Below are 288,358 nucleotides of genomic sequence, written 5' to 3'. Positions count from 1 at the left end.
TAGAGCACGAGACTCTTAATCTCGGGGTCGTGTGTTCGAGCCCCACGTTGGGCGGACTTTTCTTTACTTTTTTTTTTGTAGTAATTGTTACGGGAGTCAACTTTATTTATCAGAAGAACGGTTAACCAACAGCAAGCTGATTAACATACGTGATTGTAACCGGAGGCGACGGTCGATAGAGGGTACAAGGAACAAGCACACACACCTCAAGCGCAGCTGAATATATTTTATTCACACATTGTCTTTTATAGACGGTTTCGCCGAGGTCCGTGCCGCCAGGGCGCGCTAGAGTATGCCAACCGGATGTGCTCCCAAGAAACTTCCGGTTTCTTCAGTTTCGTGCGCGTATTCGGAGTGAGGACGATGTTTTCGGAGTGTAAGTCATCTCCCTTGAACCGTGCACGACGTGGGCCTTGCTGCGTTGTACCAGGGTGCAGTCTGAGATCTGGAACGAACCTTCTTTCGCAAGTGCGAACATTTAGGTTCCCCACAGAAACCGAGAGAAGGAAAGCCTGGGTCACAGCGGTACGACGGGACAATTGGCTGCCTACTAAGAGCTCACAGATTTGTTCTGCCCACTTCGTTCAAGGCAAGTATTTAATTTAGATTTTATCATCCCCTGCCACGGGTTCGGTGTCTTGAACGTTAGCGTTGCGAAACATTTCGCACGCAAACAAGCGTCCCGTAACATCGCCCGAGATGCTCGGGAGTGCAATCCTGAGTCAGCCGGCTTAGCCGCGTTTAATGGACCCTGACTAATTTCGAAGGCTAAGACTGCTGCTTGATGGCTCAAGAAGTTACTATCGCGGACTATGCCAGATTATGGGGACGTATTCGTTGTCTTTAGATGGTCGAGGCCGCGTGAGGAGCCATCGGGCACTTATGGTGCGCTGAAAAATCATCCGTTCGTGTATCCGACTCCGTTTCCAGGTGGTTTTCGACAGTAGCTAAAGCTAGGAACGAGTGCATCTCGGATTTCGCCTGTGCGTTCGCTAGAGGATAAGCGCTTAGACCGAAAGCGCTGACAAGCTGGGCGACGCACTTCCCCCTGATGCAGCTGCTGTCCAAAAGAACCTCGATCGGAGCCTAGTTTCAGGTTGTGTTATGTGGCTTCGTGTGCAACATTGCACTGCTCCTGTTTGGGAAAACTAAAGCATACGTAGGAAAGCAGCTAGGCCACCACATTTTAAATTACACACGTAAAAATTTCCTCACGTGCGTGTGTCCGTGACACAAAAAACAGTAAAAAAAAATGGCATAAAACGCAAGGGTGTGTCACTTTCTACCGTAACTTTTTTTTTTAAGGAACATGAATTTGTGTCATAAATTACTCCTTTGCCCTTGTTCAATGAAGGAAATTCTATCAACATGTTCTCAGCGGTTTCCCCTCCCCACAATTTGTTTACTGTACAACTCGTCTGCAGAGTTAATATACAACTATTACTGTTTCCACTGCACGCTTGCGTGTATTTTGTAATGTCTGTACATTTATGTCTTTCAGGCAGGCCATCTTCTGATGCAAGTCATCCTGACTATGTCCCTACACTGTTTCCTTATTGTGTTCGAGGGAACCTCGAGCAGAAGATCGCACGGTACCAGCGTGCTAAGAACAAGCATGCGCCAAGTGGCCCCCCTGCAGTGGACCTTGGCCCTCCTACAGTCACCATTGAGAGTGTTGGCCACGAGGACAATGTTGAAAAGGCCTGTGACGCAATGACAGAAACAACACTTACTCTACAGGACATCTCAAACCAGATTTTGGAGAACAAATCATTAAAAGAGCGCATCATTTGTATGGAACAGGACTTGGCAGTCGCTAAAATGAAGATTGCTGAGCTTGAGGAGGAAAAGAAGCCACCCAACCTTCCGGAAGTTACCAAAAGCACAGTCATGCAGTCTGACAAGACTGTGAAATTTTACACGGGGCTAGTGTCTACAGCCATGTTTAATGCCTTGCTGCAGTTTGTGCTGTCCATCTGGAATCCACCACACAGGACATGCCTAGATCCAGAGCAGCAACTGATCCTAGTGCTCATGCGACTGCGACTAGGTCTTCTAACACAAGACCTGGCATGTCGATTTGGCATCTCAGCATGCACTGTAAGTGTAATTTTCCACTCGTGGCTCGACGTTTTGGCAGAGAATCTCAAGAAGTTCATCATCTGGCCATCTCGACGGTCGATTCAAACCCATCGTCCTCGAGCATTTCGAGACCCATTATTTGACCATGTCAGGGGAATAATTGACTGCACGGAAGTATTTATCCAGAGACCAACTGTAATGAAGGCCAGAAGCCAAACTTTTTCCAGCTACAAACACCACAATACCATCAGGCTGCTTGTTGTGGTATCCCCGTCAGGAGCAATCACGTTTGTTTCGAAAGCCTGGGGGGGCAGGGTTTCCGACAAGGAGCTAACCTTACACAGTGGGCTACTTGACATGGTTGAAGAGGGAGATGTCTATCTTGTTGACAGAGGGTTCCGCTGTGAAGACATGTTTGCAGCTCGAGGCGCAACCCTTTTGATGCCCTCACTAACAAAGAAGCGCACCCAACTACCTGGAGCTGAAGTCACTGCGTCAAGGAAACTCTCCAGCGTCCGCATCCATGTTGAGAGAGCAATACGAAAGCTGAAAGTTTTTAGATTATTCCAGACTGAGCTGCCGGTAAGTTTCGTGAAAAGAGCCGGCGATGAGGGCTACGTGACCATTGACAAGATAGCAGCGGTGTGCGGCGGGCTTGTCAACCTGCAAACTCCTCTCATCAACAGCCGCTAGGAAAGCTCGTGAGAACAGCTGGCAATGAAGGCTATGCAACCATGGACAAGTCAGCAGTTGTGTGTGGTGAACTTGTCAACCTGCAAACTCCTATCATCAACAGCCGCCAGGAAAGCTTGTGAGAACAGCCAGCGTTGAAGGCTATGCAGCCATGGACAAATTAGCGGCTGCGTGTGCTGGGCATGTCAACCTGCCAACTCCTATCAACAGTCACAAGGGCTTGGCTGTGCATCACTAAATGTTTTCATTGCAAAGGAAGCAACACATGGTGAAGTGTGAAGTCAGTGTGCCTTATAATAATTTCTTGAGTGCTAGACTGCATTGATCGGTAAATACAAGCATTTTTATTATGCTTACTTTTGGTTGCTGGGTGCATAATTTTCTTGACTACTAATTACATGTGACAAATGAAAGTGCAAAGTGAAACACAGACGAGATAAGACACACGTACGACAAGGGCAGGCCTGCGCCTGTCCATGTCGTACGTGTGTCTTATTTTGTACATGCTTTAGTTTGCACTTTAACCTTTTAAATTACATAAACTAGACCAAAGTTTTTTTGCGACAGATAAAACCTGAACTCAAGCTGCCACCTTGACAGGTTTTGGCTTTTTTTATAATTTAAGTCCCTTATGATCATAATAGTATAAAATATTCACTGGTATGTACTGTACATGCTTGTTCGACGAATTGTTCAGAACTTTTTGTATGTGTATAGTACATTTGGGGCACTTTTGAGCTGTAAAAATAACTTATAAACATACTTGACTAGTAACATCAAAGCCAGACAGCAAAAAGATATTCTTACAATTTTTAATTGCATACAGCACAAAAAAGAAAAAAGTCCGAACAAGTTGTGTTGACATTTAGTTGTCGCTGCAGTATGGCCGACAGTTTGGCATGCAGTGCACACCCATGATCTTGGTGTGCGTTTAAGGTTTACACACTTCAGATGGAAATTGTCACAACAAAGTTAACATTCAAGGCTATGCAGCCTAATTACATGCAGCAACACCAAGAAAGAAAAAAAAGTCCGAACAAGCTGTGCTGACATTCAGTTGTCGCCAGTACGGCTGACAGTTTGGCATGCAGTGCACACCCATGATCTTGGTGTGCGTTTAAGGTTTACACACTTCAGATAGAAAATGTCGCAACAAAGTGAACATTCAACAACACGGCCCGACCTAGCGCCATGACAATGGCATGTTGTCCTCGCACATTCCATTTGCTTGAAGATTCGCATGGACTGCAGTTCTGGAAAGATGTGGTTAATAAAAAAGCACTCTGCTTTAAGTTTTGCAGCTGCCCAGAAATTCTCATCAAAGGTTATAACCTCAATATTTATGGGAGGTCCCGTAAAAACAGCAAAGTATGCTCGACGGAGCTTCGTGGCCGCCATTTGTGCTTGTACTTGGGCATAGTAACCATGATCGTGCCTCAGCTGCAGGTTCTCATCGAGATAAGGTAAACGCTTAGACGTTTTAGTGAGGGAAGCACCTTTCATTGATGCAGCACACTTGACCTCCAGGACTGCCTTCTCGCAGCATGCGCAAGAGACAATGGCATCGGGAAATGCAGCTAGAAAGGGCAGGCTTCCTACAACAAACAAACCACACTCATTTAGTTGCAGGTCTTTATGTTTCAGGGACTCCTTTGCAATAAATGCTCGTTTAGCTTCTGGTTCCTTTTCAGAGCCCCAACGGAGGTTTGAAACACGAGGTGCCTCTATATACCCCATAACCTCCGCAACAAGGCCATCGGCACCGCTCTGGCATGTAGCCACACGACCCAAGACAGACGCTGTTATTCTGCCCTTCCGTTCTTGCTTCCATCTGAGGGATCTTGATTGCCCGCGAGTGGCTTTCTCAATCTCAGAACAATGTGCAGCTGTTAGCCGAACTTCCTGGGCTGCTTTTAGGTCCATGTTTTGGTAAATACCACCAAGCGGCAACTGTGAGGGCGTCTCCTTGCGCTTGGCCGGTCTCTCTGGTTCTTGGTCAGCTGCTTCAGGAGCGGAGTCAGTTTCCTCGCTGTCCGTGATCGAGCACAGCAGAAGCGTTTTTGGGGCTAATGCCTATAAGAACAAAAACCGGATTAAAGTGTACATTGGTTGGTGACAATGTGTAATGCAAACATCACTCACCAACCCTCGACCTGGGAGTTGAACCCGGATTTTTAGTGTAGTCATGCACAGTTACCCAGTCAGGATATTTCGGATGGCTAGGCACAAGACACTGGACTTATGAACGGAAAATAATTTATTTCGATTTTCTCACTTTTATTCGGTGCATGAAGCCGCGAACTTGTTCGTCTGTCCATGTCGGTACAGGTCCCCGTGGTCTCGGAGCAACTTGAATCACAGCCTGTCCTACCTTAGGCTTGAAGAATATGATGTCGCTAAGTGGTGCTGCCTGCATGCAATTTTGCAGTTAGTTCTTGCAGTTCTGAAAAAAGACTGATGTGACAGAGCAAAAGTGAAGACTTGAAATCATGAAAGGCTTACTACACTTTTTCTTGACACCTCAATCCACCTGCATGCCACATCAGTCGGTGATGGGTTGTTTAGCCCATACTTCACAGTTGCTTCAACGCTGAAGAGTAGAGCAGCAACGTGAGTACAGCATTCCCCCAGGCTGAAATCCACAACAGCATAAATATGATGTATTAAGTACCCAGAAAATGCAAGGAAAGCATGAAGCTCCATGTGTTGACGAATGTGACAAGCATAACACCATAAAAGCACCCATTAGATTAAAGAAAATTTCGCGCAACTTCAAAGAACTGCACAGCATCAAGTTTCATGACATGGCGGCAATTTGTAACTACATGCACTTATACTTTGATTATGCATAGCGACTCAAAACGATTACCACTATGTAGATACGTGCAGCCTGTTCGCGAATGATACATCAAAATAGAATACGTTAGTCAACAGTGTTTTTGTGGGTAAACAGTGCCCTCGTCTTTCTTTTTTTTTTTCACGCAATTCTAAAGGGAAATCGGAAACCCAGACTCTTGTAGATATCTTAAGAGTCACGTGAGATCGAACAATGGAGTAGGAAATCGTGAGTTTTAGTAGATCGTGTCTACAGGGAACGATATTGCTAGCGGGAGATAGCGCTCCCACTTCGAATCACGTTTGAAGCGCACGCCCGGAGCGGTGGCGGGCCTCCGAAAACGATCTGCCAAAACTTCCAATCACTCAAATAGACTCTTGTGAATGAAGTACTCACCCGGCCATGCACGTGCAATGGGCACTAGTAACAGTTCCATCGTCCTGAACAACGCACCACGGTTGGTATGCTTTCGTTAGCGTTTGACTGGCCTCGACAGTTGCCGCAATGACGACGATGCCTTCCCCACGCTTGCCTGCCTTGAACGACACAAGCCGTTTCACTTTTCCACTCACAAAGGCGTTGTATGCTTCGCCCATCTTGTGGCTTTTGAACTGTTCCTTGGTATAAAAGCACACTCCTTCCACGAGATACATGAAGATATCTGCTGCCGCGACTGGGGGGAAGTTCCTGGAGTCCGAAGAAAAGCTAAACCGTACCAGATCACCGTCCAGCGGGTCGGGCAGCTCTTGGCCCCTGAACGACAACTTCTCTCGATACCGATTCTGTGCCTCGATGTCGAGCCCTTTAAAATAGTCACTTGACATTTCCGTAGGCGAAAGGGTAAACACTCTGCACACTAAAATTATCACGCCGGTCGAAACATCAGCAACCCAGCTCGTACGCACCATTGGGAAACCACGCAGGAAAAAACCGGAAATTCTTCGACCGGAAGTCGCGGGGGGGTATCCAATCAGCGTCAAGCGCCGCTTGTTTGCAAACACCAAAAGCGTCTATACGTCATCCCCCACACGACCTCCACCGAGTTGGCACGCGTTCATACGGCCAGCGCTACTCCTCCATAACACAGCCAATGATACCCCCCCATATACCTCACCCACTAAAGGCGTCGACAAGCTTTTATTTCTTTTTATTTAATTTTGTAAGGAAAAAAACATTGTATAAAATCGGTTGTTTCATATGTCAGCAAACGCCTCATAATAGGAGCAAAGATAACTTTTACCACATCAGGTCATTAACGCTATGCTCGGTTTCAACGTAATTTAGCGAACGGCAAAAGCCGAGCCAAACAGATCTGCATAGCGAAACACCTGACTGCACACCCCGACGATACAATGACACCTGCTTAGCCCCGACGCCCTCACTTGCACGCTGGGGCTGTGGCTGTCGCCGTTTAACACCCCGCCATGTAACCAAGGATAGAAGGAAGAAACGTCGCCAATGAGCACATTCTCAAGTGACCACAGTCACCACCAGCAACAGTCGTCGCCCGGCTAGCTCAGTCGGTAGAGCACGAGACTCTTAATCTCGGGGTCGTGGGTTCGAGCCCCACGTTGGGCGCATTTTTTTTTTTTTTTTTTTTGGTCATGGGATTTTTGGTTACGGTAGCCAACTTTATTTCTCGATAGGCGATGTTAATAAACAGCTAACTGATAAACGTTACCCATGATTCCAACCGGAGGCGAAGGACGACGCACAAAGGGACAATGAACACACACACGCGCTCGAAGGTAGGTGAATATATTTCATTCACACATCGTGTTTGAGACGCTGTTTTTGTCCGCTTTCCGTTTTTCCTTGACTCATAGTGTTTTTTCTTGTTTTTTTTAAGGACAATATGTCTCATACGGGAAAAGGCGGAGTCGGCGTTGTGCCCGAAAGATGGCCGTGAAAATACGTCATCAAACACGCGCCGCTCAATGTCAAAGCGGCCGAGCCTCAAAAATAAAACACAAAGAAGAGCACAGCAACGCAGATGCTTCGTCATGGAAGCTGTGAAGCCGGCGTGGGCGCCACGCCTGGGCATTGGGGGAGCGAGATATCATCACCGGAGCGCCGTGTGCCCAACGAAGACGTGGCGCTCTGCCTCCAGCGCGTCGGTCGCGCTTCGGAGCTTAATTATCTGTACTCCGTAGCGTGCTTTCTGCAATGAACCGTCAACTTCGTCGTTGTGCAGCATGAGGGCCCGAAGAAAGTTTGGGGACTGGTGGCTAACGAATACGCAAACACACACACACACACACATCGAATACAATAACGGTTAGAAACAACTTTAATACGTGTAGAAATTTTACTCGAAAACATTTCACTTGCGGGACTATAATGCTTTCGCATTCCTACACGCAAGCAATCTTAAGTATCTTCGCCGTGTTCTTGTCTCGCTATGATCGTTCACCAGCTCACCTGCTCAGTAACTAGTATTTGAGTGTTTTATATGTCATCCCTCAAACGACATCCACCGAGTTTTCACACGTGCATGCGGCCGGCATCACACCTCCACAACACAGCCAATGATATACCCCCTCTCACAACGTCGAGAAAGTTTTTTTTTGGTAAGGGGTAGGATAGGGGAAAGTAAAACATTGTAAAATGTAGTTTTTTTTAAATATATATATATATATATATATATATATATATATATATATATATATATATACGTTGTGTGGGAACGTGGGCCAACAGGATATGTGAATAAATCCAATTCAGCTGCCTTCGAGACGTGTGAGTTTGCCCTTTGTACCCATTGTAGTCCGTCCTCTCCGGTTAAAATCATATGTTTATTTCTCACATTGGAATGACCTTACCTCTATCAACAGTATAACAAAAAATAAAACCTGATTTAATCCCCAGCGTTTCGTGTTTTCAGATGTATCCCATAAAATCTTAAGAGCACTTGCCGGCACAATTCACGTCACTACATATTAAGGCAGAAAACTCTAAATTTACATGTTACGGTGGCAAAAACCAAACAAACAACAAAAAAACATGGTATTTTACAAATAGGTTTGGATGAGTGTCCCCGATGAAAAGTTTATTTCCAGTTTCCTTTCCAATTTCAGACTATTGACGAAAGGGGGTTCACCATATATCTCGTCAAGTTCTGTTCAGGACAACGGGATATTGCAATTTCGGGACATTAGAGAAAGCACTGTTCTAGTTTTTAGTTTCGACTTCTTAGGGGAAAGTGGGGTTGTGTTTTTATAACAGTGAAAACTAATCATAAGAGTACGTGGGTCAGCTAAACGTTATAGCTCACCACTTCACCCTGCGCACCAGCAAGTTGGAGCGGCGGAATGGAATTAGAAGAAAACGTTAAATACCAGAAAGTAATAAATCATGAGGGAAGGACACAACAGCCCATCTTTCGACGTGTTGTTTCGTTGAGCCTTGGAAAAACGAGTTTTCCCCAGACTACGTCAAGGATTTCAGATATGTTAATTTTTCGGCGTTTATTAAAGCAACACTTGTTTGCAAGTTTTGTTGTGGGACAGTTAGCATTACGAACATAATCCATGGAGAAGGGAAACAAAGGACAAACACAAATCTCCAAACACAGCTAGGTGTTTGTCCTTCGTCCGTCTTGTTCCCCTTGTCCAGGAATTATTTTCGTCATTCTTGTCCAGCTCGCTTGCACCTTCGCATTTAATTACATTATAAACATAAGTTAGTACTACCAATGGCAAGGGTGCGTGCGAATGTCCAATTCAGGTGAAAAACTGTCACACGATACGGGTGAGTTCTTATGAAGTTAGGGCAGGTTTGTACTTGAATAATATTTGTTTTCGTTCTTTTTTTTTAAATTGAATTGTGAAAAAAGAAATTTCACAGCCGAAATAAACTCCGAATTTCAGAGAAGCGAAAATCCATCATAAATAAACATCAACAAATTTCAAATTTTTTGGCAAAAAAAAAATATTAATAAATTTCTAAATACACTTTCCGATTTTCAGGATAAATAGACTCCGAAAACAGGGAACCGTAGACATCCCCCAGCTTACTTCCATTACCAACCTCCTTTTCTAAGACAGCAGACTATGACCTGCTGCTTAGAGAAGGAGGTTCGCAAGTGAGTACCTTGTCTAGTGATTACTGTAGTGGAGCAAAACCTATCGATAGCACTACCAATACTATCTAGAGTGGAATCCAAGTCTAACTATCAATAGTGAAAAAACTATCGATAGTACTATCCATAGTCGGCTATCTAAAACTATAAATAGCAGCGCTGCGAGTCTGTGTCCTACTTGTGTGCATGTGAGAGTGACTGTTCATCCGCGCTGTTCTATCCAAGCATGAATTACCAACTTGCCCAAGCATCCACATTATAAATATACTATCCATTGCCGACTACCGTCGCCAATGGATAGCAAGGGACTTCCGGATAACTATTGAGGAACGACCTAAAGCCTATTGAAAAGCTATCTGAAAACGGTATAAATTTTTTCTAGAAACTATTTCCACGTTTTCCGACCTATTTTGACTGGTGCCAATAGAAATTTCTGTCCTCTGGATGATCGTCGCGGACACCATGGAAGGTGTGGGGTCTGCGACGTGTAAGTAATTCTAGTTATGTGAACTCCGAGCGATATTAGGATCTCACTTTGTACTCCACTGTCAAAAAGCTGTAACCGTGCATTTACCTTGCGAAGCTTATCATCCAGAAACTTAAGCTAGGGAGCGCGATTCTCACACCACGGTGCCACCGCCGCTAAAAGTTGCGAATTGACAATCAACAATCGATAAACTATACGCTGTATACTATCGAAAAACTGTGAATAAAATATGTCAATAGTGAAGCATTTGCTGTTTTTTTTTTCTTTTATATGGGTTGTCATAGTTTGCTTTGTTTTTTTGCCTTTTTTTAAATTGCTTTTCGGGAGTTGGCGCTTTGTTTTTTATGGGCAGAAATCAATCAGAAATATGAAAATACCTTTGTCTCACGTCATAAGTACACTACGCATCCCATCACATGAGATCACGAGTCATGATTACCCATATGAAAAAATAAGTGTGGTGTTTCTCTGGATCAAATAGGTTCCCAGAAAGAAAGAAAACAATATTGCCTTCCAAAGTTACAGGTCTTTTTTTTCCACTGAATTAACGCTTTATTACCAAAAATATCAATATGTGGATCACAGCAAAATTTTGTTTTTCTTTTTTTCTTTTTGATGCAGTTAACGTTTATGTTCCCAAATTTATATGTGATTGAAGAATTAAAAACAAAAGCATCCGTAACAATTATGTTGGCCTCGACTAAGGTTTTTATCTGGTAATGCTCAATTTGAGGTATCAACAACCAAATTTCTGTTAAATCTACTGACTAAACAATATTTTTTTAAATACATTACGTGACGAGTCCTGTACTTTAAAGTTGTATTTTGTACCAGATGGCAAACCATTTACCTGGCACCGTTATCAAAATATACCAAAATAGGTCCGAACAAAAAGGGATAACATCAAGGAGAGCATGAGCAGAGGAAACAATTATATATGATCCCCACCAGAGTGCCCCATTTTACCTGACAATATTCAAGAAAAGTAAGGTGTGCAGTTTGAAGAATAAAAATCTTCAAAGCTTGAAGCAGTTAACATGTGAAGACACCTGATGCCAAATATTTTCAACAAATGTTTCCCCTAGCTAAACAAAAATAGAATGTATATGTATAATGCAACTTGATGTTACTTTCTTTATTATTCCATGTTTTATCCAGAGCACCGGCTTGTCCGCCCGCAGATATCCGTCGCCATCTTCTTTATGGACTGCGCTCTCATTTTCGTAAACACTACATACTTGAAAAAACAGTTAGAGCGCAGGCGAGCTGGTGTAAGTTTACCATTTTTTAGGCCACCTGAGACTGAAAGTCTCAAAGAAAGTTGAGACGTCGTCGTGTTCCTTCCACCCAGTCTCAGGTGGTCTAAAAATGGTAACTACATACTTCTCCGAAAGTTGACTTTCGAAAGTATCGATAGTTGACCCAGAGCCAGCATCTACAGTGCCTATCTATAGTTCTGGACAATAACCTATTTTGCTGAGAATGTATAAAACCCTAAAAAGAATGTTCCCTACACAATGAAACAAAAACGCCCAACGTGGGGCTCGAACCCACGACCCCGAGATTAAGAGTCTCGTGCTCTACCGACTGAGCTAGCCGGGCGACGTGTGCGAGAGATGGCAGCGACCTGGTAATGCAAAACTATCGAAGAATACACTGTCCATGAGATCGGTAGTTTTTCCAAGCTATCGATTCTAGCGATAGTCAATTTTTCGCTAGTTTCGCATTACCAAACTGTCGTCCCATGGATAGTGAGTTTTTCTATAGCTTTGCATTAGCAGACCGCTGCCACCTCTGGCAGACCTCGCCCGGCTAGCTCAGTCGGTAGAGCACGAGACTCTTAATCTCGGGGTCGTGGGTTCGAGCCCCACGTTGGGCGTTTTTATTTCATTTTGTAGGGACATTCTTTTTCGAATTTGCTACACTCTCGAAAAAAAAAAAAAAAAGGTATATTCCTACACCGACTGGGTACTGCTTATTAAAATAGGTAATCTACCGGTTACTAACTAAATTAAGATAATCGGGGTTTCGTTGTCTCTACTGCGAAGCCTGTTTTTTTTTTTTTTTTTTTTTTGTAGGCTTTGATACGTATTTTAGCTGTTTAATAGGTTATTCGCACCATTCTCAAGCCCCTCGTCAAAGTTGGCGCTGTCTGCTCGACGTGATTGCTCTGTAGGTCGAATCAAAATTTTAAGGTGAATTATATCATGTGGGGACAAACGGTTGTAAGGCCAGACCTTTTTTTTTTTTTTTTTTTTTTAAAGTATGGTCTATTTTTACCATCGATCTTCTTTGCCAGATGTGCGGATGTGTGTCGATCATCAAACCGCTGTGCCTTTGTTCAATGGCTGAAAATTATCCGGCCTGTTTTCAATACAGATAAAGAGCTAAAAGAGTCATGACGAAGACAACCCGAATTCCTAATTATAACTTAGCAATGGGGACTATAATCGGCTGTAAATGTGAATCAACATCTTTATGAAATAATTATTGAATGAGATGCACTCGCGAGTGCAAGCACACAAACGAGAATAAGTACCACGGCCGGGAGATGGCGATCCGATGGGCAGTAATGACAACAAGAAGCTTGCATATTATACGAGTTGATTCACTTCCCTAAGACGCTATTTAAGCTTGCCAATTTTAATATGACAAAAAGTTGGCAAAACAATAAAGAAAGAAGAGAAAAAGAAAACACTACGCACGTTTCTGTCAAACGAAGAGCGTTTGCGTGCAAGTTGCATTATCCGCAGTAACGAAAAAAGAACTAAAAATAAATATAGAAGAGAAACACTTACCACGTGGGTTTATGACAAACAAAAATTACCTGAATGCTTCTGACTGAGTGAGTAACAGAACTTAAATGGCCTCCGCCCGGTCTGGGGAACGCACAACTCGTATCGAATCTTGCGCCTTATTCCGAACTCATCAGTGAGTCCAATGACCAGAAGGCCATCATGACAGCCTGGTGATAGCGGCCCGCGAAAGAATGAGCGTAAGGATTCATGGAGAATGTCAGGATCTTACGTCATTCCGCAGACAAGAAAAAAAAAACAAAAAAAAAAACAGCAATAACAATATCAGTTTCGTTTGTAATAGAACTAAAACATTCTTGTAAAAAAAAAAAAAATTAAACGAGATATTTCAGTCCTGGAACTATATGTAAAAAATAAACTTAAATCCTCGAAGTTTGAATTAGATTTACAGTATATATGCTCTCTGGGGAACCGTATCAACTGACGCAGCTGGAAAATGAAACATTTCGTTGTGGAGTCTGCATTTATTTTATTTTTTTCGCGAACCAATACAATGTGTTTATGCGTATTAATACGCAAAATAAGCAAAAAAAACTTGAACAGCAAGTTAGGAAAACAAACTGCCCTCAAATCGCGGCTCAATTTTTTTTTTTATGACAAATACCAGTCCCGCAAGTAACGCACCTTCGTATAACAGCAGCACAGAAATAATCACCGCTGCCTCCTTTTTTTTTTTTTTTTTTTCATGAAGCTGCTTTTCAAGATTGTCGGGCCCAGAGGTTATAATTTTGAACCATTAATTAGTAACGTCGTAAAAGAGAGCGTAAGGGAAAATGATTAAATATACTTTTGTTGCGCGCTTTAGCGATAAAGTTAAATACTAAAAAAAATAAAACATACAACATAAAACGTGTGAAAAAACAGTAAGGGCGCAGGCGAGCTGGTGTGGGTTTACCATTTTGTTAGACCACCTGAGAGTGGGTGGAAGAAACACAACGGACTTCTTCCACCCAGTCTCAGGTGGTTTAACACCCAGTCTCAGTTTCTTCCACCCAGTCTCAGGTGGTCTAACAAAATGATAAAACCTGTGTTGTTTTGTCCGTCCCTCGTGTTTTATTCTTTCCAGTATTTAACTGATGAGATACTGGAATGTTTTCCATTCCTTGCTCAAACGGTCAAGTTGGAAGTAAAATATTCGACGAATTGGATTAACGGCGACCTTTATCTTCAACAATATACTGCACGGAATACAGTACTTAAGGAGCGATCGTTTATATCCGTTTTTAAGGCGTTAAACGTTACGCGACGTCATGGCGTCAAGTACCGGTGTCACGTGACCTGGGGTATGCACGCACGCGCGGGTGGACAAACCTCTCCAAGTAGGAGCTACCGCTGTAAAGCATGCCGTGCTTTAAAAGTTTAAACGTCACGGTTGGCGTAGCAAGAAACGTATTCGCGTAGTCGGAACAGAACAAGCCTGAAAACCGGCGAACCATCGCGTTGGCAGCTCAAACCGTACGCGGCTCGAGAGAGAGAGAGAGAGAGCAAGAAAACGCAGGTTACAAGCCAAAAGGCGCGACCCCAGGAAGTGGTTAAGCGATGCTAATGACACCCGGCGCCCGTACAGGTGTTGGCGTGGGACCCGAACGGGAGGGCAGTGCGCGCTCTTGCACCACAGGAAACGACGCCAGACGTCTTCAAGCGTGACTGGGAAGTTTTGCAGCCAAGGGCGTGACCTTGGAGCCGCGCCTCGTCGTGCTGTGCCATCATCATCATAAAAAAAGGGCAAAAAGAAAGTTCACGAACAGTCATCTTCGCTTACAGTCAATACGGTCGTAAGTTATAATCAACATCTGCTTCCAGCTAAACTTCATTTGAATTATCTTCGCTCTTAAGGCATGGAAGAAACAGTATAAACATGTATGGCAGCCAAGTCTTCTTTTCTTTTGTATTATATATACATATAGTACGAAGCAACAGCTGAGTCAGATCCTTAATAGAGCTTTTTAGTGTATCGTTTCGATAAATCTGATAACGATGTCCGATAACGATACGATGCATGTACAAAGGAGTCGGCGGAGTATCGCGTGTCGTTATCGGAGTCATTTGAGCGCTTTCAGGTATCGTTACTGGAGCGCAAAAACGGTTCGCTAGAATTCTATAATAATGCTTTGACGGTTGTATGCAGTAAAGGCCTTCAACCTCTCGTAATAACGGGAGGCTATAATATCATTGTATTAAATCGACGAACCTTCAACCCTTCATATTGTTGGAAGACTGTCAATAGGGAAATTTATTAGATCGTTCCGATAACTACGATTACGATACCCGAAAGCTCGCCGACCGACTTTGCGCGTACTTCAACGCTTACAACAACACGTGCATCGTATCGGAGGTATTGAATCGGTATACTAAAACTCCCAATTGCATCACAGCCTCAATGGAATACAAAACACAAATGGGATACATTGTAACCGTCTGGTTAAAATTTTTAGTAAATGACAGTTTGGAAGGAGGTTTTTAATAACTGTACGTTTAAACTGTACATTACAATCGAACCCCACTTTACTTTATGTGCTGCCTATGGGTGCCCAACTGGAAATTTCGTCAACCGACGCATCTCCTAAAGTCAATTAAATAGTAAAGCAAGAGTGTTCCTTTAAAACAACATGGACAGCCTCAAGGAAGACATTATGTATACTCTCCTTTATTGACAGCAATGCTTTATCCCAGCGATGAAATGTGCCGATGAAACCTAATTAAATTAGTAACTCGTTTCAGAACCCTTTCATTTTCATGAATCATGCACTCTAGATAATATAGAATTTAGCAAACAACTACCGTGTTTTGCGTATCGCCCTAATCGAAGCTTTGAAGCATGATTTCAAGCGCGCGCCCCACGGTCCCGGTAGTGCTCCAGTAGTGCGGGACGCGGAACACGGGAATGGTTTGCTAAAAGTCCCTATTTATGCACTCTTAGAAATTCATTTGAACTATAAAACATCCTCCACACTTATCTAAGCAGTATATTGTATCCCAACATTCACATGCTTTTTTTTTTTTTTGTTTTTAGTACAAACCTTTGATAGATCGTGTGATTTTGGGATGATTTCGCAAAAATTATGTCAAGGTCACCCTTTGGGCACAAAGAAAAAATATCTTAGCCGTGGGAGAAACATTTAGAGTAATAATGGCGCGAATACGTTTTGCTGTACAAAGCTATGACATTAAACGAATTTTACATTACACGGATACCTACCGTGTGCCCTCCCTAAACGCGGCGATGGAGGAATGTACGGGCCAGCTGCTTTGCATAACTCAGAGCCGGTGACGGAGGGACCAACGGCGGAGTGCAGCGGCATTAAACGGTACTTCCTCACACGTGACCTCCAAGTGTCGCGCCTCGTGTAGGAAGGAAGTGTGCTCAGAGTGCGAGACGGCAGGAATGTTCCTAGTTTGCGTAAACGTTACACGAAACCGTTTGAGTGTGTTTTCTCGTGTTACTTCGATACAATTATGTTTACTCACACTTCGAGCCATGCTTAAGAAAAAAAATAGTTCGGTTCATTTCAGCCTTGCTTTAGTGAAGCGTCCATGTGGTACTTTCGTTTTATAATAAACACTATGATAAAATATTGTCGGGTGCCTTGACAGTTGTGATATCCAGGTGGCCTGCTACGCTTAATTAAAAAAAAATCTTATTACTGCCACAAAACGAGGGAAAACTGATAAAGAAAAGGACCGCAATTAACACGTAAGTTTGTAATTACTTGAAATAAATAAAACTTGTTTTTATTATCAAAAACAAAAACTATAATTTTTTAAGTTTAACCTATAATCTGCTAGAACGGTTGCCCGTAAAATGCTTTCTTCATTACAAGAAGAAGGAAAAAAATGACACCATTGCTTTGTGATGGCATTGAAAGATAAAATACGTTGGCACGTCTAGAGACCCAACGGTAAAATCATCGCTTCTGCAGCGGTGTCCTTCTTGCAATCAATAACACAACCTTACAAACCCCTCCGGAAAATCTCACAAGGCCTCATGGTCAATCGCAGATCGCACCGCGCTCCGCCGGGAATTGTGGTGCAATAGAACTTTGGTTGGGGCTAGTTGGTTCATATCGATTAAAAGGCCAAAAGGCGCGAAAAACAGGACGAAACAAGACACACGTACGACACGGACAGTCGCGCTCTGAAATCGCAAAATATAAACAAACATGAACCGCTTCTTTTATTTATGGGCACCCCTTCACGCTCCGTACATTAGTAGAATTTCCGTAGTACGTTAAAGGGACGATGGGAGGCGCTGCGTATTTTTGGAGTAGTCCATCACAAATAAAGTAGCATTATATACAGCTAAATAAACTTGTCAAGTGTTAGGTGCGACAAATAAAACGGCGAATAAGAAAATATTTCTGCGCCAAGCTTCTCGACCAAGCATCACTGCGAAAAGCGAGTAGTTATTAATATTTTATTTATTTCAAAATACTATCAGTCCCTCATAGGAATATGAGAGGAGAAAGCATTTTCTGGAAATACCCATTTGCGCCATCAAGTACTACCCTACCCGTTTATGCAGCGGCAATACTTGATGGCGCATCTTAAAATTTATATATATAAAAAAAACTTTTTTTTGTAGCACAGATAGCAAAATGCATTAATATTTTAACACTTTATTGGTCGCAACCCGCTGACACTTTTAACAGAAAAAAGAAGAAATAGGAATGTGTTTGATTGCCTCAGACGCTACTTTTGTCCAATCACATATTTGAGAAACATCAAAATTTTCACCATTGTTTCAAGGCAGCAGTCAGAGTGCATGCAAAGATGTCAGAAGTCACCACCTACATTCTTGAAGTTCACAGCTCCCATAAGTCCCGGAATAAATCTGCATCTAATAAAATAATTCGTTTTACTATTATCAAGTCAGTTCACTCATCTTCGAGATAACATCTCCGTCTCGAAAATCGTTCCGAGCAACAGAAACCCCCCAAAAAAACTCAGAACCCGATGTTTGCGGAAACAGGTCGCACACAGATGCCAAGTGCGGCAAAGAAGCACGGCGCGACGTATTTCCATCTATTTCTCTTGCTCAGCCCAAAACATCGGCACAATGCTTCGCCGTTCCGCCGAGAACCGTTAGGTCGGTGAGGCGATGCACCCCGAGAAAAACGTTCCTCCCGAAGCGCCGCCATGGCCAACGGACCATTGTCCGTCACCGTGCGACAGAAGCATGCCAGTAGGAGCACTGGGGCCCACCCACCCCCCGAGGGGGGGGAGGGAGGGGGGGTCTGTGTTTAGTCTCGGCTCGGGACGACCCTCAAAAGGACGTCTGCTTTTCTTATTGTCGCCCTCCCTCCCTGACACCTCCTCTCCACACCGCCATTTTTCTTCTTCTGCGCAGCTTTTCGGAAGTTTGATGGAGGACCTGTCTTTGCCAAGAGCGGCCCAGAAGCAAGATGCAGACGCTGCAAAAGCAAAGACCGCCAAAAAGTCCCCCCCCCCCCCCCCCCCCCCGAAGTGGGGGAGGACCCTTGGGGGCTTCCTCCTCCTCACGACCCAGAGGACGTCCTTCCCTTCCCTCAAAATGGGCGAGGATGAAGGCAGGGCTCCACAAGCTACCTGTTACCCCCCGGAAGGTCAATGGCCCTTTGACGTAACAGCCGGAGGAGAGGAGGGGGGCCATCTTCCGTCCAGGACGTGAATCTGACCCCCAAGACGTTATGTAAGTGGAGAGGAGGAAAGCTCCCCCATCATCCGCCATTGGAAGCAGACTTGTCTTCCGGGTTTGTGGCCGGGCCCGTCTGGCGTTGAAGCTTGCATTTCGGGACGCTTGACTTTTTTAAGCCCTGCCGTCACCAACAGGGCCAGTCTGTGATTGCCCAGGAGTGTGGCAGTCCCACCGCCCCAGCTCGTGCCGTTGCTACGGTACCTTTGCTCCGCGGGCATCCCGGCAGCCCGCTGCCGCAGGTCTTCAGCTGCAAGGTGCGTACACCGGACCGTTAGGTCTCTTGCTCTCAAGGCGCGCACGGCGCGCCGTGTGTATGTGCGGATGGCGAGGGACCATGCCTGCTTTTCGGAGCGTAATGAACTTGACACTGAGCGCGCGTGACCCACATCCTAAGTCCGGTTTCGGCGCGAGGCAGGGGAAGTTTGACCGAGGGCAAGGCAGCTTCGGTAACAGGTACGGGCTGGCAGACAACGCATCTTGAGGTCCAGTTCTTCTCGCCCTCCCTCGGTCGCTGTGAGGGTTCGCGGGATTCGACCTTGAGCGAGACAGTCGCCGCATCGCGCCGAAAGCTACCGGTAGGTTTCATCCGCGTGCTTAGCGTATACCGTTGCGTGGCAACTTTTTGTTTGACCCCCGGTTGCGACACCCTGTGGTCAACTAGGGACGTCGAGACGTGACGCCGAGGGATTATGTTTTAGTAGTTGGTGGTTATCGTGGTACAATTAGCTTTCAGCTCACGATTTTAAAAGTATTTTAATGCAGAATAGTCCATCTCAGCAATTGTCTCTCGTTGTATTTCTTGGAACAGATCATTTTCATCTAAAAACTAGAGTTTGGTTCTCGTTGGAGTATTCATACGTCCCCACTGCAACATGAGAGCAGATCCAGAGACCAAAGGTTGGTTCAGCCAGTACCGTTTTCTTACGTTACGTATCAGTCAGCGAAACATTCGTGTCCCGGTCACTTTTGACATAGCAGACGTAAGCTTTGTAAGGTAACGGAAGAAATAAGGCTGTGTGAACCATCCTTAAGCCTTCTGATCTTCTGCGTCTTAAATTTTTCATCAGAGTTTATTTCCGCCTTTTGACTCCAGTGCAATTGCCGAGAAGCCCGTCACATGCCTGAGTTTGACTCATAGGCTCCCAAACACGATACATCTGTATACGATAGTGTTGGGAAATACGAAGGACGTCTTCATTACCAAGGGAGGTACCAAACTCGTCACTCATGAATTTCAGAAAACAAAGCATGCAGCCTCGTCATGGCATGATTCTGTTCGCCATACTGGCCGCGCTGCTTGGAGCAGCGTACGGCCAGGGAATCTTCGGTGGCCAGTTGCCTCCAAGCCGACCTGGAAGACCGCAGAGCATCAGTAAGGAACCTTTGCGGGGCACTTTTGAACATCTCACGTACGGGTCACTAACGCTGATCTCGTTGTGTTTTGCGAACCAGCGGGGATCATCAACCTCCTGCGTTACCAGAACCAGCCATGCGAAGGCAGAAACAACCAGAATGGAACCTGCGTCAGTGAACAGGATTGCATCGACAGAAAAGGAACGGAAGTTAACCGGTGTGCCAACGGCTTCGGCGTCTGCTGCTATGGTAAGCCAAATATTACTGCACGGTCGCTTATTTTTACGCTAACAACGGGCTTAGTGGGGTCTCGGAGGGATGCTTTTATTAGAACTATCCTATTCTGAAACGGTCGATGTTAATCAATAAACCAATAAAGCTCGTCGTGGACATCGCTGTTTGCATCGTCATATCGGTATTATATTTGCAGTATTTACGTTATCACCTCATCTTTTCCTGTGACAGATAGCCGCTTCATTATCCGCAATAACCACAAAAAAGTTCCTGCTGAAGTAAGCTGTCTTTTGCAATGCGTGAAATCAGGGACCATTTTCAAGTAGACTTAGAAACTGCATTCACTGTATACGTTGATCCGCTCCGCCAGATGACTGTTCACATGTTGCTCCCACGACGTGTGCCACCGGGAACCACATACCATTTCGTGGTACACATCCTCATTGCAATGTTCATATCAGAAAGCTTTTCATAACTCCCAGAAGCCAAATTTAATACGAACACACCCGATTACCTCTATGAATCGTTTTGCGATTGTCTTGGTGCCTGGTTTACTCTTCGTTTATTATTCCCGTGTATTCTGATGTTATTTGTTCTTAACAGCAAACGTGTAGTCCTTATCGTCGCATGACTGTGTATATGTATATATATTCTCCAAAGTCGCGAGTTTATTCGAAACGCTTCGCAGTGAGCTTCACGTGCGGCAAGTCGACGAGCGACAACGAGACGGAGTTCGTGAACCCCAACTACCCGAACGGCGAGAACGGGACGGACACGTGCCAAGTGACCATCGAGAAGCAGAACAACGTGTGCCAGCTGCGCCTCGACTTCCTCGAGTTCAGTCTGGCCCAGCCCGATGAGAACGGACAGTGCATCACCGACTCGTTCATGGTGCGGACGACCGTCGGGGAGCGCCTGCCCATTCTTTGCGGAGAGAACGCGGGACTGCACTGTGAGCACCCTGCGATACGCCTATACTCTTCGCTTAGCCGCTGCCTGACGTCGGATGGATTACGCGAGGCAGGCTGAATGTGGAACGACGCGCGAGATCTTTCCTTAATGTCCAAATGATGATGGACGCGCTTCGCGGACTTTGCTCTTCCCGGATTTCCGTTCACAAGCTCAATAGACCGGTCTTACTGAGCGTTCAACCTAAGCGTGACGTCGCCGTAACTGCAGTCCACAGGAGGCAGGCGCCAGCACACGATACAGCTCGTAGCGTCTCGTGCTCCGCTCTAGTAGACCTTCAGCTCAGCTGTTGCATGTGCAGAAAGGTATACGGTTCCAAATATGCATGCCCTCAGAGGCGATGTAATGAAACTGGCTGGCGAGATTGGTTTATCTGAAAGAGGTCTCAAATAAAATATCATCCGCCATTTCTTCGTGCCACACAGCTGGTCATCAAGTGACAGAAAACTCAATTGTGGTAATAAGCTTAGGTGCGTTTGCTAACCAAAGATCGCAGGAAAACCGCATAGCTCTTTCAACAGCGTAAATTTAGCCGGAGCTAGACACATTTGTAAGGGTCTAATATACCGCAAAGCATTCTTACCGACCTTACGATGGTCAAGAAGGATTATGAAATATCTCAAATGTCTAAACCAGAAATGTGTCACTTGTGTTTACAGTGTACGTGGACATGGGACGAAGTTCTGGGAATCCTGTGGTGCTAAGTGTGGTCAGCAACGGGGACAAGATGACACGGAGATGGCGAATAAAGATCAGCATGGTCCAGTGCAATAGTCTCGATATAGGTCAGTCCAAGCGGAAAAAAAGTTTCTTCCACAGTATTTTTGTATGGTAGAGTGTCTTCAGTAGTAGTGCCTTCTACAGCAGCACAACAGTGTTCTTTAGCACTCCGATGGATAAACTGCTTAGTACACTGAGTAATGCTTTAAGTAAGCCTTGAAAGGTTTGCGTTTTATAGTACCGTCTCCTGTTCTTATTATCAAATCCGGATAACAGTCAACAATGAAATGGCCATGGACTCCGCATACAGGCTCTGAAGATTACAAAATGATGACGCTATTTTAAGAGTAATTCTCATACACAGGGTACCCAGCAACGCTCTCGTTAATCAGTCCCCCAAAAAGTAGGATATGCTCCAGAGACACCGGTGCGTTGCTCTGAAAATAGACAACTACGAAAAATAACGCTTCCTGGTTCCGATATAGGAAATCATGTCAAGGAATACCTTATGGTGCTTAGTGGTTTTCTATCTTCTGCGTGTTATTCGGCTCCACCGAGTGGCTATTGAAAAGAAACTAACTATATATAATTTCTCTCAGAAACATATCAGAACAAAATAAGGTGTATAAGTTTATACGTAATATGACGTGCTCTCACATTTGTGTTTGACAAATTCATAGGTTATTGTTTCGTTTCACAAAGAGCCTCAAAGTTCTTCGAGTGATGACTGCTTTTGACAAGTTTGCAATGCCGTTAGTACCTCGTGGAATTACCTATTGTCACATATTTTTATTGAGTCGTTCAAAACGTCATTTATACGTATTGATGAATAGGTAAAGCTACGCATATCGCCAGAAAGCTTTGCTTTTAGTTAACAACCCAAATGAGCTAAGTTCTGTAATATACAACATCGCCCCTGATTCTCACGCGCTTTGCAGCGCCTGCCGGCTGTCTACTGTACTACCGAAGCCCCAGCGCCATCGTGCGGAGCTTCAACTACGGCCCGATGGTGGATCACCGGGTGCGCTACCTGAGCAATCTGCGCTACTCCATCTGCATCCGGATGGAGGAGAACTTCTGCTCCATCAAGTGGGAGACGGAGTCCAATTCGTCCTTCTCGTGGGGCAAGCCGATCGACCGCGGCGCCAACGGCACCACCTGCAACATGGACGACTTTGTTGGTATTGATCAAGGCTCGATGCTTGGACTCGGTCACGGACAGGATCGGTTCTGCGGGACCAGCCTTGGCGACGAGAACGTCATCATCTGTAAGCACCCCGAGGCCCCAAAAGTGCCGCTGCACGCCGTGTCAACGGCCCTTTCTGATGCACAAAACTGACCAACTTGCTAGCTCCGCATATACCACCAGTGTTGTATGCACTCTATTATGAGCTAGCTACTACAAGTTAAAATATTATGGGCTAGCTACTACAGGTCAACATCATTCTTTTTTCATTCTTGGTTCGAATCTTTCTTAATGTTGCAATCCACATCCTGACAAAAAAATGAAGCATTATGCTCTGCATCTGCGTACCCTATCAGAACGTCACTATCTGTTATCTACTTCCATGCGTAAGTTTTCGTGAAAAACAGTATTCTGATGTGCTTTGCATACACTATACATTTGTGAGATGAGGTATGACGCTCACCTTAGCCTTATAATCGCATAATACGAGTTAGTGAAAAAAGAAATTGTGCAATATATACTACCTATTTAGATCGCCCAATAGCCAGGTCGTCGTTATTTACGAAACATCTGTCTTTATGCTTAATCCAGTCACGTTTTCATAGTAATTGAATGGTTCCTTTACCTGCACTAAATATGTACTTAAAGAATAACACACCTAAAAAAAACGCATTAAGCAGTCATTTTATTTTTCAGTGATGTGATAGTGAGGTCACTCGTATCGGATTAAAACAACAAAAAGACATAAGCTCTTGTATAATATACCACGCCGCTCTATTAACGACAGTGGTCATATATTTCCTCACAGGCAGAGGAGTATCATCTGATGATAGAGTGCCAATCTAGGAAGAGCACTACAAAAGTAATTTTAACGGAAACATCCTTTCTGTATCTATGCCTTTGTTGGACTTAAGAACAACTACTCCCGGTCCTTCATGTCGTAAAAAAGGAAGAAAATCATTCGAATTGCCTTTGCCAAGTGAAAGATGTAAAATCAATTTTGAGAGCATGTCTCTACAACATGCCGAGTACGTTTTGAGTACGCTCACATCCGTTAAGTCGGCCCTTTTCAACACATCATCAAGCAACATTGGCAGTCATCCTGCTCATATTTTAGACCACCTGGTTATAGTTACGAAATTTCAGAGGTTTGGCAAATTCACTAAGGAAAGAAATAATACTTTTGGTTCTTAACTTCTAGGCTAGCTGGCGCAAGCTACCGCCCGTTATAAAGGGTACAATCATAAGCATCCATTCATGGGCACGAAGCGTGTGATTAGATACGAGCTGAACCGAGTTCACGTCGAACGTTGACGCAACCCCCGTGTATACGTGCCCAAACAATGGCGAACTCGGATGATTGGCGCAGCAGCTACTAGAGGACGCGCACTTTTGAAACGGGTGTATTGCAGCAGCAGCCATCAACATCGAGTGAAGAACACGCGTTCTTTCTTCCTCGCAGCCAACAGCAAGCCATTCACGTTGAAGGTCAAGAGCAACCATGCCTCGAGCGACAACGCCATGAACGGCCAGTACGGCTTCTCGCTGCGGTACACCCAACTACCGTGTGTCGTCTAGCACGGAGCACGCGCACAAACCCCTCGAGTCATCTATCTTCCTTGCCACGGAGACAGGTCAGTCACCAGGTGCGCCACGTGTGCCGAGGGCGCGCCTCTTTTCCTGGTAAAGTGTCACTCCGTTCACTGCCCGCGGGCCAAAACTCATGAACGGAGTCTACCGAAACGCATTCCTTGGCATCGGTGTCTGGCATTCGCTTCTGCAATGGCGTCGATGCTTCGTTTTAATGCGGTCCGCCCTAGACCCTACAGGCAGTCCTGGCCACTCCGGTGCTCGAAGCGTACCACGTGACCTTGCTTGTCGCGCATCGCAACGTGAAGTCCCCAGGGTCGCGTGACAGAATAACCGCACTTTATTGGCTTATATGACTCGTAGCATCCACTGCGGTCCATTCTGATGTAGTTGGCACGGGAGGGTTCTGCAGCTATAAATACGACGGCGTCGAGGGTGCGAAAGTACATCGTTGACTGAGCGTCGGGGCGTCTCCCCGGGACAATTTGAAGACGTTACAAACCTCCACCCTTCCTGTCTTACTCTCTTCGTCATCATTGCTTAAGTTGAAGGACGACAGAGACGCGTTTTATTACGTGATACTTTGGCCGGCGTCTAGAAATATTTTGCAACGGTCGAGCGACGTCTTCCAGGACCATTGATATGTGGCTGGGTACTGGCCGATTCCGCGAAACGGCGCAGTGATGGCTCAAGCGATTGCAGCGCTTGAAGATCTCGGTGGAAGAAATTATGACATTGGTCATCCAGCCTCGTTTTCGTGTGAAGATGCTTTTGCTTTGCCACTTGTTTGTACTGAAGACGAATCAGGTCTATTTTAGGGCAAATTGTGAAGGACAGGAAAGATACAGGCCTCAACGCGTTCTTTTTCTCCACTTCGTTGTGGCCAGGACTGACGTGGAGAGGAGAGTCGGCAATGAAAGCACCAGTCATAGCTCACGGAAATGCGTAATAGAGCAGCTTTATCCAGGTCTATGTGGTTAAGAGCAGCGCCTAGTAACCTTCACTAGATTGAATGTTAGTCTGGGACGTAATGTCAAATTCTTACGCGGCTGTACCGACGCGCTGCCATGCATATCTAGGAATTACCTGTTTCAACTGCACGAAACTATCTTCTTATCGAACATGTTTAAAGTGTAACATGTAACTGTATAACACATCGCAAGTGTGTATACCTGCAGCTCAATCTAATCCTGAGGACAATGCAATTCAGGGTACGAATAGCAAGAGGGCCCTTGTTTACAATAGTTTGTTTAACTGATTTTCTGGAAAGTGCACCGCAAGAAGCTATTTTCTTAGACGCTAAGGGTAAGGGTAAAAAGTGCGGACGTTGGTATTCTCTAGATCCAATTAACACTGATTCGAAATCTTTGATTGATGAATGTAGTGCCGTTAATTGCATTCTTCATACGTCACGGGTATCTATAGTTGGTGATGGCTTAAGAAACGCAGGAAGGAGCTTATGCGGAACGCAAGTTCGTCTGCTTCTTTTGCAGGGGTTGCGGTGACGTCAGAATGACGCCGAGCTGTGATTGGCTCTGATTGGAGGATAGTGGGTAACCTCGAGGCAGCTAGCATTGAGGTCCACCCACTATCCTTCCCTCAGAGCCAATCAGAGCTCAGTGTTCTGACGTCACTGCAGCCACCGCGCTCGAAGCAGACTAACTTACGCTGCGCATTATGTTAAAACTCCTTGCTTTATGATGTGCGTTTCGACGTTCTTATCGGCCAATGATGCAGTACCATAAGATATGGAGCGATTATAAGACACGCCCTGTGTTTTTTTAAGTAGTCACGGACTACAAATGAATTCATGTTGCACTCACGCAAGTCCATTTGGCGCGTACGCAACGCAGTGCCAGAACTCAAATTCACCGGTCACCGCATACTGTTCTCTCTCTCATTACAGAACCTACTGCTACATTTTTTTTTATCCTACGCGAACACCCAACGGAATGGATGAATTGGCCCGGTGATCGGAGGATTCACGAGAAGCCGGCTGATCGCACCTCATGAATGCCAACGTCATCTTGTATACCACTATAGGTAGTTTTTTAATCTTATTTATTATATCACTCATACCTCTCACCTTCGCAGAGTGTGTACAACCTGTAAACTCTGCAAAACGTAATCCTCCAAAGCGATGCACTCTGTCCTCTTCTTTAATGAATTCTGTTTTTGTTTGTTTGTTTTTGTACGAAGATGTGGCCATTGTTTGTGCAGTGCCCACATCTTCGTGGCAACACTCTTTCTTCCCACCAAATGAGCACCATAGCACATACCTATGTCTTCTTTCCTCCTGTATTTCAGCCATTCATCGTCACTCGACCTATTTAATTGCCCCCGCTATTTAAAAGGCCAGTTCATCGCCTCGCGTACCAAATGTATAACTGTAGCTTAATCTTGAGTTAAACATGCCATAAGTCTTTGACGTCGTGTTTGCGCGTGATTGTATACTCTGGCTTACCTTGTACTAGTAATTTATTTTTTAAATAATTTATTTTTTAAATTTTTGTTGTGCATGCGCTTTCTTTTTAGTGAGTGACTATTACTACTAAAGTCCGGCATTGCGCCAAATACGCGAGCACTTGTCCATCGACAGACAATTTGAGTGACGTGCGACCCGACGTCAAAAAACGCACCGTAACACCCAGCTGCCTTGTGCGATGAACAATCGTTGGCCCCATGTGGACCTTGTTAACCACTTGTACTACTCAATAATGTAAAACGCCACTTCTTTTTTTTTTTTTTTTTAGTATGGAGAAGATGCTAACGTGTAGGCGTTGCTCCGAGCGAAATATAGTGTCTCGTGTGCTTGCTCTCATTATTATTGCCTTCTGCATGCTTTCTGTTGCGGCGTGAATAAACTGAGCGTTTTGTTGTTGTTTTCCTTTTGATTTTTTTTCTTCTGAAGAGTGTATAATTAATGCTTTAATAAACATCTTGTTCCGTGAATGTCAACTGTCTTTGTTATTTTATTTTTTTTTTTATCAAAGGGTGCGTCGAGAAAATAATTAATGTTGAAGAGTTTGAAGTATGATTCTACAGTTAACTATAGCTCTCTTTTTGATCACAGCATGCCCCGGCTTTGAGAAGCAAAATTGAAGCTAATGAGCGTGTATTTATCGATTTATTTAACCCAGTATAACCCAATTAAACCGAGTTTTTTCTTCCCACATGAATAAACTACGCATCGCCGAAAGCTGAATCTCAGTGAGAATCTTTCCACCTGACTTTACTTCACTCAAACAATACAAAAATATAACAAAAATTCTCAATGAGTCGATGTCCGCCTAAGCCTAATATTCAAGAATTTGAAATTATGGGCGCGTTTATCAATTGTATAAGTTAGAAAAAAAAGCTTTTCAACAAGAAAGAAAACAACGTTGTATTTCTAACTGACAAGTTTTTTTTTTCCTTCGCCTAATTAAATGCTGCATGCGCCCAGAATCTCAAATACCGGTATGATGCAAATTAGGCTTAGGTGGACGTCAGCTTGTAGAGATGTTTTAGTTTTTATTTTGTATCTTTTGATCCAGCTAACGTCTTGTGCTCAAATTTCTTTCGAATTTTATCACCACCGCTAGCCTGACTCTCTCAGAGAGTTTCAGTATTCTGCGTTGCGTGGTTTATTTATTCCATGCCGCAATTCATCAGGTTTCATTTCGTATAGTTTGAGTTAGGGCAAAGCACGTAGGTTAGGCATCTATGTCAGTGAAACAGGTATTAAATGCAACAAACAAAAAAATGGCCGGGCGTGCCTTTTTTTTTTTTTTCTTTCCATTCTAGCTTTTTACTGAGGAGCTGTTAAAGTAGGGGCCCTGCATATTTAAGCGTCTACGTTTTTTGCGGTTTGCACGTCTCTTGGGGTTCGGGCAAGCAAGCGGGCACGGAGAGATTAACTAAATATCAGTGAGTCATATTTTAGCGGGACGACGCGGAAACCTCTTCCACCTAAGAGGGCGACCCGCGTTGCCGAAAGCGCGCAATATGTGACGTCTTTGGTCCTGGGCTTACTACTGGTCAAAGCCGCTAAAAGCTTTTTTGTTAGTCGAGATACAAAATATACGTGTCGCGAATTGTTTCAATTATGTATACACCAACTCATGTTTAGAAACAAACCAGAGCGCCCCTAGCGGACGCCACCGGCGCCGCGCATGCGCGATGGGGGTGTGGGCAAAAAGCTCGCCGTCGCCCAAAAACAAACCATTGGAATGCGATGTTGTCGGCGTCGGTGTGAGTCCCCCTGCTCTTTTTCCCGTTCGAATCGTTGATTTTACGTCTTTCTGGCGATGTCTAACTACTTGAGCGGCGTCAGCGAAATTACCGAGGCTCGCTACACCGCGAAACTTACCGTGCATAAAGTGACATGCGGCGATTCATTCCGGGTGGACGCCGTAGTATGTACGCTAAAACCTGATTCGCATGATGAGATTTCGCTCACAATTTTCAGTCGCCACGCCGCTCGGGCCGCAAAAGCGTGAACCGTAGCTGAGATGATCGACGTCGATACTGAAAATCGCAAGCAGAATCGGACCAAGCCAATTAGGCATAGCAAGTCAGTGATGGTCACTGGAAACGATGATCAACATCTCCTTGTATTTACTGTTTACATCGAGCCTGCTTACCAACCTTCAAACTTAAGTCTTTTGAGGCCTGCACTTACTTCTTATAGCAAGTACCGGGCCAACATCTGGTCTACGGGCCGGCGTCGTCTAAAAGAGCAGACGACAAGCAGAAACGTTTGAAAGAGCAGACGACTGTTCGAACGATCGGGTGGCCGTTTGAACTTGAAGACGCACTGAACGTAGTCCGCGGGTGGTCCGTGCAACTTGATGGTTTTCTGGCGTTCATGTTGGAACAAAACAAATAAATCTGATGACCACAAGTATCCGTGAATTCAACCCAAAGTGCTTCCCGCCCAAGCAATCGTTGTCCGACGGCGTCTGCTTTTCCCATTTCACAGCACATACCCAGATTCTCGGACGAACCGAGAACGTGAAAACTGACCTTCAAACCTTTCTCGACTGTTCTGGTACGACCCCAGTCCCGGCGTTTTGACGAGAAGGCAGGTTTTAGTCTGGTTCCTTTCAAAACAACGCAGGAATACACGTCTGGCATGGGGACTTCTGCCCACAGCCCCAGACCGGAAGTGCGACCGACGCGCCACCACCGCGCCGTGACGTCACAGAGATGAGTTGGTGTATGAAAGTAGTTTTTGTTCAGTATTTTAGATCAGAAAAGAAACAAATGCAGTTTCTTAAGTACAGAAACAAGAAAAGACGCGTCGACAAACCCGCCACCAAGCGGCGGAAAAACGGCGCATACTAGAAAGGGCTAGTGGGATGAGGCTCTGACGAACGGCGAGCGTATTAAGGTCCCGGATGTACGCGGCGGCGCTGCGGTCGTGTACCGGCTCGAGGATCCGACCGGTTCCGAGCGTTCCGAAGGCTTTCGGCGCGGGCTTGGCTGGCGATTTGGCCATTTGGCGGTATGGCAGCGCGAAGTCGCTCCCGTTCTGAACTGATCTTTACCCCGTGTTTGCTGTCGTTTGTGGCTAATGAAGTGTTATGCCGAATTAAATTTTAATCGCGCAGCAAATGCAATGCGAGCCGCCCTGGCCGCCCACTTTATACAGCCTATCCAACATGTGCTTTAGTGGCGCCCTCTCGAGCCGTCGACACGGAGTTCTGCAGCCGTGAGCGCTCGATGAGCTCACTACTCCTCCTCTATACTTCGTTTCAGCTTCGGTCCGAGCGCGGCCTATGTTACGAGCCGAAGGGCCAATCAAACAGTGCAAAAAGCGCAGTGTCATGGCGTGGTCTCTGCGCTTGATAAGACTAACCAGCGGAGGAGCACGCACAGAGAGACGGCGAATACCGGCTGGTCCTATCAACTGCAGAAAGCACGCAATGACGCTGTGCCTCTCGCTGTTTGATTGGCCCTTCGGCTCATAATATCGGCCGCGCTCGGACCGAAGCTGAAACGAAGTATAGTTGACGGCCACTCAAGCCAGGACCTACGACGTCATGAAGGAGGTTATTTTTTGCTTGTTTTTGTAATTCTAATTTGCCTATAACTTTTGAAATAAAGCGAAATTTGAGAAAAGAACAGTTTCTTTAAGTTACCACGTTCAGTGCGCTCAGGTTCGGTGCAACTTAAAAAACAGTCAATATGTCGTTCCAGGGCCCATTTAAGGGCTAGTTTCCCCAGAATCACGTCCCCCGCAAAGAAATGAAGACACCGAGCTCTGGACACCTACCGCCATCTATGAGCGACGGCGGCAAGCCACGTATCTGGTTGCCGCCGTCGCTCATAGATGGCGCCAGCCTTTCCACTCTGGCTTGCCGAGTTGCGGCCGGCCATTACTTTCCATTGTACAGCTCCGCTGGTCTTCCTTCCTCACCGGAGTGGAAGGGCTGAAAGTTTTTTTTAGTACCATCCTGAGTATCCTCACGTCTAGTCAATTAATGGGGGAGGGGTTGTTAAGATAAAGAGTACCTTTAAGTTGTCAACAAACTCAAAATACACGGTCACTATAATTACACAACGGATTCCTACAATTATACCTGCACATTACAATCCGCGCCAGTCGGTCAATCGGTCCGATAGCCCTATTTGCATCATTTGAATGAAGACTGACGTAACATTTCAAGATTAATGTCATAGCTATAAATCTAAGTTAATTCTTCCTTGCCCCGAAATTAATTAAATAAACAATGGCCGATCGCATCAGTGGCACCACCTCCGAAAGCGGAGGAGGAGGAGGGCACAGCGGACATGACGTGTTCTGGCGATATCCCACACTGCCTGGGGATAGTTACAATAATGGGAAGTACAAGCAAATAGGTGACCGGCGTTTGGCAGCAGCCGCAAAGCACCATGGGTATTCTCACTTCCGGTTCGTAGCTTGCAGCCGACGTAGTACCATGCATAGCTAAGGAAAGGTGTGCGGGTGTTCAAACCCGATCAAGTCGAGCCAGCTCCCGTTGCTGCTGGGTGAGTTAGGAATTTCTGAGCGCCTGAAGTTACTTCTACGGATATGTTAAGTAGAAATCGGTACGCGGAAGCATCGAGAACGGCCACGAAATTGCGGAGCGACTGCGGCCGGCCTCAAGCTCCACTCGCGCCACGCTTTCCTTATCGTCGCGTGAAAACTCAAGCTAGGTTAGATATTTTGTTTTTCTTTTAAGTCAGCGTTCTTCATTGGGTTTTGTTTATTTCTTATGGTTACGTTAGATCGCACCACCGACTTAAATAGGTGGGAACGTACGCCGTTTGACGCGGCCAGCTGAAATGCCGGATCGAAGCTTTGGCATACATTTCTCGCGCGATCGAAACGCTACTTCCGTTTAAAAATTCGTTTCGACGACATCGAATTACGCGAGAATCCTTGCTCTTAAACACTCCCGTGTTTTTTCATGCTTCAACTAAGTTGTCTCCCGCGTAACATAGCCCTACCCCACACGTTTCTTTAATGATGTCGATTTAGAAAACATACATAAACGCGCACCGATGTGACATGGGCTACGCAACGTGCAGCGTATGTATATTAAATACTTTTGCACATAGAGGCGCCTCTACTTAGATCCGTATCGTTTCATCGGCACAGGTTTCGTCGACACCGACGTTTCATGGACACTCGTTACGGAAACCGCACGCTGTTGCGGCGTTTCGTCGCGTGTGTATCACAGGACGCGAGCGCACCCGGCCCACCCGTTCATGCCGCTGCGCGGCAACAGTCTGCAGCGGCTCATTTCAGAAAAAGCTAATCTGAGCTGTTGATGTAATGAACTGTCGGTTATACGGTCTGTCGATGAGTTGACGACATGTCGTGCGATATGCTGATTGCCTGCGAGATCGCAGCCAGTCTGACATCTGCGCGATCTCATCCCGTATTCTCGCGGATGCCTTTCATCCCTTCGTGGTTTAATCGAGACATTTTTCCGGGTGTCAAGGGGACTATGTTAAAAATCGCTGCTTCCTTTCTTCCTTTCACGGGAACCGGAACATCTTATGCCCGTTATGGCTTGCATTAGAAAAACGTACTGCGGAACAGTGAACACTTTTCACCGCGAATATACAGCACGGCTACCACGCCTAGAAGGACTCTCGGCACAACTGAACGAACCGCGATCGGCACTGGACGAACCGGAAGCGTAAAGCCACGTGAAGCTTCACTCCGAATGACGAAACTTCCGGCTCAAACGCCAGTAACCTATTGGCTTAGAAGGGCGAGGGGATGAATACTGCTTTTGGTTTCTAGGCTAGGTGGCGCAAGCTACCGCCTGTTATAAAGGGTACATCCATTAGCATCCTTCCACACCTCTTCCGTAGGCTGTGACGTCAGATAGCGTGTTTCCCTTTGGAACCCTCAGTGCTCTCAGCAGTAAGGCGTTCCGGCTTATTGTCAGATCAGGGGGAGGGACAGAAAACAAGAGAACACTACAATGGTCGTTTAACCGTCCTTTTGCGTCTCACACCCTCACCAGCGTTATGTCTAAGCCCTTTTTCGTGGCAGACCTTGGCCCCCGCCCTTGCCTTCTTGATCTTAGCTTCGACGGTGTTTGTGCCCCGTAATTCAGAGTACGTAGAGCGAAAGCTCGAGCTGTAAAATTCAAGGAATTCTTTTGCCGCTGCCTTTCAGAAGCAGTATTTAGGATGAACATGATCCTGAGACTGGGGTAGGGAAAACGGAAAACCTGGAGGAAAACAGCAACGGAACAGGCAGCGCCTCAAACTCCGCTACAAAGTTTATTTTGTACACGACTTATATACCACGTAGTGACGGCGTTGGAGAAGGCGTGTGTAAAATAAACTTTGTAGCTGAGTTTGAGACGTTGCTTGTTCTTCCTCTGCCTTCCTTCGCGTTTTTAATTTGTATACCCCAGTCTCAGATTTATCATCATGTTCAACTTACACCAGCTCGCCCGCACTCAATTTTTTAGAGCGCAGCTCTTAGGGGCCCGTTCCCGGCGCCGTCGCCGTCGGCGTCGCCGTCGGCGTAACCAAGGTCATCTCAAGGTCACGTGACCCCCAAGGTCACGTGACCCCTCCAGGTCACGTGACCCCTCCCAAGGTCATCTCAAGGTCACGTGACCCCCAAGGTCACGTGACCCCTCGAGGTCACGTGACCCCTCCCAAGGTCATCTCAAGGTCACGTGACCCCAAGACCCCACGTGACCCTTTGAAGGTCACGTGACCCCCAAGTCACGTGACCCCCGAGGTCACGTGGTCTCCTCCCCAAGGTCACGTGACCCCTCCCAAGGTCATCTCAAGGTCACGTGACCCCAAGGTGACCCCCACGTGACCCCCAGGTCACGTGACCCCTCTGAGGTCACGTGACCCCCCGAGGTCACGTGACCCCCCGAGGTCACGTGACCCCCCTCCCCGAAGTCACGTGACCCCCCCCCCCCCGAGGTCACGTGACCGCCCCCCGGAGCATATTAAAGAATGAGGGGAGGAGGAGGGGTCTACCCTCCCCTCAGTACCCTTCACTCCTCCTCCTCAAGAGCTGCGCTCCAATTCGGCGTTACAGGGATTTGTAAACGGCTTTCACTTTTTTTTACGGTGATATATTTGTTATTTAGATTCGCTAAAAAGATTGTAACAAATTATGTGCTTAAAAAAAAAGACTTTTTAATTTAAAGGCACGTCGCCTGTGAATCCCCTCTCGTTTTAGGACAAACCTAAAGTCGAACGGAATAATAATAAAAAAACAATTCCTATTGTACCACAGTCAAGGCAACGCCAGGTGTGCAGCTCTGGCCTCCCCCGTGGTAGGGCGAAAACTAGCGACATGAGGCGCGTTGCGACAGAAAGGCGAACCGAAGTATGGCACCAGACGACGGCCGATCAAGAACACCTCATCTGGCAAAGCTCCTGTGGTCACGTACGCACGCACCGACCCAGCGGCTCCCGAGAGAACTTTTCTCCACTCGATCGAGCGGCCCCGGAGAGCGTCAGGTTACCTTACCCGGCTCAAGTGCTGCGTCGTCGACGAATGTTGCCGCACGCTTACATAAGTCCGCGCAACATCCTTTGCACCACATTAGACAACATCTTGGCAATCACACCATAGCACTGCCAATACTGCTGTCTCATCTGGCTGACGTATTGCCTCGCGATTGCACCAGTTCACGACCATCGCGAGGTAACCCTCAGCACGAGGGTTTAAAAAGAAGTCGGACAGAGGAATAAAAGGGAGACGATACGGAGTGAGCAGCGAGACGACATGGGACCAGCGGCCTGATCAGACGCCGACAACGCTCTTTCATCATTATTATAAATTTGGCCAAGTAATAATCAGTTAACAAAATAAAATGTTAGTGTTCTCACCAACCGTTCCAGACCAAGTCTAGAACAACCCGAGATACTACACTCCCAAATATAAGATATCCGCAGGCGGTGTGTCCCACCAGACATCTCTACATAAGCAGGCTGGAGCCACCCGCCTGAGCCCCCCGACCACCAACTGAAAATCTACGAGTGTCATAGACTTTGTTTATGAGGCTTTTTTCCTTTTTTCCTTCTTTTTCTTCTTTTTTTCTCCTTGTTTTTCGTGATTGACTTTTTTTTTTTTTTTTTTTAGATTGTGTTGTTTGTTATTATTTTGAATTGGTTTGTTGTTGAGCACCGAACAAAAGCATGTATATTCTGTGCCGAACAGCTATTTTCGAATAACGCGCAACCCAGTGTACGAGTACGATGGAATGTTGAATTGAGAGGAAACAAACAAGGTTCATGCCTACTTGTAGCAAATATGCAGTTTTATTTGTAGCCTCAAGAAAGGTATAGACATGTGGGATCTGCCAAATACCTAGATTTCTTTTTTTTAATACTCCTCCTAAGCATTTGTAGGAAGTTGATTCTTCAGACCTTCATAGAGATAAGAACCATATACTTACTTGCAAATGCCTTCACGGTGCACTTTGACGTCCGATGACAAATAAGCCATCTAGAAAGACAAGCACGCATTCATTTTAACGTTGACGCCTGGCTCCTCAATGCATTTTAGTTTTAATAGATCGTTCAATGACTTCGATAACAATACCCGATACACCGCCGACACCTTTGCGCATTCATCGTATCGTCATTGGGCACCTGACGTATCAGAAGGATCTCTAAAACTCTTCGAAGTCCGGATCGCAACAAACCCGTAATTAATCCACTTTTATTATTTATATTTTTTTACAAGAATTTGCAGGTTGAGTTAGAATTATGTGTTAGGGAATTCGGAGTAAACCTTCAAAATATAAAGAGAATCACCTCTTGTGAACAAGAAATGAGCCTTCTGTGGTTCTGGGTTTGTCAGGTTACGATGAAGATTGCAGATTGCAATGGAGAACTCGTTGTCACGCTAAAACAAAGATTGCCAAAGTTGCCAGGTTACAATGGAGAACTCGCGATTCTTGCAAATACAAACTTTCGATTGGCTCGATAAACGCGAGAACGAGGCCAAGACTATTCCGAGCTTCGGTTCGCGCTTCCCTAACCTAGTCGGCGAGCCGCAACAACGGGGAGCTGTTTGTGTATGGAAGTGTGAAGAAAAGGGATCGAGACGAGCGAAACGGCTAGCAGTTCAAAGTTCAAACCCTCGCGCCACTGTTACGCAATCCAGACGGAAACCAGTCTTCGTGGTTGGCTCGCACCAACGTTGCTCGCACGCAAGAGAAACTATGTTAAGGCCCGTTCACACTCTTGCGACCGAGTACGACTGAGAGAGGCGAGATCTCTTACAACTTCTTAAAGGGACCATGAAATGACCTTTTTACTTTTTCCAGATAACTTTTACATTAAACCGTCAATGTTCACTGAATGCCGAACAGGCATCCGTTTTCGTCTCGGTTTATTAACTTTTACACAAAAAATTATTGAAATATCGACTTTTCCATTCTCTCCAACTGACCGCAAAAGAAGCCGTGACGTAGACCGTTTCCGGAACCGGAAGTTCTCTCGGCAGTAGGAGAATGGGAGTGTTAGCGGCAACGAGTTGGGGTGCGCCGGTAGGTTTTACTGCGCTGATGTCACCGACGTATTTCCTGAATCGGCGCCTCTCATCGCCGCATCGCAGCTGAGCGAAATTCAATGAGATATGTTGCGCTACAGCGACAGCATGGGACTAGTCCCATACGCCGGTATGCCTGTTGGGAAGTGCAGCGAGTCTTGTCACCACCCCGTCATTGTTGGCAGAAGGGCCGGCCCGTGTCAGTCGTTTGCAAAACGACGTAGATGGCGTTTTTCGCGGCCTCGGAGATGCAGGAGCGAGCCGACGTTAAAAAAAGATACGTTTGAACTACGAGTGTCAGCAAGAGCCACGTAAATACCTGCTTACACTCGGAGCGGACGCGCGCGCTTGATGGAAGTCTTGTATTCGCGCTGTTGGTAAGCGCTTCGGGACCGTTCTTTTACGATTGCAACTCGATACTGACGCGACACTCGGCAAAGAAAGGTTGGACCGGGGTCGACAGTGACGTGCAGTCTGTCAGAATAAAAATGGCATACCAATAACAAAGTGTACATACCGTGTTACGAAGGCAATCCATACGGCGTTTATTTCAGCTCTATATCACACAAAACAAGAAGATAGAATCGACGAGAGTCCCTTTTCGACGAGTGTTCGTCAACACTGCCTCGGAAAACAAGGGGAAGAGATTGACCTCCTCACCTCTTAATCTAGAATTGAGGTCGGTGATCAAACTATAATACGGGAAGGGTCCACAAGGGTCGCGCGGGCATATTCCATTTAGCACGCCAGCCGGTCGTAGGCAGACGGTCTTGCGACGAAGCAACGCAGCGCCGAGTCGGAATGCCTGCTAGGCCTATACGCTTCGTCGGAGTCGGTGAATCCAGCGTTCTTGTTCGTCGTGGTCTGTTTTAAGTACTGTTTTTTTGCTGCTTGAAGTCGGCACGCGCGGGAAGAACACGTAGAAAAATAAACGTTCAGTCAGTCAGAGTTTTGAGAGGAAGGAAAACAAAGAAAATAAATGTTCGTCGGTCGCCGTCACCCAAGTAACTGGCGGCCCTGCCCTACAGCGCACGCGCAGTAGTTGCTTCGTTTACCACACGATAGATGGCGCTTGGCTCTCAGCATTATCAAATTTGGCAATTTTCGCCACACATCTCTAATTATGCTACAAAATGTGAATCTGAATATTATTTAACAAAACTTTTAGGAAACATTCGCCGGCTATTTATTGTTTACGATCGCGGTGCTGGTGAGGTAGGCTCTTACCCAATAGGCGATGTGGATTCGGCTGACGTGCACCGATTCTGCGTATGCATCGTAGTGAACAGGCGAAGGAAGGAAGGCGCAAAAGAGTCCAGTTTTCTTTTAAAAGTTCTATAGCAAATAATTTTTTTGGGCTCCCTATTTTTGTGTTTTTGTGTTTCTTTTCACACCTTTTACGACGTGCGGTGGATGAAACTCGATTTTAAAATCATTTCATGGTCCCTTTAAATGTTTCTAGCACTGATCTCTATGTCTATTTGCTGGATCGCGTTTGACCAGCTCCTCCTATGGACCGGAATGCGGCCACTGGCGGCCATCTTTAGGTAGAGTTATATCATCTCTAGCCATCATAGTAATATGGCGGACAGCGCAATGGCGGCAGGCTGCCACAAAATAGCCGTAGATCTAGTACACTGTACCGTGGGTGACATTTCGTGCTTGATTGAAGTTGTTCGACGAAGCAGATTCTTGAAACCCGGCGTGAACAGTAGCCTCATCTTTGAGGACCCGGAAAAAGTTCTACGAAATCGCAGCACCGGCGGAAAGCAGCGCAGCTCGCATCAAAAGCAGACTCCATACCGTCGTCTGCTTTCGATGCTTCTTTCGATGCGACTTTCGATACGTGCTGTGCTGCTTTTCTCCCGGTGCTGCGATTTCGTGAAACTTTTACCAGGTCCTCAAAAACCGGACTACTGTTCACGCCGGGTTTCAAAAACATGTTTCGTCAAATAATTTTAATCAAGCACGCAATATCACCCACGCTATTTTGACCGCAGCCTGCCAACCCACCTGCCAAAACGCTATCTGCCATGGATGGATGATAGCGGCTGCAGCAGCTTACATTGGCTAGAGGTGATATAACTCTACCTAAAGATGGCCGCCAGTGACCGCATTCGCGGAGCGGGCAAACGCGATCCAGCAATTGTCATAGAGATCAGTGGTTTCTAGAATGAGGGAACACACTGACATTGTGGCGCCATCTATGCGGTGACCCTAGAACTGCATTTCACAAAAGCGAAGGTTTTGCGGGATTTCCGAGGTCAAATGTGCGTAATACCCATAGAAAGGCTCGTTTATAACATTGACAAAAGTTTTGCGAGCCAAAAAAGAAAGGATATTGCGCGAGAAATAAAAAAAAATATGCCAGACCGCCGAGTTTACACTGCTTCCCAATAGATGGCGCCAGTGTGTTCTCTGGTTTAAGAAGTTTTAAGGAACCCAGGTTTAAGAGGTCGCAAGCAGTCGCAAGAGTGTGAACGGGCCTTTATGGTGACTGAAGATCGTTTCGATATCAGCGCACAGGAATGCTGCGGCGAATACGTGCACAGCGGTCTAGCTTCTGGTGATGGCGAATAGAGAAACGATTCCACTCCTGCTGTTTAGATGGACGTACAAAAGAGAAGTCAGTTAGCAAGCGCCATGCTTTGGCCATCCCGGGAACTTCAGTAGATGCTTTGGGTGCGCTCCCCACCAACGTTGTTCCCCACAATCACGGGCCACACCCCGTTACTATAGCCACCGTAGCCCCGTTATTTGCCAAAATTCATCTGACGCCACCTAAAGCATTCAGGTTCTCTACCGCCATTGTCAGAAGATGCATCTGTTGCGACATCTGCTGAATGCATATTCCAAATATCTCAAAGACGCTTACCTTTCGCTTGCCCCGCTTGCCGGACCGGAAGCGCCACCTATACTGCTCAAGGTTAAGCAAAAGTATTTTACTTATTCTATAACTCCCGAGGTGGCGGCACCTACCTGGCAACCATTTTGAATGCCTCAAGTATCCGGCGCAAAACATTTTATTAGTTGATTACTGTTACTTCGGCCTAATGGCCCTATCTTATCGGTAGTCGCTCATGCCACAGTCCGCTCGTACTTCGGGGAAAGCCTCTTAGCTTGCCTCCCCACGCTCCAAGCTTCTCGTGCGGCTGAAAAATGGACAGCTACAGCAATGCCGGTCGGAAGCACGGTACGCTTTCACGATTTATGACAAATGCCTCCGTAAACGCAACAAATCTGAGCTGGAACGCAGTTCTTCGAGACTGTCCCCGTGTTTTAAATGTTTCGACTTGGATTGCTCTCTTTCCAGACCCCGACATGTACCTCAGAGTTGAGGTGAACCTCCCGGCCGTCCGACAGAGAGCGTCTGTGTTGACAACGCGGAGGGCGGTCAAGAAAGACTACCAGGTGGATTCCTATCAAACGGATCCTTTGCCATTCTAGCCACTAAAAACTGGAAACTGCATTCTGTATTCGCACATTAGATCGGCGTCCTGATGTGCGGTGCTGTGTACCGGATACCTGTCACTGCCAGTGACATGATGTTCATTGGCATCGATGCCCATTGGCTAGGCCCCTTTTCATACTTTGCGGGTAACCAATATTGGGGTAATACACGTTTGACTGACTGATTGATTAGCTAGGCCAGATGGCTGATTTCTCACTTATAACTGCTACACCATGTAGAAAAAAAAAAAAAATGTCGCTTATAACTTTGGCCGGTTAATCTCACGTGCCATTTTTTTTATTTATTACTTTAGGGGTATGGAAGGTCAGTCGTTCGGACACATCCGTCTGTATGGGCCCCAACCTTTCGCGAAACTCGCCGTCCTCCGTGCTTTTTTTTTTTTTTTTTTCCTATTAAGTTTTATAATGTATGAAGTAATTTACCACAAAAATAAAACAAAGCTGGAATTTCATAATTTTTTGGCTCACCAGGTTTCCTTTCAGATGTAATCGGTTAATTTTCATAATTAGAAATGTTGTACGCTCGTCTCTGGAAGGGTAGAGCATTGAACGAGAGAAGTTAGTTTTGTTCATTTCACTTCCTTGTCGTCGCACGACAGCGTGTAGTACATGTGACACGGCCATTGACAAAACCGAGTAGGGTATGCAACTAGTTGCACTTGGCTTTGCATTCTTGGGTGCGAATATGTGACCTATGATACTCTGCCGCTGACCAGTGAGAAAAATTGCCTATATGCCAATTTGCACCGACCAAATGTTGGACATAATGAGCGCTTGTCTGTCGTACCTATTTTCTTACTCTGTCCTCGTCTTTTGTGCATTTTTAAGATCAGTATAATGCTGTTCCTTTGAGAGAAAAGTTTGCTAGTCACATTTTCTGGTAAAGAAAAAATCGATACATTTTCAGAAAAGTTGAAGGCTGCATTTGATTAAACTCTCAGGGAGTGTGTCGTGACCATTGTTTTTTTTACCCGTACACCAACTGCACTGCTTGGACTGGTTACAGGCAGCATGGCTTCTGCGAGCGGTCACTTGTATCGACTTGACAACATTGTCGGGTGACGACACCTTCAGTAATGTTCATCGCCTCTGCTCAAAAGCAGCCAACCCAATTCGTGCGGACATTCTTGACGGCCTTGGGATCGAGAAAGGAGGCAAGTGTGCTGAAACCGATCTTCGATTCTCCTCGGTTAATTTTCTGGAAAACTTTTTATCGCGAGAGCTGGTTCACTGATCTCTTCACTCCTACAGCAGGAATGCTGTGTTAATACAGCTTATGATTGCAAAGCTTAAGTTTGTGACGCCTTCTTGATGTGAAAGAAAGTTTTGCAGCTGTCCCTTTAGCTCGAGCTCTTTAGATTGGAAGATAGAATTCACAAAGCTTTCTGGTTTCTTTCATAGAGTTCAATTCTGGGAGCCAGTTAAAAACAGCTTTTCCCCTTCAATCCTTAGAATGAAGCATATTAGGAGGCAGCTTATCATCTTTATTACACTGTGTGCAACGCGTATAGTCGAATGCACCATAGCTCACTTTTCCTGCTTTTGTCCCATGACAGAGCCCGTTGTTAAAACCAGCAATGTGGCGGAATGCCACAATCATGGCACTAGCTTATATAGTAAAGTTTACTGTGCTACGCCAACTGGTTAGAATAAACTGCATCAAAGTGGCCATCTTGTGTTTCTGTTAAATGGGTAGCAGTGAGGGTTCCAATCAACAAATATAGATGTAACGGCACATTTCTTATATTTTCTGGGGAATTAGGAAATGCAATTATTGCGGTTGCTTCTATACTGGATTGGCGCTGCGTTTGGCTTTGGTTTGCATGAAACCTTCAACTGACAAAGTAATCCTCTGTTACAGTCGTAACGACCGGAGCGGTGTGCGTTTACCCTGCCAGGGTCGCTGACTGCGTCAAAGCATTCGGCACGCTGGACCTCGAAAAGCCAATTCCGATTGCCGCCGTAGCGACTGGATTTCCGACGGGACAATATGGGCTGTCGTCGAGGCTAGACGAGATAAAGTACGCCGTTGAAAATGGAGCCAGCGAGATCGACATCGTCATCAATCGTGCTGCCGCTCTCACCGGCGACTGGGAAAGTGAGTTTCTACCTTCGGTGCCCCGTTTTGCCTTACGTTGGACAGCAGCGGGTGCCGTGAGCCATTTTTAAGCCAGTTCAGTGCAGTGCAAGTGTCACATGATCTTCTACGGGGCGCAGCGACGCCCAGGGTGCATAGTCATACGACGCTTTCATAGCATTGTACCGGCTGGGATGCCCCGTGGGGACTGCCGTGACCCTTTGTAAGGTGAAATGGAGCATAGCCTTTTTGCGTGTGCTGAAGTATCTTCGGCATTCGGACGAAGACTTTTTCATTTCAAAGTTGGTGGACAGGACTGCGGTGTAGCTTGTAATGTTTTCATGTCGCTTGCACTGGAAGCCTTAGGATCACAGTATCAAGCATCTTCCTCGATTGCTTCAGTTTGGACAGGATCCATATTGGTGAGGTGGTGTGCCGATAGCTACTGAATGCTACTGAAGCACCGCATTTCATGGCGTCCGCGTGGCCAGAAGTGTAGACGTCGTCTGTCATTCTCTATGGCAGATGTGGCAGAATTCAGCCATATTGATGCCTGTAGAAAAAGAAATGAAAAGTGTATGTTAGGCGTACATGCACGGGACGGGAGCCCTAAACAGCGAATGAATTACGACGCTCGAGTGTGGCGACGAAACGCGGTCCTGAGAAAAAGGTTGGGAGTGTCGATAGTCAGGCACAATTAAATGGCTCTAGCTGGTATGTCACGCTAAAGCCATTGACAGTTTAACAAAAAGGGAGCGCGCCGGTTGTTGCTTTGTGATTCGCTCTTCTGCCTTCCCCTCGGCTAATGCCGCAGTCTCGTTGGGGCGATAATAAGATCCTCGGTGGTCGCCACGACCTGCATTTATTCGGCTGTCTGCGACTGTAGTCTAATGCAGAGCGCAAGTTCGTCTGCTTCTTTTGTAGGGGTTGGGGTGATGTCAGACGGCCTAGCTCGGATTGGCTCTAATTGAAGGATAGTGTGTAGACCTCAAAGCAAGCTGCCTTGAGGTCTACCCACTATCCTTCAGTCGAAGCCAATCAGAGCTCGATGTTCTGATGTCACCACAACCCCTACAAAAAAAGCAGTCGAGTTTGCGCTTCGCATCGTCTCTTTACTGCAGTGAGCAAAGTGCTCGTATTTCTGCACCCTGTGTTTCCTAAAGTGGTTCTAAGCGAGTTGAGTCTTCCTGGGGGTCTGAGCGTCGTGCCGACTGTGACGGCGTTTCAGTGGCACGTATGGCACGGTGCTATCCTTCCTAGAACCTACACCTGTAAACAACTGTATTCTGTCTAATCAAATCATAAGTGAAATATTTTTGCCACTCTTCACCCTTGAGTTCCTCGTCCAAGTTCTTTTTTATCTGTCGTAAAAGGCAGGCAAAGATCTGGATTTCTTCGTAGGAACACGATTTAGTCTGGTCTTGATGATACTCCCTAATTTTAGAAATGAGATTGTTTTTTGACATCTTTGGTACACGTTGAGAACCTCCTCTTGTGAGAACGATCGTATCACAACCGTCGGTGATTCGCAGAACCCATTCTTGTGCAGCTGTCTACTCCGAGGTGTGTGATATGAAGAAGGCATGTGGGAAAGCCCACCTCAAAACCATCCTTGCCACCGGAGAACTGGGGACTCTGCAGAATGTCTACAGGGCGAGCATGGTCTGCATGATGGCCGGTACGTCGTACAATGTTTACTTGGTGTGCTGACCACACCTCAGAGAGTTGGTCCCCAGAAAATGTGAGAATGTCAGCTGACATTCTGACATCTTTGGTTGTGAGATCTATTGTTTTAAGTTTTATTTTGTGTATTTATTTATTTCAATACCCTCGGTGCCCACAGGCATTACAGAGGGAAGGGGCTAAAACAAAACAAACAATATACAGGATAGAAATAATACTGTCGCAAATATGCAGTGAAAATGTGAGCGCTCAAGGTTTGCATTATCAAAAGTGGTTAGTTTTTGCAATTCTAAATGACTCAACTGATTATATTGACAGTAAGGATGCAAGAAGGTGGGTGATTCTGTCCAGGTGACATTTTGGGAATGAAAGTGTGAATGCAACGGTGGTGAATTCCAACTTTTAATTAATGGGCAATGGGCAATGCAATGGGCAAATACACCGAAGAGAAGGAAGATGATGATCTTTTAGCCCAGGATTAGCTTAATATATTCTATTTAATTTTAATAAGAAATAAATATGTACGGAAAAGCCATCGACAAGATATTTTGCGACGCAAGGAGTGACGGGGAAGATATATGTTAGCTTTCGTGGAGGAGACATTCGCTGTATGATGATGAATTGAGTGTATCTTTTGCTGGACAAATGTTATAAAAGAAACTTGCTTGCATACGGCGGCTTGTGAGGAAAATCTAGACCCAGAGAGTGGTCCCCCAACTCAGAATGTAATGACCACCCTGCACTGGTCTATTGCACCCCGTAGTAACCTATAAAAGAACTTGTTGGTGGGCTAGTTGGTGTTGACTGTATTGAATCATGGTTAAAAGCGCCAAAAAAAGATGTACACAAGATAGAAGACAAACACGGGCGCTACTCCCAACTGTATTGGGAAAGGAAGATGGAAATACATATATATATATATATATATATATATATATATATATATATATATATCTGATACACTTATCGTCACCCAGGCTACTCATGCGCAAGATACAAGAGCATATGCAAGAGCATAATAAACGGGAAGATGCACGATTGACGGTTTAAGAGAGCACGCGCAAAATTTAAAGACAAATGACGGGGCACAGTTGCTTGCGCACTGTAGGGCCTGCAAATGCGAGCCACGCTTCGGCGATACCAAGATTCTCGGTAGAAGCAGAATTCAAAGGGCACACAAACTGCAAGAGGCATATTTTATCAAGAAGAGGAGACCACAATGACACGTCAATAGCATTGTATAATGCTGAGATTCGTTGTTTCGATAAATATATGTAAACGGTTTATGCTCTTGTATCTCGCGCATGAGTAGCCTGGGTGACGATAAGTGTATCATATATATATATATGTATTTCCATCTTCCTTTCCCAATACAGTTGTGAGTAGCGTATCTTCCATCTCGTGTACGTCTTTTTTTAGTGCTTTTAACCATGGTTCAATACCGTAGTAACCTGTTTGTACAATTATGGTTCAAAGGCACAGCTCTCCCATGCTACAAATATTTGGCATTGTAACATGTGCTACCTCTTTGAAGTTACAGTGGCTATTGTTGTGTGCAAGTATTGTATGTTTCATTCATAAAATTTGTTTCGCATTCCTTTCTATTTGAAATATATCCGTCGTGTTCAAAAATAGGTGGAATATGATCCACAATATCCGTAAGTGACAATCGCACGTTTGTATTTTGAGCCTGGTGGCTGTATTTTTTGTTATAAACGGTCCATTCTAGCAAGCGCTCGGACAAGGCCCAGCTTAGAGCACGTGACATCCGACGCAATCGTGACGTACGTCGTCTCGGAACGAGCAAAGCTACGGCGAGGCTGACGTCGAGGGGAGGGCCTAGTCGTTCCAGCCACCGAAGCGGCTGCTTTTGTGCGAATTTTGAGCGACGTGTTTATCTTTTATAATCTTGTAGGGGGACAACAGCTACTTCTGGAACACACAGAAGGGATTCTCGGGAAGACGGGAGTTCCTCCTTCCCCTCTTCTCTCATCGTGGCCGGAGGCGAGACACTCACCGTCACTAGCTGTCAAGGTTCCTAGACGCGCATTACAAACGAGGCGTTAGCGACATTCACACGTGCTCTTTGCTAGTCGTTTAATTTGTTTTAAAATTATTTTTCGAGACTTTGTTAACAAGATATTGGTGTGTTCGATGTGATACTGCTCCTTTGAACACATATAGACCATAAAATAAGCGCCGAAATTTCATTGCAGTATCCCTTTAATCTAGCTTTGACAAAATCCGTTTAAAACCTCCAAGTGAAGTCGATTGGAAGCACGTTTTATTAGCAGCGCTAGTTGTCCCTTTGCATTGTGCATAAAACATTGCTTTTTTGTGGAGAACAGAGAGAGCTATTTTACTTTTTTGAATCGGAGGAAAGCAAGTACCGCAACACCGACCCCTGACTACTATTAATTTCGGTGTACATGCTTAGGGAGAAACATCTTGTGAAGGAAATACAGATTGTCTAACCTGTACATTGATTCTAGTTGGCTGACCTAGGCCAGGGGCAGCAGAGTGATCCACAGACACGAAACCAAACTACTTTAGCGGTGCTAAAAGTGGGCAGATTAGGTCTATGGTTCAACAGTCACTATTTCACATCTGAACCACTGAAGCCTAATATGAGCCTTTGCCCACATAGCACATTCGTAGTTAAAGTAACATTCTCCTAGTTTTTCGTTATAGCAACACATTGCTAGTGAGGCTTGGTCATGGGGAAAGAATGAGCAAGAACAGACATCTAGATCTGATTTCTGCGACAGAATTGCTTTGGGCCCTTTCAACCTGGCTCATACTGAGACATCGCATGTTCATATTTTGTTGCCGTTTTCTGAACATGGGCAGTGCTGTAGTAAAAGTTTGGGAGTTCTAAGTTGTTTCATTCACACTCAGGAGCGGACTTCATCAAGACTTCAACTGGCAAGGAGGGTGTTAATGCGATTTTGCCCGTGGGTATCGTGATGGCTCGAGCGATCTGGGACTATTACCTGGACACAGGCATCAAGGTAAGCACAATATGCTAAGGGATCACATTGCATTGATGGACGACTTGGCTCTTAGGGATAGGGGCACTCGGTGCCGAGTGTACAGCCAGTTTCGCAACAACATACTTTAAAAATACCGAGTAAGTGTCCACCCAAAATTTTGAAATAACCCAGAAAGTCTGGGGGATGTGTGCTTGTTAGGTTCGAGAGCAAAAATGCAAAGGGGGCAGATAATGGGGTGGGTTTCATTGCTTTGCACTGGTGTGCTCGGAGAAGCGGCTGACGAGGGGGAGCATTTCGATTGGCTATGTGGTCTCAAAAGTCTGGGGTGGGCGCTTGATTTGAGCTTTGCTTAGTACTCAAACATTTTAAAAGTAGCGGGTGGGCACCAGGGCTCGGCAGAATCACTATGCCAATGTATTGCAACTGTATCGCAGAGATACTTTCGAGCATTCGTATATCTCTATTGAGATATGCTTCAGAAATATATTTGCATGTCGGTAGTGAAATACTTTTCTTATGTATTGATTGTATTCTGATACTTTGCCAGGTTTAGGTATTGCTATACATTTGTTGTGAAAAATCAACTTGTGCGAGGGGTACAGAATTTATAATATGAAACCGCCACATAACAAAGCACTTAAATGGTGTCAGAAGACTACCCAATCAATATTTTGCTGCAGAGTCACATATATTTTTACTATATTAATAAGCTTAACTGTTCGAAACTGAAACACGAGTACGGAAACTCGTGACAGGATGTCACGTGGCTGCACCAGACCACTTTTTTTTTTTTCCTCCACTCCTCCAGCTTTTGAAGCAGCAGACGACGACGTCCAGCTTGCGTGAACCGTTTTTCGTGCAATTGTTCCGCACTTCAATCGCTTCCGCTCGATGTTCTGCCCTTGAAGGTCAATTGGCTAATACCACGAACAACAGTTTCAAAGTAGCACCCCCAGCCTGTCGCAACGTTGGTTTATTTTGCATCGCCGTCGCGTCGTTCAGACCGCAATACGTCACCATATTGAGTATGATGTAGTACATATATACTTCCTGTGACCAGTGCTATATTTTACTTTTATTTTCAATCAACGTATTTGCAGTTCTTTGGAGGTCACAAAAGATGGGGATTATAATTTTTTCCGTTCTTATTATTGAATGTGTGCCTTAGATAACCCAGGACTTTGACTATATTCGGTACACATAGTTGGAATGCCACGTGACCATGGAAACAAGAGTGAGTGTGACTGAAACCGGTCAGTTCTCGACCGACTGTTTTGGGCGGAAAAGAAAATGAATTTCAAGTCGCAAACTCTGTTTTGGGTAGTTGGGCTCTTAGAGGTCATGTTAAAATAAAGACCTCAGCGAGCATGAACACGTTTTCAGTGTCTTTTTAGGACAACAGTTTGCGACGCACCCTCGCATATCAAGTTACCGGCAAACAATAAAAATCGGAATACTCCAAACAGGAAATGAGGCAAAACAGGCCTGATTTCGGGCAGAGCACGTCCACGTCTTGTATGACTTCCAAGACAGTCAGAAGATCAGGACAGATATGTGAAGACGGAAATCTTTCGCTGCCTTTAGGACTCTCAGGAGAGACGTCTTAATGTTCCAGGACTTCCCTTCCATCAAGGCGGTATTTATTCGTTTTGGCGGCGGTAGATGAGCTTTTTACTTTCTGTATACTCTGTTTCACCTTATGTTGTACCGCAGTGAAGGCTAGAAGTGCGAGCTCATAGCGTTGGCAGCTGCCCTTAATGTATGAGAGCTTGTGCTTCGGAGATCTGCCCTAGAGCAAGGAGCTCGCGCTAGTAGCCTTTCCTGCGGTACATCATAAGATAAAAATAGAGTATAGTATTGTAGTATGACCAAATTGTCAGTGCCTCGATGATAAGCTCTTTGAAAAGCTACTGATGCTCTGATGCTGAAGTTTAATTAGAAGCTTGCAAATTTGTTTTCTGATTAAATACATATACCGTAGAATACCGTGCATCCGCCCATTCCCCACGAAGCGCCCTCCCCCAAAATGTGAAACTTCTGAAAAAAAATTGATGTGTTCAGATATGTCCATTCCCCATTTTTCGTGATTCTCTTCAAATTTTGAGTAGGCGCTTGCTCGGCATTTTACAGTATGTGTTGGTCGAGAATTTGAATGTTTATATTTCATTTTATATTTGATACTTGCGATACATGTGACCTTGTTTGAAATGCACTGCATCATCATATGCACTGTGTCTTCATGTGCAGTAAAAAGGGGATTTCAGTATATATCTGTATCTGCATTCCGGGACACTTCTTTTGCCATTTTTGCAAAAGTATCTTCGGGGTATCCCATTACTTTAAACACAAATGTAGTGCCTCAGTATATGTATTTTGGCCTAAAAATACATGTATCTCAGTATTTGTATTCTGGGACGCTTTTTAGGGTGTCTCTGCGCAGCCCTGGTGGGCACGTATTGTGACGGAGGCACATGATCGGTTTTTTACGGTCGGTTGAATTGATTTGGTGGATGCTGCTTTTTCGGGCTTGTCGCATAAAATTCCTCAGCGTGTAAATTTTTTAGTCTGATATCAGGTACTAGCCAGCAAAGTCACTAAGGCCTTATGGCTCACACTTGGCCTTGCATTTTTTTGGCTTATTTTTGCTTAAAGTCTGTGACGGGTTAAAGGGGTACTCCTCCGATTTTTTGAGCTACCTCAACTAATTATATTTTCTGACTCCCCGGCCTTTAGCCTTTCCAGTATGCTATTTAGCATCGCGAAATTCATCATAGGTATTGTGAAATCGGCAAATGAAAATGGTGCAAAAACTAATATTCAAATATTCGCGCACTTTTCAGTGCCGTGACGTCAGTGGCAGGCAGGCTTGCCAGTCGAGCAAGTAGTCTAGAAATAGAATATGCCAATCATTTGTTCCGTGCTGGAGCGCGGATACGGGAGCGAGCTTCCAAAGCAGTCATTTGACACCAAGAAACTGCTTCAAATCCGTTGGGAACAACTTTTGTAGTCCAAAAAGTTAACCCCTGCCTTCCACTGACGTCACTTTGTTGTTGTTGCCAGTAGAGACTTTCAGTTTGAAAAACATGGTGAAGACCAAAACTGTAAATTCAATAACTTCGCGAAAAAACAATATTTTGACCTAATATTTGGGATACTATTTTAGCAATGTTTGTTGGTTAGTTTAGCGAAATTTCAAGCAAATCGGAGACAATAAAAAAAAAACGGTGGAGTACCCCTTTAAGGGGGAACACTGGTCTTGGAGCTCTTTTTCTTAATTTATGACCAAACTCAATGAAACTGCACAAGCTTATTCATCTTTTTATGTTGATTTCAAATATCTGGTCATCTTCTCAGTCATTAGAATTGTCCTCAAGATAAATAGAACTCGCCTGCTTTTGTTTGGTGGAACAATAGAGAAAACTCTACTCAAAAAAATATCCTCTTTAGCATATGACTAGATACTACGAAGTGTAGAGAATACAATGTTGGGAGCACTTTTAAGATTAACCCATTATTAGTGATTTTATCACACATTGAAGTTCAGTGCTCAATATGTGGTTAACTGCATACATTGGCATTCATTGCACAGCAGACATTTTAATTCTCCCTCACGCAATTCTGCAATAAGTATGGTTTTTAAATAGAAATATAGCTATATTTGTAAAAGTAATTTCCTAACTTCTCTTCAACCATTGCCTAAGCTTACTTACTTGTAATCATATTATTTATCTATTTTGCCTTTAAACGATCAAGCCTTTTATAGAGGTGGCAATTATACAAGGGGTGTGAGCTAAACTATGCCTACTGTAGTGCAGAGCACCTAGACCATGGTGGTGGGATGCAGAGATCCCTCACCATACCCAAATACCATTTCTTAAATTCTCAGTTTGAAATGCACAAATATGACCACTGACGCACGCAGCTTGTCACAACATCGCAGTCTAACGTATATTCTCGGATAATAGCTGCCATTCTACTTTGAAACTTTAGTGCAACGTGGGTTGTCACATCAGCATTCGCCAAATTCCACTTTTTTTTTTACTACACGATTTGCTTGTTTTCCATCTTGCTCTGAAGGAGCATTTGGCCACTAAACATGTGTCTGTGCTGTGACAAAACGAGGTATGCAAGGTAGCTATGTTCACTCCGTGGATGTCGCTTCTCCACAGTGCAGCTGTGCTCGGGGAGAAGCCAACTTCCCTTTTTGGGCTTGCGCAGCTTTGATTGGCTCCCAAAAGTGTGCAAGTTCACGGAGGCCCTTAGCTTTAACTTCACTGCTACTTACAGTTTTCAGATAGTATTAATTCAAAGTATTTTTTGATTACACCTTTGAATCATGCACGGCCCACACTTATCTAAATTGGCAATTGGAATTCAAAAAAAAAGTTTACAATATGTACTGCATCAACTCGGTAGTAGCGAGAATTGCGTGATTAGAGAGTTTTAAGGAGCCATTGTTGCACATTTGATATGGTACAATGGGCCCTCGGGTAAGAACTGCACATGTGGCACCGCAGAAGACTCGCTCGCACATGCGCAGTTTGTACCGGAGGGCCCACTGTACCATATCGGATGTGCAAAACAAGTTCCCTAGAACGCTCTCTTAGTCTTGGCATTGAGAACGATAAAAGCCTTTGGCGCAGTGATGACGGGAATTCTTTATTTTGCTGGAATGTTGCAGAAGGGGACAGGTTGATCACCTTGGCCGAAATAGCACAACAAGCACAATACTGATATTGCTCTTTTGTGTTGGTCTGTTTGAAATATCCACACTCTCTGGCTACTGAAGGCTCGTAAAATACATCCCTGCACCCTTGACATTACTTTACTGCCTCCCCGATATGGCAGAACACGGCTGCAAGCCAGATTACTTCTTTGATGTTTCGACTTATTTGTCCATGTCTCATATGCTCTCTTCAAAAAGTGTCATGGGTGAAAGGATGGATACATGCATACGACTAAACTGGGCGTTGACTTACGCAACCTGGACAGTGGTTTCAATGTGATGGCATTTGGGGCCACCAAACCGTGAGATAGTGTGCACCTGTCCGTCATGGCTCGATAGCTAAATTTAGCGGCAGAATCTGAACCGGCGTAAAAGTGACGCAGTGTCATGTCATCGGACGGAGTGTCGGGTCACACTGTGTCACAGTCATGTGGTGTCATATGCATCATGTCGGAATGTAACGTGAAGTGACTGACCCTACAACGTCGTACTGTGACGTCGTGTGATGCTTTTTGGTGCGACGTCGCTTGCGCCACAACATTACGAAGCGTTACAGCAGACGGAAAAACTGTTGTCCTCTAAGGAAGACGATGCCATCTAGTGGAAAAGATGCGGGGGATCAGGGAGGGAAGTGGTGACCTTGTGCCACACCACCTTAAATAAGCCTAGGAACTGCTTCCTCTACCTCTGTGGAACATCATCACACTTGGATGGCGGCAACTCGGCAACAGGGCCTGTAGGGCCTGAGTTCGACGCTGAGCGTCCTTTGACTCTTTGATTGGAGACGAGTCCAAGCCGAACGTCCACACAACACTCGCATCCAATCGGTGCCTGCAGTCGGCCTCACTATGAGGACGTCAAAACGCTAGTGCACGGGCTTTGATTTCTCCAGGTGGTGTCGTCTCGCGCACGTTCGCCGCAGAACCGTTTATACTGAGAGAGTTTGGCCTTTTTAAGGAGATTCTCACAGCCTGGCAACCACAGCAGCATAGTCTGACAACCGGGCGATGTCTACTTCCGTCCTCCATTTCGTGGCCTTGACTCATAGGAACTCTATGCTATTTCACAGACAAAGAAGTAACGCCATTTTGTGTTACCGCAAAATCTGCTGGTTCTGGCAGGCAACAAGCTCTGCCCATTGGCCAAACTCTCTCACTATAAACGGCTTTGGCTCGCCATGATGAGAATCGCCCCACATCCTTTGCCTCCAGGTCGGGTTCAAGCCTGCCGGTGGAATTCGAACTGCCAAGGACGCGCTTTCCTGGCAGTTCCTGATGAAGGAAGAGCTCGGCGACGAATGGCTCCAGCCAGATCTGTTCCGCATCGGCGCCAGTGGTCTGCTAGGGGACATCGAGCGGCAGCTTTTTCACCACGTGACTGGTCGCTACGCGGCACTCAGCGACATGCCTCCCTGCTGAAGTGGCATGAACGCCAGGAATCGGGTGGAGTGGGAGGCATACCGGTTTTCACCAATAAATGCCTTGTACAGCCTTGACCGTGTCTGAGGAGGAACCTCGTGTCTTTATTTCTCATATTTGCCGCCAGCGTTTCCCTTAGAGCCTTCTGTTCTACGGCTTTTATGCTCATTTTCACCTCAAAGGTGCACTACAGTGGTTTCGGAGGTCGTTCATTTATGGTTAAGTAAATCTACGGTCTCTATGTAAAAAACAACAACAACCTATGATTAGATTGAAAGCGTTCGATTTCCCTATTAAATTAGATAACTAACAATGATCGCGACACGCCCGCTTTTCCGCAGTTAAGAGCAGAATCGAGAGGTCGCCGTCGGACGTGCGACAGCCAATCGCGAGTGATCGCTTCCCGCACGGCGAGGGGAGCCAACCAACGGCGGACCGACTTTCGAATGTGTGCGATTCGCGCGGGGTGCTATCACTCGCGACTGGTTGTTGCACGTCCGATGGCACACTCTGATTTCTGCGCCGAATCGCAGAAAAACGGGCCTGTAGCGATCTTTGATGAGTTCGACGCGTGTCAATCTAACCCTAGGTTTTAGGATGCTTAGAGCTCGTAGATTGAGTTATGATCATAAATAGGCGATTTCGAAAACTACTACGCTACGCGCCGTCAAAGCCTAATGGTGCGTATACGCTCGCGAGATTCGCTCGTCGCTGGCGGAAGATCTGGATCAGCCCGGTCGACCCATATCCAGATGTTCTGCCCAGGGCCGTAACCAGGGGGGGGGGGGGGGGGGGGGTTAGTGGATTCTGACCCCCCCCCCCCCCCCCCCCCCCCGAAATTGTTTTATGGGTACGGCCCTGGTCGGTGCACTTGCAGCCAGCCGATTTTAATCTCCACCTCTGCGCACGCGCAGTGGCGCCGGTCGGCTACCAGGTACCAAACCGGGACCGGTTCTGCGCGTTCACGGATCCGCGTTCGCGAAGCGGATCCGCGCGTTCTCAACCGCAAAGCGGCTAGGATCGAGCGGTTGGAGCGCGTTTTTGCCAACCGCTTCGGGACCGATTTCTCCCAACCGCTTTCACGAACCGCAAAGCGGCAACCAATCACAACGCGACGCTGACGTGACGTCAGTGACTTTCGAAACAAGATGGCACCTGTCGCTGGTGAGGCGTCCAAGGCGCTGTAGTCCTAGCGCTGCTTTCGACAAAACAACGGAGAAACGTCATATTCACGTCCGTCACTTGAATCCGCCGCGAAAAGAATTGACTCGTAATTTTATCGGGCTTCGCACCGGTGATTTGGTTCGGGTAAGAGTTTGTTTATTATTCCGGTTGCCACAGCCCAGGCTCGCTGCCTTGTTAATCTCTGCCTGTAGAACATCAGAACCCGCCCCTGATCGACCGAAATGTCAGCCTTTCTACCCACTAAGATAGTCGCGTGAACTATTGTAAGCTTTCGACACCGTGCATGACCACCACGAAGGCCGATAGAGACGTCGTGAGCTTGATTGCGTAGCCAACGCACTACCGCGGAGGGGGCAGGGTACCTGCGCTAGCTCGAGCTGTAACGTTTACTACGAATAAAATAAATAAAGGGAACCTACTCAAGGAATAAAGTGTACGTACCAGACAATGCAGAGGTAATCCATACGGCGTTTATTTGAGCTTAATGTCAAACAAACAGTAGACTCGATCGACGAGCGAGTGACATGAGGAGAGTCCGCCACCAACGAAGCCACGACCGACTAGCACCGAACACATTCCCCCGCACCACGGTCCACCCCACCGCTCACAACTTTGAAAATGATAAGAGTGAACAACAACGAGGGGGAAAAACTGGCCCTCTCCAGGGGCTCCGGAAGCGGGGGGGGGCAGGGTGGGCTTGAGCCCCTCCTGTCCCCAGAACCGAGCTGCCGAGCCCCCCCTCCCCCTCCCTCTTTTTCTTTTTTTTTTTTAGTTTGTGTGTTTGCAGGCTATCTGGTATGGGCCTTCGGCCTATCTGCTGTACCTCCGTCTCTCCTGAGCCGAAATAAATGACCCTTTATGCACGCTGACCTACCGCCCTCCTCACCTCCGCCAAGCACAAAAAGCACCGGGGCGACGGAGAGGCTTGCTTGAAAAGTCAAAGCCAGAAGAAAATGACAGGCAGGACTCATCAGCCTGATTGACAACCGGTTTAGAGCGAACTAAGAGGGGACAGCGAAATGAATGGATTCCGACAAGACGACGTCCGCGAGCGTTTGTCTGCTTTTCCCGTGCGGAAGGAAGAAGCCCAGAAGGTGCATGGTGCTTCTCTGGCCCGCGGACAAAACAGGCAGGCGGTACTACCGCGGCGCTTAAAGGCCATCATTAGGAGGGGGAGGGGGGGCTGGTGAGCTTGAGTGGGGATTCGGGAGTGCTTAGAAAAGGCAAGTCTACGAGCTCCCAAATTTGACAAGGCGCCTTCGATGGCGAAAGCTTTGCGCGCATGCGGCGTCGTGCCCGCAGGGTGGTGAGGTATTAGGCGACACATGTTTACAAACTCAGGACAACACAACACGAAGTCTCAAACAGCTCTTATCATTCAGCACCTTCCTTTTGTGATGCCCCCCAACTTGCATTGACGCCAGGAGTCCGAAGCGATCACGGTCGATGTACTTGACCCTGATGTACATAACGATGCATGCAATCTCTGCATCCAGTTGAGACATCTGATGGCGCAACATTGCTGTGTATGAGACTTTGTGTTGTGTTGTCCTTTTTTTCCCCCCGAGTCTCGGGGTTTTGTCGAAAACTTTTCACACTTGTATGTCTACGTCTGCGTTAATACATCATGCTTTCCCGAGAATCCCTAAATGAAGGAACGTTTTCATTTTTAGACATAGCCAATTTGGCATAGGCAGAGCTGCAGTTGATATGTAAAAGTTGATACAGGAAAGAAAAATTAAAGAACACATGGTGCGGCTGATATCAGTGGTTGTCCAGTCATTGTATGAGTTGTCAGTGCAAGCTTCTTACTGTTATTTTACTGAACCATCGTTTTACTTTTCCATGGATATGTGCGTGAATATGCGAACACGCTGCATTAATATGTTTTCATTCCAATATGGCAATTAAGGTCAACCTGAAACCGACCTAACCTTAAAGGGACCATGAAATGACTTTTTTACTTTTTCCAGATAACTTTTACATTAAACCGTCAATGTTCACTGAATGCCGAACAGGCATCCGTTTTCGTCTCGGTTTATTAACTTCCACACAAAAAATTAATGAAATATCGACTTTTTCTTGACCGCAAAACAAGCCGTGACGTACGCTATTTCCGGAACCGGAACTTCTCTCGGCAGTAGGAGATGGGAGCATTAGCGGCGACGAGTTGGGGTGCGCCGGTAGGTTTTACTGCGCCGATGTCACCGATGTATTTTCTGAATCGGCGCCTCTCATCGCCGCATCGCAGCTGAGCGAAATTCAACGAGATATGTTGCGCTACAGCGACAGCATGGGACTAGTCCCATACACTGGCATGCCTGTTGGGAAGTGCAGCGAGTCTTCCGGTGAAGACTCCAGAAGTCAACCCAACTACCATTGTTGGCAAAAGGCGGCCAGTGTCAGTCGTTTGCAAAGCGACGTAGATGGAAACAAATTGCCGCGGCGTTTTTCGCGGTCTCGGAGATGCAGGAGCGAGCCGACGTTAAAAAAGATACGTTTGAACTACGAGTGTCAGCAAGAGCCACGTAAATACCTGTTAACACTCGGAGCGGACGCGCGCGTTTGATGGAAGTGCTGTATTCGCGCTGTTGGTAAGCGCTTCGGGACCGATCTTTTACGATTGCAACTCGATACTGACGCGACACTCGGCAAAGAAAGGTTGGACCGGTATTGCACGTATACCTCTCACGAAGTGTTACAGCTCGACAGTGACGTGCAGTCTGTCAGGATAAAAATGGCATACCAATAACAAAGTGTACATACCGTGTTACGAAGGTAATCCATACAGCGTTTATTTCAGCTCTATATCACACAAAACAAGAAGAGAGAATCGACGAGGGTCCCTTTTCGACGAGTGTTCGTCAACACTGCCTCGGAAAACAAGGGGAAGAGATTGACCTCACCTCTTAACGTAAAATTGAGGTCAGCGATCAAACTATTATACGGGAAGGGTCCACAAGGGTACCCCACAAGGGTAGCGCGGGCATATTCCATTCAGCACGCCAGCCGGTCGCAGGCAGACAGACGGTCTTGCGACGAAGCAACGCTGCGCCGAGTCGGAGTGCCTGCTAGGCCTATATTCTGAGAGCTTCGTCGGAGCGCGATTCGCGGCTGTTGTCGCTCTTCTCGGGTGTTTGTGGATCCAGCGTTCTTGTTCGTCGTGGTCTGTTTTAAGTACATTTTTTTCTTGCTGCTTGAAGTCGGCACGCGCGAGATGAACACGTAGAAAAATAAACGTTCAGTCAGTCAGAGTTTTGAGAGGAAGGAAACCAAAGGAAACAACCGTTCTCAAGTCGGCCCTGCCAGCCCTGCCCTACTGCGCACGCGCAGTAGTTGCTTCGTTTACCACACGATAGATGGCGCTTGGCTCTCAGCATTATCAAATTTGGCAATTTTCGCCACACATCTCTCATTATGCTACAAAATGTGGGTCTGAATATTATTTAACAAAACTTTTAGGAAACATTCGCCGGCTATTTATTGTTTACGATCGCGGTGCTGGTGAGGTAGGCTCTTACCCAATAGGCGACGTGGATTCGGCTGACGTGCTCCATTTCTGCGGATGCATCGTAGTGAAAAGGCAGAGCTTTCGAAGGAAAGAAGTCGCAAAAGAGTCCAGTTTTCTTTTAAAAGTTCTATAGCAAATAATTTTTTTTGGCTCCCTAGTTTTGTGTTTTTGTGTTTCTTTTCACACCTTTTACGACGTGCGGTGGATGAAATTAGATTTTAAAATCATTTCATGGTCCCTTTAAGGATTTCGGAGATGTCGAGCCCCCCCTCCAAAGAAAGACTTCCGGAGCCTCTGCCTCTATCCCGAAAACAAGGTCAGCTATTCATGCGAGAAGGGTCCACTTCGAAGAAAAGGTCGGGGGCATCCTGTTCTGAGTCAGCAAGGCGCGCCTAGCTGGGCTTTGCTCGTGGGCGAAGTCGTGGGAATCACAGGCGAGTTTGGCGGGCCCATGCTTCTTTTTTCGCTCCTTGAACTCGTGATGCGGGCGAACATCCCGAAGAAAAATATTCCGAGTGCCAAAATAGCAAAACTTTGGCTTTGGATCTTAAATTATGGTGGCCACCCTACTTGAATTAAAGTGGATTTTGGATTGTAAAACAGGGTTGCCAAACGCAAGTCTCAAAAGATCATGCGTGATCGCCGAGAAACCGCCAACCGCTCTCGGTGTGTGTGAACGGGGTCGCTCGCGAACCGCATCCGCAACCGCTTCGCGAACGCGGATCCGCTTCCAGTGTGAATGCGCCATTACTCTCCATTATATGCCACCGATCCACATGATTTTTAGGCGAAAATAAGACAATAGACATATTCAAAATGGCCGCCGTTGTCCCCGAAACCCCCCGCCCCGAAATTTTTTTCTGGGTACGGCCCTGGTTCTGCCAGCGACGAGTCCATTTCGTCGCCCGGCTCCAAAAAACCGCACGCCGCTGGCGCGGCTTCGCCCGCGAATTCGCAAGTGTAAACGGACCATAAAGCCCGTGATAAGATTGAAGCTTCGCGCTTCTTACAAGTTCTGACAACCATTGTGTGGACGTGCAAGACGCGTGCCGCGAGCGGCTTCTACGCCGCCATTCAAGCACGGCGCACACGGAGGGTGGTAGGAGGAACGTCACGTGCACAAATCGAGTCCTTCGAGGTTTCCGGTGCGCAAGGGTCACCAGAAATTTCAGAGGTAATGTTTTCCCCCTCCATCCTGCAAAGAACGACGACAATCGCGATCGTGTTGTGGTGACAGAGTAGCAAAGGAACAGACGCCCTTCGGATGCGGAAGCGCGGGGCTGAAATGCGACAAGACCGCGTGACGGATAAAAAAAAAAATCTAGGCCGGAGCTTCGTCGTGTCAGGTTCCTTTCTTTGCGTCGCCACCACACTGGTAACCCGTGAACTATGACCACCAACACGCAAGAAAAAGATCGTACGGGTGAGCCTCCCCATACCATCAACCACTACGCCGTACGCCTCCGGGCCACAGCACCCGGAAATCACATCACAACCGAGACCGTTGCATCAGCTTTATCAAAACCTGGATCGCGCGCTTCGGAACAGTTATCGAAGTCGTCACAGACAGGGGACGACAGTTTGAATCGACCCTTTTCAGATGCCTCTCTAAGCTACTAGGAACCACACACATACATACAACTGCCTATCATCCGCAAGCAAATGGACTTGTTCAGAGAATTCGCCGTCAACTGAAAGCTTCTATTGTAACTCACCAAGATCCAACTCGTTGATTAGAACTCCTTGCTATAACCATCCTTCTTAGTCTTCGCGCGGCTGTCAAAGAAGACAGCTTAATTTGCCCAGCTCAACCCGTCTGTGGCACTTCATTTCGTTTTCCTGCCGAGTTGGCAACCCCCTTGTGCCCTACACTAGCACCTCCTACGATCGGCACATACGTCGAGAGACTACGCAATATCTTCAGAGAGATCAGGCCAATACCCAACCGGGCAAAAGCAACAACCAAACCGTTCATCAACAAAGACCTTCGTGAAACAACACATGTTTTTCTCAGGACAGATGCGGAACAACGCTCTCTTCAGCCACCCTACACCGGGGTCCGGGCCACATCTTGTCCTTGCGAGAAATGAGAAAAATTTCACCATCAAGATTAACGCAGGAGAGAAGTGGTTGCCACGGACCGCCTCAAATTAGCCTACCTCGAGTCAATCCCAACATTGTTTTTAGACGAGGAGACACACAGTGCTAGCTTCCGGCTGCCCATCGACTTATCCTCCACGACTTCAACAGAAAACTGTTTGTTGGAGCGACTCCGTCTCTGGGGAGGGGAGTCATATGGTGACATAGCAGCAAAGAAAAAGACGTCCATCGGATGCGGGAGCACAAAGCTAAAATGCGACAGAAAAAAAAAAAAAAAGAAACTATAGTTTTGGCCCGAGCTTCGCCGTGTCAGGTTCCTTTCCTTGCTTCGCCAGTGTCATATGCATGTTTTTGGCAAGGCTGTGTGTGGAAGCATGTTTTCAGCACCTACTCGGGGGCACCGGCCGAATCAGTAGCAGCCAGCAAATAATGGAAGCGAGCAACTGGAATGTGAGGATTTTCTTTTCACATGATTACAATTGACGAAAAATGAGACAACTAACAAATCGATCCACTAACATTCTTTCCCCTTTCTTTTAAATGTCAATTTCTGAGTGTTCCACTCGATAGGAGGAAGTCAACATGCTCATGTTATTTTTGCTGTTCCTTCCCGTCACCATATCTACGTACGCCACTATCACAAATCGCTGGCTATTATCTCCAAACAACAACTATGAAACATGAGTTTTATATTGTTACTCGCGTTTCGGTTCACGGTGGACGTACTCCAGCACAAGCTCATCAAGGTCAAGCTCGAATTCGGGGTTTATCGGTTTTCCCCAGTTTTGATAAAACCGACTGGGGAGTTAATTTTCGGGGTTAATCGGTATTTACTGAAAACACGGAACCCTAATCATAATCTCCAACAGTAACTTGTTTGGCTATGTTTTTTGCAGTCATGCCCATGCTGGCCTTCCGTCTTATCGTCACCGGATTGTCCGTGTTTCTTGTCACCGCTGTTCTCTTCTGCGTTGTACTCGTGCAGATGACCCGTGACTATTGGGAGGTAAGCCGATCAGACACACCGTACGTTTATATGCGCCAACACACTAACAAATAAGCCAGCGTTTCCCAAACCGGAGGTGGGCAGTGGGCTTGCGCAGAAACCAGATTTGTGTAAGGCGAAGCTCCTGCGCATGCGCAGTACGGACAGCAGCGCCACCGCAGTGCCCCCTTATCCAAGGAATTTTTTTGTCCGTCCGCCCGTCCGTGCACTTTCCCGCCAAATTTAGCAAGGAAAATAACGTTACTTGACCTTGTGGTATCACCTGGCACAGCACCTCCTAGACAGCTTTAAAGCCTGCGCGTTGCGTCACATGACGTCACGTCCGGGAGGCTGGCATGGGCGCTGATTGGATGCGAGTGCCGGCCTCCCGTACGTGACGTCATGTGACGTAATGCGCAGGCTTTGCTGTCTAGGAGGTGCTGCCTGGCAGCACAATCTGTGACGTCAGGTCATGTGACATCAGTTTCCTGCTAAATTTAGCTGGAAACATGATGTCACGTAGTCTGACGAGAGCATACGCGATTACGATGAACTCCGCTTAGAACTCGAAGCCGGGTTCTGCTTCAATTCTTAATAACGTAAAATAATACAAAAAAAATCAACTTTTGTTTTTGTTTATCTTCTTTCTTTGCTTGCTTTGCTTGCGCCTAAGATCCTAAACACCCGTTCGGCGGACGACTAGTTTTACTGTGTCGTTCATTTATGGCGATGCAGAAAGGACAGTTACTTTACAATTATAGTTTTTTTCACAGATATGTGCAGCTTGATTATTGAAGGATGTTTCCACTCTTTCATTCATCGCGTTCTCGAGAAAAGCAGTGCCAGCGCTGCCCTGTGACGTCAGCATTGGCATTAAATGGTTCCTTTTAACGCCACCAGGTGATCACAATCAAGCACAATGGACTCAACGAACGCTTCGGGGTGTTTGTATCATTTCTGCACGATTGAAGAGAAAGCGAGAATATGTGTAGGAGAACCATCTTGTATACATGAAAACTGCCAACTTTTGTTCAGCATGCACGTCATTATGAGGCCAGTATTCTGCAGCAGAGTACACAAAAGGTGGTGACACCGAATGCAAAGTCAGACTTACCTTTCTGTGTGGCGCAAATAAAAGATATAAAAGTAAAAAAAGGCAATACCAAGCTTTTTTAATTTTATTTAACACGTTATAATGCGAGGCGCAGGTTTGTGAACTCATTGCGCTCCTCGTGAGTTTATTTACCTGCCAATCGCGCCCATGTGCTTTCGTTTGCTCCAATCTCAACCAATGGCGGCGGTTCCTCGACATCGCGCATTTCCTGCTCGTTCTCTATGTTCACTCTTTGACTGGCGTGCCTCTCCTCGTGTTCCGGTGCGTTATATAGAGACGCATTTTGGAACACCTGCTTGCCGCATAGGTTCTTCCTTGTATCGGTTATGAATTCTCATACCTCTTCCCCGAATGCTGCCAATCCGTCTCTTGCTGCTCCAAACAACAACAAAAAAAAAAAAAAAAAAAAAAAAAAAAAAAGGGGGGGGGGGGAAGGGGGGGGGGGGGAGCTGCACAAGATTTATAGTAGTAGTGTACCGCTCCCCACCTTCTGGATAGGAGCTTTCGCCGACTGGGAAATCGTATGCACCGAGGGATCGAACAGTTGCCCGGAGAAAGCTAGTCACTGCGGTGGCCACGTCCTATACGCCGTTCACGTACAAGCTGACAGTGCAATGGTAGCTACGTTCGCGCCGGACCCATCAAACACACGCCTTTTTCATCAGCTGACCTCTCTCTCTCTGCGCGGTGGTATGGGCGGGAGCGTGATCACGTGGTTTAAGATCGGCGTTTGACTGGTCCAATAAGAACGTAGCTTCTACCACTCTGTCAGCTTGCGGGTGAACGGAGCACAGATACCTCCCTGCCTGGGAGAGACCCCTTGGCCAGCACAATACCCATCACGTCTTCGCCGATGCATCCCGAAGCGGATATTGCGAGCGACCGTGCTTGTTGTTTTCTGACGGTTTGTTGGACTTTATGTGCGAGCGAAGCCGAAGCTAGGAGTACGAGCACGTTGCCGCGAATGATGCACGAGCGCGCCTGCGTGGCAGGGACGCTGAAAGCTTGCTGTTGTAGCTTCTGCTACGTTCGTACTTAAAAGTGAAACGTAGTGCAGGGTCTTTTCCTTATTCTTTTTTTTTTTTTTTCTCTCTGTAGCCGATTTGAATAAAGTTGATTCTCTCTCTCTCTCTGTAAAATGTATTGCGCTGAAATCAAATCACGTTGCTCTTCTGGGTTTTGTTGACATGCAGGATCTCTCGAGGCAAGGATTTAGTGAAAATCGAAAAATAATTTCATGGTCATCTTAAAGCCTCAATATTCTAGCAAAACTGGACTGGACGTCTCTTTTTTTTTTTTCTTTCTTGTTTTGCTTGCGTGTGCAGATTTTTGCCAGCTTGAATCAAATTGTCAGAGCAGAGCGCTCTCTGATCTATCAAAGCTAAACTTAATCTACGCATATCTCGTTAAAGGACATCTCAACAAGAAGTGTGTGAACGGGTAGTGTAAAAGCGTAAAAAAGAGCTCTAAAAAAGTTTATATATATATTGTCACGAATGAAGGTGACGAAAAGCCGAACAGTGAACTGAAAATAAAGATTTAATGGGCTAACTTGTGCCAACCAAAAATAAATAACGAAAGAGCGTCGAGGTAGCAGAAAAGCGGGCGGCGGTTCGGCGGCACTACAGAGCGCTAGCGAAACTGGGACTGACACGACAAAATCGCGGGCAGCTGCTTATCTACCGTGCGTCACTATCTCGACAGTTCGGCAAAGAAGGTTCGAGCGTCGCGCGCTCGGGGCGAGGATGAACTGGCACTTTCGAGAATAACAAAGCAGAGGGAAAGTTACGTCTGCTGCGAGGATGACCGGGAATCTTCTAGAAGACCGTGACCAAGCGTTGCCTTCTCGGCTCTGCGGGCGGCAATATATATATTTTTTTTTTATTGATGGGTGAAAAGTTGTTTTTGGTTCCCTGTCCTTGTGTGCTAGTTTTCTTTTGCTCCAGCAAGCGACATACACTTAATTAAACTCGGAAATAAATATTGGTTCATGGCTCCTTTAAATATTGAGCAGTGAAAAGAAGCCACAGCGATCGAAATTGCGAAATTCACACACCGGCAGACATATACACGGTACCCGAAAAAGTAACCAAATACTGTAACTCGTATAAAAACATATTAGAACCGTATAAGAAACTTGTGGCAAGTTTATTATAAGTTTCTTATATGGTTCTTATATGTTTTTATATAGTTATTATATAGTTATAGAGTTATCATATAGTTCTTATACTCGCAGGATTCATATGTGTTTATTGGACACAAGAAATTTCTCATACAAATGGATTTTTCACGAGGGACGGGCCTTGTGTTGGGTAAACACCGAGAGGTGGGGACAACAAACGGGTCATAGCGCCCCCTATAGTTTCTCGCCAATAGCTGGGCAGCGATCATGTTAGTATTAAGATCACCCCTCTAGCCAGCGCACGTGTCACGCACAAAACTTGCAATGTGACAAACTGGGATGATTACCGGATGTTCTTTGAGCAAATAATATCCCTCGGCACTGTCGATCCCATGACATTTATTTCTCAAGCGCTGTCCAAAGCGACCCGAACTCTGACGATAAAAATATATCGACCAAATCCATACTTAAAATACCTCAAGCTCCATGCTTCGCGCCCAAGGACAGAGTGACTTACCCTGAAAACATCTAGACAAGAGGAGATTCAACGTTACCGGGAGGTTGACGCCGCACTCCGTAAGCACACCAACCGCTTGCCACGGAAACAATGGCAACAACGGTGTGAGCCGCTTCACTCTCTTGGTGGAGGACGACAAGCGTAGCACATGGCTCCTGTTCTCGTTGGGCATGCTGTGCCCCGGTCACCTGTTCTCGGCTTCATCATCGCAAAGAGTTTTACCGTGGCTCAAGCAGTAGAACTGCATGCGGATGAATCTACCTCTGGCCCTGCATCGCCCACTGGGGTTACTGCGACTAGCACAAGCCGCACTTCACCACCAGCTCAGCCCATCCGCAACACTGACTGATTTCACGATGCGGGAGCTACGGAAAGCTCTTCGGTGCTCAGCCCGCAAACGGAGCGCTCCAGGCCCCGAGGGAGTAACTTTTCAAGCCCTACGCAACCTTGGTGTTACGGCCCTTCCTGGACTCCTCGATTATTTAAACACCATCTGGCGCTGGTCTGTACTCCCTCCCGCCTGGCTCACGTCTGAGGTTGTCCCTACACAGGACTGGGAAACCGACAGGTGAGACGAGCTTTTGTCAATCTCTATTACCATAGCTGTCTTAGAAAAATTCTCGAACGAATGGTCTTGAGGCACCTCGATTGCCAAGTCGATGCGTCTGGTGTCCTGCCCGATAAACTTTGCGGTTTCCGCCGACGGCGATGCACAACAGAGGCAATTAATGAACTGATGTCATGGTGTAAGATAATCCTGATGTCAAAAATGGAGCAAGCTAAGGCGACACGCCAGGCCACCTGAGCCATTTTTCTTGACACCGAGAAAGTGCTTCACGCAGTTCCCTTATGCAACGATCCTTGCTCAGCTTATCAAGATTGAAAGAACAGGCCGGGCTCTTACATTTGTACGCACTTTCCTAACAGGTCGCACAATGCATGTTCACCTAGACGAAACGCGTTGTTCACATACGCAAAGTGACCCAAGGTGATCCCCAGGGCAGCGTCATGAGCCTGGCCTGTCTAATGTTGCGATGGAAGCTCTGCCAGAGGCCTTACGGAGCATGGACACGCACTCGTCGATCATCAACATAGCTATTTACGCTGATGATGTCACCCTCTGGGCTACTGCTCCAACCAACGCATTCAGCAGCATGCAGCGAACACTCCAGCAATGCTTAACAGTAGTAGCAGACGAGGTATCCAGACGTGGTCTCGCGCTTTCCACCTCCAAAACTGCTGTCCTTCGATACCACCCGACAGCCAGGTCGTCTATTAACAGAGTCTATACCAGGGGTGGCCAAGCTGCGGCTCTTGAGCCGCATGTGGCTCTTCGTGTGCTAAAGTACGGCTCCCTCCTTTAGCCCCCCCCCCCCCCCCCTCCCCCCGCAACCCTGCCGGCCACACGTGCACTTCCCCAAAAAGAGAAATGGAACGCGTTTTGCATTGAAAGACAGGTTGCGGTTTGGTAGCCTTGGGCTAGTGCTCCCTTACGTACAGATGAACTGCAAAGTAGTTTGAGTTTCGTTTATTGTTCTATACAAAATTTTGCGCTCCCCCCCCCCCCCCCCTCGGCTCTTGGAAGTTTTGTGGTTTTTGTTTGCGGCTCTTAGGCCGGGTCAGCCTGGCCGCCCCTGGTCTATACCAACGGCGGGGTAGATGTGATACGAGTCTGGACATACACCTACCTAGGATTCCTGTTAGATAATCGTGTACTTTGGCGCCCTGCGGTCAGTGCAACTATCAGCAGTTGTCATCGGCTCTTTAACACCATCAGAGTGATAATGGGCAGCAGGGGGGAACACCCTAGACCATGATGATGCAGCTCTATAGAAGCCTCATCCTCTCACGAGTCACGACTATTATACGCCTTACCGTTGGCTCGCATTAGCAGCACCCGACCCTTGGCTATTGAGAACCTTCAGAGTCCCTGTTCGCTTAGGCTAAGGCATGCCTAGATACACCTTAAATATCCCCAACGCGAGTAGAAGCAAGGGTCAACCTTGTCCAAAATCACGACAGGAAGCTCGCACTTTGCAACATTGCGAGGCAGTCCACATGCCAATCAACAGGCCCACTCCTAGGGCGTTTTCATCATCGCCCACTTTCTCACCTTGGCTCATCGTCAAAAGAGTTCAAGGGGCTCGTTGGTGATCCTGACATTAGCTGCTTGCGACTAGCACCATACGTCCCGCCGCTAAACAACAATATGTCGGTTCCAGCGCACACATGTAAACTGGACACAGCACAATCTGTGGTCTGGAATCTCTTTTAAGACCACGTAGAAACCGTCCTTTGTGTGCTGGCTGCGAGTTTACACCGACGACTTTGTGATTCACAGCCGGAAGTTCTCTACAACAGCCATGTGTATCCCCGAACTCAATATGGCCCAGTCCCGGAAGCTTAGCTTTTACACCACGTCGAGAACCGCCGAACTTACGGCGCTTTGGCTCGGCCTTGACGCTTTAAATAGCATCCCTCGCTGTTTCAAAGGGTTACTCCTTACAGAGTCTAGGACGGCGCTGCAGCAGCTCGATAACCTTGAGGACGCACCACAATACACCAGATATGCCGCAAGAAGCCCACAAACAAAAGGCTGTCAACTAACCTTTCAGTGGTTTCCTTTGCATATTGGCATCTCGGGCAACAAGGCTGCCGACCGTCTTGCTGCCGCGGCTCACCACCTAGACGTCCCAATCATCATGGTTTTAAAGAATCATGAAGCCAAACTACTTATACACCTAGAGATATAAGCCGTCAAAATCCGGACCCTAGGGTTTCTGAGGGAAGGCGTCTAGCACGTGTCTCACCGAAGCTGCCACGATCTAGAGCGTCTCTGCTGCACAGGCCTCGAACAGGTAGCGCCTTCATTGCATCAGCACTCCGTCGTTCAGACTCAGACATAAACATCAACTGCCCCCATCTGCAGCTTTCCTGAGGACCTCGATCACCTCCTCTGGGACTGCCCGACGCTAGCGGATCAAAGAAAATCTATTTTCAATGGTATGCTGCACACCGGCGCCGCACGTACCACTACGCAAGACATCCTTTTTCCTCCGGGTTTGGCCGGGGCCACATCTAAGACCTAGATCTCTTCTCACATCCCTTGAAGACACCGGATTATTTGACCGATTATATGATGCAACTAGGCAGGGTGTGAGCAGTGAAAACAAGTGACATCCACTCACTCCCCTTCCCCTTTCCCTCTCTTTTTTTATCTAATCGTTTGTCATACCTCATAACCACTTTCCCAACCCTGAACGGACCCGCCTCCATTTACAGGAGTGCTTGAGTTTTTCCTATTAAACATCGCTAACAACAACAACCACAACCAAAAGCCGCTCGAGACACTTGCCTCGCGCACTGGAGCATTTGACGCTACTTACAAGACAAACCCAAACACATCGAGGGGCTTTAGGTACTCCTACTCCTCGCTAAGTCTAGGCAGTTCCTTACGGCCGCTGGAGGTCCGTATTTCAACGGGGGGCTCCCGCGAAGATGAATGGGCGCTATACAAGCTAGCGCTGACTTTATTTTTATGCTGGGCTGAGGTTAACTAGTTCGTCAACAGGGCACCCGAAACCGGAACCATGCCATTACTCTTCATGGCAAAAAGGTCATACAGCGCAACGCGCGCAGTATTGCGTGTAAGGATTTTTGGTCGTAGTCCATTAAGTCTTGCTTCTTTGATTTCTATCATCATCAGAGCACGCGCGTTCACACCACGAGCACTGGCAGGAGCCTCTCGCTCGAAAGCCGCCGATGGAATTTCGTGAAGCTATGAAAAGTAGACAGGTATTTTCGTAGCAGAAACTCTGAAACCGTGATTGATAACAAGGTGCATTGCTTTAATTAGAACATTCCCGGCCAATTCATGATGTATTTACTTTTGTACCAGTAAGGAAGGGAAGCTTACTCTTCTATGAGCCCCTTTGATAATGATAATAATAATAATTATCACTATTATTATTATCATTATACGATCAATGACGACGAAGTCGCCGAGATCACCCGTTCTTTCGATGGCTCTCAAGATTTTCGGTAAAATTTTCAGTTACTAAGCTTCTCCAACGCCAGCAAGCAACCCAGCAATTTGAAGCCCTGGCGACATCGCGGGACCGATCCTTGATCCACACCGAGTTACCGCTGCCTTTATTGCCCTCGGTGACACCACCCTACCTGGTTTTGCATCACCCGTTCACTATCATGGCTTCCCTGGCACAACGGTCAGGACGGTGAGCTGAACGTCTCACTTAGTGGCCCTGCTTTTCCCCTGTTGCCTCTTTCCTCTCGTTGCCATCTATGGGCTAACTTCCTGCTGCCTCATCATGTCCCCACCCCTTACCTGCGGTGTGTGTTGTGCGAGTGTGTCGGCAGATGGTAGGTTTATGACATGTGCGGATTGCCACAGCGCCTTACATTTGGGGCAATGCGCCGGCATCGCAGAGGCTACCTTCACGACGATGGGAGCGTCGAAGCGTGAGAAATGGCGCTGCAAGACTTGCTGTAGCAAAGACAGCCGTGCTGGCTCAGGAAGTGGGGATGTCACCTTCCAAGAGGACCCCAACAGTTTCTCGGCACAACTGGCTTCTGTCAATGAAAAGCTAGACAGGTTGCTGTGCTTAAAAGAAAGCGTAGACACGCTTTTAACACTTCCTGAAAAAGTCGACGCGCTGTTGGCTCTGAAACCTACGGTAGATTGGCTCCGGACTACCGTCCAAGACGTTGAAGATTCCGTTAAATTCCTCAGTGCGCAATATGACTCCGTAATAGCTGAAGCCAACCCTTACAAAAAACGGGTCTCAACATTATTTTTAATTTTTTTAGACTTCTTATTGATTTTCCGCGATCCTACTGAATTCCTTTATAAACGCACTTTGTTTTGACTATTGTAAAAAAACTTTCAAAAGAAAAAATATTGAATTTTTTTTGTAGACTTATTTATAAAAAAATTAAAAAGAACTTGTAAAGACGTTTTTCTATAGGATATTTTCTAAAAAAATTCAAAAGGAAAAACAATAGATTTTGTTTTGTAGACTTATTTATAAAAAAAATTAAAAAGAACTTGTAAAGACGTTTTTCTGTAGATTATTTTCTAAAAAAATTCAAAGGAAAAACAATAGATTTTGTTTTGTAGACTTATTTATAAAAAAATAAAAAGAAGTTGTAACAACGTTTTTTGTAGGTTATTTTCTAAAAAATAAAAATAAAACCTATTGACATTATTTCTTTATAATATTTTATAAAAAGATACATTTTTTTATTATTTTATTTGGTCTGCGGTCGTGCGGGGTCCGATATGACGGATGTTTTTTTTTTTTTTACTTTTTATTGAAAATGTGTTGACTTCATGTTCACTTTGATTACTTTATTTCGACTGACTTCCTGTTGACATGGTCAACAAAAAGTTTGTTGATTTTGTGTTGAAACTTTTTTTTATGATTTTCTATTGACTTTCTATTAACTCTACGTTGGATCTTTTTTCTGTTGACTTCCTGTTGAAAGTGTTATCAGAAATACTGCAGACGTTCTATTTACGTCGTGTTTAAATTATTCAGTTGACTTTCTGTAGCCAGTGTCAAAAGAAAAGCTACAGACTTTCTGTTGACTTTTTATTGAAAATAATACATCTTGACTAAATGTCAAAAGTCACTAAGTTTCTCAATAGTCTCTGACAAGTTGAGAACCACAGGTAGGAGCTTCCGTTCTCCTGCCTCCAGCGCGAGCCTTCTATCCTTGACAACTCTTGCCCCTCGAGCTCGACTGCGCAGTCAAAGCACGACGGAAGGCATGGGGCGCGTGCTGGAGGGCAGGCGTTCGAAAAACACGCCCTGCCGTTCTTACTTTGTAAATGACAATCGTTGCATTATTGACCCTATTCAACTAGTAAAGAAGAGCAAAATAACTATTTTAAAGTGGAGCAACCGCCTTGACTGGCTTCGTCCCGAGTGGTGCTATGCAGAGAAGCAATAAACATTTGTTCTATGAGCCGTTTTTGTGGATGTTGTTTTAGCGACTACACGAAATTATTATTAGTTGTACCAATGCTTTTTAGTAAGAGATAGTGTCCACGAACTTCGAAACACTGTCTTTCCTTTGACAGAGTTTCGAGAAGGAGACCGGAGACTTGGAAACTTAGTAAGTGCTGAGGTGGTCACCGGCCAAATGATTACTTTCAATATGTAGGCTATATAAGGCTCTGGTGCTGTCAACAGGACTGTGTTTCTGGTGTTGAGTGCTTGATGGTGTTTGTGTTTGTTTGCATTGCTTATTTGTGGGATGTGTATGTATCACAAAGGCACTATTTCCTAACGAAATTAAGAAATATATTAAAAAATTTAGTGTTTTTTTTAAACGTTGATCTGCCGTTTTGTCAAAAGGAATTCAACATAATTGATGTAAGAAGGAATTCAAAAGAATGTATGTAAGAAGGAATTCTAAAAAATTTACGTGGCCAATTTTAACTAGGAGTTAAATAAGTTGTCAAAACAAAGTCTAAAAAACATCAAAAAAGTTTAAAAAGAAATTCAATAGGACTCCAGAAAATTTTCAACAAAAATTCAAAAGAATTTAATTACAGATTTTCGTAAGGGAAGGCTCAAAAAGAAGCGTCAGAGGGAATGAGTGGCGAAATCGGAGCGCTACAGGCTACCATTAGAGAGCAGGTCAACACCATCCTCCAGCTTAAAGCTGAGCTAAATGATCGTGACCAATAGGACCGGTTACCGAATATGGAGATCCAGGGAATACCATTCACTCCAAACGAAAACCTGGGCAAGGGTCTTTGTGACCTAGCCTCCAAGATCGGCCTCCCTCAGTTTCGAACATCCGACGTCCTTTCCATCCGGCGTCTGCCCAACAAGAAGGACAGGCCTGATGGTGTCCCTCCGCTCCTGGTAAGCTTTGCTTCGGTCGATCTAAAGGAGCAGTGGATAGGTTGTCGTGGACGACTGAGAGACCACAACCGTGACGGCGCTCTTCCCAAGCTGTTTTTCAACGATAACCTCACCCGTGCTAACCGTGAGCTGTTCTGGATTGCAAGAAGCAGGGGAAAGGAGATGCACTACAGGTACATGTGGACAAAAAATGCACAAATCTACGCAAGGAAAGCTGAAGGATCGCCTCTGTTACGGATTAATTCCGTGGCGGACATTGAAAAGATCGTTTAGACCATGAACGCTAACTTTTCAACTGTTAATAACTTAACGGCATTTCATACATAATTAGTAAAACCGAAGGGAGCAACTTTTGTCTGTTTGCATGTTAACATTCGGAGCCTCCGCAAACACTGGGATTATTTCCTATTAATTGCTCGGGATTTGATGTCTTACGTCGATGCTTTTATTTTCACTGAAACTAATATTCCTGAATCTATGCTTAGCCAATACACCATCAAAAATTACAATACTTTTTTTTCTCTAAGACCAACCCGCAGTGGAGGTGGCATTGTAGCTTATGTGCACCAAAGATGGCAAGTCTCTACCCTAGATTTAGTATTTTCTCACGCGAATCCTTGGCCCTCAAACTAGATTATTCCACTCTTTCACTCTCTCTATTGTGTTTCTATAGGCCTCCTTCAGAAAGCGCTAGGTTATTTCTGAGTGAGCTAGAACTGACTCTCTCAACCTTATCGTGTATTCCTCACCTTTGTTTAGTGGGTGATTTCAATATAGATGCACTAAACGCAAGTAATACCATCGTATGTGACTACTTAAACATTTTGTCCACCTCTGGTTTAGAATGTGTAATTACTGCCCCAACGAGAGAAGAACTCTTAGGCACTAAACTAGTCTCTTCCTGTATCGACCATATATGTATACGAGCGCCAAGCTCCCGGGTGGATAGCGCTGTGATTCATTCCAAACTTGCAGATCACTACTTTGTTGGTTGTCGAGTAATACACAACTCAGTGTCAGCTCCTGAACCTAAAATTTCTAAACAGGTCAAAATCATTGATATTGTATCGCTTGACAAATCAATTGCCTCATATGACTGGGATGGCTTCCTGGGCTCTGTCAACAACGATAATATTTATCCACGGTTTGTGCAGGTCTTTAACTCTTTAACTGAAGCTGCTAAACGTACTGTTATTTTGAAAAAAGCGCAGACTACAACACAAATGGCTCAACTTTAGTATCCTGGAAAAAATTAAAGAAAAGGATATCTTGTGGAGTCGGTGTCGAAAATCTCCAAATAACCTAAACCTGAGGAATGAATTTAGGCAAGCTAGAAACAAAGTGAACGCGATTATTCGCTGCGCAAAAAGACAGTATTTCAAATCAAAATTTGAAGAGGCCAAGCGTAGCTCCTTTAAAACATCGTCATTAATTAATCAATTCCGATGCACTGGTACTACACAATCTATTGACCAAACTATCGAAAAAAAATTCGGTGCACTGTCATCATCCTTAGCTGAAGCGTTCAACAACTTCTTTGCTACGTACTCTGGTGTGAGCCGAAACAATCATGACCACTCTTGCACTTTGCATAACACATCATTAACATCAGCGTTTCTTCCCACAATAGAGGACACAGATCTTTATTCTCCACTGTTCGGTTTCAAAACTACCAAGTCACCCGGCGTTGATGGTATATATTCGCACTTATGACCTCCAAAGAAACTTCACGAAGATTAAGAATGTTCTTTTAGTTATGCTAAATGGCTTCATCATATGTGGTACCATACCCACTGGCCTCAAAGTGGCCATGGTAAGACCTCTTTTCAAAGGAGGAATACGATCTAAAGTTGAAAACTATCGCCCTATATCTATATTGCCAATTATAGGACAATTACTTGAAAAACACATATTTCAGTCGATGAGCAGTTTTATTAATAAGCATGATATCTTTACGTCAACTCAGTACGGCTTTATCGCTGGACGAGGAACCCAACTAGCTCTGGATGACTTCTCTGATTATTTGCACTCAACATTTGAAAAAAATATGTTCGCTTGTGCTCTATTTCTTGATGTATCTAAAGCCTTTGATACTGTTAGCCATCAATTGCTTCTAACAAAATTGCAGAATTTAGGGTTTTGCGGTCCGTTTTTTTCGTTACTAGAAAGCTTCCTATCTGATCGTGCTCAACGTGTAGTAATCGGAGACTTTAAAAGCTCCCTTATTTCTTTAAAGGCGGGAGTCCCCCAGGGTTCTATTCTTTCACCGTTGCTCTTTAATATTTTTGTGAACGATATGGCCCGTGTTATAAATGGATGCAAAATTTATCAATATGCCGACGATACCCTCCTTGTCGCCCGTCATAATAATTTCTCTGATTCGCTCAAAATACTCCAGGCCAACTCCACGCATTTAATGGATTGGTTTACGAACAGCCTTCCAGATATTAACAGTTCTAAAACAAAACTTGTCTGTTTCCACAACCCCCTAAAGAAACATCAGGGTAATATGCAGTTCTTTCTCCATGCATCAAGCTGTAATCCCTGTAATTGTGTATCCATCGAATCAATTGACCATGTAAAATACCTTGGCGTATATTTTGATTATGATATGTCATGGAATTCACACATGTCCTACCTTTGTGGTAAACTGCGATCTATTGCCTGTATGCTTTTTAACAGTCGAGTTTTTCTGCCTGTCGGTATTCGATTTCTTATTGTACACGCACTTGCTTACAGTTTACTCCGTTATGGTGTAACGGTGTTCGGTAACTGTTCAGGACGGTGGCAAGGGAAAATTAATATTTTACTTAAAGGTATATTAACAAGCGTTGCATATAATACGGATCTGTCTAACAGCGCTGACATCTTTAAAAGCCTTAAACTCCCTAATTTTCGTTCTCTGTTTATTCAGACTGTTGTGCGTCGGTACTTTTGGAATAGCGATTTCAAAAGACCAGTTATTCCATCCCGCACATTGCGTCGCACCTCTCGTTTCGAAGTGAAGCTCTGTTCCACTCGATATGGCAAATGTATGCGGGAGTACTATGTCCCGTTTCTGTTCAACGCCCTCCCGGACTCTGTTTACCAAGTGACATCACTGAAGACGCTGAAACGAGAACTCAAGTGCTTAAACTTGGACACTAGTTAACTGACTTTTCAGGATGTGTGTATAGACTGTTTGTGAGATGCTAGTTGTGTGCTAGTTTAAAAAAAACTTTTGTGTGTGAATTTTACTTTATTTTGTACCTAGGCAGACACATATGTCCTTTTTTTTAGGGTGTCATCACACAAGCCTTTATTGGCTTTGATGTACCCGTATTCACATCCTGCTTCTCTCGTCTGAATGGGTCAATAAATGTATTATTATTATTATTATTATTATTATTAATTCAGCTGTGTGGTTCTAGTTGAATTGAGACACTCACGTTTCGATTTTCTGAAGAGGTTGCTTTATTTATGAAATATTGCATCTGAATAACAGTGATCTAACTGTACAGTAGCTTCGCCTATAGCAACAAGTACGTCGGTAGGGAAAGAGGCGTTACTACGGAGTCACTTTTCACGTGTGCCAATCCAAATTAAATGACAGATCGAGGTTTTCGTTGCAGTTCTAGCTGCGAAACGGGCGCGTCTTGAAAACACGCACGTGTCATTGATCACATCACGCCGTCGAACTCCGAAGCTTCTAAAAGAACCCAAGACACCATTAAAAAAAAGTTCATCAAGCAACACAGGTTACCACCGTATATTTGGGCATCGTTTGCTGCACGAAGCGTGTGTGTGGGTCCGATTTCTCGCCGTACGCTGATAAAACACTGGTGTTGAATGCGTGCTCAAAGTGAATGCCCAAAGTATAGTGGCCTTGGTGGCTTCGGATAATCAACGCGGCTTTTGGAAGTGGTTCACTAATTGGGAGTAGAATCGCAAGTCTAAATCCGTACCAGAGGCGTTCTAGCTTTACTGATCCAGGTCAGATTAACTTTTTGCTCTGGAAATAAATTGACCAGTCATTTAATCTATCGTGAACGATGGCGCCGCGCGCGACTGCGGCAAGAAAAAAAAATATTTTTTTGACGTGACGTAATTTTGTTTATTAGTCGCCCGCGCAGAGGACATCTATGACGTCACACAAATGTTCGTAGACGTTTCGGTTTCGGCGGGTAGTGCTGTTCTTTTTTGTTGTTGTTTGTTTCTTTGTTTTGTGTTGATTTTGATGAAGAAGAAACTTTGGCCACCATATTGGATCTTACTGAAAACGATACAGTTCCCATATGCAAATGTAATTATGATGGCGCTAGGTGTGAAAAATGTTGCCTTTTTAACTTTTGTGTACGTGATGCACGCCTTGAAGCCAAATCCAGATTCTTATAATTTCTGTTTTCGCCTTTATACAAAGGCTAGGGTACCTCAATGTCCTTCTGTTTAGGGTGATGACATCCTTTGTAGTACCAGATGCCGGCAGCACGCGCTCAGGAAAAAAAAGAGATCCCCCCATACAAAATATCCCTGTAGCACATTCAAGGCCAAGAGGGCGTGCAAGGAGACTCTTTTTCACGCGCTTCAGAACAAGGAAGATAAGCGTTCGGAACAAAATTGTTAGGTGTCATCAACCTAAGCAAAGCGCACATGAAGGCAGCCCAGAAAAGACGCGATCAACGATTCATTAAAATTCTTTACTAGAGAGAATACATTCCACTCCATTCATTTGTATTAGATAGCGCACTGCGTGAGTGACTCGCGTCCAAGAGAACGCGTGCTCATTGCGCTGTGGCGCAGGTCCGCGGAGCCGGCGGAGAGGGCGACCGCCGGCGCACCGAGACACCGGGATCGCCAAGACAGACAGGACGGCTGCCTCGACTGGCGCTTAAGATGACCCCGACGATAGATGGCGGTAGCCACCCCTCCCAATTGAGAGCAACAACCCCGAGACTGCGGCGCATCCAGCCGTTCGAACTACGCAAAGCCTGCCCGCGCCAAGGCCTTTGAATTTCCGGGAAGTAAAATGTATTCTCCTAGTAATTTTTTTTTACGCATTGCTAAAAGTGGTTAAGAGGATGAATCAAACGAGACTGAGAACATGGGCAAATATTCTTTTCGCGTGGGGGACCAGGCGGCAATGGCGAATTAGAACTCTGAAGGCAGTAACGGAAGAGCGAGGTTGGTCTAAACCGCGCTTACGATTGGCCGAAGCCTGGTCGGGCGTCGAACAATCAATTGCCTTGCTCCATTGCTTTTCTGACTCCGCGCCTGAGCTCGCCTCAGAGCAGAAGAGAGAAAGTATGCTTTAAAGCCTAGATAGAGTATATGAGACAACAGGAGGCAAATACTAATAATTTCTGAATTTTTTTTTTCATCCTTGGAGCTCGTGATCGGAGTAACGCCCTAAAAGGGTTTAATTTTGCACAGGAAGTGTACGGTCAAAAGCATTGTTTAGTGAACGTTCAGAGTCCATGGGACAGATTCTTGGTCTGGGTTCGGGTGTGGGTCTGGGTTACATTTTGAAACAACTTTTAAGTGTCTCTAAATCTTGCTTCCCCCCCCCCCCCCCCCCCCCCCCCCCGTCACGTTGACGTCTTACAATTTGGAGAATGGTTCCTCCCTAACCCAGAACAAAATCACTCGATCGGATCGCAACTGTGACCTTGTAGTTCCCACTGGTTGTGGTATGAGATGGCACACTCAGTGAGCCACGTAGCAAACTTCATTTCTCAAACGTATAACGCAAGTTTCAAGACACTCGAAAACAAATAACACATGCACGCACACGCAACATACGTACTGAAAAGACAACGCTTGCGTGCTACACGCACGATTCCACTAACGTTACAACGATGCACAATAAACAAGGTTCTAACTATGCTCCCGTGTCGCGTGTTACGCACACCAGTGTTAAATCAAGGACCCCCTCGACGCTGCGTCCGAGGGCACTATAGCTAAGGTGTAAAGAGGTTTTAAAAATAACTGAATGGTTATTTTAGAGGCACAAAATAAACTACGCTTCAAAGTACGATACTTAAGAGGTCAGCCCTCTCGCGGCATGAAATCATTGTTGTCAGGTGTTTAAAGCTCTTTGTAAAATCACAGGAAACGCCTTTCCGTCCTACAGAAATGTTAAGAGAGTCCGCGACAGAGCAACGATATCGCCCGACTTTTCTCACGCCGTAACCATGGCTCAGGAGGCCGCATTTTCGAATTGTAACGGTCGTCAGTATTGCTCGCAAAGCCAACAAATCCAATCCAAATCCAATCCAGTTTGCACTACTCACCAAAATGGCGGCGCCCACAAGAAAATCAAGGAATGAGGTGCCGTTACTCTAAACCTACTAATTCAGAGGCTCTACTCACACATTGTGTACGGCGCTATCAAACGCACACTCGCGAGAATGTGGGTCTTTAATATGTTTCTGCGTGCTAAATATTTGGGCGATAGAAAAACTCGCCCAAGGCGCCCGCTCGCTCACCATACCCTTTATAACGCTGTACTTGAGTCTTGAGAAGAAGCAGATGATAACCGTCAAGATTCTTAGCCGAGTCAATATCTTGTGAAGCCCCTCAATTTCTCTAACTTGCGACCAATCTGAGAAGTCAGAATCTTAGTTACTGTGATTTACTCGTGAATTTCTATACGTCACCAGTTAACAAGAAACGTACGCGTACATTAGCGCTTTTTTCTTTTTACACCAGCAGTTTCAAACTCACGTCTGGGGAGTCTCTTAACAGTGAAATTAGGAAGCCTGTTTGTCGCTTCTCGTTATTGATGCATAAAGGATGGACTCAATGGAGCAACTACGCGGGGAAACCGACTATCTTCGCACGTTGAGGGCAACTGTGTTTCTCAGTGTACCTTTGCATTTTTTTTTCCTGGCTGGTCAGTATGCCTTAGCCCGTGATGTCTCGACAAGAGAACTCTGTGCCGTCGTTGCAAAGACAGATCTGGAGCTCCGCTCTCTTCGCTGGTGCAGGCAACACATGATGGAGAGTATAGATACATGCTGTGGAAGGAAGCACTTGTCATCTATTCTAAAAACGACGATGTTTTAGCAAGGGATCGGCAAGGAGTTAGTTTCGCAACCTAGTCTGACTGTGACAAGTTTGAGGGTGGATGGCGAACTTTGAACAGTAAATTCGCATTGTTTAGATGCCTGTAACAAAACCAAAAAAATCAAATGATAATTTAAATGTTTATTTGCAAATGATAGCCATGGCACCACACCGGTGACATATTGGCTTCCCTCGTACTTGCAACTAGTCAATCGAATACTCTAGATCTGGATTGTTAAAGTGCTACTAACGAATAGAAAAACTAAGAAGAATGACTAATAATAAGTTTACAGTTCCCACAACAGAACGGGAAATCAAACTTCTTCACATGTTAACGTTCGCCAACCACTAGATGTCAGCACGGTACGCAGACGATTACCAAAATGTTTGCTGCGAAATACCATCCCCTGGTGTCGGTCTGAGATGAGGGTTATGGGAGGATTTAGCCGCTCTAAAGTCTTTCGGGGGTCAGCCATCGTAGCCACAGCGTCGCCGGTGGTGAATAAAATAAGAGAGCGACTGTAGATTGTGAAAGGCACCGCCTCGTTAATATCTCGATTACACAAGAACACACACAGGAACATACAAAAACGAGAGCACATAGTACAGACCTCAGATTTTGTGCAGATCTGCAGCTCACCGATAACATGCACACCGTTGAAAGCAACGGAGGCACAAAGACGCGCTTCGGAAGACATGTGTACACCTGGTTGAGGGCTTTTGCTTGCGTTGTCGGCTTGAGTGTGTTTCCTACACATTTCCAACGGACACAACTCCAAGCTAGCAGTACGTGATAACGCTGGGATTTCGGCAAGACAACTGAACAGTCTGCTAAAATGCCTTCATTCGAGAACTAGGCGGTAAGGATTTCAACTAAGAAAGGCTGCTTTCACTAGCTATTATACCTTTGGTCAATTACGTTTCTTTCTGTTGGTGTGCGTAGATTGAATTATAAAATAAATTCGCTTGGTAAAAACAGAATGTACAAAATGGGAGCCCAGGGTTACTTTGACGTTTGAAGTTGCTTGCTGGACAAAAAAAAAAAAAAAAAATACAACCTCAATATTACATTGTAATAAAGGTTTCACCGGGCTTTTGCCAAGCCGAATACGCTCAACACTTGAACTGGGTCTGCTTAAAAGAAGAAAGCGTGGGTTTGTGTTTACCAATACACCAGCATCGGCAATCTAGATCACTAAGTGTAGGCGTTCAGAGTGCGAGGCTATGCGGAGGGCGCCATCGAGGCGTAGCAGACGATTCAGTTCCTCGCAACGGGGATTAGCAACTATAAGCAGTTTTCATTCTACGGAACCACGTCGTCTTGTACGTCTTGCTATGCCAGGAAGCAGGAGAGCGTCTCTTTTTGTTGCTTGTACTAGCAAGAAAGAATGATACCAATAACGGTAATCAGCACCGTCACGTGATATTCTTTGTCCGCTAACCAGCGTTAAGAGATGCATCTTCAAGGGGCGACTGAATCTGAGAGAAGCTTGGTAGCAGCAGTGATACAGGCAGCAGCAGCGGCACTAGTAGTAAGTAGCAGCAGTAGCTTGTTGCAGGGTCTGAAGCAGAGAAGGTCTTGGCGATATGTGGGTGTCGTGTTTGCCGTGTTGTCATTGGTCGATGTAGCGGTAACGTCCTCAGGTACCCTTCCCGTTTGGACTCGTGTGGCCCTGTATCGAAAACAACAAACAAACAAACACAGTCAGTCATTTCTTGGCGTTTCCATCATAGCTTACGTGCAACCTCAGTGTGAGACTTCCGGAATCATGAGAGTGCAGTACTAAAGGACACCGCAAATATCCGAGTACAGCTCGAAAACAGCACAGTAATGATTGTTTGCGAAATCTTAACAGAAATCTTCAAGAACAGCTCAAGAGGCAACACAATTCGCTTTGCAGAGTCCTCACCAACCTTATACGGAACACACAAACTAGGCTCTTCCCAATGGAAGCGCTATCCTGTCAGTAGCTGACAGCAATTTTGCTATGTAGCGTTCAACAAGCCATCTCAAAGTGCTGCGCCAAGGAGCCGTTGTTGAGCTTCCCCCAGAATAGTACTGCCATGAGAAAACACACAGTTCCGGTTTTCTGAATACGTTTGGTGAACACTATACTTCATATGCTCACTCTCCAGGGCAGAAATATTTATATTATACGAAATGTCGTCCACAACTCCGCTGATGACCTAAGGACGGGCCACCAGCAGTAAAGGTACATGATACAAGCTACTCCGCATTGCGGCAATTTAGCAACAGCCCTAGCTGGCATGCAAGGCACGCCGGTGCGGCCTGATGCGCTCATGATCCTCGCAGAATCGTGGGCTGGTGGGTTTGGTGTAGCCCCGAAAATCCCCCCCCCCCCCAAAAAAAAAAAAAAAAAAGTGCAAGCCGTTTACAACTTTCTGTAACGCCGAATTAGAGCGCAGCTCTTGAGGAGGAGGAGGGAAGGGTACTGAGGGTCATGTGTTCTTGGGGGGGGGGGGTCACGTGACCTGGGGAGGAGTCGCGTGACCTTGGTGGGGTCACGTTACCTCGGGGGGGGGGGGGGGGAGGGGGGGGGGTCAGGTGAGAAATTTTGCTGCTAGATTTAGGGGGGAAATTTTTCGGTTAAATTGAGCGGGGAAAGTTTTCCGCTAGATTTAGTGGAGAAATTTATCCATAATGCACCGCGCGGTTACGCCGACGGCGACGGCAACGCCGCTCAAGCCGGAAACGGGCGCCTAAAAGCTGAACTCTATGGAACGAATCATGTGACGAATAACTAGCGAATGACGCCCGACGGCACGCTCGCTTTGTGCGCGACGTAGCAGCCACTGTGTTCATTCCACGCAGAGCAAAAACCGCCGGGCAAAATTCGTCGGTTATTCGCAGCATATTCGTCCCATGCAGTTCAGCCTTAAGAGCTGCGCTCTAAGACATGACGGGAGACGGTGTGCACAGAGTGGTTACACTGTCTGATTAACACATGACCTTGCAAAGGACAGTTTGATTTCGTGCTAGAAACAAGCATGAGATGTTAGCTGCAGCTAGAGTTATACCTTTCATTACAAAGTAGGTTTTCCCTCCGATGATTTTCCGTGCACTTTATTCTACTAAGTAGACTGAGCCGTCGTGCCCAGGGGCTCGGTTGAGAACTAAACCCATGGGGACAACGGCAGCATGAAATATGTGTTCGCGTCTCTGACGCAGCGCTCAGCTGGTGTAGCCGAAAGCTGCGTCATCGTTCGGCTGACGCTCGTCTTTCATCAGTGGAACACCGAGAAAATATAAGAAGAGTCTTAGGCGAAGGCTGACGCCGCACTCGTGACAGACGTTTGCCCCGGGCTCGGTGGAGTTAGGTGACGTAAATAATCCGATCCACGGGCCTTGTTTTGAGTAAACACCGAGCTTTGTAGGAATAGACAAAGTGCCCCTTATAGTTCGATCTCCTCGTCAATATGTACTCTCACCCCTTTCCACACCATACGACTACAATTCAGAGCATGAACCGATAGTTACCGAGGCTACCGCGATGACGTGCGGATGAGCGCCACCTAGCGATGGTAATCGCAGGGCGGGAGGGTGCAGTAGCGTCGCTCGAAGGTGGCGTCGCACGTGGAGCCGCCGTTCTTGGGGTGCCGCTTGATGGTCCGGTGCCGCTCTTGAACGGCGCCCACCCCGCAGGTCTTCGAGCAGGGCCGCCACTCACTCCACGGGGTCAACATGCAGTCCACCGCTGGAACGGGGTGCAGCGTTAAAAGAATATATCTGTGCCTCACATGGCTTAAACACACACACACACACGCGCACACACACACACACACACACACACACACACACACACACACACAAAACTCAATTTGACACGTCCTCATCTTTATAGGCGATACAACGAGGCTGCCAAGATTTTGTATTTACTAGCTGTTCTTGGTCTCGTGTTAAATCATAGCGCAGCCGACGCGACGTGCCGAGCGGCCAATCCAGCAGGAAAGCGCAACGTCCCGGCTTTCGCCGCCTTTAGGCACTTGCTTAATTCAGTTTTATTGGTAGCTTATGGCTAGACGGTAGAGTCCGCTTTTCTGTTCGTGCTCGTCCATTTGACTGCAGAGATTGAGCAGTGTCTCCGTGCTTTTAGTTTGTGCGTATGCATTTGCGTATCTTCCTCTGACAGCGCTTCGAGGTAAGGCAAAACGAAGTATTGTAAGCGATGACATTGTGCCGAATAACTGAAAATGATTTCTTACGTTTTAAACGAATTCGAATTGTAATTACCAGCGATACATCTGAGAGGGAAAAGGCGTACAGAAGCATCAGTATACTATTTATGATTTCTGCATTGCATTTTGTAGTAGATCTCCTTCAAGGAGTTTTGAAGTTGTAGTGACGCCCTACAAGGTTGTAGTGGTTTACTACGACTTTGTTGTTATAGCAGAACCGAAGGTAAGAAATATATGATTTTTTAAGGCTCTCGTATTAGTATTGTTTGCACTTACGTTTGTTTCGGTCCTTTCTTCCTGATAGCATGTCAGATAAAGGCGCGTGCGTCAATAGCAATGAAATATGAGTTACAAGGTTGTTGCCGGACTGTACCTTTCCTGGAGTCTTTTGTTTCCACTGAGCAGCGTGTAAACAAGGATAATGACCAGGTTAGCTGATTGATTACATCACTCCTTGGAAAAAAATCTGATGGTAACCAATCAACAAGCGCCGGAAATCTTGAAATTTAGTCGATTGTTGAGTTAAAACAAGGCAGAAAGGTTCTTCGTGTGATACAGGCACGCAGCCATGGGGCCTGGCACCCCCCCCCCCCCCCCCCCCCCCCCCCGAAACAAAATCGTGGCTACGTGCCTGGTGTGATATGTTTATTATTCTATCGGTTAATGTCTTATTTTGTTCGTTCTTTTACGTGCGATAATTTAGGTAAAATGGTCTAAGTTTTTCTTACAAGTGATAATTTTTGGTGCCGTTGCCTAATTATATTTTTCAACCCCTCCTGTAATGGCCTTCGTGCGAAAACCCACATGCTGATGAATCAAGACTTACCAGCGATATTTATCTTCAAAGTCGTCCTATATTGCATGGATGGCAGTATTCAAGGGGCGATATTTTTAATAGAATCAGACGACATTAAACAGTCGTTTGGAAAGTGAAGACAATAGTTTCTTCTTTAATTTCCCCGCTAAATTTAGCTGGTAAATCGACGTCCCGTTACCTGACGCCACGAGAGGTCATGGCACCACGTGATACCATGACCGAAACCCTGACGCCACGGTGTCGAATGACCTGACGTCATATATGACAACCCATCGGTGAAGTCAGTTTCCCACGTTAAATTTTGGGGGCTAAATCGGTGTCATGGTGTCAAGTCACGGTATAACATGATGCCATGAGGTCACGTGACGTCGATAGGGAGTTTTCGCAGACCGCGTTTCCACCTCCGCTACGCCCTCCGCAACGAAGAAGCCGCGCTACTGCGCCTGCGCGCTGATGACCTTAACGGTAGAGTTCCGGGTATCGAAGTAGGTTGCCGAGAGCGTCGCAGGACGGCGAAAACGATCTGCGTAAACTCCCTAATATCTACGTTAAATTTAGCGGGAGAAATTGACGTCACGTGGTTTCTTGACGTGAGACCTCGGCATCTAGTCGTGGGGGTCACGTGATCTCTTACAGCACGTGACGTCTATTTCCCCGCTAATGTTAGCGGGCAAATGCAAACACAAACGGAACGACGAATAATTTACGAAAACAAGCGGGTTTCGTAAAAACACTGTTGCTTTATCCAAAAAACAAATTAAGCGATTAGCTTTCTTAGGATTTTCAGGCACTTTGAAGTATTTTTTGGGAGTTTACTTTCCTCGCAAAATTTAGCGGAGAAAATGACGTCACATGCCTTGATGTCACGTGACCTTTACAAAAATCCAGTTTCCTCGCTAGATTTGGCGGAAAAATCGACGTCCCGTGACCTCAACACCAATCCAGTTTGCCCGCTAGATTTAGTGGAGAAAACGACCTCACATGACTCCGTCACGTCATTTATACACAAATTCAGTTTCTCCGCGAAATTTAGCGGGGAAAGTGTCGTCACACGACGTCACGTGACCTATACGGAGAGCAAGTCGTCTGCTTCTTGCGCAGGAGTTGCGTTGACGTCAAAACGCCGATCTCTGATTGGCTGTGATCGAAAGGATAGTGGGTAGGCCTCAAAGCAAGCTGCCTTGAGGTCTACCCACTATTCTTTTTAATCAGCCAATAAGAGCTCGTCGTTCTGACGTCAGCACAACCCCTGCAAAAAAAAGCAGACCAACTTGCGCTCCGCATAGACAAATTGAGTTTCCCCGCTAGATTTGGCGGGAAAATTGATGTCTCATGATTTGGACACCGATCTTTCGCGGACCGCGCGTCAACCGCAAAGGCGTCCGCGATTTGCCGCGTATACTCACGGCAGGGCGGGTTCTCCTTGCACCTCCGCCGCTGGACCAGTTTTTTGGGACAGGGCTTTCCTCCGTTCTGCGGGTTGAGCTTGATCATGCGTCGGCGTTCCCTGCGCCCGTTGCCGCACGTCTTGGAGCACGGCCCCCACTGGGACCAGGGCGTGAGCACGCAGTCGATGACGGGGGACGTGGGCTCGTCGCTGGTGGTCGGCAGCCCGTTGTGTGGAGGCAGGCTCGTCAGCGTGCTCAGGGGCGCTGGCGGAACCGTCCACACACCAACGTCCCGGTTAGCCAACGGACTCGGCCGGTTGGCCCGATACTAATAGCATATCTAATCATGTTCTTGAGGACGCAGAGCTGAGGTGTACGAACGCGACTCAAAACTTCTGCCCCCCACTATCCCTTCGTTCCCTCTCCTTCAACAATCTAGAGTGATCGTGTTCTGCGTACTATGAGGGGGGGGGGGGGGGGGGGGGGGATTAAACGGTGGTAAGTTAGTTAGCCGAGAAACTTGACCAGCGCAGTATACCACCACCAGCCTGGGGTCTTTAATGTGCGTCAGACGGTGTTAATATACGACCGCAAGCCGGTACGATAGTCGTCCAGAATTGAAACGGGCAAGGGTGGAGATTTGACCCAGGACCCCTGGGTTCAATTATAATTAGGTACAGGAATTTATTCAACTATAATTACAATTATAATTAGGTACAGGAACACATGAGCAGCTCAAATACACCACCATGCACATAGGTCGAGGCGCTTCAGTCTGCATGCGTGCAGGCATGTGTATGCGTGCGTGCGTGTGTGTTTGTGTGTGTGCGTGTGCGTGCGCGTGTGTGCATACTTCGATCAGCTACAGCATGCATTACATTTGACTTTATCAAACTTTAAAGAGCGGCTTCATTTTTTTTATTTAGAAGCTGACAACTCATATGTTGCAGGAAAGTAAACAGATCTCCAAGTAACGAGCCTTTTAAGAAAACTAGTCTCTGCGCTTGCTTTTGCCGAAAGGGTCGGTTTTAGATTATTTAGACTACTAAAATGATTATGTTTGGGTTCCCGATCGCCCTACGATATTGTGCGAAGTTATTTCGGATAATTCACAATGAATTAAACATGAACGCACGACGAAGTTCCAACAACTATAGACTTCAGAAAGCGATAAAGTGTGCCTCCCATGTTTAGTGACAATGATAATCAAGATGTAATCACGAGTTAAAGTGACCGCGCATCAAAAATTCTCTAGGGTTTTAGTTGAAAACATGGGAGCTATTTCACGAAGTGTTTCAGACAACACTAGAATATATTTACACAATGTTTTTCCTTTAAGCGTCGCAGCGTGTTTCAAAATTCGATTAATCAAACATGGACAGAGGCACATTTAAAAACAAAAATACGCAAGTTCTTTTTTTTTTTTTTTTTCGCAGCACGCGGGGACAGCCAATTATGGCAAAGAACAAGACAAGCACAGTATGTGTCATAGGCCTTCTAGGTAAAAAGAGAAGGTCGTCTGAACGGCACCTCCTATCGAAGATTCGCTCTCATTTCTGACACACGCCGTGAGATGGCGCAGCATGACAGGAAATGCCGCCAAGCTCGCGACCGCACGTACGCGAGTTGCGCGAGTGAGCCCCCTCGCTTTGGCGTGCTCTGACCACCACTTACAAGCAGTATCTGACAGTTAGTCGGAGGGCGCAGTGCGCGAGGAAGACCCCTTTTTATTTCTGAACGCGGTGCACATGGTGCCGTTTGGGTAAAGCCTCCTCTATACCTACAAAGCTTGGCATTTCGACGACGAAGCCATAGACTGCCCTGTCGCAGATTTAGAGCTCGAGGATCTGGTAGCACAGAGCACTTCTCGGGGAACCTGGACGTCAGCGCGCAGCTTTTGCAGCGGCGAGAACCCGAAACGTGGTCTTCAAACCCGACGAGAAAAGAAGCGGTAGCGCGAAGAACGTGAGCAGCCCGAGCGGACATTCCATCGCTCGGGAGAAGTGTGTTTTGGCGTCTCGCCACAGCGGGGCGCCCGTCACGTGGCTCTCCTCTCATCCGTTGTCTGCCGCTCTACCTTTTCGATTTCGCCGGCCGCTTCTCGTGGCGATCTGCCAGACTTCGTCAGTGTAGAAGAGGCTATGGTGTGGGAGTACGTAGGCGTGCGGCGCTAAGGGCGTCGCGAGCAGCCTGCCTTGTTGTGAAGAACTCCGCTGGCACCAGAACATTTACCACGTCTTTCCATATATATGTATCGCCTGAACAAGTGTTCAAACAGGTGTAACATTCGAGTTACCTCCTTAGACATTTTAAGGATTGTGTAAAAAGGCCTGCGCGTGTAATCGCTTTGTAAATATATTGCAAACAAACACTGTTCTTGTTACCGAAAAAACAAACAAAAAAACTGGATAGATTAGTTGAGAAAGCATTTGGGTCTCAATCTCGAGATAGGAAATTCAAATTTTGCCTGGTACTTTTTCTCTTTTTATGGTTTCCTATCGACGTAACGCTTTTCGGTGTCGGTTTTTGGTTACAGCCGGCTGTTACAGTCAAACGTTAGAAAACTTCGTGAAACTCGGCTGATAAAACAGATTACGTGTTAAAACATCATGCTTGTTGTTCCTGAGCACATCGCACTTTTTTGTTTGGTCTAACCGTACTCCAAGCTTCGTCATTCGCCGGGATACTTCTATCGTTCACCGTGATTGGCTGTCTCCGTGTTTAGCGGGAAAATGAAAGCGCAGACGTTTTAGAGAGTGTGGTTTATATAAGACACGAAGGCCGGTATAGCACTTGCGGGCGCAAAAAACGTAATGGGAGAGGTGAAAGGCATAAAAAGCGACAGCTCGGCGACAGACCACAGACAAGGCCCTTTTCGACGTGCAGGGTGGTGTCTTTCATGGCGTAGCTTTGTCCCAGTGCCGAAGGCGACAGGATTCCTTGAGCTAAGTCTGCGACAAAGCGTGGCGTGGCAGAAGCAAATAAGCGAGTGAGCGGCACGCAAGCCACGCTGAAGCACTGAGCAATTGAGCAATTTCCTAAAAGCAAGCGTTACAACTTTAACAGTGAGCCGGCAAGAAAGCGTAGCATATAAAACGGAGTAAGCGTGAAGAATCGTATTTCAATTGTTTGGTGACTGTCACGGAACATCGAGCACAGCAGCAGAGAGATAGCATGCCAAAGTTCACTGACAGCTTTGTCGAAGATCTTGACGTCAGAAGACCAACTGACAGAATATTATCGAAATTAAGTGAAACTATAAAGTTTCCCCGAGAAATGCATGAAAAAGCGCTGTTCACAGTGGTTGCTGGAGTACTGCCGAGAAGGAACCACTTGTACTCTGTTTGCGCATAACTTGACATATTCGGCAAGAGCTACGGCACCGGCGAGCTAATTACAGCGTCAGAAGGAGACACGTGACGGTGGACCCTTGAGTGCACTTTTCTCTATAGAGATGTCACGCGCTTCGTTTTGTTGCTCTGATTGGCGTACGGGAGCCGTAACTTTCACACTTTGTCAAGTTATGCTGGAACGCACGTTTTGTTAAAAGGCTGGGATATGATTTTCTAGCAAAGATTAATAAAACGTTGACGGTTCTTTTTCAAGTTTATTCAAGGGACCCCGACGACTTTCGTGATTTGTTAAATTGTAATGTGCATATTTGACTGAGTGTTTTCCGTTAAAGTACGGTTAACTTTTAATTCATTTTTTGTGCGAAAAAAGTGTGCTACAACTTTCGAATCCAAAATACTTGAAAAAGGTGCTGTACGCGCGGGTCTAGGAGAGTCATACAAGGTTCAAAAGTTAAGCCACGAACCAGCAACGCAACAAGCTAAGCAACATTCCGTGGCTCCGACGCTGCTGCGCTAATAACCCCCAAGCTACCTAAGCAACGAACCCGACAAAGGACTGATGGGAGGGTGCTCTCACGTGATATTGTGACTTCGCACATCTTGTTGCATTCCGAATATCTCTCGAATCGGTTCCTGTTGCCGCGGCAACCGCCGTAGACGAACTGCAGGCACATGCGCTTGGTGGAGTCGTAGTACCAGCGAGGGAAGTAACCGCGACACGGGCCGATGTCCTTGGGCAGCAAGCAGATCTCTGGAAACGCAGACGGGAGTGAACGTCAAAGGTCACGTGACACATGTATAACGCGACATTCTTTATTGGGACGTGCTCTCCGAGTCTGTACTCGTATTATATCATTGGAAATATACTATTTACTCCGTCTTACAAGAGGAAAGTGAAATGTACAAGCGCGAACATATTGACTTCAACCATGTTTGCAGTACATGAAAGCGCCCACTTTGTAGGCACGTTGACAGGACCAAAACTACAAACTTGCATTTGCAGCTTGGACATCACTCGGAAGCAACTAGGGGTTTAGTCAACACTGACCGTGGTAAACTCCTAGCTTGACTCAGACTCCTCGCATGCCTTTCCAGTACTCGAGTAAGTTGTGCCCAGTTACTGGGCTGCGGTTGTACGTGCGAGTTATTATGCACGTTTGGAGCGTGAAAGTGAAAGTATGCAGGAGGAAATTGTTGGAATGGTTAGTCACTTTTAAGACGAAGGTTTATTACCAGCCCCAGACATTTTCTTTTATCGTTGGATTACATAGTCATAAAGAGATTGACAACTTTCTGACTACCGTAGCTCACGCATACGTTTAAATATATATACATATATTAATTTTTTCTTTCATGGTAACTAGTCATTTTCGGGAACGGTTTCTAATTTCCAATTGGGGAACAGACTTATGACCATTGTTCTCAGGGCCAATTCTAAGGCAATTTCTTTCGACGACTCGCATCACTGCAACCAACAACACGTGTAAAGTCTGCTCTGGAAGTCATGTCTTGTTCGAACTCAACTCTAGAGCACAAAGGTCGGAACTCTGTTGTACCAGACAGCTCTCGCAGTGCACCACTTACCGGCGTGGCCGAGGCACCGATCCAGGTATGTTGGTTTAAATATAGCCGGTGCTCTAGGAACGAATACCGAGTCCAATCTGCTCACCGTGGGCTTCCTGGCTGTCGACCTTGCAGTCGGCGTTCTCTGCCATGCAGGGTGCCTTCTGAATTTGCTCGACGTTGCACATTGCCATGGCAGCCGTCATAGCGTTGAGGTAGGCCCGCGTGCGGACCTTGATGCCCTTGCCGCATGTCGCCGTGCACGGGGACCACTCGGCCCACTGGGTCACCGCGCAGTTCGGATCGATCTGTTGGGAAGAAAGCACAGTAGTTAGTTAGATCGATACCACCTGCTAATTAAGATTGATGCTTTAGCTAGTTGCTGGAGCATGCTTTCAAATGGTGCAAACATCGCCCATGAAAGACTACCACGAAAGAAAGGAGCAGACACACAGCGCTGACTAAGTAAGTAATCGGTACATATACCATCAAACAAGATGAATTGACAAAACTATTCATAAGAGTTTGTTTATTCTGGTTATAAACAGGAAATAGCTGGTTTAAAAAGGGAGGACAGACATCTACCATAAAGGACCTTATGATATATCTAGGTTGGTTTTTGAGTAGAGTTTGTTCACTTGTCTAGAGAGTTAGAAACGTTAATTAAATGCCTTCTGCATCAAAGCAACCTGCATCTACAGCTTTCAAAGATTCCAAGAATAGAGCTTAGATTGCTTGAATTTGACCTCAATTTCTAATGCCTGGCGTGCATGCCCACATTCTGTTTCAGCTGATTTGAAGGATAAACAATCGACATGAGGAATAGCCACTGAGGACACGTTGGGCAGCTATTTCTGGTTGACGTTTTGGTGCATTTCAGCTACAAAGAACTTTCGTGGCTGCTTTGTTTGCGTTGTTCGCCCTTTCGTCAATAGGAAGAGTTTGGTCAGGGAACTCTGAATCCTTTAACATGAATCCGGTCAGGCTTATCTATGCGGAGCGTAAGTTCGTCTGCTTCTTGAACATCGGGTTTCAAGGATATCAGTACGCCAAAGTCTTATTGGCTGATTGAAGGAAAAAAACAACAGTGGGTAGACCTCAAGGCATCTAACCTTGAGGTCTACCCACAATTCTTTCAATCAAAACCAATCGGAGCTTGGTGTCGTTTCGATGCCACCGCGACCCCTGCACAAAAGCAGACGACTTGCTCTACGGATAGGTTCACTTAAACGCGCTAACGGCATTTTGTGAAGCCGCAACCGGTGCGCGCAAACATTCTTTGTTCCCTCCCTGGAGTGACGTCCTCCTTACCACTTCGGGCGCGTCCTTGCAGGTCATTACGGGCGCGACGCACATCTCCTTCTCCATGAGCTCGAGCGTGCAGCGCTTCCTCGCCATATGCTGCTTGTACTTGCGCTGTCGGATGCGCACGCCCTTGCCGCAGGTGACGCTGCAATCGCCCCACTCACTCCACGGCGTAGTCTCGCAGCTCACTCCACTGCGGCAGCGACAGGCGTACGTTGAAATGCCGCGTCGATTGGAACGGTGTGTGTAAGTGGCCCCGAGTCACTGACACTGACAAGCTAAGAAACGCAGGCGACTTCCGAGCATCTTATTACTGCTCTGCAGTCAGTGAGGAGGCGGCATTATCCTGCAGGGACGCCCAAGAACGAATCACAAGCAAGAAGCGTGTACATAATACGTCACGCTCTGCATTTCTCGGGTTCACCCTAATATACCGTGACGCGCCCGGAACAGAGATTGTAGGTAACACGACCAATGAGAAGCGCGACCATTATCACACGCTCCTGTGCCAATGAGGTCTCGTGGCTAGAAGGGCTGATGCCCCTTTACCACTATTCGCGACTCCAGCAAAAGGGACGGCACGTGGTGAAAAAACAGTGGACTGAACGGAACAGGTTCTTTCGCAACTGCTGCTCGTCCCTTTTGGCTTCCATGGTTACATGGTGTCGGCGGTTGGCGCAATGAAACGGTTGTCTCCGTGACTTTGTCGTTACTGTCCTATCAGTGTGTTTCCCAGGTCGCTCTGAACGCAATGTACGCTACCGCGTGAACCAGGTTCATCGGCACCGCAGTCCTTCCATCGCTTTCCCGAAGAAGGTCACACCTGTGGAAGCTCGGCTACCCCAACACATCGCCGCCGGTTTGAAACGCTGCGAGTAAAAATCGGGGCAAACCATTTTGGGGCAATATGCTTGCCTGTAGAAAGCCGAGCGTTGTGCGTTGAGCTGACACATGGCACGGCACGACCTGTCTAAGACCGCCATATTTGCCCGATGGTGGCGACTCCTACAGGTCGCTGGAGTCGCGAATATCCGTTCACGCCCTAACATGACAGTGCGCTGGGAGTCATGTGCTCGCCGGACCAGTCAACCGCCTATTTTTCACCAACTGATCCCGCGCACGGCACATGGGTATTCCTGAGAGTGAGGTCATGAGGTGAAAGAGCAACGAGCACGTAACTTCCGCCGCTCTGTCAGCTTAGGGGTGAACAGAGCACAGACCCTTCCAAAAATTGCCTTCTGCGTACTGCCACCTCAGAGAGCAGGACTGTGAAACGGGTTCCGCGCATGTCCAGGAGCTCGCTTCTGCGGAAAATCAGAGCCTGCACATACGTTCACAACCCGATGACTAAGCATTTTCGGCCCGCGAATGACGAGCGTGGGAAAGGTGTACAGCCAGCCGGCCACGGCCCGTGAAAGCGCACTCCGGCGATACATGATCGCGTGCCTCACTACGTTGTTCGGATTGGCCTGCAGGGCGCCGTAGCTTCCTCCGTACTGTCATGTTACATACGCCCACGGCGTCCTGGCCTACCCAGCATTTCTTGCTTCAGTCAATAAATGGCGCCACTAACCCAACCAGCATTGCAAGGTTGCCCATAAGACTCAATGTTTACCGTGGCCCGGCACCGCTCGCTCCTCTCATTGGTCGAACCGTTTTTGCAGGATGACGCGGAGTATTCGGGCTGACGGCTGCGCCCCGAAGCTCTAAATCGTCACCGACAACTCCAGAAACGCCGGGCGTGACGTAACTGCGTTCACGCTTCTTGGTCGAAATTGGTCCTTGAACGTCCGTACCGACTGACGCCCACAACCTGATATTGGCTTCGGATCGGATCATAAGATGTCTCGGCCCTCGCCACGCTCTGCGTGTCTTAAGCTGTCAGTGACTTAGTTGCCGAGAGGTTAATAAACTCGGGGCTTAATGTGTTCACGCGTTGCTACACGATTCGCTATTTGGCACTTTAATCGGCGAATACCGCTATCTCATTGGCTGAGGAGTGAGAATGAGATGCTTTGCCACACCCTGCGTTTCTTAGGCCTTCAGTAACTATGCGGAAGGCAAGTCGTCTGCTTCCTGCGCAGGAGTTGCGGTGACGTCAGAACGACGCCGAGCTCTGATTGGCTTCCATTGGAAGGATAGACATCCATACTAGACACCTTGACGTCTACCCACGATTTGTTTTCAATGAGCCAACAATAGTTCGGTGTTCTGACATCAACGCAACCCCTATGCAAGAAACAGACCAACTGGCACGCCGTACACTTCGTTTCATTCCGACATGCGGGGAAGGGGGGGCTTCAGCGCTATATTTTGAAAATGATGTTATGCCTACTTGACGGATCAGATTAAAATAGAAATTTGATATGCGTGATCCTGGAGGCCAAATGGAGGCTATCTAAGTGTGTTCTCCTTTTCCTCTCTCAAATACGAAACCGCTTTAGTTTCACTTAAGTTCAAACTTTGCCATGTCGACGAAACAGAGACAATGCGGAGAGCCCTTTGGTCAAACTTGATAAAGTCGTCGTACCTATAGACTCAGGATACGTATCATTGTCACGTGGTTTGGGCCACTGTTGGTCACGTGGTCGGTGAAACTGTGAGTCACGTGGTCAAATGGTTAGTGCCAGTATCGGCCATGTGATCACGCTGCTGGCACTCCTATGGGTTACGTGATCGCGTGGTTGCTGCGATTATCAAATCAAGCAGCGCCTACAGTGCATCGCCACGTACGGCGTTCACCCCTTCCTTCGTGCGCTCGATATCACTGACTAGACCAATCACGCGCAGTAAATGCGCCGCGATCCTGCGCTTTTTTTTTTCTCTTCGTGATTATTTTAGCCGGTGATAGCAAACCCGCAAGGATGGATGGATGGATGTTAATGGCTATACCCTTTGTAACGGGCGGTAGCTTGCGCCACCTAGCCTAAGTCTAAAAAGGACGACGAGCGCCGTTACAATACACGTTCGGCAGTGACATCAAAACTCCGAGCTCTGATTGGCTAGGATAGCGGGTAGATATCGATTCAAGACGCCGCTCGCCACTCTCCTTCCAAGCGGAGGCAATCAGACCTCGGCGTTCCGAAGTCACCGCAATCCCCTGCGCAAGAAGCACACGATCTTGCGCTCCGCGTAGCGCACGGGCTGCGGTCAAACTCGTACAAAATGTGCATAGCATGAGAAGCTTCCGGCGCACGAGCTGGCGATATTATACACACCCCGAGCAGTCAATCTCACAGACGTCCCTGTCGACGAGCTGAGTCTTGCAGTTGAACATGAACGCCTTGTCCCGCATCAGGAAGCTTCGGGTGCGAGTCCGGACGCCTTGGCCGCACGTCACGCTGCACGAGCCGAACTTGGACCACTCCGTCACAGCGCACTCGGCTGCGGGTTGACAGAGAACGCGAACGGGTTTAGGATAGTAGCGATTCCGGAAGGCCATTCATGCTCCAAGTCACGTGCAGCCCAAGAAACGTGTACGGAAGTGCGGCAGGCGTATACGGCAGCGCATTACAGCTGTAACGAAAGTGTAACATGCGTAACGGAAGTGTAACGGGTGAAAAAAACAATTTTCCCCGCTAAATTTGGCGTGTAAATTTCGTTTCGTTTGCTGAGCGTCCGTAAGACCTGCTGCACTCGTTGTACGCCTTTTATATGAATGACAGGCTGAGAAAAAGTACGCTAACTCCGCTCGCAGCTTCAAACAGGCCACGCATTCTGGGCTCCCGGAGTCCAAAGTTAACTCCCCAAATATTTTAAGATCCACATTTTTTCTTCTTCTGCAGGGTGCATTTTACGACGGCGGTTCTTTTGCTGTCGTCTAATCGCGACGGAATCCACTTAGCACTCCTCAAGAACTCGGATTAAAAAATATTACATTTTTGCTGAGCGTTCCGGTATTTTGGACAGATAGAACTGTTCATACCAACAAACTCCACTTGCTTTAAAAAAAAAAAGATAGGATAGAAATTTTTATGGCCTCGTAGTAGTGATTGAATACTTTTTTTTATATTTTAGAAGCCTATCTAAATACCCCAAACAGCACTCTCAGAATTTAAGGTTTCAGCACGGACGCGTCTCAGGCGACTTTTAGTGGATTTAGAAGTTGCTTACCCGATATGTTTTCCGTGGTTGCTAAGGAGAAAATAGAACAAAATTGTGCGTGGCAGAACAGTGTTGGTCATTCAACCAGTTACAAAGTTGACAACAGCATACGGACCAGAAATGTCGAATGCTATGCCTTGCCATACGTAAACTGTCGACTAAATATGATTTACGCCATACACATTTTTCTAACGTTAGTACTTCTAAAGGTATCTGACGTGATCGTAGAATTGACTGAAATCGCCTTCAACAGTCTTAAATATGGGAAGGTAAAGAAAAATGAGCGGAGTTTAGGTTAATGAAAACTTCACCTTATGATATTTGTAAGCATTCACAAAATACTGCAACGCAGTCGATTCAACATCACCTAGATTAATCAATGCCAATGTACGTATAGAAGTTTGACGTTAAACACAGGGGTCTCCTGCCCCCCCCCCCTGTGTTTCACGAGGGGGGATACCATGTGCAAGTGTCCCCCCCTCTAAAGACTGTACCGGCGCCCCCCCCCCCCCCCCCCTTTTCAGTATCGAAGGGTCGGAGAAGCACAACAAAGACGCGGTAAAAGCATGGAGGGACTAGAGCCTATCCCCATCGTCAAAGAATGGCTCATCACATTGAGTTGTCCACAGAACTTTCTCATAACAAGAATTACAGAGAAGATAAAGGCACGTTAGGGAACTTTCAGTATTTTAAAATCAGGAAAAAGAAAAGGAACGACACTAGTGTAATGTCCAAAAATAAGCTCTGCATTTATACGTCCATGTTTAACAGTCACGCATTCTAACACAAGATCACCAGCATCATTTTTACAACCTATTTATGGTTCTTTTTTTAAACAAAAGTTTACTTGCAGTTCTAGTCGCCTGTGTAAAAATTCCGCTGTTAAAGAATAGGACGGCTCTCGATTCCAGTAACAAAATGCGCGGATACAAAACTCTTACAAATCGTGACCCAGGTACAGACGTTGCGGAACCAGCGGCTTGCCGCACACAAAGGAACCACTATTCTTTTTTTTTTTTTTTTTTACTTTTCACATTTCGCGATAGGGATATTCACTAACAAACAAGAACTGCAAAAAATACTATAGAATTTCAATGAAAATGTCTTAAAAACACAAGGAGTCAGGCTTTGCCCAACTCACTAAAGCCAAAGTGTGTCTCGAGACTTTGAATAAAATAAGGTGCAGTTCAATGACCGATCGACCTACTTTTCGCGCACTCCCAGTTATATTTTAGTTTTGCAGTCTATCTTTTCGCAATTCAGAAAATATAAAAAGTGAGAAGGGCAGACAGCTCCAAAATGAGTGTACGAACGTGGAAACCCCAGCTTGAAAAAGCTAAGGAATTCACTCTCAGTAACTTAAAAGTCCTAAACCTAAAAATACAGCTTAGCTCTCGATATGCGCGTGGTGTGTTTCCTCTATTCCAGAGTTCAACAAAAAGCAATCTGTCAGGGACTTGCATTCTCCTGATTGAATTTAGTTGTACCAGGAAACATCCGTCGTTATTTAAAATCGGCATATATGTAAGATATCAGTTGAGGGCGGATTCTTTGACAAGCTGCATTTTTAAAGCGGGAGGTTGCTCATGAGGACTGGGACAAGAGTTGCCCGAATAATCACAGACGTCAGTGGTTACTATTTTCCTCTTCCCACTAGATGGACGGCCGTGATCAATATCCTGTATGCAAGAAATTTCCTAATATTCTTTGTCATTTTCTTGACAAATATCAGCCAGCTATGACATAATGAAAGGGGGTGTAGGTGGCGAGCTCCCAATCATGTGCACGGAATGTTACGTGTGAAGGAAAAGCCGAGGCTGGCAGTGACTGGGCGGTCTCCGACGCCCCCCTTCATGTGTGAGACTGTGTTATAGTCGGTTCTCTTGACGACCTGGTGTGAATTTGGTTAAGCAGAACTGCACTGTCCAGAAACGAACTCCCGACTCTCCTCTCCCCACCCAGCCCCCTCAACCTCTTCAGAAGGTGATCACCACCACACAAAGCCGTTTTTTTTTCTTTTCTTGTGAATCGTCCGTACAAATGGTTAATCACCGCGTTATTGTCCGTACAAATAAATGGTTAATAACCCGTTCCCAAGCCCGACTAGAAAAGACAGGCGCGCTCTTTTACGGCCCTCAAGTGAGGGGTTGTTTATGCATTCCACCGCAGCTCGATGTGGTGGCTGAGACCCTACCCTTCCTTTAGCGATTTGATTCCTTCTGAAGAGGTACCCCAGGCTCCTCTATTTTGGCCGCTTCGCTCCGGCCTACTTACAGGAAGAAGCGTGGTTCGTTCCCGTCTTCCCAAAAAGCGATTTTTTTCTTACTTTTTTTTTTGTGAACAAGGGTTTATTTTTTATTAAAGGACAACCAAACTTAACTTGCGCAGTGCGGTTCTTCTAGATGATTATTGTCGACGAGCGCGACCGAAAGCGTCGCTGTGGTCGGCCTTCCACGATTGGCCGAACGCTGACTTATGACGTCGGAAAGGGTATATCATCGACGGAAGTAAGAGGAATGAAAGAACTTTAATTTTGACGGTGTTGGAAGTGTTCCTTTGAGAGCGCAATGATTTCAAGCTTCCACCATGCTATTTACAAACACCATCGAACTTGTTGTGTGCAAGGTAATGACGTCACAAGGGGGAACCGTAGGAGGGCGCCACCATAAATTCTCGCCGCTAATAGTGCAGCGCGTGTGGCCGAGTGGTTACCGCGCTCGGCTGTCGCGAGGACGTACCAGGTTTGATTCCAGGGAGCGCAATGCTCTTTTATTTATCCTGTCAACTTGGCGTTCTTGTAAGTTCGAGAACGTTACCGTCTGATCGCGTTTCGAATGTTCTACATGCCGAAAGTTCTACACCCAAAATTCCAGAAACTCACGGGGCTAGAAAAGGTGCTCCACGTGGCGAACCGGAGTCAGTCTCGCCCCGTGCGTTTACACTAACTCCCTGTAATACCGAATTCGAGCGCAGCTCTTAAGGAGGTTGAGGGGAGTGTACGGGGGAAACGCCCGGGTCACGAGTGAGACCCACGCGTTGCATGATGGGACGTTTCCCATATTCCCACGCGCGGGACCCTCGTGACGTCGCTCGTGACGTCACGTGTGACGTCATTATGGGAAACGTCCCATAATGCAACGCGCGGGTCTCACTTATGAACCGCGCGTTGCATTATGGGGCGTTTCAGCGTAACCGCGCGGTGCATTATGGGACGTACATTTCGGCGTAACCGCGGGTTGCATTATGGGACGTTTCCCATAATGCACCGCGCGGGCGACGCTGACGCCGCTCAAGCTGGAAACGGGCGCCTAAGAGCTGCGCTCTAAAAGAAAGAAGTGGAGTGGTTGTGTGCCCCTATTCTGCTGGGGCAACAGTTGCGGCTTGAATCTGCAGTGCCCTGGCTACCAGCCGCTTCTGCGTGCTGGCCGCCTCGCACCTTAGTCCCGCTTCCCACTCCTGGACTCTGGGCTATATAAATATGAGAAATATGCCGTAAGTTGAGGGATGAAATGCGCACCGGAAAAATCTGAAATCTTAATTAGAAATCCCTACGAGAAGCTGGAGGATCACATTGAAATTGCGATCGCCGGGATGCGGGTCTCCATCGGAACCAGTCCTGGCACCTCTTTTCACAGCCAAGCCATGCAGTAAATGTCCGCCCGGTGCGTACCACAGAAAGGGCAGTCCGCCGTAGTGTAGCTCTCCGGGTACCACAGGTGAAGTTTGACTGGCGTCACGAACGTGTCTGTTTGAAGTCTTCGCCACACCCATTCTTCCTCCTTCATCAGTCTATTGACCGGGCCAGGAAATTCTATCCTGCCTAATCTTCTTGCCTCAAAAGCTTCGTCGTATGAGACTTCGGGATTGGGTCTACCTGGGGCCGGGTCGAGTCCCGCTAATGCGCGCCTTGGACCGTGGCCATTTGCCGCTTCTTTCCCTACCTACTCCATCCCTATTGAAAATCGCTCTGATGGGACTTCAGGATTTTTTTAAAGGGTTTGAAGGGACTTCAAGAATTTCTGAGATGTTTGACGGGGGCACCGATATTTCCTGGTGGGTTCACTGGCCCCGTCAGAGGCTCTCCTGAAATGTCTAAAGTGCCCTTTACAATGCCTTGAAGTGTCTAAAAGCCTGTCAAGAACTTTTCTAATGGGGTCGGGAAAACCTTCAGGCCTCTTGATATGTCTGTGGGCAACGGCCCAGGTGGAAAAAACACATTTCGCAGAATTAACGAACATAGCTGCTTATTGTACGCTACGGGGGAAAAAATAAGTATTTGGAGAATTCCGATCGTGTGTGTGTACGGTCAGATTTTTATTACTGCTCTTCTATCAAATACGAGTGGGCTCCTGGACCCGTCTGTCACTGCCCGGGTGTTCGGTCGCGAAAGAGGCCACTGAGGGCGACCGCCCCATGTGGAGAATTGACGAGCCGCGGGCCGAGTGGTGTTAGCCGAGCGGCGTTTTGAGGCGAACGCAATCCTGTCCGTTCGAAGCGAAATCCGTGCAACCATGTATATAAAAAAAAAAAAAAAAAAAAAAACAAGCCGAGAGCAGTGCGCGCTTTCCAGGAACAGGGACGCACGCGGGAGCGACTCGTTCCGGGAACCGGTCCCCCCACGGGGGACTGTCCCCAAAAAGCAATCGCCTCTCTCCGCCCGGCGATGGGGAGACGGTGCAGGGCTGCCAGGCCAGCGGTCGGGGGGAGGAGGGTGGTGTGTGCAAGCGGGGGAGGCCATAGCCATGTTCTCTCTGCTCGTGTGCGGTGCCGGTTATCCCACGAGCCGGGATGTTTGGAGCGGACAAATTTCCTCCAGGAAGCATGCATGGTTTTGATGGCTCGCCCCTTGGTCTGTTTTGATCCCTGCAGTTTCTTTCTTGGCACCGCAGGTGAACCATAGTTCGGCGCAGGTCGCCTTCAGCACCGCTCGAGCGCCATTGTGTTCAGCGCATTCAAGGAGATGGTGGCCGGTGTCGGCTTACTCGCTGCAAAGCCTGGCAGTCGGGGTTAGCGTCCCACCGCATGTTGTGCCTGCGCACCGGGATTGTGGCACTGTGGGTGTTCAGACGGTGGATGACGGCCGCTGTCCGGACTTGTTCCTTGCGCCTCTTCGTCCGTCCGACTTCAGACCAGCGAGCGAAAAATACGCCGAAGACGCCGGCGCGATGTCATCATGGACGAACCGTGACTGTGCTTGGGATTTCTCAGCGGCGGCGGGTGCTGCTTACGAGTTCGTGGTTTTCGCTAAGCGTGCTTACTGAGACTGTGTATGTGTCCGTGAGGTGCACCTGCTCGGTTTTATTAGCTGAACTACAGTACATCAGGAATATACCCAGCGGCATTGTGAGTACTTTGAAAGGTATTTTCTTTGTGATAAGGATGTCAGTTGTCCCTGTTTGATGTGATTCCTTTCGTCTACAGCTCCTTGCCCCGGGTTTGAACAAGCGTTGCTTTTTGAGTTATAATATGCATGTAAAACTAAAATGTCGGCAATAAATTTTCAATGTTTTGACCTGCATTTTTGTCTATGGTTCACAGTCATTTGGGCGCCTAAAGGGATGATGGGCTAAAACGTCTGACGGGTTGAAGGGCTGTGGGGCTAAAGGGTTTTTCTATGGGGTATCCTTGAAGGGTTTTTGTGTAGGGTATTTTTGAAGGGTTTTGAAGGCCTGTGAGGTCCCATAATCCTTCAAGGCTGACGGGCCCTTCAGAAATATTTTCAATAGGGATGTGTCCGGGTGCCCAAATTAAGTGCCCTCCCTCTACCTTGTTCAGGCTGCTTCGTATCACCAAGCTAATCGCCCCACGCTCAAAGTTTCTGCAAACCTTTTACGAGTTCGAAGTTACCGTTGCACGAAGATCGCATGTTACCGCCAACGCGACTGCTGCTTCCTCGACCTGCCCTGCTGTCTCCGCCCTTATCGACGCAATTCTTAAGATCTGTCCCTGCGCGTTGGCCACCGCACTCTTAGAAAAAAGGGTCAGTATAGTCCTCCCTAAAGGGAGGAACGCTCTTGACACATATGTTCCTTCAGAAAGGGAGAAACTTTCGTCCCTTAAGCAGGGGAGGAAAAGTTCCTCCGTCGACTGCATCTCATTATGGCGGCCACGAATCGAGCAAATCGAGCTCGGTAAGGCTTAACGAGAACACTAAGTCTATTGCACGAAGCGAGAGGAGCAGGAAATAAAAAAGTAACACGAGCTTTCCGCGAACTGTATTTATTTCCGAAGTTTCTTTACCCCTGCAGGTAAAGAAACTTACGTTTCGAAAGCATGCAGTCACTCAGTCTTCTCATCGTCAGCACTGCGATGTTCAACGGAGACAACCGGCACTCAGTTCGCGCACTTTATGTCCTACCTTTGCTATTCCTCGAGCCACAATTCCTTCGTCAACCGTAGCGTCAACCGCACATCACGGAGGAGTGAAAATCATTCGCCCGCAAAACCAAAAGCCGCTCTCAAAAAAAAGCAAATCCGAAGCAACCTTGGCAACCTCTTGGCTTATCTCAGCACGGTAACACGAAATTATGGCGTAGCCGCGTAGCGTAAAAGGATGTTAAATCGTTTGCCACCAGATGGCAGGGTCAAGCAGAGTAATCGCACGTAGCTAGGCTAGGTGGCGCTAGGTACCGCCCAATTCATGTTTTACAAAAAAAATATTTTTATTTTCTTACGCCACAATTGCGTTTCCTTTTCTTCGGAATCTCTAACACATGTAGGCACGTTGCGCACACTACAAACATCAGGTCAACATATATTGAACGCATACACAGGCATCGCACATACAAACATCAATACAACAGCACACTACCCCGATCACTACTAGCGAGCCCTGCGTTTCCGTCTTTTATAGTGGTCGTTTTGAACGTGCGGAATTTTTCGGTGACTCCCTAAGCAAAAAAAAATATTCCGAACATGTTCATTTTTTTTCCAGCAATGTCATACATCTGAGGCTATTCTTAATGGCTCAGGGGATGAATCTCTTATTAAAAAGAAGACGCTCAATCATGCCATAATTATTTGAAAGCCAATAAATCGAGCCGCTCCAATGTGGTTCCAAGCCATGAGTTTGTTTTCCCACATGGCCCTTCGTAGCCAGTATTTATATTGTAGTGTTCGTTTTTCTATTTGTGCTGTTCGCGCAAAGCTGCAATTGCCGTCTTGAATTAATCTCTGTAGAGCGGATATCCACTCAGCTGGAAGTGATGCTTCACGGGCACAGAAATCGCTTTTCGATCAACTTGAATGCAGTCAAAGCCGCGACTTCCGACAACTGTTAAGTGTACGGAGCTGCGCCGTTGCGAGCTCGAAAACTTCTAGCGCTCATCCCAGCGCGCCACTTAGAGGGCAGTTTCTACAGGAACCGTAATATATTTAAACAGTAAAATAAAGGATAGCGTTTTTTTTTTTTCGATTTTGCCTGTCTTTTTTTTTTATGCTAAACTTCCATTATAAATATACGTACTTTCCGTCATACTTTCGTAGTGTTGTCTTTTCCCCAGAGCGCAATCGCTCTCGGGGACCGACAGTCACATTGGCCACTGTACGATAGGAGCTTACCGTTCAGACCAGCGTTCCAACATGACTATCCACACGTCCATCGACTGCACCTAATCCCTCAAGTGGTTTTAAACGTTTTAAACTCTTTAATGTAAGAGTAAAGCTATACGCACTCCGGAGTGCGCTTTGCGCGGAAATGGCTATACGCACTCCTCCGAGAGATCATGCCGCTCGGGCCACCCTTTTCGAACGGCGCGTGAATCACTGGGGCGCTCGTTAACACAGCCCCCCGCCTGCGTTCACGCCGCTTCGCGGCGACAGTATCGGCTGCTAATTACAAAGCGTAACCAGTACACGCCGCTTCGCGGCGTCCAGCCGGCAATCCAAGCCCCGCTGTCCCCGATCGCACCTCCGGAAAGGGAGTCCGATACCATTTAGTTCTGCGAAGTTTCTCGACAACATTCGATTTTTTTTTTTTTATTATTTTATTGTTCATCGCAAAAAAGGAAATGTCGTAAATATCGCCAAATGTCTCGACAAAACAAAATGTTCGAGGAAAAAAAAAAAAAAAAGTAGGCCCACCGCGGATCGAACCCGCGTCTACGTGCGTATGAGGCGGACACCCTAACCCCTATGCCATGGCACCGCTTAGGAAACTCGTTGTGTCCACTCTTTTTATACGAGAAAAGCGGAGTGCGTATAGCCATTTCCGTCCGAAGCGCACTCCGGAGTGCGTATAGCTTTACTCTTAATGTAAAGCGGAATGTCATCCTGCGACACCCCGGCCCCTCCGATAACGGCCCGACCAGCGGCATCAATGCCCGACAGTTTACGTCATCTCATCTTGTTGTTACACCACTGATACGCGAACACACGGTCACATCGGCGATAATTCCAGTCTTCTGTTCACAACCCACAACACTGCCATCACGATGTCGCTGACACGAAGAAATACAGAACCACGTTGACGATGTTGCTGACACGCAGAAGAATCACGTTGAACGCCGGTTGGCACTCGGCACGGAAGGCACCCAGGCAGCCGGCAGGAAAACCTGCCTTCCTTGGACGCAGTTCCCGCGATTTCCATAACGTCGAAAACGTCGACACAGTTCCTCGTGGTTTCGCTGCTGTAGTTCCGCGTGTGTCCCGCAAATTGGAGACGGCCGTCTTACCCAGTGTATGTAGCACTGCTGGCACTGCTCCGGAACTTCGCTGTTTCTAGCGGCTTCGTTAGCTCATTTGATAAAATTAGTGCTAAAATCGTCAATGCAACCGAAATGTTCTGCACGTTTGGACTAGAAGACGGAATTACAGGCGGCCTTCGCTGCCGCTGAAGCTCAATCAACTCAACATTAATTTATTAAACAACGTGCGCGATGTGCTCGAAAAACGAAACCGAAAGAAGATGGGTCGGGAGGGCGAAAGCTTTCTCCGGTCTGCCTGGAGGAGGAAAACGTCTCGGAGAATAATAAGGACTTTAATTTTCCTTTCATCGGTCTGGGTTTGTTTATGTGTGTTTTGGTAAACAAAAATAAAAAAAAAAAACTTTACAAAAAAAAAAAAAAAAAAAAAAAACTTTGCTGGGGATCGAACCGTTGACCACTTGGTCAGTAGCGCGATGTTCTACCCCTGCGCCAACTGAACAAGGAGCAACTCGCCCTCCTCCTTTCATCTGAACTGCCGTTCCTCCCTTCTCTGGGCAACTTGTCCGCAACAAGGAGGAACAGTCGCTTTTGCTACCTTTCTCCTCCCTTTTTTCTTAGAGTGCGCTACTGCAGCCACCCCCTACGCCGAACCGGCCCCCTTCGCGTGAAACGTTCCTTTCCTGCTGTCCCATGTCTTGGTTAGTGCAGCTTCTCTGGCTTTCCTTGTACCCGCGTTCCTTTCATGCTGCATAGCGCGTGGGATTTTACTAACTACTATCTTTTGTCTGACTTCCAGCGGCAGATCCTGCTTTAAGTCCTCGATCCCGTGGAACCCGCCTGGTACCGCCATTCCGAGCTTCTCCATAAACCATGACCTGTTGGCCGTGGTCTTTAATTTTTTCAACTGAGATGCAATGGTGGATCTCGTGAGTTTCGTCGATCGTGTTGTGAACTCCGGGTTTATAAAGGAGCAGTTTGGTTGCTGTCCTCTCCGGAAGCCCAGCGCATTTGTATATGCCCTTCCGATCATCACATCAAGTTTCTGCCTCTCCGCCTCACTCAGGACGAGGTGGGGAGTCCCGCAGGAGATTCTAGAGATTATAAACGTCTGGACAAGCAGGATTGCCTCCTTCTCCTTTATGCCTTCCCTACGGTTCCTGATCCTTCTAAGTATCCCACACACTTACGTAGTCATAGTTTACAACTTATTGATCGTCGATTTGTTCCCTCTTCCTTGACCAATGAGCTCGCCCAGTATGCAAATCTCCCTTGGCTTGGGCACCCGCATCGCGCCGATCGCAATTTCAATGCGATCCTCCAGCTTCTCGTAGGGATTTCTAAGAGTTAAGAGTTCAGATTTTTTCGAAACTTTCGGCATATTTCTCAACTATTCGAGCTGCTTCTTGTATCCTTTCTTCAATCTCCACGTCACTGCCCGTCCTGCACCACAGGGTAACATCATCCGCGTAGATGGCGTGTTCCACTCCGCAAACCGCTCTCAGTGTTTCAGGTAGACCCCGCAGTGCCAGGTTAAATAGCAGCGGAGAGAGATCCGGTGCTTGCGGCGTCCCTTTCGATCTTAGTTTGTAGACCTTGGACGTCATGCTACTCAGCGTTAACGTAGCCGTTTGGTTCGTTCGGGAACTACGTATATACTCGAAGGTCCTCCGGCCACAGTTAATGTCGCTGAGTCCTTGACGCACGCTTTCGTGTAAGACATTATCAAATGCGCCTTTCAAATCAAGAGCCAGGATGCACTTAGTCTGACACTTCTTCGGGCTCCCTAATAGGTCCTTATAGATCCAAAGGAGAACATTCTGAGTCGACGTATTGGTCGGAACCCAAAGTGCGTGTTCGGCATTAAACTCTCCCAATCGAGATACTTCATTACCCTAGAATTTATCGCCCGCTGAAATGCCTTGATCATGTTAGCGCGATTGGTATAAGGTTTTCCATTCCCAGTTCTTTTTTGGGCTTCTGTAGCTCACGGGGCTCGCAGAGTTACAGAGAATATAAATGGAAGGACCCTATAAAGATCTTAAGTGAAGTTACGCTGCGGACGTTTCGTGCGCCAGGATCGTTACTGGGGAGTCCTCACGGCCCGGACAGACGCCGGCAACAAAAGGGTAGAGAACCAAACGAAGGATGGAAAACCAAACGAACACACGTAAGCAAAACACCGCGGAAACATCTCGACGGAGAGGCGGATACACGAGGACACCAACAAAAGAGGTTGGTATGGCGACTTCGTCGAAAGGAAACGGTATCAAGTGGCACTTGAAGCCGACCTGCGGGGGAAACGAAGTTGTTTTTCGGTCAGTTTCACCAACTTCTTACTCAAGCTGGAATCTGGAATTCATCACTTGTCTGGTCGAAGAAGCAAATGGCTTTTTGAATGTTTTGTGGATACAGGGAAGGACATCTTGATTTTTTAAAATTTTTTCCTCATTTATTTCCGCATGCACAAAGGCTGCGCTTTTTTTTTTTTTTTTTCATAACATTTTGAAAGGAAGTGCGTCGATTTTGTTTTATTTCTTTCGGTTGTTTCTCCATTTGTTTTTGTCTGACAGGGGAGGGAGGAGGGGAGTCTTGCTTGGAGAAGTGCCTTTTTTGCATCTCCTGCCGACGTCCATGCGAGTCTGGAGTTCTGTCGTGCGCCTGGTTCGAATCGTCCCTCTACCAGATAACCGCTCGGTCCTATCAGCACCCGGTTTTGGCGAGCCTGTTTACTCCTGGTCAGTGTTTTTCGCAGTCTTTTATACCTACTTCAAATATTTCATACCCCTTCCTTTCGTTGGTTCTTCCATGGTCTGTTGTAGCATGAGGCAAGAGTGGCTACATCTAGCTGGGAATGGATTTAAGGCCATCCGAAAGCGTTGCGCATACACGAACACAAAACAAACGTAATAGCGTTAAAAGAAACGTTATTACCATTTGTCAGTCTCAGTGTCTTCCTTTACATGCGACCTCCCATAACCACTGGTATCTTTGAAAAAACCAAACTTAGACAAGGCAAAAAAAAAAAAAAAAAAAAAAAAATTCGTTGTTGGCCCGAGAAGTACATTTGATCAATTTCTTGCAGCTGCTGCCTGTAGCGTATGCTCGGTTCACTGTTAACTTGACAATTCGGTAGAAGCTACTTGCTCGTTGGACCAGTCGTATGTTTTTTTTTTACTTTGTCACGTGATCACGCACCCGCCCATACCTTCGCACAGAGAAAATATTTGGTCAGGGGATGAAAGGGAGGTGGTTGATTGGTGGGATGGCCGCGTAACGGCGTTGCACTGCACTGTCAACTCAGGGGTAAAAGGAATATGTAGCTCATGATAAAATAGAAAGCGCACCAAAAACAAGGACGAAAAAGAGAGGACACGTACGACAGACAAGCGCTTACTCGCAACTGAAGTTTTATTCAAACTTGCTCCGGTTTTTAAAAACACCAATATTTTAGGACGATTTAAGGAGCAGAGAGCGAGGGAGGTTATACACTCCGTGCGGGAACTATAGGGGGCGCTTTGAAAAACGCGCGCAGCGCCGCTAGCGGAGGAGCTGGCGTTCGACCGTGAGGCGCGTTCAGCAGCCTGCGGCGCCTTTTCGCATGCCAAGCTGTGGCGGCGGAAGCGCGCACGGTCGGAACTTTTGCTTTTTGAGCCGATACGTTGAGGGTGACGTTGCATGAATGCTGGGGCAGACCTAAGAAGGGCATTTAGCTGTTCTCCTCTTCTTATATATTGAGTTTTAGTCGTTATTCGGGGGAATTTCTCTAGTTGCGGACAAAAAAGTAGTTGGAGCAATTTTCCGAAAAGCAAGACGGCCGCCACCATAATTGCTTTGAGTGGGAAATTTATTTCGCTCGTCGCTGTAAACGCAGGGCTGCTGGAACGATGATATTGGAGGCGAGTGAGATGTTCACTAAGTTTCTGCACGAAGTGTGCCAAGTTTCATTAAGACAGCAGGTGTGAAAGTTGTTTCTAACGAATAAAGAAATAAAGCTGTACGGTATATCCAATATTGTACCCAAAATGTTGCTGTGCAAAGTACAGATTTGGGAACACAGGTGCTTGGACTTGACAGTAACATGACACAGCACTTATTATACAAAAAAAAAAGGTGGCATAGGGAAACCAGGTGAAAATTTGGTTTGGGCGGCGTAACTCAATGGGAACCGGTTTTGATCATGAAAAGGCTGTCAAGAGAATACCACTGGTCGGAGGAGGTGGAGACTTTAGAGATAGGAAGGGACTAGTGGACTGTACTTCCAATTGAAACAACTTTACGAAAGGTAGTTCCAAAGCCGAGAAGACGAAGTTGTCGGTCAACACAAGGTTTGGCCGCCAAGGGCTTTTGCGGTCAGCTGTTGTGTAATAACCTGTTGTGCGAGGTGCTGATTTTCGGCCCACAGGTACTTTGACATGACCGTCACTTGGCACAACACTTATTATAACAAAAAATAGTTGGCATAGTGAAACCAGGTGGAAATTTAGTTTTGGGCGGCATAACTAAATGGGAACTGGCTTTGACCGTCAAAGGCTGTCAGAAAATACCACTCCTCGCGGGAGGTGCACACTTTACAGGTAGGAAGGGACCAGTGGACGGTACTTCCAGTTCGAACCACTTGCGATAGGTGGCTCTAAAGCCGAGAAAAAAAAATGTTGTCTACAGAACTCGGGGTGTCAGCTTTTCCACATCCAAAATTAGGCTGATCAAGAAAGAAAGCACACCACATAAACTTCCATACTCAAACGCCGATTCTCCAGTGATTCCGAGTTTCATGGTTGTTTTCTTTAGATTTATATTTGTCACTTTTTTTACCGTTCGAATCTTTCTTCATGAAGTACAGATTGCGTGCCATATTTGTCCGGAAATATCAACGACACGTACGATGGGGACGAAACTTCTTTGGAGGGCATTCCTCCAACGGAATTGGCACTGCATACCCGCGAGTGTGGGATGGTATTTCAGTTCGTCCTATCGGCGCTGACACATGTAGGCGTTACTGCTACGAAAACAAACGCAGAGCGCAAAGCGGCAGTGTAGAATATGTCAGCCGTGCCGACACAGTGGCAGACATGATCGGGACACCAAATTTCTCGCGTCGTACGGCACGGCTCCATCGTTGTCGCTGCCCCACAAAACATCGGCGAGGTGAAAAACTGTGAAATTTTGTCTCCACGAGATACGACGCATCACTATTGAAGCACTTAATGACGCAGCACAGGCAGCACTTCATGCTGTGAACCCAGCGCAAAAGCACCACTCCGACTTCAACGCGTACCAACGTACGCGGCGTGGTTTCGGTTTCGTTTTCTCTGGGGTGCTCACTGCCTACCTTCGGTACCGGCCGCGCGGCGGCGCGCCAGTCGCGTCGCACGGAGTGTATAGGGGCTTTCCTTATCAAAACTTTTGGTGATGGCTTTGTAAGTCACCCGTTACTTGCTTTGACAGATGCTGAGGAAGCATTCTTATCCGCGAGTAAGCGCTTGTGGGGATAATTGAATGGCGCATGTGCAGCCGGTGCAGGGAACTATCTTCCTGTTTTCACAAGTTTGAATAAAACTTCAGTTGCGAGTAAGCGCGTGTCTGTCGCACGTGTCCTCTCTTTTTCGTCCTTGTTTTTTGCGCGCTTTTTATTTCATCATGAACTGCTGCCAACTGGCCCACCTTTCAACCCTAGTGGGATATGTAGGATGTAGTCGGCGACAGGCAGGTTAAGAATCATGTAGACGTCCCACCACGAGCGCCAGCGTTCTGCCTTTCATAACACTTCGGCGCACACTCAGCCGAAATTCGAAATTCGGCAGCCTCAATGTTTCTAGGGCCTTACAGCCCTGGCTAAATTTCTCGACTACCGAGGACACCATAAGACACCCTGTTCTTCAAACACTACATTGTTCGCATGCGCGCGTTGTATTTGGTCTACAGGTAACTTACCATCAACGGTTATTTTAAGTATGCTCACTGATGAACTGGTATTGCCATTTTTAAAGCCCTTACTCGTAAAATGAAAATAAACTCTCAAAATCACATTTTTCTGATAAGTAGATCACCGACTGTGACATGCGAAACCATGAAGTTCATGGCTGCTATATAAACAACTAAGTCAGTTGTTTTTTTCGTTACGTTTTTTATGTAGTATTTCTCTCCGGGCGGCAATGTTTTTTTTTGTTTTTTTTTTTTTCTCAAATAAAAGGCTGTTTTTAAAATGGCTACCACTACAAACTGCATGTCCCTCCTCGGAATTCCAGTGGATTTACGCCCATGACCGATTGTAATGAGGTTTTATCCAGGAAGAGGAGGATGTTCTCAGGCCTCGATCATTCGCGGTGGTGTCGGTCGGTCACACTAAAGCGCAAATGCGTGTACAGTGTTACGAAGCCTCAGTACTCACGCCTCTGGTCCACGGGCACGGGCGTCTCGAGCGGGGGCGGAGTGTTGGGCTCGACCTCCTCGTCGCACGACTTCTCGTAGATGCGCTGCCGCGTGACCGTCAGCCTCGCCACGGGCTTCATGGGGGCTCCGGTCGGGTCATAGAACGGAGAGTCCGTGTGGTGCGGGTTGCTGGACGTGATCTTCTGGATCCGCTGCTGTGGGGACGTGGCCTCGCGCTGACCCTAGGGGCACAAGGGAGTGTGGGACGTGTCCCGTTGGCAACATTGAAGGGCGCTGGGTGTTGGAGGTTTTATCAACTCGGAATATGTTATAACCCTGGGTTTCATGAGAGAGGTGATATGCCTTTTTACAGAGGAGCTGTTAAAGGCTAGTTTCCCCAAGATCGTGTCCGTCAGCAAACAAATGATGACACAAAACTCTGGACAGCTACCGCCATCTATGAGCGACGGCGGCAACCTTTCGAGCCTTTCCACTCTGGCTTGCCGACTTGCGGCCGGCCATTGCTTCATCACCACCATAGTACAGCTTCGCTAGTCTTCTTTCTTCACCAGAGTGGAAAGGCTGAAAGGTTTTATAGAGAGCTTTAATAGAGCGCTCCGATTACTCCGATAAAGATACCGGGTACTCCGGCGCTGCATTTGCGCATGTATCGCATGTTATCACGTATCGTTATCGGGGGTATCAGAAGTGAAGGCTTCTTGCTTCATGATTCGTTCTTCGACGTTCTTATCGGCTAACGCCGCATTCTCGTAGACCGCTGAGTGATAGGATAGGCTGTGCGTGACTATAGCAGACAACAAAGTTCGTTCGTCTGCCAACTGAGCCCATTTGGAGATGGCGCTACTAGTTACGACCATACCTAATTCCGTCGTTTGCAAACACGTGCGCCGGTGACCCCGGCACGTGTGTAGGCCTCATTTGTTATAGAAAGGAAACTACCCCTCGAAATTCCTTGAGATAAAATCCGCTACCTAAATGAACATCTGGTGAAAGTTTCAGCTTTATATGTTCAGGTTGCCGATTTGCCCGGCTGGTTTTACAGCGGTACGATTTGTTGTGCTCCCTCTTCAACTATGTATAGTCATGACGGCGGCGAAGGCTGATCCTCATTCGGACAGCGTACGGCTGCGGCGTGCACTCACGATGACGTAGGTGACGCCCTCGCTGGTGCCAGCGTCCCACGGGTACAAGTTCATGGTCTTCTCGGTGATCCAAGAGCAGTTCTTGAGGCACAGCTCGAGCGAGCTCACGCCGACAATCCAGTCCGGACTGGGGCCCAGCATGGAGAGCACCGACATCACGTGGTGCTTCTTGTCCAACCGGAACACGGCGAACGTCTTGCCGTTCACGTTTGGGTACCACAGGCCACGGGCCTTGATGATGGTCCGGATCTTACCAGACTGGCGGAAAATATAAGAAATTTTGTAAAAATAAACATTATTTGAAGAAAAAAAAAGTCCGTACACATTGAGGTTATTGATAGCTTAAGAAACGCGGGGTTTTGCCTATTCTTTCACACTCCTCGTTTTGTGACTTGTTCTCTGGCGACTTTTATCAGCTAATGTCGCAATCCCATTAGAACACACTCGCCCCGCCCCGCGTTTTTTGAATTGTCTGTGAGTGTAGGCTACCCGAGTTTCCTAAACAACTTATTTCGACTGCGTTTACTATCAATGAAGAGATAACTTATAAGAATCACGATTTCTTCGCGAAACTTATGTGAATCTTTTTTTTCTCATCGCATGCACACTATTGACACACATTATTGACACTATGTTTGTAAACACAGTCGTTAAAACTATTTTTTTTAGTAAATTATTGATATAACGCGAATGAGTGTTCATCACGATGCATCGAGTGTTGGTATAGCTGCCGTCTCTAGCTCTTTAATATAATTAAGGGGATTTTCGTAGCGTGCCACTCCTACTGTATTCCTTTAAAGGATATATACCGTATTTACTCGATTAACAGCTGCACTGTTTATGAAGAAAACCTGAGGGTTCGCTTTTCCGCGGAGCACGCGGACTGCTAATTACCGCTATCGACAGCATGATTCAAGGTGTTTACAGGACAGAGATAACGTCTTCGTGCAAACCATCTGTGAAGATTGCATTTGTATGGAGAATCGTGTTCTTGATCTAGTTATTTGCTATGTTATTTATGTGCAACGTGATGATTGGCTGTATATGTGCTCTGCGGGAAAGTAGACACAAGGGCCTTGTTCATAAATAGTGCGGCTATTACTCGAGTAAATACAGTAATGTCTGTAGGTCAATCATTCTACAGAAATGTCTCGGACTCTAATTTCGTTCTGCAAGTGCATTTGTTTTTGCGTTGTGTTTTCTAAGCTACTTTTTGTATGTTGACGTTTTGTATTTGAATGCTTTATCACCCTGCTGTGACTCCCGAGATGCAATCAGCAGTTTCTTCAAATAAAATAAACGAAGGAAAGACATGGTTTAGAAACTCAAAAGCGTAGCACTCATACCCTATAAACACTTTTAGAGCGCAGCCCTTAGGCGCCCATTCCCCGCTTGAGCGGCGTCGCCGTCGCCGTCGGCGTATCCGCGAGTAACCCTCGTAACCCTCGTGAGGGTTACGAGGGTTACCCTCACGAGGGTTACCCTCACGAGGGTTACCCTCACGAGGGTTGGTTACCCTCAAAAGGGTTACCTTCACGAGGGTCACGAGAGTTATGAGAGTTACCCTCACGAGGGTTATGAGAGTAACCCTCACGAGGGTCACGAGAGTTACCCTCACGAGGGTCACGAGAGTTACCCTCACGAGGGTCACGAGAGTTGCCCTCACAAGGGTTACTAGGGTTACCCTCACGATGGTCACGTGACCCCCCCGGGGTCACGTGACCTGGGAATACCTCCCGAGGTCACGTGACCTACCCGCTGACGTCATTGTCGCTGATGACGTCATCAGTGACGTCACTAATGACGTCACCGGCATCCGCATTGTCATCGTCAGCATTACTGATGACATCATGAGTGACGTCACTGATGATGTCACCGGCATCCGCATCGTCATCGTCATCATCACTGATGACGCCATCAGTGACGTCACTGATGACGTCACCGGCATCCGCATCGTCATCATCACTGATGACGTCATCAGTGACGTCACTGATGACGTCATCAGTGACGTCACTGATGACGTCATCGGTATCCACACCAGATCGTCACTGATGACGTCATCGGCATCGTCACATGACCCCCCCCCCGGTCACGTACCCCCCGACGTCACGCGACGCCCCAAGGTCACGTGACTCCCACAAGGTCACTTGACCCCCCAAAATCACGTGACCCCCCCCCCGGCCACCCGAGGTCACTTGACCCACCCCCCTAATACCCTTCCCTCCTCCTCCCCAAGAGCTGCGCTCTAATTCGGCGTTACAGGGAGTTGTAAACGGCTTTCATTGTGTTATCGGGTTTTGAAAACACACGTGAGTTTATAAGTATCATAAAATAAATCAAGATAAGTTTTTTGTTATTCGCTCACTCTAGAGGTTTCTCTCGTCTTCAAATCACTGTTTTCACTCAAGTACACACTACCTAGACATTTTGCGACATGGATACAACCCTATGAGTTTTAACGTGATGCAAAAAAAGCGAGCAGGGAAATTTCTAGCCACGGCCATTGGTAAGAAGACAAATGAATTAATTACTTTTAAAACTCGCAATTTCTGCTTTTACCTAAATGCAACAGGTAGCTCGAAAAAAAGAAAGAAAGATAGAAGAACATTTTAAAGGATTGCAAAGTGCAGAAACAAGTCACTTCAAGTGGCTTTGCATGCATGGGTCTATACAAAAATGTTTTTCAAATGAAGTGCGCGCAGGTTTGTTTATTGTATACTGTTATCCCAATAAAAAGACAGAGCATTATTCTGTGTCACTATCATCGCACATGCCTCCGCATAATGCAACAATTTATGGAATGTTATAACGCGCCAAAAAGCCACTAAACAAGCAACGCTTAAAACATCCGCACGATATTTCCCGATTATTATGTGATTTTTTTTTATTCCGCCATTCTGGCGCGTTTAGTGTAGAGCGGAAGCAATTCGTGATAATTACGATAAAAGTGGGACCCTTTAAGCTTTAAATGCGGTTTCTGTCGCAGATGTTTTAAACATTTCTTTAGTACAAAAAAAGAAAAAAAAAACAACGTTTCCAGAGATTGCAAATGAAGCTTCAGATAACTGAATATCATGATTTCAAGCACTAAAACGGCTCAATTGTTGTTACTACTGTGACGGATAGCCCATACGGTGGTCTCTACCGTGTCTTATGTAAACTTGGGAAGTTTCGATGGCCGTCTCACCTCTGCCTTGAGTTCGGACTCGAGTTTCTTGGTGGCACCATGTTCGGCGACACTTTTGACGCCCTCGGAGGCGAACCCCTCGTACTCCCACATCTTGAAGTCGGCCGCGTGGGACGCGCCGATTATGTCCGAGAAGTGGGTCAACCACTCGTCTGGAAAATGAGAAACACGAAATACCGCATTTAAAAATCAAACATTCTCGGCAAATGCAATGAAGGCGCAATAGCCTGTGTTTTGTTTTTTACAGCGGAGCTGTTAAAGGCTTGTTTCCCCAGGATCGCGTCCGCCAGCAAATAAACGTCGACACAAAACTCCGGACAGCTACCGCCATCTATGAGTGACGGCGGCAACCAACCCGACAACCCGGTAAGTCGGTCGTCTCGTAGATGGCGGAAACCTTTCGAGCATTTCCACTATGGCTTGCCGACTTGCGGCCGGCCATTACTTCATTCCCACCTTAGTACAGCTTCGCTGGTCTTCCTCCTTCACCAAAGTAAAAAAACAAAGTTTTTTTTTTTGTTTTTTTTTTTTAGCGAGCGTCATTTTTTGCTCGTGTGATATGCGATGTGACACGTGGTGAAGGTGAATGGACAAGCATTCGAATGTTACGAAATGCAAATCTTAGTCGCTGGTAAAATAAATCTCGATGTCTAGCAGATAAATAAATGGATTTTTTACGAGTAACGTTCAACAAATATACATGCGCGTCTCTATTCCCGCGAAGCACTCGTCGAGCCAATGGCAACATATGCAAGGAGCTCGGCGGATGAATAGGCCGACAAACCGTTTCAACGAAAAATGCAGTCTGCTCTCAGACATTCAAACATGACGTGAGCAGATGCGAAATGTCAAGCCCAGGCTCTCAAACGTAGATTGAAATTTTTGTTTTCCTATAAAATGCTTTTTTCCGACTTTGTCATTCGCTGACTTTCTTTGGGTAGATTGCAGTGATTCGCTCAGTTCGCAGACTTTCTTTGGCGGATTGCTCTGATTCGCTCAGTAAGTGTTCTTGCTAAAAGATGCCACCGTCCGCGTTTTCTTTTTATCTTTTTTTCTGAAAAAAAAAAGGGGGGGGGGGGTTGGGTGGGAGAAGGGTCTGGTTTGGAAAACTGGTACCCAAGGTGAACTCGATCAACCCCTCTTTGATAACGGAGCCTTGAATGCTGCATTTTCTACGCGTCCTAAAGAAGGCCAACGCGTGGCAGAGACGCGCTCGTGCTTCCACTGATTGATCCAACACCACCTAGAAGACAAAAGCTTGCGCACTGTTTAGTCGACGCCGAAAGTTCAACACTACGGCTTTTGGTTATCTAAAGCGCACTGGGTATACATTCGTTTGCAAAGACGAACGCGGCGTATGAGGTGCCACGGAGGATACTCACTGTCGGGAAATCCCTTGGGATGCGTGTATCTGGACCATAGTCCCTCGAAGGTCATCTCGTACTTGGCCTCGTCGCAGGCGCAACACTCGTCAAGTACTTCTGGTTGCTCGTCGTCGTTCTCCTGCTCTGCGAACACGGTCCACACCGTTCGGCAAGGAGGCTCTTTTCAACACCTTCTACAGAAACTAAGGCATGCGATCGCTTCGTTTTGTTACGTCGTCAACGTCCCTTCTGTAATTCGCCTCAGCTCAAGTCTAGAAGCAGCCGACGCTACGATGTCATGGGAACCGATCAAAAACAGCTTCAAAAACGCGAGTCGCTGGGACGTTTTCTGTTTATGGTTGATTGGTTCAGCGATGATACAACACGTACAAAAATACGACGAACACCATGACGGTGCAATTTCTTTAGTCTGTCTGACCGGTCCCATTAGCTCGTATACACCGTTGGCTGCGTCTCGACTTTAAGTGAAACGCAGTGCAGGCCAAGCGAGGAGAGCCAGCAGAGGATTTTCGCCGCCGAGCGTCTGCGAAGATGCATGTTGACGGAGCACTCGCGATAGCCCGCACGGCAAACCCAATAAAATATATATATATATTTTTTTTTTATTTTGTGCGCCGTTATCCCCGATGCGTTTGGTCTGAGCGTCAAAGATGGAAGTAAAAGTGTGTTATAGCCTTTTACCGACTGAATAAAAAGATACTCAACGGGACGGCGGGATTGTATCAAATTGCAGAGGTTTCACCAGCAAGGCAAAGTCAAACTTTAGCTGCGCAATCTTGCATGGGCATCGTAGAAAGCGTTGGAAATGCGGAGACAAGATCCCTGCGTATTCATTGGGTCCTTCGGCAGCCATAACCTCTAATATTTTGGTGTGTGCAGATGGGACGATCAATGCCTTATAAGTGTCATGTGCCTTGGTGTCCGGGAAATTATGCTGCAGAACAGAAAGTCCACTCACAAGTTACGAGCTCTTCGAAGGTATATGGGTTTGGTAGCTTTTTGTTTGTTCCTTGTTATGTTGCACTTCCGAATTGCCATTTTGTCCGGTAGAATGATAGTATAATAAACAACTCCGCTTTTTTCTGTAGTCTCGAGGAGGCATAGAGGCATTTTTAGAATGAGTTATTACATCCAAAGTGTTCTTAAATATATGCTACTTTTAGCGTGCCAGTCTCAGTATTTTGTTTTATGCTATTGCTTTTTGCATTTGACATCACCGACTGTGCGTTAGCGGCTCTTTCGTATAAGACCCATATTTTGACGTACGTAGGGTGATACTTCTCGTCTGTGGCTGTGAAGACACTCAAGTGTGAATACTGCAGATAATATTTAGTTTTGGAGACGACATTTCCTAACGATGGAGTGAGTGATTCATCATCTGACAGATGTTTTAAATCGAAGAGAACTTCTCCCTTTAACACTACTGGTCGTCTGCGTGGTGACGCCCGCTGAAGTTGTTGTGAAAAAGCTTATGTCGCTTCAGCACATCGCTGAGTGTTTGTGGTTACGTGGTCAAAGAATTGCCAGGGACTTGGTACAAACTACGCTGCCGGAGTTAGAAAAGTTGGACACTTGCGCAAGCGACCACACACCTCATGCGGCGCTTCATCTATTCGTCTTCTCGTCAACTAACTTTCTTGTCAAAAATACTTGTAAGGGGAGAAATGCTGCCTTACGCAGGTTGGAAGGTTTGCTCCAGCCAGAAAGCGACTGTCTGTGTTAACAAAACGTTAGCATTGTTGTAAAAACTGTGAAGGAACCACGAGATCTCTAGACCGACATACTAAATCCCAAGACGGATTAAAAAAAAGTTGTCTAATGAGACGAGCTATACATTTTGTTAAGTTCAATTATTAGATGATAACTTCCTGGCACGTAGTCGATCAGTCACCTTTCGTATCGCATTTGCTTGTTTCACTCTTTTAAAGCTACTTCCTTTCTAAATAAAACAAGTTATATCTTGAATAGCGGGCCGTCACTTAATTTCTTGCAAATTCTTAAATTTAAAAAAAGTGCCCGTTGAACTTGTGGTGGGAGGTTGAGAGCGTGCTGTTAGTTTTATTTTACCTTTCAGGGAAACCACCTGCAAGGCGCTAGGCAAAAAATACTATTTCCCATATTTTCTAGTTGTGTGGCAAGCTTGGACGTCAAAAATATGCGTTTAAATTAAAATATATGTGATTGCAGAGCATGCGGTGGTTTTGGTTTATAAAGGTTATCAAGATAAATGGTCGTGGAAAGAATGTAGTCGCTATTATTCACCATAAGTATTTTCAGTCGTCGTAACTTAATAGTAAAGCCTAAAAGTCCGAATATTTTTATGGACTTCTGATGATAATAGCTGTAGCTCGATTAATTACGTCGTCGTCACGCACGTTTGAGACACATTCGTACAGTATTTCCAATCGAAGCTACAGGCGGCCTCCCGCCAGCGCGTCGGCACAACAAGGCCCAGCGCTCAGTCAACCGTCGGTTTTCCGCTCGCTGGCCTAGCTACAGTGACGTCACGGAGCGGGCGCGCAGGCCTCTAGAAGGTGTTAGCTGATTGCTAGGCTGCGTGCACATAGCCTTCCGAGAGTGTGTGCTGCACCACGATACGCTTAGATAGCCAATGAGCTGTCTTTTTTTGATCGTTTGGCACCAATAAGAAGGGCAGTTGATGTCATGGGGATGACCTGATTAAAGGAAGACCTATGATTTGTGCTCTTAGTGCATCGTGGGACAGTAAGTCATAAAAGTTTCGGAAAGCTTATACAGCTACCAAGAGCTTAATAGTGAGGAGTTTAAAGAGGAGTTTCATACAACTGGGTGTCCTACAAAGCAGTGTTCTTACACAATCATTAAAAAAAAAAAGATCGTATGCTTTAGACATTTGGTCAAAGGTAAGTAATAAGCTGCACCATCAGTTGATTGGGTTTTTGACGAACAGAATTTTCTATAGGAACGACATGCAATCTCACACGTAAAAACCGTATCTTCTTTATCCACGATCCTTAACTTCGGCTTCATTGATTAATTTTCTCTGAAAGGTCGCCGCGCATACAATGAGACCTCGAAATGCCTCCGCGCCAACCAGCTTACTCTACTAATACGCGGTTCCAACCCCACAACGCAGTCCTCGTTCCTACGCAGCGGAAAAAGGGGAGAGGGGGGCATGCAAGCGCACCGCTTAGTCCCGCGTGAAGATAGGCTCCACGCGGCGCTACGCTATTGGTTGCGCGAGCTATGACGTAAGACTAACCTCCGCACTCCGCTGCTGACTCTCTGCCTTATGGCCTTGCTACAGTGCGACCAACACCATCGTAAACAAGACTATGACGTCGTGCCGCTCTGGTGGAGCTACCAATGCGCAGACGCTTCACCTCACACGATGTCTGGTTTCTGCAAAAACGGACTTGTTTGTAGACGGCGCGCTTGTCTATAAAGCTGTCACCGTAACGGCGGCTGGCATAAAGACGTGGGTCCCTTTGCAATCAGCGAGTCAGCTCGTGCTCTTGGATACCGAGCACGTGACACGCGCGGAGAATCGCGAACTGATTCACCGCTGACCAGGTCTCTTAGCTATACTTTGTCTCACGTTAGTATGGACTATTGGAGAGTTTTAGTAGATCGTTTCCATGACTCCGATAACGATATCCCGATACTCCGCCACCGCCTCCCTTGCGCATGCATAGTATCGTTATCGGGGCTATCGGAGGTATCGGAACGATCTACTAAAACTCTCTATTGTTAGCCGCGCGTTCTAAAAGCGAGAGATAGTTGCTTTGAATGGGGGGAAGCCTCCGCGGCCGCACGAGCGCTCGTGCAGCGAGTGCTCCAGTCAAGGCAGGCAAGGCTAGCCGCTCGCGCTAGCTCAGCATTCGCGGTTAGTCCATGCTAAGGTGAGACGAAGTATAAAGGGAACCTTTCTGCTCGTTTGAATGAGGTATAAGCCCCAAGTGTACAGAGGCCAATGCAGTAGTAACTGTGAGAGTTTGTTCTTTGTCCTAATCGCACCTTGTCGAAACGGGCGTCGGAGGAAAGGAACAGGCGTCCAACTTTACCTTACCTTCCTGGCACAGCTCCTTCGTTAACTCTCCTTCGTCCATATACCAGGAGTCGCGGTTTTCAACTACAGTGGCTCTGTAAAAAAAAAAAAGAATACACAGAGAATGTTCAACTTTTCGCACTCATCGAAAGCTAGGCCAGTAAAGTACGCTAGCCAATGATGAATAGTTCTTAATTCGATATGACTTCAAGAAATATTTGAGGTGTCAAATCAAATTAGCTTATTTACACCCTGCAGCAGAAAGGACTGCCTATTTATACATATTTGACTTTTTGCAATTTGATTTTCGTTAATTCCAAGAGATTGTATTTGTAGTTTAATTAGTACACATATCTGTGTTATGCATCTAAAACGTCGCACGATAGCTGCCTTTCAAACATGTCTGGTCCAATAGGATATGTTATCAGTCGTTGACACTATCATTGAAACCGTCTGACTGGTGCACACGGCCATTTTAATAAAAACAATTGTTTGTTATGCGTTAAGTTATGCGGATCATTTACACTATAAAACATTCTTCTTTCGTTCAAAATATATAGGGCGTGACCTAAAGGGTACCGAGTTGATAGCACACGACTACATGACTCTGAATGCAGTACATTGAGTCGATATAAATTTGACTACATTTACTTATTTATTGTTTCCTAAAGGTATTCAATATTATAGAGTGGAACAGCTTAACAAAAGCAGACATGTATGATCGAACATAATTACATAATAATCAATATATAGGTAGGTTTAGGTGCGACAGCATCTGGCATAGGGTTCGATGCACATTTTACGTTGATTTTGAAGTGCTCCGCTAACATTCCGGAAGTGACATACTTGAAAACGACACATCCGGACCCGGCAGGTGGCGCCACCCATAGCACGCTGACTTCGGCCTTGTGCACGAGCGACGTTTGCACCACCGCGTGCGGACAGTCTTCTGAAAATTTAGACAAGGCATCCCCGAATAACTAGAAGAAACAGCGAGAAAAAGAAGGAAAAAACAGGTGTCAGTCCCACCGCGTCCGTCACTCCCTCGAGGTTCACAAACTATACGGAACGCAAGTTCGTCTGCTTTTTGTGCAGGGGCTGTGGTGACGCCAAAAGGCCGAGCTCTGATTGGCTGTGATTGAAGGATAGTAGGTAGACCTCAATGCTAGTTGCCTTGAGGTCTATCCACTATTCTTTAGGTCAGAACCAATCAGAGCTCGGCGTTCTGACGTCACCACGACCCCTGCAAAAAAAGCAGACGAACTTGCGCTCCGGATACACTCAAAACGTTTGTGAGTTCGCTTCCCTGCCGAAGACGGAGGCAGTCAATCACGGTGAAGTGGATGGATTCCAGTGAACGACAAAAATCAAAATATGGCCATACAAGAAAAAATCGCCGGACCTTTACACTTTGTTGAATGCAATGAACTTGCAATAGCACATGATGGAGTTTCTGACGAGGGCTGCACTTTTTATCCGCGTCTAGTGAATATCCCTCCATGCTGATTTTAGCGGGGCACTAGTGACGTCACGTCACGTGACGCATGGTGTCACGAGATACTGACGTCGCATAACACCGTGATGTCAGGTTACCCTAAACCCACGATGATTTCTCCGGTAAATATTTGCGGGAAATCGATGTCACGTGACCCGATGTCATGTGAGGGCAGGTCACGTTGAGTGACCTCAGATCACGCGACATCAGTTTTTTCTGCTAAATCTAACCGGTAGAACGACATCACGTGATATCACGGTGTCGTGTGACGCCACGACTTGAAACTGTGACGTTGATTTCCCGCTAAATTTAGCGGGAGAATCGACATCAGATGGCACCATGTATAGTAACGTACAACGCGACGTCGTGCGGCCGGACCACCAAAATCAGGAAAGGCCCGTGGAGGTCTTTTAAAGCTTTAAACATGCGATGTGACAATAGGGACACTGAACACTTCCACTTGCTGAATCTCCCAGCGCTCATTGCGCGTTTCAGATCTAATCGTATTCTAAGCTTCGTCATTGGCTGGAATCCTTCTGTTGTTCGCCGTGATTAGATATCTCCGTGCTCTGCGGGAAAGTGAACTCACGAACTCTTTTTACGGTGTACTTTTTTTTGTTTGTTTCATTTTAAGTTTGAGCGCAACCGACGCCGCGAGCTGATGGGGTAATCAAGCTGTGACAAAAGGAAAGTCAAGGAACCCGTCATCATTGTGTGCGTGTGTTACGTTTCGTTAAGCCAATCAAATGCAATGAATGCCGCATGATCTTGCACTTTTAGTATGTGCCTCTGTGTTTCTATGGTTATAGTTTATTACTATGCTCTGACACAAGGTAAAACGATGTAAAGCGAAACTACTCCTGGCAGGACACTACACTGCACACGTTGCAGAAGCCACGCCATAGATGGTGATCGCTTCGCGCTGGTGTAATCCTTCGAATTAAACATTGTACTCGCTCACTTGCTTTCAAATTTCACTTAGAATCGACAAATCACACATAATGCCGGACAAGCTACTTGCCCAATTGAGCCGGCGTAAAAACTAGACACCTTAGAAAAACAAAGAAAAATAAACTACCATGTTCTTCCAGTATAAATCAAGTACCCAATTTTACCATTATTTCTAGTTACATTGATTCAGCCTGAACATTTTAGTTAGAATTTATGCTGCTACTAATGATCGGAATTGTTACAAAGCCAACTGCTACCATGATGTAAAAAGCATACCATGTGTTTCAGTGAAGAAAGAGTAGTGTTTTTCGACCCGCGTAAATAAACTCCGCATCACAAAGTTTGAGGTACCTCAAACTTAGTGAGAATGTGACACTAACAGTTTGGACAAAATGCGAAAGTTTAAGGACATGAATGAAAAGAGAAAAGCGAAAGTCAGAGTGTATCTATGACCCGACGTCCACCTAAGCCCAATATCGTCAAAACAGGAACTGATGTTGTGGACGCCTGTGACAATTAGAAGTAAAAAAACACTTGAAAACAAGTAAGATTATATTGTTCTCTTTATTGCTGGCAAGGTTTTTTTCTTCTTTTTTTAAAATTATTTTTCAATTTTCCCACAATGTATTTTGTTTATATACATTCAATGTTGTGACATTCAATGAGTTTCTTCATACCTGGTTAGACTGTCGAGACCGGTTATAACGAAATCGATGGGAATCGGAAGTCACTTCGCTATATCCGCTATTTCGTTATACCCGACTTCGATTATAACAAAGTGCAAAAAGGGAATGGGAAATCGTGATCGCTTCGCTGTAGTCGCTATTTCATTATAACCGAATTCGTTATAATAGGTCTCAACAGTAGTGCAAATTGCACGGGAAAATATACTCCTCTTCAAATTCTACTTATAGAATAAGTTCAGTGCTAATATCTATACATAAAAAATACATTTAACCGTGCTTTAAAAAATATCCAGAGCTCGACTTTCTCCCAAAGCATACGGGACAGCCAATTGCTGTTTTTTACTGAGGGAGCTCGACACATGACATGGAGGTAGGAAGCTTCTGGAGGTGACATCAGGCCACCAGAAGTAAAACCGGGGGAAACTTCCGGTTTAGAGGCACACGCCCCCAACGATTGCCAAAAACAAACAAAACCAAAGGACACCATTGGAGGGACTTGGGCGCCCTTGGACGCTATGCGGAGCGCATGTTCGTCTGCTTCTTGCCGGAGCGCAAGTTCGTCTGCTCCTTGCACAGGGGTTCCGACGATGTCAGAATGCCAAGCTCTGATTGGCTGATTGAAAAAAAAATAGTGGGTAGACCTTAAGGCATCTAGCCTTGAGGTCTAGCCACCATCCTCTCAATAAAAGTCAAATAGAGCTCGGCGTTCTGACGTCATCTTAACTCCTCCGCATGAAGCAGACGACTTGTTCACCGAATAGGGCGAGCTTGGGCACCCTTGGGGGCATTCCCACTGACCGCGACGTCTACTTTCCTCTTGGGATTTTATCGTTTGGCTGTCTTGAGTTGGTACGTCGCCCCCTCTTATTTCCATCTTTATGACACATGAGAAGGGTAGAAATATGCTTATGCTTAAGAAGAAAAACTTTCAGCCTTTCCACTCTGGTGATGAAAGAAGAGCGGCGGAGCTGTACTATGCGCCGCCATCTATGAGCGACAGCGACATCCAGACAACCGGCAAGCCGGTTGTCTGGTCGCCGCCGTCGCTTATAGATGGCGGTAACTGTCCAGAGGGTTTTGTCGAGATTTATTTGTCCACGGACACGAAACTGGGGAAACTAGCCCTTAACAGCTCCGCTGTAAAAAGCACAATTCGGGCAGAACCAACTATGTTCTTGTCTAATTAAGCGAACAGCTGCAGAAATAATCCGAAAGAGCCGCGACAGATCACGTGCCAATTTTATTGCTAAATTTAACGGAAAACTATATTTCTGTGTAGGTTACGTGACATAGAGCCATGTGACGTCATTTTTCCCGCGAAATTTAGCGGGGAAACTGAATTCGTCTATAGGTCACGTGACATGGTCATGTGACGTCTTCCCCGCTAAATGTAGCGGGGAAACTGGATTGGTGTTCAGGCCACGTGACGTCAAATTTACGATAAATTTAGCGGGGAAACTGAATTTGAGTATCCGTCATATGACACGAAGTCGTGACATTATTTTTACCACTAAATAAGGAAAGTGAATTTACGTTGAGGCCATGCTACGTGTAGGAATGCGAAAGCATTTTTACACGCAGCACATTCCTACAGCCAGCACGCGACGTTTTCTTTTTTCACACGGCACGCCGGCGGTGACATCACGCTGCCCCACTGCGCATGCGCGGCGCACCCGCCGGCTCCACGGCTTCCATGACGATGCACCTGCGTTCCTCTGCTTTTCTTTGTGTTTTATTGCTGAGACGCGTCCGCTTTGACCTTGAGCGCCGGGCCGGCTCCCGTGACGAAACATCCGATATGACGCGTCGCAGCCAATGGGAACTTCGCTTGTATGTGCCGTTTTTCTGATACAGACGGTTACAGACGACGCCGGCTATGCTCCATGGGACCAGTTACTGCTTTCGCATTAAAACATACATACGCAATACATAATTCATACAAGTTCTGATACATTCATTGAACAAAACACATTTTTTTTTTTTTAAATATACTTTCAATACGAAATTTGTGTCCAATGCATTACAAATAGAGCCTCGAGCAGAACGCGTTCCTGCGGTCGGCGTACTTACCTGAAAGTTTCCGACGTCTTGCGTAATCCTATTCTGGTCTTGAGATTCTACGACCAACATAAAACCTATAAACTTTTGAGACGTGGCTCCACCGAGTGCCTCTTTCCGTCCTTGTATGGACACTGAAAAAGAGCAAGAAATAAAATTAATTTAATGTCGTCAGCTTTTGTCATTAGGGTCGACTGGTAAGTGGGCTGCCATTTTTCTTGCGAACACACACACACACACACACACACACATACCTAGTCAAGTGGGCACAGTATTTATGAATCAACACTGCGTTAACTTTTAAGAATGAACAGGGGAAGTGCATAAGACTCAACACAGGTAGAATGTACTGGACTTTCTTCTGAAGTTTATTTGAGAGGTGAGCATCCTGACTTCACCTGTAACATTTCATCCACCCCCCCCCCCCCTTAAACCCCACATTCATACATGCACACATACAAACAGTAATCACCTGAGGTCAAAGTAGTGAGAATATGTCTTCAAATTTCAAACATAAATCAGCAAATATTTCGTGTTAAAAAAAAAACTTACAATTACTATCTAGTGGACATCGCTATTATATTGGAGTAAATAACTTAGGCAATGTACGCATCTCTCAAACGATTTCCATATTCTCAGTTTGGTAGCGTAGCTATACTTATATTTTTTTTCTTGCGATTTTCTAACTCAGTGGTTTTCAAATGGGGTTCCGCGAAGGCATTCTAGGGGCCCGCAAAGCCCCGCCTCTTCAGTCTAACCCGGCAATAAAAGCTGTATAATTTTTTTTTTTTCAGATTGAAAAGTTACGTTTTAGTCTTAGGACGAGTTTTCCCGTGTTTGTCAATGAGCAAAGTCTACTTTGCACTAGCCCTTAGTTATAGTCATTTATTATAAAATTAGTTAGTTATAGCCATTTATTATCATAATTAACCTATATATTTTCCTTCCCTTCACCACAAACGGGTTCCTGCATCATTTCCGCCGATCCACAAGGGGTCCGCGAAACATCGAGAATTGAGAAACACTATTCTAACTTAACGTTTTGGGCTGAAGTATAAATATAATTTGGGGATAACCTGTAAAAAAAAAAAATCAATTTTAGCAATGGCCATGTTCGCTCAAAACGCTAGAAAGACAAAAAAAAAAACTGTTTTTTTTTGGTGGAATAAAATTTTGTTTTCTCGAAATCTAGCATTTTGTCACAAACTAAAGTTGAAAAACACACTGAAAAAAAAAAACAAATCTCAGTGTGGGTTTTTATTTAGCTTTATACTTTTAACTGGCCTTCCCAATATTTAGGCGTTCTTGCTTATTTTCTCAAAGACCGTGCAATTGCTTGTTGCTGCCAAGTTTGATGGATTGCTTGAAACATTGAAGGCCTCCGCACACTATCTGCGGGTTCTGCTTTTTGAGGAAAGTTCTCTAACGATAAAAACAAAATACAGTTATTGCGTGTCTATGAGGTCTGCTGTACCAAACACAGCAAATTTTCACCAAGAAGAAAAAGGAAGATAAATTTAAAGCGGTGAAGGTATGCAGGGCAAGCTGGTTAGAAAACATCATTTATAATAAAATTTACTTCCAATTTTTCCTTGTTATTCTTTATCATTTTTGAACTCATTTCTCTAACTTTTTTTTTCAACAGAAGTGAACATGGTGAGTAAGAAGTTACTTATTGAACCCTTTATTGAAGTCGGAACTTGTTTATGTTTGGCGTTGTTTCTATTGCGTAAATGGGGTACGTTACACCACATCGAATAAAAGGATATGCTTTCAGTTTACAAACTCGTCTAGGTGCATTTTCTTTTTTTTTTCTAATCGAGTTCCTGCCATCTCACTCTTTTACCAGAAGATTGAAAAATGAACTCAGTTGCAAGACGAAAACTTGAATAAAGTTTATGCTTCCACTGCTTTTATTGCTGTCCTTGTTAATACCACTCTTGGGAAAACGAAAAAAACTACTCTCCCTTTATTATGCACACGCAATTTTTTGTAGTAACAAACAGTTTTATAGCCCATACTTCTGAAGAAACAGGCTCCTTTAATCGGAGATACGTTTAGTTTGAAAACTACTACCACAAAAGAAAAAAAGACAACAAATTGGTTGATTAATGAAACTATGTTTGCGTCCATTATACATAAGTTGAAGAGTTTAATAGCTATAGCAGCACGTAAAAGCTTCAGGAGGTTCAATGAACTTTATTATATTGACAAACATACGAGACGGATATAAAATAAAGCGGGTTATTCTTCAAATAACGTTTCCAGGAATTAAGCATTAAAGGGGTAGGGAAACGAAATTTCAGCGCTCATTTTCTAGCTTGAATGCGTTGCATGTTGCACCCTAAGCTCAAAAACACCAGTCTTCCGTTGGAAGGCACAAAAAAACTAATTTTAAAGCTAAATAAACGATCTTTCAATGTGCACCTGGTGGATGCATGCGGAGCCTATTTGGGAGGTAGTTTTGGAATCTGCTACGTAGTCGTGACGTAGCAGATTCCTTCGGAGCAGCGCCGCTCTTTGGCACTTCAACATTTTCCCTCTTAGCTTTCCTCCCCAACTCACAAGTCGCGCATTGTACAAAACGGTCCAAGAAGACGGAAAGGATGGACTCCGCTGTTTCTCGGACCCTCGTTCGTGCAACCGGACACAGTCATTCTCCCCCTAGAATATTAGCCCGTCGCTCAAAACTCGAACAAAAGTTGCTTTCCCCATCCCGTTCAGCCCTAAGCTGACAGTGCTGTGGAAGCTGCGTGCTCCTCGGGCCAGCCACCCGCTCGTCACCCCACGGGTACTTCGAACGGCTCGGTTGTAACGCGCTGACGCTATTGACACCACCACAACGCTGCCAGCGCCACCAAGGGCAAAGCTCATAACCGCGCCAGCCTTTCTACGTCACGAATGCGGGGAGTCTTTTCCTACTGTTTTTGTTTGCGCCGGATATCCCATGACGCATCGCGCTCTCCGTTCGCTTCTCTTCGAGCGCTTGCTCGAGTGCGCTATTTGGAAGGAAAAATATAGCCAGTTGTTCAAAATACAAACGCGCGATTATCATTTACGGCTATTATCCGTCATGCTTGACTCATTTACGAACGAAATCTGAATATTTCAATTTTTGTTTCCGTACCCCTTTAAAGCCCAATGTTGCTAGGTGTGTAGTATTCTGCTAAGCCCTCCGCAAGCGACTTCGTCGTTGCGGAGGGCTTAGCAGAGGAAGAAACGCGGTCTACGAAAACTCCCTATTGGGGAGCTTTGGAATAGCGTACGCAATGGCTTTGAGTATGCAAAGAATGGCGTCGTCACCGCTTCGCATACGACGAACGTTAACCGAGTTTTGCGCTTTGCGCGCGCTATTCTAGCATATACGTTATTTCACGGAAATTCCGTACGTACGCAAAAAGTCTTTTCGCTCCTCCAAGAAGGATTCGTAATGCGAGATAAGTTGGCTAAAGTCAAGACAAGCACAGTAAGAGAATGGCGGCTCCCAAGGACGGCAACGACCGCCGACGACTTGCTGCTTGGGACGCGCGAACATTTGTCGGCGAAAGGTTTGCGGTATGCGAAAGGTCAGTATATTCGGAATCTTTCTTGCCGGTGCAACGCAAGCGGACGCAACCGATCGACCGCTCCCGTCGCATTCTCACATTTCAACAAAATCTAAAACGTTAATCTGGACCAAAAAGTGCGTTTCTTTTTCTTTTCTTCAAAATATATCACTTCGTGCGTGAAATAATAATAAAAAAATGTTGATGTAACTTGGTGGCACTGCAAGCGGGAGACGCTTGGGTTTTTGCGTCGCGGCGGAGAAACGCTGTTCTAGAACTCTCTTGCGTAGCGCGTGCTAACGCAATCGCTAAACTTAGTGCTAGCATACGCTTAAATTGCGTGCGTTATTCTTAAACTCCCTAATTAAGCCGCTCCAAAAGTGCATAGTCACGGCGCTCACTGCCTTTGTACGTTTTCTTTTTTTTTTACTACGGTTGATCAAACGCCATATCATCAAAACACGTTTTAGAGAACGGACTCGTTTTATCGAAGATCGGTTTTGAGAGAGGGGGGCCTCAATTTCGAGGAATCCCGATTATCGAAAAGGAACGCTGTTTAAAAAAAAGGCTACCCTACCTCGCGCGTGTATCACTGGGGCGCCTTTTAACCCCCCCCCCCCCCCCCCCTTTTTTTTTTTTTTTTCTCGCGGCGACAGTCTGCGGCGGCTGAAGGCAAAAATGTTAACCCACCTGACCCATCCGTACACACCGCTTCGTGGAGGCGGAATTCGCTAAAAGGAGGCTCATCGCCACTTTTCTCCGAAACTGGGTTTCTCCATGCGCTCTTTCTCGTGTGAGTTGAAACGTGGTTCCACCAGTGTGCAAATAGCCCCCGACCACTTCCCCTTCTGAACTGGACTACAAGGTTTTGCAGTATTTGCCAAGTCAAATATACACGCTACCTTCTGGAAATGGCCTCGTATAGCCCTGTCAGACTTAATTAACTGGTACTATAAAAGAATGATGAGTCAAAATGACGAAATATACGTGAGCGGAAGGTGTGCCGGGGCTACCCAATAGATGGCGCCACTGAGTTTCTTGCCACACACAAAAAAAAAGTGGCAAATAAATAAATTTGATATACTGGGGTCGGTTAAACGACATTCGCTGAAACCAACTTGTCTAAATCGCGTGCCTCCGCTTCGTACGTACACTATCACCGACTGGACCAACCACGCACAGTGAATTCAACGCGATACTGCACTTTTTTTATTTTTTAGTGTGTAATTGGTTGAGAGGTTGATTGGCTCCATCAGTTTGTTGCGTCCGTTGCGTTCGGATGGAGAGTGAAACGGAATATAGGAATGCGTATAGGAAATCGCGCAAACACCGGCAAACCGTGACCCGTGATCCGTCCTGCTAGGCCGATGATTTCCAGCTCGTGATTTAATACTTTTCAAACTCCCGAAAAAAGCCAAAATAAAAAAAAATAAAAAAAAATAATGATACTAAAAAGGAAACGCGTATGTATGCAAATAAGCCCTGGGTGCTGCATCACAATGGCCCTCCCAGGCGCTACGATGCGTCGTGCTTGAATCGATACAGACCGCGTTTTTGAACGTCCGACTAACGCATTTTATAATTGTATTTGCTCAGTTAGCTGCTCCTCTGGCTTTTACAGTTCGCGCGTAAATATTCCCGGCCAGTATTTTCATATTTTGGTTCCTCTGGTGCGATTGTTCGGGCCGACCTTTTGGCGGCAAGAAAGTTTTATTGGCCGCCATCGTCCTCTTCAATGGGCGTCCTGACGTCACGGCGCGAACAGATGCGCGATTAAAGACCATATTTCTTTTCGTATATATACGATAAATAATTAAAATCGATAGAGATATGTTTTACTCCCCAATGTAACCGGCTACTCCATTATCATTTAAGGTAACTTTTTTTCGGAGTTAATTGAAAAGCCGAAAAAAAAGGGCTCGTATAAAACTTTTAACATTCCCTAGAAACGCGGAAAACAGCAGACGAAACAAGGACCCCTCTTCTACACGTCCATGCATGCAGATACACGCTCATTTATAAACAAAACAAAATAAAACCTAATCAACGCCGCTGATTACCTTCCAGATGGAGAAGTGTATCTTTTTGCAAACTTTCTTTTCATTATGTCCATTGGCGTTTAGGTCCACTCTCCACGTCGCTGATCGCTCCGCGGACATCGTGTTTCCGTCGTTAACCGATACGAATACCGAAGCACAAATCACAAAGCAAGAAGCGTGAAAACATAACCCCGCATCTGGTGAACAGTCAGTGGCGATGCGGGCAGACACTGATGAAGAGGAGGAGATTTGAAGGCGCAAGGACATCAGAACGCCGATCTCTGGTCCGAATGATTAGCAGGTATATACACGCAAAAATATATAATAGCTGCCTTTGTGTCCACTGCACTGGTCGAACGCGTTCGAACGCAAAAGCCGAACGCCGGATCGCTGGCGTTTCGTATTTTAGCGCGTTCGAGGAATGCAGTGGTGACAAAGGCAGTTATCGTTATGCCTACCCACTATTCATAACAACTCGGCGTTCTGGCGTTCCCGCACGCTCTCGTTTGCTCCTCCCCCTCAATTTCTCCGCACACAGACACAGTCTTAGCAGTGCAGCAAACGAGATGCCCACGATAGAACTATAGATAGCGTAACCGTGAAAGCATACAAGCAAAACGCGATGAGATTACGTAAAGTAGAACGGCAGCGTTCTTCGTACCACCCGAGTAAATGCAGTAATTAACACTTGCGGTAATTTGTTCCGGGAAATTCTTCTACGACGCGGAACGCCGCACGCACCGGCGGAACGTTCCTTGCGAAGCAGCAAGACTGTTGCCGCGAAGGCTTGAAAATCTTTTTATATATATATATATATATATATATATATATATATATATATATATATATATATATATATATATATATATATATATATATATATAATTTCCGTTTCTAAAAATATTATTTATGTTCCACGTCTGAAGTTAACGGACCGGAATCAGTGCAACGAGATAGTAAAAATCACTGGAGCCGTTTTGAAACATCGCTTGCCACTATAGTCTATAGGGTCGTGTGCTTTTTAAACGTCGTTTTTTCTTCGGGGCACCGCGTAGTAACATGCACCCAAGCAGTGAAAGGGTCTGCCGTCATACCCAAGGGAAAGGCTGAGAGACGGCCGAAGTTTAAATGCACGATGCTTTTACCTTTCGTGCTTTTAGCGTAAGAGAGAACGCAGAGATTGGCCATCCACGCGTACACCGTCCCCGGGAGTATGCGCTGGCTGCAGCATTAGGGCAGAGGCCGGTGAGGCATTAAGTGCATTACTCCTCGTTTTTATTTATTTTTCCTAAAGTATAAAATATAAAGCGAGGTTTGTCCGTCAGACCTCTTTGACTGAATGACTTGCAGAAATGGGGAAGGACTCTTGCTGGTCTCCAAGGACCTTAGGAATGGATGGCCATCGGCGCATTTTACTCGTGCCGACAGAAAGTCACGTGGTCCTTCGGGGACGCCACAAAAAGATTGAAGGAATATCGTGGGGACAGCAGGAAAATACGAGGAATGTCGTAGGATTTTAAGAAAGGTTGGAGGAACGTTGCCGAAATGGAATAAGTTCTACAGAAACGTGGGAACTGTTTCTCCTTGAAACGGAGGAAAGAAGAAATTAATACTGCAAAGAAGCGAGGATGATGCAAAAAGACGCAGGGAAATCGAGGTGGGTGTTCGGAGAACAGAGAAGAAGGACGAAACAAAAGACGTTAGACATTATGCTGTTGCATGGCGTATCCCACGGCTCAATCAGTCATATTCAGAACTGTTGCATGGAGGTACCTATGGACGTTCGCAAGAACGGCCATTGGGTGCCGCCATCTTGCTAGCTGGGGAGGGGGGGGGGGTAAATCGTCTTTCAGTCAAACATTGCTGAGGCCGTGGGTGGTACGCTTCAGCAATGCTTGATTATCAGACAATGTAACCACACTAGTAGCAAGGTGGCGGCGCTCGGAGGCCGTACTTGCAAACGTCTATTGTCACCGACGGCATGAAAAACCGGAGGGCGCAGTGAGTCCTTTACATCTCATTATTGCTCCGACAAGATAGTGGCATTCGCCGTTAAGAACCGCGAAGACCAAATCGCGAAGAGGGAAGCCTAAACATAACAAAGCTGTACCCTGCGTTTGTTAAGCTGTCCTTGACCAATGGTAGCACGTTTGGATGTGACCTCTTCGGCGACGCAGTCCCTCGAATAAACTATGCCATCAGTATCGGGTGAGGGTGTGGACAATTATCTTCTGAGAGTGTCCACTAGGTCTTGACGGTGATTAGTGTATCTGCCAACTCGTACGGTTGATGATCTCCGAAGCTCAAATGTCACATCGATTGCATCTGAGGCTGCCTGGAGGCTAGCAGCCGTACCGCACTGACGAAATTTCTCTTCTGCTCCGGCGAAGAGGTGCCGCGATTTCTCAGGGCTAGATCAATCTCTCACTGTCTAAACTTTCGAATCTTCGTTTTCTTTTTTCGCTTCACTTGAGCGTTTTATGGTGTAAACGAGAAAGATCGCGTAAATGTTACTTCCTGTGCGTAGACACACAAGCGGAGTAATCGTGGACGCGCACAAGGCCGCACAAAAGACATATTGGGTGACCGTCTGGGGCTGTAGGGCACTGGTCATCAAAATAACGCGCGAGGAGACATCGATTATTTTTTTTTTTTCAATGTAGAAATTTTTGGCATTAAGACTTGAGGCGGCCTGGTGCGCCGCTGAAGGGATCTAGATCTCAGTCAAGGGGGGGGGGGGGGGGGGGGCACAGGAATCTTACTGGAAAACATTAACATTGTCTACTTAATACTATTTGCTCAGTGCATCGACTTGACATTACAAGCCAGCGTGGCGCTGTGCGGGAGTTAGTAAAATGTGGTGATTTGTGTCTGCCTCGGGGACAGTTTGAGTACGATGCAGCTGGCTTTATAAGGTCGACATGCAGAGGAATCGAACCTAATACCGTCCCTTTTAGTAGATAGTGCCAAGGTCGAAGAAGAGACATCGGGCGGTAGGCAAATTAAGAAACCGACTTGCAAACCGGGTTCAAAATGTGTCTGGTCCGAGTGGCGGGGAGTGGTGCCTCGTTTCATTCAATTCCGGCTGTACATCAAAGTCTGTTGTGCACCAAATAAAAGATTTTTTTTTGGCAAAAGATTTTTTTTTTTTTGGTGGACATGTGATGTTAAAATGACATCACAAAATGGTGCCCACTTGTTGGCTTTGACAGATTCATAAAATTAACATAGAAGCGTCACTTTTTTATTGTCATTTAATTCCCAAATCTATCGTCGCTGACAGATATGAACGTGTCTTCTCTGACGTTAACGATTCTTATTTTTCGATTCATTTTTTTGGCGTTCTTCTCGACTGTTGCCGCAACATCATTGACTTGATAGGGATAATAATATGCCTGAGACTCACCACGCATTGCTATTCTCTAGTTCTCAGTGACCACGGACCTAGCGAATGAAATCGAACGTACGTTACACTCCAATCCTCTAACGCGCCTATGTATCGCGCAGCATCAGCGTAACAGCGGGTAAGGTCATGCCCTCGCCGAAGTATACGTAAGGGACTGTTTGCATACAGGTCCCTTAAAAACGTAACGAGATTCAATCGCGTTTACCCTTTTGTCAGCGCGACCTCCCCATGGGGAAGCCGCGCTCCTTTTAACTCGGAAACGCAGTCGTTATCTTTCGCCCGTCTCATCTTATTTAATCCTAAGCTCAAGTCTCCTCATCAAAGGGCCCTGGGGCCCGCGGCTCCGCCTATGGCACCGCTTCCCCGCTCAGCAACGATTGCTGCACGCGTGATTGAATTTAGTGTTCCCCCTTTCCTTCTCTTCATCCATGTTTCGAACGTCCCCAAAAAACTGCATGAACACGATTCCCATTTCCAATTCCATTCAGGCATATATTAGATTATTACGTTTCCGAACTCCTTGCCCCCGCAGAGAAAAAAAAAAAACCATGCGCGCGCGCGCACCCACATACGCACACACACACACACAGACATACACACACACATACACAAAATACGGGAATAGTGTTATCGCTAGTCCCCATGGCAACCGTCCTGAAGCATTTCGTCTTGAACCGGGTGAGGGGGGTTTGGTTCTAGTGTCAGGTTCGAGTCTCAAAAGACGTGCGACAGCAAGTGGCAGCCAGTCCCTCGGAGAAGAAACGAGCAGAGCTTTCGCTCTTACATACCTCGTTTCACCTTACGATGAACCGCAGCGAAGGCTATGCGCGTCGTCGGAGCCAATTAAATTGCCGCGTGTGTCACGTGGAGGAAGGCGCGCGTAGTCAAGTCATCCGTAAGCAGCGCTGCATTGGCTGGGCTAGCGCGTAGCCTTCGATGTGGTTCATCGTATGAGGCGAAACGGAATATAGGCCCGGAGTATTTACATATGGTAAGCAGAAGCTGCATTATGCGATTAGGCATTTGAAATAACGCGAGGAAGGAAGAAGATGGAGAGAGGGTTGCCTGCGACGTTCACTTCCCTGAAGTGACTGGTTTCGTTTTTCTGTTATATAGGTCGTTAAAGTCACTTTATTATTAACCCTTTTTTCTTTTTCGCTGTTCTTTATTTTAAGGTTTGCCACATGTTCCCCGCCGTGGTCTTGGGACCAGACAGAAGGTTGAAAGAGTTGAAATGCGAAAGGAGAATTTTTCTTTCTGCTTTTGCAAACACAGAGTACATCATCAATTTTCGGGGATTCATGATGCGATACAGTTAGTATTAGTTTTTGTCTACGCCTCATACTGGCTTTGAAAAAAAAAAGATTAGTGATGCGACCTGATATCAAACTTCGTTTGATCTAGTTAAATATGGTAATTAGCAAAAGACAAATGTAACGTATATGTAACGATACGTTCTATTTTTTTAATTGTAACGGGAACGAGTTCCTTTCTCGCAGATGGAACTTGTAACGGGAACGCGTTCCAAAAATCAATAGGAACGAGGAACGAGCTTCCGTTCCTCTTTTTGAGGAACGTGTACAATACTGCTTATCATCTACTTCTTTTAAAAAAAAAAAAATCATCGCCTCTGTGTATGGGCACGGGCAGCACACAGTATTGGGTCAATATTGGAGAAACGAGGGGTACATCTTACAATGATTATCCAGGTTCCCTAGTATCTATCCCGTATTGATAGATATTGGGGACAGCTAGGTTGGTCTGGTCGTTACTGCCTGTAGTATTCCATTTTTTTGCCCAGCGTCAGCTCGTTGTTTGTTTGTTTGGGTTAAATTGGGCCAGTATTGCCAATTCCCTTTCGACATTCCAAAAACCTTTCCTACAGGTTTTCGAAACGGGGCACTCTCACCAATTATCCTCCAATATAAGTTGGCACTTGTCCGATGTTGGTAAAATTGAACCATATTTTTGCTAACATGCTCCCGTTATGTCACATACCTCGGTTCACTCCCTGCCTGATGATGCTTTTATAATCCACATACCCTGCCCGATGATGCTTGATGATTTGTGTCACCGTGTGATTTGAGCACATTATAATAAAAAAAAGAGAAACACGCTTACATGTGATATGATATTCTTCGTCCTGGGTATTGAGTTTGGCCCAATAATAATTTCCTCGAGAAGTGGTAATGTTTTTTTTCTACACACTCGACTAATAATAGAGCAAGAAATCGATGAATAAACACAGCAAGTGTCTTATGCAACCTGTTGGTTTTGTGTCTACGTATATTTGTAAGGGACAGTTTTGTGCGCCTTGCTTTGCTTCACTTCATAAATCAAGCAGCGTGGGTCGCGTTCAGTTTCTTGTTTCTTCTTGTCTTTCTCTCCTTAGATTGGCCAACATGAAATACGGGGTCCTCTTTTTTCCCATGTCGGATTATTTTAGGAACGTGACGGGCACTTCATTCATCTTGGAGCTTCCATTTGTCAAAACCGAGGACGGACCTTTTCAGGAAGCCGACAATCCGTGCAATCTTTCTACGTCCATAGCGGCGCGAACTGCGGATTGTTTGCCACGATTATATGCCGGTAAATGTTATAGAAGATATGCTTTCTTCATTGTTATTTTTGCTCTGGTTTTTGTTGGGCGTCTTTTCTATAAAAGAGTGAAGGCTTACACGTCTTTAGCTTTTTTTGATAGACTAAAAAATAATATGGATGGGATAGGAAAGCGAATGCATGTACGCTTCATCACAACAAAGAGATCTCATTTCAAAATGTTCGTAAAACGGAATAAACTAGAACAAACCTGTCTGCCGTCATTTAACACGACTTAAAATATGATGAATAACAAAACATATTATATTTTTTCGTGAATTAGGTTTTTGAAACAGGGTGGTTATAATATATAGATTGGAAAAAAAAAAGGAAAGCGGTCCTCATTGTTAAAAACGTAGTCGAATTTTGGCAAGTTCAGTCGGATCAACAACATGCTGCTATCTCGGCGCTTTTCCTTCAATTAACAGGCGTTAAAAATGCATTGTGTAACTGATATGTAATTTTTCTGATTTCACCTCAGGTATTGTCGATTAAATGAGGTGCACCCGTGAGCGATAAGAAGGTGAACAGCCCTCTTGTTTTTGACGCTCCTGCAAGTTTTGGAACAAGCTCTGTTCCAGAAGAGGGCTAGAAAGCAAAGTTTAGACCCCAAGCCACGTACCCTTTGAGACTTTGAGAGTTAATATAGCTTTAGCGAGCCGTAAAACAGACAAGAAACCAGGTAAGGTGTTCACCTTCATATTTCCGGCGGGTGTACTTTGAAAACTCTCCTTGGTTTGTCATCAATATTCTAATTTTTTTTCTTTTCCAAGCTGGAAACTTAGCAAAATCCTCGAGCAGTTTATGTATAAATCTTCTTGGACAAGTAATGGCCACACGCTTATACGAGGCGAGTTTACTGATGGAATGGAGACGGGTTCGATCGTAGAGATAAAAAAAATCACTCTTAAGCCATTGCGTGTTCTAATTGTTTTCCAAGACACTCAGCTAAGTGCTAAACGTCCCTGTTGAAAGCTGGAACGCGCACGCTTGCTTCGATATAAAGTTTTAAAATAAATCTGAGTTTCAACATGATAAAACCAGAACGCGGAGGAAGAGAAAGGACAAGCAGAGCAGAAGAGAGTCGACTCCCAACTGACTTCTTAAGAAAGTGCGCTGTTGAAGTACCAAACTTATTAAGAAAGTGCGCAGTATCATCATTTGAAGTACCAACTAGCTTAAATTACTACTTCACTACAATTAGAGTTTACTTAAATTGTGATCTCCAATAGATCGAATTTATCGCCAAAATAAAGCAAATGTGCCGTGGTTTCTTTCTACTTGAGTCGATTTCCTCTCCTTCTTCGTCATCTCCTGCCTCTCCTACGCGTTCGGGAAGGAAAAGTTCAACCTCCCCCCCTTTTTTTTTGTTCCTTTTGATTTTCGGGGCACTTGTACCCTATAAAACCACGATCTGCTGTCCAATAAATTTCAGCTGTGTTTGAGATTTCGTTGTTTTGTTGTTCTTCTTTCCCCCCAGTCTCGGGGTTTTGTTTTAAATGCTAAACCTTCACCAGCTTGTTTGTGCCCTGACCTTTTGTTCGTAGAAGATGATCATTTTTGTGGCAAAGCTCTTGCTCGGCGTCCTAACAATATACAAGCTGTTTTTCTTTTTCTTTTTTTTTCAGGTTACCGAACATGTTTTGCAAATTCCAAGTTTACTTTTGTATAGACTTCTCGCTCAAAGCAACGCAAACTTATCTGCTTCTCTGAGTGCATAATCTAAGTTGGATGGAATACTATAGATTACAGAAATATTGTGTCGCGGTCAAGGTGGAGTACGTGAAGTTAAATTTTTAAGGCTGCAGTCGGATGACAACACATACTATGAACGTGCCTGTCCTTACGCCTTTCTTTTTTTTTTTTTATGTGGTATTTTCTTGCGACTTCGGCGGAATGTAATTTTGGTATATTTCACGTTCCTAAACTTTTCCGATTGTGAGTGGCATGCTTTGCATTTGTTACCATAGGGTAGCATACTATTTGTGTGAACAGTTTTTTTTTTTTGCAGTGTGTTTAAAGTCCCGTAGTTCGCGAATATGAAGACACTGTGAACATTAAATTCTTTAAATGGTATAAATGGCCTTTCAGATTCTATAGAGGCCGTCGTTCATGAGTCACGTAATCGACCCCGTAAGCAACCAAATCTTTCTACGCAGTACTCATTGTAAAGGTGAACGAACAGTCCACACAACACCCTTGATGCGTTAACTGGAAATGGAGGCCCGCACTTTAAACAACTTCGCCATATTTTGCGGAAGGCTGTTAAGCGAGCGTCGTGCACGTTTAAACATGCGATATCTCCCAACCCTAGCGTGGCGCGAATTTCCAAAGTGTCTCGAAACACGCAACTGAGCAGAGCGCTCTGGAGCGTGAACTACGAGGACACTGCGGCGCACTCGCTTGGAGTCGCAGCGACCAACTTTTCGGGGGAAAAAACCATCTTTCGTCGCGTCGCGTCCAGCGCCTGGCGTACTCCCATTGTTTGTCTCATCGGGAGCGCGAGGAATCCTTAACTGCCCGGCTTCTCCCAGGCCGCCATCCCGCTGTGGTGTCAACTCCCACGCGAGTTTTTATGCGGAGAAGCGCTGCCGAGAGTACCGCCTGTCCCCGTCTGATAAGAGTCTGGCCAACCGTCTGAAAAGCGACGCCTCGTTCTGATTGGCTGAGCAGGCCGCTCTCCGCTCTACTGCGCATAGGCTGACACCCTGGCGCTGGCAGACCGGCAGCAGTGCCCGCACAGGGAATTTCAAAAGTATCAGTCGTGCGTGCGAGGCCGAAGTGACGTTCGGCGTGGTTGGGGGTGGTATAATAATTAACCGCTGACGGAAGGGTCATTAATGAACTATAGTAGGGCAGTATAGCTTCATAATAGTGTTAGGGGGGGGGGGGGGGAGGGGCTGTGTCAAGATTTTTGTGTTTACCAGGACACAGATGAAGCAGTATATAGATCCAGGATATGTATGGCAGTGACAACAGAATTGTCCCCAAGACATTTATGTGGAAAATATAACACATTGGTTTCGGCATTGTTTCCTTTAGTAAATTATAAAAGAAAGTGAGAGAAAGAAGGCATCTGGCGGCAGGAGACGGTGAGACTGATAGAGGCTTTAATTAAGCTATAGACAGTGACTGGTTATGTGTTCGGGGGCAGCTTGTCCCACTTCTTTCCACTTTAAGAGATATAACGTTAGAACGAAGCCGAACTCTTCTACAGCCTTCGGTGTGTTCAAGTAAAAAAAAAATAATAGAAGGTGGGTGGAGCTGCCCCTGAACTTTTAACCTTGGCACACATTGAATTGTTGGTGAACTTACGGAAACAAACGAAGAAAGGTCGGGTAAGGACAACATAGCTGTTTTCTCCTGTTTCATCCTTTGTTCGTTTGTTTCTGAAACTACAAGCTGACCCTGCTCCAAGACGGTGACAAGCTCGCGCGTCTTTTTTGACGCGTTAAAAGTGCTTAAATTATTATTTATAAATATCTAATTTTCCAGGTGATATGTTGCATATATTTTCACAGTAGTTAGGAAAATGATTTTGCCATATTTCTGGATAAAGATGTTGTCAATAAGGCATTGGTGTGGCATATAAGTCACCCTTACAACCATGTTGCGAGGTAGGATGAACTTGTAACAAAAATATAGGTACGAAAATCTCAAATATATATACAGCAAAGCATTTAATGCATGTGGTTCACGTATAAGAGAATGAATTTAGAAACGTCATAGTTGACCATATCAGGCAAACTGCTAGATGCCATAATGCAATTTTTAATAACTTTTATTACCGCGCAATTAAATTAACCAAATAATTATCTTTCTACCCAAAATTTTGTACCTGTGAGCCATTCTTTCGGTTTAATAACAAATATACACAACTGGCTACTTTAACTAATATGCTCCTTTGTATACATCAGCAAACAGTGAAAATAATCCCCCAAATGATTATTATTCAGTTGTTGCGTAATAAAACTAATAAAAATATGAAACGTCTGTCCACTCTGAGTCAACGGCCGAAACGCCAAGAAATAAGGCGTATATATACATATATATATATATATATATATATATATATATATATATATATATATATATATATATATATATATATATATATATAATCACGGGACGCTCCAGTTGTGAATAGCCTCGACGAGCAAAGCGCCATCGATTTCCTTGGAGATCTTTTTCTGCTGTAGCATCCATGACCGTTTTATTTATTTATTTATTTGCCCACTCGAAGGAAATCTGAGAAGGAAAAATTTTCCTTGCCGTCTTTTCGCAGGATTTTGGATGATTGGGAAGTGTGCTGCATATGTATATGCGAGGGGGAAAAGAGGACCCAGGGTAGGGGGTTCAAGTTACAGCACCGTCATGTTTGAATCTGATTTGCATGCCTTTGCTGCATGAGACCCGCGTGTGGAGGTGTGGACCATGGCACGCTGAGCAGGCATTCGCAATGGCGTGCCCTGGTCCGCATTTCCAGAGGGCTACGAATGTCGTTATGGGAAAGCAGTGAGTGCAGTGCGACATATCTATTTTTTTTTGTGCTTTGTAACAAGCAGAGATGCCGAGGCTAAAGCAATCAGGGATGACGTTGGAGACGAAGGCTGGAGAAATCTTAAATTAGTAGTTTTTTCCTTCTTTTTTTTTTTTCAGTGCTTTAGATTTATTGCGAAGATGACCAAATATTCTTTCCGCCAATTCGTGCCGACCTTTAGGTCTATCTTGTTATTCCCCTATTCTACCAGTATTGGTGTCCATTTTTCCCCTTTGACACTTAAGGTTCAAAAGCCCGTGACGGCTGGTTATGTTGGGCGGCGTGTGCCACATGAGTTTTACACCTTTAAAGATTTAACATTTGCAGCGTGTATTGGTGCAAATAGGGCGTGCACTTGGCCTAGTTGGTAATTAATTGTAGAGGATAAAAGCGCTGACAGTGACGGACAAACAGAAGAGAGTCGTACACCAGAGGGCGCGACTTTCAACGGAAGTTTACTAATTAAACCAAAAATAAAGTATATGTAATTATCGCCATTCTTCTGCTCTGTGGAGTTTTGCCACCTTTTAGTACGAATTGTTCATTCCCCTTGCTTTTATTCTTTACAAAGTAAAGGCGCAAGTAATTCGGACGAGCCTTTTGCAATTGGTGCGTCGCCAAAATTCCCACTGAGACAGTTAACGTGAGAGAGCACAATATTACAGTTTGCAGAGACATAAAGATAACTCCTTTCGTCGCATGAAACTGATAGCGTACCGCACCAAGCGCATCGTCGGAACACAAAGCATAATTAATATATTGTTTGAAACGCATAGGCTCCATTGACTTGGTTGCTTAGCAGGCTAACATTGAGAAAAAGGAATTCCTCGAGCATGTTTGACACGTCTTACAAAATTTGAAATGTTATGCGACGCGGAAAGCAGGCACCAACAATCAATCGGAACGTTATCACGGCAAAGTCTCCTCCGTCAAGGCGAATCCTCGATATCACGGGTGTGCTTCCGAAAAAATGTTCACACTCCGGGCGCATGTACACTACAATTGAAGGAATCTGGCTGTGCTTTATTCTTGCCGCCCTTTGCCTTCTCACTGCACGCAGTCAACGAGGTACACCCGAGGTAAAATGCCGGTTACCTGGACTCAACTTTCTCCCGGTTACAAGCGGCTTTGTCGGAACCTTTGCTTCTAAAACAAAAAGGCCGAATAAAAAAAGAAAAAAAAAAGGCCGTGTGCTTCGCCGGTCCTTGTTTTCTTATATTTTATAGAGAATAGAGGTTTAGAACATCGGAACACACTAGCTTGCGTCCTAGAGGGAAATACGTCTCCCCTCTTCCTCAAGCAGTGCTGTATCCGTTACAGAAAATAAGTAACCAAATAGCGTTACCCGTTGGATAGCCAACAATTAACGCGCTGCTAAGAAATGTTACCGCCATGCAAATGCTACCGAAGTACCCCTTACCTTTACTTCCCAAACTTAAGAAACCTTACTTTTGGGCTACTTTGGTTCTAGTATTTGGCTTCAATAAGCCGCCGTTACGAAGCGATTTCATAATATTTTCATTCTTTGTGTATCGAATTTGTAGGGCACAGCTGGGTCCCGAACTCCCAATGGCGCCTTATTCTTTCGAAGGGGCCAAGAAGGTGACTAGTCTTAATTAACAAGTAACGAGTAACATAACTTGACAGACAATGCCTCGAAAAGGAATAAAATTTCTTAGTAGTCGGTGTAGTAATGCATCAATACAAAGTTGCAAGTGAGTTGGACAAGATTGACAATAAAAATCCGTAGAGAAGTGGAACAATGCTCCAGCTCCCCTACACCTTTGCATTCACGCATTATATTCATAGCTTAAGATGCAGGCCATTCATCCTTGTTGGTGTTATATTGGTGGCAGCTGATAAAACCGTTTTTCTCTACTGACGTCTAACTCCTTGTGCGCTCAGTTGGTAGAGCGCTCCACTGAAACTGGAGAGGTCCAGGTTCGATACCAGGACCAGGTGGATTTTTCCGGTCGCGCACAATTGCCAATGCTATACGTTCACGCGCACTCTGAATATATTTGCGCGCATGGGGCATCAGTGAGGCGCCGTGCTTGCTATTGCCTATAGGGGTATGCGCAGGACGCCATATTTGAGGGCGATGCTTTAGAGCGCAAGCTCAGAACGAGCTTACATTACTAGCCCGCAAAGACCGGCAATCTTGAGTGCGGAACGCAAGTTGCAAAAGAACTGCGGAAGCTCGCCGTCACCACAAACATGCTCAGCAGTCGCACACATAGCTGTGGCCACTAGTGAACACCTTCTATAGGAGAAGTTGATTAGGTATTTAGATCATGTGACGTCAATTTCTCCGCTAAATTTAAGGCGGCTGCAGATCGGCAAATAATTCGTTATTTTCTTTGCGATTACGCAGCGGAATAGCAATTTTCGGGGCAAGGTGACGCCTTTATGGTCACTTGTGCTTAGATAAACAGTATAAAAAAATACGAACTGCCAATTCTTTGAACATTAAAATCGTTCCACTACCCCTTTAAGAATAATTTCATGACTTAATTATTCAATATATACCGACTTTTCGGCCAAACATTTGAGAGTAGGATGAAATGTCGCATATTGGAGCTGATGTCTTTGTTTCGTTATAAACACACACAAGACAAACCATGAAAACAAACCTTACGTAAAGATAAAGCTAAAGAAAAATTCCAACATACTTTGAGACGTGTGCGCGGATAAGTTTGTCATCATGTCGGCGGCGAGCACCGGACGGATGGATGGACGGATAGATGTTAATGGCTATACCGTTTGTCACGGGCGGTAGCTTGCGCCACCTAGCCAAAGTCTAAAAAGACAAACATTTGTGCCATTTGCATGATGTACGAACGACGTGCGTGCCATTTCTATGATGTATACGAGCGCTCTGTACGATTTCGGGATATGTCTGCAGGAAGAAGTTTAGAAAAGGGGGCGTTGTTTGGCTCTATCTCTATCCAGTAAGCGCAACAAGCTAACAGAACAAAGCTTCCCGTCGTCGGCCTGGTGGGACGCGATTACGAAGTGGGCTTACATACTTTTTTTTAATATTTGTTTCTTCTTCAACAGGGTTTCTGGCGAGCGTCGGCGGGATATCCACCCGCGGCCAGTGTTGGCGTGCTGTACTTCCCGCACGCCCGCATTGTGGAGTGCCGCGGCGGCGCGTCTGTTATCGGACGCCCGCGCTGACCAGTCGCCGGCCATTGAAAAGAGGGAACGCCGTGGCGTCGCTGCACAGGCTTATCGTCGTCCGCGGAGTTGCCCACATGAAAGAACGTAAACTTTCCCATCCCTTTTTTGCACGGCGTTTTTATACATATATATATATAGATATATAGATATATTTTTTTTTTTTTTTTTTTTGGGGGGGGGGGGGGGGGGGGGGGGGGCGTGGGCGTGGTTTTAATAGCGCCAGATGTCACTCTGGTTACACACAATTACAAAAGACAGTCTGGACTGCAGAGATGGCAAAATTACTTTTAAAAAGTAACTAAATTACATTCGTAATTACTTTTCTAAAGCTGCCAAAATTGTAACTAAATTACATTACAAATTACCGCAGACTAAAAACAGTGACATTACATTAGAATTACTTTACAAAAGTAATGAAATTATTTTGACAATGCTTTTGAATACTTTGAGGCAGTAATTCGTGCTCGTGTTAATTTTACTTTGCCTATATGTACCAAAACTCGGACCCTCGTGTTTACACCGTAACATCCTTAGGCGCCTCAAAGTGAACCATAGTGAACAGTCGTTTTGCTGGCGCACACGACAAAAAAGTTAAATATGAGGAATAGCTTTTTTAGATGCGACTCAAAGGCAGTCGATTCACCGCTTTCGCTGTTCATTCAACGGTGAAGGTCCTTACTAAAAGGCGATATGTTTTCTTCTTGATGTAGACCAAGTTATAGCCCGTGTCAGTCTGTTGAGTCCATAGAGTTATTATAATGTACGCTAGAGGTTCAAGTGGCGCTAGTGTGCTGACGCAAATTGAAGCAGACAGCAACCAGTCGAAAATTGACTTCCGGTAATGCATTTCTATGGGAAAAAGTAAGTGCATTTTCTCCCTGCGCTCGATCATAAGAGCAAATATCCCAAATAATTCGTATGTACTAGGTAGTTTGGAACAATTCTCAGTCAGGCCGACGGAAGAATTGGTCAGTTACGGCGTTTTTCTGTCGAATTCATCGCACTAAAAACGGTGCTAAAACGGCTTCGTACGTGTATTTATGTGCACTGTCGGACACTGTTAGCGCGAACGCGGCGTCGGCGATTTCCAGCTTTCCAGATTTCCAGCGATTACATGCCAAACGAACGAAGGACATCTGGAAAATCAAGACCGGCGGCAAGAACTACGCAGCAAAACCGGATCAGTAACTTGCAGTGCATGTATACGATCAAAATAAATTGAAGGCCACGTAATCTATTCCGATTTTAAATAAGTGAGTACCGCTTTATTCTTTCTGTCCTGAGCGAAGCTGCGTGTTCTACGTTCAAAATATCACCCCCGCGCTAGACATCTTTGAGAACAAGTGCGCGATAAAAGCTGCCCGGCAGAGAAAACATTACGAAGAGACACCTTTCATATCCCACGGACTTTATTATCTACGTTGAAGGTTTTTATCCGCCCATGCACGACGGGATCATTTTCATATGGTAACAGGACTGGCATATTATCAATATACAAGCGTCACCGGAATGCTGGCGAGCCTTGAACACACTCTATATTCGTTTCGATCGTAATTTTGCTTTGAATCGTCGCTTGTTTTTACACTCCTGCTGCGGAACACACGTTTGGGACTGAAATGCAGCGAAGTTAAACATCGCTCACTGATGAAGAAAAATGCGCAAACTAAAGCAATTACACTTTTACAATGTTAATTAGGACACATACTATTCGGTACGACCGAAATAACCAAAGTGTTCCATGCTATTTTCCGGCGAAGAGACAAAATGCACGCGCGTTTTCCCATAGGAATGCACAGGAGCACCGCAAATGTAGACTGGTTACTGTCTGCTTCAATTTGCGTCACGGAAGTCGCATAGACACTAGCGCCAGTTGAACCTCTAGCGTACATTATAATAACTCTATGGTTGAGTCGGGCCATGGGAGCTCGTTCTCAAAAAGAGTCGTCACGAGAAACGTTCCCTTCCACTTCGGACGCAGTATAATCCTATCGTTTCAAGCGCACTAGTTGACGTATTCCCGGCCATTCCTCTCAAAAACTATTGTTCCCAAACCCCCGAAGAGCCCAAGTTTTTGCGCGTTGTCACACAAAGGGGCTGGATAATACGCCTCGCAAGTGGGCTCATTTTCGTCTTCTGCGCATGAGAAAGGAAGTAGCGGTGACGTCAGAACGCCGAGCCCTGTTTGGCTGATCGCGACCCCTATCTCAGCGTCGTCTGCTCCTTTGCAACGTCGTCTGCCCGCAACATCGTCTGCGTTTGTCTCACCTTTCCTGCGACTTTCAGAAGTGCAGGAGAAGTGCTCGACTTCGCCTTTCACAGAGGGCAGACAAAATAACTCGAGCGGTACGTTGTTTTTGTCTAACAACTAGCAGACGCGCATCAAGGAGGGAATTCAGAGGACTCACTGGCGAGGTGTCCCGAGGCGCCGAGGTTTGTTTACTAAGAACCGGGAGGTGAGCGTGCAAGTTCCCTCCCAAATACTTTGTCCCTCCTTTCGTGTGCGGCGAGACCCCCCATTCTTTAACAGCGTCGGCGGGTTGGCGCAGTTGACGTCGTCTGCTCTACGTCTGTTAGTCAAAGCGATGGCTGCTTTACCTTTCCTGCGTCTGTCGGAGGTTCACCGCTTTTTCACCGGCGAGAGTCACCGTTGCCTCGGGAAACCAGGAGATAACAAGAGGAAGAAATTGACCTCTTAATCCAAAAGTGAGGTCAGCAATCAAAGTATAATACGGGAAGGGTTCACAAGGGTCGCGCGGGCATATTCCATTCAGCACGCCAGCCGGTCGTGGGCAGACGGTCACCCAGTCCGGGAGTGCCTGCTAAGCCTAACTGCTGTGCTCGCTTGGTCGCGTTCGGTGGAATCATGCCCGTTGGAGCTTTTCCCGGATGTTTGTGGATCCAGCGTTCTTGTTCGTCGTGGTCTGTTTCAAATACTTTTTACTTTTTTCTTGCTGCTTGAAGTCGGGACGCGTGAGAAGCGCACATAGAAAAATAAACGTCCGTGGGTCGTCGCGACCGCGACGCTGTCGGCCATGCTGATTTGATCGTAAGTGCGTACGACAGCTTCAAAGCTGTCATAGAATTTCGTCGTAACCTGCGCAAAACTTGCGAAAATTTCGTTTCGTGAATACAAATTTGTTCTTAAGTTATGGCTTACGCATATTTTTGGCGCAAGATCGTTTCCTGCGACTTACGAAAGTCGCAGGAAAGGTAAGACGGACGCAGACGACGTTGCGAGCAGACGACGTTGCAAAGGAGCAGACGACGCTCAGATAGGGGGGCGCGATCAGCCAATCAGGGCTCGGCGTTCTGACGTCACCGGTACCCCCTGCGCAAGAAGCAGACGAACTTGCCCTCCGCATTGCTAAGCAGAAGCGTCGCCAGTTGAGGAAAGGAATAAAGGCCTGTTCACACATGCAGCGGAGCGCTTCAAGCATAGCGCTAGCCTCGCGCTAAGCGCGTGCTGACGGGAGCGTTCACCAGCTTTGTATCGCACCGTCAAAACTGTTGCTCATGGCAGACGATAAGTAGCTGACGGCACGTGAGGAGCGCTACATCAGCGCTTCGCTGCATGTGAGAACCGGCCTTAACACGAGCTTCCTAAATTGTGTACTTCTCAACAAACTAGTGGCGATATTAGATTGTAGGCTTATTCCAGAATAAATATCCCAAGGGAAGGCAGCGAGGCATACCGCGAGCGGCACCTACTTTGCTCGAGGACACACGAAACGTTCTGGGGTGTTGACAAGGCATGCTGAATTAACTATTTATTCCGGTCGGTTGTTGTTCACAATGGTCGAAGCTTACGGTTTGACCTTGCTTGATGAAAGAACAAGAAGGCTGGGGATCTGCTGGTCCTGTCCCCTCAGGGTTTAAAACGTGTTGACGTCACTATTTACGAGCCCTTCGCCTTGTAGCCTAAAAGCCGTTCATACCTAAGCCGACAGTGCGGTGGAAGCTACATGCTCGTTGGAACAGTCACACGTCTATCTTTTGCAAGTTAACCACGTTCTCGTTCATACTCACGCGCAGAGAAATTGATGGGTCAGGTGATTAAAGGGAGGTGTTTGATTGGTTCTGGTTAGCTCGGAGCTCCCACCGCACTGTCCGCTTAGGTATGAACCAAGTGCAGTATCGTCGTCCCTGGAGTTCGCAAACCGTTGCCTTCCAGCGATGTCTACACGTAAGCTTTTCTCCTTCGCCTTTCCAGCCCGCATTTGGCCGTCTGTTCAGTTTTTCATACGAGGCTTTGCACTTAGGTAGCCGTCTTTTATTTTCTTTGATGTCTCTTTCACAACATTTCATCATGGAAATTATTTTGTTTCCTTTTTTTAAAGCACGCAAACTGACTTTCTAACTTAGTACAAAAGTAATTTCAAAAGTAATGAGTATCTTCGTCGAAATTACTGCCTGAAAGTAATTCATTACATTACTAAATTACCAGCCTAAAGAAGTAATTCATTACATTACTCATTACCACAAAAAGTAATTTAATTACTGTAATTTTATTACAGTAACTTCATTACTGCCATCTCTATACTGGTCTATACTCCGTTCTGCGTAAGTCCGACTGCAGCGAATGCTATACGGTCCGATGCAGACCATCAAGCCGCGCCAAAAGTGTATATCCTCATGTCGGTCGTCGTCTTTTCGCGCATTTTCGCTGTCGCCGGTTTATTTGGTCGGGCACGCTGGATCCGCTGCATGGCAATGAGTTCAAGGAGGAAAAGTGGCAGGCGGGATTCAAACCAAGGAAATATTGGGGTGACTTGTGTTTGCTGACCGCCTTTTGTATGATCCGTGTGCAGTCTGACGCCGGCTTTACGCTTTGCATCGATGAAATACACGTCGTGCGTCAAGCCCATCTTAACCACGCGGTTCACGAAAAGTATTCGAGGAACTCCGTGGATAGTGTCAAGTCTCCTCTCCAGTATTATTACTTTTTCTCTGGCTCAAGTAGTTGAAGCGGTAAACCTACCTATATAGCCCAACTATTTCGGTACTAGTTCCGCGTCTATTACTGCCAGTAACGTTTACTGATGCCGCCATAACTCGTCTGAAACTGCCGAGGAGCAGAACCCTTTATGTCTGGATATAAAACCAACCCTTGGAAACACATTCTTGAAGAAAGCACATTCTAAGTGCTCACCATGGACGGGCTCAGCAAGTCACAGGGACAGCTGACCTCGTTGAAGAGAATCGCCGCGTTCCGATTTCGCCGTACCACGCGGACGGTTCAATCCGAAACTTCTATTTTTTTTTTCTTCGCGCCTTTCGAGGGATTTTATTGGATTAATTTGGTCCGAGGAAAGAAAGACCGTCCCGGTGGCCCACTCCGACCCACCCCGACGGCAACTCCCGACGGAACATCGACGCCGCGTTTCTTCGGCCCCACGGACTCTTGGCGCCACCAATCTCAAATACCTTGCGTTCCCGACGCGCGCGTTTTATCTCGGCGAAAGACGAGACGCCAAAATAGCTTTCCGTCCAGGGTGTCCCACGAGTCTTCCCGAAGCAGCATCAATTTCAGCCAAAAGCTCGACCACTGCCAGAAAAAGGAACCATGTTTCACCTCGCGCTGGACCGTAGGGGACGCTACAAACCGCCCCAGCCAATCCGGCACTGTGAACACGTCACGTGACCACGCTTCCTGCGCTTATCTGGACACTTCCAGGTGGTCACCTAACGCTTACACGGCATCACAATAGCTACAATGCTTTGTAGCCCCTGCGGCGATCTTTCGTAAGACGAAGGATTGCTACACTTCGCTTCGAGATAGAACAAGCACGTACTCACTATACCGCTCGACGAAACCAGCGTCCGCGCTTCGTTTCCGACACCTCGTTGGCTTACTCGACCGACGATCGAAAGTCACCAGACGTGGTTCACGACAGCTGATTGGTCCGTTTGGCCGACTTACCCGGTGACGTGGCGCGGTCGTGATCCCTGATTGGCTGGACGGGCTGGCAGCCCTTGGGTTCGGTCCAGCTTCAGGCGGAAAGCAAGTGTGGAAATCGGAGAGCTAGATGTGCACATAGCCGCCGCCTTGGCTTCTTGTTATTATTTTTTTGTTTATTGCCCCGGCCGCTACGGTTATGCGGCTTCGTTTTATATAAGCTGCGTGACAATGCCGAAGCATTCCGAGCGCGACTTTGTCGACGGAGCAATTTCATCCGACGCGTGTGCCACCACTATACTTGATAGACGCACCGAAACGACCCGCATTACGTTTTTTTTTTTTTTCTTCACCCTTGTCTGCTTTCTTTCGGGGCGTCGCAGCTCTTGGGTAACTGTATAGATGTACATACAGGCAGTCAGCTACCGCCATAACCGTATATAGCCATCTGCTGACTAAAAACAAAACCATAAAAAACGAGAAAAAAATACGAACGAAAAACTAAGAACAGGGCTACGCCGGCCCGTCAACGGAACTATTTTCACCAGATAAAACTATAGTCGTTCGAAAGGTACGAAAGAAGAAGGTTGTGGCATTCGGCGTCGGTACGTCCGCTAACGCCAATTTGCAAGGATATAAAAGCGAATAACGAAGCACCGACATTCCTTCTGCCTCAACACCATGAACTCGCTATACGAGTGGAAAGTCGGTTGCGAACAGTTCATCGGCTTTGGCATTCTATACATACTTCGTTTCGCATCAAGTCCAGACGCACCGTCGTGGTATCCGTCGTGCTCAAGTACATGTTCTATCGTCGCTGAACCAACCAATCATAAACGGAAAAGGCCTAGTGACTCGCACCTTTGAAGTTGTTTGATTGGTTCCATTACTTCTATATCTGTAAATCATCTGTATCGATCAACACACTGTTTAAAAAAACATGCCCGCGTTCGCCCACACGGGGCGTGGGCAGTGCGCGCGCCCAGAAACCAGATTCGCCGGGGACGATGCACCTGCGCATGCGCGGTGCCGACAGCAGCGCCACCTCAGTGGCGTGACGTCAGAGTTGAGTTCGTCCATAGAGGGCCTATAGGATCTAAGGACGGGAGCAACCCAAACCATGGAAAGCATTTGCAATATAATGTCGAACGCCTTTTGCGCTGATTGGGTGCTCGTGCGCATGCGCTGAGCGAAGCTTGGAGGCGCTTTCAGACGATCGACGGATTCGTCTGCTCCGTCATACCTTCCATTGCAAGTAGGTCCTCGTTACCGAAAGAAAGTAACTAGGTAAAGGTAACTTGTTACTAGGAACGCGTTACGTGCGTATCTGCTCTATAGCCCTGGCACTCACGGTCGCACGCTCTCGCCCGTTTAGTAGAAGTAAAAGGTGGCGCTGCGCTCGAATTACGCGTGACACTCAGCTTTGTAGGCTGAATCGCTAAACGCCGTTGTGAATTAACAGACTTGCCAACGAGTGTCAAATATCTGCGGGTAACCGCTTGAAAGTTCCAAAAGTCAGCGCTTGATTTTTTTTATTTTTTTTCAAAGTGATCATTTTTTAAATAGTTCCATTCGAAATGCATGTTCACTTTTTGTATGTTCCTTTAAAGTCGGAAAAATTTATTGCCGCATGACTTTCCCATTTTGTTTTCTTCCGTGTTTTCTCTTCGAATACAGCGTCCTGTTCGCAATGCGTGTTCGGTAGTTTAGCGCAGGAAATTGTCTTACTTGCTCCGCTCTTTGTTAAGGCACCCTGGAATAATGTAAAAAAAAAAGAAAGAAAAGAAAAATCAACGTTCGTTCAGCTTTTTTTTTTTTTTCGACTATAATTCTTATAACAATTGCCCCTCTTTTTTCTCTCTCTCTGTCTCTCTCTCTCTCTCTTCTTTTTCTGCGTTTCAGAGCTGATAAGCTTTGAAACGCACGAACTGCTACCTGCAAATTACAGCAACAACTTCAAATACAAAAATAACAAAAAAGATAAAAAAAATTCAAGAAACTGTTTCCGCATGACGGTGTCTGGAGTTCCACTGTGTTGAGTCCGCAGGATGCGGTACGGGACTTGGAAAAGAGTGTGACGACACGTGTAGGGGTATACATAAACATACAAAAAAAAAAAAAAAAAAAAACAGAAAAAAAAATTTTGGACACAATAACACCCTGCGTTTTTCTTATCGGTGAAACTCGTTGTTTCAGGAACGGGCCGTGCTCATAGTGAATGGTGAGGTCGCGATAAGGACGTACTTTTCTCATTCTGTTCCAAAGAGTTTTCGGTACAAAAGGTGATAAACTTCCTCCGCCATTGTACTTTTTTTTTTTCTGCACTCTGGATAGAGGAACAGAACATAAAGTACATTTATAAACATTCTGCCCTTGAGTTTATTATTTTTTTTTTTTTAGGAATGCGGACTTTTGTTTATTTCGGCTTTACTCGAGTGGGTTTGTGGCAGGTTTTGTTGGGATTTGGCGGTTGGAAATAGTAGTGTATGCAGTCTGGCGAGCTGATCAGCTTTCAACATTGCGAAAACCCAAAATCTGTGTCTTTTGTACATTTGTTTCCTGTCCCCGCGGTCTTGGCGAACACATAGATGACATGCCCAAACATATGTGCAAACCACAAGTAGGTTTGCGTGGGTTTGAGTGTGTGTGTTTTACACACACAGTTCCTGTTGCATGCACTTTTTACACACACACACACATATATATGTTTATGTGCCAACCAAAAGTAGGTCTGCGTGCGTGTGCGTGTGTACGTGTGTGTGTGCGTGTGTTACACATCGGTCGGTTTTCATTTCATACGGCGAGCAAGTGTCCTAAAAGGCGTTGTTGGCACATCGAAGCGCAAAGAGAGGCACGCCAATCAAAGTGCAACTGGAGAACGCGTCGAGAACTCGCAATGACGAGGCAGTCAACCTCGTTGGACGAGACAGTGTCACGTCCGCCATAAAGGACACGGAACAATAGACTACTTCAAAATATCCCTGCATGCAACACAGCGGGCGTTGCATTATGGGACTTTTTTGGCCATGGAAAAAAGTGGGTTGGTTTCGATTTCGAATGCCCCATTGACAAAGTACCGCATCTTAGCACTGCATGAAAATCAGCACTCGCTTGTATTGCAGCCATTCATCCGTGAGAACACCCGTTAAAACACGGACCATACAGCAGCCTTATGGAGCTGCCTAGACTTAGCAACGAGGAGGAGTTATGGCGCGTCCCATACTTTTTCTTTTATCAGCCTGGCTGCAACAACAGAGTGCATGCGGCAGGACCCTCCCTCTCTGTGTCATGGATCACTTAAGAAGCCTGAGACGTTGAGACTACAAGACAGGCTGATCGGCCTAGCATACTTCATCCTTTGTTTTCCTGCACACAAAGAAAAAAGTGTTTCAGCATTTGATTTGGATTGGTAGGCAACACCTAAAGTATTATAAATTTAAGGCAAGCCACATATTCTAAAATTCATGCGCTGTATACGGTCATGACGGGATGTCGTGAATTGAGGTTGGCGAATCGAAACCGAAACCCTGACCATTGGGTTCCCAAAATGCTTTGTGACAGTGGGTAGACAATGGGTAGACCTTAAGGCATCCAGTATTGAGGTCTGCCCACTACTATTCATTTTTCGCTCAGACAATAAGAGATCGGCGTTCCGACATCAGCGCAACCCCTGTGCTAGTAGCAGACGAACTTGCTCTCCGCGTATTCGCGACTCCAGCAAAACGGACGCCGCCAAGCGGGAAAACCGGGAACCAGCCGGTCCAGGTCGCTCCGCGCCCCTCCGCGTCTCTGGTGGCTTTCGCGGAGACGTGTTGTCGGCGCGGTGGCGAACAATGTAATATGACGAAGGTCCGAATATTTCTTAAGTTTTCCTGAGTGATCATTAGTGTGGTGAAGCCTCAGTAGATTGTTTTCTTCTATTACGTGTTTGAAAGCCCGTTTACTCCACAGCACACGGTCGCGTGCTTTCGATTTCTTGGATGGGGAGGAATCACGGAAAAACTTTTTGATTTCTTGTTTGTCTCGAATCACATTCAAAGTGACGACTGCTTGGTAACTTATACTGGAGGGAACATCAATGTTGCAGTCAAGTGAATGGGAAGGTTCGATAGCTGCTTTTCTTGAGTTTGGTTGTGTTCGGTTAGTTTCAAGTTTGAGCCACCCACGCCGGTCGGTGCGTTGGCTCTTCATCTTGGCTGCTTTTCGCCGAAAAAGCCTCTGGACCACACTGAAGGAGTTGGGCTGATTTCGCAATTACTTGATTCAAGAAAACTTGCTGCAAATGATGAATGAGGGAAATTATCTGTTTTGAAAAGGTGAGAGACAAGTCTCCCAACGTTAGATGCTGTCACGGCATTTTGACATATCGCGCCTCCAATATTTATATTACGAGGACGTCGAAGCCAGCAGCAATATACGTCTACATTGGTCAGGTTGACCGGCCACAAAAAATATACAAAATTTCTCCGTTCAGGATTCGAAGCAAAGTTCAATGCAGAGAGGTTCTGCGTGGATCTTCAATGAAGACTCTCTTCAGTTTGTCTCCGTGCTGCCGACTATAGAACCATTTGGCTAAGTTTAAGTAGTATGTCTCCGTCTGTCAAATATACTTTTATTCAGCAGCTCGCCTAATAGCTAGTCAACTAGACTCACATTTCAACCCGAAGGATATACTAATATCGCTTTAGTGGGACATAGTACGTAATATAATACATAACCCGCTCGTCAAAATGACTTCTCGATTGCTACAAAAACCTGAATTGAAATACGAGTATCAGCTGCTTAGTGGGGTGCCGGCGGGTTAACATGGTCCTTGGCTCAAGAAGCGGTTGCTTACTTTTCGTAATGTTCCTGCAGCCTGTGTTGTTGGCCGAGCAGACGACTGGAGCTGTTTCGTAAACGCGGATACGCACAAAAGCTTGATTTCGCGGACAGATAAGTCGCACGGTCGAGGCATGCGAGTTAGCTGAAAAGTTACTCTCTGTGGAACAATTCTATAGTCATCGCCGCTTTCCTTAGATGATCAAAACTGATTAGTATATTACCGTCTCTCCGGAGCCCATAGTTTCGGTTTTGAACGAAATCTCCGAAACGAAAGTTTGACACGAAAAGAACAAAAAAAAAAACACCGGCAAAACAAAACTATGCTTTGCAAGTTTATCTGCACCGGCTACACTTAACCGTCTCAGTTCAAATACCTATAAAATTGGGCATTAAACAAAAGAAAATCTGTTAAATTGAACGCGCCACCTGTTCAGGCGGCCCGGCCGAGCCGCCACGACCTGGACTCAGCCGCCATGTTTGTTTGGTGGTGGCGCCCCCTATAGGTCGCTGGAGTCGCGAATAGACCTATTCTGTGTACTCTCGTCTCCAGCCACCTAATAGGCGTATCTGGTATGGGCGACGAAAAAATAATCCAACGTTTCAACCTGCAAATAGTAAAACAATAAAGGGGAGTCAAAATGATAAAGTGTGGCGGTTACGCTTATATCCTAAATGCCTTCTATTGGCGTGGCAAAGGCAAAACAATGTTTTCGCCCAAACGGGAAGTGACGTCAATTCAAGATGGCGGCGCACTTGCAGAAAAGGTCTATACGACGCCCGGCGTTTCTTGACAGGCGGATCGATTCGTCCATGCTTTGTTTGTGTACTGAATGAACATTTTTTTCCAGGAGGCTTCTGCGCGTGCGAACACCCCCTTCCCTGGCCTCGCCATTTTCGGCGGGCAAAGTTACCGGTCGACCAACGTGTTCAGCAACTATCTCTGCGCGTATTTCGTCTGTTTTGGCCATTCTTGTTTGAGTACGGGCTAGTATATGGGGTATAAAAAGGCAACGAAGATTAATACAACGGCAGGACGTCAGTGCATTCTGGCGGGCGGAGGCAAGTTAAGCTGTCTTTCATTTTTGGTTCGAAGACAACTCCGCAGACGCGCTCATCAGTGGAAAAGAACGGATCGTTGGTTTTTCTTATTGGTATACCTCCGCGCCTTCGGCAGAGTTACTGGTTATCGAACGTGTTTGCAATTGATTCTCGAAAGAAGTATTCTTGCTGGTATTTCGAAACCGTGACACTGCTTAGGAAAATAAGATCAGTCTGTCGTACTTCATTGCGTTAAATTAAAACAAAAATCCATTAATTTCGATAAACAGAGATAAAAAGATAGAAGGAGGAAGCAACAGAGCTAAGTTCGTGCATTAGACACAGGGGTAACTCAAGTGGATTTTGAGATCATCTATTTATGGTGATAAGTCAGTCTACAGGCTCTAAGCAACCTAAAAAAAAAAAAAAAAAACACGAAATTCTACTCATGGGCGGCCGATTTTTAAATTAAAAATCTCATGAAAGATTGTGACACGCCCCTTTTTCTGTGCCTTCAAACAATAATTGGTGTATTACGTTTCCTACAACAAAATATTGGACATACTTGTTAATATATAATGCAAAACGTGCCTAAAAAGAGCAGTAATAGTAATTAACGTTCGGAATCGTCATGCAATTAGCTATTTTAATTGGTCAAATTTTATGTAGGTAAAGCGTACTCTAAGTTTGTCTCCCCCCCCCCCCCCCCCCCGCCCCCCTCCCCCTCTTTTCCAAAAGTAAATGATGTCCGTGTATTTCAATTCCTGTGACTTTATTATTGCGCCTTGCCTTCTAGAGCTGGTCATTTTTATTGACTAAAGCCCAACAAACCATTTGCCATCGAAAACAAACTTTTACGAAAAGCACTTGAGTCGCCCTTTAAACTAAACCTCTTTTCCCCTTGGCTATTCTGTATTGGGTTAAGTGATAGAGATCGAGTGCAAAATATGAATGGGGATGAGTATGGTAATTGAGGACGCCAAACGTCGCAATAGCATTGATTTAAAAATTATAGATATCACGCCAGACGCGTACTCTTTAAGCAGATTTCCAAGGCCTTACTTACCTCCTAAGATTGGTCAGTTGTGTACCCAAGCACCAATCACTACCAATCACTTTAAATAATCTACGCGAGCAAGAGTCCGTTCTCCATAATAACTGCCGCAATGCTTTTATTTTTCTTCTGCTCTTGTGCTTAATATATTCTCAGATCTGTACTATCGTCCCTTAAACTTCACAACTGTCACAATCCGCTCAACGGAAGCGGGAAGATAACCATGCCCTGCGTTTGTTAAGTTGTCGCCGGCTATACACATTTCTGGCGCTCGTCGTCGAAGCTAAAGATGCAGACTCACTTGACTGTGGACTCGGCATTAGCCGAGCGAAAGATGCCGAGTCACGTGACATGTGGACACGGCATCATCCAAGCAAAAGATGCCGAGTCACGTTGATGTGGACTCTGCACACGAGGCGTCGGATTTTCCGCGGAAGAGAGCACCTGCACGTGCTCACAACGCGTTCCACAACCCAGTAAACGAAACGGCAGTGAGCAGACAGTTGTTAATGTACCTCGTTTAAACACGAGTTGCAGACACAGCCGACGCTACGAGGTGATGGACCAATCAGACGACGTCAAAAGCGCACCAATTCCTGGTGTCCGCCATGTTTCTGTGCATGTTCAATCATCGCTGAACCAATCAGAGAGAGAAAGAAAAGGCCTAGTGACTTGCGCTTTACGCTGCTTGATTGGTCTCATTACCTCGTAGCGTCAGCTTCGTCTGGGAATGGTCTATAGAGCGCGTCACCGACTCGACCACCTGTCCCTTCAAATCCGTTGGACCGAGCATGTCTCGGTCGTTGCGGCCTCGGTCCCAACGAACCCCACGCCTTTCTAATCTGGGGGATTAATCTGCGAAACCCACGACCTGTCGGTCGCGTCTCCGGCGTTTTAATGCGTGCACGGGCGAAGAAACGGGTGTGGCGCCTTATTGGCTGCGCGAACGGAAAGGCCGCCGCCGGGAGTGTCAAGTGATGAACGGCCGTCGAAACGACGACTTGTCTTAAAGGGCCGAGGCGCGCCGCCTCTAAAAGCGTGTTTACAGCGACTCGAAACGCTCACAAATTTATCGCGGACGACTTAACGACGTGTCGCTTTAGAGGAGCGTCCCTGCTCCTGCTAATGATGTTGGAATTTGTTCGCGGGTTTTGCGGCAGCGGTCGATTGGGTAACCCGCTGGACGCCGCTCGCACCGCGCGCCTTCTTCGGGAACTATGCTTTCTCTGACACTTTACGATGGACCGTAGCCGAAGCTACGATCCATCTCAGCCAATCCAGCTCTATGGACGCGTCACGTGACGAGGTGCGCGCATTCTTGTGTGCCCCTTTGGAATAGCACGTGATATACTTTCGTGGTATTTTATAGGCACCGATCGCTCGCGACGTGTGGTGCTGTCCAACGCGAGATAAAACAAAGCGTCACAATTAAAAAAATTTGCGGAATTTTTTTTTTTGCGCTTGCAGATGTGGAACGTGCGATCGAATCGAAATGTTTGAGAAACGGCGCTAACATGTTTTGCGAAAGGTCCGGTCCGTCCAGATATATCTCTAAGTGTTGTGAGGTTTCCTGTCGGTGCTTTCGCAATGAAAGAAAAATATTAAAAGGTTCGCGGAACTGCTTCACCACGTCGTTTGAGGAGTTCTTAAAACGATTTATGACTCGGAACTTCACTTTTTTATGAAGTTTTGTTATTCATTTGAATAAGCCTAAAAGTGCAAAAAGACAGTTGAAAAAATAGCAACGCTTTATTGACTTTTTAACGTACAAGCATGATGTTGTTTTATGATGTTCTCGTCATCGCAGCCTGGATGCTACAGCGAAATGATCGGAATGAATATTAATTGAAGTCGCTCTCTATTGATTAATTTGTTTATTTAAAACGGCACTCTAAACGAAAAGTGTTTTGACAGGCGCGCATTTATTAGATGCGCGGCAACCAAAAAGATAAAGTACGACAACGTAAAAAAAAAAAAAAAAAAAAAGCAGCAGAGAAAGACGAGACGCTGTTGACTGCCATCCAAGTCCAAGGTCCATTCCGGCTCCGACCAAGTTGACTCTGGGCCAACATTTTGCTTGCGTATAGTTATTTGCAACGCGCAACGTTTGACTTCTTTAAACAACGTCTTCAGTTTCATAGAAAACATTTAAAAAAAGCCTTCCTAATCTTTATCAACGCTTGCCAACATTAAAATGGCGACGCTCTCAGTGTTGTCAGACCACAAAGCAATTTCGCATAAGTTCTATTGAGGCTGTCAGTGTCTTTTTGCATCATATATAGTTATATACACACTTTTGCTTTCTTTATATATGCGTTATGTTTAGGCCTAGAAACGCAGTCTGCGCACTGACGATGCGCGTGGAGTAAGCACGGTAAACTTCATGAACAGTGCCACCGCGCAAACTGTAGTTTTTAGGTGTAACCATATTTCATCATCATCATCATCATTTCGTCGAACTCGTTCCCTAGATTACAGCGATTGGCTCTTTTAGGTGCTCTGAGGGAAAGTAGACGCACCGGAATTCCCTAGAGTGGCAGAGCTAAGCCCCCTCAAAAACACAGTGCGAGTAGAGGGTCGCCTTCCCAATACATAGGTCACAATAGCAGATGGGATTACAATTTTGGGTATTTCGAACGCGGCGCCTAAAGTATAGACCTTCTAACGTATCGCGACCGTTGCACTTTATTCGAATAGCAGGGCAGAATGTGCTTTGGGCTGGGTGTGCTTATAGTACGTTACCGTTTCTTGCTAACGCGTGAACCATTCACGGCTGCCTTTATCGGCAAATGCCGGAATATTATTGGCGGCGGACCGATAATCAGATTCTGAGGGCTCGCCACGCCTTACGTTTCTTAAAAGGACACTGACAGGGTATGTATGCTCGCCAGCTTTTTTTATTTGTACAGGACATATGAGTGCCCGACTATCCGGAACAGAATTTGTGGCTCGAAATTCGGTTTCTTTCCGCCCGAAAACCGCGGATGGAGAACTAGCTGGATTGAGTCACGCTTACTCTCTTCTCCGTAGTCAGGAGCTACTTTCTATGGTTTAGACACAACCACCAAATGTAATAAAAGTTGTTGGTCATCGAAGGCACTCACACAATATTAAGAATAGAAAAGAAATATGGCATCAATTTTTTTTTTGTTGCGTTTAAAAAGCTGCAAATACGTTGATTGGAGAGAAAAAAGCTGCACAGCCACGTGACTTCGGCCAACCCTCTCCTCCTCTATATTTCTTCTTCCTCCCTAGTCTGGTTTTGGTTTCGGTTTCGAGCAGTGGCATTTCTTGACTGTATTAAAAATATATGTAACTCTGTAGCAAAGTATTGGCTGGGTAGTCCTCTGATTCCATTAAAAATCGCCTGGCAAAAAAATTAAAAAAAAATTGGGGGGATGTCAGTGTCTCTAAGTTATCAGTGACCATAAATAATGTCGAGTCTTAATGTCGCAATGGATACGAAAAAAAAAAAAAGAAACGAAGACCTGCAAGTTAGTCATTTGTTTTGACGAAGCAATCACTCCAGGAACATCAGGAGAACACCCTGATTGGCTGTTTACTCTAGGCTATAGGTGGCGCAAGCTACCTCCCATTATAAAGGGCACAGCCGTTAGCATGCCATCCATCTATCCTCACGGGTCCAGGGAAGTAATTAAAGTTTATTCGCCACACATAGCCCATATATGGTGCAAATGTTAGCAAACGGAGCCGGCCAGCGTGGGGTACCAACAATAATTCGTTTTTGCGAGGTGACATTACGGTTTCATGTATTGCGTAGAAACTAGGGTCAGTATGTAATCATCACCGTCACATGGTAATATAGTTATGATCAAGGGCTTATCAAACCAGGCTAACAGATGGTGACAAAAGCTGGCGAGAAATTTTCCTGCAGCCGCTTCACATCTGCAGTCACCCTAGAGCAGATTAATACACCGATAGACGCTGCTGCGGTGTCTATCGGTGTCTATCGCACATCCACGAAGGAAAGAATATTAACTTTCTTAAAGCAGCCCTACTTTTTCTTTTCTTTTTGCTAACCATTCACGAGAGGCTGTGTTTGCCTTGTGTTATTTTATAACCCTACCTTTAATCACAGTTTGACTCGAGTCGCATTAGGCCCGTAATAAAAGCACACACACACACACACAAAAAAACATCACCGGTGACAGTAACTGAAGTTAGCCGCACCGCGTGTAGTCATTTCCACCTACAGAGACATATCGTAATTACGTACCGGTTCATTTACATTTCTTTTTCTTTCTCTATTGTCCTGGGAAGCTGCTGCGATGGAAGCTGGCTTATGAATCTGCCAGACCTCTATCTTAGTCCTTGCGACTTTTGCTATTAACCACGAAAAAAAAAAAAAAAAAAGACATTTCCATATTAAATTTGTATGTGCATGCCTCCGTTCCCTCTTTCCCCTTGTTCGATGTGTTCGCAACTTTCTTATTCTCCCGCTCATATTAGATTTGGAACCAAAAAGTTGGGAAAGCCGGTGCTCGCTCGTTATTGTGGGGGTAACCGGAAGTTTGGGCTGCGCGCGGCCGGAAGTATGAAGCGTAGAGCCCACCTCCTCCCCCTCCTCTCTCTTCGCACTCGTTCAGTGCGAAGAAATAAGACAAACTAAAAAGGGAAATAATAATAAAAAAAAAGACACAGCATCGCGCCACGAACTAACTAATTGAATTCGGACCGCCATACATAGCACGTCGTAACACTCGTGTAAGAAGCGGGCGCGCGCGCTGTTTTATTGGAACGCCGCCTAGCGGTTGTTCGCGCAAACCCCGAACAAGCAAGAGACTCGTTACCGAAATCAGTTTTGCATGTTTAGCGGTGTCTGTACGCGAGCGCCGCTTATGTGAAATCCGTGCCACCGCTGCTTGCACAGCCCGTCGCTTTCGTTTGGCCGCTAGGCGGCGGTACGAGCACTGCAGTAACGACGGCCTGCACGCTGTCTTCGAGAGTGCGTGTGTATGTGTGGAGGGGTCTGAAAGAAATATGGCGGCCTAGCCCATTGTGCGCGGGAAATCGACTGTAATTATTTATCGGTCCCACGGATCCGCGTTCGGCCCTGATAGATTATGGAGATTGGGATGAAAATTTCGGGAGCTTCGGTCGGGCGTCGGTTTAGGTGTGAGTTGGATTAATACGGCTTTTTGCGGGGGCTATGGTAAACACTCAATTATTGAGCGGGCCAGGACCGTATTCCTGCGATTAATTCTTTTTATGATACGAGCTAATTAAATCTAGATTGGAATCGGTAAAACGCGTAATGTTTTAGGTGCGCTCGCCAAAAATGGACGGCGGTTTCAAAAGTTACGTGTTTTTGTTTTCGTTTTGCACGGGTTTTGATGCGTGTAATACGAAATATTATGGGGAAAACTTACATCGTCGTCGAAATATTTTGGATTTTAATCGGCTAGCGCTGGTCGTAAAACGTTGATGGGTTACTTTATTGTTTGTCAACGAAATACTGTACTACGTGGCTATTATATTATGCGGACCAGCTAGTCAAACATTGCAACCTAAAGTAGAAAAATAGAACCTCTGCAATATGGGTGAACTATGTATAAAAGAGCTCACATTTGAGCACATAGGCTTAGATAAGCTTTAACTTGCCTGCTTCTTAGGCACGTGAGGCAATAATCTTAATTATTTATCGTTCTTTCTTTTTAAAATAAACCTTTCTACTAAATGAACTAGCAGCCAACAATACTTGCGTAGCACGACGAAAACAAAGCTCAGGCAGCCCGCAATCCTCAATGCTACTTAGTACTTTATCGCAACTGTTGTATTATTCTAAACGCCGATCGCGGGTACTACATCGTAAATAAGGCTTTGTATGCAACTTTCCCGCGCTTATGATCCAGAGGAAAAACCCCGAGCCAATGTCAATGACAATGACATCATCCCCCCGACCAAGCCAATGTCAATGACATCATGCAACCTCCTTGTCCACCACGATTTTTTCTTCATGCCTTATTTTACCTTTAACACCTGATGTGTATTTTATGTACTTTGTTACGACTGTTTTATTATGCTGACTGTTCTAATATGACTATTGTGGTTTCCATATGTTTGCATGTTTCATAGGAATCTGACTTCTGTGCACCAATGTCGAAACCATTATGGTATTTTTGGGCACGCAATAAATAAATATCAAATATCAAAATGTGGCCCCGTCTTGTACATGTTGCTTGGAAAAAAAGTAACGGTTGCAATTACAACTACTCTTAGTGGAAATGTATTCAAATAAAACGTTTGATTACTCGATAAAAAAAAATGTAATTGGCCGTTACTTGAGAAAGTAACCGTTGCTTTTCCGATTACTTCAAGTTTTCAATATATGTTCTGGCGATTTGAAAACCGGTGCTTCGTAGTGACCTTATTGGATTAGAATTACGGAACTATAAACCTATTTATCTGCTTAGTTCACCTATTTTGGTGAACCTTCTTGTCGGAGGTTTAGCTGGAGGATTCTTTTGTAGGAAGCTTGTGCAACCAAAGGGCGCCATTCGGAAGGGAAGGGAAACATAGTAAGGGTTACAAGTTATTTTAGTACTTCCAAAAGAGATCAGATCACTTTTGTGATTACTCCCTATTCAATGTATCAGAATGATCACAATTACTTAAACAAGTAATCGATTACAAGTAATTAAAGTACTCGTAATGAGTAACTTGTAAACAACAATAAAAAAAAAAACTCAAGGATTCTCAATTTCTTTATTCCGATTGCATATCAACGGAATACTGCCAGCTCCTCCCCCCCCCCCCCCCCTTTTTTTTTTTTCTTCTTTCCTTTTCAAATATCCGGCGATGCTAAAAAAGAAAACAGAAAAAAAAAAGCTATGCTAAAAGCCGCGGACACGCTTTTGCAAGCAAGCGCTGTAGGAAGTTTACATAATGTAAACCGAAATGGTCTCGGAAAGCAGGCGCGTGATCTCGCATCACTCCTGTCGGACTCGTGTCGGTACGGACTTTACCCCTTTCCTTTAAATTTAGAAGCGGGATCGAGCCCTCGAGCCCAAACAGTCGTCCCGCGGCGCAGCGCCGTTTTTGGTCTGGCTTGCCAGAGAAAACAGAACCATCCCCGCGAACAAACATTCTCAATTTCGTTTGTTGATCTTGCACACGCCGCGTCTTGCAGAAGCTTCTCTCTCTCTCTCTCTCTCTCTGTTGAGAATACGCGAAAACGATTCTTAAAACAATAGGGCGCGATGAGAACCACTTGTTTTTGAGTCTTCTTTCAAGTCGTTGATGTTGCTGTCGATTGGAAAAGGTGTGGGACGATCTCGCTGCTTCTTGGAGACTCTGTTCCTCGTAGTACTCCGAGAATGGTTGTATATATTTATTTATACTTTTCACTCAGAAAGCAAACTAAAAAGAAAAAACAAAAAACGAGAGGTTTATGTTGGAGTTGGAACCGATTCAAGGGCGCACACCGCGGCGGGAACTCCCGGCTAAGCTTCGGCTCGGCAAACTAAACGTACGACGAAGCGTTTCATGGAACAGGCGCGTATACAAGCGGCCGAAGCGTTCTGAAAAGAAAACCTAGCGGAGAAAATGAGAAAAAGAAAAGAAAAGAGCAATAAACGTTTTTAACTGATACAAAAGACAGCTTACAGACACTAGAGAGTTTTAGAAAACCGTTTTTGCACATGCGGTACTTTAGACGATGGGCCGTCCGATATACGAACTGCGCATGTGCGAGTGTTCTTCGGCAGCGCATGCGCAGTTAGTTCGTACCGGGGGGCCTATTGTACCTTATCGTATGTGCAAAAACGGTTCCCTAAACCTCCCTACCGTGTGAGACGTGTTCTAAGCATATATATATAGGGGAGGCGTGTACGCATATACATTCTCTCATTGCATGCCTGCATCGAACGCCGTGTATTTTGCTATGACGTATACAATGCAGTGTCGATGCGGCCTTTTTGCGGCATTTAAAACTCCAGTTTTTCCGGGGCCGGAGTTATGTGAACCTCCTTCCTTTCGTTTCGTTTGCTCCATTTGGAAGCGCAGCTCGTGCAAGAAAGACTCAGTTTCTTTTCGAGTTCTTCCGATATGGTCAGGTAGACCTTAAGAAAAGCAGGGCATGTCTCGTTATCTTGCCGTTTCTTGACGGCTGATTCCATCCTGGGCGTCCTTAAGTAATCGTTTCATAATGGCATCATCTCTTGGGCTTTGAAGCGATAATGAGAAATTTTAGAGACCCGCCACATCCTGCCTTTCTAAAGCTGTTATTGTCTCTAATACCTCGGACGAACTTCGTGATATGCCAAAACTTCGTTTGCTTTGTGAAGAAAAAATAATTAAATAAAGCAATACTCCAACACGACAGACGGAAAGAGCGATAAAAAATTCATTGTAATTTGTTTTTCCAAATAGATTGCGATTATATTTTTTTTTTGTGACCGTTTGGAACTTGGGGCCATCCAATAAAACAAGCAATGCGCTTGAAATAACACATGAACTGGAAAAAAAAGAAAAAGAAAAAAGCTCCAACCATAGGAGGCAAAGCAGACGTTCGCGACCATTAGCTTTTTGTAGCTGTTCGGCAAATAGTGGACATCGCCGAAGAAAGACCGTTAAAGATGTATCGCCCGCTATTCGTCTCGGCCGGCTTCAGAAAAAAATAAAAATATATTTAAAAGGGCACGCCTCTTCCTCTATAACTTACAAATGCATTTCGCGAACCTCTAAAACACTGCAATGCTCATAGATTTTTTTCTTCTTTATTTTTCACTGACTGCCGCCTTCGGTTTTCTGCCTCGGAGTCACGTACTTGTTCCAAGAGCACGGTCGTGTACCTATGTGACCAACGGCCGCTTGTTCCACGGAAGGCAGAGTTATTTTTGGCTGGAACAAAAGGGCCTAGAATTGTTTACGAGACGATAACTTCTCAATGATGACGGTTGGTCTCACTGATATCCCCCAGGGTGCTGGATGGCGCCTTCAGCAAACAGGTGTGGAGCCACCGGAAGTAAGCAGCTTGTCCCTGAGGTTAGCACTTGAGAGGCTTTTCAACTCTTCCGAGTGCAGGTTTGAACAGCAGCCAGCCACGGCGCCGGATTCTTTCTTGTCATCTCACGAGAGCCTGCTTGTTGCGCAGTAACAGCGCTTGAAGACCCGAGAAGTTTCCAGGGAAGCCATTGAATATGAACATTTTTAGATTCTAGTTGATCAAGTTTGCATATGTCCCACGTTCAAATGCCTTATTCCCAAAATTTATTTGAAAAAAGGATTATTAAAATTTACTCAAAGAAACAAGAAAGGATGAACGAAAGCATCGACTGAATACGCTAGGAAGCCCAGCGGGCGCCCGACTCTGGGAAAATCATCGAACTTCCGGTGGCTTCACTTGCGCTAGGCTCGAACAGCAGTTATGCGCCATCCAGCCCCGTGTACACCAACTCAACTCTGTTACATCACGCCGCGGTGGTGGCGCGTTGGTCGCACTTCCGGTCTGGGGTTGTGGGCGGAAGTCGCCATGCGAGATGGGCATTCCTGTGTTGTTTTGGGAGAAACAAGACAAAAACCTGCCTTCTCGTTGAAATGCCGCGACTGAGGCTGTGTTAAAAAAAGCCGGGAAAGGCTTGAAGATCAGTTTTCATGTTTTTTCTGCCTGCTCGGTTCGCCCAAGATCATGAATAGGTGCCGTGAAAAGGGAAACCTGACACCGTCGGACAACGATTGCTCCTGCGGGAAGCACTTTAGGTTGAATTCACGGGTATTTGTGGTCGCCAGATTTATTTTTGTCCCAATATGGACGCGAGAAAACCGTCAAGTTGTCCGGAGTACCCGCGGACCACGTTCAGTGCGCGTTCACGTTCAAGCGGACGTCTGATCCTTCAAACCTGTCGTCTGCTCTTTTAAACTCTCTCAAACTATCGTCTGCTCATTCAAACGACAGCGGCCAGTGGACCAAACGCAGCGATAAGAGCTAAGACTTTTAGGTTCGAAGGTTGTTTGGGTAAGGTAGCCGGGTATAAAAGTAGGTTCAAGGAGGTGTTGATCGTTGTTACGAGTGGCCATCACCGACTTGTTGTGCCTGATTCACTTGGTCCGATTCTGCTAGCGATTTTCGGTATCGACGTGAACGATAGCAGCTATATATATATATATATATATTTATATATAAACTCGCGGTCAGGTTTCTGTGGCAATCCGAATAGAGGAGGAAAGCGCGTGTATAGCGGTTGGTGCCCCTCTCCCCTAGCATTGACTGTATTGCCACAGAAAGCTGACCGCGAGTATACCGTCTACGCTTTTGCAGCCCAAGTGACGTCGTCGCGACTGAAAATAGCGAGCAGAATCTCATCATGGGAATCTGGCTTTAGCGTTCATTCTGCGACGTCCGCGCGGAATGAATCGCCGCAAGCCACATTATTTACACAAGATTTTGGGGCGTACTGAGCCTCGTCAATTTTGCTCGGGACATTCAAGTACCTAGTCGGACATTGCTACGAAGACGCAGAATCAAGAGTTCCAACGGGAAAAAGGAACACGGTGACTTACACCGACACCGTCAATATCACAATATTCCAGTGATTTGTTGATGCGGGAAGCTGCGCTTCTTGCCCCCACCCCATCGCGCATGCGCGGCGCCGGTGGCGTGCCGCTAGAGGGCGCTCCGGTTTGTTGGAAATCCGAAGTGCATGCGAGACTATACTTCGTTTCACCTTATGTGCGAGCGAAGGCAAAGCTGGAAGCGCGAGCACGAAACCTCCGTGCCTTCAGGCTTTGCTCGAGCGCGCGAGCTGGGCAGAAACACAAAAAGCGCTGGTCTCGCGCTTCTAGCTTTGGCTTCGCTCGCAGATAGAATGAAACGAAGTATAGAAATAAAACAGCGCGGAGTAGGTAGACTGGCTTTGGGGGCACATTGCAAAACGCCAAACCAGGGAGTACAAGGAGACATGCGATGGGCGTCATTTGAGAGCAGGGAAGCGGTGAGCAAGATAGAATTTGAGGATAGCTTGAGGCAAATGGATGGGGAGCAATGGGCACGAAAGGTTTTCAGCTATTTATACATGAGGAGTGTAGACACAAAGTGGAGACAGCGCACTAGGAAATTAAGATGAAAGTTTTTGGGCTATAGCGAAGATACGGAAGAGCAAGTCTCAGTTAAGAAGAAAGTTAAGGCCACAGAAAGAGATCGGTGGCTAGAGGGAATGCAGACAAAGACGGCTCTGGAAAGCTATAGATTAAACAAAACAGTTATTGCCAAAGAAAGCATTTATGACAATTCTAGGGGAAGCTCATTGCTGTTTGAGGCGAGGACGGGTGTCCTGCGAACCAGAACATACAGAGTAAAGTACCAGGAAATGGATACAGTGTGCACTGCTTGTGGAGAGGAGGACCAGACAGCTGAGCACTTGATACTCTACTGTAAAGGGCTTCACCCTATGCGTACCGAAGACAACATAGATTTAATAAAGCCATTGTGTTTTAGAGACAGCGAAGGGAGAGTGGATTTCAAGACTGTAGAGATTACCAAGCAAAGATTTAGTGAATGGTGGCAGAAATCGAGAGAAAACTAGGCATTTTCTTATTCACTGATGGCAAGGGGGTTTCATAGCCTCAATTTCTTTCCACTGCGAAGGGAATATAGATTTCACATTTAAATATTTTAAGTTTAAATGGTAAAACAAAATGGCTAGGTGGCGTAACCCGATCCAAAGGGCTCAGCCGTATTCATCCATCCATCCATCCAAGCATGAGTTGGCGTATAGTAGAGATCAGTGATTTGTTCTACTGGTACAGGAGACTGAGGTTGTCCTTGCTATCAACGCAGTCACTGAGAACTTAACGAACACGGGACATGGCTCACTCACAGCTTGTGGGGTAATGATATGCTCAGGATGCGCCGCGCCTTGCATTTCTTAATTTGTCTGCGATTAGAGAACAGCACTTTACCTCGGGGTTAGAGTTGGAAGAGTCTTTACCTTTGCAAAATCAGACCGTTGGCAGAGCGGAACGGAACCATAAATACTAACAGTACCGCGTCCTTCGTGATCACAATTTAGGGCCATACTGGCGTTTGTTTGAACCGAATGTAGCTGTATAAAATGTACCTTCAGTGGTTGGATGTGTCTGGGGTTTTGAAATATTCATGTTTTTTTCCCGAACTTGAGTATTTTTTTATCTTTCCAATCTGCACATTTATATGTATCTCCCAGTGTGAACTGGAATATGGAAGGAACGCAGTTTGGACATCGAAAACCAGACCCGAAACACCCAATAGCCTGCCCCTTTCTACCGACCGTTTGGCGCAATGCCCAGCCCAAGCTGACCCGAACGAACATGACTTGACATCACCAGACCCGACCAAGAACGGTTCAGCGCTAACCCTATTTTGATCACAACTGTGTGCCGGGGCTTGATCCCAAATAGTATTATAACGTGTGGTTTTAAGCATATTAGTTCACACAACCTTTGTCAACCCTTTTGACAGACAAATGTCACACATTTCGGAGAAAAATTTCCTTGAAGTGCACAACTTGGTAAAATTAGAGCAAAGGCCAGAGAGAAAGAACGTTTATACATACACGATAGAGCGCGACTTACAACTGGCATTTCTTACTAAGTGAGAGACAGACAGAGTAGAAGTATATGGCAGTTAAACGAGGAAGACACGCACATAAAAAGACATGGAAAATTGTCAGTAAATGAAGGGCCAGGAGAGAGGGAGAGAGAAATAAAGATAGAAAAGAGTACAAAAAAAGAAAAAAACAATCTCAACTTTTCTAAGCTGGTGAAGAAGGAAGACCAACGCGGCTGTGCTATGGTGGGAATGAAGTAATGCCCGGCCGAAAGTCGGCAAGCCATAGTGGAAAGGCTGGAGAGGTTGCCGCCATTTATGAGCGCCAGCGACAACCAGACAATCGACAAGCCGGTTGTCTGGTTGTCGCCGTCGTTACTAAATGGTGATAGCTGTCTAGAGTCTTGTGTCGAGATTTGTTTGCCCGCGGACACGATACTGGGGAAACTAGCCCTTAACAGCTCCGCTCTAAAAATGGGTAAGGTCCAAGCTTGATGATTGGTTTACACGTCTGCGTCGACCAAACCCACACTGTCGAAAACGAGAGCGACCTCCAAGCCACCGGAAAAACCGTGGTTCATGTTCTGAATTTCGAACGCTTTTTCCGGTGACCATGTCACAGTTCCTCATATTCTGTCACCAAGGGTCGCACGCAACACACCACCAAACTCACTTGGTACAAAAAAAAAAAAAAAAAGCCAGTTGTAAATAGTGCTCTATCCCTGTCTCTACGTTCTTCCTCCCTTGTCTTTGAACTAATTTTACCAAGGTACAAAACAGCCAACTGGTCCACCAGATGATTTTAATGTAGTGCACAACCCCCCAGTTCTGCGAAATTGTCATTGACCACTCTCAAACAGTGCCCATACGCAAAATAAAAGAAAAAAGCAGTTTCTCTTTGTGCGCCGCATACCACAACAAGTGTTCTGAGAAAATACCGAGGCTCGTAAAATCGACTTCTCCGAGAGGCCGACCCTAATAAAATTTGCTAACCTAAATCGTGCCCGGCTGTACTAACCAATAAGGAGTGTATATCTTTGCTCAAGGGCTACAAAAATTTATAGCTCTCTCGCGCGTAAGAACTGGCTGGCTCTCTCTGGCGGTCGAGAGAAGCCAAACTATTCCAACATCGACTTAATGGCGTCCCCAATGCCACCTCCTTAATCGAATTATCGCCGGGAAAAAAAACCACTGCCGACTTTTACGACTTGGAGCGTCTTCCTGCCTTTATTCTGCCCATATACTCCGCATTGTCAGGGCGTCTCTGCGCTGGCAACACTGCGCCTCCCAGACAGATAATTATCGTATTTCCTCACGGTGAACGTCCGGCGCCATCTTGGAGCAAACTGTTGGTCCGTCTATCGGCATGGTGTGCTTGCCTCACCGGCTGCGGAGTCTGAACACGACCTGGGAGCTTTCCCATGTAATTTGCGCGCAGCTCTTTCTTGAGAGCTTCGGGAATGTGTAAGGGAAAGAGTCACCGTGTTTCTTTAAGCATTTAAAGATAGTTTTTTTTGTTGTTGTTTTTCTGCCTCCGTCTAGCGGCGACTTACAGAGTAAATTGCGAAATGATTACCCGGGCAACACTTTCCCTTAGCTTTGTAACTTCGTGATGTGGCTTGTTTACATATGTGTGGAGTATAGTGTCTCTGTCGGTTGAGTTGTTTTTTTTTTTTTCCTTTTTTTTTGCGTTTTACCAGAATCATTTATGCGTGGCGCCGTTACGGGCTAATTAATGGTGGAAGACGGACGACTATTGCGTTTTAGCGTATTGTAGCACAGCCTGCGGTTGCGGGCAAAGTTTTCCCCCTTTGTGGTAGGTTCTTAATCACGCCCGCTGTTAACGATGTACCTCACCTTTCCCAGCAAAGCTCGCAGACTTTTTCGAAAGTAAAAGTTTCGTCTGCCATAGTCGCTGACAGCCAGTGTTGAACACGTTCTTCCAAAACGCACATGAAAGCTCGTTTCTCTTTCCTTCTCAACACTGGAAGGAGTTCCAAATACAAGTTCGAGCGGTTCGAAAGGAACGCGTTCCCGTTAAAGCCCCTTTATACGGAAAATTAGCAACATCCTTCGAAGAATGACGTCTGCTATCTCGGGCCGATTCAGGCGTCGCTACCGTCGACGCGCGGGTGTAAAAAAGCAAAACATAAAGAAAAAGGTGTGCGCGTCAAAGGAGGAGGGAGAAGATGTCGCTACTTTTTTTTTTATTCAGGTGCATTAGTTCCCGTTACGTATCTAGGGTTGAAACGGGTTGTTACACTAGCTATGGTGATTACGTAGAACGCGTCTCCGACGGGTACGCTTACCACGTTTGAAAAAAGGGTGTCTCGATTTCCGCCTTGTGACGTCATAAAAGTGGCGTGGTGTCACCGGTCGCGATGCTGGCGGTGTGACAGCAGCGGTGGTAGATGTGACAGACGCCTGTTCTGCTGCGGGTCGCTCTCTAGTGTGACAGGCCACGGAATCTTGGGCAGCAAGAAGTTAGGACGCCGTGATGACAGCGACACCCCTGATTGGCAGGATCTTGCCTCGTCGTGGACCAGCGATTAGGCAGTCATGATCAGTATAGAGGGAGCTATGGTTTGGTCAATCGGGAAGGACGAATACAGCAACGCTTCTGGTCGCGCTCGTCGCTAATAGTACGTAGTACAATACGTTCTGTCACATTTATGTTCTAAGTAATCTTAGTTTCGAAATTGCCTCCAAATGCGTTTAAAACTTCGGAAACTGTCGTATTTCTTTATTTTATTAAAAACTTCCGGCGCTCCCAGAGAGAAAATTGAAGGGGTGTAGGACCTTGATTACATCTTTATAGTGAACCTCCAAGAGAATGATTAGCCTGCTCTCACGCACTCCTGAATTCAGGTTTGTGTAGCGAAATCTGCTAATTAAGTGACAAGCGAGAAAAAAAAATCATAAAAGAAGAAATGGTTTATTATTATTATTATTTTTATTGATGTGAAATTTCGCCACATTTAAAAAACCAGCTCCGTTTCTGCATTTATAACACAACTACAATAATGGCTAAAGCCTATCTTCGTTATATATTCGTAAAATGCATTTGATGATGCTCATTCCGTTACATATTGCCTAATTTTATGTGAAGTAGTTAATTGGTACATACTTGGAAATGCGTCTATAAAACGTGTTTCCTGGACGTGTTTACTAGCTTTTTTTTTTGCATAGAAATTTTTTATTTTTATTTTTTAAATTTTTTATACGTGCTGTAAACTTTTCGTAAAATAAGTAGGAAAATTGTTTTCACAACGTGCATTCTTTGGTGTGGAGTGGAAGGCTGTGCAAAGTACCACAGGGAAATTTTGGCAATCTCCATTCCTCGAGCTTCGAAATTTGATATCTCCGCAAGAAAGTTAGATACAGCCTTCACAGTATATATCTTTTAACACATATTTTAACATAAATATAAAAAAAATAATTATATATCCGGAATCATCACGGTGTGATATGACATGGTAATTAACATCCTGCACGTATTTTTCCAAATAAATGCGGTTTACGTTTGCTCCTGCCCACGTAAAGTGCAGTAAATGAATTCACAGGACACCGGGCTATTCGGAGCGCAAGTTCGTCTGTTTCTTGCAGTAACGTCAGAACGCAGAACTCTTATTGGCTGACTGAAAAAACAAAACAAAAAACCTTGTGGGTGAACCTCAAGGCACCTAGCATTGAGGTCTACCCACTATACTTTCAATCGAAGCCAATCAAAACTCGTCGTCGTTCTGACATCATCGCAACCCCCGCACAAGTCGTCTGAAATAAAAAAAAATAAAAGAAATAAAACCTGGGTATGTTGGCGTACTTCGTTTCACTTTGAAGTGAAGCTGAAGACTTGTTGAAGAAATATCTGAGTTATATATATAACTCAGATATTTCTTCAACAAGTCTTCAGCTTCACTTCAAAGTGAAACGAAGTACGCCAACATACCCAGGTTTTATTTCTCATCTGAGATAGACATTCCCGACATTCTGCTAGACGGTCCTTCGACAGACGCGGTTGCGAATCCTCCGTTCCGCAGGAGCGGTGATTAGCAAAAAACGACGGCGACGGCGTCGGTCCTTCTTGGCACGAGATCCCACGGCGCGGTCCGCGAACAAGGACGCTCCGTTGCGTCCTTAGCAGATGGGCGATTCACGGGACGGGTCCGTAACACCACACCGCCCGGCCCGGCGTTCATGCCGCAAGAGCCGTAATCCGAAACGCCTGAGAATTCCGCTCGCTTCGATGCTGCCATTTGTCGAGACAACGAGCTAGCGCGCTGCGAGGCCGACTCTGCTTGCTCGCAACGCCGGTGGCCCCCGCCTGTTTGTGGGCCCGTTTGCGGAGCCTCGCTTTGAGCATGCCCGAGTGTGTTGTTATCAGCTCGTTCTCAGGATGATCAAGTACGAGGTTGCGAACGTGTCAAGTACGAATGTCAAGTGTGCCCGGCAGAAAAAGAAGAAGAAAAAAAATGGGGGAAAAAAAAAAGGAAATAAACGTTGAAGCTAAAGTTGTTGCCGTACTCCTTTGATGGTTGTTTTAAGAAGCTTCTTTGTAACATGTTTTCTTATTTATTGATATCTTGTCGTACTCTTTTGATGTTGTTGTTTTGAGAAACTTCATCATAACATTTTCTCTTATATTTTTTTCAGCAGTTGTTTATTAAAACTCAGCGTGCTTTTTTTTTTTTTTTTTTTTTTTTTTCTACACACGCCAAAAAGAAAAAGCCTGTGACTTCGTTTTTTTTGTTGTAGAATACAGAGGTGACCAATCACGGTGAGGGGTAGAAAAGTCTCAGCGAATAACGGTGCTCAAATACGTTATTAAATTTGAAAGAAAACAAAATCGATTTGAGCGGGGACTGAGCAAGTGAAACGTCATGCCCCATGTTCCTGCAGCCAAAGTCGCCTTCTCTCGTTGCAATCGTGGTATAAGCTCCGTCATTCCCCGAGACCCTTCTATTGTTGTCCGTGTTCACTTTTGCCTCCATGTTCTGTAGAAAATTAAAGTCATGTACTTTTTTTTACAGTGTATAATTTTTAGAACATAAATATTAGAAAACGTTTTCATAGCGTTAGCGTATTGACCTTGCCCTTACCGCCATGGCGAGACGGACCGGTGGCAGTGACGTACTGGGGAAAAAAGAAGTTTTAGTGAGTCGTCGTTTTATACCGCGCTGCTAATCCAGCTTCGGACCGTTAAAAGTATAACCACTAACTATTACAGTAACGCTATGCTAAAATCCCAATTGCGAGATATATCTCATTTGATATCTTCATTCTCTTTTCGCCCATCTAGTTGTAAATCACCGTTCTATGTCTTTCTTCTTAAAGCCGAGTGTGGTACGTGGTTCATATGCTGTTGTTGTTGCTTTATAAAAGGATTACGAATAACCCGTAAAATAAGCTATTCGCGCCGTATTGTCATTGGTAGCTCAAGAAACGTCACTGACAGCTTAAAAAAAAAACGCAAGGTGTTCTCAGTCTCGAGTACCTAACCGTCACATCAGAGCCAACCCGACTGCGGCACTAGCCTATACTAGAGTCACTAAATGAGCTGCGCTTAGAGTATCGGCACTCCGTTCCCCGGCATTGTTGTGGGCGCCGCCATTTTGGCTCGTATGCAGAGCAGACGCAAGTGCCGATCGCCAGGATTCAAAAGTGCGACTTCCTCAGCATTAGATTCGGTGTTAGGAAGGTCACGCAATATTGCTTTTCTCTATCACGAATTGCTTAAACATTCGTGGAGGGTGGAAAGATGTTTCCTGTGATTTCAGATAAAGGTTCAGATAACTGGCAACCATGATTTTAAGACAATATATGGCCAAATGTCGTTACTCTGAAGCGTAGCTTATTTAGTGACACTAGCCTATACGAACTCCAAAGCAAACAACGCTACACTTAACAGTCCACATCCCGCGCTTCTTAAGACGATTATAGAGCCTTGAGAACTATACAAACTTTCATCGGAGCTTCAAATCTCGCAGTTCACTGGGCCGCCTTCCCCACTGCCGACAAAATGCTTCGCCGGCGTCAGTGTCAGCGTATCAGTGGTGATGAGCGATGATGTGACACTTTAATTAAAACCCTAAGGCCGACGCACGTGCTCCAGACAGGCCCGTATTTAATGCACTTTTCTTCTACCGGTTGATCGTATTTGTTTACCGTCGTTCGGGTATAAGGCAAGTTAATTTATGAACCCTCGCCCCCGACACCGCATCCCTCGGCGGTTCCAGTTTACGGCGAAGTATCGACCTAATGGCGAATTCGGGTGGCTAATCGCTGGCGAGCCTTTTGCCGGCAGTACCGGGAACCTAAATACCGTGCTGGAGGCGCACCACCTGCACGCTCTAACCCGGACCACAAAACGCCAGCAACTGGCGCCTGGGTCGCGCGTGAGGTTGTTAATTTTTCCTCGATTCTTTTAGGGTGCAATGAGCAGGCTGAATGCGCTAACACAAAAGTGGAGTCATCGAGATGTGTGTAAACACAAATGGCTTCACAGTATTTTTTTTTAGTATCGACATTTTTGCAGTTTACACGGCTTACAGCTTTTTAAATCATAAAATTAAAGGGTGGGCAGATGACTAAATACGTGTTGTGCTGCCCGCAGATACGTGTCAAAGTTCGATATATCTTTTTTTTTTCTCGTAATACTGCTGCTTTTTATCAAGGTCACAAAGAAGTTTTACCATCGTCGCTGTTCTTGTTATATTTCCTTGTTATCTTTTTCTCGGCCCCTCAGTCTTCTCAATGCGCTAATCCTCCCCTTTAGATTGTATTACATGTTCAAATGTCTAGCTCACCACTACACCAAAACACTTTTTATTTAAAAAAAAATGACACACGCCGTGTCTCAGTGCACGCTAACTTTACGCAAACTAAACTAATTCTTAAAAAAAAAAAAAAAAATAGCCGTCTTTAAGGACTTATAGTTATCGTTTACCTGTTCGGTTGACTCATTTATATCTTTTCCTTCTTAGTTTTGCTGTCGCTTTCTCGGAGGACAATAGGGTGTCTGGCTCGATGGCTTCATTTACAGCTCGAACTCGCCATACGCGAGCTTTGTAGCATTTTTCCCCCTTTCTTGATTTGGATGTAACGATATACCGTATACTGTCTAGCAGAAAAGCTGTCGGACCTCTTGGAGCTCGGGCAAAATTTCCTGCAAAGCGACATGGTGCGCACTCGCCAGCATTTGACCACCCGAACGCGCTTGCCGAAGATGTCGCCAAAAATGTTGCCGAGAAATGACCATCCGAATTAGCCGTAATTAAACGTGAAACCCCTTTTGGGGGGAGTAATATCGCACACAACGATCTAGAAAACTCGTGGTTTTTGCCTTAAAAGGAAAAAAAAAACACCTCATCATTTGTTGTTCTTGACGTGGACGAGAGTGCAACTTACGGTTTTCCGAGACGAATCAAAAGTGTGTGTGTGTAGATTTCTGCTCTTCATTATGAAGTTTGTATCACACAAAGCGTGTATTTCAGAGTGACTGCGCTAGATATTAATAAACAGTACTCTAAAACACCAAGAATATCTGTTTTTTCTCAAAGCACATGAGAGATTCAACCGCTGCAATCTACGGTAGAGAGTTGCCCAAATGACCGGACTTTAAAAATGTTAAAACGCTCCTCCCCCCCCCCCCCCCCCCCCCCCTCGGGAAAACAGCTTGTGTTGTGACATTGACCTTGGTCCACGTGCTTAAGTTACCCAAACAGCAGTGTAAAAGAGAATAAAGTTCGAGTTTGGTTGCAACCCCTTTTACAGTAGGCCAGGTTGATAATATAAAATGACATCATCCACTCCAACTCAACCAAGTGGCTTAAGTCTACTTCCTAACTGAGCTACTAAAGAGTGAACTAATACGCTCAAAATATTTGTAAGATAAACTTATCCCGCGCACACTCTAATAAACAGTTAAAGGGTATTATACCTCCTGCATAAGATGATAAGAAGCATGCTGTGCAAAAATGCGAAAATAGTAACGTACAAAAAAAAAAAAAAAAAAGAAAGCGAATGGTAATACCACGGAAAACGTCTGTATCCTGACAAACTCAAGAAAAATGGGCACGTAAAACTACAGCGCAGTGAAAGGTCGTATTGAGAGGAAATATTCAAATCGCGCTTGGCCAAACCCCTGTATCATGATACGCTAGATTCTTTTCGAAGTTCGTAACGATTAGCACTCAGCTTGTTTTGAAAAAAAAAAAAAAAAAAGTCGATGGCAAGCGTTTGTTTTTTTCTTCTGTTGTTTCGAACGCTGATTCGACATATCATTCAGAGAAAACGCTTCTTGCAGACAATCCTTAGAAAGTGACCATCTCGAACATGTTGTCACGGATGAAGGCGACGACGCAATGAATAAGGAACTGAAAACAAAGGTTTAATTGACGAACTTGCGCCAGAAACAAAAATAAAGAACAAGCGTCGAGAACGCAGCAGCGAGCGTCGGCGCCGTGGCGGCAGCAGCGAGCGACGGCGCGTCGGTGTGACAGCTGTGACAGTGAATGTCCCTCGTCGTCGGGAGAATCTGAGAGAGTCCGCCAAGCCGCGCTCAGCTCCCTATCTACTGCAGTCGGCATCTCGAATGTTCGGCCTAGAATGTTCGGGAGTGAGCTAGGGCAAGACCTACTAGGCAAAGCCATTCTGGCTCCCTTATCTTTTACACTCGGGGTAAGAAAATAAACACCAATCTTCAAGATCTATGGAGAAGTGTTACTTCTCGGTCAAGCACGCGGCCTTAACCGCGTGCAATATGACCGAAGGCATGTCGTAAAACAAATTGTGGAACATGTAGGTAATGTGAAAGCCCGTAGTCGACAACACAGAAGGGAACCAACCCCCTTACCGCAGAGCAGTGAACAACCACCCACGCAAAAGTTGGACAGAATCACGAATCACTTGTATATGAGAGGTAGTTAATGTTCTGCGGATGCGCCCCGCCGACAGCGGCACCACCGTCGCGTCGTGACGTCAGAGCCGCCTGGTGGTGTTTATGAGAAGAACCTTAGGGGTCTCGTAGGAGCTGTAATTTTTCAAGCAGCTGCGCCGCTCCAGACGAGCCTGCTTCGCGTCGGCGCTCTCGCGTCAAGCTTCACCGCTTCGCACCGGTCCACGGCGCATAAAGTCTCACCGCTTGATTCATCGGCCTTTCGCATCCGATGCGAAGGAGCAATACGGTTAGTTCGGTGAGCTAAGAAGTACTCTGAGGTTGGCGACATGGACGGAGGCGCGGTATTTCGCTGTAGTTTACCGTCCAAATCAGCCTCCCCTAAACCCATACGTTTGCACAATGGCTAAATACTCGCACATTATGAACATATACGGGTAAAAACTGAGAGGGAGGAGAAGGAGAGAGCGCCCGGGGAAGCCAGGTGAGCCGAGCTGTGACTGGAACGATGAGTGGGTAGATGGAAAGCTATGCTGCCTTGGACTCTACCCACTCTTCGAACGCGTTGGAAAGCCGAACGCTGGCGCCCGGCTTTCGGCGTTCGAATGCGTTCCAACAGTGCAGTCTAGCATCCCCGCGGGGTCTTGTCCCCTCCTCTCCCGCAGTTTCTACACGCATAGGGAAGCGCGGGAGCTCAATGAACTACCGAACAAGAATAATCGATAAACCGACAGCAGGTTGCAGAAACAATGGAGAGTTTCAGTATACTGGGAGCTTTGGGTCGCTCAAGCAGTCTACTTGGAGCGTCACTGTGCGAATGCGGAGACGTTCTGCGCATGCGCTCACGGCGGATCGCGCTTGGATAAGGCGACTACCGAATCATCCTCTCAGCAGAAATCCTGCACAAGCATGCTGATGCTGCTTAAAAAAAGAAAAAGAACAAGTAAATAATATTATACTTGCTTTTACTTCAAAAACGGTTAAAAAAAAAAAGTAGTTCGGCTCCTCGCGGAGCAACTTTAATTTCCACCTTCACGTAGAGAATTAAGATATGTGTAGGTGCATTTTAAATTAGATTTATGTAATCTTATCGAGACGTACACGTTTCAAACGCAAAAAGCGACGCTTCCTCCACGAACAACCAAATCTTGTGAGTACTACTTCGCACGGCGTATGAACAATGCGCAAAGCTTCCTTTTTTTTCTCTTGACGCGTTAAAACGAGTACAGTAGGCTAAACAGGATGCGTATACGTGGGACGGTTATCCAATTAACTGACCAGTCGGCTTCATTTTCACGCGATGACGCCCAGGGCAGGGCGGCTAATTCTTCACGCCAGGTGTCGGAAACTTTCCTCCGTGAAGACGTGGCATGTGCGTCTTCCTCGCCGACCTCGTTACCCCCACCCCTTTAAAAAAAGAAAAAAAAAAAGAAAAAGAGAGAAAAAAAAAAAAAGATTGAGGTTAAATGCCTGCACCGCCCCTTTTGGAGCAAGTTTAAGGATAGTTCGCATGTCTTGGTATTTTGAGGGCTCCCGCCTGAGAGCGATCAAACCTGTCGTCGCGAGCTCCCAACACATTTTGTCTCGTTATGGTGTTTACTTTTCTCGTAATTTCAGGCCGAAAGTTAGGTGTGAATTTGCGCCACTCGGTGGGTTCTACCCTATCGTATGACAAAATTACTTGTCCCGTAAATTATTAAGCGGACCAAATTTTTACTTGCCAATTTATATTCTTACGGAAGAAATCACTGCATTCCTTTTTCGTTCCAATCGTTTTAGAACTTACAACATGGCCGTGTGCGGCAATATTGCGAATATAAATTAATCGAACTGAGCTCGTTTTTGTTGCTTACAAACCAAGCGTGTAGTCTAGATTACTCATTTCATGATAGATTTTTTAATCTGTCAAGAACAATGCTGCCTTTCACACGTTGGGAATGAAGCGGAGCTCAGGCAATGCTATTTATTTTCTTTCTTTGATAAATTTGTTTCTATGAGGTCTTGCATCACGAAAGCTACAAACAGGAACTGCAGAATTGAGCGATGTAACTTTCAATGCAAACAAAGGTAGCCGTTTTTTTTTCTTCTTTTCTTTTTTTTTTTTTTTGTCTCCCTGCTCTTTTTCTAAGCTGGCGCGTCTAAACAAATCGTTTCAATTATCCCTGACGATTTCCTTTCAGAAAATCCCCAGCTCAGCTAAAGGCTGTGAAAGAAGATACGCATGGATCAAGTAATGCGCGAAAAAAAAAATATACTAGAGCAGTTACTTTTTTTATGTTTTCTTAACGTAACTGGCCTTTGGACGTTTGGTACTTTTTCTGCGGCTCGTCTTAAAGGGCCTTCATACGCCCAGATCAAAACTAAAATACAAAAAAAAAACAAAAAAAAACACTTGTATGTTTGATAAAAAAAAAAGGACAAAAAAAAAGAAACAGATCCTTTGCTCGGTTTTGATCGCTACAACAGGGGCAGGTCCCCATAGTACGTCTCAGCTTTCGCTGGACCGAAGCGGAAGCTAAGAGGCACCTAACCATTCACATGCTTTGAAATAATCACGTGACTACGCACCCAGCGCATCACCGCGTCCCTCCACAAGATGTGCGGATACATCGCGTCACTCTGCAAATCGGACTGCGAAGAAGTCTCATCAAACCATCGACCTGCCACGTGACCGTTCGTTCGGTTCAATCACAGCGCCCGATCGCGCGGTCACGTAGCAATTGCTTGCGACGCCGGGCTGGTTACTGCGACTGCTCGCTCAGCGTTCGCCCGTGGTCCAAGACCCGTGTATTCCGTTTCACATCGCCAAGAATCACGCAGAGCTTGCCACAAGCCGTCGAAGCCATCCAAAGTTATGTAAGTTCACATCGCAAAGAAACACGCAGAGCTTGCCACAAGCCGTCGAAGCCGTCTAACCTTATGCAAGTACATGTCACGCGATCTGTCGGGAGTGGACGCGCGAAATGCATTGCCACGTGGTACCTTTCGCGGCTCTGGATTGGCTAGAAAACGCTCGTAGCATCCGTTGCGATCCGTCGTCGCGAAGGGAAGCGGAGCTTTCAGCGTGATGCCAAGTCTCGAAGGAAGAAGCCGTGTATAGCGCGGTCGTTATGTTCTCGGATCTCCAACGGCGAGGGGATTCCTGACCCGGCGTTGCGGCTTGATAAATCGGAAAGCGGCGTTTTTTGGAGGCTTCCACGGCCGCACTGGGATCCCCGCTCGGAGTAATCCATTTCTTTTGGCGAGCGAGAATCCCCTTTCGGACGCCAGAAGAGACACGTGGTCTTGAGCCGATAAAGCTTCTCGGTGACGGAACACGGTCCCTCGGGGATGTGGCGAGTGGGGGCGGCGTCGATTGTTTCCGCCCCTGGGGGATTTTATTGGGCTCTCTTAAAAGACGTCCGTCTGGTTGTCTGCGGGAGACTATAACTCAAGCTTCTGCGATGTACGCGTCAGCGAAACCCTTGTAATGTGCACTGATACGAGTAATGAATGAGGTGTGGGCAACTAATGATCGGATCGAACGTTTGCTTAGGAAAACTGAGTCTTCCTGAACGCAGTCGACCATCCAGTTTGTACGAGACTGCGGCGGATAATTTAGGTATAGTCCCCGACGGCTTAAGGAACTCAGGGCGCGGATTATTATGTTCCCGCGTCTCGCTTTGCGGATGGTTCTTTCGGGTTCTTATCAGCCAATGCTGCGATCTCATTGGTGGCGAAGGGATAGTGAGATGTTCGGGACCCGCCTTCAAGGGTGTGCTTCCAATAGAATCACTTCATGTTGAGTTGTTTTATGAGGAAATACATCTCTCGTATAATTTTTGTAATAGCTTATTTCTTCTCCGAGAATCATCATTAAAAAAGAAGAAGAAAGATGCTCGGAATAATTCTGGGGTAACCAAAGTTGCCATTTCCTCAGAACGCTAGCTGCATCGATCCCTTCTGTAGACAAGTATACACTCGGTTATATGTCACGTAAATAAAACATTGGAGGCAACCTAAATTGTAGATTCGAGGAATGGTCTGCGCAAACAAAGAAAAACGCAAGTTTTTTTTTTTTTTTTTTTAACGTATTTTGGGAGGAAAAGACCCATGGACTGCGAATATGCAGTTGACAGCACGCTGAAAACCATGTGCGTCCACTGCTGCGATTGGCCAGCGTCGCGCTTAACCTTGGCGCTGGCCGATCCCGGAGGTCGACGATCTCCCCGACTTTCGCGCCGAGTATCCAACTCGGAGCCCCAGATCGGAAGATCTCTCGTTCAAGAATTCATAATGGAGAATTTTGCCGGTGTATTTGGAGCGGTTACAGAGCGCTTTTCTACGGCGGAGCTGTTAAGGGCCAGTTTTCCCAATTTCGTGTCCGTAGACAAATAAATGTCGACACAACATTCCAGACAACTACCGCCATCAATGAGTAAAGGCGGCAACCAGACAACCGGATTGCCGGTTGTCTGGTTCTCGCCGTCGCTCATAGATGGCGGCAACCATTCCAGCCTTTCCCCTCTGGCTTGCCGACTTCCGGACGGCCATTACTTCATTCCCACCATAGTACAGCATCGCTGGTCTTCCTTCTTCACCAGATTGGAAAGGCTGAAAGATTTTGCTTGGCATCTTTAGGCACGTGCAAACGCGAGCTAGCATTCACTGCTCTAAACGCTCGAGCATGGAGTTGTTTTGAATTGCTCCAAATCTAACAGCGGAACTTGCCACTGGTACTGATGCACGGACATAAGGAGTATTTACTGGACGCCGTATTTGAGGGCTTTTATCGACCACACAGCTTTGGGCGCCAGTGAATACTCTATGGAGTGTTCACTGGCGGCCATAGCTGTGTGCGCTACTGCTGAGCGCTTGCCGACTACGAGCTTCCAGAGTCCTTTTGCAACGTGCATTCTGCACCAGCATGATTACCTGTCGTATGGCAGCCTAGTAATGTGAGCTTGTTATAGGCATGCACGGTAAACATCGCCCTCAAAATATGGCGTCCAGTGAATTGATGCCGTTCAATCTCTTTCTTTCTGTGTGTGTGAGTGCACGCGTATGTTTGGAAGGGGGGAGGGGGGGGGGGGAGCTAGGCATATACAACTTGGACTTAGTCTGCCTCATTGGGCGACTTGTCTCGCAGCTGTGGATGAGAAATTTAGACTGTGCGGTACAACCGCTAGCCTGGGGTCTTTAACGTACATCACGCGGTAGTGATACACAACCGCACGCCGGTACGATGCTCATCCAGATCGAAAGGGGCAGGGGTTGGAATTGAAGCCAGGATCCCCGGGCTCTGTAGCGCGAGCTTACGCTCCACGTTTTCTGAGCTGTTGTGAGTGTGTTTGTGTGTGTGCATATCTGTGTTTATTTTGGATATACATACTTCTTGCTTTAACGTATTTCTATGCCTCTGTTTCATATAGTTATTTCAATTAGGGTTTCATTGTATTTTTGACTAAGTTTATTTATGTTTCTGTATATGCGCGTAATACATAAAGGGACGGTGTAACGAGTTTTGTGTTTGGCGCAAATACCGCTTAGAACGAATCACTGACGTTCATGACCTGTAAAACACCCTCTCGTTTTTCACCACACGCAATCGAAGTCGCAGAAAAAAAAAATAAAACGAGCACCGTTCACCCCCACAGCTCGCAGCCAGAACAAGCGGCCACGTGATCTGGAGCCGATTATATGCCGCCAATGTTGATCATAGCCACGCGCTGGGGTTGGCAATGCGCAGGACACGCGCTAAGTTTCAGACATTCTTATGGTTCGGCTGTTGTCGTCGTTGCAGCGATTAGACACGGGCCACTACTCGAATACTTATCGAGCCATCGCTTATCACGAGCCCAAATCGACTTTCCATGCACGCAATGCTCGGATCCAATCTATGAGCCGCATTCAAATATTGTTACTGGAAAATACTGCGACCGCCCAGCTACGTCATCAGGTTTTGCGAAGGAGAGATTGAATGAAAACGCTCGCTTTTGTTCATGAAATTACACCACAGGAAAGGAGTTTCTTGGCCAGTGGCGTTGCGTGCGAGCATCCTTGAGTACCACTCGTGCCAGCGAGTTCGTGTAAAGTGAAAAACATTCCAATCGAATATCGTTGCGTCGCCCCTTTAAAGGTGCAGTGAGGACGTTTCTGAGATCACTTACATATAAGGCAGTAACTCACTCTGCGTGCTCTAATTGCATCCTATAATTTCATGAATCATAACGATGCGCGGTTGATTTCCTTCTTAAAAAAAGCCATCAAAAATGGAAAATATCTCCGGCAATGGGAAGAGCCATGAGCCGGCAGCCAGAACGGCATGTTACCTATGAAAACGAGATATTTCGTTGAGATTGCAAACGTTGTTATTACAAAATGTGTATCCTTTTGTAAATAATAGCAGCAAACAGGAATACTCAAAAAACGTTAATTTTTTTTTTCAGAGAGGGAGCATAATAGTGTAATAGTCGTCTCAAAAACAACAAACAATGTTGTTGTTGTTGTTTTTGTGTTCTGCGTGGGCGATGTGTCCGGTACTTACAAACTCACAAACTGTGCTCACAAAGCCTGGCAGTTCGACGACGGAGCCATAGAGTGCCCGGTCACAGATTTGGAGCGCCAGGATCTGGTAGCACAGAGTACTAAAGAGCCATTTCTCGGGGAACCTTTTGTAGCGGCGAGGACCCGAAACACAATTATTCGCTCGGGAGAAGTGTGTTTTGGCGTCTCGCCGCAGCGGTGCGCCAGTTACGTGGCTCTCCTCTCATCCATTGTCTGTCGCTCCACCTTTCCCATTTCGGCGGCCGCTTCTCGTGGTGATCTGTCAGGCTTTGTCAGTATATAGGAGGTACGGTCCGGTCATCAGCTCTCGAGCGCTCAAGCGCGCTCGCTGAGTTGAATCAACGTTGGTTGAATCGTAGTCCGAGCAGTATGAGGAACGAGCGGCGCGCATTTGAAATATCCCTCCGCGTATCCACCGGTCTATTGACTGACAGTGTTCCTTGTTTCAGAACATGCTCCTCCCATAGCCGGAGATTAAATCGGTGTGTTGCGATCTTTGCTTTTTTAATAGGGAAATCGGCTGTTCATGATTTAGGGATTTCTTGGAAGCTTAGAGCCAGCAGGGTGAGTTATCGCCATATTTACACGACCTCCGAGAAACCTCCTCGGGGCACCTTGAAGATAGACGTCAATCCGTACACGACCATGATTCAAAGTTAAGAGGCAGGACGACGTATCAGTCCATATACGCTCATGTTACGACACACCCTTGCGCCACCATCGCCAACCGATTCCAATCCTCGGCAACACAAGCAAACAGTTCCCGCCTCCTCAAAAAGACACGGTTTCATATTTCTCGCGCATAATCTCGACGACAGGTGTTCACGTGGGCGAGGTGCCTTCTTCCGCCGAGCCGCAGCCTCAAGGAAGTTCGCGGAGAAAATTAATGGCCAACGGGCCCGGTTTTGGCGGGAACCAGGGTGGCCAACATTCGCGCGCGCTTTCCCGCCGTCGGAACCGAAACTTGTCAGCGAGACCTAATGTCTTCCGACGCTCGGCCGGATTAATGGAAGGCACCGACCAGGCACCCGTCCGTGACACCGGCTTCGTGCATACGCCGAAGGCAAGGACACTGGGGGAAGAGGGAATGCGGGGATAAAAGGGGGAACTGCCCTAGGCGAGACGCTACCCCGCGCCCTGTTCCCCAATATGAGATCGACCGACGCCGACGCGGGGGCTGGCGTGGCGCCTTCCATGTCCTCAAAGTGTAGAGGAGGTTGATCCCCTTCTAGCGGAACGCTGGGGAACTGGCGACGACGGACAGCTGGCCTAGCGCAGTTTGAGGTTCGCCTGAAAGTGCGCTCTGTAGACACTTTGCCTAAAGGGAAATAATTGGGGAACAGGGCGTGGGGATTGCCGGCCGAGTGCGTAAGCGCATCGCAGCTCGGAGTATGCGGAAAGAGAACTCGTGAGACAGGGTCCAGGGATCTTGGGTTCAATCCCGACCCCTATCCGTTTCGATCTTGATGAGGATCGTATCGGCGTGCGGTTGTGGATAACCACTACGTGGTGCACTTAAAATACTCCAGGTTAGCGGTTGTCCTGCACTGGCGAAATTAATCATCTACAACTGAGGCGCCAGACCTTCCGGCTGTATACATACACACTACACAAATTTAGGAGAAGGACGGTCTTGCGTGACGCTTTTGGTAGACAGTGCGCCTGCCCACAAGGAAGTTTCTGGGAGACAAGGGAAGTAGAGACTATAAGTTTCGAGTGCATACATGCCTTCAATATCCTACATTAAAAATACCTTCGCGTCTACTTTCCCGCATAGCACTCGGCGTACCGATCACCGCGCTTATACGGATTCGAGATTGACCGACATGACGTGGCCTGAAATGTGCGCATGTAGTTTCAGACGCTCACAAAATGCTCAGTGACTCACCGCAGACTTTAATTTTACTTCGAAAGGTATTCCTTGGCCTCATATTTCGTTTAGTACTCTCTGTACATTGCTGACCGGCCCTTCCGAAGGGTCTGCGGAAAAAAGAGACGTACCTGCATTGTTTTGCTGTTGTTTATTGTTTAGAGAGTACATCTTAATGAAGTACCTTCTAAAGTATTCTTTGGGTTTCATTGCAAATCATAAATTGCGATCGAGTCGCAAAAATCTTAACGACACACGCGAAAAAAAAAAAGAAGTTAAAAATAAGCTTCTATGTACGGTGTCAGCGTGCACCATTTATGCAGGACGCTCAACCGAAGGTCAAACAGGAAAAAGGGGGAGACAGTCGCTTGTCTCTGTAGGGATAAGCTGACACAGCACTATGCGCACAAAATGGCGGCCCGACAAGCATTTAAGAGATCGGATCAATCGCGTCGGGCCGAATCCCCGCTTGAACTCCGAAAGGTTAAGGCAGCCCTCCTGAAATTACGTCGCCACATAATTTCTGTCATTTGGCAGACACAGCGGACAAAAATTGACAGATAAATGTCCACCAACGGTATGCCTTAGAACTCTTTGGTAGCACGAGCTAATGCGAAGTTTTTTAGAAGTCCATCCAAACTAAAACCTGCACAGAGAAAAGCTGAAGGAGAGCAGGGGGGCTATGTTGCACGTTTTGGACTCCCAGGAGACTAGGGAGAAGGAAGTGACGTAGCTGTGAATGAATGTATTTTAGCAGCACCACGAGCACCACGCAACGCATCATCAGCGACTCCACCAATCAACATCCAAAGAGCGTTGTTGACGTCACTTCCTTCTCCCTAGTCTCCTGGGAGTTCAAAACGTGCAACATAGCCCCCCAGGAGATGAGAGCGTGCGGTGAGGTCGAGCGCCGATCTCTCATTGGTCGGCTTAGTGGGTAGACGCAAAGGCTGGCTGCCTTTGTCTCCATGCGGATTGCCAGTTCGTCTGCTTCTTTTGCAGGGTTTGTGGTTACCTCAGAAAGACTCAGAACTCTGATTGGCTCTGATCAAAGGATAGTGCGAAGACCTCAAAGCAGGCTGCCCTGAGGTGTACTAACTATCCTTCAGTCAGAGCCAATCAGAGCTCAGCGCTCTGACGTCACCACATCCCCCACAAAAGAAGCAGACGAACTTGCGTTCCGCATGCCCACCGTCTCCCTCCAATCAGACCGAAAAAGAGCGTCGTCTGCTTCCCGCACGGCACCGACCCACACCCTTTCCAATCAGAGCTCGCTGCTCTGATTTCACTGTATGCTCACTTTTCCTCCTCTCCTTTAGTTTCTATCCGTATTCCGTTTGTTTTATTCCCGCAAAAGCAACAACAACAAAAAAATTCTTGAGATCATTGCAGTGTGATCACATTCAAGCTGTGCACGCGGAGCGTTGATTAACTTTAATGCAAATTGTATAGGCCCAACGGCTCGTAGCTTCTACGCGAATCGAGTTTTCGGGTGGTATGCGACGTATAATAAACGTGTCTATAAAAAAATTCATTTTGAATGAATTTTTTTTAGTGTTTCTTTGAACTGCAAACGACATTACACACAAGGCGCGCATAATTGTTTCGTTATCCTCGGTAAATCTCAGGACTAGATATGCTAATGAAAAGAGAGGCGCCTGCTTTTATCTTGTGATCAATCAGCGCTACCTTTTAAGCCTTGGAACTATCCGGGACTCTATAATCTTTTGTTACGCTAATATGCCTTCCGAATTGATGCGCGATCGCTGAAAAATTATAGTAACTTCTACTCTGGTCTTTCAATAAAGCGCTGGGCAGGGTCGCTCGATGAACTTGTGTGAAAATAGCATTTTCACTCGAACCAACGGCGAAAAAGAAAGGGTCAGCTTTATCTATGCCAAACCAAATTGTGCGGCGCCACTAAAAACCTAATTCAGAGTTTTGGTCTGGAAATATCGTCAGCGACTGAGTTCAAGGTAGCGCATAATAACATGGGTGGTAAAGCTTTGACCCCCGAAAGACCCTTTTTTCAATATCCCATCAAACAACACTGGCAATCGCCATTTGTTTTTTGGAGGGGGGGGGGGGGGGGCGGGGGGAGACGGTTCGTGTGATTGGTTCCGAGTTAAGCCGAGTTCACGCCGAACCCTGACGCAGGCCTCGTGTCCAATAGATCCTCAGAGTGCAAGCCCAAGCAATGCCGTACTCGGTTAATTGGCGATGAAGCCGTTAGATGGCGCGGATTTTTGAGCAGAGTCTATTCTGCCGGCATTCACGCCAAAAAAGCAATATCTTCGTTTATACCAAACTTTTTTTTTTCAGCAAGTGCCATGCAAATATCTTCGTACAACAGTAATTTTAGGACTACTTACCGCCAATTAAATTGCACCTGTGTACAAGATTAGGACTTAAAAGTGGGTATCTTGTAGCATATCTTCCACCCTACTGGATATATATATATATATATATATATATATATATTTTTTTTTTTGTAAGCCTGAACACGTGAACCCCTATGCCAAGTATTGCAAGGCATGACGCATTTGTTTAGGGCTCAGACATATAATAACATATTGGCTAATATGCGCGAGTTTCACCTCTTCATACTGGATGTAACATTTTGTGTCCGGAGGATTTTTGTTTTTTTCTGCTCAAATCTAGTTTTGGATTGGTACCGACTGCAGTAGTAGTTCATTCTATAAAAGGAAGATAATACCGGTGAATAAGGACGTATGAAAATACTGAAATAAAAATGTCGACCAGCCACCCAATTTGTTTCGCTTTTCTATGGAATCACCTTGTACACGAATAAAGAGCAATGCCAATTGGAAATCTCCGAAATCGAAGACAAGGCGTTTGAAGAAAAGCAATTTAGGCGTCCCACACTGAAACCTCCGCCGTGTAGCACGCACGGCCATATATTTCTATACGGTGACGCGTCTATGGATCCTCCCCAGCAACACTTTTCAATCCCGCTTGGGTTTGCTCGCGGGGTCGGCTGCAACGTGGTGATGGACGATTTGTCTCCTCTTCCAAACCGAGCATGTGTACGTTCTGCCAAATTTACGGCTGCCGATAACCGCACACCTGGATTTCGCAGGATTTTTTTCTCCCCCATTCACACACGCGTTGGAATGATCGTCCGGCGAGCACCATTCGTCCCAAACTGCTGGTCATTAACGCGCCTTTTGAGAACGAAACAAAAGACGATGACGCGTTTCTGTTCGGCGGCGGTTTCAGTGCCGGCGGGGGGCCATTAGGGAGTTTTCGTAGACCGCGTTTCCCCCTCCGCTAAGCCCCCCGCAACGAAGCAGCCGCTACTGCGCCGGCGCGCCGATGGCCTTGACTGTAGAGTTCCGGCTAGCGTAGCGGGTTGCGGAGAGCGTTGCGGGACAGCGGAAACGATCTACGAAAATTCCCTATTGATCATCAAGGCATCCAGAAAGCTATAAACCATAATCAAAAAACGGTCATGTCTCGTTAATACGGAACCCGGATAATAGGGAGTTTTAGTAGACCGTGTTTCCCGCTCCGCTAAGCCCTCCGCAACGAAGAAGTCGCTACTGCGCCTGCGCGCCGACGGCCTTGACTGTAGAGTTCTGGGTAGCGGACGGCGTTGCGGGATGGCGAAAACGGTCTACGAAAACTTCCTAATATGGATGGATACTCCGCTATCGGTGACTTCTTTCGAAATCGACGGCACCTATAGTGGCTACAGAACAGAAAGTTGACGCGGCGAATTCTCTCTTTAACTTTCTCGAGCGAAGGGAATTTTCACAGCACCTGGTGGGTCTAAAAACAAAACTGTAAAAGTAGTTAAAAAAAAAAAAGAAGTGACGAAAATTCTTTATATAGACAACGTTTTCGAGAACGAGTTGGGTACGCCCATTTTTGTCTCGTTATTATGACTAACTCCCATCATAAATATTTTTCTCTCTGCTTTTTTTCTTTTTTTTAGGGGGGGGGGGGAGGGGGAGGGGAGGGGTGAACGACGGTGTTCATATGAGCGAGGCATTCGCGTACGTGAAGAAATATAAGAGTATACGAAACCGAAACTTTGTGCGCACCATTCGAGCAGGGATCTCTGCTAGATGGGAATGAATAGGTAAACAACAATAAGTAATGTAAAAAAAGAAGAAAAAGTGTGATTAGCGACGCTTAACAATAACTACTGTCGAGCCCAGTTATAACGAAGTCGGTTATAACGAAATAGCGGCTGCAGCGAAGTGATCGCGATTTCCCATTCCCGTTTGCACTTATTCATTGCATTCGTGCCTGTTTTTAGCGAAGGAAAGTGAGCGGCTCCCGCAGATATAACAAAAATAAATTGTGTGGTGATTAAAAAAATATAAAATTCGAAATGTCTACTAACCGCCGAATTCACACACCTGACTCCATTGAAGCGCCCCTCCACTTCCTCAAGAAAGGCGCGAGGGCCGGCGCTGGACAATCGAGAGGACGAATAAGCAGCGAAGACCAGGCTACCGATCGTCGCGATTGACCAGCGACAGCCCTCGCGCCTTCCTTGAGGAAGTGGAGGGGCGCCCTTTGTTGCTGTGGCCAAGAAGCCACCCAGAACAGGCTGCAGATGTTCGAAGAGATATCGCTCCTTATCTCGGAAGCGGCTTTACCGCATCGCACGCACAGACCCCGTCTTGGCGTGTCGATAGAGACAACTGCTATCAAGCAGTTGCCTCATCTCTTACATCTAGGCTCTCTATACCGACGACAGACAAGCTTGAGCGCAAACTCGGTGCCGTGCGCGCTTCTTTGTTTGCCTCGTGATCCGTGTCGGCGTCCGGTCGGTGAGGTCGCTCTTGAGCGAAAGTCTACTTCGCTCAAGCACCGATTCGGCGAAACATCGTCACTCAACGATGGAGACTCCCGGCACCGCCGGCCCCTCGACGGGGAAGACGAAGGCAATCTCCCTGAATCAAAAGCGCGCCATCCTCGACGGAATGCGTATAAACGTAAAGAATGCCGTCGTCCACCGCCGGCGTCCTCCACGGGGCCGTCGCAGCTGTCGACACGGTTCGTACGTAGTAGGATCTTTTTTTTCCAATCGGAGGTTCTCGCAGTTGGCGAGAAGCGGCTCCCTTGTAGCAGAGGACGCGTGCAGGGAAGCCGCGACCGCTTTGTGGAGGCTCGATAAACAAGTGCCCGTGACAACCCGTTTTACCTTTTTTTTTTTCATGTTATTTGTATGAGTTTATATACACCGAAGAAGCGGATATAGCGAGGCGATTTCCGATTCCCGTTGACTTCGTTATAACCAGTGTCCACGGTACGTCTAAAATTCAAGACTAAAATCGGCAAAAAAGACAAAAAAAACAGAGAAAGCTGTAACGTTGTAATACCTTACAAAGCGAGCAGGTAATGATAGGACCGAATTCAAATAGGATCCAGATCATGTGATCTCTGAACGATAAGACTGAAAAAAAAGTAAGCAATGTTGGATAACGTGAGGAAAAAAAAGTACTGTTAGCAAGACAGTAATTACCACGTGTATCGTATTCAAACTCAAATTGAAAAAAGAAAACTTGAATGTTTTAGTATAAAACGAGGCAAGCTCTTCATCTCCCGGAGAAGGAAAATAACAGATGAGACGGCAGAACATTTAAAAACCCGCAAAACGTGTCCAAGTTGTTTCTAAGATATATCATAAAATACGTGATTAATTAGGACCCTGTACTCTCAAGAGGACCATCAGCCGGGAATCATAACTTTGCTCGGCAGTTACGCGCTGGTACTCCGACACTCCACCAGGACATTTTCTTTTTTTCCGCGCGTAATCTCAAGTTTGCCTGTGACACAGAAACGAGTAATTAAACATTTAAGTTTTAAGCTTTAATCATAATTATTTTTTATTTTTTCTTATTTGTTATTTAGAATGTCATTTCATTTTACTTTTCACACCGCAGCCTGTTTCCTAAAGTACGGACCTAGATCGATTAAAAAAAGAAAAAAGAATTGTCTACGCTTTAGGGTGTTGGGATATTTGCTCTATAAAAAAGTCTGAAAAGACGAGCATCCTAATACAACCGCTTTATTTTTGCAACTCGCATCATACCTGAGCAGACCGAAATGGCGCTGGAGTGATAGCTTTTTCAATCCTTAGCGTAGATAAAAAATTATGTCCTTGTTAGCTGACGCAATTTTGAGGGGCCCACGTGGCTGTGTAAGGGCGTTGAAATTTTAAGATATGCTTCTTCTTTTTCTTTTACCAGCTTTTTAATGTTACTTAAAAATAAAAAGTGATTAACCACGAGGTTTCCTCCCTAATAAAAAAATCGATGCTTTTTGTTCGAGTTTAGAGTACACAAAACGTGGGAACGCGGGGCGGCTCATAGAGTATGTAGTGTAGCGCAATTTGTGAATTCGAAGACGAAAGCTTATATAGTGGTTTAAAAACAGTCATACCTTCGAAGTTTTCGTATATGAGTTCGTCTTATGAATTCTTGAAGCGACCTCAAAATTTTAAGAAGCACATTTCCTTGGCGCCCGCATCTATGCCTTCGCGCGCCAACGCTCTTAATAGCGCTACACAGAGCTTGTGAGATTGAATAAAGTCGCACACAGCTTGTGAGTTAAAGAAGTTTGAAATGGCTGAGGCTAAAATACCGAAAGGCGTTTACAATGAGATACTTCAAGCTTCGCATCGTTTAGCAGAAACTCTCCTCGATTCAGTTGCAGCCTGTGAAAGCCCTCAAATCTAGAGCCCAAGAAACAATAATGGATCCAGCGAAAATATGCCGGGATAAAAGGAAATAATACGTTTTTTTTTTCCTAATCGTAACATACAGTTGATTGATCCGAAGGTTAGCTGCACGGGAAACATGGCGCAGCCCAGAAACATGCGCACGAAATATAACGTGATTTGTCTTTAAGGTTTTTTTTTTCCGTTTGTGTTTTTGAATGAAAGTTCGTAAAATCCATGAAGTAAGGGTTGCTAGAAAAGTTAATTTTAATCAATGCCTTTGTAAAGAAGCTTCAGTTTACCTTTTTGAATAGTCGGGTGAAAAGCCTCTCCCCTCTTTGGGATTCCTTCTGCTGGAGCATAGCTGGAGCTAAAGTTTTCCTTTGTCCCGAGGCAGCAGAAAGAAGTATTTAAATCAAGTTCATTTCCAGGAACCACGCTTCCCCAGATCGAGGTTCCGGGTTATTTTTGTCGCAGTGTTCCTGCAAGATAATGTTTTCTTGATTTAAAAAAAGAAATAAACAAATGAAAGTTAGAAACCTCCGTTTTAACAGGTTAGAAAGGTAGTCTTTCAAAGGCCACGCGCGAAACTGAAAATAATGCTAATACTATAGGTAAACGCATACAAATGAAAAATGATACACGAAAAACACAAAAAAAGGATCTCGAGTACACCTCTAGCATTTCAAAGCTTTTTTTTTTTTTTCCTGTTTTTTGCCCGGCATAGGGAGAGTGCGCTTGACCGCACTCTTTCCGCTGCTTTGCCCCCGAAAAGTTCCCCGTCCGACCGCATATTTACAAGGTCGCTAATGACCCGACCAGAGCGAACGGCTCTTCGCCCCCCCTCGAGTCGCGGCAAGCGTGGCCGCCGAACGCGCTGCCCTCGATTCCGTAATTTGCGACCGGTAAGCTCCCCCGCTGAAACTTCTTCTGCATAGCCGTTGGCAACTTTGAGAAACGTTCAAAATATGTTCTGGGCCAACCATCAATTGTTTCAGTCGCATTGACTCGGTGTCTAAAATGCACTCTTCCAACTTTGATAAAAACCAGCCTCGATCACAAAAACAAACAAAAAGAAAACTATGGCGTACGCTAAAGACATTTAAGAGTGCTTACTTGAAGGAATGCCAAAGCATTCCTACACGCAGAGCATTCCTACAAGCAGCGCGCCACGCCTTCCTTTTTCACATGGCGCTCCGGCGGGGACATCACGTTCCCCCACTGCGCATGCGCGGCAAACCCCGCAGGTTCCACGGTTTCCGTGACGATGCATCTCCGTTGTTGTGCTTTTGGCCAATGGGAATTTAACTGCCGTCTCGCTGCTACAGACGGTTACAGGCAACGCCGGCTTCGCTCTATGGGACAGTTAATGCTTTCGCATTAATACTGTCGAATAGTATAATGCTTTCTACCATACGGCGTGCAAGTCCGTCTGCTCCTCGCGCAACTCGTGCGTTTGTTTACCCCTAATAGCGTTCGTGTGCATTGATTCCCCCCCCCCCCCCCCCCGACATCGTGGGGGGGGGGGGGGGGGGCTGCTTCGTCATCCTGCGTTTCTGCGCCTTCTCTATGTTACCCTTCGACTGGCGTGCTCCTCCTTGCATTCCGATGCGACGGATTTTGGAACACTTGCTCTCCGTACAGTCGCCGACAGCATAAGAAACGCGGGGTGTGTTGAGTTTCATGCATCTCATTATCGCTCCACGGCCAATGAGAATGCTGTATTAGTCGAAAGGAACGCCCAACAACCGATCACGAAGCAAGAAGCGGTAACATAATGAGCCAAAGGTTGAGTTTTTTTTTTTTTTTTTAAGTTGTCAAGCTCCACATGGTATTGACAAAAGCATCAAAAGGACACACGGAAGATAATTTCGAGTATTTCCCATGAATGTGTTCCCGGAATATAGGGTGTCCCAAGTCACCAGGCTCGATCTAAAAGGGATCGTAAAAATGGACGCCTGCAGGTAGCAATCTAAACTTTTCGACAAACGTGTATTTCACAGATCGTTTTTTTTTTTTTTTTTTCTTGTAAAATTACAAAGCGTAGCTCCCTTTTTTTAAAACATAGGGCCAAGAAACTTGCCAGGGTCAACGGCGGACGGCGACGCAGACGACCGAATCGAGTTACGAGGTGCGTTTTGCGCGCATATGATAGATGGCGTCGGGAGCAGCGTACGAAGGTGTGCTGACCAGGGGAAGAAATCAGACGACACGCGTACGAAATTTGTTGGCAGCGTAAGCGCCGTCGTTATGAGAACGCTTTTCTTTCCCCCTTTAAGTTTTGCTTTTATTGCCTGCATTTATTTTTTAACCAAAAGTACATTACAAAAACATTATGTTCGTTATAATAAACCACGGTGGTCGCTAGCAGTCCCGATAAGGAAGTAGCGCCATCTATCAATACGAGCGCCAAACACGCCTCGCTACTCGACTCGGTCGTCTGCGTCGCCGCCCGCCGTTGACTCTGGCAAGTTTCTTGGCCCCATTTTTTACAGAAAGAGAGTTACGCTTTGTAACTTTACAAGACTAAACCGACCTGTGAAATAATCCTTTAACGAAAAGTTTAGATTGCTAAGTGAAGGCGTCGATTTTTAAGGTACATTTTAAATCGAGCCTGGTGACTTCGGACACCCTATATATACGGGTTTCCGAGGCCTGCTTTTAGCATTTGTAATGAAGCAGCCGCAGTGTTGTCAATTCCTAAATCAAAAGCATACTAAAAGAATCTCGTAAGACATGTAAATGCCGCTAAATGTAGGGCTCACCACAAGGTAAAAACAACGTTTTAACGCAGTATACTGCTACAATCGGAATAGCAACAGCGTATTAAATAAAAGAAGCCTAAAGAGCGTTTGAGATGCAGCGATTTTTCTCCTATAGACCTTTCGATCGCTTATCACCCGGGCGAAAAATGCTGAGCGCACAGCAGAGCAACAGTTCATGCTCAGAAGCCGTTCCACAGCCCAGCAAACAAAGATGGCAGCGTGCAGAAGGTGGTTTGTTCCGAAGGTCTAGTGAGCGGCGCAGTTCCAGAAAATTTAAAAGTTTTCGCCGCAGTGGCGGAGCGGCCGCACCCTCGCTGGCCATTCCCAGCGCGTCAGAGAGAATCTCGTGACAGGAGGGAAAACACTGCGGGAACGCGTGCGCATAGAATGGCATTTCCGCCTTTCGAGCAGACGCTCATATACAGTGAAGACACACAGCCGATCTGGTTTTACAGGGAAGCTGTATATTACGCGTTGACCGGATTTTTTCGTGTCGGCGTCTTCACAAAAAAACACACACAAAAAAAATGAAAGCCGTTTACAAATCCCTGTAACGCCGGTTAGAGCGCAGCTCTTGAGGAGGAAGATGGAAGCGTACTGAGGGATAGGTGACTCCTTGAGGTCAAGTGACCTCGAGGGGGTCACGTGATTTTAGGGGTCACGTGACCTCAGGAGGTCACGTGACCTCATAGGGGTCACGCGGTTACGCCGACGGCGACGCCAACGGCGACGCCGGCGCCGCTCAAGCCGGAAACGAGCCCCTAAGAGCTGCGCTCTAAAAAAAACGAAAAAACATTCAGCGATTGAAGTGCATATCACGCATACAACACACAGCACAGCATTTGTTTTAATAAAGAACACGCACGACACAGGCATCGGAACCATAAATGGATGATAAGGCGCTCCTGATAACAATGCGAAGCATCTAGCGCTCAACGCCTATGTTTAACGGTGAAGATTACTGTTGCGCAAGCTGCCGCAAGCTTGCGACGCCGGGAGTGACGTCACTATAGTTTTTCATGTAAGGTGTTTCACGTAAAATTGACAAAAACAAATCCTTAAATTTGTGTTTTAGAGGTAAAAGGATAATTTTCTCTGGACCGCATTACTCGTGGGGGCGGACGTCAGACAATGCGCGATACTTACGAATTAGTTCGCTAATTACCTAAAAATTACTAATACATTTTCTTAATTGGGGGTAATAGACATGTGATTTTAATTAGAAACTTGCTGAGCGCCACCGAAAATCACTATATTTGTGATTTTTACAAATGAACGCGTGAGAGGCGTTAGTAGTGCGCTAAATTTAACACTCGTGGAGCAGGTACAAGTCTGGGACTCTCAAAGGAATGGAAAAATCGCGCCAGCGCCTTATCGCAACCGTCAGCTTGTACCTGCTCCACGAGTGGTAACTTTAGTTCACTGCTGCGCTTCTTATGCGCTCAAAGTCTTTGTGAAAATGACTAATTTAGGAGTTTTTGATGACGCTCATCAAGTTTCTAATTGGAACCATATGTGTTTTTGTTCACTAATTGCAATTTAACTAGTCATTTTTAGTTAATAAGCGAACTAATTAGTCAGTATCGCGCATTCTTGGCGTCCGACACCACGACGCACGGTTTGTGTTCGTGGGATCACTCCTGCACCACGCAGGCGTGATCCCACGAACACGTGCCGGTACAAAACTCGTTCAGATCGAAACGGGGCGGGAAGTGTGGATGGAAGCTAGGAGGTTCTGCAGCGCAAACTTTCGCTCCACGCTCCAAGCTGAGACGCATTAGGCCACTCGGCCACCGATCTCCCTTAAAGGAGCTATGCAACAATTTTTCTACTTTACGCAAATACCGCTTAAAACGGATCCTTAACGTTAATGACCTATGAAACACGCGTTCGTTTTTCACCCCACGCAATAGAAGTACCAGAAGAAAAAAATTAAAGAAAAACGAGCAGCGGTCACCCCCCCCCCCCCCCCCCCCCCCCCCCCCAACTCGCAGCCAGAACAAGCGACCACGTGATCTGGAGCCGATTATAAGCCGCCAGTGTTGATCATAGCCACGCGCTGGGGTTGGCAAAGCGCAGGACACGCGCTGAGTTCCAGACATTGCTATGGCTCGGCTGTTGTCGTCGTTGCAGCGATTGGTCACGGGTCACAACCCGAATGCTTCTCGAGCTAGCAATTGTCACGAGCCCAAGTCGAGTGCCCACGCAATGCTCGGGTCCAATCTATGAACCGCATTCAAATATCGTCACTTGGGTGTACTGCGATCCCCACGTTACGTCATCAAATTTTGCAAAGGAGAGATTGATTGAAAATGATCGATTTTGTCCTTGAAATTACACCGCAACAAAGGAGGTTCTTGGCCAATGGCGTTGCGTGTGAGTATCCTTGAGTCCCAGGTGTGCCAGTAAGCTCGTGTAGAGAGAAAAACATTCTAATTGAATATCGTTGCACAACTCCTTTAAAGGGGTATTCACACGAGGGAGAAATCCCGGGGATTTCTCCCCGGCACGCGCGCATCACGAGATGAAAACGCGAGGCTTTTGCACATCGCAAAGCCTGACGTTTTCGTCGTGGGATGCGCGTGCCAGGGAGAAATCCCCGGGATTTCTCCCTCGTGTGAATACCCCTTAAAGGGGCGGTGCAATAATATTCCATTGGAATGTTTTTCACTTTACACGAGCTTACTGGCACTAATGGGACTCAAGGATACTCGCACGCTAAGCCACTGACGAAGAAACTTTTTTTTTTTGCGCTGTAATTTTGAGGACAAAACCGAGCGTTTTCATTCAATCTCTCCTTCGCGAAACCTGATGACGTAGCTAAGCGGTAGCACTACCGCCCAGTAACGATATTTGTAGGCGGCTCATAGATTGGACCCGAGCATTGCGTGGGCACTCGATTTGGGCTCGTGACAATCTATAGCTCGTGAAGCATTCGGGTAGTGTCGTGTGTCCAATCGCTGCAATGACGACAACAGCCGAACCATAACAATGCCTGGAACTCAGCGCGTGTCCTGTGCCTTGCCAACCCCAGCGCATGGCTATGATCAACATTGGCGGCATATAATCGGCTCCAGATCACGTGGCCGCTTGTTCTGGCTGCGAGTTGAGGGAATGAAGTCTGCTCATTTTTTCTTAATTTTTTTCTGCGACTTCGATTGCGTGTAGTAAAAAACGAACGGGTATTTCACAGGTCATTAACGCCAGGGCTTCGTTCTAAGCGGTATTTGAGCAAAATACAAAAATCGTTGCATCGCCCCTTTAAATTCCGCCAAACGCGACGCGGCAATATTTCACGCTAGAGAACTAATATATACATATTGGCGGGAAACCCGCTAAATGACGACACTGACCCGCCATAAACGATATGTCCAAAACGTCCGTAAAAAAACAAAAAAACAACAACAACGAGTTTTTTTTTAATTGAAAAGTCTAAAAACAATGTTGATTAGTTTTTCGCATGATGAGAGATAACATAAAACCAAAACAAACAAAACATGTAACAGACATCCGAAATAGGATGGCTTTATGTGCACTTTGCTTAGGGTTGATGATATCTGGCCATATTTGTCCAAACGCTTATTTTTATTTTTTGTCACGCTCTGCACGAGCGCGTGCAGAGCGTGTCCCTGCACGCGCTCGTGGCGCTGACTGTGCTACGGCGACATTTTGTTTTCGAAGATTTCTTTGTATTTTGTCTGTAAGCACGTGCTGTCGTCATCGGGTACTACAAATGACGGCGTCGCCCTAAATAGAAGTACATCGAGGCACCCTACTCCGAACTACCTAAAGAATTGATTTTCTCAGCAAGCGCCCGCCAATACTCCTTCCTTCCCCAAATAGAAAAAAAGAAAACAAAATAATTTAATACCTTGCAAAAAAAGACTTTCCTGGAAATTTTATCACAATTTTCGAGCCCCATTTAAGATAGAAAGAGAGAGAGAGAGAAGCAATCGAAATAAGTTTGCAAAGTAATAAGACACCCTGGCTGGAAAGAAGTACGGAGTGTGTTCCTCCTCTCGCACAGAAACAAATATGTATCCCGGCCAAAGAAGTAATTCGTCTAGAGCCAGAGCAAAGCATACAACAAGACAAGACAAGAAAACGAAATCAGACGAGCCGAGAAACAAGAAACGGCGGTCCCCGAACCGGACGGATAAGTGAGATCGCGGGCGACATCATCTTGTCCTCGATGACGATGGTCGCGCCGACATTGTGCGAGTCTCGAGGCAGAGTTTAGTTGAGCGTCCTCCTCTGTCTCCTCCAGGGAGTGTCTCTTCCTATGCCCGCTTCTTCTGCTCTTTTGTGGGACATCTTTTGCGCAGTCGATCGCGTAAAATGGCGGAGAGAAAAAGAGAGAGAGGAGAGGAGGAAAGGTCTAAGGAGATAAATGAAAAGGCAGGCGACGCGGAGTCGGCGAAGGCGATAAAAGGTATCGATCAGGACGGAAAGCATCTTTGTGCCACCTCCCCCGACACACAGCCATATCCACACGTAGACGTACGCACATACACATACAAAAAAGAAGCCAGATGTCCACAAATAAGGCCGAAAGCGTAGCCGGACCCGATCCAAAGCCACTCCAATTTCTCACGATGGGGGGACACCGTTTAGAACCATTTCGATTTCCAGACTCCTCCCTCCTCCTCTTTCTTACCTTTCCTACCTCATATCTACGGGCGCAAGAAAAGACTAGCAAGTGAAAAAATGTCTCCAATTTGCCTCAGCACTACTACTTGTTACTTTGTTTTTATTGTTGTGTTACACGGCGTCACCTTCTTTTGTCTGCTTCCGATTGGAGAAGTGTCGAAAAGGGTGGGTGGGTTGGAGGGGCATTATTCGAGTTTCTGGTAGCTTGTTTGTTCTTTGTTACCCACCGCATTAAACGTTCTTTTTTTATTTACACGAAGTCGGTTAGCGTAGGACAATAGAAAGAGCTCAAATATGTCGAAGTAATACTGCTGTTTTTGTTTACTTTTAGCCGCGCATTCCAAGCACGCGTGTTATAGAATTTGGGCTGGGAGAAGAAAAAAAAAAGCGACACGCTTCCCTCATTTTTGGTGAGTAGCTTTTGTGTCAGACGAAACGTAAACCCTTTGAATATAAAATAGAAACGCGGACATAATGGATGCCGTCGCGTGTGTGCCTTCTATTTGAGACGCGGACGCAAGCTCCCATCAACCTTTTCCTTTTTTATTTCTTTCCCCTAATATTATTATTACACTATTCTTTATTCAGTACCACATTCCGGTCCATTCACTTTCTCCGAGTCGTTTTGACGTGTTGTACAAAATGGAAAGGCAAAAGGAATACCGTATTGCCGGGCCATAGTCCGCGTACTGTATATGTCGAGACAGGTTATACCGAAGTCGGTTATAACGAAACAGCGGATATAGCGAAGTGATTCCCGATTCCCGTTGATTTCATTAGAACCGGTCTCAACATTAATGATTAAAAGTTGAACTTCTAAGCGGTTACGACTATGGAGAGGTGCGGACTAGAGCACTGCACATGCCTACTTTTTGAGGCCCGGCCCGGTTCCGCTGACACTTAGTCTTACCTGGCCCGATGGGATGCCTACCTGATAGGCCCGTTAAAAGTCCAAATCTTAAATTGAAAGCTGCCCTAAGAGGGTGTTGGTGCGTTTGATTCGTTTACTAATTTGTATGAAAGACGCTGTCATATCGTGGTTACGTGGTGAACATTCGAAAGCTTACACAAAGGTTAGCGAAGGAAACAAGAGGAAGACAATCGTACCGGATTGTACTGGTTTTCTTGCCTGCTGGTAGATGTCCCACTATGCTGATGAAATCCTCAAAGTTCTCTTGTTTTTATTTATTTACCTTTTCATTAACAACCTACATCGTCCAGGGGGCAGTACTGTAGGGGGGTTTGACATTACAAAGAAATAGTTTTTCATACATGCAAAAAACACAGTGTACCAATGCATAAATATTTCACAAGATTATAAAATACAAAGAGAAATTTCGAAAAGGAAAACTATGTTTTAGAGAACACAAAATATTGAAAAAAATATTTTAAAGAAATCGGGAGTTTTTGTGACGACATACTCTGTGAGCCAATTCAAGTCATGAATCGACCACGGAAAGAAGGAGTTTTTAAATAATTGCGTTCTGCATCTAAACTATTTTATCTGCAATGGATGATCCATCCTAGTTGCAATATAATTGGGGGTATAAAAATATTTGTCCTTGTCAATGCGTGTAAGTTTTATTAAACTTCTTCTAAAAGGCTTTATTCTGAGATATTTGCTCTCCTTAGCCAGCAACTTTCAACCTAGCTGATTTTTTTTTAATTGATCATGCTTGATGTGAAGTTATAATTATTGTGGGCTTCCGTCGCACGCGTTCAGGGCCACCATATCGGACGTTTTTTCTCGCGCTTTGTCCGCGCCATCGTCACCTCGCGTTAGCGCTTGACGCTCCTTGCCGATATCTGTTTCCTGCACTTTCACCGAATGTGAATTGAGACGCTAGATTTCGCCGTGTCAAATTTCAAGGTGTAGTTCCCTTCCCGTAAAAACTAAGACCAACAAACTTGCCGAAGAAAATGTCGGAGTGTTTGCAGACGACCGAATTATCGACGAATGTAGCTGGTGGCGCCATCTCTATATAGGCACAGCTAGCAGACAACACAGTGCGTCATTCTCTCGCTGGGTCCGTCGGAAGGTGGCGGCCCGAGTTACATTCATAAATTATTCGGTCGTATATGAACACGCTCATCGTTTACTATGGCACGCTGTTTGTCTTATTCTTTATGTCTTTATTTTTTCTCAGAAAGAGAATGACATTTTGAATTTCTACAACTTAGAATGCACAACCTCAATGCACACTCGGCGAAATTTTAGCATTCTGTGTGCCGGCGCAATTTTTTTTCAAGCTTTTTTTACCAGGAACTCAAACCGTAACCGTAACCTTAACCGTAACAGAAAACCGTTTAGGAGCGAAATTTGTTCAGTAACTGTAACCGGAACGAAACCGTTATTTGAAGTTTATGAAAACTGTAACCGCAACCGTAACCATGAATTATTTACCGGTAACCGATATTAGCCGATATCAACAAAAAAAAAATATTAGTTTTTTTTCAAGAATGTCCTTGAGGAGGGGTCTTCAAATGTCGTGGTTTGACAGAGTTATCGTCAGCGTGCGGTGCACCTGGCACTACATTTCAGTTGAATCTAAATTTAGTATTAAGAATACTTGGTTGTAATCGGTGATCGAGCTCATAATGAAAAAAAAAGTCTATTTCTAAACCAGCCACACTTTTATAAGCGGCGCTTCGTGTATTCAGTGCCTGTCGCCTTCAGGGTATTAACTAATAACTTAGAGTTCTGAGATGTCCATCCCACTCGGTTCTTTCAAAACCACCGCTGTTCCTGACCTGCACTAGCCAGTATGAACAAACGAGGTAAATTGACCATCATGTAGAGCTGGCGGAAAACAAAAGTCAAGCCTTGAGGTTCGACGTAAAAAGCCGGGTCGACGAAAGTTTGTTACATCCTATAGTTGCAGTTTATCTGTAGGAGAAGCTCCGCCTCCAAACCATGGAGAAAAATTGCGCTACTAAGTGAATGCACAATTTTTCTAGCCTCACAGGATCGGACAGCGAGAAGCGCGGGCTTCTATACCCACATGCATATATACTTGGAAATGGCAAACAATGACGTAGGTGTCATAGCGCACAACAACGAAGATACAGGGAATGGAACGAACGACCCAAGGCATATTTTTACAGCTTTCTGCGTTGTTCATTTTCCTTCTTAGTCTTCCTTGTTTTCCGCTACTGCATTTACAATACGTTGGACTTTCGCCTACTACCCAGCTCTTACTTTTATTACTTTACTCTACTTAGCAGTATTTTTTATAGAGGAGGGCTATAGTTCAGCTCCTTTCTTTAGTGTGGGCGAAGTCTCTTCTGCATATCTTAGGTTGCAACAAACGAAAGCGACGAGAAGGTACGAATGGATCTTCCAGCGCCCAGTGGGAACTTCCTGAGGGTTGTTTACAAATGTTGCCAAACAACAAAGTAGCGATGTTCATTTTTAAATTATTAGATGATCCCCGAGTAGCCGGGGTAACATGTATGCTTAGGTGTCACACTATATAATGCAAATAGATGTAGTGGACACGTGTTAATGCTAGAAACGTGCGCCACGTTTTAAAAGGTTTTTGAGTTCTCGTTATTGTGAATTTCCCGCTGTTGGATATCTAAGACTACTTTAAACCGTATTATAAAACGGCTTCCTAGAGTCTCAATAAAACTAATCATTGGAGAAACCCAAAGGAAAAAAAATACAGGTTTAAGGAACGTGCAACCGGTAACCGAAACCGTAAAAAATAAAACCGCAAAAAACTGAAACGAAACCGATATCAACAGGCAAGGGTAACCGTAACCGAAACGTTAGATTTTTCGGTTTGAGTCCCTGCTTTTTACAGCCTAAGATACACTGCGCGCGCCTGCGAAAACCGACCCACCACCGATTAGTCCCGGTGAGCGAAACTCTTCTCGAAAGTTGACTTCGAGTCCAGTTTCGAAAAGTTGATCAGACTTCGACTCGTTCATGATGCCATTTCTTTATATTTGTACCAGGTGGCTGGGACATTTTCTGAGAACCGATGTTTAGATCGAGAGTGACTCCTTGAATGCACCACTCACATCTTGTATTCCACTAGGCTGATGGAACGGAAGGAATATTGACCGTGCGTTCGGAGTAATTTCGGACGGGAAAACGCCCGTTTCGCCCGACATTATACTGTTGAAACCCATAAACCACGCTTGGCATTAAATATTCAAATTGCGCTCGAGGGTTTCGCATACCTTGGAGAAGACAGAACGGCACAGCAGAGCCACGTCCCGTCTGTTACGTTGATGGACGGAGACCATATCCAGAGCGTATAATCTTGAGAAAGCTATAGAAGAGCGTTTCCTTCTTTTACAAGCAGCAACCTGAAAGCGAGGTAAGAGCCTAGAGAACTTCGTAAATAACCAATACCGGAAATTGATGCACGAAGTTCGTCAACAGAGTTGAGTATATTCAGATGTCTCGAGCGCGCTGCGGTAACCATTCTCATGTATGCCCTCTCTATAAGGGATATGCTAAATGCGTGTACTTGCCGAGGGTATCTATAATGAATTATAATACATCGCTTGTATGTTTACAGAAATATTGATGTCCCACTGTTTGCCGCTGGCATCTTGCAGACTCTGAGGCGAGTGGGGTTGTTTTGTGCCAAGTAGCGTCCTCATTTATGAATTATAAAATATATATATATGCACCGGGCTAACGTTGATTTTGATCATGAATATGTTGAGCACGATAAGACTAAAAGTGCGGGCTAACGCAAGTTTTTTTTTTTTTTTTAACTTATTACAGGAATGGGTTCCATATGTCTGCGTTCGTACTTACCCACCTCCAGCGCTTATCACCCGAGTGAAAAAATGCCGAGTCACTGGTCCGTAGACGCATGCGTGGTGTTTGATATTTTTGCAGAAGAGAGCTATACTGCGTGCGCTCATGCACTCTAAAAAAAGCCCGTGGGTCTCCTTTCCCGCACCACACTCGGAGAGCCAATCACCGCAACTTATGAAGGCAGCTCAGCGAATGACAATGCCGAAACATATGTTTAGACCAAAAAACGCAGTCTGAGTTGTGACATTAAGCAATGCAAAACGTCACGCTTGCATTGATTAATATCACAACTCAGACTGCGTTTTTTGGTCTAAACATATGTTTCGGCATTGTCATTTGCTGAGCTGCCTCCGTAAGTTGCGGTAATTTGATCTCCGGGGTGTTGCGCGGCAAAGGAGACCCACGGGCTTTTTTTAGAGTGCAGAACGCGTCTAACAGCCCAAGAGACAAAGCTTACGTCCAAACGCAGATGTCGATTCTTGGATTGCATGGTCTATAAATGACAAATCACATTATACGGTCGTGAGGGTGAGATACGTTGACCAATATAAGTCGCACATTTATAGACTTGCCAACACACCGAACGGATCTTGTGATTCGATTGCGCGAGATTATACGAGGGTTCTGGGAAGGCTACGCGTTCGCACGGAGTCCCGCCAACTGCGACGCTGGCGACGACACCTGCGCAGAGCGTAAGCGCGACAAATGCGGCGAGCGATTGTTCGATAAGAATTTGCCGATTGCTCGAGGGTGTCGTCATCACCGTCAACGTTTGACGGCGTGTCTCTGCATTCACGTGACGACCATTGGATCGCTCCAGTGGAGGGCTAACCATGCTGTAAACATGAGCCATAACTTTTTTTCTTCTTTTCTTTTAAGTAACACAAAACGGCGTCTTCCCTAAATTATATTGGGAACCCCCTGGTATATATACACCTTGGGCAAGCGAGTCTGGTTTGCACGATGAACGTTACCGCGGTACCCGCCACGTGTCGCGCTAGGTAAAGTTTGCCCTTATTCATAACGCGGGAATAGCGACAAGTTCCTATAGAACGCGGGACATATGAGCGCTATTCCAGGCCACGCCGGAGCGCCGCAACGTTAGACCACGATGCACGTAGGCGATCATAGACGCACAAACACAATGTAAAATACAACGCAATACGTACTCGAAGAAGTGAAGAATTGGTTCATTCTGGGAATCGGCTAAATCCATACACACACACACACAAACACACACACATACACACACACAAACACACACACATACACACACACACACACAAACACACACACACACACTTCTCGGAAGGTTTGGACGTGTTGCTGACTACAATACGAAAACAAAACACAGACGTTTACTGTATATGCCAATGCAGACGAAACGGGCGCCTCGTCTGTACAGTCCTTTATGTGCCATATTTCTTTTTCGTACAATATATAGACATTAAGTTACCAGCCACGCCATCAAAACGTGACATCGCGCACTCGGCTCTTTCGTCAACGAAAGAGCCGTTTATACTGAGAGGGTTTGGCTTTCTTAAGGAGATTTTGACAGCGTGGCAACCACAGCAGCGTTGTCGGACAACCGCGGGATGACTACTTTCGTCCGCCATTTCGTGGCTCTGGCGCATAGGAACTCTATGTGATTTCTCTGGAATAAACGAGACAAAGAAGTAACGCCATTTTGTGTTATCGCGAAATCCGCTGGTTCTAGTGGGCAACAATCTCCGCCCATTGGCCAAACTCAATGGTCATCGAGCGTTTCCTGCGCCCTCTATATGTTGCCCTTTAATTGGCGTGCGCGAAATACGCAATTTGGAACCCTTACACGTCGTGTGGCCAATCTGGCGTTCGCTGATGCGATCGAGAAGGCTTTCGCAGCTCGCCCTATAAGTCAAGCAAGATTTCAATTCTGTACGAAGCAAAGAATTTTATCTGAGCGCCATCGTCTCGGAGTACCATCAAGTTCTGTGTTTTAACGCGTTCTTTTTTTTTTTCCCCTTTTTCTTTGATAGCTGTCACGCGGCGGAGGACTTTTGAAATAGCGGTCCGAGTCTCAGCTTTTCAGCCTTCCTCTTCATATCACCGCGTAAACTCTGAAACGGGTAAAGCTAACGTAAATAAATAAGGAGAAAAATTAAAAAAAGAGACGACGCGAAGAATTGGCTCGGCTGGAAATAAAGATGGCGCGAATGGCCACGTTAAAGTTGAGCAAAAATGCTAAGACACGAGACGTAGAAAAAAAAAGAGAGAGAGAGAGAGAGAGATTTGGTGCTTTCGGAGATTTATCTAAGCAGCACAGCTCGAATATATTTCACGCTCAAATATCAACTCCGAGTTGCGATTTTTTTTTTCTTTTACGTTCGCTTACGTTCTGAGAATCCCGTCTTATATGGCACGAAGAAAGGTGGCGCGTGGAAAAATATTAGTCGAGCAAAACATTTAGTCCGCCTTGCGCTTTTCTCTTTATGTTTAAAGTCGTACAAGCCGTCGGGGAGCCGTCGTTTGAATTATCCACCCGCAATCTGCCAGCTCAAGTCCACAAATTGAAATGTGAACTTGTTTGTTTTTTAGGTGGGTGGTTTTAGGTGCATTGTGGTGTCGCATTTCTCGCGCTTTATTGTTTCATTCGTGCAATATTTTTTTTTTTAATCTCGAGTATAAATTGTTAGGTAAACTGGAGACAAATAAATGGTGCTATCTGCACTTTTGGGAAAAAAAAAAGGGTCAAGAAAGTAGTGTTCTTTTTTTTGTGTGTGTGTGTGTGGATATTTTGAAAAATAGAAGCCACGTGTAAAATTGCTAGCGAAGCTTATTTATAAGTAAAATTTGGTTCGTGAGCCACTGGCGCTGTTTACATTTGATGACAAATGCCTTCGCTGTTCTTTTTTTTTAAGTATTTGTGTTTTGAGAGGTTTTTCTTACGAAGACGTAAACTTTTTTTCGCGATCTGAGTGCAATTTCACACCCAGTTCCTCCTTCTCGATCCTTTTTCTTTAAAGCGCGCCAACCGAAACTGGAACCGAGTCATCTATGTCTCGTGACTCTATAGGGAGTTTTAGTAGACCAAGTTTCCCCCTCCGCTTACCCTACGCTACGGAGAAACCGCCACTGCGCCTGCGCGCCGATGGCCTTGGCTGTAGAGTTCCGAGTAGCGGAGGGGCTTATCGGAGGGGGAAACACGGTCTACTAAAACTCGCTTATATTTAAGATTCACGCGTGAACGACACGAACCCAACAAGGGTGGCAATCGGGAATTTCCTTACCTGCTCTACAATCCGATTCCATCCAAAGCTTCGTGAATTCGCTAAACAATAAATTCCCGGTCTCTCGCCTTTCGAATGAGCTACACCGCGGACTACCCGCGACTTCGTGCGACTTTACGGCATCCACGTAGTGTATAACGACGGTATCGCGTAACTTAACGACGCGTAGCGTGACATCGTGGCATCACGCGAAGACGCATTACAATGCAATTCAACACTCGTTTCCTATTTTCCGTAACGTGCACTTACATAAAAGGGTAGCGTGACGATGATTGTGATATCTCCAAAACCGTGCTCCTTGTTTTTTTGTTTTTTTTTATGAACAGTGCGATTGTGGTTTTGCGCGAAACACCTTACTGGTCCATTGGGAAACGCCTTCAATAAACAACTGTCTTCGTAAAAAAAAAAAAAAAAAATAGAAGAAACTGACAGTCGGGCTTTGATCGAAAGGGACGTGGTCATCGTAGTACGACGACCCCGGGCAGAAACGGCGACGGACGGACCCGACTCTCGGCGATACCACGTGACGCAAGTCCCACGTGACCCTATGGTTTCGCTAGGTTCAATATTGACGTTCCACTGGCGCCATCCAGTATCAATCAGCGGGCTCCGGAAATGATTTTTTTTCTCCCGGCTCCGTCGTTCTTCCCAATGGTGGTAATCGTGGTATACTCCCCCTTCCCCTTTTCTTTTCCACGATTATCGCGGAAGAAGCTGTCGGCAGATTTTCGCCTCGACGACTCTTAAAAGTAATCGGCGACCATTTTGTTAAAAGCGCGGCGTCGGTTGTTTCACCATTATCTATCCCTATTTCTTTCGTTTATTGTTCGTGCTCTGCTAAACGTAAAATAAATTAAAAAAAAAAAGATGAAAGGAAAAAAGTACTGTGACAGTTGTTCCGTAGGCTTGCGCGTTTGTTCAGCCGTTTATACGACCCATTCATTTTCTTTTCAACGAGTAGGACTTCATTTGTCCAGAAGCAAGAGCCCAGACCGTACGAAGTAGTTTTGGGTGTAATCCAAGCGCAATTTAAGTTGCGCAGAATAAAAAAGAGACTGCTCGTTTCTTTTTTTTTCTTTTTTTTTTACTTTTTAAAATTGTTTTTACTTTGTGATTTTTTTTTTGCCTATTCAATTAAACCATCAATGCTGGTTGATAGGTTTGAACCAACGAGCCGGGGTATAACTTTAGAGCAGTACACCGGAACCCACGGCCTGCAGTGGAAATGGAACACCCCCCCCCCCTCCCACCCCCGGTTGCCGTGATCCTGCATGTTTGCCATATTAGGGAGTTATCACGTGATGTTAAGATGGCTGCGTCCAGAGATGGGCCAGATCATATTGGCCAGATCACAGTCAGCAGAACGGCTCTCTGAGGTTGTGTTATAATATTACTCGAATGGATCCGAATTACTCGGGTGGATCACGTCACGTGACAAGACAGATAGAACAACTGGACGCGGGTAGGTTTTCGAACGCCAAGGTACAGGACATCTACCCTAGAGTGATATGGAGCAAATTTTAGGACATGGTCCTGCTGACCGTGATCTGATCAATTTGATCTGGCCCACCTCTGCGCGCAGCCATCTTGACGTCACGTGATCACTAGTGTGGCAAACGGGCAAAATGGAGGCAACCCGGGGGGTCGGGGGGGGGGGGGGGGGAGCATTTTTGCCCGCAGGTTTACGGCTCTAAAGGCTCGAACACGTTTCAGAACGAAAGAGCCCACAGCATAGAATCCACGGGTATAAAAACTATTAATAATAACGGTAAAGCGAATGTTTTTTTTTTTGTTTTTTTTTTTGCTTTTTTTAGGTTTTTAAAATGGCAAACACCTTGTTTTGTCTATCGTGATGGAGATATTTTGAAGGTTTCGAATATATTCTCGAAAATAAGTACATAGAAGTGATATGACGAAACGATATCTAAAACAGGTTTCGAAGTCGGAACATCTGGCTTCAGAAAGTTTTAAACAAAATATTAAAGTGCCACTGTTTTTTTTTTTTTTTTTACTTTTTTTTTGCGAGTTTGGAGTGGTTTTGGGACTGCGTCAAAAAAGCCTCCGAACCCCTTTGTGCCTTATCTGAAGCGTATTAATAATGATTTTCAGTCAGTTTATCAGAAGTACGTTCGAGCCTTCTCCTCCTCCTAAGACTATCTCGATTCCCTGGCGTTCCGTACATGCGCCGCAGTGAAGTTGACCCACGGCCGTGCCCCACCGCCCCTATTTAGACACAAGATCAACACATGCAGTCAAGGATAGCTTGACAAACGCTTGGAACGTGGTGCCTTCCAAACACCTTATTGTTGGTTCGCAGCGAATCAGATTCCGGCATTACGCGACAAGAACGCCGAAGAAGAAATCACAAAGTTAAAACCGCAAAAAAAAAAAAAAAAAAAACGCGCCCCAAATTGTTTTTTTTTAAATTTTTCTTTTCAACACGTCAGCGATAATGTAAATTAATTGAATTTTCTCACGCCACGCCACTGCGGTGGTGCTGCATACCACAGAACTTGTTAAGCCACGCGTTTCTTAACATGTGTGCGACTATAGAAGCACCAAGTCGCGAAGCGGCCCTGCACATACACAGACACACACACACACACACACACGCACGCACGCACACCCACACCCACACACTGTGCTTGGAGTGTGCGCGGTTAACGATCCAAGCGGATCGTTAACCTCGCACACTCGACACTGCCATGGTAAAACTCAAGAGACCGACCAGGAAAAAAACAAAAAAACAAAAAGAAAAAACAGAAATGTTTTTGCCTGGAATTTGTCCCAAGAGCTAATAGACGTCCAGAGCGGACGACGTGCACGGAGGCGGGGCCAGGGAATGCTGATTGACGCGTAGCACGCCAACCGGAATAGGCCTCACCGCTGCCGACGCCGAGCCTAACGGTTTTCCCGCGAGAACTCGTCGCGTCAGCATTTTTTTTTACGTATCACGGAACGACGCACGTACGTCAAGCAGGGGGAGAGTGGATGTTATGAAATGTCTTTTCAGATGCTGCATATCTGATTTCTAATAATTCGGAAACGCAACGCGCGTACGGTATTTCAGGAAACGAAAAAAGTCCGGTCTCTTGAAACGTAGCGCTTGTCTTGTGTACAACGCGCTTCTACTTCCTTTTTTTCTCATTTTGTGCGCTGTGTGGAATTACTATAGTATGAACCAACCAGCCCGCATCTCCACACTAAGTAATCCTTGACCATCTTTAATGTATTTTTTCTCTCGCTTTATGCGTGGCGCATTCTTAACTTGTATGTTGGCCATCGTTGGCAATGATACCGACCGTCCTGTTGACGAAAGGAAAAAGGAAACCACCTCGGTCCTCTCATGCGCTGTTGAATGCTTTTAATCCATGGATAAGCCTTTTTTCCTTCGACATCATCGATGCGTTCGTCGGTGTTCATATACCCAATAAAAGAAATGGTTGTAAAAGAACTAGGGGTTCTTCGGCTTGTCCATATCTCGTACCCTAAAAAGTTTTTTTAAGCATCCCGGTGCTTCGTGAAAAAACCTATAAAAAGTTCTTTCATATATAGATATATTTTTTTTTTATGCGAAAGAGGTCTTTATTGTCCAGTTGACTTGCTAGTGCGTCAGAGGGCGATACTGCTTGAGGTGAAACCGCACTTCAGGAGCTGAAAGGTTTCTTGGATCATCGAAGAATCTTTCAAGAACGTATTTTGTTTTTAGAGTGTACCGCCGGCGAGCAGCGATGGCCAGAAACTCTTCTAGCAGAGCTGGCTTGCGTTCGTGGGATCGTTATTTTGAGGTCATCTTTAAAAAAAAGAAAACACAAAAAGAAAAAGAAAGCTTCTTTATAAGCAGTCTGGTTTTGACATGCGTGTCAAAAAATAAATTTTACGCAAAGAAAAAAAAAAACACCTTTTTTAGAGCAATATTGATGACGCGAGACGCGCTTTAGTCGGTGGTCACCTCCTCTTCAATTGTTTTCCGTCTTGGTATTTCGGGCGCGGGGAGGAGAGGTGGATGGGCTTGGCCATCGCGTTGAGGTGGACAATGTGTATGACCATCTCATTAAAATGGAAAGAGTGTATGACCATTCCGTGACGACATGGACTTTGCGCGGAGAATTTGAAATAAATCTCGCGCCGTCTACACTGCTATATAAAACAAACTCGCGGAAAATTATTTTTTTCTTTGTTAACAGGCGTGTCTCTACCAAACTGTTTAAATAAACATTTTTTTTCTTCTTTTCTGTGGTTGTTTAAGGCTGATAACTGCCTTTTAGCATTTTTTTATAACACCTGAGACTAGGTGGAAGAGACACGACGAAACACGGCCTTTTAGCGCAGCCACATTTATTGTTTACAATCTATCTTCAAGAATGAGCACAGAGTCGTATTTTCCTACGATCGTTTTCGTTTTCCCACACAAAACACAGCCCCAGTTATAAACAGGAATCGCTTAAACTTTCACAACAAAAACTACATGAGTGCCCACGTATCTTGTTGGGAGAAGCTGAGTACCGCAGCCCAGGAAATATTGGCAGCGACAAGTAATCGAAAAATAATTTATTGTAGGCCAAATCATGTACATGCTCTGTTTCGCCCGCTCTTCTTGCGAATGAGGGTGACATGCGCGACCAAAACCTTTCCTGTAATCGGCTTACCAGAAATCTCCGAACGTTCACTATGCGTCTTAAAATGGGTTAATTATGCTTTCATTGACAGAAATAAGGGTAATGTCTAAAGACCTATTACGTTTTGTGATAGAGAAAAATTATACCCCTGGTTTAAAGGGATACTGAACCAAAGAATTTAGTACCCATAATAAGTGGCGCACGTTCTTTCCACCAGCCAGCAGCCGCCGGTGTGCGCGTGCACACGCAACAAAAATGACGTCACAGACCTCCATTCGCGGTTGAAATGACAGTGAAATGCATGGGCTTCGGACTAAAGGAGAATAAAGACAGGCTTTTCATCTCTACAAGTGAAAGCTACGTGCTTGTTAGACCAATTCATCGCTTACTTTTTACACCAGGCACCACTGTGTAGATGAAAAACTTGTCTTTATACTCCTTTGGTCCGAAGCCCATACATTTCACTGTCATCTCAACCACGAATGGAAGTCTGTGACGTCATTTTTGTTGCGTGTACTCGCGCACACCGGCGGCTGCTGGCTCGTGGAAAAAATGTGCGCCACTTATTATGGACACTAAATTCCTTGGTTCAGTATCCCTTAAGTGCACGCCTGGAAAAGCTCGCCAAAGGTCACGTTCGAACGGGATCGTGCGCGAGGTCAGGAGAGGCGAGACAAAAGGGCGAAACCGATAAAAATAGTATGTAAAAAAAGGAAAAACTAAACAAATAGTTCAGGCTAAAAAAAAATTAAAGTTTTAAATAAAGTTCCAGGGAGGCAGTCCCACGTCGCCGTGGAGTTGGAAATAGGCGATGGCCGGCGGATTTCCCTAGGAACCTTAGCTGTAGGGCAGCCTTGTTCCAGATTAATTTTCCCAGGGATAGTTTTCAGGGACAAGGCAGGAACTTGTCGGGACATTGGGGCAAGGACAGCCGCCCGTGTACTCGCTTCCATACGGAGCTAAGTCGAACCGACCAGACCAGCAAGAAACCTCTCGCAAACACCCGCACGTCAGATCTCCTCTCCTTTTTTCTTCGCTTTTTTCTTCCTTTTTCAACCTTTATAAAGGCCTTTAGCGCGAACGTTTTACAGCGAAGCTGTATATGGCTAGGGTTCCATGCATTTTTGGTGTCCGTGTGCAAAAACAAGCCAGAAGTTGAATGTAAAAGTGCTCCGTTGTATGGAAATGCATGTACGCCTTGTCACCTCGATATGTATTTTGATAAGGAAAGACGTCCAAAGGTGTGATAATAGAGATACATCCGACGAAAATGGGCCGTCTCCCGCTCGCGTCGGGTGACGTCACTGCTTTACATATATAAATGCATCAGCTGCCGAGCAGGGCATTCCATTGTGTTCTGCAGTTGCTATCGGAAGGCCACGCATAGTTAGGACTCCCGAAGAGCAACGTGTCTATTACGAGTGTCATTGGTCATGTATAGATCTAACTTTAGCGAAGAATCCCACCAAAGTTGTAATGGAACACATTAGTGTATATCATGGTGATCACAAAGAAGTCATCACTACATTTTCAAAATAATAATAATAATAATAATATATTTATTTCCATCAATCTTGATGGGCGAGCCTGAGGAAAAAAGCTGCGATATGCAGCTTGATTGGTCCTCGGCCCCTTACAGTGGTCAACGGCAAGCATCGAGAAACAAAGATGAAAATCACATTCAGTAGCAGCTGAAGGTATTGTTAACAAAAAAAAAAAAAAAAACGTTTTATGAAAAGAATGCATCATGTACAAAAATATCCACGCAAGTCTTTGAAAGTCAAGTTTTCAAGGGAAACATTACTACTGCGCAAAGTATTTCACAAATTTGGAGGAGTAAATTGAAGCATCTGAGAGCTATAGTTCGTTCGCTAAGTAACCATTTTCCACTTCTCCGCGTGACGAGTAGAGTACACTGGTGAATTCTCCCCCAACAATCCAAGACTTTCTAAGAAACATGTGCCCTTTATTCTTTCACTTTTAAAACTGGTGCAAAGTCGATATGAATATAATTTGTGAACAGCAATTATCCTATAGGTTTTAAATAATTCAGCAGTGTGAAACTTAAAAAGTACGTTACCTATGGCTCTGAGTATTTTCTTTTGTAGTGTGAACAGATTTTCAATATTAGTTAACGTTGATGTACCCCAAACGAGTTAGCAGTACGCTAAGTGGGGGTAAAACAAGGAGTTATAGATCAAGAGTTTCACATTTGTTGGCAATATGTAACGGTATCGATTCACAATTCCTACCACGCGAGCTAGTTTTGGAATGATATAGTTTATATGGCTATCCCAGGACATATTTTCACTAAAAATACTCCGAGAGTTTTAAAACAACTGACCATTTCAATTTGAGACCAATTAAAACGGAGAAGCTTAGACACCACCAGAGGTTTATTTTTTGGACAAAAAATAACAGTTTTTGTTTTACTACTATTTACTGTCAACGCGTTACTATCACCCCAAGATTTAATTCTAGACAAAGTTAAGTTAGCCATATCGATTAGCTCATCAGCGGTTTCGGAGGAAAAAAATACGCTTGCCATCATCAGCATACATTACAAATTTTGCCTCCTTATCTACGTTAATTATATAATTTATGTACATGTTAAAAAGGAATGGCCCAAGTACACTACCCTATGGAACGCCTGACGTAATAGGCTTAATAGTGGATGCATATATACTGTAAAGGATGTATATACTGTAAATAAACATTTGCTGAAGTGTTTTTTTTTTTTCTGTGTCTTTTGGTGAATCATCGGTGGTGGTGTTCCACAGCTTCGCTGACCAACCTCCATCAAAGAGTGTTTAAAGAATTGGCGAATCAACTCGCGATCTGAACCAAGCGCGTCCCCATCGCCGTGTGTTGGTTTGTCGTTTCTTTAAAAAACAAATAAAAAAAGTTCCTTCTAAAGATTTGTTAATTTCCCGTGAAAGACAGGTATTATCTCCCTGTTTCACGGGCGTTTAAAAGGTTTTTGGACCGAGCTCCTCTTATGCAGCATCCACACTGGTGTTCGAATCACAACCGCGAAGCGGATCTGATCGCTTTCGTCACCAAATTCGCGTGAAGGTTGCGTTTAAAAGGTCTTTGGACCGAGCTCCTCTTATGCAGCATCCACACTGGCGTTCGAATCACAACCGCGAAGCGGATCTGCTCGCTTTCGTCCACAAATTCGCGTGAAGGTTGCGTTTAAAAGGTCTTTGGACCGAGCTCCTCTTATGCAGCATCCACACTGGCGTTCGAATCACAACCGCGAAGCGGATCTGCTCGCTTTCGTCACTAAATTCGCGTGAAGGTTGCGTTTAAAAGGTCTTTGGACCAAGCTCCTCTTATGCAGCATCTACACTGGCGTTCGAATCACAACCGCGAAGCGGATCTGCTCGCTTTCGTCACCAAATTCGCGTGAAGATTGCGTTTAAAAGGTCTTTGGACCGAGCTGCTCTTATGCAGCATCCACACTGGTGTTCGAATCACAACCGCGAAGCAGATCTGCTCGCTTTCGTCACCAAATTCGCGTGAAGGTTGCGTTTAAAAGGTCTTTGGACCGAGCTCCTCTTATGCAGCATCCACACTGGCGTTCGAATCACAACCGCGAAGCGGATCTGCTCGCTTTCGTCACCAAATTCGCGTGAAGGTTGCGTTTAAAAGGTCTTTGGACCGAGCTCCTCTTATGCAGCATCCACACTGGTGTTCGAATCACAACCGCGAAGCGGATCTGCTCGCTTTCGTCACCAAATTCGCGTGAAGGTTGCGTTTAAAAGGTCTTTGGACCGAGCTCCTCTTATGCAGCATCCACACTGGCGTTCGAATCACAACCGCGAAGCGGATCTGCTCGCCTTCGTCACCAAATTCGCGTGAAGGTTGCGTTTAAAAGGTCTTTGGACCGAGCTCCTCTTATGCAGCATCCACACTGGCGTTCGAATCACAACCGCGAAGCGGATCTGCTCGCTTTTGTCACCGAATTCGCGTGAAGGTTGCGTTTAAAAGGTCTTTGGACCGAGCTCCTCTTATGCAGCATCCACACTGGTGTTCGAATCACAACCGCGAAGCGGATCTGCTCGCGTTTGTCACCAAATTCGCGTGAAGGTTGCGTTTAAAAGGTCTTTGGACCGAGCTCCTCTTATGCAGCATCCACACTGGCGCTCGAATCACAACCGCGAAGCGGATCTGCTCGCTTTCGTCACCAAATTCGCGTGAAGGTTGCGTTTAAAAGGTCTTTGGACCGAGCTCCTCTTATGCAGCATCCACACTGGTGTTCGAATCACAACCGCGAAGCGGATCTGCTCGCTTTTGTCACCAAATTCGCGTGAAGGTTGCGTTTAAAAGGTCTTTGGACCGAGCTCCTCTTATGCAGCATCCACACTGGCGTTCGAATCACAACCACGAAGCGGATCTGCTCGCTTTCGTCCACAAATTCGCGTGAAGGTTGCGTTTAAAAGGTCTTTGGACCGAGCTCCTCTTACGCAGCATCCACACTGGCGTTCGAATCACAACCGCGAAGCGGATCTGCTCGCCTTCGTCACCAAATTCGCGTGAAGGTTGCGTTTAAAAGGTCTTTGGACCGAGCTCCTCTTATGCAGCAACCACACTGGCGCTCGAATCACAACCGCGAAGCGGATCTGCTCGCTTTTGTCACCAAATTCGCGTGAAGGTTGCGTTTAAAAGGTCTTTGGACCGAGCTCCTCTTATGCAGCATCCACACTGGTGTTCGAATCACAACCGCGAAGCGGATCTGATCGCTTTCGTCACCAAATTCGCGTGAAGGTTGCGTTTAAAAGGTCTTTGGACCGAGCTCCTCTTATGCAGCATCCACACTGGCGTTCGAATCACAACCGCGAAGCGGATCTGCTCGCTTTCGTCACCAAATTCGCGTGAAGGTTGCGTTTAAAAGGTCTTTGGACCGAGCTCCTCTTATGCAGCATCCACACTGGTGTTCGAATCACAACCGCGAAGCGGATCTGATCGCTTTCGTCACCAAATTCGCGTGAAGGTTGCGTTTAAAAGGTCTTTGGACCGAGCTCCTCTTATGCAGCATCCACACTGGCGTTCGAATCACAACCGCGAAGCGGATCTGCTCGCTTTTGTCACCAAATTCGCGTGAAGGTTGCGTTTAAAAGGTCTTTGGACCGAGCTCCTCTTATGCAGCATCCACACTGGCGCTCGAATCACAACCGCGAAGCGGATCTGCTCGCTTTCGTCACTAAATTCGCGTTAAGGTTGTGTTTAAAAGGTATTTGGACCAAGCTCCTCTTATGCAGCATCTACACTGGCGTTCGAATCACAACCGCGAAGCGGATCTGCTCGCTTTCGTCACTAAATTCGCGTGAAGGTTGCGTTTAAAAGGTCTTTGGACCGAGCTCCTCTTATGCAGCATCCACACTGGCGTTCGAATCACAACAGCGAAGCTGATCTGCTCGCCTTCGTCACCAAATTCGCGTGAAGGTTGCGTTTAAAAGGTCTTTGGACCGAGCTCCTCTTATGCAGCATCCACACTGGCGTTCGAATCACAACCGCGAAGCGGATCTGCTCGCTTTTGTCACCAAATTCGCGTGAAGGTTGCGTTTAAAAGGTCTTTGGACTGAGCTCCTCTTATGCAGCATCCACACTGGCGTTCGAATCACAACCGCGAAGCGGATCTGCTCGCTTTCGTCACCAAATTCGCGGGAAGGTTGCGTTTAAAAGGTCTTTGGACCGAGCTCCCCTTATGCAGTATCCACACTGGCGTTCGAATCACAACCGCGAAGCGGATCTGCTCGCTTTCGTCACCAAATTCGCGTGAAGGTTGCGTTTAAAAGGTCTTTGGACTGAGCTCCTCTTATGCAGCATCCACACTGGCGTTCGAATCACAACCGCGAAGCGGATCTGCTCGCTTTCGTCACCAAATTCGCGGGAAGGTTGCGTTTAAAAGGTCTTTGGACCGAGCTCCCCTTATGCAGTATCCACACTGGCGTTCGAATCACAACCGCGAAGTGGATCTGCTCGCTTTCGTCACCAAATTCGCGTGAAGGTTGCGTTTAAAAGGTCTTTGGACTGAGCTCCTCTTATGCAGCATCCACACTGGCGTTCGAATCATAGAGTTATTTTAATAAACACTAGAGGCTCAGCTGGCGCTAGTGCTTATGGGACTTCCGGTTACAAATTGAAGCAGACAGCATGCAGTCTACTTTTCCAGTCTCCCTGTGTATTCCTATGGGAAAACGCGCGTGAATTTGGTATCGTCGCCGGAAAATAACATTAGTAACTTTTGTTATTTCAATTGTACCGGATAGTATGTACCTTTATTAACATTGTGAAAGTGTAATTGCTTTAGTTACAGTATTTTTCCTTTCCCACTGAACGATGTTAAACTTCGATATATTTCAGGCCCAAATCTCTGTTCCATGGCAGGTATGTAGAAACGAGCGACGATTCTAAGCAAAATAACAATCGAAAGGAATGTAGAGTGTGCTCAAAGTTCGCCAGCATTCCGTTGGGGCTTATATATTGCTAATATGCCTGTCGTCTCACTATATTAAGATGACCCCGTCGTGCATCTTTACAAGTGGTTAAAAAAAAAAAACGTTCGAAACGGAAATAATAAAGTACGTGGGCTACGAAAGGTGTGTTTTCTTATTATTTCCTATGTTGGGCAGTTTTTATCTCGCACCTGTTCTCTGGCTTCTCCCTATTTGCAAAGATTTGGAGCGTGCGGGTGATGATTTGAAGACAGAACAAGCATCTTCTCATATATTCATGAGCAGAAAGAATAAAACAGTACTAATTTATTGCAAATCGGACTATATTACGTGACTTTCAATTTATTTTGATCGTCTGCAAGCACAAGGACTTACTTATCTAGTGTTACTGCGTCTTTCCTGCCGTCTCGCTTGGTTTTCCGCATGTCCTACGTTCGTTTGGCACGTATATCCCCCATGCTGGAAAGCGCCGACGCCGTGTTCGCGCTAACAGTGTCCGACAGTGCACATAAATACATGTACGAAGCGGTTTCAGCACCGTTTTTCACGCCACGATTTTAAAATAAAAACGCCGTAACTGACCAATTATTTTATCTGCGTGTCTGGGAAATGTTCCAATGTGCCTAGTAGGTCCGAATTATTCGTGATATTTGCTATTATAATCGAGCGCAGAGAGGAAATGCAGTCGAGTTTTTCCGTAGAAATGCATTACCGGAAATCAATTTCGGACTGCTTGCTGTCTGCTTCAATTTGCAACAGCACACTAGCGCCAGTTGAACCTCTAGCGTGCATTATAATAACTCTATGGTTCGAATCACAACCGCGAAGCGGATATGCTCGCTTTCGTCACCAAATTCGCGTGAAGGTACTGAGGGCCGGTTGCACCAACGTCGCTTAACGCAAAGCGGAGCTTAGCCGGGAACTTAAGCTTAGTTTCGGTTTCGTTCGGTTGCACCAAACTCGCTTATCGCTAAACCTAGCACTAAACTACGCTTAACTTAAGCGCTCAACATTGGGCGCTTTGCTTCTGGTTGTTTCTTAATCCTGGATTAAAAACATGGCGGTTGGTTTGTCACGGTCGACGCGGTGGACGAAATTGGTTGTGCAAAGTGTTTTAGGCTACATCAGCGTGAAAGTCTCGACAAAATGACTTTCGATTGTGACAAGGATGCAAAATATTGTCGCGTGAAGTGTTTATCGACCCTTGTTTTCAAGTTGGCTCTCCACTTTCAGGGCGTGTTAGCCCTAACCGAGAAACGTATGGAGCTGTGGGGCTCACGTATGTATTCCCGTTGGTTCTTCTGTCAACGAGCTTATTCGTATGTACTTACTAATTTTCGCATAGCTGTAACGTATTGTTATTTACCACCTTGTTTATTTACACTTGCAGCGCGTATCCTTCAATCTGATCAGCGCGTTGAATAGTGGCAGTACATGATCTCGGCGATCAGCTGATTGTCGACACCTCTGCCGTTTGCATTAGATTGCGGCGCTTTTAAGTAATAATACAGCGAAAATTCAATTTCTTTCGTTTTCTGAGTTTTGAGACAATCTTCAGTGAACTTTCCTTATCTCGCGAGTAAAATCTTGGCTTCAGAAAACTGTATCGTTCCATAACTGTAACTTTGATCGCATTTTTTTTATATATACTTTGCTTTATATCTTTCATTCGTTTCCCGAGAACGAGATACTGTTGTTTCCGAGTTGTGCTCTGTGATGGTGTTTTCCCTTTCCCTTTGTCGTTTGTTGTCATTGTGACGATGGTTGAGACTATATACCGGAACACGTTTTCAATAAAATTCAGTTGAAAGTTGCGCCTTGTTGTGTCCTCCGTAACTTTTTTGGTGATCGCGATTTTTTAGGAATATTTTGCTTTATATCTTTCATTCGTGGCGACGACAAATCGTAACGACTACTATGTTGGATTCGTTCATTGCTGTATCGGGGCAGGCTGGGGCAGGTGATGCGAAGAGACGACCGTTCTTATCGGCACGATGTGATGTACTAGTGGGAGTTTTTTTTTTTTTTTTCTGAACTCGACAGTGTGAAACTGAAGTCCGTTTGAGGCTGCAGCGGATGTTCAACGACGGTACAGTGCAGTTCTGTCGCCTTGCTGATAGCAACGAGTACCGTCGATGCAAGGTCTCGTGACCTGACCTCTCGACGACTTCTATTCGACGATTTCCGGGCATTTTCGCAGCTGCCGTGGCGAGTTCGTCACTGTTTTGAACTTCGTCGGTCTCAGGCTTGACTTGGTTTTAGTAGTCATCTTACCTGCCTACTTATATCCATGATGTTTTGTCTTCAGCGATGTAGCGAGTAGAGTGTCCTTCCCGCGTTCGGTGAGATTTGGGGCCCCCGATGGCTCCTTCACCTCAAAATGTGAACACGAAAACTACTACCACTGTCAAAATATCCTGTTATCAACCGATATTAAACACAATCACAGATGTAAAGAGCATTCGTGTTTATTTGAAGCTTTGACTTCTGTTATTGAAAGTTAAACAAAAAATGATTGAATTTGGAGACCTTTAATTTGTTACTCACCGAAGAAATACAGCGAAAAGCAGACGCCGACGACAACTACTACGGTAGTTTTTTTGTTTTTTTTTTACATCACGTGATTCCTTTCCGCCAATCGTATTCGTCGCTCTGAGCATTCCCTAGTTTGCTCTGTTTGTCCCTAGATTCCCTACGCAAATCCAGCGCTTAGCTAGGGGCGCGTCTGTAAAGCCGGCTTAACGTTGGTGCAACCGGAATTTAAACCCGTGCTTACCTAAGCTCGGTTTAGGGCGCTAAGCCGGCTTAGGAAAGCGCCGCTTTGGGTTAAGATAAGCGACGTTGGTGCAACCGGCCCTGAATCTTTAAGCAGCCGCGTTTGCAACCGCCAGTGTAAAATCAGGTATTCGAAGTCAGAGAACCGGCGCACGCCGATGAGTACTCGCAGAGTCAAGATCGAACGTTGATTCGCCGGTTCTCAGAGAAAGTTCATTCTGAACGCCTTTAGTACCTCTGTTTTACTATGGGCACTCGTACTCTCGTTTTACGGGCACTGAAAAGGCCGTCAGAACGAACTCCACTAAAGATTCGGTGAACCAGCGGTTGCCAATGAAACATGCCATGTCTAGATTCCAATCTCATGTTTAGCTTTACTTTACTTGTTTTGTAGAAAACAACGATGGGTTGCGCGACCATACAGGCCCGTAGGTCACCTTTGAGGGGGGAGGGGTCTTCCCTCCTTTGCATATTCTTTAAAAAAGCAGGGCTTTTATACCCCTGTATTACTGGCAGTAAAAACTTTTTTTTTTTTTTTTTTTTACAGAATCGGCGAGCCAGTTGACGCCTATATGCTCACGCACAGTCGAGATCGCGTCCTGATTCGCCGAACCTTTAAAAGAGTTCGTTCTGAAAGCCTTCTAAGCGTCCCTGAAACAGGTCCATTAAAAGGTCTTCAAAACCAACTGTTTTACAGAATCGGCGAATGAACTCACGATCTCGGCTCGGCGAGTGCCTTTTCTCACACGCAGGTTCGCCGATTCTTCCGAAGAGCGCCTTCTCAATCTCTTTTAAATGCACCTGTGAAACAGGGAGTATTATTTAAGGAACCAAACTTGAATCGGAGCACGTTGCCGAATCCCTTCAAAGAAACAATGCGGACGGAAACGCAACAGAATACAGCGTCTCTTGCAACCCCAGGCTGACGCGCACGTTTCCCACAAACTCACCGTCTCCCAGAGGCACACTTGGAAACAGGCGAATCCGCAGGCGCTGGCAGGTCATAAATCGGGCCGTGCTTGTCGCGTGGAAGTGTGCTTCCATGCCAACGGCTCGCGTTTACAACCCCCGTGGGAAGTTTGCAACGCCGTGTAAGGCAACGCTTTCTTTTTTTCTTTTTCTCCCGGGGAACATCGGAGGCCTCGCGAAGCCTTTTCGCTGAGCACCATCAAAACACTGATCGCGTTCGACAACTGACGGCACACCGCGTTGGAGTGTTCAAACAGCTTCCCACCCTCCGTGCTCGTTTATTGTTTTTTTTTTTTTCTTCTTTTTTCTCAGGCACCGAGCTGTCCGACTTTTCGAGCCTTCTGTCCAATTTAGCTCGAGTTCATGTTTTTCTTTAAATTTATTTTCTCTTTTTGTTTTCTTTTACTAGAGTATAAAACTTTCAGCGGGTGCGATGGAACATTTTTGTGTGTGTGTGTGTGTGGTGTATTCTTTTTTTCGCGCGAAGGATCGGCAAATAGGGACTTCGTACCGGAAGTTATTAAATTTTAAAATTCAAAAAGAAAACAGCCTTTTTTTATTTTCTGTTTGGGAGAATTCATTTAACAGGGTCAGAAGCAGGTACTCAAACTGTAACCGTAACCGAAAACCGTTTAGGAACGAAATTTTTTCAATAACCGTAACTGGAACGAAACCGTTATCCGAAATTTATGAAAACCGTAACCGCAACCGTAACCGTAAGTAACCGGTTTTAACTGATATAACAGAAAAATAAAAATATTAGTTTTTCTCAAGTGTGACCTAGAGGAGGGATCTTGAAATGTCGTGGCCATTTGACAGACTTACCGTCAGCGAGTGGAGCATCTGAGAACACATTTCCGTTCAATCTAACTTTAGGATTAAGAATACTTAGTTGGAATTGGTAGTCGGGCTTATAATAAAAGGAAGTCTCCATTTCTAAATCTGCCACACTCCTACATCGCTACATGTATTCAGTACGTGTTGCCTTAAGGGTATTAGCTAATAAGTTAGAACTCTCAGATGTCCATCCAACTCGGTTGTATCAAAACCACCGATGTTCTGACATGCAATAGCCAGTATGAAGAAACGAGGTAAATTGACCATCATGCAGAACTGGCGGAAAAGAAAACCTGGTATTCATTCAGTTTGAAACGTGACGCGAGTGACGATTTCTAAACAACACAGAAAGAAAAAAGCACGATGTTCACTACGTAAAAAAACTGTCAGCCTTTCCACTCTGGTGAAGAAGGGAAAGCAGCGGAGCTGTACTTTGTGCCGCCATCTATGAGCGACGGCGGCAACCAGACAACCAACAAGTCGGTTGTCTGGTTGCCGCAATCGCTTATAGATGGCGGTAGCTGTCCAGAGGGTTGTGTCGAGATTTATTTGTCGACGGACACGAAACTGGAGAAACTAGCCCTTAACAGCTCCGCTGTAAAAAAAAATGTCAGACGTTTGACATTGGCGTTTTCTATGATATATACACACGTTTGCAAGTCCGGCTTCAAGGCGCTGTTATTTTGCTCGGCTGGGTGCGCTTGGACGAGTCATAATCCGATTACGAAGCCCTGCTAAGGCGTCGTAATCGGATTATGGCCGCGCCCAAGAGCGCACCCCACTGAGGAAGATGGCGGCGCCCTGAGACCGGACTTGAGACCCAGGCTGGGGAGAGCGGCGAAAGGAACGAGGAAACGTCCAAAGGGTTTCCGAGGTTTTTTTTTTTTTTCTTTTCTTTTCCTTCTCGTGCCGAGACCCTCTTTCGAACCGAGTGGCAGCCACCGGCACTGCCGCGCATCTCAGCATGACAAGAAAAAACTCCAAAGAGAAGGATGCCTCGTCGTCGAACGGGTCAACGCACTTGGCCATCGATGACGGAGCCACCCTTGTCCAACAGACAGGGGATGACATTTCTGCCTCCTTCGCCTCAATCTTGGCAGCCGCCCTGCTTTCAATCGTCGATGACCTGGCCGGTCTCGCCCCACACTGCCAGCAGTCTGAGCAGTCCCTGTCGCACAACTCTGAACGCGAGCTATTCGAACGTCAGCACGGTGAACTCAAACATCCACAGACACGTCAAGATATTTCTTCCATCATTGCCGGAGCCCTCCCCCTGAGTTCCGCCGGAGGTATGGCTTTTACGGGAATCATTTCTACCAGAGCCACCAACTCGATCCGGCTACCTCCGATGGAGCCCCCATCGCCCATTCCCGGAGTGAGAATCAGTCAGGCCTAACATATTCTAAGCGACCTCGCCCAGAACACCAGCATTTTGTCCATGAGAGATGTCTACGAGATTTGGCATCTCCACCCGTATCGGTTCTACTGAGATGTCATGCTCTCCGAACACCAGCAACTCATTTTCGATAGACAGGAATTCTTCCACGTCGTCGCGAGAGAGAACCGGAGTACGGCTATCGTATCCCAGACGTCCAGGCTCAAGTCCGAGGTTTTCAGAGAGCTTTTTGACCAGCTACCCAACCAGTCTCAACGCGAACGCCGTACGTGTCGTGCTTCCGCGACCACCAGCTGCCGCCCAGGCACCAACTCCAAAAGGCTTCCTAATCCTAAGTGAGTCCGGCAGCTACTCTGGGTCTTCGAGACCCACCACTGCGCCATCGACGGCACGGTCGACTCCCCGACGCTACTGGGCGTTTTCCCCGTCGAGGACGTTCTCGCCCATGCATTTTGCGAGGCTGGCGTCTCGGCCAACCTTGCCCGTGCTTGCTCTTGGACCGGAGAAAATGACTCATTAATTCGGAGTCGACGGCCAACGCCGCCGAACGAATCCTGGAGTGGCTCAGCAGGACCGGCAGTGTCATCGAGCCCCACGCCGACGACTCCTTCGACACCTACGATGGCGAGGAGGAAAAAAACACCAACAGAAAGGAACACGCTACGGACAAACAAAGCGAAGTCTAAGACTCCGAGTAGGACCTGGGTAGCACTGCCTACAAGTCGAAAGCGACGGGACCTCCGCCGCAAGTCCACCCGATCCAGCAGACAGCTCATGTCGACTGGGCAGTGTTTAGTGAGGCACAGTGTAGTTTTCACGGGCCGGCCAACTTTGGTGCACTTTCCATTCACTGCGCAAAGTCTTCTTGCTTCACGGCCCGCCCCCCTCTCCCTGACCAAGTCCCCACGATCGATGCCGCCGTCATTAACATGTTGGCGGCATCATCGAACGCTCCTCACGTGGTCAATACCTCAACCTATCTTCCTCGTATCCAAGTCAGCAACCCAGTCCCGTTTTGTTTTAGAATACGCCGCACTTACTCCTTACCTCCCGGCACCTCAATTTCGCCTTACTCCGCTACCCCAGGTCATCAAAGTAAACTTCCTCCCGCCCCAAGCGTATGCGGTGAAGCTGGACCTTGCCGAGTCCTTTTACCATATCACGCTTCATCCCTCCTCCCGCAACCTCACCACATTTAGTGTAGGCCGCCGTAACTGCCGTTTTTGCCATGCCCATCGAGATACGCCCGGTGCCGTTTTACATGCAGCTCTTGGCAACAGCCATTGTCAGGGAAATGCGCGCGCTTGGACTCTGGGCTGGATCTCTCTTAGACAACTTCTTGTGCGCGTATTCCAACCCAGACAAGTTGGCATCTATACGGTGCGCCTCATCGTAGAGGACTTGCTGCGGTCAGGATTTCCCTTAAACCTAAGAGATACGAGCAGAGCCCAAGCGACGCATGGGTTTTCTTGGGTTCAGGCTCGACACAGCCGATGACACCATTTCGCACACACCAGGACGGCTCCGAGCCAATCCTCGTGTCCTTCGCTCGCTGGAGTGCCCGCTTCCCTCAACGTGCTCCAGGGGGCGGCGGGCTACTTGCATTTTACTTTTCTCTCTATGTTTGACAAAGCTTCAGACCATATTCCTCTTTCACTGAACTGGCTTCACTTTCTTCTGCGTGTTTGGCCGTCTTTGCTGCACTGCCAACCTCTCCACAATCCCTCCGCTACCCAGCAGCACATTGGCGGATGCCTCCGGAGTCGGTTACGGCGTAGATGGTGGGGACTGTGCGCAGGCAATCATCGCCCTTCTACCGAGGCCAATATACCTCCGGGAAGTACTCACCGTGTTGTGATGCGCGTGTACTGTTCAGAAAGGGACTCCACACATGGAGAACAGAGCTTTGGCTCTCGCGCTGAGCCGCGGCCAAGGACCAGCTTCGCCTTGGGCTATTGCCAGTGCCATTTTTCTTCATTTATTTACTTAATGACATTTATTGAAAAACCTCGGGAAACCTTTCGGACGTTTCCTCGATCCTTCTGCCGCCATCAATATGAGAAGGAAAAGATGTCTGGCGCCGAGAGCACGAGGACTCGATGGCCCGCCGGCTCGCCATCAAATGTCAAACGCGCAACGGCAGGTCGGCGGGGCTCATGACCGACGGTACCCATTTTATTGGCATATCTTTATTAAGAAAAAGAAGAGAGATATCATTGGCAATATCCCAAGGCAAAGCTCGTCCATGGCCGCGAAGCAGCGCTAGAGCCAAAGCTGTGTTGTCCGTGTGTAGAAGAGTCCCTTTCTCGCCAATGCACGCGTACCAGAACAGGGCGAGTCCTTCCCAGAGGTACGAGCTATGATTCTCTGCGCACAGTGCCCTACAGGTACTCCAAAACCGACTCCGGAGGTATCTGCCCATGCGCTGTCAGATAGCGGGAAAAAGGTGGAGCGGTGGGCAGTGCGGCAAAGTCGACCAAACACGCAGAAGAAAGGGAAGTCAACTGGTGAAAGAGGAATTCGGTCTGAGCCTGTCAAACAGGGGACGAAAAAGAAAAAACCCAGAGCCATAAAGAGAAATGTAAAATGCCAAGTAGCCTGCGGCCCGTATAATATGTAATATATTATAATAAAAGATAATATAATATAATATATAATATTATAAGCACACCCGACCGGACATTAGAAGGCTCAAAGTTCAAATCCTGGCTCCTCCGTTTATTTTGGCTTTCGGCGGTTTCGTAAAGCATTAATTCATTCGATGAAGTGCTGTTAATTCATCTGCATATTTTAGAATTATATATATATATATAGATATATATATACTAATAAAGTACGTCCGTACTTTATTTTATATTTTTTTCGTCCGCACCTTTTTTTAAATTGTTTATGTATACATGCGCCATCTTTTTAGCGTCACAAAATCGGCCAGCGAGAGACGTGCGCTTCGATAACCATAGGCAGTTGCTTGGAAATAGCAAACATGACGCAGGTGTAACATGGCGCAATAACGAAGACTGGGGAAAGGAACGAACAACACGCGGCATATGTGTACAGCTTTCTGTGTTGTTACTGTGTTGTTCGTTTCTCTCTTAAGCCTTCCTTGTTTTGTGCTATTGCATTTACATTATCTTTGATGTTCATCAACTAGCCCAGGTCTCAATTTTATTCCTTTATTCCAATTAGCAGCATTTCACTAGAGGGTGACTATAGTTCTGCTCCTTCGTTCGGTGTGGGCGAAGACTCGTCCGCATGTATTAGGTTGAAATAAACTGTAGTAACGAGAAGAAGCGAATATTTCTTCCAGCACCCAGATGGAACTTTCTTAGGTTGTTTACAAACGCTGCCGAACATCAAAGTAGGGATGGTTATTTTCATTTTTATTATATAGACTGCGATGATCCCCGTGTAGCGGAAGTAATATGTATGCTCGAGTATCAAACTATAAAGAAAGGACACGTAGGGAACAAGCGCTGGAGCTAGAAACGTCTGCAACTTTTGACCAATAAGAAGTCTTATGACGTTTCTAAGTTCCTTGAATTTCACGTTGATGGATACCTGGGACTACTTTAAACCGTCTTTTATAAAATGGCTGTCTAGCATTTCAATTAAACAAATTATTGGAAAGCCGAAATAAACCGGTTTTTAGAATCGTGTGACCGGTAACCGAAACCGTAAAGAATAAAACCGTAAAGAACCGAAACCGCAAAGAATAAAACCGTAAAGAACCGAAACGAAACCGTTATCAACAGCAAACGGTAACCGTAACCGAAACCCTATATTTTTCGGTTTGAGTCCCTGGTCAGAAGTATAACCATGGCTCACATATTAATCTAATTTAGCGTTACATAATTTACGCAATGATCTCACCTAGTTCACCTCGCATCACAAGCGAGTCATGGACTAAACGGACGTTGGTATGAATTTGGATCTTGTATTTCGCGACAGAAATATACAGTAGACAACTTTCAGATAAATGCAGGTCAAGTTTGTCTTGGTCGTTTGTTTTTCCAGGGAAATAAGGTTCTGACAGTCACAAGGGTCAGCGGATCAAGCAGGTCGGCACGTGACTCGACGTGAACCCAAAGCGCGGGAAGGGACTTTCTGACTTTTGATATTAACCCAAAACACATACGTGCGCCGAATATTACCTCAATGAACCGATGGATATAAAAGATGCGAGCACGCGATTGAATCTGATATGCCGTATTTTCCCAACTGTAGTCCGCAAACTGGAGAATATAGTCCTCACGGGCAAATTTGGGGTCAAAAATAAACCATTTTGCTTAGTTAATCCGCACCCCAGCACATCCTCACGCCCTGCATAGCCCCAAAGTAGTGTCTAATCCGAACGTAAAAACTATTGTACATAGTACATCTTGACAAATGGCTGCTGTGTCAGCTCACAAAGTAGCTTGAATCCTAAAATAAATCCAACATTAGTATACTCTGTTATTCATAAAATCCTTCACGTCTTATCGCAGAAACTGGAGAAACTAAATTGGTATATAAGTCACGTGACGTAAGGCCACCTGACATCTATTTCCCCGCCAAATTTAGTGGGAAAACTGAATCGGTGTTTAGGTCACGTGGCGTCAATTTTTCCGCAAGATTTATGCATGGATGGACGAACGGACAAGATTATTTGAATGGGGGTTCCGATGGAAAGCGCTTTATGCTTTAAACATGCTACGTGACATTAAGCGCGACATTTCACGTGTGCACGTCCTACTGTATGGTAGAATGAACTTCGTCTCTGAATCAAAACCTTTTTTTTTTTGTCTCTTCATTCTCCAAGCTTTCCTTGAAAATCTTTGCTCAATTATAGTGTTCCACGGGCACGAAGACGTCTGGGCATTTTTCGGAGTAATATTGTACGCGCTTTTTAATTGCTCTAAAGGGGAAGCATCATATCGTGCCTCAACAATCACTCGCATCTGTGAGCCGCGTTGTTTGAGTTGATTAAAATAATCCAGAAAGTGCGACAAAGTCGCAACCTTCACAGCCCCCGAATCCAAAGGTAAAAAAAAAAAAAAAGCAAATTGAAGACGTTTGTGAAAGGTCGGCCTGCCGCTGAAACAAGGACGACGTTTGTTCAGGGCTTCAGACTTCAGATGGGCGATTTAGTCTGTGCGACAGACTGCTAACCTTGAAGCCCTTTGCGTGCATCTCGCGTAATGATCGCACAACCGCACGCCAGTGGTAATTGTGCGTTTGTTTGGACGGCGAGCGGTTCGTGAGCCCCAGTGAGTGTTTCGTGTTTCAGGTGTAGATGAGAAATTTAGCCGGTGCAGTAGAACGGCTAGTACGGGGCGTTGAACGTGTACCACGCAGTGGTGATTACACAACCGCACGCCGCTGTGACGAACGTCCAGATCGAAGCGGGTATAGAGGGGGGGGGGGGGGGGGGGGGTGGAGCCCAGGATCCCTGGCTTCTATAGCTCAAGCTTTTGCTTTACGCTCTCGGAGCTGTAATGTGCTAACAGTCGATCACGAGATCATCGCCTCCATTCACTTTTCTCTTTTTAAGAGGCGAAACACATACAGTTTACAGAAAGTTCCCGAGATAAGAATACCCTGCTTTTCGGATCGGGTAAATAAACTATGCACCGCGGAATTTCCCCGTCAAATACAGCAGGGAAAATTCTCCGTCAAATTTAGCCGCGAAATTAACCTGGTGTCACATGATCGCAGGACACACGTCGCGGTGTTAAGTCGTCATGTTCATAACATCGTGACGTCGTATCACGTGACGACATCCCGTGACATCGATTCTCCCGCTAAATTTAGCGGAGGAATCTAGCGACGTCAAATCACGTGAAGTGAATTTCGCCGCTAAGTGTAACGGGTACATTAATTAAACGATTCGTTCTTCACTCCCCCCAATACGACCGTTTCATGTCTTCCATACAAATCTAAACCATCGCTCCTACTGCATTTCATGCATTATATTACCGTTCGGAGATACAGGAACTAACAGGAGCTTTTTTTGTTTTTATTAGAAAATACGAAAAGTAGCCTCATGGTCCTTTTCCCACTAAGCGTGGGTGCATCATGAGCACACCCCCTTCCCCGACCCTCGCTTCCGGCTGTCGCCATTTTTGGAAGGCAACGTTTCGCACGGCCGCCATTGTCATCACCCATCTTTGCGCGTAATCCGTCTTCTCTCGGAATTATTTTTTTAGCATCAATAGTGTGGAGCATAAAAACCAATACCACCGATATAACGGCGCGATGCGAATGTGTTGCGACGGGCGGCGGCACGTTGGGCTGCCCACCATTTGTAGTTCGTAGGCAACACCCATAGAGTGCTCTGGTTTCTAAATAAATGTACAAATGCGCGACGTTTCCAAAAAGATTATAACTTTTTGTGTTACGTGACGCGGAGCGAAGCGTATTTAGAGCCAAGAAGGGCGTCCGTGGATGGGTGTCGGTGGTGCCCCGACACAGGAAATGGTCTGGCATTAGATTGACGCGGGCGCTGCCAGACGCCCGCAGCGGCAAGGTCGAACCTCGCTGCCGTTCCCGATCGCGGGCCGCGGAGGACTCCGTCGCTGCCGTCCGTCCGCTCTCCTACAAGACGCTAACTGTCCCGCCCGCGGGATCGCGGAGATACGCTGAGAAAAATACAAAGGGCAGAAGATGCACTACCTCCCTGCCTCTATTTGGATGTATCGTCATAAAAAAATATAAAAATAAGGAATAAATAATATGTGAGATTTGTTTTTAACGATTACTTACAGTTATAGACCGCACCACTGCCTGCAAAATATAACAACCAAAGGAATAAATATGTGAGATTTGTTTTTAACGATTGCTTGCAGTTATAGACCGCACCACTGCCTGCAAAATATAACAACCTAGCGTTAAAAGATAACACTACAGCGTCGCAATAAAATAAAAATAAAAAAACACTTTAGTGCGTCTACATCAGTGTTGTACGTAACGGCGTTCGTGGAACGCGTTGCTCTTAGAAGAAAAGGAAGAACGCCGCCGTTCCAACTTACAACGGTAGAACTCGGACAAGTACGAGTTCGTCACGTTTTCAAGGGAACTGCTGAAGGAACGGTCTTCCTCTTTTGTCTGCTTATATGCGATTTTATTCAATTTGAATAGTTGTTTAGACTTTTTATGGATGAAGAAAGAATAAAACCATTAAAACAGGGACAACACCAACCACACCTTTCAACTAGCAACAGACGAGTAAACTTTCAAAAGCGAGCAGCCGCTGCTAAACCTGTCCTACCGTTTTCTAGTGCCCATTCAAAGTCGGTAAGACACGGTATTATCAAATCGTTGTTTTCTTCATCCTTCACGAAGTCTTGCTGTCATCTTTCAGAAGATAGCATCAAATTCCAGCACATGAGCCTCGTCAGAGCAGGGTTTCCCATCGCCCTTCTTCGATCAGTAATGGAAAGGCTGATTCGCGGGCCTGACCGCCAGTCACCAGCCACAAAAAAGAAAGCCCGATTCGCCGTCGTTCCTTACGTACACCAATTTAGCCCACCGGATAAAATACATTTCCTCAAACTTCGACACGAATGTTGTATCCTCGTGCCGCATGCGTCTTAAGCAACTCTGTCAACAAGTGAACAACAACCGGATACCGATTGGCTGCACTGTTAAACACGAAAAGAAATTCATTCCATGCAAAGGGAAGAAAGTTTACTCCATTCCCTTGAGCTGCGGCCCTCAATACATAGGTCAGACCGGCAGATGCACCAATCACAGACTCCGCAAACATCACAACGAAGTTTCAAAGGCCTCTCCAGATTCTTATGATCCCATAGTCATACATGCCCGTTCGTGTTTGCTTTATCATCTCCTCTTCGATGGAACAAAAATTCTGGGGGGCACGACTGCAGATTCGGCAGGGAGATCATAGAGTCATTCGCCATGACCACTGCAAAAAACAACGTGTCAAACCCTTCCCTCCTGCTGACGAAAACTGAGGTTGAATTTCTAAAATCCGAGATAATCCCACCACTGATTTGCACTTCGCGTTTTTATCTCCCCCCTTCTCTCCCCTTCTCCCCTCTCCCCTGGGTATAGTCGGCTGCTCGCTGTTGAAAGTTTACTCGTCTGTTGCTAGTTGAAGATGTGGTTGTGTTGTCCCTGTTTTAATTGTTTTATTCTTTCTTCACCCATGACTTAAACCAACGCGGTCTTCTCCCAAGCATAAGTAGACTTTTTAATATCGATTATTTCAATCTCCGACTTGAAGGGGTGCTGAAGCGTTCGAGATACAGTCAAAAACAATAAAACTGCAAAAAATGGGATCTAGGCAGTTCAAGATGTAGGTCGACAAGAAGATTTTCACCTTCTTGCTTTATTTCATGTACGAATTATCCGGCACAATACTTTATCGAAATACACAAAGTAATGTTAATGTAACGACACGTTCCGATTCCTGAAAAGTAAAAGGAACGCGTACCTTTCGAAGCGCCGGAACTTGCAACAAAAACTTGTTCCAAGTTTGAGAAGGAACGAGGAACGAGCTTTCGTTCGTGTTATGGAGGAACGTGTACAACACTGGTCTAAATTCCAACCAAGAACTCTTGAGAAAGCGGAAGCTCTGAGCATGTGCTTAAGCACACGCGCACTGAGCCTGTGCTTAAGCACATGCTGAGAGCGCATTCCATTGGCCATTGAACAAAACTGGCAGCCCGCAGTAGGCGGTTATTTGAATGGTTCAATGGCGAGGAGATCGAACGAAACACTAAAACTTCGTACACTCCTAAGTGTGTAAATGAGCTTGTCCCTGGGCCAGCACCCTAAGGTTGACACCTTGCGCGTCTTTGTGTTTTAAGTTATTTCCATTATTTGTAATACAGGGAGTGTGCGAGAAAGGAGAACCGCGTTTCTCGACCAGAGTAAAAATGAAGTATGCATCGCACAAAACTTCGAATTCTGTGAGAATGTGAGGCTAGCGGTTGGGATATAACCGGAGGGTTTGAGAACGTGGCGTTACCTAAATCAACATGTAATTGAAAAAAAAAAAAAAATTAAATTCCCTTTGAGCCGACGTTTACCCAAGCATAATATAACCAAAGCAGAGCTCGACATTGTGGATGCTTGCGGGATTTACATCAGTGGAAAAAACTCGCCAACAAGAAAGAGGATATGGTGCTATTTTGTGTTGACAAAGTTTTTTTTTTTTTTTTACTGATGCTACATGTTTCCACAATGTCATTTCTCGTTTTGACGACATTAGGCTTAGGTAAACGTCGGCTCATAGAAATTTTTGTTTCTTCAATTATATTTTGATCCCAGCTAACGTCATTGTCCAAAACTTTCGCGTTATATTTCTCAACCTGTTGCGTCATACTCTCAAGGAGTTTGAGCTTTCTGCGGTGCATAGTTAATATACCCCGGGACGCGAAACACGGTTCTCTTGTCTCGAGAACTCCCTGTATATCTATCTCACTTCCAAGAATGTATCTGAAAGTAAAATGAATTGGTACAACGAAAAACGACATCAAACTCTGATAGCGCCAGCTCGACGCACTGACTGCACTGCCTGCAATCAGTGCAGTCACGCGCACTGGCAGTCAGACGCACTGGCAGTCAGAGACGAAACCCAGCCGAAGGCTGCCGCTGTATTCCTGTCCATTCTGTGTGTGCGCTCGATCTTCTTGTGATAACGTCATAAGGCTGGTGCACCGACATTGATTATTCCAGGTGGTGTTGGCCCAACCGAAGTCATTCCTCGATACTTTCTTTTAGAAGTAATGGCAACCAATACGCATGACGAAGCACACTCCGCTGGAACAAAATGGAGTCTTTCAGTTCATTCTGCTGCTGTGCACCGTCACGCAATTAACGCATAAAAAAACTGCGTCATTTGTAGGAAGCACGAAATGCACATCTCATCGACGAACGTTAGGCCGAGCTCATCGTATACAAGAAAGTACTGTGAGGGTTTAGAGAGGTTCGGTAAACATGGCAAAGTTGGCTACTCCATCTGTAAGACGCTATTAGCTTATACCTGCTGCGCTGCCGCGTTAGCGCGATTCAAACTCCGGAAGAACAAATAACATCCATGTTCTTCCACCCCTTCCCCCGGGGGAAATGAGTATATATCGGAGGTCCCACGGAGTCGTCCATCTCCATTTGTCTTTCTTAGCAGCGCGCCTTCACCCTCCTCCGTGTTTCTTGTTCCACCGTCTCGGCATTCGTTCGCTCCTTTCTCAGGTCTCATTTTCCAGCTGGAAAGTCCGGCGTGCCGTCCAATCTCTTCACTTCGTTTCACCTGACAATGGACCGCTGCGGAAGCCGCCAGCCATCACAGCCAATCAAACGCCGGGAACGTGTCACGTGGCTACTTGCCCCTCGTGTCGCTGCACACCTCCCGAAGAACGCGTGATGCTCGCACGACTTCGATGGCTCTCGTAGCGCCATCTGCGGTCCATCCAAAAGCAAATCGGAGTACGTACATTTGGGCGTTACGCGCCTTCGCACGGTCCGCCTGGCTTCAAAAGACGAAAACTCCGATGCTTGCGCGTGTAGGTCTTCGCCGCTGCTGTGTTGAATGAACTCTGCCAGATTGGATTTTCCGTGATTGCTGCATCGTTCGGTTTACCCTTTATGCCCCCCCCCTCTCTCTCTCTGCTTGTTTTACTGTGGAATGTTTATCTCTTTGCACAAAGCCGCTCGTGTTATTGGCTTTGGCGAACAGAAGGGATTGTGTTTTTTCGTCACGGTTCAAATGGTCCTTCATTATAGATGTGCGATGTTTGGGGCTTCGTTCATTTTTGTTGCTGCTGTTGCTGCGTCGGCGAGAGTTCAGTTAACGAAGCTCTTGTTTACTTTCTTATGTACCCCGGCTGTTTGTGTCTTTTCGACTGTTTTGTGAGCGAGCAAAAAAGGTCGTAGGTACGTACGAATCAGCAATTGTAGTCCCATCATTACAATAGTTTTTGGCCGGAACGAGCAACGTTTTCAAACTTAGAGACGTCAGGTTCTCTCTTCTTTTTTTTTTTCTTTTTTTTTCCGCCAACAATGGACTACCATTAATATTTCATTGTACTTTTGCATTATGTTATACGTAATTGTGCCGAGCTACATTCTTAGAGCGAGCACAAAGTAAATACGAAACAGTCAAGAAAAATAAAACAAAAAAAAAACAGCCGCTTGTCAGCGTTTTAGTGAACCATGCGGAGAAGCGGTCATTACGATGGGGGCGAAGAACCTAAAACCTTGGAAGCAGTGACTTGTATTTATTCTACGAAGGCAACGGGTACCGGGGGGCACCCTCCTCCCCTGAAGTTTCACATTCTCAGCGTGTCAACGTAGAGTTCTGTTTAAAAACAAAATTACTACAGTCATAACCATTACTCAGGAACAACGTTTCCATGAACACTATGACAGGAAATAAGAACCACAATTCACACTAGCATCTGTTCTCCAAGTTGTCTTGACCAATACGTCATGCAAGTTGTTCTGCTCTTCACGCTCACTGTGTTTTCCCCCGATTGCCGTACCCTTCCTTCTCCTCCGACCCGCCAAAGACGCCTTTTGGAACACTTGCTCGCGGCGGATTGTCGTTACCCTATATACTACGTGTCCTCTATATCGTCACGTCGCATTCCGAACAAACTAAAATTGTGCCATACTGCGAGGGCTCTACGAAGGACATGTCCCTCATTTTATAATGGCTGCGAAAACCAAAATAGCGTGCTTGAAAACCTAGCATTGTCGAACAGAAAAATCCTCTAATGTCTCCACGGTATCCCCATTCTTTAATATATATTTATTATTTTTACTTGCGCTTTTCTGAAAAGTAAAACAGCGAGTTTTTTTTTTTTTAGTTTAGCGAAACGGTTTTGTTAGGAATGAGCACAGCATTCCATGATTAGCGCTTTGTTATTTCTATAGATCAACTATACCGGTTGAAAATTCTCTCAGTTCAATGGCTACGCGGTAAAGAGTTGTGCAGGTGTCTAACCACAAAGTTTGTATCGCAGGAGAGCTTTGATGATATTAGGACCAAACTCTGCTAAATCAGAGTGAAACTTTAAACATAATAAAAAAGTTTGCTTTGAGAGTAAGAATTTGTCATTAGTTCGTTAAGGCAGCTGTCAATGCAGATGTCAAGCTGTTTGGCGTCGTGAAAGGAAGGCCTAAAAAGACAAACCAGATAAGTTTTTTTATATATGATTCTAAAGCTTTTGTGATTGAGTCAATCGATTTTTTTTATTTGACGTGATTTTTGAACAAGTTATTTCAACAACAGCAGTAATTGCGCTAATACAAAACATGAAAATAAAACAGAATAGCCTTTTAATGACATATATACTAAATTAGTATTTCTCCGGCAACCCTTGTACAAATATCGAATTTGAATCAATGGTGAAGTTTTTGGCAGCCTTTGAACTTTACTATAAAAATTAGTAAGTGAAATCAGCAAATATTTTTTTATCATGAGGTTGTATTGCTCGAATATGTATATTTCAACATTCATTTTCTGACTGAGAATGTGAAGCAAAACAAAAAACAAAAACAAACGAATTAGTTGGCAAAACAATGTTTGTCTCAATTCACCCTTCATTTTATCCTTCAACTATACATCCCCTTTTCTTGTAAAAGCCAAAATGGTCAAACGTGTGCACGTCTTCCTGAGCAAGACTTATTGTTCTTTTTAGGCTTTCCTATTAACGGAACTCCATAAAAGCCGACACATATTATGAGGTGGGGGTTTAGGCAGTTTGCATTCTTAAATCAATAAAAATTTCCGAACTCTTAAGGTTTATAATAGTTACACAATCTGCCCAATTGATTTTTTCCATAAAGATGTAAAACCTATTTTGAGTCTCTTTTTTCTCTCTGCCCCGAGATACGGGGATCTTAAAATTATTTTCCCCGCCTCTGCCTGTATACAATGATATACTCCCGGTACTCTAGTACGTATTTGTTAGTGTTTAAATAACAGTTTAAAATTACATATATATCTCGATTTTGTATATTCTATTTAGAAGGAGTTCCTTACGTCGAATCACACACACACAAAAACGTTTATTCAAAGGGTACTATAAAAGGAAAAGAAATAAAATGTGAACCGCTTGTGTTTGTTCAGCAATTTCAATATTTTTGTGCTGCAGTTGCCACCTGGAAAGTTGATGTGAAATTTATCGCTCAGATAGCTTTGCGAAAACTGTGGTTTTTAAAACGCAACCTTTGTCACTGCACGACGGAAGCGAATTTGGCGGCTTATAGAACTATGATTAGACCCATGCTGGAATATGCAGATATTGTGGGATCCCCATACCAAGTCGCTTTCTAATGCTCTCAAAACTGTGAAATAAAAAAAAATTAAAAAAGCATTTCGGTTGGCGCACACTTGCTTTAGTTTATGTCTTCGATTTCCGAAATATAAAGCTTGCCGGGACTACAAGATCTAGCGTCACGACGAAAATTGAATCCCCTATAGTTGATTTTTATTATAGTTCACGGCATTCTGCGACTGTCTTAACCACTATACTCGGCATTTAACGAAGCGAGGCCTGCAAGAAACAAACACGGTCTAACAATAATGAAACCATAGTGTAAAAATACTTTTGTTTAAAGCATCCTTTCCAAAGGCAATACGCGAACGGAACAAACTTCCTAAAAGTGTTACCAGTTCGGAATCACGAACAATTTTAACGACGCGCTACTGAGGCACTTTTTTCTTGAGTAGTTGAATTGCATGGCATATGCATTGCATTGTTGGATATATTTTGTCTTTTTGTCGTATGTGACCTTGTCTGCCTCCTGCCTTGGTGTTTATGTCGAATGCTGGCAGTATAAATAACTAAATAAATGTCCCCAAATTAGCATTACAATTTTTGTTGTAGTTCTTTGCTCATGTACAATTGTTTTACGTGACAGCCACTTGAACCTTAAATAAGGTTGTAAACCGATCCTCTATTAAAGATATTAAATCAAAATTATATATTTAAGAGAAACCGTAGTCTGATCGAAACATTTTTTATGAATATTAAGTAATATAGAATCATTCCCCTACATGACTGCACTTTTATCAGTATATTGTTTAGTGTAAATTTGGTTAAAATGTAATTAGCTTATTTTCTGCTCGTCCACATGCATAAACACGAGAACGTCAATTAAAGGGTAACAAAGGCTCGAACATATTGATCAACTAAGCAACAGAAGTTTAATAGGATGTATTATTTAACAATCACACTTTTACACATTCAGAAGAATAAACGATACTTTATCAAGTGGCGTTTATATGATTCAAAATACCTAATACTTAACGAAGATTGCATAATAAAATATAAGCGTTTTGAAAGAAAATGTATTCACCATTTCCCCAAAATATAAGATCTGTGCATTTGTTTTCGGAATCATGACGTGGAACGAATGAAAAATCTTGATACTAGAAAAGTCAATACAGATTACCAAGCTTTAAGAGAATCATGAATATATATATATATTTACGAGAATAACTATTTGACATCAGCGTCACCACTTTTTAGGGCTAACGCATTCTGACAGCATAAAAAGAATAATATAATTTGAAGGGAACTCCGTCGTTACCTAAGTCATCGGATGTTAAAAGCTTATTAACTCAGACACTTTTCACCCCAACGAGAAATAACATCTGAGGGACTTCTAATGTCTCAAATACACCTGTTCGTACGTTAATTTTGATGTTAAACAGTATACCGGGAAAAGGTTGGTAGACAAGTTTCTCACTGGTTATCTCTTTTCCCATTTTCATAATATATAACTCAAGTCGGCGGTTGCCCTATATTTCATTCCGACGTAGAAGCGAATGAAATTGAGTTAAATTGAAATAACGTTGATACCAATTTGCCTTTTATAACCTAACTTCAATGGCCTCTTACTACTAATAATGAACAAATTACTTCAAAAATACGTGATTTCTTCCGCACAGTTTGATACATTAGTTCCTTCTGGGTGATTATTAATACACACAGCTTGACACAACGTAAACACAAAATCTCCTCTTTCTGGCGCTTATCCGAAGATCTAACATTGAGCAACACATTCCAATGTGCTCATAAGGTCCCTCGCACGTGAGTACACTGAATACGTCTGTATGGCCTTTCGGCTCTAAAGCTAATAAAGAATACCTAAAACATTTGTGCTGACTGGTTCGTGCTCTTTACAGCAGTGTAATTCAACATTTGTATAATACAAATAACTAGATATCTTTTCATTATTTACCCATTAAATACGCAATCAACCATCTCTAATTCGCGTAGGCAATGACACCATTCAATATCATCAAACCATTGTCACAAAAGAGCGTAGTCCAGTAATATTTTTTTTTCTTTTTACCCTTAAGAATTCGAATCGCCTATTCAACGAAATAACAAACGTTTTGTTCTTTAAATTTTGTTTTGAGCAATGTAAAAAGAAGCTTTTCGAGAATCCCCGAAGACGTACTTTTTGTGCGCATGTTTTTACTGTGACTTCGTTAGGCGTCACTGTCTTAATTAGAGTTGTTCACCATCTTTGATCATGTCTTTTACTCTGATTTTGTTTTTATTCGTGGCAATTCATACTTTTCGTTAGCGCATATTTTGTGTCTTGGTGACATGTCGCTCTTTCAGTGAGGGTTGTTCGTCATTACGCACCATGCCTTCTGATGCGTGCGTATGCGTGTGTGTGTGCGCATGTGTTTTTATTCGTGACTATTCATATTTTTTGCTCGCATGTTTTTCTGTGTCTTGGCTGCATGGCGTTACTTTAATTAGGAATATTTTTTCACTTATGTTCATGCTGATTGTTGATCATATGTGTGTGCGTGTGCGCGGAAATTACCTCATGAGCAAGAGTCACGAGTCCGAAAGTAAACAAATGAAACAAGAAAGGAACTCAGGTCCGGAACTCTTTTCTGTCGCGCAAGAATGGGCGGCTCACTCACCGGTGTACGCTTCTCCCGGCACGTACTTCTTGGGGCTGCCTGAGATGACAATGCTGAAGTTGTTGTACCCGGGCGACTTGTCCGTCAGCACTCCCGGAGGCACCCTGTTGCACAGTCCGACGAACCGGCGCCGCGTCGGCAGCGGCGACGCCTGTTCGTCGTCGCCGCTCACGCCGGCGCCCACTTCGCCGCCGACCCCTAGGCCGTCGTGGCGTACGTCGGAAGACGACGGCGGGGGAACTCGAAGGGCCACGCTGGCCACGGACACCAGGGCCACGGCGGTCGCCAGCGCCACCGGGCAAAGCGTCCTGGGACGTCGGTGAACCATCGGGGTGGGGGGAGATGCCAACTTAAAACACGGAGCGCCCAAATCGAAACCGCCGGCTCCGCAGTTCGGACGCAGACTGGGGGGACACAGAGAAGCGCCGGCGGTTTCGGGGGCGGCTCAAGCGTTGAACGAGCGCGCGCGCGCGCCACGCTGGTTTTCCTCCTCGTCCGCACCCCTCCTTCCCTCTTCACCTCCCTCCCTTCCTCCTCTTCTCCGTCTCTCCTCCGTATCAATGGAGCGGAGAAGATGGGAAGGAGGCCGTGGCGCCTGTTGCGAGTTAAGTTGCAAGTTACGATTGTTTTTTTTTTTCTCTTTTTCCTGCGCGGGACAGCGGGCTCGCAGTTACGATTAGACAAGGGAGAGTTGGATGTCTTCGTTCACGGTGTTCGAAACGTACTTGTAAATATTTTTCCTTCGAGAACGTCATAAGCGTTGAGAAAGATTGTGAACAGCAAGTCTCGGTTGCTGTTCAAATTTGCTGCGCCTTTTATGGTATTCTACTAGTACTAAGGCACCCAAAAAGCATTTCTTTTTTATAGCATTGACGAATTCAGTTTAAGTTTCACGTAGACTCAAACGTCTGCTCGTCTGCTTTCACTCATATCACTCGGAAGACAAATCACTGCAATCGACAAATACCGCGGCAACAAAAAAAACAAAAAAAAAAAAAAGACGCTGAGCCCGTTTAATGAAATTTATGATGGATCACTGAGCATGGCGATTCTCAACTCGCCTTATGCACCGAGTCGCATTGCAGACTTTATTTTTATTTCTAAACATACCTTCCGTCTCCTCATTCGCCGAACTCCATCCCTAGATTGCAGTGATGATTGAATCTCCCCGTGTATCGTGGAAAAGTAGAAATCACGAGACTTTGACGATAATGCAATTAATGCAAAGGTGCAAGCGAGCTGTTCTTCTTCTCTTCTCCTTTTTCAGAGAATATTATCGTCAGACCCTGACACTGGTCTGTACATCATGTCACGAAATCCCGGGGCATTTTTTTAATTACATTTCAAGTTTTTATCGGTATCTATACGTTTCAATTGGAACGGAGGAAACAAGATTTCAAAAGTTTCGACTTTGTTTTGTTCAAACAAACTGATCCATCCAGTAAACAAGTGAACGACGTTGCTCGCGTGTCCCCGGGGAACGTGCGCTCTAAAACCGTTAGTGAGTTTACAGTGCTGAGGAACTTCAGAAAAGACAATCACGGGGAACAATAAAAGGATACGAGCGAATGACGTACGGAGCTCAGGGTACCATTAGATAAAAAAGGGCTCGAGGTTCACCTAAGCACTTCTTATGAGTTGTGAATGCGAAAGCATGCACGGTCATTCTTTCGTTCCCTTACTTCGTCTGCAGCGTATTTGCGTCGACGGCAGAGCGCGCCCTCTCTTCGCCGCTCTGACCTTGGACATTTCGTGTTACCGGCGTGCTGACGGACACACAATTTCGTGGGGCGGCGGTCGTTGAAACTGACTCGCAGCGGCCAATGGGAGCCTCATCGACGCGCGCCAGCCGATGGGGTCGAAGCCGAAATCCATCAGCTTTCCTCCGCTCCTTTGGGATCGGGAAAACTAGGTGCTGTTTGGCTAGGCTTGTTGCGTGGTTCCATAGCAGGGAGCTGGCTTCATCTGGAAAAAGGATTTAAGGTGCCGTTTGGCGCGGCTTCAAAACTGATGACGTAGGCTCGATCCATAAAACAATAATGTAAAACAAAAATCATGTGCTCAGTAACAATAAGCAAGATAAATGTTTGCTCGTTCACCCTGTGCAATAGAATTTTGTTTTCAAATGTTTATTTGTATTCAGAGTTTCGTTATTTGCTGGGATTCTGTTTTTCTTTCGCGCGATTGACTGTCTCCGCGTGTCATGTAGGAAAGCCAACTCACATACGTCTTTGTAGTGTTTGCCCCTTGGTCGAATGAGCTACGGACAAGTCGAAAAGATATCCTCGTATATATACCAGGTACAAAATAAAAAGTTTACCGCCTTTCTTGACAGCTATTTTAAATCTGCGATATGAATGTTTGGCTGTGCTGTTAACCCATTAATGTGATAGTGCAGTCTCCGATTTACCATAGCGAACCCGTTCACGCTGGTGCTCCCATTGTCGCTTCATATTTATATTTATTTTCTTTACGTTTATATATTCACTATTTAATTTATTAACAGTTGACCTCGTCCATAATCATCTGACGTCTTTGTTCTGGCAAGAAACACGAAACAGAGGAGTGTCGGATACATATCTTAACCACATTAAGGCCGGAGTCAGATATATCGATCTTAACCACGTTTTAAGAATGACACACCTAAATAAATAACTTAGTCGTTAGTTCTCTAGACAGCAGGAGTTTAGTCTGCCAGAGTATGGAGACTTTGTTACCCGCTGCAGATGGCATGTTTGACCAGTGCAGAACGACTGCTATAGATGGGAGTCTTTAACGTACACCACGCAGTGGTGATACGTGACCGCACGCTTGTACGATGCTCATGCGGACCGAAAGGTGACAGGGGCGGGAGTTGATCCCAGGATCCCTGATTTCTGCAGCGCGAACTTTCACTCCACGTGCTGCGACCTGCGGTGTGCAACGAGGAGGAAAAAGAAATACAGCGAGGTTTCTTAGGGGCTTAAAGGGAATTCCGAGGACAATAGAGGCCAATTCCCAACAGTTCTAATGGATGTGTAAAATGCTGAAAAATAATAAAGGAGCATCTAAAAAAAAACACTCTCCATTCAAACAAACACGTTTAAGAAGTGGCTCAAGACCCGTAATATACACATACACTAAATATAGATTATTAATTAACGCGATAATTGAGGGGAATACAAGGGTAGTCCAAGCTTGCAGGAAGATCTAAAAAATGAACTTACTGGAAGTCTTCAGGGAGGGGGAGGGGGCGTACTTACGATTTACACACCTTGACTCATTTATGTCACCCACAAACCACATTTCGACGTTCAGTGCACCGACGTCGACGATATCAAGTTTTACGAGCGTCTTGATAGCTCTGTGATATAACTTACTAAATCGCTAATCGATGTGTCGAAGACTGAAAAAACAACAACAACAACAACAGTGAGGTTTTCCAGCAGGGCCAACAAAACCTTGGCTCTTTTCGTGTAGTCTGTAATGCCTACATTAGCTATTTTAATAAATTATGTCATTCGACTATCAAGCCGTTCCTGAAATTCGGAATCGTTGGTTCGACGTTAGTGGACTGAACGTCGAATTGAAGTTTTTGAGGTATTATATGAGAGACAAGAAGTGCAAGTAAACCCCCCCCCCCCCCCCCCCCCGTTTCTGAGGGTGAATTGAAGTAAAGCAAGGCGTGGTAAGTCCTGACCATCTTTAGGTCACTCCACAGCCATTGAGAATAGAGGGCTTTAGTAGATCGTTCTGACACCCCCGATACTCCCGATAACGATGCCCGATAACGACACGATACATACGCAATAACGGAGGCGGAGGATCGGGTATCGTTATCGGAGTCACCGGGGCGATCTAGCAAAATTCTATTGTGCGCCACAAACCGATAAGAACGAAAAAAAAATAATCGCGAGGCAAGATGCAAGAACGCACGTCGACGTCCTGCGTTCCTTAACTACCCACGTCCTGCCTCAAGTAGCACAAGAGGAGGGGTCCACCGTGGACAGCCTGGGCATGCCCAACTTGGGCTGCCCATACAATGCCTCCGTGGGTCCCACCTCGGCAATAAGGGGGCAGAGTAGACAGGGGCAAAGCGTGGGCCCGCCCGAGTTGGGCGTGCCCCGCCCAACTCGGTAAAACCTCCGTGGGTCTTACCTTGGCCTTGCGAGGACCAAGTTACGATGATGTGGGCTCAACGGCGGTGGAGCGCGGGCATGCCTAACTTCGGCTGCCCATAGATGACCCACGTAATCCCACCCTGGCCGCGCGGGGGCCGAGTTGCGATAATATGGGCTCCACGGCGGTGGAGCGCGGGCATGCCCAACTTCGGCTGACCATAGATGACCCACGTAATCCCACCCTGGCCACGCGGGGGCCCAGTTGCGATAATGTGGGCTCAACGGCGGCGGAGCGCGGGCATGCCCAACTTCGGCTGCCCATAGATGACCCACGTAATCCCACCCTGGCCACGCGGGGGCCGAGTTGCGATAATATGGGCTCCACGGCGGTGGAGCGCGAGCATGCCCAACTTCGGCTGCCCATAGATGACCCACGTAATCCCACCCTGGCCGCGCGGGGGCCGAGTTGCGATAATATGGGCTCCACGGCGGTGGAGCGCGGGCATGCCCAACTTCGGCTGCCCATAGATGACCCACGTAATCCCAACCTGGCCGCGCGGGGGCCGAGTTGCGATAATGTGGGCTCCACGGCGGTGGAGCGCGAGCATGCCCAACTTCGGCTGCCCATAGATGACCCACGTAATCCCACCCTGGCCGCGCGGGGGCCGAGTTGCGATAATATGGGCTCCACGGCGGTGGAGCGCGGGCATGCCCAACTTCGGCTGCCCATAGATGACCCACGTAATCCCAACCTGGCCGCGCGGGGGCCGAGTTGCGATAATGTGGGCTCCACGGCGGTGGAGCGCGGGCATGCCTAACTTCGGCTGCCCATAGATGGCCCACATAATCCCACCCTGGCCGCGCGGGGGCCGAGTTGCGATAATGTGGGCTCAACGGCGGCGGAGCGCGGGCATGCCCAACTTCGGCTGCCCATAATGACCCACGTAATCCCACCCTGGCCACGCGGGGGCCGAGTTGCGATAATATGGGCTCCACGGCGGTGGAGCGCGAGCATGCCCAACTTCGGCTGCCCATAGATGACCCACGTAATCCCACCCTGGCCGCGCGGGGGCCGAGTTGCGATAATGTGGGCTCCACGGCGGTGGAGCGCGGGCATGCCCAACTTCGGCTGCCCATAGATGACCCACGTAATCCCACCCTGGCCGCGCGGGAGCCGAGTTGCGATAATGTGGGCTCCACGGCGGTGGAGCGCGGGCATGCCCAACTTCGGCTGCCCATAGATGACCCACGTAATCCCAACCTGGCCGCGCGGGGGCCGAGTTGCGATGATGTGGGCTCAACGTCGGTGGAGCGCGGGCATGCCCAACTTCGGCTGCCCATAGATGACCCACGTAATCCCACCCTGGCCGCGCGGGGGCCGAGTTGCGATCATGTGGGCTCAACGGCGGTGGAGCGTGGGCATGCCCAACTTCGGCTGCCCATAGATGACCCACGTAATCCCACCCTGGCCGCGCGGGGGCCGAGTTGCGATAATGTGGGCTCCACGGCGGTGGAGCGCGAGCATGCCCAACTTCGGCTGCCCATAGATGACCCACGTAATCCCACCCTGGCCGCGCGGGGGCAGAGTTGCGATCATGTGGGCTCAACGGCAGTGGAGCACGGGCATGCCCAACTTCGGCTGCCCATAGATGACCCACGTAATCCCACCCTGGACGCGCGGGGGCCGAGTTGCGATAATGCGGGCTCCACGGCGGTGGAGCGCGAGCATGCCCAACTTCGGCTGCCCATAGATGACCCACGTAATCCCACCCTGGCCGCGCGGGGGCAGAGTTGCGATAATGTGGGCTCCACGGCGGTGGAGCGCGGGCATGCCCAACTTCGGCTGCCCATAGATGACCCACGTAATCCCACCCTGGCCACGCGGGGGCCGAGTTGCGATAATGTGGGCTCAACGGCGGCGGAGCGCGGGCATGCCCAACTTCGGCTGCCCATAGATGACCCACGTAATCCCACCCTGGCCACGCGGGGGCCGAGTTGCGATAATATGGGCTCCACGGCGGTGGAGCGCGAGCATGCCCAACTTCGGCTGCCCATAGATGACCCACGTAATCCCACCCTGGCCGCGCGGGGGCCGAGTTGCGATAATATGGGCTCCACGGCGGTGGAGCGCGGGCATGCCCAACTTCGGCTGCCCATAGATGACCCACGTAATCCCAACCTGGCCGCGCGGGGGCCGAGTTGCGATAATGTGGGCTCCACGGCGGTGGAGCGCGGGCATGCCTAACTTCGGCTGCCCATAGATGGCCCACATAATCCCACCCTGGCCGCGCGGGGGCCGAGTTGCGATAATGTGGGCTCAACGGCGGCGGAGCGCGGGCATGCCCAACTTCGGCTGCCCATAGATGACCCACGTAATCCCACCCTGGCCGCGCGGGGGCCGAGTTGCGATCATGTGGGCTCCACGGCGGTGGAGCGCGAGCATGCCCAACTTCGGCTGCCCATAGATGACCCACGTAATCCCACCCTGGCCGCGCGGGGGCAGAGTTGCGATAATGTGGGCTCCACGGCGGTGGAGCGCGGGCATGCCCAACTTCGGCTGCCCATAGATGACCCACGTAATCCCACCCTGGCCGCGCTGGGGCCGAGTTGCGATAATGTGGGCTCCACGGCGGTGGAGCGCGAGCATGCCCAACTTCGGCTGCCCATAGATGACCCACGTAATCCCACCCTGGCCGCGCGGGGGCCGAGTTGCGATAATGTGGGCTCAACGGCGGTGGAGCGCGGGCATGCCCAACTTCGGCTGCCCATAGATGACCCACGTCATCCCACCCTGGCCGCGCGGGGGCCGAGTTGCGATAATGTGGGCTCCACGGCGGTGGAGCGCGGGCATGCCCAACTTCGGCTGCCCATAGATGACCCACGTAATCCCAACCTGGCCGCGCGGGGGCCGAGTTGCGATGATGTGGGCTCAACGTCGGTGGAGCGCGGGCATGCCCAACTTCGGCTGCCCATAGATGACCCACGTAATCCCACCCTGGCCGCGCGGGGGCCGAGTTGCGATCATGTGGGCTCAACGGAGGTGGAGCGCGGGCATGCCCAACTTCGGCTGCCCATAGATGACCCACGTAATCCCACCCTGGCCGCGCGGGGGCCGAGTTGCGATAATGTGGGCTCCACGGCGGTGGAGCGCGAGCATGCCCAACTTCGGCTGCCCATAGATGACCCACGTAATCCCACCCTGGCCGCGCGGGGGCAGAGTTGCGATAATGTGGGCTCCACGGCGGTGGAGCGCGGGCATGCCCAACTTCGGCTGCCCATAGATGACCCACGTAATCCCACCCTGGCCGCGCTGGGGCCGAGTTGCGATAATGTGGGCTCCACGGCGGTGGAGCGCGAGCATGCCCAACTTCGGCTGCCCATAGATGACCCACGTAATCCCACCCTGGCCGCGCGGGGCCGAGTTGCGATAATGTGGGCTCAACGGCGGTGGAGCGCGGGCATGCCCAACTTCGGCTGCCCATAGATGACCCACGTCATCCCACCCTGGCCGCGCGGGGGCCGAGTTGCGATAATGTGGGCTCCACGGCGGTGGAGCGCGGGCATGCCCAACTTCGGCTGCCCATAGATGACCCACGTAATCCCAACCTGGCCGCGCGGGGGCCGAGTTGCGATGATGTGGGCTCAACGGCGGTGGAGCGCGGGCATGCCCAACTTCGGCTGCCCATAGATGACCCACGTAATCCCACCCTGGCCGCGCGGGGGCCGAGTTGCGATAATGTGGGCTCAACGGCGGTGGAGCGCGGGCATGCCCAACTTCGGCTGCCCATAGATGACCCACGTAGTCCCACCCTGGCCGCGCGGGGGCCGAGTTGCGATGATGTGGGCTCAACGGCGGTGGAGCGCGGGCATGCCCAACTTCGGCTGCCCATAGATGACCCACGTAATCCCACCCTGGCCGCGCGGGGGCCGAGTTGCGATAATGTGGGCTCAACGGCGGTGGAGCGCGGGCATGCCCAACTTCGGCTGCCCATAGATGACCCACGTAATCCCACCCTGGCCGCGCGGGGGCCGAGTTGCGATGATGTGGGCTCAACGGCGGTGGAGCGCGGGCAGGCCCAACTTCGGCTGCCCATAGATGACCCACGTAATCCCACCCTGGCCGCGCGGGGGCCGAGTTGCGATAATGTGGGCTCAACGGCGGTGGAGCGCGGGCATGCCCAACTTCGGCTGCCCATAGATGACCCACGTAATCCCACCCTGGCCGCGCGGGGGCCGAGTTGCGATAATGTGGGCTCAACGGCGGTGGAGCGTTGGCATGCCCAACTTCGGCTGCCCATAGATGACCCACGTAATCCCACCCTGGCCGCGCGGGGGCCGAGTTGCGATAATGTGGGCTCAACGGCGGTGGAGCGCGGGCATGCCCAACTTCGGCTGCCCATAGATGACCCACGTCATCCCACCCTGGCCGCGCGGGGGCCGAGTTGCGATGATGTGGGCTCAACGGCGGTGGAGCGCGGGCATGCCCAACTTCGGCTGCCCATAGATGACCCACGTAATCCCACCCTGGCCGCGCGGGGGCCGAGTTGCGATAATGTGGGCTCAACGGCGGTGGAGCGCGGGCATGCCCAACTTCGGCTGCCCATAGATGACCCACGTAATCCCACCCTGGCCGCGCGGGGGCCGAGTTGCGATAATGTGGGCTCAACGGCGGTGGAGCGCGGGCATGCCCAACTTCGGCTGCCCATAGATGACCCACGTAATCCCACCCTGGCCGCGCGGGGGCCGAGTTGCGATGATGTGGGCTCAACAGCGGTGGAGCGCGGGCAGGCCCAACTTCGGCTGCCCATAGATGACCCACGTAATCCCACCCTGGCCGCGCGGGGGCCGAGTTGCGATAATGTGGGCTCAACGGCGGTGGAGCGCGGGCATGCCCAACTTCGGCTGCCCATAGATGACCCACGTAATCCCACCCTGGCCGCGCGGGGGCCGAGTTGCGATGATGTGGGCTCAACGGCGGTGGAGCGCGGGCATGCCCAACTTCGGCTGCCCATAGATGACCCACGTAATCCCACCCTGGCCGCGCGGGGGCCGAGTTGCGATAATGTGGGCTCAACGGCGGTGGAGCGCGGGCATGCCCAACTTCGGCTGCCCATAGATGACCCACGTAATCCCACCCTGGCCGCGCGGGGGCCGAGTTGCGATGATGTGGGCTCAACGGCGGTGGAGCGCGGGCATGCCCAACTTCGGCTGCCCATAGATGACCCACGTAATCCCACCCTGGCCGCGCGGGGGCCGAGTTGCGATAATGTGGGCTCAACGGCGGTGGAGCGCGGGCATGCCCAACTTCGGCTGCCCATAGATGACCCACGTAATCCCACCCTGGCCGCGCGGGGGCCGAGTTGCGATAATGTGGGCTCAACGGCGGTGGAGCGCGGGCATGCCCAACTTCGGCTGCCCATAGATGACCCACGTAATCCCACCCTGGCCGCGCGGGGGCCGAGTTGCGATAATGTGGGCTCAACGGCGGTGGAGCGCGGGCATGCCCAACTTCGGCTGCCCATAGATGACCCACGTAATCCCACCCTGGCCGCGCGGGGGCCGAGTTGCGATGATGTGGGCTCAACGGCGGTGGAGCGCGGGCAGGCCCAACTTCGGCTGCCCATAGATGACCCACGTAATCCCACCCTGGCCGCGCGGGGGCCGAGTTGCGATAATGTGGGCTCAACGGCGGTGGAGCGCGGGCATGCCCAACTTCGGCTGCCCATAGATGACCCACGTAATCCCACCCTGGCCGCGCGGGGGCCGAGTTGCGATGATGTGGGCTCAACAGCGGTGGAGCGCGGGCATGCCCAACTTCGGCTGCCCATAGATGACCCACGTAATCCCACCCTGGCCGCGCGGGGGCCGAGTTGCGATAATGTGGGCTCAACGGCGGTGGAGCGCGGGCATGCCCAACTTCGGCTGCCCATAGATGACCCACGTAATCCCACCCTGGCCGCGCGGGGGCCGAGTTGCGATAATGTGGGCTCAACGGCGGTGGAGCGCGGGCATGCCCAACTTCGGCTGCCCATAGATGACCCACGTAATCCCACCCTGGCCGCGCGGGGGCCGAGTTGCGATAATGTGGGCTCAACGGCGGTGGAGCGCGGGCATGCCCAACTTCGGCTGCCCATAGATGACCCACGTAATCCCACCCTGGCCGCGCGGGGGCCGAGTTGCGATGATGTGGGCTCAACGGCGGTGGAGCGCGGGCATGCCCAACTTCGGCTGCCCATAGATGACCCACGTAATCCCAACCTGGCCGCGCGGGGGCCGTGCTGCGATGATGTGGGCTCAACGGCGGTGGAGCGTTGGCATGCCCGACTTGGGCTGTCCCAGTAAATCCCCCGAGAATCCTACCAAGGCCTTGCGTGGGCTACGTTAGCAATGATGCGGGCTCTACGGGGGCAAAGCGTGGGCGCGTGCGACATGGAGTGCCTAACTAAAATCCCCGTTGGTCTCACCTGGGCTCGGAGGCCAAGTTAGCAACGGTGTGGGCTCCAAGGCGGCAAAACGTGGGCATGTCTCACTTGGACTGCCTGTGACACTCCCAAAACAACACTTTTTTTTTGCTAATATTGAGAATATTTACGTCACGTTTTTCGAATTCAACATAAGAGATGGGCTCAATTTGTGTCCGAATCACCGAGGATTGTGATTCTAAACGTGGGTAAGAAATTTTTTAGGCTTTCTACATTCTAATAAAAAGCCCGCGCGTCTACTTTCCCGCGCAACACTCGGAGAGCCAATCACCGCAACTTTCGGAGGCGGCTCAGCGAATGACGATGCCGAAAGATATGTTTAGACCAAAAAAAAACGCAGACTGAGTTGTGACATTAAGCAATGCAAAACGTCACGCTCGCATTGATTAATATCACAACTCAGACTGCGTTTCTTGGTCTAAACATATGTTTCGGCATCGTCATTCGCTGAGCCGCCTGCGTAAGTTGCGGTGATTGGCTCTCCGAGTGTTGTGCGGGAAAGTAGACGCACGGGTTTTTTTTAGAGTGTAGACGTTATTACTTACTACTCAGTGGTTATGTTGAGAAGGCCCTTTAACGTGGGTGGAAGTTTTTATGCAAAGTATTGAATGTGACGTTGAATTCGGAATACGCGCATCAGAATGTCGTATTTGTTCTAAAATTCGCTGTCTTTATACGGCTCAAACTGGCTACGTATTAAGATTACCTGTCTAACAAACTTTTATATAAATATGTGCACAGTTTTTTTTTCTTTTGTTTTTTAATTTCTTTACCCTTGAAATGCGCAATTGTTTTTGGCCTCGCTCCTCACCTTTTATTGCTTTGTCAAATGGTAATATTTCTAGTGGGCCGCCGGTGAAAATGAGGTACGCTCGATTTGGTACGCTCTGCAATACCCCACAACGTAAGGAAACTATTAAATGACCCCGAAAGAAATGAGATTAACGGGTCAACCTAACGTGGGATGCCCACCTGGGCCCACTGCAAGACCCACGAGGGGTGCCGATATGAGCTGCCCACCCGGGCCCCACTGTCGGCCGAGCCCTTTTGGAGCCCAGCTACTTTAAGCGTCCCTTACAATTTAAAGTCACTGGCAGCCAAAGAAACGTGGCCAATCATTGACGCTTCTTGCTTCTTGATTCGTTCTTTGGTGTTTTTATAAGGGAATACCGCAATCGCATCGGTCACAAATTGAGCCGATCCTTATGTTGAATTTTCAAAACGTTAGGCCGCGTGCTGCTACGCTGCTTATGGATGATACAAAGGAACGTGGCATTCGCTGCGGACATGATGACGGAAGTTTCTGCGAGCATGCCTCATGCATGGTATACCTTCATACAGTCGTACGGTTCCAACATGTTTGCAGGCAGTTTTGGTATGACCAACATGAGAGGCAGGCAAGTAGGGAGGATTTTGTTTCGGGTGGGGCGGGGGGGGGGGGGGGGGAGAGAAAGCCCAAGCAAAATAGATTTCGGGGGGAGGGGAAAGGCCGCCCCCCCCCCCCCCCCCCTGGCTACGTGCCTGATGAAAGGATCGTCGTACAAGGTAGAAACACCCCTCAGACGTTTTCGGCAGACTGTCTTTCGTATAATGTGTTAGCGGTGACAACATACGTGGCCATAGACGGTGCCTCGGAATATTTTGCAATGGCGATGACGATGACACTACTTGGCAAACCAAGTTTCGGCGGTGGCAGAGTCCGGACGCGAAAGCCCCGTGGTGCTGGTGGTGCGACGTGAATACGATGTGCAAAAAAAAAAAATATAGCAACGTTGGAAGAGGGCTTAAGCCTTCTAAGCAACTTTGTGCGCAACTCGGCGCCATGGGTGCCACGAAGCGGATACGCGCCCTTGTAACTCGGCCAAGCAGAAACCACGTCCCACGCAGCCAGACGTCTGGGCCCGTGCCGGGGGGAGGAAAGGGAAAGGGTGGGGGGGGGGGGGGGGGAGGGGGGGGGGGGCTGCTAAGTCGCGTTCCTCCAATTACGCGGTCCGAGCCGCGGCTTGGAGAGGAAGCCAGCCAGAGGAACGGGAGTCCGTCCTGTGTACGCGAACCGCGCGTGCATATGCGCAGCCGGCGCAGAACGGATAGCTTGTTTATCTTGGCCGGCTCGCCAAAGTTTCCCTCCTTGTCCAGCCGGCTGGAAATCGGAGCCCGAGCTCGTTTTCGCTTTTCCCTGGCACGATACCTCAAGCTTCGTCGGTCCCTTCCTTTTTCTTTTCTCGTTTTTTTATCGTTATTTTAGCTTGGTGACGTACGCATCAACAGAACCTCAACCGTTCTCCTTTCTTTTTTTTTCTTTTTACTGGCTTCTCTTCGTTTATCTTTCTTTCTTTTTCACTTTCCGCTTCCCCTTTTTTATACTGGAGTGCAAGTGTACTTGAAAGAGGTGGTGCTGTAATCGCGAACCCGAATTTTCTTCATGAGAAGTTATTTAGTCACTTCTCACATATAGCTTAAATAAGAAAAAGAGGCGCGTGAAAATATTTTCATCATGTTATCATCGCATCGCAACCAATAAGATTGCATCCTTAGCCAATCAAAAACAACAACAAGAAAACAGATGTCTAAGAACGAATCACGGAGGAAGAAACGATAAGGTCGCGGTCTGCACACTCGGCGTTTCTTAGGCGATAAAAATTATATATTGTAGTCGATTACTTTAAGTTACTGTAGAAACGTACGCGGAGATCAAGTCGTCTGCTTCGTGCGCGGGACTTGCGGGGACGCCAGAACAACGCCGAGCTCGGATTGGCCTTGATTGAAAGGATTGTGGGCAGTCCTCAATGCTAGATTCCTTAAAGAGATTGTCCGGTCGAAACCGGAAGTACTTAAGTTTTCGCAGCTCGTTACGTCGAGGGAGCTCTCATGTAGTCAAACATTTTTATTTTGATATATGATCTCCCGTTATTAACTAAACCTTTCATGAGCGTATGTACGAAACTGCACCCCGAATTTCGCCAGTGTCAATGGCTGACATCCGTAGCTGCTGCGTGACGTCATAAAACGCAAAGGTTTGTCGAATGGTCGGGATAACAAGCGTTGGTCGATGGATGTCTTGTATTTTTTTTTTTTCGAATTATATAGTCTCCTGAGCCAGTGGTCCTCAAATGGGGGTCCGCGAAGGCCTTCTAAGGGTCCGCGAAGCCCTGCCTCATCAGTCAAACCCAACAAAAAAAGTTTTTTTTTAGGTTGAAAAGAAATGTTTCAGTTTTCGGGCGAATTTTTTCGTTTTGAAGGTCAGTAAGAGAGGTCTACTTCACACTAGCCCTTAGTTATATCCATTTATTAAATCATTATTATATTTAACCTACATCTTTTCTCTCCTCTCACCACGAACGGGGTCGTCGATCATCTCCGCCGATCCACCAGGGGTCCGCAAAACATCGATGGTTGAGAACCACTGTCCTAGGCTGTACCCTACTGAAATACTGTTGTTTTATTGCAGTTCCCAGGCGTGTGCAGAAAGAGTCACGCCTTTTAGCAGGATATTACTCGAAAACAGCCATAAGCTTCGAGCAAACGTATGCCGTTTCGCGCAAACACAACTGCAACGGCCACCGATCGAATTGGGAGCGCTTGCAAAGCAAAGGATGCAGATTTCGCCTCTGAAGCGGCAACTAGGTACACGAAGCGGTATCTGGATACACATATCGGCGGATCCACTGGATCGGTGATGAGCCTGCGGGTATTTCCCTCAGAGGCGATGACCGCGGGTCGAAGGCAACTGGCGAATCGTTCGAATGCATGTCGTCACTTGACTTAGACGAGCTTGGCGAATCGTAGTCACGCTCTATTTGCACATGCGGGTCAAACAAAATTTGGCTGCACACGTGCTAAATACAACTTCTGGGACATTCTCAGGTGGTCTAGCTGTTGGTTTCGGTTTCGCTGCATAAACAAATTGATTGATCCGATTTGGGCGAGGAGTTGATAGACGCAGTTTAATATCGTTGGCACAGCATCACACCTCAGCTTACGAGCCTTTTGTCCACTTAGAGCTCAGCTCGTAGCTCTCTTCCGTGAGATGATTGCTGCATAAGCGGGATCTCGATCTTGACGGGAACCCAGTCCCTACGCACGGCGACGATCCATTTTGCTCGACACTGCACGTCTCGCGGAAAATTATGGAACGCATGTGCTGCCCGGTGGTTGTGGCACCCAACCGCGCAACAAAGATCTCCCCCAACCACGAAAGAAGTCGAGCACAACAACAAAAACGAAGCACGCCGGGGCGCTCACTCGCGGGTAAACGACGAGACAGAAATTCTCGCTTTGTGTTGTGTGACGTCAGAGCTCCCATGTTGCCACCGAAAACAGCCTTTACGCTAGAGTGCGATTGGAGCAGTACAAATTCAATTACTCGTGCATAGGGGCATATAAAATTCAGATATTGCACGAACGATGCGTCTCGAGGCAATAACAATGATATTCAATTGTTTTCTCCAATGCAAAATTTGACCGGACAATCCCTTTAAGGTCTGCCCACTCTTCTTTTTTTTTTTTTTTTTTTCAATCAGCCAATACGAGTTTGTCATTCTGACGTCATCGCAACCCCTGTGCAAGATGCAGACAAACTTGCCCTCCGCATAGAGCCCGCATACGAACAGGACGAAACAAAAATATTTTAATCTCCTCCTGTTGATCAACCCTTAGACTTTTCAATCATGTTGCTTCGGCGTGCGAAATGCACCCTTGCAACTTTAATGTAGTCGCGAAGCTTTACCCTAATACTTACTGAATAATAGACAGCGCGACACTGTTAGCGCGCGAACACGACTTGGGCGCTTTCAAGCATTTTGTTTCGAAAGGGTACTGGCACGGGCGTGAAAATGTATACTGCTTAGATTAGCACGTCAACTGATCACTTTCTTCCACCATTACACTAGATAGTTGCAACGACAGTCCTTCAATGCTGAACGAATAAAACAAAGAAAACCGGCAATGCCTTGTTCGCGCTAGCAGTGTCGCGGACTGTACCCCCTTACAACCAAACGCGCCACAGATAACTCTGGTCGCTTCCATGAACGCCAACCTCAAACCGTCCGCGCTAGACGAAACTTCTAACATTTAAAAAAGAGACGCGCAGACGTATTAACGGCCACAGCTTTTCCTCTACTTGGCTGCCCTTCTCCTTTCACCCGGTCCAAAATGACGTCGTCCGGGACTTTAATTACGCAACCCTCCCCCTCCCTCTTACAACTCTCCCAAAACTGTCCTCTCCTCGTTCCAAACGTTCTCACGAGAAAGCTGGATCTTTTGTGTCCGCGCCTTCCGCGGGATGCGCCGCACATTGTGCGCATTCATGGCCCGGCATAATCCCCTCCTCTTCCTCGACAAAAAGCTCGTCCTCTAAGTGAGCTAATCAAATAAGCGCGTTTTTAAAAGGACACCCCCTCGGGAGGCTACGCCGGGGCGACGCTCATTTTCACCTAACGCGATGGACTGATGAGGAGGCTGCTAACCATCCAAGCCAATCCAATCCTCTGCGAGCGTCAACTGACCTCATCGGGAGGCGCGCAGTGAACCACGGGGCGCGCAGTCACGTGACATATTCACAGCGCTGGATGGGGGTGGATAGCTCGCAGCTTCCAGTGAGGTTCATCGAAAGGTGGAACAGAGTATTCTCGGCCTCGCGCGACCGCGGTCTCGAGCCCGAATGTCATCAAGGTACCCGTTGACTTTTCTTTTTGTTATTATGTTCTTTTTTCTAATGCAATTTCATTATAGGTGAAAGCAGATGACTGGACGGGGGGACTGCTGAATTTAAAATCTCCTCGCTTGTTTTTTCTCAATGGAGGTGTCTGCGAATGTGCTTCGCGATCGCTTTGTAGTCTGCCGTATTCATTTGCATAGGCATGCTCTTTAAGATGGGCACTCACGTCTGCATTGTTCCAGAGGTAAGTGGAAAGCTTATCACTAAGACGTACGAAGAGATATCAGCGAATTCCAAGAAGGTCGAGAAAAAAACTTCGAACCCCAAAAGATAATTTATACGATGTGGCATGGGGGATTGCATTTTACAGGTCTTCGTCACGTTCAGCGTCTTACTGTGCACTTAAAACTTATTTTGCGAATCCTTTTCTTTTTTTTGTGGGGATCTCATAATTTTTAGAATATCCTATAGGAATCACCGTAATTTCTAACTCTGCTGTCGTTATGGTGCGCTCTAAGAAAGCGTTTGTGATCTCACTTTTTGCAGAACACAGCGGCATTGGATCACAGTGAACCACAGGAAGATGCCCAACAAGGCGCGAAGCTCCCAACACGATTACATCTAAAAGAAAATGCGCCGTGCGCACAAACATGAGCATGTGGGACGTTACGCGCGTTGTCCCTACATACATGGCATACGCTTCTGAAAGGGACCATGAAATAAATTTTTGGCTGAGTTAAATGATTATAGAATGGGATGTTACTAATCCCACAGCGATTAGTGGACCCAGAGAAAACTAGTGCACGAGGCTAGAAAGCCAGAGATGCCTTTGGGTATTTTAAAATATAGCCGACTTTTTCTTACATTCTTGCTTTCGAAATCTTTCCGCCCAAGCACTTCAGCCAAACCCAGCTCACGCGTTGGACACAAGCCACACAAACGTATGCGTAAAAAGAAAGGGGGGGGGGGGGGGGGGGGGGGTATGGATACGTTATACAGCCTGAACTTAGTCTGGCTCAACGGCAGACTTGTCTCCCAGCTGAAAATGAGAAATTTAGCCAGTGCAGTACAACCGCTAGCCTGGGGTCTTTAACGCGCATCACGCAGTAGTGATACACGACCTCACGCCGGTACGATGCTCATCCAAATCGAACTGGGAAGAAGTGGGGATTGAACCCAGGCTTCTGCAGCGCGAGCTTCCGCTCGTAGGCGTTCATGAACAGCTTCTACTGTGTTTGGAGTTTTGCGTTGTCCATCCTGCTTTTCCCCCGCTCCTGCCTTACTCATGGCAATGCAAATATTTGTATTCGCGTTCGTGGCCAATGAATGGCGTTACGGTACTGAACACAATCGCGAATGACAACTTCTACGGTGTGCTTAAAAAATACGGTGGAAGCTTGGCGACATCGCCTCCGGGGAAATACTACGCCACGACCACATGATCTCTCATTTCGCTTTTGAGTTGAGAGGGGGAATAGACCGATGTGACCATGCGTGACGCCGCCATAATTTTAGTTCACAGGGGGCAGGCGGCGATGCACGAGGCGGCTCGTGCCGTCTCAAGATCTGCACGCCCAAAGGCCCAGCGAGGTCGTTGCAGGTGCCAAATGACTAGAGTTCCCTGCATGCAGGCACGTAGCGAGGGGGGGGGGGGGGGGGGGGCATGGGACCTCCCCCCCGATATCTTTTATTTTGCTGGGACCTCCTCTCTCCCCTCCCCCTCATAAAGCATTTTGTCATGGGCGCCCCCCCCCCCCCCCCCCCCCCCCCCCCCGAATTCAAATCCTGGCTACGTGCCTGCCAGCATGCATCGCGGCAGCGGTGGCGTAGCCAAACTGGCTGGTGAGATCGGTCTATTTAAGGAGGAAGAACTTGAAAAATAATTTGATCGTCCCTTTAACCGTATTCTGACCATAATCTTTCGCCGCGGGATCTTTCTATTTTTCGCCGTGATTTGACGCCTCGCTGTTCCGCAGGAGAGTGAGACCCCACGTACAACTTTTCGAGTGTCTGTGAAATAGTGGACACGCGGGCATTGTTTGAGAGTGTGCAGGCACACGCAGCGTTACAGCAAGACACCGCAACACTACTCTGGACTCGGAAAACACACAAGAAAAGAAAAATGGCGGCAAGCTTTACCTTCGAAAGTCTTATAGGTCATGCAATGAAGCCGGCACGTAGCCAGGGGGGGGGGGGGGCGATTCCCCCCCCCCCCCCACAAAAAAAAAAAAATCCTGGCTACGTGCTTGCAATGAACTATAAAAAAAATCACGAGGGAATCTGCGAGCGAGTTGGTGCTTCACGCTGACGAATATTTTCCCGCTAAATTTAGCGGGGAAACAATAGTTGTATAGGTCACGTGACGTCAGGTCGTTGAGACGTCCCTTTGCCCCGCTAAATTTAGCGGGAAAACTGGATCGGTGTCTGGGTCACGAGAGGTGAATTTTCTCGCTAAATTTAGCGGAAAACTGGGTGGGAAGATGTCAAGGACACAAGCGTTCTTGACTGCGGAGCGCAGTTGTACACGTTTGAAACAGAAACAAAAGCTCGTTTCGCATTTCTTTTCGGTCTTGGAACGAGTTCCATTTACGACACTGATATACGTTAAAAATGGCTGGTTTTTCGACCGTATTGAGGTATCTTTGCAGCATGCCGAAGCTCTTGTGATGAATATACATAAAGCCGCTATATCGTTCACAATATTTGCCCTTTATAGACCACCCAGTGGAAATCTACATGTATTCTAAGAAGAATCTGATAAACTGATAAACAGATTTAGCAACAACGATTATATAGTTATAGCAGGCGACTTAAACATTGACGTTTCGAGTCAAGATAAGTACGGAATCGTGGATTACCTGAACATATCGTCCAGTTACGGGCTAGAAAATGGGATCAATGGTTACACTAGAGAAGAGCGCCTTGCAGATAAAATTACAAAAAGTAGCATTGATTATATAATAGCCCGAACCAGCAATTTATTCCTTATAGGTGGCATAATAAAACAAAAAGTAGCAGATCATTACTTCGTTGGTCTACGGATACTTCAGGAAAACTGTACACAACAGATGGAAGAAAGCAAATACGACCAAAATATTGACAACAAAAAAGTGGACTACAGCACAAAAAAGTACAACTAGAACTCTCTCTTACATCTTGAACATATAGCCGTTTATGAACCAATGGTCGAGAAACTTGGAAGCATATACGAAAGTTTAAAAAAAGGCGATAAAATTAGGAAATAAAATCGTAGCAGCAAGTGGACTTATAATGAAATAGTTGAGTTACTTTTGAAGAAAAATAAATTATCGAACAAATGCAGGGAGAATACGCAAGATGAATCAGGAAGAGTATAGGTGAATAAGGAACAGGGTAACTTCAAAAATAAGGCTTTTCAATAAGAAGTTCCGTACAGCACAGCTCAAACAGTGCATAAACAACATCAGGGAAACGTGTAATACTGCTAATCAAATCATAGGCAAACCCCCCAAAGATAACGCGGACGAATCTTTAAAGAAAATATTTGCAACAACCAATTTCGATACACTGAGTGATAACTTCAATCGCGCTTTTGTTAAGCAGGTGCAAGACCTACGTAAGCACGCAAAGAAATCTACCACAAAACCTAGCATGCCGGAGACGTACACAAAACTCCGCGTACAAGCCGCAAATAACAGAAGTAGATCTACAACATATAATTAGCAATAAAGTAACGACAAAACCGGCAGCATACGACCAAATAAGGCCCAGAGACCGGCACGTTCATTTTAACAGTCTAAAAAATGTTCTTTTGGCATTATTGAACGGGATTTTTTAAACAGGAGATATACGGTATACCCAATAAGGATGAAGGTGTTGACAGTGCGGCCAATTTATTAAAAAGGGAACAGAAATATGATTCCAATTACAGGCCCATTGCGTTGTTGTCAGCCTTTCATCAGATATTGGAAAGATTTATTTTAAAAACTATGATCTCGTTCTGCGACAAATTCTCCTTAATAAATAACTCAGTATGGGTTCCGGAAAAATAGAAATACGTCACTATTACTCGAAGGCGTAGCGGATTTTATTAATGAGAAGATAGACAAGAATCAAATTGTACTTGCCTTGTTTTTAGACTTAACTAAAGCGTTTGATACAATAGAATAGATCATGATATTCTTCTAAATAAACTAGAAAGTCTGGGATTCAAAGGACCGTTCCTTAGATTTTTCAAAAATTACTTTCCCAGCCGAACACAAAAAGTTAGAATTAGCAATAGTATAAGTGATACCACCAACCTCCCCTGCGGTGTACCCTAAGGATCGGTATTAGGTCCAATGCTATTTAATATATACTTGAATGACGTAGCGTCTTTGCCTTTAATATCAAATATATGTCAATATGCAGACGATACCGCGTTAGTTTCATCAAACGAAAATTATAGTACGGCGGCGTCCGCTTTACAACAGTACATCGACCAAATAATGAACTGGTCTGTAAAGAACTTCATTTTTTGTAAATGAAAAAAAGACTAGTTTAATGTGCTTCAGAACACATCAAAAGCCGTATTGACCTCACATAACCCATCTTCTTACATTCAGCGAAATGGAGGAATTGTTGCTGTTTACCACTAGCATACGCAACAGCAACTAAATACCTAGGAATTTACTTTGACAAATATTTATCCTGGAAATCGCATAAAGATAACCTAATAAAGCAGTTGAGGATAATTTCATCTTACCTAAACAGACTTCCTAGTCACGCGGACATCACATTAAGGAAAAGAGTTCACCAAATGTTAGGTGAATCATTATTGAGGTATGGGAAAAACGATCTACACATTCTGTTCGAACACCAAAAAGCAAAAAAACAAAAACAACAAACGATAACATGATAAAAAGAATGGTAAAGAACGTCACTTACGGAACCCGGCTCCAGCACATCCCATTCGAAGAACAGCTTACCGAACTTAATCTTCTTGCGATAGGTAATCTGAGGAACTATACAATCATCACGTCAAACTACTTCACGACTGACTGCAAGACAGAGTCAACCAGACAGAAACAGCCTAAGAGGACCGAGAAATATAATATTCCGAGAGTATATACAAAAATGTGGAACAAGTTAAAAAAAGCTGTTTTGTTCCAAATCTTGTAATCACCTTCCCGACAATTTGCAGAAAATCCAGTCGTATACGTACAGTAAAAAAAAAAAAAAAAAAAAAAAAAAAAAAAAAAAAATTGAAATGGTGTAAAAGCAGGTCGATTTCAATTTGGAAGTGTGCCCTTATATTTTATCCATGATCTCGCCTTGTCACTCATGTCAAACAATTTTCGTCGCTTCTTTGCTTATTACTGATTCATGGCCGCTGCTTGTGTTGGTTTTTGTTGTAATGGCTTTGCTCTTGAACATTTAGTTTCAAATATTTTCTTTTTGCTTTTGAGTTTTATTATCGGCTTAGTATATGGCTGATTCACGAGCAATGTCTACGGTATCTTTTTTACATATTTATATCTTCTTCATGATTCTTGTCGCTCGGAAAGAAATTTTCCGTGTTGAGCGTTAGTTGTCGCTCTTGGCTTTCGCCACTGCTGCATGCGGTGTATCTTCCTTTTTGCGCGAGATGAATGTAACGGATACAGTTGCACGACGCAAAGCTCAGTCCGCAAAGTGTTAATGATTGTTAGGCCACACCATGACACACCACGGGTTCTTGCAATTTAGTTTTTGTTTTATTCTTGTTGTTTCCTTTTTTTTTCTGTAGCAAAGCATCGGGGGAGGGGGGGGGGGGGGGGATTTGTACAATTGGACTTTCCGTTCTCACACACAAGCACATACGGTTTTGGAAAGTGTATGTTGGAAGAAAATTTGAAAGAAAACTATTCTATTCTATTATACTAGCTCCGATGGTTAGCGAGGAACGCATTCCTATCATTACAGTTCTAAGTTTGGAACGTGTCATCACATTAATGTTACGTTCGCGAACTTCAGCGAAATATCGCACCGGTTCATCCCAACATAAAATAAAGCGGGCAAAGGGAAATAGTCCACGTCCAACAACGGGTCGTGTTTCCACAATCATACTTGTTTCAGTTTTTTGTTTTGAGCTATCTCTCGGACACTTTCCCGTTCGTTCAAATCGGTGTTTGAAATAATCGATAAGAATAAAAGCTTAAATGCCGAATAAGTTAGGGCAACATTACAAATATAGACCAATACTAAATAAATAATAATACGGACCAATAATAATTAAACATTCGTGTTTCTTAAGTTATCGATGACTATAGGGAGGGACGAAATCGGGGTCCTTAGGCGAACAAATACCACCGCTCATCAACGTATAACGATAGCAGCATCCTGCACCTCGCATAATCGACGTCCGCTGGTTCATAACCCTCATATTTTATCTCCGGATTACTTTGGTTTTTCTTGTTTTCTTTTGTTGTTTCCGATGAATTTTGCTGGCAAGATCAATTTGGCGTTTCCGAGATCCATGCCTCGTTAAAAAATTTGTCTTGTAAGACAGAGTGAAAAAAAAAAAGAAGGTAAAAGGGCAGAATTTGGACCAAATAACAGCTTCGCACCTAAAGTTGCTATAAAAAAAAAAAAAAAAAAAACGTCTAGGGAGATTGGGCGAAGCGCTTGATATTAAATTCCAGTCTTCTTGGAAATATATATACTTTTTTTGTACAGATATTGTTGAAAAACGGATGTTTCATCCCGCCTGTTTATTGAGGTTGGCGAAGTCCAGTCGTCATATTGAACATTCTTTCTCCCGCTTTTTTTTTTTTTTTATCCTGTTGTTTCCCGGTTTTGCGAAGAGAGTAGTATTCCGAACTCTCCCGACCCTTTTAGAAACTTTGAAAAGGTGGACGCCAAACCTGAAATGACAGTTTCATCCAGTCCGTGTGTACGAAGTGCGTTTCCCGGAAGCTTTAGCGGATGTCACTCCAGCAGCATGTTTAATAAAAAAAAAAATCTTTGTTAAAAAAAGAAGAAAAAAAAAAGTCAGCACAGTCGGAAGTACCGCGGTCGTAATGCACTTCTCTGGAAGCTAACTGTCATTCTAAATTATACTACTCTCATGTCAACAAATCGGATATGCGATTCCCGAATGAGTAACTCGACGTTTATTTGTTGGCATTGAATGTTTTCAAACTAGCGCACGAAGCATTTTATTAGTATTTATCTCATAGTAACTGATAATATAAGAAACGCGGGGCGGGGCGATTTCAGCTCATTTTATTATGTCTTACGTCCCAATGAGATAGTAGAATTCGCAGATAAGAAGGCCGAAGAATAAATTACTAAGCGAGAGGCGTTAATAAACCCTGCGTTTCTTAAACTGTCAGTTTCAACCTAACCTGAACTGAACTTGAGTTGTCTTAACTTAGACACTACCATACGCAGCAAAGAATGGCGAATATAAATGACTCGTGCTGGATACTTTCCCTCTTAAATGTAACAAAGTACACTCACTGATCACTTCGCAAGATAACAACAAAATCAAAACCGTACTAAAGTTCACCCTTGAAAAAAAAAATTGTAACGGTAAAACAAATATCTTGCCCAATGATACTAAAAAAAACAAAAAAACTTTTGAGTTTCAGAAGCAACGTCGTTTATGTCGGACGGCTTATATCGTCAATAGCGCCGACATCGATGTCTCGCAAGACCCAGATCAAGATCGGTTATTTCTCTGTCACGAACTCGACAGAAAACAAATTGCTCGGAGAAATCCTGTTGTTGACGTTTCATTCCAACCGCTCGTGATCCGTATTCTCCGATGCGAGAGCCTGCTGCGTCTTGAGCGAAGGACGGTTTTCCATGTGTCTGAAGAAAAAAAAATCATAGTCCTTGATTTGTTTGAAAATTTGCTAAACACACCAACCAACATCGCTGTAATAGTAACTCAAATATTAGGCCAAAATCTTTTTTTTTTTTGCGAAATTATTTAATTAAGTTTTTGTCCTCTTTTTTTAATAACGAAAAAATGATGGAGACGTTGGCGCTGTTTACACAGTACCGGCTACTCCATGCCAATTTTATAAAAAAAAAATAGCGTAAAACAACACATGATAATGTGTACGTATATGTAACGCACATAAGGTACTTAGTCAAACCGGTATACACAATCATGGATATACACAGTCCTGAGCAATTATGTAAACAGTTCTAATCGCATAAATTCAATTGTTTCGTGCAACATCAGTTTCGGTGAGAAAGTCGCGAACAGCATGCAGAGCCCTCTTCTGTACACTCTAAGAAAAAATGGAGGAAAAAAGTAGCAACGGCGCGTCTTCCTCCCTTCTACTGACGCGCCCCCAACCGGACGCGAGAAAAGGGGAGGAACGAAACGTTTTTCTCCTTCTCCAGGCAGACGGGAGAAAGCTTTCGCCCTCCCGACTCATCTTCTTTCGGTTTCGTTTTTCGAGCAGGTCGCGCACGTTGTTTAATAAATAGCTGTTGAGTTCATTGAGCTTCAGCGGCAGTAAAGGCCGCCTGTAATTCCGTTTTCTAGTCTAAACGTGCAGAACATTTCGGTTGCATTGACGCTTTTATCACTAATTTTATCAAACGAGCAAACGAAGCCGCTGGAAACAGCGAAGTTGCGGAGCAGTGCCAGCAGTGCCACGTACACTGGGGGATGGCCGTCTCCGGATTGCGGGACTCGTGCGCGCGGCGAACCGATGGAACTACAGTCCTACAGTCGCTACAGTAGCGAAACCACGCGGAACTGTGTCGACGTTTTCGACGTTATGGAAACCGCAAGAACTCCGTCCAAGACAGGCAGGTTTTGCTGCCGGCTGCCTGGGTGCCTTCCGCGCTGAGTTCGGTTCTGTTTTCCGATGCCGAGTGCAACCGGCGTTCAACGTGGTTCTGTATTTGTGCGTGTCAGCAACACAGCTGCAACATCGTGATGGCAGTGTTGTGGGTTGTGAACAGAAGACTGGAATTATCGCCGATGTGACCGTGTGTTCGCGTATCAGTGGTGTAACAACAATATGAGATCGTAAACTGTCGGGCATTGATGCAATTGGGCGGGCCGTGATGAGGGGGCGGGGTGTCGCAGGTTGACATTCCGCTTTACATTAAAAAGTTTAATACCACTTGAGGGATTACGTGCAATCGATCAACGTGCGGATAGTCATGTTTGAACGCTGGTCTGAACAGTAGAAGCTCCTATCGCTATCGTACAATGGCCAATATGACTGTCGGAATTGTCTCGTCCCCGAGAGCGATTGCGCTCTGGGGCAAGGACTGAACAGTACGAAATCGTGACGGAAAGTACGTATATTTACAGTATGGAATTCCGGCATTAAAAAACAATAGAAGGTAAAATCGAAAAAAAAAAAAAGCTGCCCTTTATTTTGCTGTTTAAATATACTACGGTTCCTGGAGAAACTGCCTTCCAAGTGGAGCGCTGGGATGAGCGCTAGACGTTTTTGGGCTCGCCACGGCGTAGCTCCGTACACTGAACACCTGCCGCAAGTCGCGGCTTTGACTGCATTCAAGTTGATCGAAAAGCGATTTCTCAGCATGTGAAGCATTACTTCCAGCTGAGTGAATATCCGCTCTACAGAGATTAATTCAAGACGGCAATTGCAGCTTTGCGCGAACAGCACAAATAGAAAAACCAATAGAAATACAGGCTACGACGTGCCGTGTGGGGAAACAAACTCATGGCTTCGAACCGCATTAGGGCGGCTCGATTTATAGGCTTTCAAATAATTACGGCTTGATCGAGCGTTTACTTTTAATAAGAGATTCATCCCTTGAGCCATTTAAAATACTTTCAGAGGTATGACATTGCTGGGAAAAAATCAACATGCTGGGAATATTTTTTATTGCTTAGGGGGTCACCGAAAAGTTCCGTACGTTCAAAACGACCAGTATAAAAGACGGAAACGCAGAGCACGGGTGTAGTGTTCGGGTTAGTGTGGTGTTCCGTTGTATTAATATTTGTGTGTGTGCCGTGTATGTGCTCAATGTATGTTCACCTAATGCTTGTAATAAGTGTAATGTGTGTGTATAGTAGAGGATCCCCAAGCGCAGGGGAGCGGCTCAGAAGCGCGGTAGTGGCCTGAAAAAAATAAATTATTTTTTGTAGAACATGAATTGGGCGGTACCAAGCGCCACCTAGCCTAGCTGCTTGCAATTACTCTGCTTGACCCCGCCATCTGGTGGCTAGCGATTTAACCTTTCACGCTACGCGATAAACAGCGGCTTCGAGTTTGTTCTTTCGAGAGCGGCTTTTGGTTTCGCTGATTGAGTTTGCCCTTCTCTGTGATGTGCGGTTGACGAAGGAATTGTGACTCGAGGAACACCAAAGGTAAGACTGAAAGTGCGCGAAGTAACTGGGTATCGGTTGTCTCCGTTTAACATCGCAGTGCTGTCGACGAGAAGACTGAGTAACTGCTTTCGAAACGCAAGTTTCTGTACCTGTGGGGGGAATCTGGCTTCGGAAATAAACACAGTTTGCGGAAAGCTCGTGTGACGCTTTTATTTGCTGCTGCTCTCGTCCCGTACAAGAGACGTAGCGTCCTGGTTAAGCCTTATTGGGCTCGATTTGCTCGATTCGGGGCCGCCATATTGAGATGCAAGCGACAGAGGAACGTTGCTCCCCTGCTTCAGGGACGAACGTTTCTCCCTTTCTAAAGGAACATAGGTTACAAGACCGTTCCTCCCCTAAGGGAGGACTATCCATACCCTTTTTTCTAAGAGTGTAGTGCCGGAAACGGCCATGATCCCAGCACTTTTGAAAGTGCGAGAGGTCGATTGTCCATTATTCGAAGCCGCTGCTCCAGACGTTGTCGTACCCTTGAAAAACGTCCATATTCAAGTATAAGATGTTCCATATCTTCGACTGCGAGGCCGCAGGTGCAGTCTGGGGATGTCGCTTCACATATCTTGAAAATAGACTTCTTTGTAAAGGCGACATTCAGTAGGAGCCTGTGAATTAATGTATCATTATTTCTTGGCAAATATGTACCTCTTGAAAAGTTGAAATGAGTATCTATATCTATGGCGTAAAGAGGAGACGTTCGGGCATTTTCATTGCACCAGCCAACATCGCATAAGCGCTCACGGAGACTTTAATTATAACGGGTATATCACACGGTGAAATCGGAACCTATTGTAAGTCCACGTGTTATGTCCTGTTGTTATGCCCTAGCGTAGCACATTTATCAGCTGTTACATTCCCAGCAATGCCGCAGTGCCCGGGAACCCACTGAAGCACGACATTGTGCCCCTCCTCTGTCGCGCTTGAAATTTCTTGAAGAATCCGGTACACAAGCATAACATTGGGACCACGTGTGTTCATGGCTTGTAAAGAGGCAAGTGCAGCTTTGGAGTCTGTGGAGTCTGGCGTATCCACGGATACGCCGGACCCAATGAGGGGAAGACGTTATCTGATGACGAAGAATATGATCCTGACGAGAAGAAGACCCTGATCCACGGTGCCCTGATCAAGAAGAGGTACAGAACAAGATTGTGGGAAAGCCTGGCCCAGACGCCCGACCCTCTACCGAGAAAGATGGGAAAAAGAGACACGACCCCCTCCCCTCCCCCCCCCCCCCCCCCCCCCCCGGCGTCATGGCAGGCACCACCCGATACCCGGCACACGTGGCCGCATGGAGAAAAGGGAGACGCTCTGGCACGCGCAACAAATGCGCGAACAACATGAAAGGTGGCATGACTCGTCTCTTATGGAGATGCCCCTACTACCAACAAATTCGGACCAAGTTCTAACCGAATGAAGCCCGGAACCTGGATGACTGGCTTCACCCGAAGATGTCATCAGACAAAGAAACCGGCCAGCGCAATGTCCTCAACTTCGTGCTAGAAGCGAAGCTGTGTATGAGTAGAACCTTTCCTCCCTCGTCCTCGTTCCTAGTGCCACGTACCCAGACGATGACGTCACTCGGCACATCCCCCTCACTTTTCCCTTGTTTTAGCGGCACTAAAAACGCCTTCTGAATCGGAATCGAAACCAGCAGAGGGGGCTGCTCGAATAGATGATTGGCTGCGTAGATCTATGACGCTTGCATCAGATTCGATCTCAGCGCCACGACGCTTGTCCCGAGACCGTGGATTATTTGTCTCAATGTGCCGACATTAAAGAGGGCTAGGCAGAAGTGTGCGGTCATAGCTGTTCATCAGTCGATTCATGATATGCCAGAGCCTTCCCCAATGCGATGGGCCTGGCGCAACAGAATTGAGACGCTCCTTATGCTCATGCGACAAGGACTACACACCTATTAGGATCTGAGAGTACATATGGGTGCTGAAAACTAGACATATCTGGTGCTCACTTGATATCAAAACAACTTCAACTTATTCTTTTCTTCATGATTCTAGACAACAAATTCCCTAATTGGCTAGAACAAGGTACCGTGTGCCAAGTGTGACTTGACTGATAGCATCAGCGCTGCCGCGCGGACATGCAATGGTGGCGTTTCTGCCAGAACGCAAAGATGCTAAGAACACCCACACCATCCCTTCCAGCCTACTACGCCCAACCAGGCAGTGAGCCCACCTCCCTTCGAGCCTAAAGCCCCTTAATAAAGGCGTTTATTTTTTTTACAAGTTCCACCAATCATTGTGGAAACGCGCACGACACGTGCCACGAGCGGGTTTTTCGCCGCCAATTGCTTCAAAGGACAGCTCATTTCAGCGCTGCGACGCCATTTGCTTCTAAGGGTCGTTCGAGACACAGGCCTCGTGCACTGGCCAGTGGACCGTCACTTTCAAGACAAACGCAAACAAATCAAAGGGCTTTCGTTTAATCTAGCCCGGCCATGGTTCTTCCAACTGCAGAACAAGGCAAGCGCTTGTTCATTAGCAGACTTGGCTTCAAAGCTAAGCACATAAGGAGAATAACGTGGAGGGAAAAATTACGCCGCAGAACTCGGGAATCGTCGACTCGAATCACGCCGCAGCCCGTTACGATCTGAACGAGCATCGTACCGGTGTGCTAAATTTCTCGCCCACATGGAAGAAACCACGCGCCTGGGATATAGTTCAAATTTCCGCCGACTAAAAATCCAACGAATTACGGCGAATTCGTTCAAAAAGGTTTTCTACACAGAAGGAACCAGACGCCGTCGGGATTCGAGATCACGTGCGCCGCCTCATGAACACTTGCTAATCCTCGCATTACGTCATGGCGGAGTGCCATGGCATGATGCGCCATTACACTCCGCCGGAGTGCAAGACAGCGTCGAGAGGGCACTCCGGCGGAGTGCACTCTCAGCGGAGTGCACTCTCAACGGAGTGCACTTATTCGAGAGTTGGGGATTGTCCCGCCAGTCGAACGGGAAAGTAACATAATGGCATCGAATGACAAGTTCGATGTTGTGTGTAAAAAGCAGGGTGGAAGTTCGAAGTCACCGCCTTTTTGCACCAACAGTGCCAAGGTGTTGACGGTCTGACATTGGGATTATTCTTTCTTTCATCGACGGACTAGGAGCAGCGTCGGAGTGTCAACTTTGTCGCTGTTGGTTCAAGAATGCAGCGACTTCAACAGTCCACAACGATTTTTACGCAGATCATCAAACTAATTGAACTCGTCGTTCGACGCCATCTTCCTTTGTCGCCGTAGCGATGAGGCAATCTGCAGGAAGGGAAAAGTTTGTCCTGGGCTCCCTGAAGAGTACGGGGATTAGAAGGGCGTCCGTGGTGTGGCCCACATACGTCCTATTTAGGGTATTTTAACGATCTGATATCACCAGAATGCTCATATGCAGCTCTCCCATTGACGTCCCATCGTGGTTGCGATGACCACCACACACGGCTGCAGATCTGAAAAACAAATTGCGCGACGATCACACGGTGTGATGCGTTTTGACAGCGGTGCTGTTTATTGGACAGTATATGACGATGACGATCGATTGATATTGCGCCAATCATGCGTCATCCGGTGATCTGATATTGAGGCGTTGGGTTGATTTAGCGACAATACATTCTGAATGAAAAAAAATGATTTTAAGGTTGTGATGTGTCTTCCCGCCAAATTTAGCGGGGAAACAGAATTGGTGCATAGGACACCTGGCGTCAGCTTTCTGCTACATTTAGGGGGGAACTGAATTGGTCCATAGAATCCGTTACGTAAACTTTTCAGCTAAATTTAGCGGGGAAAATGCATCGGGGCACATGTCACGAGACGTCCATTTTTCCGCTAAATTTAACGGGGAACCTGAATTTGCCTGTAGGTCCCATGGCGTCAGGTTGCGGGACATCAACTTTATCACCAAATGTAGCGGGGAAACTGAATTGGTGCATGGGTCACGTGGTGCCAATTTTTTTCTGTATCCTGACGTTATATAAAGTCGGGTGACGTTATATGAATTTCCCCCGCTACATCCATATCAAATAATTGCTAACTTAAAAAAAAAAAGAAAAAAAAAACTGGGACCGAGGAACATATATAAGAGGGGAAAAGCACACACGAGGTGTCAAACGCAGCCCAATGTTTATTAATCCGACCACAGGTTTAGTAGTGGAACCGTTGTCCCTATTTGAACAGGCACATTCCCGGGATCGAGCAGCTTTCGCGCGCAGTGTTTCATTACACAAACGTAAACGACAAAGGTTTAAGCCTACCGCACACGAGAAGGAAAACAAACGTTAGCCGCCGCACCGTCCGTGGACACGCCTGGCTGCACAGAAGAAAAAAAAAAATGCCGAGTCATTGGATTGAGGACGCACGCGCAGCGTCAAATATTTTGTAGAAGAGAGCTACTGCGCATGATCAAAACACGCTGACTATAGCCTAACGGGCAAAGATGTCAGCACGAAGAAGACGATTATTGGAACGGTCCAACGCGCGCACGAGGCTTTTCTCCAGCTTTGCTTCATATGCGTAAAGCACGGCTCATATGGCGCAAAGTATACGCCACATAGCGGATTGGAGAACAGCGTACGTTTTGTTACAGCCCAACCAAAATTACCACGCATGCCCGCGGAATAAACTTAAAACTCTAATTTTCGACGAAGCAAATGGGTACATCATGAACCCATACCGCGCAACCACACCTGTCCCGCACAAAAAAAAAAAAAAGCGCTTTTATTTTTGAAATTGATTTAGTGTTTTGCTTCTATTCCCATCTTCCGAGGTTTCTCATCTTTTCCCTTCGCGTTTCTCCATAACCGAGAGTATAGGCGTCACGCTTCACTTCGTAATATTTTTTTTAAAATTAGTTTTCGTTTAAAATAAGTTTTGTCGAACATCGCGGGCACAGCGCCGGTCAGTGGTTTATCTTTGAACAAGCGAGGATGTAAAGTAGCCGCGTAATTATATATCCATATTGACAAGAATCTCTCAAAGAGCCAAAAACAAGAAACAAAACAAAATCCTTTCTTCGCTGACTTTACTTTCGGTAGCTATGCTAATCATGTAACTTGTTCGCCACGTTGTTGCTTTCTCGTGCTCTTCGATCGCTCGTTTACTTTAACGATAGCGACGAGGACGCTGCTTTGCTTCGACCGAAATTAAAATTTTCTTTCCCTTATCAATATGCGCTTTTGAGCACAGCGATATAAAGTGTTTAAAGTAACCATAGATCGAATGTCGTGTCTCCAACTCGGTCAACACAAGCGAACTAGTAGAGTACGCGTTTTTCAACGCCTCAAAGTCAAATTCAGAAGTCAATATAATATATTTAGAGTGCGCCACGAACAGATGGAGAAGAACAAATTTAAAATTCCTATGAACTTTGAACTAAATTTTATTATTTAGGATTTCGAGTCAGCTTAAGTGAAACACTGGACGCCATATTTGTGGGTGCTGTTTAGAGCGCATGCTCAAAACGACCGCACATCAATAGGCTGCTAAGACCGGCACTCTTGATGGTGCGGAATGCACGTTGCAAAAGAACTGTGAAAGCTCGCCATCAGCACGCGCCCAGCATTCGCGTACACCGCTATGGCCGCCAGTGACTACTCCCTATACCTTTTGCTAATTTACCCAAACACCAAAGAGCCTGCTCCGAGTGTACTTCCAAACGCGGCACGTGCTGTCGTATGTAGCAGCAGCAGTAAAGGCCGGTTCAGACACTTGCGTTTGAGTGCGTTTGACTGCGTTTCATCGAGAGCCGAAAGCGAGTCACCGGCACATCTGTGCTTCGTATGAAGCCTGGAATCCAATTCAAGGAATCACCTTGGCACGCGACATAAGCAGCAGGGATGTCCTGGTTTCTCGCTGCCGCAACGCAGTCAAACGCAGTCAAACGCAACTGTCTGAACCAGGCTTTAGGGTTCTAAAGCAAAAGCCAAATGGCGTATTGCACGCGCGTTCGTCAACGCCTTATTTTGGTTATTTACTTGGATTCTTTTATACCGGGAAGGCGAGCTCGTGCAGCGCGTAGGCGTGCATTCCCAGCATTCTCTCTGATGCTTGGGTAATTTGGCAATATAGGTCTATCGCAGGGGTGGCAAGAGTGAAATGGGGTTAGTATCGCCTTCAAAATTACAAAAAATTAAGAGAGCCGCAGGAAAACAAAAGTGGAGGTGGGGGAAAGGGGGGGGGAAGGGGGAGGGGGGCTACTTTTAGCAAGAAACAATATGGAGGGAACAGTCTTTTTCTAATGAGAGAAGTATAATTGTTGACAACAGCAAATAACTCCAAGCAGCAGAACGTTTCTGCAACCGCTACGCAAAAATGATTGCATGGTTTGCCTGCCAGCCCCTGCCCCTGAAACCCGTTATGCATATGACTCAAACATTTTTCTATAACAATAAAGGAAACAAGGTCACTAGGGTGTCAAAAAGCAGTCCCGCTGTATGTACAGTACGTAATGTAGTACTAAACTGTTATGAATGCAAGCTTTTTTTTTTTTTTTTTTTTTGGTCTTGGGAACACAGGAGCAGAAGGGGGGCACTCTCGCCAAGGAGCCGCGAGCCGCACTTGAAGCCGCGAAGAGCCGCATGCGGCTCGTGAGCCGAAGTTTGGCCCCCACCCCTGGTCTATCGAAACAAAAACTCGAAAGAGAATGCGCACTGGACGTCAAATTCAATTTCTATGCCCAGATAAACATCGGTCTTGACATTCCATTTATTTTTTAGTAGAGGTACGCGGGTAATGGTTTGATCGAATAAGGCCTACTGTGGAACAGAGGTTTGGGTCAGAAACATAGCGACGTTTAACATCGTTGACCGATGAAGAAAAATGCGCTAGCTAAAGTAATTTAGATTATTTTAGTGGGCACGGCGACTCCACCAGGACTATGTACCTAAACAACCCTTTCGCTCTTTTCGTCCAGATACTGGCGGTGCAAGTGGCTTTTCCGATTCTCGCAACTGGGCAAGGAACAGTCATCGAACGACCTGCGACGAACCGGGACTGTGTACCGCTTTGGATCACGCCAGTACGCGCTGACAAAGCAACAATCAACAATCCCACGGCGGACAATTTTTTGCATCGACAACTTTGGCAAGCCCCATCGATAACGTCATCGCAGTCAACGCTGGATACAAAACCACGCCCACACTTGGGACTCGTCAGTGGGCACGGCGACTCCACCAGGACTATGCGCCTAAACAACCTTTTCGCTCTTTTCGTCCAGCTAAGAGACGAACGTTACGAACACTGCTATAGTAGCAATGATGTTTTTCTGTTCGAGTTGCCGTGCCCACGGCCATTGTGCGATGTTATTCGCCTTTGTAGGAGTGTATGTAGTATGCTTCTCATGTTGAGCGGTGACGTCGAGTCTAATCCTGGAACCGACATGGCTCAGCTTATGGAAAAGCTGCAGATAATCACCAGAGACGTTAAAGATATAAAACAAGGGAAGGCTGTGACAGACTCGCTAATTGCAGAAACGAACGAAAGACTGACCACAATCGAACAAAGAGTGGACAGCCTGACCAAGCTGACAGCAACTGTGACGGCCTTCCAGGATAAGGTCTTGTCTCTTGAAAGGAATGTCGACTTTCTAATGGCTAAAATTGACGACTTAGAAAACCAGAGCAGACGTAATCATTTGATTGTATACGGAATTCACGAAACAACGGATGAGGATAGCATATTTCTTGAAAACCTTGTGAAGAAAGATGTGTTTGAAAGTATCCTGAAAGTTCAAACTGCTGGAACAGAAAGAATACATCTACTGGGCAGGAAAAGCCCAAACAAAACCAGGCCAATCATTCTTAAACTACTCGATGGTAGGGACAAAACTAAAATTTTGACCAGTTCCCGGCTATTGAAGGGTTCGGCTTATAGCATTTTGGAAGATTTTTCCCCACGAGTGCAACAAATTCGAAAAAAGCTATGGGAAAGTGCCAAAGACCTACGAACAAATGGCGATAAAGTTATCTTTCGACAAGTTAAAACTAAATGGCAAGGCTTTTCGCTGGGATGACAGTGCGAACAAAAGAGTGCCACTAAACTATACCAGGCACGAAGATCCTATACTTCGTTTCAGCTTCGGTCCGAGCGCTGCCGATGTTATGAGCCGAAGGGCCAATCAAACACCGCAAAAAGTGCAGCGTCATGGCGTGCTCTCTGCGCTTAATAAGAGTAGCCGGCGGAGGAGCACGCACAGAGAGACGGCGAATACCGGCTGGTCCTATCAACTGCACAAAGCACGCCCTGACGTTGTGCATCTTTCGCTGTTCGATTGGCCATCGGCTCATAACATCGGCCGCGCTCGGACCGAAGCTGAAACGAAGTATAGTTGACTACGGGCCAATACCCCCCCCCCCCCCCCCCCCCCCGTTCTAGACCGGTTTCCGTCAACTGCCCCCGAAAATATCCGTGTGCTGTAACTAATAATCCCCGCACTGTAACTAATAAACCGCTTAGATTAATTAACTTAAACGATAGAAGCATTGTAAATAAAACGGTTGAATTCGAAGACATAATTCTCAGTTATGACCCCGATGTAATAATAGTGACAAAGGCTTGGCTCACGGGTAGTATATCTGATATTGAGATTGTTCCGCAGTCTTATAAAATTGTTCGTAAGGACCGTTCCTCCCGGGGAGGGGCGGTCGCAATCGTTATCAAAAATAGCATTGATTTTTTCCAGCTAAATACGAAGTTCACAGCTGCGGCTCTATGGGTGAAACGTTTTTTCTGTAACTCATTTCTTCTTGTTGGAGCTGTTTACAGGCCACCAAGTGCTGGCACAGGTGTGATGTATGAACTTCAAGACTTCTTACAAGAGCAATCTAAGAGTTTCATGAATATAATTATGGGGGGTGACTTCAACCTCCCAAATATTGATTGGCCTTCAATGACCACAGTGGCCTCTTGTAAACATTCCGATGCTTTAATTGATATTGCCTTCGCATATAATCTAACACAAATAGTGTCAAGTCCCACTCGCATCACATATTCTACTAGTTCGATTCTTGATCTTGTTTTTGTTTCTCAGAATTTGTATGTTGCCGATGATCACTGTGTGGTCACAGAGGGTTTATCCGACCATCATATGGTTGTTTTTGATTGTCCGGGACTTGTCCCCAAACGTTGTCCTGGTAAGAAAGCGAAGTTTAAGGACTATTATAGAGCACAAGCCGAAGGTACAATAGATTACCTCGAGCTATCGTTCGACAGATTTGCTGATAGGGCTTCAGTTCCGGGATGCGATGTAAACGAACTATGGTGCACTTTTCAAAATGCGGTGCGAACGTGTATAGAAAGATTTGTGCCATCTCGTAGGAAGCGAACTAAAAAGAATAACCCATAGATCACGAGGAAGATTTTACAAATCAAAAGGAAAGCCAATAGGCTAAGCAGAAAACGCGGAAACAAAATAGAATTGACTGCCTTACGTCATAAATTGAGAACATTCATTAAGAATTCCAAGTTAGAGTATTTCAATGTTAAAATGTCGAACTTTCTTCGTAACAATCCACACAAGTTTTGGAGGCATATATCGGGTTCAAGACACTCAGTTAACAAGATCATTCAACATGGGAGAGAATTCGTTGATAATAATTCAATCGCGAAGGTAATTAAGGCATTTAACGACTACTTTGCCTCTGTGTACACCACAAGTGACAACTTCGTTCCTGAATTCTCGATTAAACTCGCTCACGTACCAGACATACAACTATCAGAGGATGGAATCTTCTCTGCGTTACTAAATTTGAATACAAAAAAGTCTTGCGGTCCAGACAAAATTCCTAATGTGTTTTTGAAAAGGTACGCTAAGTGGTGTTCTAAATTCCTTTTCCTAATTTATAGCAGATCGCTACAGAGAGGGGTGGCACCTAATCAGTGGAAAGTGGCAAAAGTTATACCCATTCATAAGAAATGAAATAAACATGACGCATCGAATTACAGGCCCGTTTCCTTGCTCTGCTCGTGCAGCAAGGTTCTAGAACATTTTTTATTTAGTCATCTCATGTCACATTTTGAATCGAATAATTTTTTATCAGAGAGCCAGCATGGTTTCCGGCGTGACTACTCTACGGTAACTCAGCTCCTTTATATAGTAAATGAACTTGCTAAAGTCGTTGACAAGGGGAAGCAAATGGATGTAGTACTCCTAGATTTCGCCAAGGCTTTTGATCGCGTGTCACACAGCAAACAACCTATCAAGCTAAGAGTGATTCTAGGAAACGATAATCTCTTGCGATGGTTGGATTCATACCTGAGCAACCGTCATCAGTTCGTTGAAGTAGGTGGGGCTTTTCCCCCATTGTATCAGTTATTTCGGGCCCACTGCTCTTTCTTGTTTTTCTAAACGATTTGACGGTTGATGAGCGTATACACTGCCGGTTTTTCGCAGATGGCTGTGTGCTTTTTACTGAAATAGCTTCAAGCAATGACCAACTTAATTTAAACAAGTGCCTGTGTTCAATTTCTCAATGGTGTAACGAATGGCAAATGTTGCTAAACAGCTCGAAAAGTGTACAAATGAGAGTAACGCGCAAGAGGTCACCCTTGGAATTTGACTACTGTATACAAAACTCCCCTTTACAAGTAGTGCACGAATTCAAATACTTAGGTGTCATTATCTCCTCGAACCTCAGTTGAAATAGCCACTTATCCTGGACTGCTCAGGAGGCATCAGCAAAGCTATGGTCATTGAAGAGGCGGCTGAAGCACTGTACCCCTGAAACCAAGCTAGCAATCTACACGACAGTAATACGACCTATCTTAGAATACGCGGATGTTGTTTGGGACCCTGCGACTAAACTTAATATTGATCGACTCGAGGGGGTACAGAAGAAAGCACTGCTCTTCATTTACAACGAGTACAGAAGAATGAGTTCTATCACTAACTTGTACAATAGGTCGAAAATTGAGCTTCTTTCAAGCCGGCGCAAAATTAATCGTCTAAAGCTTTTGCATACCATTGTACATAACTCATCTCGCCTTTCATTCGACAGATTTATGCAATTTAACACATCCCGTCACATACGACACAAGCACTGCAACACAGTTGTGGTACCTTACAGCAGAACCCAATGTTTAAAAAACTACTTTTTCGTACGAACCATTAACGAATGGAATAGTCTTCCTGCCAACATTACCAATGTCTCGTCCGTTCAGGAATTCGCCTCATCATTACAGCGTTATTTTTTAGATGTGCAGTCCTAGATGCTTTTTCTTTCACTAGCGTGCAATGTGGTTTTCTTCTTGTGTGTTGCCCTGTGTGCCCTCTCCTGCCTTGGCTGCCAAATGGTAGACGGCAGTATCTCTAAATAAATAAATAAATAAATAAAATAAATAAATTACACTTTTAGAGTGCTAAAAAAGGCACATACTATTCGGTACGACTCAAATAACCAAAGTGTTCCGTGTTATTTTCCGACGAAGAGACAAAATACACGCGCGTTTTCCCATAGGAATGCACAGGAGCACCGCAAAAGTAGACTGGTTGCTGTCTGCTTCAATTTGCGTCACGGAAGTCGCATAGACACTAGCGCCGGTTGAACCTCAAGCGTACACTACTATAACAATATGGTCGCCGTCTCGTTGGCGTTCGCGCCAAGGATGCATTTGGGGAACACAAAATAAGCTGCAGTTCTTTGCCACCGGCATCGAATACACGTTTCGCTCGGTCGCATTACAGGTTCGTGTGTGTAGCACGCCGCTTCGGAACGTACTACGTGCATACAGAGAAACGACTCCTTTAAATCATCAGCTCTCGCCTCCCGCTTCCGCGGTACGAATAGGGAGACGCGTTCTGTGCGCTGCTGCTCTTCGTATGAAGAAGGGGGCATGATTCGATTACTGCTCCATAATTCTGACGTAGAATGGCGGACGGCTTAGGTAAAGCGTATGCCGTTAAGAAAAGAAGAAAACAAAAAGAAAGAGAAGGCACTTTCGATTTGGTTCCTCTTTAAATATGCCCAACCAAATTCCGGAACGAGCTGCTCGCGTTTTCCTTCGACGTTTGCGGGTACGGTAATTGGCTCTATGTGCGTAAGGAGCAAAACGCGGTAGCTAGCTGGAAAAAAGAAAGAAAAAAGAGAAGATTACACGGTTAATAGGAATCATCTGAATTATCTTCGAAACGAAGGTCGTGTAAGAGCGTACGCTTAGCTCTGCACGTATTTGCTGGCTGTTCCTGTTATATCTCGGCAACGTTAGTGTCTGCGGGACTGCTGCACCGAGTTATTTGAGTGGGCAAAAATAGGCAGCGGTAATCGTCTTCGTTCTCTTCTCGAAATAGGTTTATGACACGTTTTCGATTATCAATACGCTGTCTGGAACGCGTTTCCGACAGGTGTATCTCGCGTCTTACATACGGCTCGTGTAACGAAAGTGGTCCCGACCATAGAGTTATTACAATAAACGCTAAAGGCTCAGCTGGCGCTAGTGTCTACGCGACTTCCGGTTGCAAATTGAAGCAGACAGCATGCAGTTTACATTTCCAGCCTCCCTGTGTATTCCTATGGGAAAACGCGCGTGAATTTTGTCTCTTCGCCGGAAAATAACATGAATAACTTTTGTGATTTCGGTTGTACCGGATAGTAGGTATGTTTATTGGTATTGTGAAAGTGTAATTGCTTTAGTTGTGCAACTAAAGCAATTACAACTTGCTTGTAATATAAAGTAATAATATTTATTAAAAATTTATTTAGTTTTCTAAAAATTGCCAAACATGCCTGCTCGAACGACAAATGGCAAACTTTGGAAATCTGTATCTCATGAAATAATTTAATCATTATTACATAACTTGCAGACATTATTTTACGAATATATGGCTATTATTGAAAAAATAAATAAGGTATCTGAGTGACACAATAGTTACAATATATTTAGGCAAACATGGGAAAAAAATCAAACAAAGAAAAATTCCAATGCGAATAAAAAAAAACACCAGCTTCGATTTTTTTTTAAATTTGGGTACCCTGTTATACTCTAATTCGGCATTCATTTCTATTAAAACCATGTTGCATCATTGCACTGTGAAAGAAGAAACAACTCCCCAAAGTAGGGTCCTTTTTCAAAGCCTACACTTAGCAGTGTCCTATACAAGAAGTGACTCTGAGTTCCAGTTTCATGAAACTTGCACAAATCTTTTATATACATTTATTCAGATGAGGTCATTGATAAAAAGAGCGATCGGTCACACAGTAAAAGGGAGGAGAAACTATATACAGCATTTTACCTAAGCGTACAAAGTGGTATCATATTAGAGACTAATGATTTGAGAAAAGATGATGCAGTGTGAAGTTGTACCTTCCGGTATATTTTACATCTAGAGTAAAATAAATAACTTTACTTCCACACACAAAAACAAAGATATAATAGTAAGATATTTAGGTTGGCTGTGTATTTACGATTACAAACAATTTCAGGTGACGGATGCCATAGTGCCTAACTGGAGCAGCTTCGATGCTCTCGGTGTATGAATGAATCGTGGCAAGCCGATATATTTTATCCTGCTCGAGGATAACATTTTGGGATTTTTTTTATAGTGATCAGATAAAAATTATTAGTAACCACCAACAAAAACAGTAGGTTAAATACCCCGTGAAGAAAAATGTGATAAATAAGATGTCCCTGCATTCAAAATGAGCAGTCCTTGGGAAATCAAATTCGGCACTTTACGCTAAGGTTTTCCTCGCTGTACCCATTTAATAAAGTTGCTTCCAAGCAGATCCGACTGTTTGTGCTACATATACGTCACAGGTCCCTTCTGTTGATGACTTGCTGAGCCGCCACGCGTGCCAAGACTGAATGCCAGGGAAGGCGCGCACCGTCAGCCACTCTTCTTTTTTTTGTTCACGATACCGAACAACCTCATTTTCGTCCAGATATACAAGATGCACGCCTTTCAGTTTCTTTGATAGAACGCTCACCATTGTCCTGGCCGTCTGAATTGCGCTTACTGAACGTTCTCTCAGGTTGTTCAGCGTGGCCTGGTGCTTCACGAGTCCGCCAACTCCGTCACATGCATTTTTCCCATGTCCAGATGCAGAAAATAACCACTGGGCTTGTGGGCAATCGTCCTTTGCAAATTGGTGAAGCTGGTAGCGATTCTTGAAATGACTGGCGGCGCCGTCACTTACGTACGTCACGTACGAGTATACCGCAACGTTGTCTTCAATCCACTCCTTCACTTTTTCTAGAGCCAAGCAAGCGTGAGCGGCGTCGTGACACAGGTCCTCACTGATGATGGCAAAGCTGTTTGTAGATTTGCTTGTCGTCACTACACATGTAAATATCGAAACTTGTTTTTTTTTCCAGTGATATGCTTGCACTTCGTCAGGAAGCACGATGGTCCAGTTTTCAGCAAAGTCAAAATGAAAGACAATGCTCCCGCGTTGCATGCCCTGTTTTTCATCGTAGATCGCTTTACCTTGCGTTTGCCGGATATGGTTGTGAAGTACCCAACTTCCAACCGTCACTTGGATGACTTTTAGGAAAGCTTCAGGTTCCAAAGTTTTTTTCACAAGGTCGCCGGACTCTCATGTTGCAAGCACAATCTCTTCATCCTCCGGGATATCAAGTTCCTGGAGTGTAAGAAACTGGCCTTTTGGGCAGTGATCACAGTCTCCTTGAAGGCACAGTTCTGTTGCTGGGTCATACAGAAATGCCGAGTTCATTTCACCAGTGTTGAATGTTGAGCCTGTAACGTTTTCTAGAGCGGCAATACAAAGATAATAATTGGCGCAGCGCACACAAACGCACACTTCCTGGTGTGGAATACATTGGACCCATCTAGGGCGCAACGAATAAAATTTCGTTAGCCCAACGCCGGAATCGGGATGCTTGTCTTTGTATATACGGAAGGCCTCTCGTATTGAGCGTGTCATGAAGCGCTTTGGCACGAACGTTTTCTCTCCGTTGAGCATGACAGAGATGACGTCCTTCTGGTTGGGACTTTGGCGCGAACATTGTAGCTCGTCTTTCGTGAAGTACTCTAGGGCAGCAGACAGGTTCTCAGGGCTCACCTTGCACCTCGTGTAAGGATCCGGCTCATACCACACGCCATGCTTTTCCTTGAGTTTTCGGGATTTACTGATGAGGTACATTGAGGCCTGTGGAATCATCTTTTGAACCTCATTCTTCGTCAGTGTTGACGGCAGGAGTGTAAGCAGTTGACAACGTTCCCGGAGAGAGGTGGCGGTTTCAAAGGCCTGCCGAAAGTTGTCCACCCACTCAGTGCATGTGGAGCATGTTGGTTCGGACGACCCCGATGGTGCGTCCTTGTCATACGCAATACGTAGCCTTGAGCGTATATTCTTGACAGCAACCTGCTCCAGTTCTGTCTGCTTTCTCTTGACATAGGCAGGCCTGTCCCGACTTCTTACGACGCTTGGTTGTCTCAGCGGCGACACATCTGTAGGTAGTATGCTGCGATTTAGATCTTCAATTGCTTCTTCAGCTGGCACAAATATGTCAGGGCACTGCTCTGAGCTTCGCATCGAGATCTCCTTACTGATGTGCATGAAGCAATGGTAGCACAGGTAGTCCGTCGCACTCACTTTGGTGGAACAGTCAGGCGGAAGAATTTGCTTCAACGAGTATAGGTCCAACTCGCCAACACTTCGAAAATTCCGCTGCTTTGGTATAGTCTTTTTGTGTTTGCAAAAGTAATCTGCACAAAACACTCGTTCGGAGCTCCAGGACGTCTTCATAATGTATACATAAATAATAGAAATTAAACCCCAACTGATGGTATATAATTGCCAAGTGAAAGAACTACTGGGTGCACAAGTGACAAGTCCGAGGCTGAGGAGCTCACTCACTGCAAACGTACCTTTGAAAAGAGAGGTCACAACTGAGGCTGTCGGCAAAGCTTGATCCACGTCAAAGGAAGAAAGAGGGAAAGTCTCCAGACAAAAAATTGTGGTCAGCGGCCTTCGAAACAGACTTTCCGGAATCGCACTGTCGTCCCTCCACGCGCTGATATGAAAGCACCCGAGCTTCTACCACGTGGTTCATGACACAGCCTGAGCCATGTCGGCGACCGGTTCGCGAGGGTTTGGCGGTGGGGTTACGTTGATGGTCACTCGGATTAGCCCTTTCTGTACTGAGCTACCGCCTGCAGTGCCTTATCGCCGGCTGGTGTCAACAACGAGAACACACACACCCTGTCTTCACCAAAACTACAAGCGTTCACCGCACACGCGTCGCCGCCGCTTTTAAGCTTTTGTGAAATTGCTTTCTTTTGCCGCGGAGAACCGCCTTATCTTAACTACGCGCCTGAAATCCTTCCCGGCGGGCGTACACAATATCAAGCGTTTCGAGAAATGCCCGTGGAGTAGAACTATGGGAAAATTCGGAGCCCGCGATGTCGATATCGTCGCCGTTGTGTTAGTACGCCGTCGCGTACTGCAGTCCCCCGTTGGGGGAGGGGGGGGGGGGGGGGCGGTCTTACTACGATAACATGGCGACAGCGTTTACACTCTATTTATTTACGCGAGGCTCGAGTATTTGGGGATAATGCTGCCGGTTGGTGTGCCCCTTTGTGCCTGATATTATCGCCCGTGACGCCAGCGAGTGAGATGGCGACAGGCATGACTGCTCAGTAAACAGGCGTCGGCGGCCATGTTTTGCTGGTTGAAGCGAACCCCCTTCTCCTTGACAGCGAGCGGGGAAATGCGAAAAAAAGATTGTATCGGCCGTTTTGCCAGAACTAGCGACGAGTGTCGTCTGCGGTTTCCGGCAACTATTTTGCCATAATCGTGAGCTTAGCGAGGAAATGATTTTTGCTAGCCACAGAACACTACCACGCAGAAAGGGAATGCTTGAACATGTTTTTGTTCTGGATATATATCATGGATCTATATGAGAGAGAGAGAGAGAGAGAGAGATGAAGGTAGAGCGGAAGAGGGAATAGCATATAGTGTCGCAGGAGAATAATGTAAACAAAGTTCCTAGTGGCCGATGGCTGCATGATCTTTTCTCGGATCACTAGTCCGTAATATGATACCTCTTTGTACACAGTAGTTTTTCCTTAATTTAAGTGTGTGAACGATTTCTTTAGTTATCATTGGCCTCATCTGAATAAAAATATATAAAAGATGTGTGTTGGTTTCATGAAACTGGAACTCAGATTCAGTTCTTGTATAAAACACTGCTAAGTGTAGGCTTTGAAAAGGACCCTATTTTGGGGAGTTCTATCTTCTTTCTCAATAAAATGATGCAACGTGTTTTTAATGGAAATGAATGCCGAAATAAAGTATAACAGGTTACCTAAATTTTAAAAAAAAATCGAGGGTGGTGTTTTTTCTTTTATTCGCATCGGAATTTTTCTTTGTTTGATTTTTTTTTTTATGTTTGACTAAATATATCCTAACTATTGTATCACACAGATACCTTAGTTATTTTTTAAATATTAGCTATATATTAGTAGAATAATATCTGCAAATTATATCATAATGATTAAATTATTTCATGAGATACAGACCTCCAAAGTTTGCCATTTGTCGTTCGAGCAGGCATGTTTGTCAATTTTTAGAAAAATAAATAAATTTTAAATAAATATGATTCCTTTATATTACAAGCAAGCTATACCCATAGTTTTCGCCTAAAACGTATTAGAGTTCTCCTAATGTTATCGCTTTAGTTATTCACTCTCAAACGGGCCCCCTCCATCAGTGCGCGTTAATGCAACTGTCCACCACCTCATGCCTTACGATTTTTCCTGTCCCCAAGTATTTTTTCTAGTCAAAACTAAGTTTTTAATTCGTTCATACCAGACACTAGACAATAACATATAAAAAGATCAGTTGATTTGAAAATGTCGACTAGCCATCCTTTGGTCGATCTTATCTGAAATCACCCTGCAGCATTTTTCTTTACCGCTGAACGGTGTTAAACTTCGCTCGATTTCAGGCCCAAACCTCTGTTTCTAGGAAGGTATGTGAAAACGAGCGACGATTCTAAGCAAACTAACGATCGAAAGAAATGTAGAGTGTGTTCAAGGTTCGCTAGCATTTCAGTGGTGCTTATATATTGCTAATATGCCCGTCCTGTCATTGAATGAAAATGACTCCGCATCTTTACCATCGGTTAAAAAAACATTCGAAGGCTAATAAGGCACGTGAACTACGAAAGGCGTGTCTTTTTATTATTACCTACGTCGGGCAGCTTTTATCGGGCACCTGCTCTCTGGCTCCCCTATTTGCAAAGATTTGGAGCGTACGGGAGATGATTTGAACCCAGAACAAGCATCTTCGCACATATTCATGAGCAAAAGAATAAAGCAGTACTTATTTATTGCAAATCTGACTATATTACGTGGCTTTCAATTAATTTTGATCGCCTGCATGCACAAGGAGTTACTTATACAGTGTTACTGTGTAGTTTTTGCCGTCTCTTTTGGTTTTTAACATGTCCTTCGTTTGTTTGGCACGTATATCCCCCATACTGGAAAGCGTCGACGCCGTGTTCGCACTAACAGTGTCCGACAGTGCACATAAATACACGTACGAAGCGGTTTTATCACCGTTTTTCATGCCACAAATTTCAAATAAAACTGCTGTAACTGACCAATTATTTCGCCTGCGTGACTGAGAAATGTTACAATGTGCCTAGTACGTACAAATTATTCGTGATATTTGCTCTTATAATCGAGCGCAGAGAGGAAAGGCTCTCGCTTTTTCCCATAGAAATGCATTACCGGAAGTCAATTTCTGACGGCTTGCTGTCTGCTTCAACATCCAGCAGCACACTAGCGTCACCTGAACCTCTAGCGTTTATTGTAATAACTCTATGGTCCCGACTTGGAGACAAATGACGTCAGAAAAGCCGGAGTGTCGTGCTGTTGGATGTCGCGACCCTGGCAATTGGAAGTAAAAATACCAGAAAAAAAAAAAAGGTGCGACTGAACGTGATTAACGTCAGTGTCGCTGTCGTTGCGGAGTTCCAACTCTTGGCTGCTGAAGCTTTCGTGAACTGTCAGGGTGAAGAGACAGGAGAGCAAAGTTGCAACCATAGAGTTATTATAATGTACGCTAGAGGTTCAACTGGCGCTAGTGTCTATGCGACTTCCGTGACGCAAATTGCAGCAGACAGCAACCAGTCTACTTTTGCGGTGCTCCTGTGCATTCCTATGGGAAAATGCGCGTGGATTTTGTCTCTTCGCCGGAAAAAAACACGGAGCAGTTTGGTTATTTGGGTCGTACCGAATAGTATGTACCTTACTCAACATTTTAAAAATGTAATTGCTTTAGTTAGCACATTTTTCTTCATCAGTGATCGATGTTTAACTTCGCTACATTTCAGTCTCAAACATGTGTTCCGCAGCAGGTGTGTAAAAACAAGCGACGATTCAAAGCAAAATTACAATCGTAAGGAATATAGAGTGCCAAACCTGTCACTATATGAAAATGATCCCGTCGTGCATGAGCGGATAAAAACA

General features: G+C 46.2%; 6 protein-coding genes and 4 non-coding genes across 11 annotated transcripts in view; 7 read left to right on the top strand and 3 right to left on the bottom strand.

Moving 5' to 3' along the window:
* The window catches only part of Trnak-cuu, a 73-nt gene extending 19 nt beyond the window's left edge, over positions 1-54 (top strand). Inside the window, exon 1 of the tRNA in view lies at positions 1-54. This exon is cut by the window's left edge and continues 19 nt beyond it. This is a non-coding gene — a tRNA (tRNA-Lys).
* Positions 55-1,713: 1,659 nt separating this feature from the next.
* LOC120837546 lies at positions 1,714-2,775 on the top strand. Its single transcript, XM_040206987.1, has one exon. It carries the CDS (start codon positions 1,714-1,716, stop codon positions 2,773-2,775), a length of 1,062 nt encoding a protein of 353 aa, XP_040062921.1.
* A 1,053-nt stretch (positions 2,776-3,828) lies between these two features.
* On the bottom strand, positions 3,829-6,583 carry LOC120837544. Its single transcript, XM_040206985.3, has 4 exons — positions 6,008-6,583; positions 5,278-5,407; positions 5,051-5,185; positions 3,829-4,848 (listed from the first exon to the last, which is right to left on the bottom strand). Exons 1-4 carry the CDS (start codon positions 6,517-6,519, stop codon positions 3,829-3,831), a joined length of 1,797 nt encoding a protein of 598 aa, XP_040062919.2. The 5' UTR covers positions 6,520-6,583.
* Positions 6,584-7,116: 533 nt separating this feature from the next.
* Positions 7,117-7,189, top strand: Trnak-cuu. The gene has a single exon. It is a non-coding gene; the product is annotated as a tRNA-Lys (tRNA).
* Positions 7,190-11,708: 4,519 nt separating this feature from the next.
* Positions 11,709-11,781, bottom strand: Trnak-cuu. The gene has a single exon. It is a non-coding gene; the product is annotated as a tRNA-Lys (tRNA).
* A 204-nt stretch (positions 11,782-11,985) lies between these two features.
* Trnak-cuu lies at positions 11,986-12,058 on the top strand. Its single transcript has one exon. It is a non-coding gene; the product is annotated as a tRNA-Lys (tRNA).
* A 7,859-nt stretch (positions 12,059-19,917) lies between these two features.
* On the top strand, positions 19,918-26,759 carry LOC8039189. The gene is made up of 7 exons (XM_029980895.4): positions 19,918-20,041; positions 20,122-20,271; positions 20,945-21,208; positions 21,885-22,010; positions 22,884-23,213; positions 24,594-24,777; positions 26,628-26,759. Exons 1-6 carry the CDS (start codon positions 19,918-19,920, stop codon positions 24,707-24,709), a joined length of 1,110 nt encoding a protein of 369 aa, XP_029836755.3. The 3' UTR covers positions 24,710-24,777; positions 26,628-26,759.
* A 12,930-nt stretch (positions 26,760-39,689) lies between these two features.
* Positions 39,690-53,170, top strand: LOC115320946 (deoxyribose-phosphate aldolase). The gene is made up of 7 exons (XM_029981179.4): positions 39,690-39,918; positions 40,039-40,136; positions 41,203-41,350; positions 42,058-42,294; positions 43,823-43,951; positions 46,855-46,967; positions 52,887-53,170. The coding sequence occupies exons 1-7, from the start codon at positions 39,885-39,887 to the stop codon at positions 53,091-53,093; spliced, it is 966 nt and encodes a 321-aa protein (XP_029837039.3). The 5' UTR covers positions 39,690-39,884; the 3' UTR covers positions 53,094-53,170.
* Positions 53,171-74,952: 21,782 nt separating this feature from the next.
* LOC8051674 (spondin-1) lies at positions 74,953-242,887 on the bottom strand. Of its 2 annotated transcripts, none has more exons than XM_029980891.4 (15): positions 242,356-242,887; positions 125,273-125,394; positions 120,917-121,050; positions 120,092-120,165; positions 116,041-116,166; positions 114,659-114,810; positions 111,472-111,729; positions 110,328-110,550; positions 94,409-94,574; positions 91,197-91,383; positions 89,992-90,193; positions 88,900-89,073; positions 84,988-85,233; positions 82,067-82,283; positions 74,953-80,240 (listed from the first exon to the last, which is right to left on the bottom strand). In XM_029980891.4, exons 1-14 carry the CDS (start codon positions 242,681-242,683, stop codon positions 82,102-82,104), a joined length of 2,574 nt encoding a protein of 857 aa, XP_029836751.2. In that variant the 5' UTR covers positions 242,684-242,887; the 3' UTR covers positions 74,953-80,240; positions 82,067-82,101. The 2 variants fall into 2 exon arrangements, with proteins under 2 accessions (XP_029836751.2, XP_029836752.2); XM_029980892.4 differs by having other exon boundaries at positions 116,041-116,161; positions 120,087-120,165; positions 242,356-242,825.
* Positions 242,888-276,085: 33,198 nt separating this feature from the next.
* LOC115320747 lies at positions 276,086-276,937 on the top strand (the record flags this gene model as incomplete). Its single annotated transcript, XM_042293415.1, has 1 exon — positions 276,086-276,937. A coding segment is annotated over one exon (852 nt), but the record flags the coding sequence as incomplete, so codon positions are not given.
* Between the last annotated feature and the right edge of the window lie 11,421 nt (positions 276,938-288,358).

Source organism: Ixodes scapularis, unplaced genomic scaffold (genome assembly GCF_016920785.2).
Source record: "Ixodes scapularis isolate PalLabHiFi unplaced genomic scaffold, ASM1692078v2 PGA_scaffold4__175_contigs__length_147842914, whole genome shotgun sequence".
Lineage (NCBI taxonomy): Eukaryota > Metazoa > Arthropoda > Arachnida > Ixodida > Ixodidae > Ixodes > Ixodes scapularis.
Note: the sequence above shows the minus strand (reverse complement) of the source record. Positions and strands in the feature narration are given on the sequence as shown.

Coding starts and splice junctions, on each gene's coding strand:
- LOC120837544 (XM_040206985.3), bottom strand. CDS start 6,519: ATGGTGCGTACGAGCTGGGTTGCTGATGTTTCGACCGGCGTGATAATT. Junction 5,408..6,007: donor CATTGCACGTGCATGGCCGG/GTGAGTACTTCA, acceptor TGTGGATTTCAG/CCTGGGGGAATGCTGTACTC. Junction 5,186..5,277: donor AGGTGTCAAGAAAAAGTGTA/GTAAGCCTTTCA, acceptor AATTGCATGCAG/GCAGCACCACTTAGCGACAT.
- LOC115320946 (XM_029981179.4), top strand. CDS start 39,885: ATGGACAGCTACAGCAATGCCGGTCGGAAGCACG. Junction 40,137..41,202: donor CGGTCAAGAAAGACTACCAG/GTGGATTCCTAT, acceptor GACTGGTTACAG/GCAGCATGGCTTCTGCGAGC. Junction 43,952..46,854: donor CATGGTCTGCATGATGGCCG/GTACGTCGTACA, acceptor ATTCACACTCAG/GAGCGGACTTCATCAAGACT.
- LOC8039189 (XM_029980895.4), top strand. CDS start 19,918: ATGCAGCCTCGTCATGGCATGATTCTGTTCGCCATACTGGCCGCGCTG. Junction 20,272..20,944: donor CTTCGGCGTCTGCTGCTATG/GTAAGCCAAATA, acceptor AACGCTTCGCAG/TGAGCTTCACGTGCGGCAAG. Junction 21,209..21,884: donor AGAGAACGCGGGACTGCACT/GTGAGCACCCTG, acceptor TTGTGTTTACAG/TGTACGTGGACATGGGACGA.
- LOC120837546 (XM_040206987.1), top strand. CDS start 1,714: ATGACAGAAACAACACTTACTCTACAGGACATCTCAAACCAGATTTTG.
- LOC8051674 (XM_029980891.4), bottom strand. CDS start 242,683: ATGGTTCACCGACGTCCCAGGACGCTTTGCCCGGTGGCGCTGGCGACC. Junction 114,811..116,040: donor TCCCAAGGGATTTCCCGACA/GTGAGTATCCTC, acceptor CTCATTTTCCAG/ACGAGTGGTTGACCCACTTC. Junction 90,194..91,196: donor GCAAGGACGCGCCCGAAGTG/GTAAGGAGGACG, acceptor TCTTCCCAACAG/ATCGATCCGAACTGCGCGGT.